The sequence below is a fragment of the Bufo bufo genome, chromosome 3 (genome assembly GCF_905171765.1).
Source record: "Bufo bufo chromosome 3, aBufBuf1.1, whole genome shotgun sequence".
NCBI lineage: Eukaryota > Metazoa > Chordata > Amphibia > Anura > Bufonidae > Bufo > Bufo bufo.
This window is the reverse complement of record NC_053391.1, coordinates 461,909,771-462,179,548: the sequence shown is the minus strand read 5'-3', so window position 1 is coordinate 462,179,548 and position 269,778 is coordinate 461,909,771. Positions and strand designations below refer to the sequence as shown.

Genomic DNA, 269,778 nt, shown 5'->3' with positions numbered 1-269,778 from the left:
AAGCTGGGGAAAAAAAATCAAAATGGGATAGATAGAATTGAAACAAAAATATGTAATTCCGACACAGTTTTATGGGTTTTGCTTTTACGGCGTTCACTGTACAGTAAACCTGACCTGCGCCTTTCTTTCTTCGGGTCTTTACAATTACAATGATACCACATTTATATAGCTTTCCTTGTGTTTTAATTCTTAAAAAAAAATAATAATAATGTTTTCTTTGCATCGCCATGTTCTGCCAAAACTTTTTGATAGTTACGTCTACATAGCTATCTGTAGTTTTAGTGATACCAGTTTGGAGTGTGTGGTTTTTTTTTATCACTTTTTATAAAATTTTCACTTTTGATCAATTTTTTTTTTTGGAGGTGGAGAGATGAAAAAACAAAGTTACAACATTTTCCGTACCGGATAAATATGTTGAATCAAATCTAAAGCCCTTATAGGGACCCTCGGGATATAATAATCAATGTGCTATGCGGTCAATAGACAAAAAAAATCCCTTTAGGGGTCTCTAACTGATACTAAAATATACCTTTATTTAAATAATATTAAAATCTTAATTCAATAAGGGAACACCTAATGTTAAAATTTTCAGAGTACAGTGAGGTATCATATATATTAAACTCTCATATATATTAAACTTTCAACTGCTCATCGTTGCTGCCGGCAACTCAGGGATTTTATCCCAATCCGCATTTATTTTTATATGCACCTATCGTGGTGCATTAACTATGAAAGTGCTGGGAGCAAGGGAACCATTGTGTGTATTGGTGTATCACTTGTTTATGACAGAGAATGGTGTAGCTGTCACCATCTTCACACTGCGGTGGAGTGTTGGCAGGGTGTGAGTTTAAACCCTCACCACAACATGCTGCTGGGTCGCAGCAACCACACGTCTCAGCTGTCCAAGGCGCTCACTGCGTCTAGCGTGCCACAATTTAGAGGTTGTTCCAATATTTTGCAACAAATAGCGATCCTTTTATAATGCCCCTCGTGTTGCTAGTACTATATATGCTGACACTTAATTTGCAGCAGTGTGGCTGGGTTAAATGATCTCTGCTAAATTCTGTTAGCTCTTTCCTCTGCCAAACATTCCTATTCAGCTAAATCTTGACTTGATTTACTGCTAATACTCTGCCGTTAACCTGTTCTTAACTGATTTACAGCTGCTCCTTTGTACCTTTTCACTGTAATCTGTCTAAAACTTGGAGCTAAACTATAGCACCCTTCCCGACATGTTTCGCCACTAGCGTGGCTTCGTCAGGGGAAGTGGGGTACTTAGACCTGCAGCCACGCACTAGCAGCATGTTGTGGTGAGGGTTTCATTTTACTATAAATAAAAATTACAAACTCACACCCTGCCAACACTCCACCGCAGTGTGAAGATGGTGACAGCTACACCATTCTCTGTCATAAACAAGTGATACACCAATATACACAATGTGTCACGGCTGAGGATGGGGAAAACCCTCAGCCGTGCGATGTCAGGAGATGGTAGGTCGCTGCTTGGCCAGGAGCACAGAATTAGGGAGCAGGTCACCTCCTATCGCATCCCTAATCTGACCCTGACTCCTAGCCAGGGCTGGGACAAGGCCATTTGGTGCCCAGGGCGAAGATGGCAAACTGCGCCCCCCCCCCCCCCCCCCCCCCCCGTTTTTAAGAAAGAATCAATGTTGTTTCAAAACAAGAATATACTTAAACCAATAGAACAAAGGACTGTGGGACTTTGAAAGTCACAGACACTATAAAGTTCCCCCCCATCATCATGTGCCAGTATAAAGTCCCCCCCATCATCATGTGCCAGTTTTGTAATAAGCCCCCCCAATGTGCCAGTAACACTATTGTAAAAAAAAACAAAAAAAAAACACTTATACTTACCTAAGTGTCAGCGATGCGATGCAGCCTCTTCCTGTGTCCCACGCTGTAATGTAAGGCTCAGGCGGCACGATGACGTCATTGCGCCGGCCTCTGATAGGCTGCCGGCCTAGTGCCTGCAGCCAGGGGCGTACATAAAAATCACTGGGCCCCATAGCAGGAATCTAAATTGGGCCCCCATTCCCCTTTTATAGCCCCTCCCTTTGTTCCATGAACTAGTCTTGCTGCTGCGTTTTATAATTTATGCCATCAGGGCCGGAATGGGATTACAAAACAGCCCTGGCACACAAAAGAGGTATAATAGATGCAGATGTATATTATATACAGCAGTGTACAGTTATGTGAGGTACACGGTATAATAGATGCAGTGTGTACAGGTATATAGTATATTCGCTAGTGTTCTGATATGTGAGGTACAGGGTATAATAGATGCAGTGTGTACAGGTATATAGTATATACAGCAGTGTACTGATATGTGAGGTACGGGGTATAATATATGCAGTGTATACAGTATATACAGTAGTGTAATATGTGAGGTACGAGGTATAATAGATGCAGTGTGTACAGGTATATAGTAAATACAGCAGTGTATTGACACCTCGTACCTCACATATCAGTACACTGCTGTATATACTATATATCTGTACACACTGCATCTATTATACCTCGTACCTCACATATATAGTATATACAGAAGTGGACTGATATCTGTACACACAGCATCTATTATACCTCATACCTCACATATCAGTGCACTGCGGTATATACTATATATCTGTACATATTGCATGTATAATACTGTGTAATATATGCAGTGTGTGTGCATGTATGTGTGTGTATATATATATATATATATACAGAGCAGTGTATTGATGTGACACATAGAAGGTATAATACTGTAGATGCAGTGTTTATAGAAATATGTGGTCAGTTATGCATTATAGTCACTGTGAGGTACATGAGGTAGTGGTAACTGTCTGAAGTAGTATACATGAGTGAGCAATGAGTAAAAACAGGGCATGGAGGGGGGGGGGGTAAATGATGAAAAGTGGAGGACCTCCTCTTACCTCTCCATTCCAGTCTGTATGGATCAATACAGAGCTGCTTGTGAACTTTTAATACTTGCTGTTAGGGGTTGAAGGACCTGTGATGATGTCATCACAGGTCCTGGCAGATGTACCTTTGAAACCTAGGAACTACACCATTTTTGGTGCAGTTCCTTTGCTAGATTCTGCAGGACCTGTGATGTTGAAGATGATGTCATCACAGGTCCTGGCAGATGCACTGTTCTAACCTGGGAACTACACTTTACACTGTGCAGTTCCCTTACAGGACCTGTGATGACATCATCAAAGGTCCTTTAGCTTTAGAAAGGTAAACAGGAGTAATTAGGGGGCGGGGCCTCTCCTCCACTTCGGTGCCTGCCTGCAGCCTATCAGAGGAAAGGGAAGGGACACGCCTCTCCCTCCCCTGCACCTCCGCTGGCACAGACAGTTTACAATGGAGATGAGCGCAATGGAAGCGCTCATCTCCCTGTGCCCGGCGGCGGCTGCTCACTTGGGGGGGGGGGTCATTTTAGTTGGGGGGGCACAGCATGATGTAGGGGGGGCCGTGGCTGGCACTTCACCTGCGCCCCCCTCCTGTCCGCAAATGGTAGCGCCCAGGGCACCCGCTCCTTCGGCCCCTGCCTTGTACCGGCCCTGCTCCTAGCTGCATGAGCCGACCTTGAAGGTAGGAGGGCTCATGCTCCGGAACCTCGGATCCCTAGTAACCCTCCGCAGGTCCCTAAATCTAGGAGCAGGGTAAGACTAGGGATGCGATAGGAGGTGACCTGCTCCCTAATTCTGTGCTCCTGGCCAAGCAGCGACCTTCCATCTCCTGACATCGCACGGCTGAGGGTTTTCCCCATCCTCAGCTGTAACAGTATGACCACAAGGGTGGCCCTCACTGGCAGGTGGTATAAAAGTAGGAGGCTGACTCCAGCAGACCATGGCTGAAATACCCCTCTGACTACTGCTCTCAGCAGAGGCTATATAGGCCCAAGTAGCCACACCCACACAGACACACCCAGTGCTCACATACTAGGAAGGGATTTAACCCTTCTCACACCAGGGAAGGGAAGACAGCCACTTAAAGGGGACGTGCACATATAAATAACCTCGTGCACAACAAACAGACAAAGTGCATACACAAAACTACACGTTGCCAAAGACAACCGCATGCATGGACAGCGAGCCGCCCAGCAACCAGCTCAGGATGCTCCACTGCCCAACAACCACAAGTTGCCAGCGGCAACCACACATGAGGCAAGATACTAGCCCTCACCTATGGTTGACAACAATACACAGACCGCGGGCAAATGCATGCGGCTCCCAAGGAGTCACGACCATGACCATGGTCGTGACACAATGGTTCCCTTGCTCCCAGCACTTTCATAGTTAATGCACCACAATAGGTGCATATAAAAATAAATGCGGATTGGGATAAAATCCCTGAGTTGCCGGCAGCAACAATGAGCAGTTGAAAGTTTAATATATATGAGAGTTTAATATATATGATACCTCACTGTACTCTGAAAATTTTAGCATTAGGTGTTCCCTTATTGAATTAAGATTTTAATATTGTTTAAATAAAGGTATATTTTAGTATCAGTTAGAGACCCCTAAAGGGATTTTTTGGTCTATTGACCGCATAGCACATTGGATAAATATGTTTGTATTTTAATAGTACAAGTGTTTTGGGATGTGGTAAGTGCCTATGATTAGAGATGAGCAAATTTCATATTTTGAAATTCGTTCACACTTTGGTGGTAAAAGGGCGCATTAATTCCAGGGTGAGGTTCCTGTAGGTGACTGGTGGCGGGTCTCCGTCATCCGGTCACATAGGCGAGTGTAGGGCTCCAGGGCTATTCTAGGGCCAGCCAGTTCTACAAACCTCCCTGTGCTACGTGATTACCGTCTACAACGGTGTGAATATCTATCAACACCGGCCGATCAATTGCTGTTTCTGGAGTACCCCATCTGTGCGGTAGGACCAACCGTTTTTTTCCTGGTGCCGCCGAGCACTTTACATTATTGCTTTTTTGGTTTTGGCACCATCTACATCTGTCTGGTAAACCGCCGTGGTGCTCCGCGTGTGTATATTTATATAAATTGTTCATCTCTTATCTTGGGACCCATTTATTCTAAATATCTTTATTAAACGTTAAGTTTTATTTTTGACCACTTTCCATATAATTCTTCTAAAAGGTGAATTGCATTATGGATTCCGTTACCACGAACCATAACGCAATTTTATGATGGAATGCATAACAGAATGCCTTTAGAGGCATTCCGTTATTCATTCCGTCATAATAGAAGTCTATGGGCTGCAAAACAGATCCGTCCCGTTTCCGGTATGCAGGGGAGTCCTCTCCTGCATAACAAAAACAGGACAGAGCTGTTATACAGCCCATAGACTTCTATTATGACGGAATGCCTCTAAAGGGATTCCGACATTCGTGATTGCCACCCCTTGGTGACCAGACTGTTTTGGGTTTTTATTCCCGTCCTTGGATTTGGTTTAGGTGGACAAGAAAAGTTTGTGCACCCCTGCTTTAAAGTGTACCACAAATCCATGGGTTATCAATTTTATCATTTACCCTGTTATTATACCACCTTATTATACCCTTACAGTCGTGGCCAAAAGTTTTGAGAATGACACAAATATTAGTTTTCACAAAGTTTGCTGCTAAACTGCTTTTAGATCTTTGTTTCAGTTGTTTCTGTGATGTAGTGAAATATAATTACACGCACTTCATACGTTTCAAAGGCTTTTATCAACAATTACATGACATTTATGCAAAAAGTCAGTATTTGCAGTGTTGGCCCTTCTTTTTCAGGACCTCTGCAATTCGACTGGGCATGCTCTCAATCAACTTCTGGGCCAATTCCTGACTGATAGCAACCCATTCTTTCATAATCACTTCTTCGAGTTTGTCAGAATTAGTGGGTTTTTGTTTGTCCACCCGCCTCTTGAGGATTGACCACAAGTTCTCAATGGTATTAAGATCTGGGGAGTTTCCAGCCCATGGACCCAAAATGTCAACGTTTTGGTCACCGAGCCACTTAGTTATCACTTTTGCCTTATGGCACGGTGCTCCATCGTGCTGGAAAATGCATTGTTCTTCACCAAACTGTTGTTGGATTGTCGGAAGAAGTTGCTGTTGGAGGGTGTTTTGGTACCATTCTTTATTCATGGCTGTGTTTTTGGGCAAAATTGTGAGTGAGCCCACTCCCTTGGATGAGAAGCAACCCCACACATGAATGGTCTCAGGATGCTTTACTGTTGGCATGACACAGGACTGATGGTAGCACTCACCTTTTCTTCTCCGGACAAGCCTTTTTCCAGATGCCCCAAACAATCGGAAAGAGGCTTCATCAGAGAATATGACTTTGCCCCAGTCCTCAGCAGTCCATTCAGCATACTTTCTGCAGAAGATCATTCTGTCCCTGATGTTTTTTTTGGAGAGAAGTGGCTTCTTTGCTGGCCTTCTTGACACCAGGCCATCTTCCAAAAGTCGTCGCCTCACTGTGCGTGCAGATGCGCTCACACCTTCATGCTGCCATTCCTGAGCAAGCTCTGCACAGGTGACACTCCAATCCCGCAGCTGAATCCTCTTTAGGAGACGATCCTGGCGCTTGCTGGACTTTCTTGGACTCCCTGAAGCTTTCTTAACAAGAATTGAACCTCTTTCCTTGAAGTTCTTGATGATCCTATAAATTGTTGATTGAGGTGCAATCTTAGTAGCCACAATATCCTTGCCTGTGAAGCCATTTTTATGCAACGCAATAATGGCTGCACGCGTTTCTTTGCAGGTCACCATGGTTAACAATGGAAGAACAATGATTTCAAGCATCACCCTCCTTTTAACATGTCAAGTCTGCCATTTTAACCCAATCAGCCTGACATAATGATCTCCAGCCTTGTGCTCTTCAACATTCTCACCTGAGTTAACAAGACGATTACTGAAATGATCTCAGCAGGTCCTTTAATGACAGCAATGAAATGCAGTGGAAAGTTTTTTTTGGGATTAAGTTAATTTTCCTGGCAAAGAAGGACTATGCAATTCATCTGATCACTCTTCATAACATTCTGGAGTATATGCAAATTGCTATTATAAAAACTTAAGCAGCAACTTTTCCAATTTCCAATATTTATCTAATTCTCAAAACTTTTGGCCACGACTGTATGTAATCCGCACAGTTTAAAATGAAATTCCAGGAAACTCCCCAAACAAAACTATTACTTCATGTTTTATCCCTAGCCGGTGATGCCATAAGGGTGCCGTTTCCAAAATGGGGTAACTTTTGGGGATGAGGGGGTTCACTTTACTGCCATCTTAGGGGTTCTGCGAAGATAAAATAGCATCTAAAGACCAATCTGGCAAAATCTAGTTCCAAATAGCGCTCCTTCCCTTTCTGAACCCTGCTGTGTGCCAACAGAGCAGTTTATGTCGACGAGTGTGACCTTTCTGTATACCGGAGAACCTGCTTGACAATTTTTAAGTTGTTTGTCATATTGGACAGTGAAATTATCTGTGAAAAAACACCACTTTTCATCTTGTACCATCTGCTGTGAATTTCTGGAAAATAAATTTATGAAACCCCTGTGAGCTGAAAATTCTGATTATTTCTCTTGATTAATTTTGTGAGGGGTGGGGTTTCTTTTTTATTTCAGCTCAGAACCTCTGGACTTGTCGGCCCGTGCTCAGATGTGCATGGTGGTCTTTCACTCCTGAGCCCTGTTATATTTCCAGGCAATAGTAACAGGAGAGATGTAGGCGGGAAGCAGCCCACATGACACTGACACTTTTTATTTCTGAGAGGTGACAACGCGCTTTGGAGCGACAGAACTCCTTTTTCAAGCCTAAAAAAGCACATATACAATGAAGTAACATATGTAGCACACAATGAAGTAAAAGGAGAAATAAAATTATATAGTGATAGGCGGGAATGTATTTTACATAAACAATTGAAGTAAAAAACATAAAAGATAAACTAGATATAAAACCTCTAGATGATAATTATTATATTGGTTTTAGTGGAAAATAAATAGGGAGTGGAAAAAAAAAAATTATATTAGAATATAAGAGATGTTTGGGTGGTATGGTTAGTATTAGTTAATGATTGTATATCATTTCATTGCAAAAAGGTAATATAATATATGCTCAATTGATTCCAATATCTGATTATTATATATATTAGAAGGAACCATCAATGGGGTAGTGAAGTATTCAATGTATCAGTCATTTTTAGATATATTGTGTGTGTGTGTATATATATATATATAATGAGAGGTGTTGTATTATGGTTTGTTGCAACAATGTTTCAAGGAGGATATTGAAGTGACAATGATAGCTGTGCTTTTGTCTATATGGCTTGGTGTAATGTCTGCAGTGATTATATAAATAGATCAGGGATGGCCAACCTGAGGCTCTTCAGCTGTTGCAAAAACTACAACTCCCAGCATGCCCAGACTGTCTACAGCTTTCAGCCTACAGCAGGGCATGGTGGGAGTTGTAGTTTTACATCAGCTGGAGAGCCGCCGGTTGGCCATCCCTGAAATAGATTAATAAATTAATAAACGATGTATACATGTCTGTGACGGTGAAGAGAAGTATCGATGTTACCTGTAGTGCCGGGCCGGAGGACGAGTGAGCAGAGATGCTACACGCACTACACGACTTGGACAGCGTGCAGGGAAAGCGCGCCAAGATGTGGAAACGGTGACCAATTGTCAATGTGAGGGATAGCGGTTTTGTGCTATGGGTTGGTTTGGGCTGCTATGGTATGAGGGCAAACGATTAGGACCAGATGTAGGGTGTGTCTAAAATCAGGAAATACTACAGAAGATTTATAGGGCTTTATTTGCCACTGAGATGTAGTGTCTGTGGAATAATTGCAATTTTAAATTTGCACCATCTGTTCTGGAAAACGTGTGGAGCCAAAATGCTCATTTCACTCTTAGGTGAATTACTTGAGGAGTATGGTTTTCAAAATTAGATCACTTTTGGGGGGGGGGGGGGGTTCCACTGTAGAGGTACCTCAGGGCTCTGCAAATAGGATGAGGCTCCCAAAAATCATCCAGCAAATCTGCTCTCCGAAAGCTAAATTGTGCTTCTTCCTTCTGCCGTGTGCACATTCAGAGGTTTACAACCAGATGAGGTCCTTCTTTACTTTAGAGAGATGTGGGTGGTTTTTGTCTGCTCACCCCTTATGAAAATGAAACATTTGGGGCTAAAACAATATGTTATCGTAAAAAAATGTAATTTTTCATTGCCCAGTGTTAAATTCTATGGAACGCCAGTAGGGTCCAAATGGTCATAACACCCATAGATGAATTCCTTCAGGGGTGGAGTCAGCATTAAACACTGGCAAGTTTAGTCAACTTTGCTGTAATGTGTATGGTCACCATTTTTTGAATAGAAAAGGGTGTTACTTCTTTCACCTGGCTCGACATACCTACACCTCTGGTCCCATCATCGTTCACATCCTTCATGATTCAACTCTAGCTCTTCTCCTCACTGATGAGAGAAATCGAGCACTGCGTCTGGAGAAAAGGATTCTTCACTGGTCACTCCTTAAAAAGATCCATAAAGTGCAAATTCACATGCTACACCTTTCAGACAATTAGACGTTCATCTGAAACTTGTAGCATTTGTGAATTTGCACTTTATGGAAGTGACCAATAAAGAACCGTTTATTGAGACGCAGTGCTGGATTTCTCTTATCAGTATTGGACCGTTTCTGGAGCAGCTTCTTCGTGCACCGTCACATTTTCCCAGGATTTGGACCTTGCACAATGGTTTAGTGGTGAGCTGTATGGCCTTCCTTCATCTTTGTTCATTTGCATGTTCTTCTCCTCACTACAGTCAAAAGCCCATTGGTTAATGGGGTAATTGATGCCCAATGATGACGGCAGGAGAATCAGCCTGCTATTCCTTCCCTGCAAATTGAGGCTCGCCCTAGTCGTGCTCTCATTCTTGTGTTACTGATCCTAATCTTGACTCCTGGTTGACCCTGACTTTGACCATGCCTCACCCTTATGATTGTTCACTTAGTATATGTTCCAACCCTGGCACTAACCTTTGGCTCTACTCCTGACTATGCTCCCATCTCATCTTCTAGCCTAACGAGTCCTGATCACTCTCCTGATAACAATCCTTGACTACATTACTGCTTCATCTGTTCTCCTGCCACCAATTACTAACTATTCTGGGACTGCAACCTGGAAGTCTGACCAGAAAAAATGCATACATTTTTGCAAGGGTTAAAAGGGTTATCCCATGATTAAAGTAAAAAATGAAAATCAGACATCATATAGGGCAGGACAATCTCTTTCTAACAAAGCTAGAACCAGCCCTGTACCTCACATGGATCCAGAGATCTCCCCATTCATTGCTCTGCTAGATTTATATCAAGCTGATAGCTCAAGGGGAGTGTCTTTTCTACTGCAGCTAAGGGGGCGTGCCTCAGCTCTCCCTATCACAGCTAAGGGGCGTGTCTCAGCTCTACCTATCACAGCTCAGGAGTTAAAGGATGAAACAGAGCATGTGCGGCCATCTCAGTGAGCAGGTCAAAGAAATAAGAACAAAGAGCTCTCTCCCGACGCCCTAAACAGCGAAGAGCTGGACTTTCCTTATTGCTTCACCAGGTCCCCTCAATTCCCTTTCGGGTTTGCCTTCACCTTGTCCTATTTACCTCGCAACCATCAACAAGGTTTTATTTACTTAAGGATGGAATCATCTTTGTCTTTGACAGAGGCACAGCACATATATATAGTGTGGGCATGGATGTATTAAACATTTAAAAAAATATATCAATTTTCCTAAAATAGAGAACTATATAACAGCCTGTTAAAACCAAATGCTAAAAACACTGTAGTCGCTGAACCAGTTCCCAAAATATTATTCTAGCCATGATATTATTAATTTCAGAATTTTTCCCATCAGTTCATTTGATAAAAACCATCAATTTCCTCAGATCCTTGGTGATCCTTCCATCAGGGGCAGTGTTGTCCAGAATGTAGATGCAGCAGTTACTGTAGACCCCTCTTTTTTCTGCTGTCAAGGACCAGCCGGTTCTGTAGTGTCATCACTGAAAAAGAGCTCAGTTTTTCCACCATTCCCTTAACAGCATCACATATATAATTCACAAATCTCTGTTGATGACAATAGAGATGTTAATCCAATCAACAAGAAAAAAAAAATTTTAATTTTTTTTTATTGCTACTACCAATCATGGGAATTAATTACTCAAATCCTCCTATGGCATCCATGTATAAACGTGAGTCAAAGGATGTAGGGAGTGACTTCCTTAGTCGTGACCGGACATTGTTTTTGCCTACTGATTTGATCCCACTCAGGAGGTGAGAATAGAACAAATTACATCAGTACTTGATCAGGGTACACTGGCCACTTCATTCTACCTGCATCCTGGGTCGGAGTTTCAAATCTCCACACAATCACCAGATATCTGCGTTTAGATCATTTTGGTTGATAAACCAACTGTCAGGAACTATCAGAGCCACTACTCATCTCATTCAGCTGAATTATGTAAGAACAATATCCTGGAGGGAAAACACCAAAGGGCTTTCCTGTATAAAATCCTGTCTCTAAGGCCAGTTTGTCTTTATATTTTTAAATTGGCCAAATATTTAATGCCAACTATAGGTAAGGATGTAGGAGCCACAGATGCAACTGAACTTTGATGTTTTTTCCATCAACATTCTAAATTTGCCTAGGGGATCTTTTGTCACTTACACACGCTCCTAAAAAATATATCCCCGAATCCTGTTGCATAGGATTTCTAATGCACAGGAACAGAGGATTACACTCATTATGTTTACAACTGTTTGGTGGTGTTCCCTTCAGGACAGTCATCCTTTGCAACAAACCTTCAGCTTTATTAACTCTAGAGTTAGTTTCAACTGCTTTATATTCCCAACACTTCAGACTAGTGCTCTATTCTGTAACTCTCCAATATCCACAGTTGGTATGGTCATATCTAAACACAATTACCATAGACTGGCTCAGTTTCAGTCACACAGATGTACTTATCAGACCAAAACCAAGTGTCCTATCTGTCATCTGTCTTACAGTCCACTATACTGCAAAAGTCAACTTAGTTGTTCCTGACTCATCTTGATAATATAACACCGGTGGAATTTGATTTGACTGTGATTTCTCCTTTGTACAATATGAAACAAACAATACGACATGAAACAAAACATTATGGCTCTTATAGTCCTGGCACTTGATTGAAATACGATCAGTTTCTCCTTGCAATTCGACAGCAGTGGCGGCGGTTATCAGGACTTGATGTAGATCTTCAAACCGAAGCTCTAGGACTTTCCGCACGTCTCTCGTTTCACCAGTACCCAATATCCTGATTGTAAAGAATGAATTGCTTCTATACAGTCTGGATTCTAGGAAACAACTAAAACTTGGAAATACACATTAGACAATTAATTTGTGCAACATACAACAAAATTTTGGAAAACTACTATGCTGCATCTGGAGCTATTGGGGAAATAGAGACCTAATCCAGGGGCATCCCCAAAGAGTACTTCATAAGGACTTAGACATATCTTCCGGTTAGATGTGTACCGGATGGAGAAAAGCCCCAGGGGTAGGTACCCTTACCTGAGTCAGTATCTTTTAGCTGTAGCCTTTGCTACAGGCCAAATGTCCGAATATCCTGGAAAGAGATCAATACAGACAAGGATATATTCACACTGTTTCACCTTTGTTCTGAATGTAGTCAATCCGCAGTCTCTGAAATGGGTGAGATGACCTTGGCATATGCCTTCCTGGAACTCCCATAGTTCTCCCATCATTATTACAGCATAGAAACATAGAATGTGTCGGCAGATAAGAACCATTTGGCCCATCTAGTCTGCCCAATATACTAAATACTATGGATAGCCCCTGGCCCTATCTTATATGAAGGATGGCCTTATGCCTATCCCATGCATGCTTAAACTCCTCCACTGTATTTGCAGCTACCACTTCTGCAGGAAGGCTATTCCATGCATCCACTACTCTCTCAGTAAAGTAATACTTCCTGATATTACTTTTAAACCTTTGCCCCTCTAATTTAAAACTATGTCCTCTTGTAGCAGTTTTTCTTCTTTTAAATATTCTCTCCTCTTTTACCTTGTTGATTCCCTTTATGTATTTAAAAGTTTCTATCATATCCCCTCTGTCTCGTCTTTCTTCCAAGCTATACATGTTAAGGCCCTTTAATCTTTCCTGGTAAGTTTTATCCTGCAATCCATGTACCAGTTTAGTAGCTCTTCTCTGAACTCTCTCCAAAGTATCAATATCCTTCTGGAGATATGGTCTCCAGTACTGAGCACAATACTCCAAATGAGGTCTCACTAGTGCTCTGTAGAGCGGCATGAGCACCTCCCTCTTTCTACTGGTAATTCCTCTCCCTATACACCCAAGCATTCTGCTAGCATTTCCTTCTGCTCTATGACATTGTCTGCCTACCTTTAAGTCTTCTGAAATAATGATCCCTAAATCCCTTTCCTCAGATACTGAAGTTAGGACTGTATCACTGATTTTATATTCTGCTCTTGGGTTTTTACGTCCCAGGTGCATTATCTTGCACTTATCAACATTAAATTTTAGTCGTCAGATTTTTGACCATTCCTCTAGTTTTCCTAAATCCTTTTCCATTTGGTGTATCCCTCCAGGAACATCAACCCTGTTACAAATCTTTGTGTCATCAGCAAAAAGACACACCTTACCATTAAGGCATTCTGCAATTTCGCTTATAAAGATATTAAACAATATGGGTCCCAGAACAGATCCCTGAGGTACCCCACTGGTAACAAGACCTTGGTCTGAATATACTCCATTGACTACAACCCTCTGTTGCCTGTCCCTCAGCCACTGCCTAATCCATTCAACAATATGGGAGTCCAAGCCTAAAGACTGCACTTTATTGATAAGCCTTCTATGTGGGACAGTATCAAAAGCCTTACTAAAGTCTAGATAAGCGATGTCTACTGCACCTCCTCCATCTATTATTTTAGTCACCCAATCAAAAAAATCAATAAGATTAGTTTGACATGATCTCCCTGAAGTAAACCCATGCTGTTTTTCATCTTTCAATCCATGGGATTTTAGATGTTCCACAATCCTCTCCTTAAGTATGGTTTCCATTAATTTCCCCACTATTGATGTCAGGCTTACTGGCCTATAGTTGCCCGATTCCTCCCTACTACCTTTCTTGTGAATGGGCACAACATTTGCTAATTTCCAATCTTCTGGGACGACTCCTGTTGCCAGTGATTGGTTAAATAAATCTGTTAATGGTTTTGCTAGTTCACCGCTGAGTTCTTTTAATAGCTTTGGGTGTATCCCATCAGGCCCCTGTGACTTATTTGTATTAATTTTAGACAGTTGACTTAGAACCTCTTCCTCTGTAAAGACACATGCATCAAAAGATTTATTAGTCTTCTTTTCTAACTGAGGTCCTTCTCCTTCATTTTCCTTTCTAAAAACTGAACAGAAGTATTCATTGAGGCAGTCAGCTAGTTCTTTATCTTCTTCCATATGCCTTCCTTCTTTTGTTTTTAATTTGGTAATTCCTTGTTTTAGTTTCCTTTTTTCATTTATGTATCTGAAGAATGCCTTATCGCCTTTTTTTTTCCTGACTGAGCTAATTTCTCTTCTGCCTGTGCTTTAGAAGCTCTTATAACTTGTTTGGACTCTCTCTGCCTAATCTTATAAATTTGTCTGTCATCCTCGTTTTTTTTTTTTTTTATAATTCCTAAATGCTATCTTTTTGTTTTTAATGATTTTGGCCACTTCTGCTGAGTACCACAGTGGTCTCTTCCTTTTTTTGCTTTTACTGACAAGCCTAATGCAATTTTCTGTTGCCTTCAATAGTGCCTCTTTTAAGTAGTCCCATTTCTCCTGGACTTCAATGAAACTGTTCCAGTCTGATAGGGACTCGTATACCACTAATCTAATTTTAGAAAAGTCAGTTTTTCTAAAATCTAAAACTTTTGTTTTTGTGTGGTGTGACTCAGTCACTGTACTTATAGTAAACCACACTGACTGGTGATCACTAAATCCCAAGCTTTCCCCTACAGTAATATCAGATACCAAATTCCCATTTGTGAATACTAAATCTAAAATGGCCTCCTTCCGGGTTGGCTCCTCCACTACTTGCTGTAGAGATAATCCCAGTAGGGAATTTAGAATATCTGTACTCCTGGCAGAACTAGCTATTTTGGTTTTCCAGTTTACATCTGGAAGATTGAAGTCTCCCATAATGATAACTTACCCCTTCAATGTCATTTTAGCTATTTCCTCAACTAGTAGATCATCTAATTCTTTGACTTGGCTAGGTGGTCTATATATTCACCTTCAACTAACGTAGTTGAAGAATTGTTGAACCCAGGATCCATTCACCACAGAACCCAATCACACCTTCTCTCTCTTGATTTGCCCATGTCCTAAATCCATCCTCTTTAAGTAGAGTGCCCTCTGAAGGAAGAGTTTCTTACCAACTCTCCATCACTCATCACTTCTACCTTTTATCCTCTGATGCTTCCTTTCAGTCTCTGTAACCTGTATCTGAAAAAGGTAAACTTTTTGGAAGTCCACTGGCCCTAAGCCATTCTGTATCACACATACTTCCACTTAGTGTAGACTTCAGGTAATAATGTAGCCTTTACCTCCTCAGGAAGCATCAGGGCATCAAACATCTTTCATACACTCAGCATTCATTATTGATGGGCTTACCCATGGATCAAACAAAATCTCTGCTTCACCAGATTAGACCATAATAATGAGTGATACCGAAGGCATACCTGGATGTTAGTAGTCTTACCCTCAGCCATCTTACAAACCTCAGCGAGTGTCTTCAGCTCTGTCTCCTGCACTAACATTGCTGCAGGGAGTGGTTCTTTCTTCATAACATCAGATTAAGTAGGAACAGCATATCCTGTCCGAGATTATCCATCTTTCAAGAACCTGAAATTATCTACCAGAAACTCCAAAATTTGGTTATTAATTGGAGACAGTCATGTAAATTTGAATTTTTATTTTTATTTACTACTCCCAGAAAGCACTTTTTATTTTTATTTACAGAGGTGGGAAAGTATTTTTATTCACTACTCCCAGAAGGCCCTGCTACTACTACTACTCGCCCCCCCCCCCCCCCCCACCAGATGCAGCAGAGTAGTTGGATCTAATTTTGTACACCCTTAAAGGGGTTGTCCGGGTTCAGAGCTGAACCCGGACATACCCTTTTTTTCACCCTGACAGCCCCCCTGAGGCTAGCATCGGAGCATCTCATGCTCCGATGCGCTCCTGTGCCCTGCGCTAAATCGCGCAGGGCACGGGCTTTTTTGTTTACAATAACACACTGCCGGGCAGTAACTTCCGCCCGGCAGTGTGTTCGGTGACGTCACCGGCTCTGAGGGGTGGGCTTTAGCTCTGACCTTGCCGTTTTACTGGCTAGGGCAGAGCTAAATCCTGCCCATCAGTGCCGGTGAGGTCACCGGGGTTCCTGTCAGCCCCATGGAGAGCCCTGGTACGTCACCAGAACTCCTAAAAATGCCTTTGCCCTGCGCAATTTAGCGCAGGGCAAAGGAGAGCATCGGAGCATGAACTGCTCCGATGCTCATGTCAGGGGGGCTGCCAGGGTGAAAATGGAGGGATTTCCGGGTTCAGCTCTGAACCCGGACAACCCCTTTAAGACTGTGATTATTTGGTGAGAGGAGTAGGAATTGCATTACTATCTACTCCTACACATGTGATATTACCCTTAGTCATGAGAGATCATGGAACATGTTTGCTATGAGGCAATGGAATTAGATCCTAAGGATTGTATAGATAATAGTGATCCAGCATTTTATTGTGGGTTGTTAATTCCCTATGGGCGTTGCATTTGAAGGCTGAACATTTGTAGCTCCTCCCACGGGCGAGGAAGTGGGCAAGTACATACAAAGTCTTCCTTCCCCCCTCTAGTGGGGAGGACTGATAGGCAGCCACGCCCGCCTTAGATCTTTGTTCAATTCAACTTCAAAAAATGGAGGGACATAGTTAACTTCACTCAAGCCTAGCCAACACTAGACCTTTCCAGATGATTCTTAAGACCATCCACAAAGGAAACACTTAGGATTTTCTCATGCATAGCTAAGGTAGTCCAAATCGACCCAACTTTCCTGGAGTCTAGTGAAAACTTTCTCCACACTCTATGTCCTGTCCTGTTGCATATTCAGACAATGTGACTGACTGATTACCTAAATGCTTCCTCCCAGACTCAATGATCTTCACTATGCATTAAATCCCCAGCTCTACATTGGACTACATTTTTCAAATCTCACCAATAATATGAGAAAACTCTCCATATTTTAACTAATTTTCTATAAAGCAGCATAAGTAAGTTCTCTGAATTGGGAATTCTATTCATCATGGCAAATTTGATGTTACTACTGGGTGTGGTAGATGTCATACATCATACAATGATGCAGATATCCCTACACTTTCACTCATATCTGAATAAGGACTTAAAATGAGTGCAACCTTAGATTGATAGGATTGGACACTTCCAATTGGCATCATGGCACAATCACTGCGGGCACTTTCTTAACTAGTGAAACATACAATTTGGAAAGGTTATTTGCAAATATCATTGGATCAAATCCAATGCTGGAGCCCTGTCTGGAAGATCTATAGATAACGCACGTTAGTATCTTCACAGTCTGCAGATGTATTACCAATTACCAGCCCCCCTCCCGCCCCCAACCCCTCTATGGAGGGAGGGTTGAATTCCTGAGCACAGGAGGGGGATGTGAAGGAAATAGCAAAATACAAATGGGAGGGGTTCTTTTTGAGAGCACATTCCAGAGAGAAAACAGGAAAAGTTCTTGTGGAACTACAAGAACAATAATTACTTTTGAATGTTACAGCAGATGTGGTGGGGAAAGGGATGCCACATGTTTTTTTTTTTTCTTTTGTTCCTCAATTCAAAATCCTCCATCTTGTAATAAGAAATGCTCATCATATCTCCAACTTACTTAAATTTCTCTCAGTAACTTCCATAGACAATTTCCACCATAACTCAGCTTGCACCAGCCTATTATCCTTCAACCAACTTCTCTTTTCCTTCAATACACTTATCCACAATCCTTTCATTTAATCTACCGGTTTATTGCATATCAATTGCACACATGAATAATTTTAACTTCATAACTGAAACTTTCGTTTCGATATGTAGTCTCTGGGGGGAACTTTTACACAATACTACGTATTTCCGGTTAATACTGGAAATCACTGCTACTTAGTATGACAAAATGCTTTTAATTTATTTTATTTTTTTCTTAAGTGCATTAGCTGAGCCGCTATGACATCTCCTCACTATATCCTGTAACATTAGAATTACCCATCATTGTAGGGCATCAACTCACTAACTTAATAATAGCTAAACAATATTGATCCCACAATTTCTCTTGTGCAGGGCACCAACTTAATAACCTCCAATTGCTTATTACTACTATGCAATTGGTGTTAATCCTACACACTCACGAGGACCCCTGGTCACTACTCATGAGTCTTCAAACACTCTAGTCAGAGCATTGGTCCAAGACTCTCTCTTATCAGAGCTTGGCTGGGATCTAATGCTATGTCACATATATCCGACTCAGCTATCTACCAGTTTCCGCTTAGTTCCAGCATGTCCTACCACATGAAAAGCCACACAAAGAAGGAATACTCAAACGGCTATACCGTATTTTTCGCCATATAAGACGCACCGGCCCATAAGACGCACCTAGGTTTTTGGGGAGGAAAATAAGAAAAAATATATTTTTAACCAAAAGGTGTGCTTTTGGTGGGTTTGGAACTAATGGTGGTCTGTGGATGGCACTATTACTGGGGATCTGTGGATGGCACTGTTATGGGGGGATCTGGGGATGGAACTGTTATGGGGGATCTGTGGATGACGCACTGTTATTGGGGGATCTGTGGATGACGCACTGTTATGGGGGGATCTATGGATGATGCACTGTTATGGGGGGATCTGTGATGGACACTGTCATGGGGGGATCTGTGGCTCAGACTGTTATAGGTGGGATCTGTGGCTGGCACTGTTACAGGGGGGATCTGTGGCTGGCACTGTTACAGGGGGGATCTGTGGATGGCACTGTTACAGGGAGGATCTGTGGATGGCACTGTTACAGGGGGGATCTGTGGGTGGCACTGTTACAGGGGGAATCTGTGGGTGGCACTGTTACAGAGGGATCTATGGGTGGCACTGTTATGGGGGATCTGTGGGTGGCACTGTTATATATGTGCCATCCACAGACCCCCCCACCCCATAACAGTGCCATCCACAGGCCCCCCACCCCTTAACAGTGCCATCCACAGATGTTCCCCATAAAACTGTCATCCACAGATCCCCCGCCGCTCCAGTGCTGCAGTATACAAATATAAAATGTCTCATTCAATTAAAAGTGATTACACATGCCCCCTCATTCCTAATATTACCGTACATCCTAACAGCTTCTGTACAACCCAGGCAGGCAGGCTGGGCGGCCGGCGCGTCACTCACTGACGTCATGTGCTGCTTCATTCATAAAGTAGGCGGTGCAGGCACGTGACATCAGGGAGTTACGCTGCCGCCCGCCCGGCCTGCCTGCCAGCATTCTACAGAAGCTGTTAGGATCTACGCAAATATTAGGAGTGGGGGGGGCATGTGTAATCACTTTTAATTGAATGAGACATTTTATATTTGTATAGTGCAGCACTGGAGCAATTGCCGGCCCCCAGCTCCTCCTCCCAGTCCCTCCCTGCTCTCGCATACATTGCAGCCAGCGATGTAAAAATGTCAGCATTCGCCCCATAAGACGCAGGGGCATTTCCCCCCCCATTTTTTTTGGGGGGGGGAGTGCGTCTTATGGGGCGAAAAATACGGTAATTTGAACCCTTCTATCGCGATAACATCAAATTCAACTCTTGAGAACCCACAAAGGTGGAAGTTTTAGAGGAGATTCGTAAGAAATAAAGCTTTCTTACCTTGCCGGCATGTGATCTCGTCTGATGGTTCCGTTTAAGTCGCTCTCATGGCGTTTGAATCTAAAGTTACGCAAGCTGTCTGCCCACCCAGGGACGCCATTTTGTGAGCGCAATTCATGCGCTTTCCTTCTTCTTTGTGTGGTGCCAAATCAATTAGAAGTATAAGTATGTGCATGCCATACAGCTTTCCTAATGAGACCAGACACACTAGGTGGTTTCATGGGAAAGCACTTCCTCATCCCCCTGAGCAAGACCCTCGTTTATTTAAAAATACATTCATATATATAGCAGACATGACATCACAAAAGGGGTGTTCCTTAAGAAGAGACTATTGGCTCCTTAACCTGATAGGAGTGGTTTCAGCAACTTCAACTGAGTTCATAGGTAGATTTGAAAACTGTAATGTAATCCCCATTTTCCCCCTCCCCTATTGTACTACAGAATGTAGAGAAATAAGATCCATCTCTCACAATAATAACACGGAAAAACAGTTACATAGACATTTTGGATTGGAGGAACAGTGTAGATCTAATAGAAAATGGTATACAAGCATCAATACCGCTCCTGACTCGGATAGTTTTATAATCACTGCATGAATTACGTACAATGTACTATGTGCAAACATAATAAAGGCAAATGTAATTAACATTCATAAGAACAAGGACTCAAGAAACAATTAGAGATGTAGACGCGTAGTGATGTCGTTTGTCTGCGAATTGAACATTAACCATTGACCCCATTGGGACGTGAATTTGTCTATGTTGTGCTCCTTATAAGCCCAAACTTTTTCAAAGGAGCTAGTGGTGTGGATTCTCGCTAGTATCTCCTCAACCATTGGAATTGTGTCAGATTTCCAATATCTAGTGATTGAGAGTTTAGTTATCAGGGGGAGAAAAGCTACTGGAATTCTCGTTCCTGCCGCAATGCAATTAATATCAGCAAAAAAAAAACAAGGCCCTGCTTGGGGATCCTGTAAAAGGTGCGCCACTGAAATTGGAAATTATTTTAAAGATCTCCTCCCACAAGAGGGCAAGACCATAGGATGTGTAATAAAGTGCCCCTTCCCCCGCCAGCAAAGGTGAGTAGCTCCAGGGTATATCCTGCTTAGTCTATCTGGGGTGAAGTACCATCTTAGGCAGGTTTTGATGGCTGCTTCAAATAAGGAGGTATTGCGAAAGGTTGATGCAATAAATTTGAAAGTCGACTGCCAGTACCTATCCGGTTTCACACACTGAAGTTCTTTGTCCCATGCATTGAGGGGAGGGAATTTAGAAAAAGTAGATTGTGCACCTAGGGCTAGGTATAGGGGTTTAACACCCTTATGTGTGAGTGGTTGAAATGGGGCGGACCACTCTTCTAGAAGATTTGTATTGAAATGGGGACTTAGAGTTTAGAAGGTGGCGTACTTGTAAGTACTTAACCCCTTTAGGACACAGCCTTATTTCACCTTAAGGACCAGGCCATTTTTTGCAAATCTGACCAGTGTCACTTTAAGTGGTGATAACTTTAAAATGCTTTGACTTATCCAGGCCATTCTGAGATTGTTTTTTCGTCACATATTGTACTTCACGACATGTAAAATGAAGTAAAAAAAAATTATTATTATTTATAAAAAAATACCAAATTTACCAAAATTTGTTTAAAAATAGCAAATTTCCAAGATTCAATTTCTCTACTTCTATAATACATAGTAATACCTACAAAAATAGTTATTACTTTACATTCCCCATATGTCTACTTCATGTTTGTATCATTTTGGAAATTATATTTTATTTTTTGGGGATGTTACAAGGCTTAGAAGTTTAGAAGCAAATCTTGAACTTTTTCAGAAATTTTCAAAAACCCAATTTTTAGTGACCAGTTCAGGTCTGAAGTCACTTTGCGAGGCTTACATAATAGAAACCACCCAAAAATGACACCATTCTAGAAACTACACCCCTCAAGGTATTCAAAACTGATTTTACAATCTTTGTCAACCCTTTAGGTGTTCCACAAGAATTAATGGAAAATAGAGATACAATTTCAAAATGTCACTTTTTGGCAGATTTTCCATTTTAATAATTTTTTTCCAGTTACAAAGCAAGGGTTAACAGCCAAACAAAACTCAATATTTATGGCTCTGATTCTGTAGTTTACAGAAACACCCCATATGTGGTCGTAAACCGCTGTACGGGCACACGGTAGGGGCAGAAGGAAAGGAATGCCATACGTTTTTGGAAGGCAGATTTTGCTGGACTGTTTTTTTTTTACACCATGTCCCATTTGAAGCCCCCCTGATGCACCCCTAGAGTAGAATAGATAGGGTGGAAGTTTTGTTGGTACTAATTTAGGGTACATATGATTTTTGGTTGCTCTATATACACTTTTTGTGAGGCAAGGTAACAAGAAATGTTTATATTTTTTGTTATTTACAACATTCATCTGACAGGTTAGATCATGTGGTATTTTTATAGACCAGGTTGTCATGGACGCGGCGATACCTAATATGTATACTTTTTTTTATTTATGTAAGTTTTACACAATGATTTCTTTTTTGAAACAAAAAAATCATGTTTTAGTGTTTCCATAGTCTGAGAGCCATAATTTTTTAAGTTTTTGGGCAATTATCTTAGGTAGGGTTTTATTTTTTGTGGGATGATATGACGGTTTGATTGGCACTATTCTGGGGTGCATATGACTTTTTGATCGCTTGCTATTACACTTTTTGTGATGTAAGGTGACAAAAAATTGTTTATTTAGCACAGTTGAATTTTTTTTTTTTTTACGGTGTTCATCTGAGGGGTTAGGTCATGTGATATTTTTATAGAGCCAGTCGATACGAACTCGGCGATACCTAATAAGTTAACTTTTTATTTATTTATGCAAGTTTTACACAATAACAGCTTTTTTAAAATAAAAAAACATCATGTTTTAGTGTCTCCATATTCTGAGCCATAGTTTTTTTTTTTTTTTGGGCGATTGTCTCAGGTAGGGGAACATTTTTTGCGGGATGAGGTGACGGTTAGATTGGCACTATTTTGGTGGGAAAACGCCTTTTTGATCGCTTGCTGTTGTACTTTTTGTGATGTAAGGTGACAAAAAAATTGTTTATTTAGCACAGTTTTTATTTTTTACAGTGTTCATCTGAGGGGTTAGGTCATGTGATATGTTTATAGAGCCAGTCGATACGGACGCAGCGATACCTAATATGTATACTTTTTTCCCCCCCTATTTTTTACCAATTTTTTTTTCACTTTATTTGGGGAAAATGACGTTTTTGTTTATTTTTACTTGAAACTTTAAATTTTTGGGGGGGAAAACTTTATTTTTTCAACTTTTTTTTTCACTTTATTTTTTGTCCCACTTTGGGATTTGAACTTTTGGGGGTCTAATCCCTTTACAATGCATTCCAATACTTCTGTATTGGAATGCATTGGCTGTATGAGTAATACAGTGAGTATTACTCATACAGCTTCCGGCCTGTGATATCCAGGGGGCTGGATCTCACAGGCTCGTCACCGGAAGGCAGCGCGATGCCTTCCATGCTGATGGGTCCCCCCTACAGCCGCATGGGGACCCGATGGCACCGCCGCCAGCCGCCACAAACCGCAGGTAAAAGCTGCAAACCGCAGGTGTGAATTGACCTGCGGTTTGCGGCGATCGCCGACACGGGGGGTCACGGGACCCCCCCCCTCACGCGCATTTAGCCAAGGTGCCTGCTCAATGATTTGAGCAGGCACCGGGTTCTGATCACCGCCCGCCGGGCAGTACGTCATGTGTCCTGAAGAGGTTAAAGAAGTCACTTTTGAGGATATCAAATTCTGTTTGAAGCTGTAGAAAGGATTTCAGGCTATTATGTACAAACCGGATTCCAAAAAAGTTGGGACACTAAACAAATTGTGAATAAAAACTAAATGCAATGATGTGGAGATGGCAAATGTCAATATTTTATTTGTAATAGAACGTAGATGACAGATCAAACGTTTAATCCGAGTAAATGCATCATTTTAAAGGAAAAATACGTTGATTCCAATTTTCACAGTGTCAACAAATCCCCAAAAAGTTGGGACAAGTAGCAATAAGAGGCTGGAAAAAGTAAATTTGAGCATAACGAAGAGCTGGAAGACCAATTAACACTAATTAGGTCAATTGGCAACATGATTGGGTATAAAAAGAGCTTCTCAGAGTGGCAGTGTCTCTCAGAAGCCAAGATGGGTAGAGGATCACCAATTCCCACAATGTTGCGCAGAAAGATAGTGGAGCAATATCAGAAAGGTGTTACCCAGCGAAAAATTGCAAAGACTTTGCATCTATCATCAACTGTGCATAACATCATCCGAAGATTCAGAGAATCTGGAACAATCTCTGTGCGTAAGGGTCAAGGCCGTAAAACCATACTGTATGCCCGTGATCTCCGGGCCCTTAAACGACACTGCACCACAAACAGGAATGCTACTGTAAAGGAAATCACAGAATGGGCTCAGGAATACTTCCAGAAACCATTGTCAGTGAACACAATCCACCGTGCCATCCGCCGTTGCCAGCTGAAACTCTACAGTGCAAATAAGAAGCCATTTCTAAGCAAGATCCACAAGCTCAGGCGTTTTCACTGGGCCAGGGATCATTTAAAATGGAGTGTGGCAAAATGGAAGACTGTTCTGTGGTCAGATGAGTCACGATTCGAAGTTCTTTTTGGAAATCTGGGACGCCATGTCATCCGGACCAAAGAGGACAAGGACAACCCAAGTTGTTATCAACGCTCAGTTCAGAAGCCTGCATCTCTGATGGTATGGGGTTGCATGAGTGGGTGTGGCATGGGCAGCTTGCATGTCTGGAAAGGCACCATCAATGCAGAAAAATATATTCAGGTTCTAGAACAACATATGCTCCCATCCAGACGTCATCTCTTTCAGGGAAGACCCTGCATTTTTCAACAAGATAATGCCAGACCACATTCTGCATCAATCACAACATCATGGCTGCGTAGGAGAAGGATCCGGGTACTGAAATGGCCAGTCTGCAGTCCAGATATTTCACCTATAGAGAACATTTGGCGCATCATAAAGAGGAAGGTGCAACAAAGAAGGCCCAAGACGATTGAACAGTTAGAGGCCTGTATTAGACAAGAATGGGAGAGCATTCCTATTTCTAAACTTGAGAAACTGGTCTCCTCGGTCCCCAGACGTCTGTTGAGTGTTGTAAGAAGAAGGGGAGATGCTACACAGTGGTGAAAATGGCCTTGTCCCAACTTTTTGGGGATTTGTTGACACCATGAAATTCTGATTCAACATATTTTTCCCTTAAAATGGTACATTTTCTCAGTTTAAAATTTTTGTTCCGTGATTTATGTTCTATTCTGAATAAAATATTAGAAGTTGGCACCTCCACATCATTGCATTCAGTTTTTATTCATGATTTGTATAGAGTCCCAACTTTTTTGGAATCCGGTTTGTATATAAAGTTGACTTATAAATATATATACCCTTGTCTCTCCATGTGTTCAACTCCGTTTCTTGGAGGTGAAGGTCTAGAAGTTGAGTGGGGGAGGTGCTAAGCAGCGATGTTGCGGTAGGGGAACATTTCCTATAGAATGTATGCCAATAAGCTACCGCTGCCTCTAATAAAGTAGGAAGCTTAGGGGTTGTAATCGGGGAGCTGCTAATAGCATTGATCAATAGAGCTCTGAGGTGTTTAGTCAGGGATTGTACAGATTCTATGTAGACCCATGGAGAGGTATTTGCTGGCATCCACCAGTTTTTCAGTGCTTGAACTTGGGTAGCCAGGAAATAGTCCTGTATATTAGGTAGGCCTAATCCTCCTTGGATTTTCATTGGGATAGTGTATTGGCTGCAATTCTAGGTTTTTTCCCTGTCCAGATAAAATCATGAAGTAGTCCCTGTGCTTTCTTAATCCCTTAGTGACCACCCATACGTGTTTTTACAGCGGTCACTAAGGGGCTGTTTTTACGGCGGCCCAGTCTAAGCGCTGCACGGCTCCCCCATGCAGCGGGGAGCGCGGACCCGGCTCTCACATGAGAGCCGGGGCCCTGCTCTAACAGCCCGGACCGGCAGGAGTGCCGATCTGTGCTGTTTAACCCTTTACATGCCGGGCGCAATGGCGCCCGCTGCATGTAAAGTGGTGACAGAGGAAGCGGACTCCCTCTGTCTCCCATCAGCACCCTGAAAATGCGATTGCGGGGTGCATATGTGTTAGGAAACTTACCTTGCTTCCGATCAGGGCCCCGAGCCTGTCTTCCGTTACCTCCAGCAGGCTGTGCATCTCTGGCGCAGCCTGCTGGTCAATGTTTGAATAGCATTGCTATTGAAATGCAATGCATTATAGAGATAATGCATTACATTTTAAAAGCTATCAAAATACTGTATATTATAGTCCCCTTGTGGGACTATTAAGTAGTAAAAAAAATAGAAAAAAAAGACACATTTATAAAATTTAAAAAATTCCATAAAATAAAAAAATACGCTTTTCAATGAAAAAAATAGCAAAAAGGAAATATCCCCCATATTTTTGGTATTGCCGCGTCCATAACGACCCGGACTACATAAATATTACATAAATTATCCCCTAACGCCGTAAAAAATTTTATTAAAAAAAAGACAGAATTTCTAATTTATTCTTAGTTTCCACCAAAAATAACGTAATAACAATTGATCAAAAAGCGGCATTTACTCCAAAATGATACCAATGAAAAATACAAGTCGACCCTCAAAAATCAAGCCCTCACACAACTCCTTAGAAAAAAAAAGTTATGGGTCTTGTGAAGTGGCAATGCAAAATAATTTTTGGGGTTAATAAAAGGGGTTTTATTGCAAAAAAAAGTAGTAAAACGTAAAAAAAATTATAAGTATTTAGTATCACTGTAATCGTACTGACCCAGAGAATAAAGATATTATGTTATTTGTACCGAAAAATGGACGCCGTAAAATTTATAATGTAAAAACGCAGTGGCAGTATTGCTATTTTTCCCCATTTCCCCCACAGAAAGAGTTAATAAAAGTTAATCAGAAAGTTATGTGTACCCCAAAATGGCGCCATTAAAAACTACAACTTGTCCCGTACAAAACAAGCCCTCATAAAGCTATATAGACGAAAAAATTTAAAAGTTATAGCTCTTGGAACGAGACCATGAAAAAAGGAAGAAAAACGCTTGGTCATAAAGGCCCAAACAGTCTTGGTCACTAAGCGGTTAAAGAACTTTTGAGGAACTATAATCGGAACAGATCTGAAAATGAACAAGAGTTTCGGCAGTATTAACATCTGAAAGAATGCGATGCGACCTACCCAAGAGATCTCATATTTGCTATATTCCTTGGTATCCCGTTTGATAATATCCTACAAGGGAGCATAGTTAAGTTGGTAAAGGCTATGAATATCTGGAGGGATTGCCATTCCCAGGTATTGGATACTCTCCTGTCTCCAGTCCAGGGGGAAGTCTCTTTTTATTGATAAGAGTAGTTGATCAGGGATATTTAGTGGAATGATTTGGGACTTAGATTCATTGACTTTGTAGTATGACATGAGGCTGTATTCATCAATTACTGAGAATACCACCGGGAGTGTTGTCAGGGGAGAGGTCAAGGATAAGAGTATATCGTCTGCGTATAATGATATACGAGGGTTTAGATCACCAATTTGTACTCCTTTTATACACTGATGTGACCTAATAGCTTGGGCTAGTGGTTCCATGGCTAATATAAAGATTAGGGGGGAAAGGGGGCACCCTTGTCTTGTGCCGTTAGTTAGTTAGTTTAAATAGCGAAGAAAATGCACCGTTTATAAATACTTTTGCCGATGGTTTAAAATCACCAGAAGGTGAGCTGTTTTTTCTCCCTGGCTGTGACGCTCTCCGCTGTCATTGGATTGCGGCACAGCCAGGGAGAAGGAGACGCCCATTGAGAAACCCTGGCATCTCCTCCTCCCTGTACCGATGCTCAGCATTAACATACTGGGTGGGAAAACAGCGGGGGGGGGGGGGGGGCGTACAAGCATTATTTAAAAAAACAGGCAGGGTGGCAGCATCAGCAGGGCTTACCCCTCAAGGAAAGGTATTTAATTGAACAAAATATAAATAAAAAAAATCTATGAAAGGTCCTCTTTAACCATGCTCCTCCCTAAGCCTGGTACAGATCATGTTCCAAAACCCATACTATTAAAATATAAACGTATTTATCCCATACGGTAAACAATTTAATGGAAAAATCTAAATGGCTGATTCAACATTTTTTCTTGCTTGACCTCCCCAAAAAATGACATAAAACTTGAGTTAAAAAAATCATATACACTCCAAAATGGCATCAATAAAAACTACAGCTCGCTCCTCAAAAAATGAACCCTCACTTCAATCTGTAGACTTAACCATAAAAAATGTTTTTCAAAGTTTTTATTTTTTTAAATATTAAAACAAAAGAAGAACAACATGTGTCCTGCAAAAATAAGCTCTTATACGGCTATGTGAATGGAAAAATAAAAAAAGTTATGGCTCCTGGAAGGCAGGAAGTAGAAAGACAAAAACAGAAAATCAAAGGGTCTTGAAGGAGTTTAACAATATATTTAATTACTCTACTTCAATGCCAAAACTTGTGTGACTGTCAATGGGTATAATACACCTCCCCCTGAAGAAGCCTTGCGTGAAACGTACGTCGGGGTTGCCAGGAGCACTACACAGGTATTCTTGTCTATGGCTGTATCATGATTTATCCAGCTTTTGCTATCCATGTACTTTGATATTTGCACTATGCACTTTATATGCACATTCTTGTCATTTCATGTGATACCTTTATTCAGTTTCCATAGCCTTACCTGATTATATGTATTCCTGATACTCTATTTTTGGCCCATATGCACATTTGTGCTACATTCTATATACCCACTGTGGATGTTTCCATTTGCCATTTTAGATATTAGCTGTGCTCCGTGTCATTCTGTGTGCTCATTTTTCACCATCTACTGTTTTGTATGTGTTGTTTTTATTGCGATTTGTCTCATATGGAGACACTAATAAAAATTTATATATTCATTATATTATTGAGTGCGAGCCCTATCTCTTTTTTGGCGTTCTACCACACGTGCTGGCTCTGCACGGGTACTCACTCTTGTGAGTCATTTATTTTTGGTGTCTGGTACAGATCATGTTCCAAAACCCATACTATTAAAATATAAACGTATTTATCCCATACGGTAAACAATTTAATGGAAAAATCTAAATGGCTGATTCAACATTTTTTCTTGCTTGACCTCCCCAAAAAATGACATAAAACTTGAGTTAAAAAAATCATATACACTCCAAAATGGCATCAATAAAAACTACAGCTCGCTCCTCAAAAAATGAACCCTCACTTCAATCTGTAGACTTAACCATAAAAAATGTTTTTCAAAGTTTTTATTTTTTTAAATATTAAAACAAAAGAAGAACAACATGTGTCCTGCAAAAATAAGCTCTTATACGGCTATGTGAATGGAAAAATAAAAAATGTTATGGCTCCTGGAAGGCAGGAAGTAGAAAGACAAAAACAGAAAATCAAAGGGTCTTGAAGGAGTTTAACAATATATTTAATTACTCTACTTCAATGCCAAAACTTGTGTGACTGTCAATGGGTATAATACGCCAGTAATTGTCCTTTTCCAAGGGTTTGAAGAGGGATGCCCCCTCTCACTCCTCCTATTTAATCTCTCCATTGACCCTCTCCTGCAAAATATTATGTGTTCTTCCACCTTTGAAGGAATCAGAATTGGCCCTAGGGAGTTGAAGGTGGCAGAAGACATTTTGCTTGTAATCACGAACCCAAAACAAGTATTAGCCCATGTAATACGGGATCTGGAGACAGTGGGAGCTTATCGGGGTACCATATAAACCGGGTTTACACTGCAACTGGTCGTAAATTCTAGATTTATTCACAAATCCCTGGGCTGTACACATTCTCACTTTCTAACAAAAAGGAAAATAGAGGATTCTACATTATCTTACAGGACGATTCTAAAAGTCTTAAGGCTCTATTTTACCAATAGATAATCGCTAAGATGAACGCTAAAGAGCATTCATAGTAACGTTCGTTAGTGATCATCTGGCAGTGTAATACTGCCGCCGATTACCTGATGAGCGATCAAACGGGATAGGAATCTTTTAACATATTAAAAAATCCTTGTTTCCCAGCGACAGATCGCACAGTGTTCTGCTGACAGCAAACAATGATAAGAATAGGGACGAGCGATGGCATTGACGATTTCTTGTCTCTATATTAAAGAGGAGATTGCTGCATTTAATAGCAGTGGTCTCCTCCCCTAGTGAGTAGGCGATTGACGGGAGGGAATCGCCTGACTAATCTGTCAATGTAATAGCACCGTTAGACCAGGCTCACAAACTCCTTCCCTCAGCCAATTTGTGAAGATGAGATTAAAGATCTGCCAGAAGTCCTATCTCACCCCACAGAAGGGACACAAGATGGGTCTTTACGCTACGTCTGATTACCAGATCGAGATCTTCAATAAAAATCTTCTTCAGTTTATTGTTTAAAAATCAACAAATGAATGACATATATTTGGTCTCATGCAACAAGTGCCAGTTACAATATTTGGACAGACTTTCGGTTCATTAAAAGTTAGTATCTTACAGCAATATGTCACTCCTGAAAAAACAATAGGGGATCATTTACTGGCTTTTTACACTTGTGTTTGTGTCCCTTTTGCGCTGAAGGAGGATGCGCCTGTCGTGAATCAGCTACTTTTACACCTAAATTTGGCGTAAATGTAAGTAAATATCCTGGGACCGATGGCGTGGCTCGCCACTCCCCAAGTGTGAGCATGGCATAAAAACACCCATGCACGGACATTTAAAAAGTCAGAAAAATCGGTTTTGCAACTTTTATTTACGCCAAAAACTGGTGTAGTGACCATAGTAAATGACTAGACATTATCATGATGTTCATGGTGATGATAGTTCAGATATTTTTTTCAGGGTATAGAAAGTGTTTTTAAACCTAAGCGGGGTGGAGATCTTTCCCGTAAGTTACTAAATTGTGAGTCCTTTTGGATCTTTACAAACTAGAGATCCAAAGGTTTACATTTAGACTTGTTTGATAATCTCGTGTTGCAGGAACAGACGTATATTTATACTTTATATTATGTAGGTGTAACTCCTCTTGATGTACTGTACATCGACACAGAATTAGTGCCGCTTTCAAATAAATAAGAATAATTTGTATGCAGAAGATGTCTATGTTTTAATGAATGTCATATGACTGCGTTCATATATGTTGAATGGGGGATTGAGTTGAAGCAACTTTAGGTCATGAATAAGGGCTACAGCTAGCCTGAAAAATGTAGACTTGTCTCTGTGGACCATCATGTTTTATGGTTTGCTGCTGGATTTTAAATTTACCGGTTCACATTGGATTGCTTCTACAAGTGTTCATGCACAGACAGAGGCTTGAACTTAGGTTATTTTCCTGCCGAACCCCGGCATATTTGCCGGGTGGTGGTCGGTTCTCCGCTGGATCCCATTATAGTCAATGGGGGCCAGTGGGCATGCTGTAAAAGCCAGAAAGCTTCGGCAGACAGGGAACAGGAGAGCTCTAAGGCTGAGGTGAATGACGCCTTAACTGACCAGTGAGCTGATCATTGTTTGCCACCACTGAGTGTCTTAAATGCCACGCTCCTTATGCCAGCCTGTTCAACTGTCTTTGGTCCTGCCTAGTTATTAAGCCATTCTAGGCTCAAGTAAAAATGCTTTATTAACACAAACATAACCAAGTTTACCCTAAAGGATTCCCTGTGGACCATTTTTGACTACGTAGACCCAGATAAATCCAAAATAAAGAAAATCACTGTCGGCACAGTCCAGCATGGAGATATTATATCCAAACTGTCAGGGTCATATAAACTATGGTGCTGGTCAATGTATAAAGACAAGTCCATAAATAAATCCACAAGTAGAAAAAAACAACATGGCGCTCACTGAAAAAATATCTTTTATTTACTGCACAATGTGGAAAAACAGGACGGGAGGAAAGAAACAGGAAAGAAAGTGGACCGGTGAGTGCCATGTTGCTTTTTTCTACTTGTGGATTTAGACCCGGATAAATACACATGTTCACCAGGAGCTCGGTGTAAAATCCATGTTGCAAATATGGCTGCCTGACCGCATTCTTCCATTTAAGCTATTTATGGACAAATTCTCTTATTTTTGCTTCAAATGGATTGGGTGGAGGCATCACTATTTGAGAGAGCTTCATCGCCCTGCTCCCACTACATGTTCAGAATAATATTAAGCCTATCACGGCTTTCATTTGATGGTGTGGTATAAGGAGCAATTACTGTTGGGCAGGGGTCAAGTCCTGGGAAAAATGGTGTGGGAACTCACCCAAGATCCACTGCCACTCCGACCCCCCCCCTCAATTTTTTTTATTTTTATTACGGTATATGTTATTTTAACCCTTTAAGGACACATGACGGAAATATTCTGTCATTATTCCCTTTTATTCCAGAAGTTCTGTCCTTAATTACAGATGGTTTGTGATTCTGTTTGCCACCCTTTAGTGACTGTTTTTAACCCCTTAAGGACTGAGCCAAATGTACACGTTGAGATCAAAACGAAAGCAAAAACTGGAATTTGCGCTATATGTCTGTTCAGGTGTAATTTGTCTCTTTAATATTATAAGCTCCCCTTATATATAATTTACTTACAGTTCTGAAGACTCAGGGTTGCTGGCTGGCTTAGCCTCAGGGGTGCTGGCTGGCTTGGCCTAAGGGGTGCTGGCTGGCTTAGCCTCAGGGGTGCTGGCTGGCTTAGCCTGGCAGAAGGAGTGTGGGAGACTGAGGCCTTTTTTTCTCCAAGCTGCTCCAAAAAAAATATATTATACACCTCAGGTCAGAAAACCAATCAGACCCCCAATGTTAATCAGACCTCAGCTAACAGCCCCAATAAGATCCCCAATGTTAATAAGACCCCAATAACACCTCAGATCACACCTCAGACCCCAATATGAATGACCCCCAATCAGACCTCAGATAAGAGCCCCATGCCTCATAGCGGCCCCCAGTCAGTGCCTCTCCATCAGCCTCAAAATATATATTAAAAAAACACTTACCCTCTACTGCTCCTGGACGCGGCCGCTCCTCTCCTCCTACGCGATCTGCATCATACTGTGCTGTGAAGGCTGCGCACAGCGTGATGTCACAGAGCGCCTTAGCCCTCATGCCTGTGCCCAGCCCTGCACAGCCGACAGCCGAGGACCAGGAAGCGGTGAGTACAAAGCCTTCACCACTTCCTGATCCTTTTGAAAGGGAACGGTGTTCCTGCTATGAAAAAAGTGCAGGGACGCCATTCCCACACGTTCCTGCAGGACTCGAGCCCTGCTGTTGGGGGAGACACTTATTGAGATATGTCTTTCATAGGGTCTGTCCTGGTGTTGGTTGGTCCCGCATGGTGCTGGAAGGGATGGACATTCTGTGGTCCCCAAACTGAGTGATCATGTGAGCTGGATGCTCTAAGTTAACAGTTTTTTTGTTGTTGTATTATTTATTTTCTTCTTCCCTTTCCCAATCCCCTACTTCCTCCTCTCCCTTTTTCCCCCACACAAGAAATGCCTTAAAATGCCCACCCATCCAATCACTGGTTGCAGTATGGACCACCCCAGCCAGTGATTGGTGGAGAGGTTATTTCTAGTCATTTCCTGCATATGAAGTAGAGAGCCGCGTCCAGGGATCCTGGAAAACCTATTTAATCCCCTACCTCTTTCTACACCTTTAAATCGTTTTTTTCTTTATACATTTACAAAATCGGCTGATAGTGGTCAATATATTGGAACTAATTGCAATTAAAAAATGATTAAAAATCTTCACAAATCCTCCACTATAGAAAAACTGAAATATTACCGAAATGTTTAAGTCATAAAAAATATTGTTCATCTTTTCCAACACAAGAGAGCAGTGTGAAGCAATACATACATGTACCCACCAGGCTACAACCACAGAGGACCTTGTGAAGTAATACACAAACTAAAGCTAATAAAAAGCATCTCTATTGTTAGTAGTATCTGTAGATGTTCGGACATTCCCATGGCCCTACAATCAAGCACTCAATGATTATAGTATACGTACAATGACTCTCCATTGGACACTTGTAGCGGGTTTTTCCAATTAGTGAATGTTCGTCCCTGGTTATAGGGCATAATAACAAATGTAAAATGAGATACATGCCGTTATAAGAGACTATACTGGAACATTTACTTTACAACACATTATTACACTAACTTCAAGGCTGTTATTTTTTATTTATTTATGATATTTTCATCACTCACTGGAAGTAATAGGTGGACTTGCTCATAAAAATATCAGTTTTTCTGGAAATCTTCCCAGAATGCATAATATATGCCTGAGTATTAAAACAGTATAAAAGGCAGCATAGAATGGGGACAGGTCCACTCAAGTCTAAACATCACAAAAATGTAGGGTGTCGTTTTAGTAACGGCAGCAGTCAAAGAATACAGTGGTCTCATAGGGTGGCTATACACATTAGATTAAAGGGGTTCTGCAGTTTGTTAATGTAACAAAGCGTTTCAGCAGACAAGGGGTTAAAATCCGTTCAGGCGATAAGCCCCTTTCTGAGAGATAGGCACAGCTACTGCAGGACACCAACCTCCCGAACTGGATACAAAATAGCACTCCAAACTGGAACCTCACGAATAGCTGCTAGCAGACGAACAGGAAACGCATACAATCCTGGCAATCAGTCTGTAACAGCATACAGCGGATCCCCCCAATGACGAGACAAGGCTCCGTGTTGAGGGTCAAACAGTGGTCTTTAAGGGACCCAATCTTCCAGGGCCATAGTCCAAAGGCAAGAGGCTGATAAACAGGCCTCTCCAAAACCCAGTGGCGAGGTTGGTTTCGCCACACATCTCCCCCCCCCCAGGGAAGACTAACCAGATACCTGACCTCACGCCGGTCGGTACCTGAGTTAGTCTGGCAGCCCACCCACAACCCAATACTGGACCTGTTGCATTTGGTAGCCTGTCTCTGTCCAGTGAGTCCACCAAGGTTATGTTGGAAGCTGGTACTCCTGGTCTCTGTGTTGCTCCCTGGCTTAGAGTGGAGGTTGCTTTGTGGGCAGGTATCAGCGGTACTCTGCCCTGGTGCCAGCGCTACCACGGAAGAAGCCTGGTTGGAGTCTGGTTGTTGGAGGGGGAGACCGACTGTCTCTACCCCCTGTGCTGTAAGTGCAGAGACCACGGTCCCATCTGCACTGTTGTGGGGCTTACTGTCTCCCCCTGGTGCGTTAAGCTGCCGCTGGGGAGAGGGGGTAACAAGCTCCTCTCCCATACATACTTCCAGCCGCTGGGGAGGGCGACCGACCGTCTCCGCTCCCAATACAGTGTCCTGCTGCTGGGGAAAGGAGACTGGGCTCTCTATTCCCTGCTGGACACTCTGCCGCTGGGGGACAGGACCGACTGTCTCTGCTCCTAATACAGTGTCCTGCTGCTGGGGAATGGAGACTGGGTCTGTCACCTTACTGTCCTGCTGAGCCTTCTCACTGGCGTGGAACAGCTGCTGGTAGCCCTGTTCCAGCTCCATCTCCCGGGTCACCAGGTGGACCAGGTCCTGCTCAATCTCATGAGTGTCGTCCCAGTCATACCTGCTCTCCCTCCATTCCAAGAGATCATGGAACCGGGCTTGTGTAGGGCTCCCAAACTCCAGCTCTGAAAAAGTCTCCCATAACAAGCCAGGACCATCAAACTCCTCTCCCTCCGGCTTGTCATGCTCAGCTGTCCTGGGTAGGTACTGTGCCCCATACCACCAGAGCGCCTGGTAGGCATCTTCCAGCCACAGCTCCCGCCATGCTAGGAGTTCCAATTCCTTCACCCATTCCTCCCGGGGCTGCTCTCCCAGGAAGGGCATCCGCAGGGCTACTCGCTTCTGCAACCGCTGGTCTTCCGTGGGGAGTCTCTTGTCCTGCATATACTCCACAATACCCAGTACCTGGTACCAGATGCCTTTGCGGACTGCATCTCGGTCATCCATGACACCCTCATCGTACTCCACTGCTGTTTCCATTCTGGTGCTGTCAGGGTCGCTGTACTGGGACATGCGTTGCCCTCAAATTGTAATTCCAGGGAATGATGTTTCTTTGTAGCTGTCCTTTTGGCTGTAGGAACGATCCCGCTGCTTGCCACCAATGTAACAAAGCGTTTCAGCAGACAAGGGGTTAAAATCCGTTCAGGCGATAAGCCCCTTTCTGAGAGATAGGCACAGCTACTGCAGGACACCAACCTCCCGAACTGGATACAAAATAGCACTCCAAACTGGAACCTCACGAATAGCTGCTAGCAGACGAACAGGAAACGCATACAATCCTGGCAATCAGTCTGTAACAGCATACAGCGGATCCCCCCAATGACGAGACAAGGCTCCGTGTTGAGGGTCAAACAGTGGTCTTTAAGGGACCCAATCTTCCAGGGCCATAGTCCAAAGGCAAGAGGCTGATAAACAGGCCTCTCCAAAACCCAGTGGCGAGGTTGGTTTCGCCACAGTTTAAACTGATGATCTATCCTCTGGATAGATCATCAGCATCTGACCGGCGGGGGGTCCGACACCCGGGACCTCCGCCGATCAGCTGTTTGAGAAGGCAGAGGTGCTCCAGGAGCGCCGCGGCCTTCTCGCTGTTTACCGCCGGCCCAGTGATGTCACGACTAGTATCAATGGCCTGGACGGGGCCAAGCTCTGTTCACTTGAATGGAGCTTAGCTGCGCCCAGGCCATTGATACTAGTCGTGACGTCACTGGGCCTGCGGTAAACAGCGAGAAGGCCGCGGCGCTCCTCAGCAGGACCAAGCATCCACATGTATGAAGGGCTGTGAGAAATGGCTTTCGACCAAAAATTTACTTAAGGTGGTGTGGGAATTCGCTCTGGTAGGCAGGCTAAGCGGACGCTTTATAGAGGCAAAAAAACAGTTTGTAAAACAAAACTTGTGTTTTATTCACACTCAAGGCAAAAACAAAAGCGACATTTTTCAGTCTTAGTGTTCGTTCACACAAAGGAAAGTCCAAAGAACAAAACAATCACCTTGTTAGCAGGTTTTTCTAGCCGTCCACAACAGGCTTTAGGGGGCATGTTTCCCCGCATGCGCCCTCTAGCACGGCACCATGCCTCAAATCCCAAAACAGACAACTTGCTGCTGAGCCCTACTGTCTTTTAAGGACAGCTAGTGTTGTCAAAACCCGGACCGACACTTAAAATCCAGGTGTTTGACCCCACCTGGCTGCAAATCACCTGTCCTCCCAGACCATACCCTTCACTGTGTCACAGTGACTAAACACATTACACATCAATAGGTTGGACAATCATTTCTCATCCACTTTTTATTCCATATTGTCCATTACAGTCCTCTGTTACAGGCCATACGTGTTCAATGACACTGGGTGAAGAGCGAGTGAGCTTTCTGAGAACATTTTTTAATAAAAAATAAATACTTTGCTCACAAACAATCGTTCTTCCCGTACAACTATCAAACAAAAATTAAAAAAATGGGTGACTTCTTTTCAGATGATGATCTGTCATCGGTCAGCTAAAACTATTGTTTGTTGGTAAATTTCATCCCTGGAAGTGATTGTTTTGGTTAAAATCATCTGTTTTGTAAACTGTAAATGTTTTCATGCTCTTTCTGTGAGAAGATCACGCTCACCACCTCGTCCCACTGCTGGGTATCTGCATCTGTTCACAGGAGCCATGTATTGATGCTGACGGAGCAGGACACAGAGCCCGTGCAACCCATAAGGGCAAGGAGACTCACTCTGACCCCAGGAGGCTATAAAACTGGTATCCTTCCCTTGCTCACACCCTCCAGAGTTAGGGCCCTCTTACACAGGCTGATGCACAGGGTTAGGCTACTTTCACACTTGCGTTGATTGATTCCGGCAGGCAGTTACGTTGCCTGAACTGCCTGCCTGATCAGGCAAACTGTATGCAAACGCATGAAATTTTTTCTGACTGATCAGGCATTTTTCAGACTGATCAGGATCCTGATCAGTCTGAAAAATGCCTGATCAGGCAGAAAATGCATTGCAATACCGGATCTGTTTTTCCGGTGTCATCAGGCAAAACGGATCAGTTATTTATTTTTTTCTCATTTCTAGAGGTCTGCGCATTCGCAGACCGGAAGGACGGATCCGGCATTCCGGTATTTTGAATGCCGGATCCGGCACTATTACATTCCTATGGTAAAAAATGCTGGATCCGGCATTCAGGCAAGTCTTCAGTTTTTTTCGCCGGAGATAAAACCGTAGCATGCTACGGTTTTCTCTTTTGCCTGATCAGTCAAAATAACTGAACTGAAGACATCCTGATGCATCCTGAACAGATTACTCTCCATTCAGAATGCATGGGGATATGCCTGATCAGTTCTTTTCCGGTATAGAGCCCCTGTGACGGATCTCTATGCACTCTAAGAAAAACGCTAGTGTGAAAGTACCCTAATATTCGGGAACCATTCATTCCTGGTCTCGTAAAGCCACAGTAGAGTTGCATTTACATGCAGCAATCTCCGCCTCTGTATGGGGATGAATACTGTCTTTATTCATGCAGATTCATTGTTTGTGGGCAGCACATCCATGTTTGCACAGGGTGATGCGCTGCAAACAATCATTTTAGGTGCTGTGTGAAAGAGGAACTTTATACAGGAAAATTATAGATAACTGCCCTGACCCTCAAGGCACATTTACACACGCAGATGAGCAGCAGTGAAGTATGAGGATGAGGGGTCGCTATTGGGATTGCTTGTCTTCATACATCTGCATTGTTTCTGGGCAGCAGATCACTGTTTAGATATCATGATCTGCTGCCCAGAAACCATAATTTAGGTCCCTGCAGGAATGACAGGATAAGGCCTCATGCCGTTGTTTTGGTCCGCATCCGAGACGCAGTTTTGGCAGCTCGGATGCGGACCCATTCACTTCCGCTTTGCGGACAAGAATAGGCAGTTATATTAAAGGCTGTCCATGCCCTTCTGCAAATTGCGGAACGCACACAGACGCCATCCATGTTTTGCCGATCCGCGGTTTGCGGACCGCAAAACACACAACGGTCGTGTGCAAGAGGCCTTACTCGTTCATCGGGTGATCTGCTGCCCCTTCAGACGGGCAGATTTTCGTGAATCAGCGTTCGCAGGAACATTCGTTCCCGATAATCTGCCCAATTATTGCAACACCTAAATCCACCTTTAGGCTACACGGATAGATCACATTGAAACGGCTTCATCCTAATCAACCAATCACAGAGTCGGCATGATTGGACGAGCTGCTCTGTGGTGGGCGCTTATGCAGACCTGTCTCCATACTATGCCACACTTAAACAGGGCTACATAATATTATGGCAAATTCCCTTTAGATTCCCTACAAACACATTTACCCTGGCGTGTAATTTGGGCATTTTTTTTCGAACTGCGGCCCATATTTTCCAAACCTAAAGATGGTGTAAGCCCAGAATTGCGGCAAAATTTTGGTTTAAAATTGTGCATCTTGGCCCCCCGTACTCGGTAGAGCATGGCATGTAGGAGTTATGTGTGCCACCATACAACCTTTAGCTTTCTCATGTGCATAAGGCTAGGTCTACACCCTGGCGACAATTTTTATAATGGCAGTCTATGGTGTCGCACTGCAACATGCAACATGCTGCGACTGCAACGCAACAGTCGCAGAAAATCCATTCGAGATGGATTTTTCTGCGACTGTTGCGTCGCAGTTGCAGCATGTCGCATGTTGAAGTGCGACACCATAGACTGCCATTATAAAAATTGTTGCGCGACAAATGTTGCAGTGTAGTTGTGCCATGTCGTCGTGTAGACCTAGTCTAAGGCCACAGCCTTGTTCTGGAATCCTTTATCTTTTCTTCGCTTTCATTATGTAGTAAAGTTCCTAACCTGGAACAAGCGTGCAGGTGTGACATCTTCACGCTTATACAGAACTAAAGGCATTCCGTCATAGAATTGCGTTTTGGTCCGTGGTAACGGAATCCATAACGCAATTCTGCTTTTACCACCAAACGAAGCGTGAACGAATTTCATAACCTAAAATTTGCTCATCTCTAATTATAATGCTGAAGGCCCTGGGTCTAAGGGGGAATGACTTTTATTTTAACTACTTCCCGATCTCCACTATACATGTACTGTCTATGGGAGCAGCGATTAAACAATCACATGTTAAAGTTCCCTAGGGTGACTTAAAATAAGTGAAAAAAACTGAAAAAAGTTTGTAAACTAAAAAAATTTATAAAAATTCTAATCGGCCCCTTTTCCCATATTAATAACAAAAATAAAAAATAAAGATCATTGTTATTGTTGCCCACAAAATGCCCGTACTATTAAAATATAAATGTATATATTCCCTATGGTAACTCGATATTGGGGGGAAGAAAAAAAATATCTAAACTGCGGATTCACAGTTTTTTTGTTGTTGCTACATCTCCCAAAACAAACAAAATAAAAAAAGTTATCAAAAAGACATTTTCCCCAAAATGGTATCAAAATAAACGACAGAGTGCCCCGCAGAAAAACCCCTTGGCCATACCATCTGCCAGTTTTTTCCCAGGGCCACTTTGAGTTCCCAGTCCGCCACTGGATCTGATATTGATGACCTGTCCTAAGGATAGGTTATCAATATTAAACCTTTGGAAACCCCCTTTAAGATGGCTCTCCCTGTTCATATTTTGTCATCCGTTGGTGATTAAGGCCTCTTTCACACTTGCGTTGTCCGGATCCGGCGTGCACTCCACTTGCCGGAATTACACTCCGGATCCGGAAAAACGCAAGTGTACTGAAAGCATTTGAAGACGGAACCGTCTTCAAATTGCGTTTAGTGTTACTATGGCAGCCAGGACGCTATTAAAGTCCTGGTTGCCATAGTAGGAGCGGGGAGCAGTATACTTACAGTCCGTGCGGCTCCCGGGGCGCTCCAGAATGACGTCAGAGCGCCCCATGCGCATGGATGACGTGTCCAATGCGATCACATGATCCATGCGCTTGGGGCGCCCTGACGTCACTCTGGAGCGCCCCGGGAGCCGCACGGACGGTAAGTATACTGCTCCCCCGCTCCCCGCTACACTTTACCATGGCTGCCAGGACTTTAGCGTCCCGGCAGCCATGGTAACCATTCAGAAAAAGCTAAATGTCGGCTCTGGCAATGCGCCGAAACGACGTTTAGCTTAAGGTCGGATCCGGATCAATGCCTTTCAATGGGCATTAATTCCGGATCCGGCCTTGCGGCAAGTGTTCCGGATTTTTGGCCGGAGCAAAAAGCGCAGCATGCTGCGGTATTTTCTCCGGCCAAAAAAACGTTCCGTTCCGGAACTGAAGATATCCTGATGCATCCTGAACGGATTTCACTCCATTCAGAATGCATTGGGATAATCCTGATCAGGATTCTTCCGGCATAGAGCCCCGACGACGGAACTCTATGCCGGAAGAAAAGAACGCAGGTGTGAAAGAGCCCTAAAGGGGTTGTCTCACTTCAGCCAGTGGCATTTATCATGTAGAGAAAGTTAATACAAGGCACTTACTAATGTATTGTGATTCTCCATATTGCTTCCTTTGCTGGCTGGATTCATTTTTCCATAACATTATACATAGAAACATAGAATGTGTCGGCAGATAAGAACCATTTGGCCCATCTAGTCTGCCCAATATACTGAATACTATGGATAGCCCCTGGCCCCATCTTATATGAAGGATGGCCTTATGCCTATCCCATGCATGCTTAAACTCCTTCACTGTATTTGCAGCTACCACTTCTGCAGGAAGGCTATTCCATGCATCCACTACTCTCTCAGTAAAGTAATACTTCCTGATATTACTTTTAAACCTTCGCCCCTCTAATTTAAAACAATGTCCTTTTGTAGCAATTTTTCTTCTTTTAAATATTCTCTCCTCTTTTACCTTGTTAATTCCCTTTATGTATTTAAAAGTTTCTATCATATCCCCTCTGTCTCGTCTTTCTTCCAAGCTATACATGTTAAGGTCCTTTAATCTTTCCTGGTAAGTTTTATCCTGCAATCCATGTACCAGTTTAGTAGCTCTTCTCTGAACTCTCTCCAAAGTATCAATATCCTTCTGGAGATATGGTCTCCAGTACTGAGCACAATACTCCAAATGAGGTCTCACTAGTGCTCTGTAGAGCGGCATGAGCACCTCCCTCTTTCTACTGGTAATGCCTCTCCCTATACACCCAAGCATTCTGCTAGCATTTCCTTCTGCTCTATGACATTGTCTGCCTACCTTTAAGTCTCCTGAAATAATGACCCCTAAATCCCTTTCCTCAGATACTGAGGTTAGGACTGTATCACTGATTTTATATTCTGCTCTTGGGTTTTTACGCCCCAGGTGCATTATTTTGCACTTATCCACATTAAATTTTAGTTGCCAGATTTTTGACCATTCCTCTAGTTTTCCTAAATCCTTTTCCATTTGGTGTATCCCTCCAGGAACATCAACCCTGTTACAAATCTTTGTGTCATCAGCAAAAAGACACACCTTACCATCGAGGCCTTCTGCAATTTCGCTGATAAAGATATTAAACAATATGGGTACCAGAACAGATCCCTGAGGTACCCCACTGGTAACAAGACCTTGGTCTGAATATACTCCATTGACTACAACCCTCTGTTGCCTGTCCCTCAGCCACTGCCTTATCCATTCAACAATATAGGAGTCCAAGCCCAAAGACTGCAATTTATTGATAAGCCTTCTGTGTGGGACAGTATCGAAAGCCTTACTGAAGTCTAGATAAGCGATGTCTACTGCACCTCCGCCATCTATTATTTTAGTCACCCAATCAAAAAAATCAATAAATTAGTTTGACATGATCTCCCTGAAGTAAACCCATGCTGTTTTTCATCTTTCAATCCATGGGATTTTAGATGTTCCACAATCCTCTCCTTAAGTATGGTTTCCATTAATTTCCCCACTATTGATGTCAGGCTTACTGGCCTATAGTTGCCCGATTCCTCCCTACTACCTTTCTTGTGAATCGGCACAACATTTGCTAATTTCCAATCTTCTGGGACGACTCCTGTTGCCAGTGATTGGTTAAATAAATCTGTTAATGGTTTTGCTAGTTCACCACTGAGCACTTTTAATAGCTTTGGGTGTATCCCATCAGGCCCCTGTGACTTATTTGTATTGATTTTAGACAGCTGACTTAGAACCTTTTCCTCTGTAAAGACACATGCATCAAAAGATTCATTAGTCTTCTTTCCTAACTGAGGTCCTTCTCCTTCATTTTCCTTTCTAAAAACTGAACAGAAGTATTCATTGAGGCATTCAGCTAGTTCTTTATCTTCTTCCATATACCTTCCTTCTTTTGTTTTTAATTTTGCAATTCCTTGTTTTAATTTCCTTTTTTCATTTATGTATCTGAAGAATGCCTTATCGCCTTTTTTCCCTGACTGAGCTAATTTCTCTTCTGCCTGTGCTTTAGAAGCTCTTATAACTTGTTTGGCCTCTCTCTGCCTAATCTTGTAAATTAGCCTGTCATCCTCGTTTTTTGTTTTTTTTATAATTCCTAAATGCTATCTTTTTGTTTTTAATGATTTTGGCCACTTCTGCTGAGTACCACAATAGTGCCTCTTTTAAGTAGTCCCATTTCTCCTGGACTCCAATGAAACTGTTCCAATCTGATAGGGACTCGTATACCACTAATCTAATTTTAGAAAAGCCAGTTTTTCTAAAATCTAAAACTTTAGTTTTTGTGTGGTGTGACTCAGTCACTGTACTATAGTAAACCACACTGACTGGTGATGACTAGATCCCAAGCTTTCCCCTACAGTAATATCAGATACCAAATTCCCATTTGTGAATACTAAATCTAAAATGGCCTCCTTCCGGGTTGGCTCCTCAACTACTTGCTGTAGAGATAATCCCAGTAGGGAATTTAGAATATCTGTACTCCTGGCAGAACTAGCTATTTTGGTTTTCCAGTTTACATCAGGAAGATTGAAGTCTCCCATAATGATAACTTCCCCCTTCAATGTCATTTTAGCTATTTCCTCAACTAGTAGATCATCTAATTCTTTGACTTGGCTAGGTGGTCTATATATCACACCTACACAAGTTACCTTATGATTATCAAGCTGCAAGGTAACCCAAACTGACTCTAAATTGTTCTCGCTAACTTGTATCAAATTAGATTTTATGCTGTCTTTCACATACAGGGCCACCCCTCCCCCTTCTTGCCTTCTCTGTCTTTCCTGTATAGAGAGAACCCTGGTATTGATATATCCCAGTCATTAATCCCCTTGAACTACGTCTCAGTAACAGCCACTACATCTATATTCTCAGATGCCATTATAGCCTCAAGTTCATTGATCTTATTCCCTAAACTGCGAGCATTTGTAGACAAGACTTTGAGCTTGTCATTTCTTAACCTTTGTGCTACTGGCATTGTTCCGGGGGGCAGTTGGACTGCTGGATTATCACTCTTTTGCCCCCCTTTCCTAGTTTAAATGCTCCTTAGCAAATACTTGGAACTGTTCACCGAGGACATTCGTTCCCTTGAGAGAAAGATGCAAACCATCTTTCTTGTACAATCCTTTTCCATTCCAACGAGAGCTAACATGAGACACAAAGCCAAACCCTTGGTTCCGACACCATTCACCAAGCCATACATTGAATTCTTTAATGCACATCTTCCTGTCATGCTGAAGGTTATGCACAGGCAAAACTGCAGAGAATGAAACAGTTGATGCAACCTCCCGTATATCCTTTCCAAGTGTGTGAAAAGCTTCTTTCACCTTTGAAACCTCATTGCAAGCCAGATCGTTTGTCCCCAGATGGACAATAACATCCACTTCCCTTTCCTGTTTTGCTTGCCTAACAATATTAAGGGTCCGTCGTCTATTCCTGCTAGCGGTAGCACCAGGGAGACATCTTACAACACCATTCTCCTCAAACTTCACACCTCTTATGATGGAATCGCCCACCAACAGCTGCTTACTATTAATCCTCCCCTTCTCCTTTTTGTCTTTGGCTGCAGTCTTGCATACTTTAGGCATGGGAGATGATTGTTTCTCACCCACTGTGCTTGAGCCATCCTCCATGTTGCTCTTGCACTCTGAAAGTGCTGCAAATGAATTGCAGCACTGCTCGTTTCCATGGTTATGACCATGAAAGCACGCCACCAATGCTGGATTGCAGGATGGACATAACCATGGAAACGAGCAGTGTATAATGTCATGGAAAAATGAATCCAGCCAGCAAAGGAAGCAATATGGAGAATCACAATACATTAGTAAGTGCCTTGTATTAACTTCCTCTACATGATAGATATCCTTCACGGAACTGAGACAACCTAAATATTCATTAGGTTTTTCCAAAGGTAAATAGATATTAGTTCCGGCATTATCTTCCCTGGAATCCCTGACGCCATACTGTGTACACAGGGGGGGACTCGTTTACAATAGCAGCCTATACATCTGGCTGATCACACAGGGCAGGAGAAGACCTGAGGTGGCCAGGCCACCCTGTCTACACAAGCTGATTACATGAGGTCCACAGAGGTGAGCCTGTCAGTCATGACATGAACCATCCAGGAGGGGGCAGCCAGTCACGTGGGGATGGATCCAAAAATAGCCGGTGCCCCCCGTACCCTGAAGAACACTCCACCGCACGGCTCGCGCCCAATATAAATAGCTGAGGAGCAGAAGAGAGGGTGGAGTGAGATGACAGGAAGGTGGGTGGAGTAGTCTGCACAGAGTGACTGGGGGGAGGGGCCTAGACCAGGAGCCTGTGGAGGGAGGGCGATTACTACATGAGATGGGAGGGAGAAGCACCCGAGGAACTGATCATCAAAGGGCACGAAGAATCCTCTAGTAGAAGAGAGGGGGCACTGCCAGCCACTTGCGGTGCCCACACAGGAGGCATGTCCACGCCGCCGGCCGCACTGGAGAAGTAGTGACTGCCGGAGTGGATGGATGTGGAGAGCAGGCACCAGCCATGGATTGCAGCCTGCTGAGGAGCATCATCACCAGATACGTAAGTCCACCATGGGTCCTCCTCACTTGTTGTCATCTCCATAAGGGGGGTGTGCCTGGAGATTCAACTCCACAGTAAGGCATGTAGCAGAGCTGAGTGTGTGGCACACAGTCCTATGTCCATCCAAGTAGCTACAGGACAGCCTTGGCTCTGTCAGGGTGACCACTTCCATTCCCTCCAAAGCAAATGAATGGAACTGAGCTTCAGTGTGAAGGCGCCCTTACACCTGTAGATGCTATACTTGTCCCTCTGGGTGGTTGTGTCCCTGTTGACTCCATGCTTCCTAATGGCCATGGTTTGTCGGGAGCAGATATGCAGAACAATGAGATGGCACAATGCGCCGGCTTGTCTGGAGTCTACTTATAGGCTCTTTTACCTAGTCTGGAGGTGCATCTATGGAAAATGTTTATTAAAGTGCTGTAAAGTAGACCTGGCTTATTGCCCATAGCAACCAATCAGATTGTACCTTTCATTTTTGGACAGCTCCTTTGGAAAATGAAAGGAGGAATCTGATTGGTTTCTGCACAGATTTTGTACAGAAAACCCACAGCGTAATACAGTACCAGCAAAGTGAATGGCATCTGAGAACTTTTTTGCTTTCGTCTGGAAATTGACCTGTCGTGCGATTGTCAATTCTTCATGCATTTCCGTACCTTCTGTAGAGTAGTTTTCCCCATAGACTTCAATGGGGAAAATCCACACCAAAGAAACGTGCAGCCACCCTGCACATGGCCGTGTGCGCCCCGTGGCCGTGCTGCGGGCCGCAATGCACGAACACTGTCCGTGGGGCAGCCGCAGCGGATCGTGGACCTATTCACTTTAATGGGTCCGCAATCCGGAGGTTCCGCAAAAAGATAGGACATGTTCTATCTTTTTGCGGAACGGAAGTACGGGACGAAACCCCGCGGAAGCACTTCGTAGTGCTTCCGTAGGGTTCTGTTCCGTGCTTCCGTTCCACACCATTCCGCATCTCCGGATTTGCGGACCCATTGAAGCGAATGGGTCCGCATTCGTGATGCGGAATGGCCACGGAACGGTGCCCGTGTATTGCGGATCCGCAAATGCGGTCCTCAATACGGCAATGGAACACCTACAGTCGTGTGCAGGGGGCCTAAGAGGAAGATGGATGGTCACAAGCCATCATACAAAGCCAAGCTATTTGAATTTTTGCGCCAGGAGTGGCATAAAGTTACCCAACAGCAATGTGAGAGACTGGTGGAAAGCATGCCAAGACCTACAAAGCTGTGATACAAATCAGGCTTAGTCCATGAAAGGTTGATTTCTGGACTCCACAGAAGCTGAAATATTAGTCCTGTGTTTAAAAATGAATATGAACTTGTTTTCTATTCCATTTTTTGGGTCGGATATTACTGGAACTGTTTTGTTATTTTGACCAGTTGTCATATTCTAAAAAAAAAAAATGCTCTAAAATACAAAAAATTTCTGGAATGTGAGAGAAATGTCAGTAGTTTATAAAGCAAAACTGCTCCTCCAAACACATGCCCATAAACCGTAGGACTACAGAAGCTGATCCTTTGGCAGTGGTCTCCTGGTCTATGTGCTTGAGGGACACCTGGAGATGAGAAGATCTGTCTCAGGCTTATGACACAAAATGTCTCAGGGGGTAAAAGGAGTTTATGTGACACATGACATCACGCACTTGGTGATGGCTGTGAGAAGATGCCACAAGGTACACGCTTGAGTATTTTTAAAAACCTACTTTACTCTGTGGCAGTTTATACACTTTGTATCAGTTTTATGTGTCTCTGTACAAATAGAACAACTCCTTCACTTCTCCAGATATTTTCTGTCCTTCAGACAAGTTTTCAAAAGTTTGGCGCATTCCCGCACAAGATTTTTGTTATTTTTTTTTTTTCTGGCCGTCAGACAAGATTCGAAAGGTTTGGTGAATTCCAGATAAAGTGGTGCTTTACCTCAATCACTTTTAGTCTATAGTTTGATCTAGGCCTCATGCACGCGACCGTATTTTGTTTCTGTGTCCGTTCCGTTTTTTTTGCGGATAGGATGCCGACCCATTCATTTCAATGGGTCCGCAAAAAACGCGGGCAGCACACCGTGTGCTGTCCGCATCAGTATGTCCGTTCCGTTGCTCTTTTCTTGCTTTTTTCTAGTTTGCGGACAAGGATAGGCATTATTACAATGGATCAGCAAAAAAAAAAATGGATCCGCAAAAAAATGGATGCCATACAGAACGTCATCCGTTTTTTTTGCGGATCCGCAATCTGCGGACCGCAAAACACATACGGTCGTGTGCATGTAGCCTTAAGGCTCCATTCACACGTCCGCAATTTCGTTCTGCATTTTGCGGAACGGAATTGCGGACCCATTCATTCCTATGAGGCAGCATGATGTGCTGCCCGGACACGGAATTGCGGATCCGCACTTCCGTTCTGCAAAAAAATAGAACATGTCCTATTCTTGTCCGCAATTGTGGACAAGAACAGGCATATTCTATTAGTGCCGGCAATGTGCAGTCCGCAAAATGCGGAACGCACATTGGCGCTTTCCGTGTTTTGCGGATCCGCGGCTCCGTGTATCCGCAAAACACGTTGCGGACGTGTGAATGGAGCCTTAATCAGAAACTTAGAAAACCTTTCTGTTCCTTCCTAACAACGCAGCCTTGTGTCCGGAAGTATTGTAGCCCCTGGGGGCAGCCAAATAAGATCTGATTGCTCACAAGGTCTTCAGAGTCTCATGACTTGCATTATCGTCAGGGCTTTGCCATTCCTTAGAATTCACGCGGTACATATTTCAGTAGTCATACTGTTCTGATGTTCCACCAGAGGAACAGAAACACAGGGAAAAGGTCTCTGTTATTTAAATGGACACTTTTGGGCATCAGTTAGCCTGAGTTTGTCTCCAATCTGTTCGGTTTCTGCAGGAAGAAAAAAAAATCTTGTATGCACTTTCTGTCGGCCTTAAATTGTGACCACATGACACTGGAGCTTTACAATTTATAAAAACATTCTGGTCAATAGATGATTGATAGAAACGGAAGGTATTCCATGTGTATCCATCCTCCAGCCTGTTTAATGGATCCGTTTTTCTGTTCCTCCGACAGAACATAGCAGATGTGAACTGACCTGATGGAGTTTTAAAGTGGTTGTCTCATCTGAGACATTGGTGGCATATGGCTAGGATATGTCAGATAGGTGTGGGTCCCAGAGGTGGGCCCCTATCTTCATAACGGGCTCCTGAAAGTGAAAGAGAGCGCACAGCGTGCTCTCCGTTTATTTCTATGGGAGTTCCAAAAACAGCTGAGCGAGCACCACTGCTCCACTCAGTTCTATGGAACTGCCGGAGATAGCCGAGCCAGTGATTTTTGGCAGTCCAATAGAAATGAATGGAGGGCGGCAGCACATGAGCGGCTGCCCTCCGCTCTCTTAGCGGGTCCTGTTCTGGAGATAGGTGCAGGTCCCAGAGGTGAGTATCTGATGTTGGTGGCATATCCCAGCAATATGCCACCAATGAGACAACCCTTTAAATGGGTTCTCCGGGCTTTTAATATTGATGACCTATCCTCAGGATAGGTCATCAATATCAGATCAGCGGGGGTCCGACACCTGGCACCCCCGCCGATCAGCTGTTTGAAGAGGAGGCGCGCACCGTGCCAGCGCTGCCTCGTCTTCACTGTTTACCTTCTCGCCATCGCCTCTGCAGCGTAATGACACCCAAGCCGTCCCATTCATTTCAATGGGACGGATCGCTCCTATACAAGTGTCCATCGATATGCATCTCAACCTTGCATTGTGACATCTGCAGACACAGCGCATGACTGCTGAGCCTAGAAAATTGCCCTCTTGTCTCCATTATTGCCTCTGGGTACCACCATTTTCTGTCAACGTTAATAATATTAAATTGTACTTGTACTTTTTTTTTGATATGTCATGTGGACACATCTAAGGTTTTGATCGTGGGGGAGGGGCCCGAGTGCTGAGACCCCCCTCTGATCACTAAAATCAGGGGAAAGAAGCAAAGAGAGCACTCCTCATTGTTCCTCATTTTACCGTTCAGAAGGGGTCTCAGTACTCAGACCCCCACCTATCAGAAGCTTTGATATGTCACTATAACATATCAGAAGTTTTGCTGAAGTTGTAAGACTGTTTAAAAGGTTTGTCTCGGTACAGCCCTATCCCTTGTGGCCCACCCTCGGTACAGCCCTATCCCTTGTGGCCCACCCTCGGTACAGCCCTATCCCTTGTGGCCCACCCTCGGTACAGCCCTATCCCTTGTGGCCCACCCTCGGTACAGCCCTATCCCTTGTGGCCCACCCTCGGTACAGCCCTATCCCTTGTGGCCCACCCTCTGTGACCCCAGCTGATTGCTAACACGAAGTGACAGTGGCACTGGTGATCAGCGCCCCACCGATTCGAGCAATTTGCCATCAATGCCTGGACTGTGTTGGATAGCTATAGTAGTGTAGAGCTTGAGTGGGCAACTAAAGTAATAAACAGAATGATTAGGAAAAAAGACCTAATAGCTATGTACAAAGGTCAATACAGAGATCCTTCCCATGATATATCTATACCCCGGACTGTGACCAGGGGACGTCTTCTACGTCTAGAGAAAAGAAGGTCTCTACCCAAAAATAGAAGGGGCCATAGACCTCACAACTAGTTCTTTAAACTTTTGTGGAAATCTGGTCCATCATATCAAATAAAGCAGCTCCTGTCTTGGCTGTTAGGGCTCGTTCACACGACCGTGCCATTTTTTGCGGTCCGCAAATTGCGAATCCTCAAAACACGGATGACGCCCGTGTGCCTTCTGCAATTTGCGAAACGGAACAGGAGGCCTATTATAGAAATGCCTATTCTTGTCCGCAAAACGGACAAGAATAGGACAGGACTCGGGACAAAGCAACAGATGCGGACAGCACACGGAGTGCTGTCCGCATCTTTTTCGGACCCATTGAAAACGGCCCGTATACGGAACGCAAAATACGTTTGTGTGAAGGAGCCCTTAGGGAGAGCATTGTGACATATGAATCACTTTGGATGGTTGTTATATGGTATATAGCATAAAGCTGGCTACTATCACTTTATATTTTATAATAATGGTTCATGATCTTCTCTGAAACAGTGCTAGAACTTCTGGACTCTCTCATACCAGAAAAAAGAACTTAGGCCCCTTTCACACGGGCGAGATTTCCGCACGGGTGCAATGCGTGAGGTGAACGCATTGCACCCGCACTGAATCCGGACCCATTAATTTCTATGGGGCTGTGCACATGAGCTGTGATTTTCACGCATCACTTGTGCGTTGCGTGAAAATCCCAGCATGCTCTATATTCTGCGTCTTTCAAGCAACGCAGGCCCCATAGAAGTGAATGGGGCCGCGTGAAAATCGCAAGCATCCGTAAGCAAGTGCGATCGGGCTGGGGACCCGATCTGTATTATTTTCCCTTATAACATGGTTATAATGGAAAATAATAGCATTCTAAATACAGAATGCATAGTACAATAGGGCTGGAGGGGTTAAAAGTAAAAAAAAATAACTCACCGAGTCCACTTGATCTCTGTCTTCTTCTGTAATGTTGAGCTGCCGGCTAAGGACCTGTGGTGACGTCACATCACATGGTCCAATCACACAGTCCCTCACCATGGTGATGAACAATGTGATTGGACCATGTGACGAGCACAGTGACGTCACCACAGGACTTTTGCCAGGTCCTGAAGATAGAACAGAGACCAGCAGCTATGGAGCAGGTAAGTTAACTTTATTTTTTATTTTTTAACCCCTCCATCCCTAATTTACTTTGCATTCTGTATTAAGAATGCTACTATTTTCCCTTATAACCATGTTATAATTAAAAATAATAAAATCTACACAACACCTAACCCAAACCTGAACTTCAGTGATGAAGTCCGGGTTTGGGTCTGGGTACCAAACATGGCGATTTTTCTCACGCGCGTAAAAAACGCATTAAAACGCTTTGCACTCACGCAGAAAAATTGCTCATTTTACCGCAACGCACCCGCATCTTATCGGGCCCTCACACGCCACGCTCATGTTAAAGAGGCCTTAGGCCTCTTTCACACGGGCATCATGTTTTTTGCCCGAATAAGATGCTGGTGCGTTGCGGGAAAATGCGCGATTTTTCCGCGCGAGTGCAAAACATTATAATGCGTTTTGCACGCGCGTGAGAAAAATCGGCATGTTTGGTACCCAGACCCGAACTTCTTCACAGAAGTTCGGGTTTGGGTTAGGTGTTCTGTAGATTGAATTATTTTCCCTTATAACATGGTTATAAGGGAAAATAATAGCATTCTGAATACAGAATGCATAGTACAATAGGGCTGGAGGGGTTAAAAATAAATAAATAAATATTTAACTCACCTTAATCCACTTGATCGCGCAGCCGGCATCTTTTCTGTCTTCTTCTTTGCTGTGCACAGGAATAGGACCTTTGATGACATCACTGTGCTCATCACATGGTCCAATCACATGGTTCATCACCATGGTGAGGGACCATGTGATTGGATCATGTGATGTGACGTCATCACAGGTCCTTAGCCGGCAGCTCAACATTACAGAAGAAGACAGAGATCCGCAACTACACGATCAAGTGGACTCGGTGAGTTAATTATTTTTTTTTTTTAACCCCTCCATAACTATTTTACTTTGCATTCTGTATTCAGAATGCTATTATTTTCCCTTCGCCCGATCGTCACCTAGCAACCATGCGTGAAAATCGCACCGCATCCGCACTTGCTTACGGATGCTTGCGATTTTCACGGTGCCCCATTCACTTCTATGGGGACTCCGTTGCGTGAAAAACGCTGAATATATACAGCATGCTGCGATTTTCACACAACGCACAAGTGATGCGTGAAAATCACAGCTCGTGTGCACAGCCCCATAGAAATGAATATTCGCCCGTGTAAAAGGGGCCTTAGGCCTCTTTCACACGGGTGTTGCGGGAAAAGGTGCGGGTGCGTTGCGGGAACATGCACGATTTTTCCGTGCGAGTGCAAAACATTGTCATGCATTTTGCATGCGCGTGAGAAAAATCAGCATGTTTGGTACCCAAACCCGAACTTCTTCACAGAAGTTCGGGCTTGGGATCGGTGTTCTGTAGATTTGTATTATTTTCCCTTATAACATGGTTATAAGGGAAAATAATAGCATTCTGAATATAGAATGCATAGTACAATAGCGCTGGAGGGGTTAAAAAAATAAAATAAAAAATTAACTCACCTTAATCCACTTGATCGCGCAGCCCGGCTTCTCTTCTGTCTTCTTCTTTGCTGTGTGCAGGAAAAGGACCTGTGGTGACGTCACTCCGGTCATCACATGGTCCATCACATGATCTTTTACCATGGTGATGGATCATGTGATGACCGGAGTGACGTCACCACAGGTCCTTTTCCTGCACACAGCAAAGAAGAAGACAGAAGAGAAGCCGGGCTACGCGATCAAGTGGATTAAGGTGAGTTAAATTTTTATTTTATTTTTTTAACCCCTCCAGTGCTATTGTACTATGCATTCTGTATTCAGAATGCTATTATTTTCCCTTATAACCATGTTATAAGGGAAAATAATAATGATCGGGTCTCCATCCCGATCGTATCCTAGCAACCGTGTGTGAAAATCGCACCGCATCCGCACTTGCTTGCGGATGCTTGCGATTTTCACGCAGCCCCATTCACTTCTATGGGGCCTGCGATGCGTGGAAAACGCACAATATAGAGCATGCTGCGATTTTCACGCAACGCACAAGTGATGCGTGAAAATCACCGCTCGTGTGCACAGCCCCATAGAAATGAATGGGTCGGGATTCAGTGCGGGTGCAATGCGTTCACCTCACGCATTGCACCCGCGCGGAATACTCGCCCGTGTGAAAGGGGCCTAAGTGGTAAGAGTCCAGTCAATTCATTGTCAATTAGTAGCCTCTGCAAGTTCTTTCATCTATCAGTTTATGGATGCATAACACATGCAGATGAAAGGTTATTAAGAGTAGGCCTGCCAACAGCGAAGGGTGCTGTAGTATTGTCATTTTACTGTGTTATCTTGGAGTGGATTTAGGCCTCTTTCACACGAGCGTGACGGATTAGGTCCGGATGCGTTCAGTGAAACTCGCACTATTTTGCAAGCAAGTTCAGTCAGTTTTGTCTGCGATTCCGTTCTGTTGTTCAGTTTTTTCCACGCGGGTGCAATGCCCTTTGATGCGTTTTTCACGCGCGTGATAAAAAACTGAAGGTTTACAAACAACATCTCTTAGCAACCATCAGTGAAAAACGCATCGCACCCGCACTTCCTTCCGGATGCAATGCGTTTTTCATGCAGCCCCATTCACTTCTATGGTGCCAGGGCTGCGTGAAAAACGCTGAATATAGAACATGCTGCGATTTTCACGCAACTCAGATCTGATGCGTTAAAAACAACGCTCATGTACACAGCCCCATTGAAATGAATGGGTCAGGATTCAGTGCGAGTGCTATGGGTTCACGTCCCGCATTGCACCCGTGCGGAAAACTCGCTCGTGTGAAAGGGACCTTAGTGTGAGCTGAATTACAGAGCGATGGTTCTACAATACAAAGTGGTTATTTTAGGAAACCCTGCAAAGTAATTTTCAATCAATACTCTAGTATTAAAAATAGCCTGATGCAGAGGTATGATTATAGGCACAGTACAAAAGCAGCATGCCCTGCCCGTTACCCTGTTTACCAGGGTTTGCTGCTGTTTTTCCCTGTTGTCATCAGAAAACTTTGCCAGAAAAAGGCAGATAAAAGGTTTATTACCTAGAGAAGTGTGCTGCAGTTTACATCAGAAGACCATTTTCTAGAACTGCTTGTGTAAGTGAAAGTGGTGGTTTCCTGCCACACTACTAACGGAGCATCGGGGAAAAACTCACAGGCTCTACTGTACAGGAAATGATATTATAAACTATTTTCATAATGAGGTTAAAGGGGCTGTCCCACGAAAAACATTCTACAGTTTTCAAACCAGCACCCGGATCTGAATACTTTTGTAACTGCATGTAATATAAAAATCTAGTATAGACAGTTATTCAATAAAACATTTCTGTATAGCGCCACCTGTTGTTTGCTCTTTTTCTAATTTCTCTGTCCTGCTCACTGAGATGGAAGCGCATGCTCAGTTCCATCCTTCATCTGCCACCAGCTGCAGTAGAAAGGATAGGCCTCCCCGAGTGCAATGAAATCTAGCAGAGCAATTGGAGCAATGATGGGGATACAGTCAGGTCCATAAATATTGGGACATCGACACAATTCTAACATTCTTGGCTCTATACACCACCACAATGGATTTGAAATGAAACAAACAAGATGTGCTTTAACCACTTAAGGACCACAGGTTTATACCCCCCTAAAGACCAGGCCCTTTTTTACAAATCGGCACTACACTACTTTCACCGTTTATTGCTCGGTCATGCAACTTACCACCCAAATGAATTTTACCTCCTTTTCTTCTCACTAATAGAGCTTTCATTTGGTGGTATTTCATTGCTGCTGACATTTTTACTTTTTTTGTTATTAATCGAAATTTAACGATTTTTTTGCAAAAAAATGACATTTTTCACTTTCAGTTGTAAAATTTTGCAAAAAAAACGAGATCCATATAGAAATTTTGCTCTAAATTTATAGTTCTACATGTCTTTGATAAAAAAAAAATGTTTGGGTAAAAAAAAAATGGTTTGGGTAAAAGTTATAGCGTTTACAAACTATGGTACAAAAATGTGAATTTCCGCTTTTTGAAGCAGCTCTGACTTTCTGAGCACCTGTCATGTTTCCTGAGGTTCTACAATGCCCAGACACTACAAACACCCCACAAATGACCCCATTTCGGAAAGTACACACCCTAAGGTATTCGCTGATGGGCATAGTGAGTTCATAGAACTTTTTATTTTTTGTCACAAGTTAGCGGAAAATGATGATTTTTTTTTATTTTATTTTTTTTCCTACAAAGTCTCATATTCCACTAACTTGTGACAAAAAATAAAAACTTCTATGAACTCACTATGCCCATCACGAAATACCTTGGGGTCTCTTCTTTCCAAAATGGGGTCACTTGTGGGGTAGTTATACTGCCCTGGCATTCTAGGGGCCCAAATGTGTGGTAAGGAGTTTGAAATCAAATTCTGTAAAAAATGACCAGTGAAATCCGAAAGGTGCTTTTGGAATATGGGCCCCTTTGCCCACCTAGGCTGCAAAAAAGTGTCACACATCTGGTATCTACGTACTCAGGAGAAGTTGAGGAATGTGTTTTGGGGTGTCATTTTACATATACCCATGCTGGGTGAGATAAATATCTTGGTCAAATGCCAACTTTGTATAAAAAAATGGGAAAAGTTGTCTTTTACCAAGATATTTCTCTCACCCAGCATGGGTATATGTAAAATGACACCCCAAAACACATTCCCCACCTTCTCCTGAGTACGGCAATACCAGATGTGTGACACTTTTTTGCAGCCTAGGTGGGCAAAGGGGCCCATATTCCAAAGAGCACCTTTCGGATTTCACAGGTCATTTTTTACAGAATTTGATTTCAAACTCCTTACCACACATTCGGGCCCCTAGAATGCCAGGGCAGTATAACTACCCCACAAGTGACCCCATTTTGGAAAGAAGACACCCCAAGGTATTCCGTGAGGGGCATGGCAAGTTCCTAGAATTTTTTATTTTTTGTCACAAGTTAGTGGAAAATGATGATTTTATTTATTTTTTTTTTTTTCATACAAAGTCTCATATTCCACTAACTTGTGACAAAAAATAAAAACTTCCATGAACTCACTATGCCCATCAGCGAATACCTTGGGGTCTCTTCTTTCCAAAATGGGGTCACTTGTGGGGTAGTTATACTGCCCTGGCATTCTAGGGGCCCGAATGTGTGGTAAGGAGTTTGAAATCAAATTCTGTAAAAAATGACCTGTGAAATCCGAAAGGTGCTCTTTGGAATATGGGCCCCTTTGCCCACCTAGGCTGCAAAAAAGTGTCACACATCTGGTATCTCTGTATTCAGGAGAAGTTGAGGAATGTGTTTTGGGGTGTCTTTTTACATATACCCATGCTGGGTGAGATAAATATCTTGGTCAAATGCCAACTTTGTATAAAAAAATGGGAAAAGTTGTCTTTTGCCAAGATATTTCTCTCACCCAGCAGGGGTATATGTAAAATGACACCCCAAAACACATTCCCCACCTTCTCCTGAGTACGGGGATACCAGATGTGTGACACTTTTTTGCAGCCTAGGTGGGCAAAGGGGCCCATATTCCAAAGAGCACCTTTCGGATTTCACAGGTCATTTTTTACAGAATTTGATTTCAAACTCCTTACCACACATTTGGGCCCCTAGAATGCCAGGGCAGTATAACTACCCCACAAGTGACCCCATTTTGGAAAGAAGAGACCCCAAGGTATTCGCTGATGGGCATAGTGAGTTCATGGAAGTTTTTATTTTTTGTCACAAGTTAGTGGAATATGAGACTTTGTATGAAAAAAAAAAAAAATCAGCATTTTCCACTAACTTGTGACAAAAAATAAAAAATTCTAGGAACTTGCCATGCCCCTCACGGAATACCTTGGGGTGTCTTCTTTCCAAAATGGGGTCACTTGTGGGGTAGTTATACTGCCCTGGCATTTTCCAGGGGCCCTAATGTGTGGTAAGTAGGTAAATGACCTGTGAAATCCTAAAGGTGCTCTTTGGAATATGGGCCCCTTTGCCCACCTAGGCTGCAAAAAAGTGTCACACATGTGGTATCGCCGTATTCAGGAGAAGTTGGGGAATGTGTTTTGGGGTGTCATTTTACATATACCCTTGCTGGGTGAGAGAAATATCTTGGCAAAAGACAACTTTTACCATTTTTTTATACAAAGTTGGCATTTGACCAAGATATTTCTCTCACCCAGCATGGGTATATGTAAAATGACACCCCAAAACACATTGCCCAACTTCTCCTGAGTACGGCGATACCAGATGTGTGACACTTTATTGCAGCCTAGATGCGCAAAGGTGCCCAAATTCCTTTTAGGAGGGCATTTTTAGACATTTGGATACCAGACTTCTTCTCACGCTTTGGGGCCCCTAGAATGCCAGGGCAGTATAAATACCCCACATGTGACCCCATTTTGGAAAGAAGACACCCCAAGGTATTCAATGAGGGGCATGGCGAGTTCATAGAAATTTTTTTTTTTTGGCACAAGTTAGCGGAAATTGATATTTTTAATTTTTTTCTCACAAAGTCTCCCGTTCCGCTAACTTGGGACAAAAATTTCAATCTTTCATGGACTCAATATGCCCCTCACGGAATACCTGGGGGTGTCTTCTTTCCGAAATGGGGTCACATGTGGGGTATTTATACTGCCCTGGCATTCTAGGGGCCCTAAAGCGTGAGAAGAAGTCTGGAATATAAATGTCAAAAAAAATTTACGCATTTGGTTTCCGTGAGGGGTATGGTGAGTTCATGTGAGATTTTATTTTTTGACACAAGTTAGTGGAATATGAGACTTTGTAAGAAAAAAAAAATAATAATTCCGCTAACTTGGGCCAAAAAAATGTCTGAATGGAGCCTTACAGAGGGGTGATCAATGACAGGGGGGTGATCAATGACAGGGGGGTGATCAATGACAGGGGGGTGATCAGGGAGTCTATATGGGGTGATAACCACAGTCATTGATCACGCCCGTGTAAGGCTTCATTCAGACGTCCGGATGCGTTTTGCGGATCCGATCCATCTATCAGTGCATCCGTAAAAATCATGCGGACATCTGAATGGAGCTTTACAGGGGGTAATCAATGACAGGGGGGTGATCAGGGAGTCTATATGGGGTGATCACCACAGTCATTGATCATGCCCCTGTAAGGCTTCATTCAGACGTCCGGATGCGTTTTGCGGATCCGATCCATCTATCAGTGGATCCGTAAAAATCATGCGGACGTCTGAATGGAGCTTTACAGGGGGGTAATCAATGACAGGGGGGTAATCAATGACAGGGGGGTGATCAGGGAGTCTATATGGGGTGATCACCACAGTCATTGATCACGCCCCTGTAAGGCTTCATTCAGACGTCCGGATGCGTTTTGCGGATCCGATCCATCTATCAGTGGATCCGTAAAAATCATGCGGACATCTGAATGGAGCTTTACAGGGGGGTGATCAATGACAGGGGTGTAATCAATGACAGGGGGGTGATCAGGGAGTCTATATGGGGTGATAACCACAGTCATTGATCACGCCCCTGTAAGGCTTCATTCAGACGTCCGGATGCGTTTTGCGGATCCGATCCATCTATCAGTGCATCCGTAAAAATCATGCGGACATCTGAATGGAGCTTTACAGGGGGGTAATCAATGACAGGGGGGTGATCACCACAGTCATTGATCATGCCCCTGTAAGGCTTCATTCAGACGTCCGGATGCGTTTTGCGGATCCGATCCATCTATCAGTGCATCCGTAAAAATCATGCGGACATCTGAATGGAGCTTTACAGGGGGGTAATCAATGACAGGGGGGTGATCACCACAGTCATTGATCATGCCCCTGTAAGGCTTCATTCAGACGTCCGGATGCGTTTTGCGGATCCGATCCATCTATCAGTGCATCCGTAAAAATCATGCGGACATCTGAATGGAGCTTTACAGGGGGGTAATCAATGACAGGGGGGTGATCACCACAGTCATTGATCATGCCCCTGTAAGGCTTTATTCAGACGTCCGTATGCGTTTTGCGGATCCGATCCATCTATCAGTGCATCCGTAAAAATCATGCGGACATCTGAATGGAGCTTTACAGGGGGGTGATCAATGACAGGGGGGTGATCAGGGAGTCTATATGGGGTGATCACCACAATCATTGATCATGCCCCTGTAAGGCTTCATTCAGACGTCCGGATGCGTTTTGCGGATCCGATCCATCTATCAGTGCATCCGTAAAAATCATGCGGACATCTGAATGGAGCTTTACAGGGGGGTGATCAGGGAGTCTATATGGGGTGATCACCACAGTCATTGATCATGCCCCTGTAAGGCTTCATTCAGACGTCCGGATGCGTTTTGCGGATCCGATCCATCTATCAGTGGATCCGTAAAAATCATGCGGACGTCTGAATGGAGCTTTACAGGGGGGTGATCAATGACAGGGGGGTAATCAATGACAGGGGGGTGATCAGGGAGTCTATATGGGGTGATCACCACAGTCATTGATCACGCCCCTGTAAGGCTTCATTCAGACGTCCGGATGCGTTTTGCGGATCCGATCCATCTATCAGTGGATCCGTAAAAATCATGCGGACGTCTGAATGGAGCTTTACAGTGGGGTGATCAATGACAGGGGGGTGATCAATGACAGGGGGGTGATCAGGGAGTCTATATGGGGTGATCAGGGGCTAATAAGGGGTTAATAAGTGACGGGGGGGGGGGGTGTAGTGTAGTGTAGTGGTGCTTGGTGCTACTTTACTGAGCTACCTGTGTCCTCTGGTGGTCGATCCAAACAAAGGGGACCACCAGAGGACCAGGTAGCAGGTATATTAGACGCTGTTATCAAAACAGCGTCTAATATACCTGTTAGGGGTTAAAAAAAACACATCTCCAGCCTGCCAGCGAACGATCGCCGCTGGCAGGCTGGAGATCAACTCTCTTACCTTCCGTTCCTGTGAGCGCGCGCGCCTGTGTGCGCGCGTTCACAGGAAATCTCGGCTCACGCGAGATGACGCCTATTGGCGTTAGCGTAGCCTGGGGGAGCCGCCGCAATGACACCTTTCGGCGTTACAGTTGCGGGAAGTGGTTAACTGCAGACTGTCAGCTTTAATTTGATGGTATTTACATCCAAATCAGGTGAACGGTGTAGGAATTACAACAGTTTGCATATGTGCCTCCCACTTGTTAAGGAACCAAAAGTAATGGGACAGAATAATCATAAATCAAACTTTCACTTTTTAATATTTGGTTGCAAATCCTTTGCAGTCAATTACAGCCTGAAGTCTGGAACGCATAGACATCACCAGTCGCTGGGTTTCATCCCTGGTGATGCTCTGCCAGGCCTCTACTGCAACTGTCTTCAGTTCCTGCTTGTTCTTGGGGCATTTTCCCTTCAGTTTTGTCTTCAGCAAGTGAAATGCATGCTTAATAGGATTCAGGTCAGGTGATTGACTTGGCCATCGCATAACATTCCACTTCTTTCCCTTAAAAAACTCTTTGGTTGCTTTTGCAGTATGCTTTGGGTCATTGTCTATCTGCACTGTGAAGCGCCGGCCAATGAGTTCTGAAGCATTTGGCTGAATATGAGCAGATAATATTGCCTGAAACCCTTCAGAATTCATCCTGCTGCTTTTGTCAGCAGTCACATCATCAATAGATACAAGAGAACCAGTTCCATTGGCAGCCATACATGCCCACGCCATGACACTACCACCACCATGCTTCACTGATGAGGTGGTATGCTTAGGATCATGAGCAGTTCCTTTCCTCCATCACTCTGGTACAAGTTGATCTTGGTCTCATCTGTCTATAGGATGTTGTTCCAGAACTGGTTCCTTTTTTAGATGTCGTTTGGCAAACTCTAATCTGGCCTTCCTGTTTTTGAGGCTCACCAATGGTTTACATCTTGTGGTGAACCCTCTGTATTCACTCTGTTGAAGTCTTCTCTTGATTGTTGACTTTGACACACATACACCTACCTCCTGGAGAGTTGCGGACAAGAATAGGCATTTCTGTGGGGGTGCCGGCCAGGTGTATTGCGGATCTGAATAGACCCTAATACAATAGATTCCATGACTGTCAGGGTCACACAGCATTATAAATAAGTATAATGCTGTGCAATCCTGTCAGAGCCAGAACGTTTATCGCATTCAATTCGCTTGTGTGTGCTGGGCCTTAGAACCTGTTACACCTCCTTAGGAAAATCTCTGTATTAGAAAGGTCCACCTTTTGAGTGATTTTCGACTGCATGGTCAGTTTGGTCTCACTGATCCAGTATCCAAAGGAAACAGCAGTGGCACATGACAAACACCATTCACACGGGGTAGAAATCTCCGATCTTGCCTGCCTCGTGTGCATAACAGGACCGCACAGAAATAAGATGTATGCCACCTCTGCATGCTGACTGCTGAAGGTGAAGAAACTAGGCCATGTGTAGAAGTCTTCCCGATGAAACTATTACAGAACCATTGAAGATTTTCAGGAAAATGTAATTAGAGTGAAAGTAATATAAAACCCAGCCACAGACATGCAAGGAGGTAGTCACCGTGGTCGCCATGGTAACGGTGGCAGGTAATGTAGTGTATGAGGAAAGGAAGGGGCTGTTAAAAGCTGTGATAGGATTAATCATTAATATCTTACATGTGTGCTAGCAGTCTCTTTAAATATATAATATTCTATCTAGCGGACTATGAGGGACTGAATTTATCAGGGTGCTTTACATTCCTTTACTGATAAGCAGAGGATATACTCTACCCAAGTGCGCTCCTCAAATCCTGCCCCCAGTCCACTGAGACGCAGTAAAAGATACGTGGAAGATAATGTCCCGGGATCTACTTTGTATCTAGATGTTTTCTCATTTATTAGCAGGTATCGGTCATTCGTTTCCAGGTTTTGGGGGTTACTATATCTCCTTATGGAGAGCGCCTAATCGGTGTAAGGAGTCTTATAGGCCAGACAACGCTCCTCTGGAATTCTGGGAAGAGTTCATAGCAAGCTCGGCTGTAAATGCCAGTTTCCAGATATCATTTAGGGTCCACTCACACGTCCGCAGTGTTTTGCGGATCTGCAAAACACCGGGCCGGCACCCCAATAGAATTGCCTATTCTTGTCCGCAGCTGCGGACAAGAATAGGACGTGTTCTATTCTTTTGCGGAGCCACGGACCGGAAATTCGGACAGCACACTGTGTGCTGTCCGCATCTTTTTCGTCCCCATTGAAAATGAATGGGTCCGGATCCGTTCCGCAACATTGCGGAACGGATCAGGACACATTCTACGGCCGTCTGAGTGGACCCTAATAGACAAACAGATTGACCTTTTTAATTGTATTACTTAGGCCCCCCGCAAAATGCGGCCCGCAATGCACGAACACAGTCCGTGGAGCAGCGAATCACGGACCCATTCACTTGAATGATGGGTCCGCGATCCGGCCGTTCCGCAAAAAGATAGGACATGTTCTATCCTTTTGCGGAACGGAAGTACGGGACGAAACCCCACGGAAGCACTCCGTAGTGCTTCCGTAGGGTTCCGTTCCGTACCATTCCCCATCTCCAGATTTGCGGACCTATTGAAGTGAATGGGTCCGCATCCGTGATGCGGAATGCCCACAGAACGGCACCCGTGTATTGCGGATCCGCAAATGCGGTCGGCAATACGGCAACGGAGTGCACACGTTGGTGTTCAGGGGGCATTATCTTGCATTCGTCCTGATTGTAGATTTTATTTTTATTCTATTTCCTGAACCTGATCATGTGGGCGGCCATCTTGCCTGAGCTCTTGCTAACAGCATTTAGAGATATGCTTTACAGCAGGCATCATGTGCCATAAACACAGTAAGGGTCCATTCACACGTCCGTAGTGCATTGCGGATCCGCAATACACCCAGCCGACACCCCCATAGAACTGCCTTTTCTTGTTCACAATTACGAACAAGAATAGGACATGTTCTATTTTTTTCGGAGCCGCGGACCGGAAGATCGGCGGCGCGCTCTGGAAATGCAGATGCGGAGAGCACATAGTGTGCTCTCCGCACGCATCCATTCCGTTCCCCTAGAGAATGAATGGGTCCGCACCCGTTCCGCAGTTTTCGGAAAGGATGCGGACCCATTATTATGGACGTGTGAATGGAGCCTAAACTTGAGGGGACTCAGACATTCATGGGAGAGTTTTCTAGGCATGCTCTGTGACCTGTACAGAGGTCAGGAGGGAGTAGATAATCTGTGACATCACCTATCGTGAATGGTGGATCCTATGTTATCTTTATATAGGTGATATCTGTAATTGTAATCTTGTCTGTGATGATAATGAGACGACTGCTGAAAAGTGATTTGTACAGGACAAGAAGTGGTACCTATTATTAGGCTTAGTGGCCAGTGCAAAAACTGCAGAATTCTACGATTTTCAAATATAGATAGTAACATGAAAATTAAAAATTTGCCACCAAAATAAGGACTCCTGCCTACGAATGTTTTTTTTTCCGTTTAAGTTCCGTTTTTTGAGTTCCTTATACGGAACCATTCATTTCAATGGATCCGCAAAAAAAAGGAAGGTACTCCGTATGCCTTCCGTTTCCGTATTTCCGTTCCGTTCAAACATAGAACATGTCCTATTATTGCCCGCAAATAACGATCTGTGGCTCCATTCAAGTCAATGAGTCCGCAAAAAAAAACGGAATGCATACAGAATGCATCTGTATGTCTTCTGTATCCATTCCGTTTTTGCAGAGCCATCTATTAAAAATGTTATGCCCAGCCTAATTTTTTTTATGTACTTACTGTTTAAACATTATTGTATGCTTCCGTTTCCGTTTGTGATCCGCAAAAAACGGAAACCAAACGGAACGGTAGGGGAAACACTACTGAAACAAAAAACAGAAAAACTGATCTGTGAAAAACGGACCGCAAAATACTGAAAAAGCCATAGGGCCGTGTGCAGGAGGTCTAATAATGACCTTTCCCCAGGTTAGGTCATCAATATCTGAGTGGTGGTATCCAACTACCAGCACCCATCTATTGGAATGGGCCAGTGACATGACTTCCATTGGTCTAGGAGTAGACAAAGCAGTGGGCCCCAGAGCAAGAACAGTATGTGGGGCCTCTTGATCTCCAATATCTCTGAACTATGCCGTCCCCACAATCTAGCAGTAATTGTGATAAGTAAAATTCATTAGCTCTGTTCCTTGAATACCTTCTAACATATAGAAGGAATCTGCCTTTATGGTGACCATAGGCGTCGCTACAGGGGGGGCAATTGCCCCCCCCCCCAGTTTATTCCTTGCTCCCCCGCGTGCCCCTTCCCCCCCCCGCTGATTCTCCTTGAAAACGCTGGCCGCCGCTAGTACAGCGGCGATCTGTCAGTTTTGCCAAACTGAAAGCACTGCCCATGCTGCCCCCCGCTTCACTACGGGCTCCTCGGCAGTCGGCAGCCAAGTGAATCTTCCCCTGCCCACCTCAGCTGCTATTGGCTGGGAGGGAGAGGGCAGTACTGCCATTGGCTGCCTGTATATTTCAGCCTAGCAGGGCCTGTAGAGGCAGAAAAGAATGCGGCTTGGGGATTTAACATCAGGAAACATCGTTGCGCGCCCCTCTCCCTGCCACCACACCTAGAGGAAGAAGGCACGAGGACAGAGCACATCAGAACTCTAAGTACCTTTTCTATCTGCGATGCACCCCTGACCAGCGCCCCCTGCGTTACATGCACCCCTGACCAGCGCCCCCTGCGTTACATGCACCACTGACCAGCCCCCTGCGTTACAAGCACCCCTGATCAGCGCCCCCTGCGTTACATGCACCACTGACCAGCGCCCCCTGTGTTACATGCACCCCTGATCAGCGCCCCCTGCGTTACATGCACCACTGACCAGCGCCCCCTGTGTTACATGCACCCCTGATCAGCGCCCCCTGCGTTACATGCACCACTGACCAGCGCCCCCTGTGTTACATGCACCCCTGATCAGCGCCCCCTGCGTTACATGCACCACTGACCAGCGCCCCCTGCGTTACATGCACCCCTGACCAGCGCCCCCTGCGTTACATGCACCACTGACCAGCGCCCCCTGTGTTACATGCACCCCTGATCAGCGCCCCCTGCGTTACATTCACCCCTGATCAGCGCCCCCTGCGTTACATGCACCCCTGACCAGCGCCCCCTGCGTTACATGCACCCCTGACCAGCGCCACCTGCGTTACATGCACCCCTGATCAGCGCCCCCTGCGTTACATGCACCACTGACCAGCGCCCCCTGCGTTACATGCACCCCTGACCGGCGGTCTTCTTTATGTGGTCTTCTTTAGGCTCCATTCAGACGTCCGTAGTGCATTGCAGATCCGCAAATTGCAGATCTGCAATACACCCGGCCGGCACCCCCATAGAACTGCCAATTGCGGACAAGAATAGGACATGCTCTATTTTCTTGCGGAGCTGCGGACCGGAAGATCGGGGGCGCGCTCCGGAAATGCGGATGCGGAGAACACATAGTGTGCCCTCCGCATCTCTTCCGACCCCATAGAGAATGAATAGGTCCGCACCCGTTCCGGATAATTGCTGAACGGATGCGGACCTATTCTATGGACGTCTGAATGGAGCCTAAGGCCTCATGCACACGACTATTGTTGTGTTCCGTGTCCGTTGTTCCGTTTTCCGTGATTTTCTGCGGACCCATTGACTTTCAATGGGTCCGTTGAAAACTCGGATAATGCACCGTTTGTCATCCGCGTCAGTGATCCGTGTTTCCAGTCCATCCAAAAAATATGACCTATTTTTTTCACGGACAACGGTTCGCGGACCCATTCAAGTCAATGGGTCCGTGAAAAAACACGGAGGCACACAAGATTGTCGTCCGTGTCCGTTTTTTTCCTATCATTTGAAAGCCAAACTTGACTTAGATTTTTTTTCACTTTCCTTCATGTCTGGTGATCTTCCAAAAATCAAGGAAGACACACGGAAACAAAAACGAAAACGGATCACGGAACAACGGAACCCCGTTTTGCGGACCGTGAAAAAATACTGTCGTGTGCATGAGGCCTAAGTGACATGTTTAACATATGGGATTGTTTGCACAGCCCTGGTGTTTGCTGAAACTGCTTTAAACTCTAAAGAAAAGTTTTGGAGAGTGTTTCTCTCTTCCTCAGGTCTGAAGCAACACCGAGGAAGAAAGAAAAACTCTTGAAAACTTGTCTTTTAAGTATTAGGATAGTACAATAAAAAGGTATCCCTGCATACCGCAATACTCTCGTATTTTGTAATCTTATTTATATATACTTATTTCGTTTTTTTCAGTAGTATGATTAAGTGGTGAAAATTATTAGTGCCCCCCCATTTTTGACTGTGGTATCTTATGTGCCCCCCTTCCCTCTATATATTGTTCCTAGAGTCACCACTGATTGTGACAGAGGGGCCGACTGCAGATATTCGCCCCTATATCGGTCCCATAGCCTTTCTGCCACTCAGTCCCATTCGAGTGTGTGCTTAGTATACTATGAGAAGGCCACAGTGCTCGTCTGACTGCTGAGATCAGCTGGTTATGAGCGGGGGCATTCATGTTGCCGCTGCCAGTCAGCCCGCACGGTATTATGCTGCTCACACCAAGTTCTCAGTTAAGTGCGCTCTACATTCCTGAATAGACAAACAAATAGACAAATTGCTCTGTGGGCTAAGATATTTATGATGTTATTTATGCCGACATATTTTTATGTTTTAATTTCCCAGAGAACCGCTTCAGGGCTTGTTCACACGACCGTATGGCTTTTTCAGTGTTTTGCGGTCCGTTTTTCACGGATCAGTTGTTTCGTTTTTATGTTTCCGTTGTGTTTCCGTTTCTGTTCCATTTTTCCGTCCCCTTTTTCCGTATGGCATATACAGTATACAGTAATTACATAGAAAAAATTGGGCGCATTTACGTATGTGTTCCGTTTTTTTTTGCGGACCCATTGACTTGAATGGAGCCACAGAACTTGATTTGCGGACAATAATAGGACAAGACTCAAAATGTAGCGGAACGGAAATGCGGACATACGGAAACAGAATACATTCCGTTTTTTTTGCGGACCCATAAAAATTTATGGTTCCGTATACGGACCGTATACGGAACTTAATCACCTCAGCCCCCAGTGCTTAAACACCCTGAAAGACCAGGCCACTTTTTCCACTTCTGACCTACACTACTTTCACCGTTTATTGCTCGGTCATGCAACTTACCACCCAAATAAATTTTGCCTCCTTTTCTTCTCACTAATAGAGCTTTCATTTGGTGGTATTTCATTGCTGCTGACATTTTTACTTTTTTTGTTATTAATCGAAATTTAACGATTTTTTAGCAAAAAAATCACATTTTTCACTTTCAGTTGTAAAATTTTGCAAAAAAAACGAGATCCATATATAAATTTTGCTCTAAATTTATTGTTCTACATGTCTTTGATAAAAAAAAAATGTTTGGGTAAAAAAAAAAAATGGTTTGGGTAAAAGTTATTGCGTTTACAAACTATGGTACAAAAATGTGAATTTCCGCTTTTTGAAGCAGCTCTGACTTTCTGAGCACCTGTCATGTTTCCTGAGGTTCTACAATGCCCAGACAGTACAAACACCCCACAAATCACCCCATTTCGGAAAGTAGACACCCTAAGGTATTCGCTGATGGGCATAGTGAGTTCATAGAACTTTTTATTTTTTGTCACAAGTTAGCGGAAAATGATGATTTTTTTTTTTTTTTCTTACAAAGTCTCATATTCCACTAACTTGTGACAAAAAATAAAAACTTCAATGAACTCACTATGCCCATCAGCGAATACCTTGGGGTGTCTTCTTTCCAAAATGGGGTCACTTGTGGGGTAGTTATACTGCCCTGGCATTCTAGGGGCCCAAATGTGTGGTAAGGAGTTTGAAATCAAATTCTGTAAAAAATGACCAGTGAAATCCGAAAGGTGCTCTTTGGAATATGGGCCCCTTTGCCCACCTAGGCTGCAAAAAAGTGTCACACATCTGGTATCTCCGTATTCAGGAGAAGTTGGGGAATGTGTTTTGGGGTGTCATTTTACATATACCCATGCTGGGTGAGATAAATATCTTGGTCAAATGCCAACTTTGTATAAAAAAATGGGAAAAGTTGTCTTTTGCCAAGATATTTCTCTCACCCAGCATGGGTATATGTAAAATGACACCCCAAAACACATTCCCCAACTTCTCCTGAATACGGAGATACCAGATGTGTGACACTTTTTTGCAGCCTAGGTGGGCAAAGGGGCCCATATTCCAAAGAGCACCTTTCGGATTTCACTGGTCATTTTTTACAGAATTTGATTTCAAACTCCTTACCACACATTTGGGCCCCTAGAATGCCAGGGCAGTATAACTACCCCACAAGTGACCCCATTTTGGAAAGAAGACACCCCAAGGTATTCGCTGATGGGCATAGTGAGTTCATGGAAGTTTTTATTTTTTGTCACAAGTTAGTGGAATATGAGACTTTGTAAGAAAAAAAAATCAAAAAAAAAATCATCATTTTCCACTAACTTGTGACAAAAAATAAAAAATTCTAGGAACTCGCCATGCCCCTCATGGAATACCTTGGGGTGTCTTCTTTCCAAAATGGGGTCACTTGTGGGGTAGTTATACTGCCCTGGCATTCTAGGGGCCCAAATGTGTGGTAAGGAGTTTGAAATCAAATTCTGTAAAAAATGACCAGTGAAATCCGAAAGGTGCTCTTTGGAATATGGGCCCCTTTGCCCACCTAGGCTGCAAAAAAGTGTCACACATCTGGTATCTCCGTATTCAGGAGAAGTTGGGGAATGTGTTTTGGGGTGTCATTTTACATATACCCATGCTGGGTGAGATAAATATCTTGGTCAAATGCCAACTTTGTATAAAAAAATGGGAAAAGTTGTCTTTTGCCAAGATATTTCTCTCACCCAGCATGGGTATATGTAAAATGACACCCCAAAACACATTCCCCAACTTCCTCTAAATACGGAGATACCAGATGTGTGACACTTTTTTGCAGCCTAGGTGGGCAAAGGGGCCCATATTCCAAAGAGCACCTTTCGGATTTCACTGGTCATTTTTTACAGAATTTGATTTCAAACTCCTTACCACACATTTGGGCCCCTAGAATGCCAGGGCAGTATAACTACCCCACAAGTGACCCCATTTTGGAAACAAGACACCCCAAGGTATTTCGTGATGGGCATAGTGAGTTCATGGAAGTTTTTATTTTTTGTCACAAGTTAGTGGAATATGAGACTTTGTAAGGGAAAAAAATAAAAATAAAAAAATCATCATTTTCCGCTAACTTGTGACAAAAAATATAAAATTCTAGGAACTCGCCATGCCCCTCACGGAATACCTTGGCGTGTCTTCTTTCCAAAATGGGGTCACTTGTGGGGTAGTTATACTGCCCTGGCATTTTCCAGGGGCCCTAATGTGTGGTAAGTAGGTAAATGACCTGTGAAATCCTAAAGGTGCTCTTTGGAATGTGGGCCCCTTTGCCCACCTAGGCTGCAAAAAAGTGTCACACATGTGGTATCTCCGTATTCAGGAGAAGTTGGGCAATGTGTTTTGGGGTGTCTTTTTACATATACCCATGCTGGGTGAAAGAAATATCTCGGCAAAAGACAACTTTTCCCATTTTTTTATACAAAGTTGGCATTTGACCAAGATATTTATCTCACCCAGCATGGGTATTTGTAAAATGACACCCCAAAACACATTGCCCAACTTCTCCTGAATACGGCGATACCACATGTGTGACACTTTTTTGCAGCCTAGATGCGCAAAGGGGCCCACATTCATTTTATGAGGGCATTTTTAGATATTTGGATCCCAGACTTCTTCTCACGCTTTAGGACCCCTAGAATGCCAGGGCAGTATAAATACCCCACATGTGACCCCATTTTGGAAAGAAGACACCCCAAGGTATTCAATGAGGGGCATGGCGAGTTCATAGAAAAAAAATTTTGGGCACAAGTTAGCAGAAATTGATTTATTTATTTATTTTCTCACAAAGTCTCCCTTTCCGCTAACTTGGGACAAAAATTTCAATCTTTCATGGACTCAATATGCCCCTCACGGAATACCTTGGGGTGTCTTCTTTCTGAAATGGGGTCACATGTGGGGTATTTATACTGCCCTGGCATTCTAGGGGCCCTAAAGCGTGAGAAGAAGTCTTGAATATAAATGTCTAAAAAATTTTACGCATTTGGATTCCGTGAGGGGTATGGTGAGTTCATGTGAGATTTTATTTTTTGACACAAGTTAGTGGAATATGAGACTTTGTAAGAAAAAAATATATAATTTCCGCTAACTTGGGCCAAAAAAATGTCTGAATGGAGCCTTACAGGGGGGTGATCAATGACAGGGGGGTGATCAGAGAGTCTATATGGGGTGATCACCCCCCTGTCATTGATCACCCGCCTGTAAGGCTCCATTCAGATGTCCGTATGTGTTTTGCGGATCCGATCCATGTATCCGTGGATCCGTAAAAATCATACGGACATCTGAATGCAGCCTGACAGGGGGAGTGATCAATGACAGGGGGGGGTGATCAATGACAAGGGGGTGATCAGGGAGTCTATATGGGGTGATCACCCCCCCTGGAAGGCTCCAGGGAGACGCCTGTATGTGTTTTGCGGATCCGATCCATCTATCAGTGGATCCGTAAAAATCATGCGGACGTCTGAATGGAGCTTTACAGGGGTGTGATCAATGACAGGGGGGTAATCAATGACAGGGGGGTGATGAGGGAGTCTATATGGGGTGATCACCACAGTCATTGATCACACCCCTGTAAGGCTCCATTCAAACGTCCGTATGCGTTTTGCGGATCCGATCCATCTATCAGTGGATCCGTAAAAATCATGCAGACATCTGAATGGAGCTTTACAGGGGTGTGATCAATGACAGGGGGGTAATCAATGACAGGGGGGTGATGAGGGAGTCTATATGGGGTGATCACCACAGTCATTGATCACGCCCCTGTAAGGCTCCATTCAGACGTCCGTATGCGTTTTGCGGATCCGATCCATCTATCAGTGGATCCGTAAAAATCATGCGGACGTCTGAATGGAGCTTTACAGGGGTGTGATCAATGACAGGGGGGTAATCAATGACAGGGGGGTGATGAGGGAGTCTATATGGGGTGATCACCACAGTCATTGATCACACCCCTGTAAGGCTCCATTCAGACGTCCGTATGCGTTTTGCGGATCCGATCCATCCATCAGTGGATCCGTAAAAATCATGCGGACATCTGAATGGAGCTTTACAGGGGTGTGATCAATGACATGGGGGGTAATCAATGACAGGGGGGTGATGAGGGAGTCTATATGGGGTGATCACCACAGTCATTGATCACGCCCCTGTAAGGCTCCATTCAGACGTCCGTATGCGTTTTGCGGATCCGATCCATCTATCAGTGGATCCGTAAAAATCATGCGGACGTCTGAATGGAGCTTTACAGGGGTGTGATCAATGACAGGGGGGTGATCAGGGAGTCTATATGGGGTGATCACCACAGTCATTGATCACGCCCCTGTAAGGCTCCATTCAGACGTCCGTATGCGTTTTGCGGATCCGATCCATCTATCAGTGGATCCGTAAAAATCATGCGGACATCTGAATGGAGCTTTACAGGGGGGTGATCAATGACAGGGGGGTAATCAATGACAGGGGGGTGATCAGGGAGTCTATATGGGGTGATCAGGGGTGATCAAGGGGTTAATAAGTGACAGGGGGGGGGTGTAGTGTAGTGGTGCTTGGTGCAACATATTACTGAGCTACCTGTGTCCTCTGGTGGTCGATCCAAACAAAGGGGACCACCAGAGGACCAGGTAGCAGGTATATTAGACGCTGTTATCAAAACAGCGTCTAATATACCTGTTAGGGGTTAAAAAAATCACATCTCCAGCCTGCCAGCGAACGATCGCCGCTGGCAGGCTGGAGATCCACTCTCTTACCTTCCGTTCCTGTGAACGCGCGCGCCTGTGTGCGCGCGTTCACAGGAAATCTCGCGTCTCGCGAGAGGACGCGCCGGCGCGTCCACCCAGAAGAGCAGGGCCGCCGCAAAGACGCAATCCTGCGTACGGCGGTCCTGAGGAGGTTCAAAAACAGCCCGTATACGGAACGCAAAAAACGTTTGTGTGAACAAGCCCTTAAAGGGTTTTTCCAAATGGAAATGTTGATGGCCTAATATTAGACTGGTGTGGGGTCTGAGACTTGGCACCCCGCCAATTAAAGGATTTATCCCATGATTATTGTAAAAAATTAAAATTAGATATCATATAGTCTATGGCAGTCTCTTTCTAACAAAGCTAGAACCAGCCCTGTACCTCTCCTCATAGATTTCTCCAATTGCTCTGCTAGATTTCTATCAATCTGGCAGCTCCTTTCTGCTGCAGCTCAGGGGGCGTGTCCTTTCAGATGCAGAAGTCTCCCTATCACAGCTCAGGAGGCATTTGAAGGATGGAACTGAGCATGTGCAGCCATCTCAGTAAGCCGGGCAAACAGGGTGGCACCATACAGCTAGATTTCAGTGAATAACTCACTGGCTATGCAAAATTTTAAATTACATGCAATTACAAAAGTATTCAGATCCAGGTGCTGGTTTGAAAACTACAATATTTTTCATGGGACAGCCCCTTTAAGTGACTTGGACAATGGCAAACAGGCCTCTAAAATAACTACTGTGTGGACCGCTGCAAAACCCAGTGTACACAATTAAGAGGCTTCAGCAGTCGCCCATGTGCATTAGTCAGAGTTGGCAAAAGTACTACCTCCAGCAATGTAGCCTAAGGATAGGATCATCAGATTAAAAAACTTGGCTTTCCAGTCTCCTCCCTTCCTTGCTGAGACTCATTTGCACATACAGTACAGACCAAAAGTTTGGACACACCTTCTTATTCAAAGAGTTTTCTTTATTTTCATGACTATGAAAATTGTAGATTCACACTGAAGGCATCAAAATTATGAATTAACACATGTGGAATTATATACATAACAAACAAGTGTGAAACAACTGAAAATATGTCATATTCTAGGTTCTTCAAAGTAGCCACCTTTTGCTTTGATTACTGCTTTGCACACTCTTGGCATTCTCTTGATGAGCTTCAAGAGGTAGTCCCCTGAAATGGTTTTCACTTCACAGGTGTGCCCTGTCAGGTTTAATAAGTGGGATTCCTTGCCTTATAAATGGGGTTGGGACCATTAGTTGCATTGAGGAGAAGTTAGGTGGATACACAGCTGATAGTCCTACTGAATAGACTGTTAGAATTTGTATTATGGCAAGAAAAAGTAAAGAAAAACGAGTGGCCATCATTACTTTAAGAAATGAAGGTCAGTCAGTCAGCCGAAAAATTGGGAAAACTTGGAAGACCATTTCAGGGGACTACCTCTTGAAGCTCATCAAGAGAATGCCAAGAGTGTGCAAAGCAGTAATCAAAGCAAAAGGTGGCTACTTTAAAGAACCTAGAATATGACATATTTTCAGTTGTTTCACACTTGTTTGTTATGTATATAATTCCACATGTGTTAATTCATAGTTTTGATGCCTTCAAAGTCATGAAAATAAAGAAAACTCTTTGGATGAGAAGGTGTGTCCAAACTTTTGGTCTGTACTGTACATGGCTACATAATATTATTACCGTATATCACTCAAACTCCGGACCAGAGAGAAGTAAATGATATAATCAGACCCCAGACCAGACGTCTGGTGTTGCAGTTGTTATATTTACTTACCCACTTATGTCTTAGGGTGGGTTCACATTACGTTTTTCCTGTCCGCTTAACGTATACAAAAACGTATATGTTAAATGGATGCCTCAGACTGATGCCATACAGTGTCATCTGTTCACCATTGTAAAAAAAAAAGAAAACGTATCCTTTTTTTTTTACCAGACTGTGCAGGCTACAAGAACGTGGTGTGCTGCGTTTTTGTATCCTTTTTTTCTCTAACGTGTACATCAAACGAAGGCATACGTGATGTGAACCCACCTTACTTTCAGCTCTGGCGCCCGCTGCCGATGTACGATGTCCAGCATCAGGGTGTTTTCTGCACTGCTGTACACTACATCGTGATGCTGGACGGTGTCAGGACAGAGTACAGCGGCACTTGGGCAGCGAACTGGGACAGAAATAGAAGCTGGGTTCCCATGTGCGTGACCTTATTGGCCCGTCCTGCCTCCTGAAGTCCTTGGAGTAGTGTCTGTTGTCCCTTCTTACCAGCTGCCTGTCGGTGGAAGAGAGTGGACAGGCAACTGATGGGGTGCCACAGTGGCAGTTCTGGCGTATCACCTTCCTAATATGAAATAATTCTGCCATATTTAGGATCAGGAGAGGGGTATAAACATTTGCAACCTCACTTTTAGAGTGGAATGCACAGATTTGTGGCCTGGTGTTCTAGTTTAGATGAACCCTAGTGGACTGCCGGACCATGAACTGGTTACTGGAATAAGGATTGCACAGTTGGCAAGCATCGTCATATACATAAATCCAACTACAACATGTCTTTACTTAGGAACGGCTTCTGTATCAGATTTTAATGTTCGTTACGTGCCAAGCAATAGAAAAGATTTGTCAAAAAGACCAGTTACACTGAGACTTGACCATCCATGACCGAGCACTGCAGGCTGTAGAGTAAGCGTAGACCTCCAGATAATTACTGTAATTTCTACCATTTCAGTTGTGTTTTTCTAGGTACCTGTCTAACTACACGCTGATAAAGCGGCGGTTTTCTTCATGGCGCTGCTCAATAATCCCCTTGCAGACATAGAAAGAGGATTTGCTGTAACCTATTTTTACTTAGAGGATTAGGGACAATTAGGTTCCTCTCTAGATCCCTGTGAAGATGTGATGTACAATCCCCCGAGCTGCACATCTGTTCATGCACAGTATTATTCCGAGTGCTGTACAATCCCGCGTCAGTTCATGTGTTCTCCTGTCAGTCAGTGAAACGTGTCTACATATTAAGCGTTTCCTTCCTGCCGCTATTATATTATATAGCTGTGCTTAGACATTCTTAAAGGGGCTGTGTTACTTCAGAAAATGGCATTTACCATGTAGAGGAAATGAACACAAGGCACTTACTAATGTAATGTTATTATCCATATTGCCTCCTTTGCTGGTTGGATTCATTTTTCCATCACATTATACACTGATCGTTTCCATGGTTACGGTCGTGATAATTGGGCAAAAATGCAATGACAGCGATAGGGACCATTTTCCCCCCAACTAGATGACTAGGAGGGCATTTAGCAGGTGTACTGTAGATGGTGATCTCTCTGATGACAGATACCCTTAAAGGGGTTTTCCGAAAATGAAAATGAGCATTGTGCCATCAGTCCCATAGACCAGGGAACAGCAACCTCTGGCACTCCAGCTATTCTGAAACTACAACTCCCAGAATCCCCTTTTCACTTCTATGGGAGTTACAAGAACAGCCGAGTACGTTGGCATGCTGGGGGTTGTAGTTTCACAGAAGCGGGAGTGCCAAAGGTTGCTGATCCCAACCGTAGACTTTGAAAGGAGTGGCAGAGCACATGCCTGATGACTGCTCCATTCAAACAGAGGACACGGGACCCCTGTTTTCTTCATCAGCGGTAGCCCTAATGATCAGACACTTAGGGGGTGTTTTAGACGCCGCTCTTAATAAAGCCCTAAGCCGGCGGAGGATCAGCTGAAGTTATGAAGAGGCTCCGGCCTCTCCATAACTTCGTCTCATCCAGCGCCAGTCTAAATGTAAGGCATCTTCCTAGCTGTCTTACGTTTACACCATTTTGTACGCCTAAAACAGGCGTAGAAAAAAATGAATTAGACGGGCTTGCCAGCCCTTCCTTGCCCACGCCACACCCGCAATTTTAGAATGGTGTGAGCGGGGCGAAGTCGCAGTGGTTAGTTGTGCCGCCATCTGCGCCTGAAATATGCCTAATATAGGCGCATTTCAGTATAATAAATGACCCCCTTGTTTCCTATCCTGTAGATAGGGTATGCCTACATGATAAAGCAATTGGCTATGCAGAGCAGAATATATAATGATATATTATCAGCCCTGTGCTAAATTTACCTACGAATTCAGTTTATGGGAAATATTTCTTCCTTTTTTCTGAATACATATTTTTCATTTTGCGATGTTTTTCCTGGTGTGTTAGTATACGGTACTTTCCTTTCTCCAGCTCACCATACAGTGTAACCTTATTTTAGACATGTACAGATAGTTCTTTCACTACAGTTTCCATTTCAACTGTATCTTATCAGAGTTTTTTTTTTTTTTTTTTTTTTTAGCTAATTGTGTTCATTTATAATTGCTTTAATTACAAGATGTCCGAGAGCTGTTCTTGGAGAGCTGTAGTAAACCAACCAACACCGGGGCTGTCTGGCAGTAACTTTCTCCCCCCTATTGTTTAGGACACATGCATTCTATGCTCAATGTATGTGTAAGGCCTCTTGCACACGAACGTTGTGCATCCGTTCCGTGCATTGGGGACTGCAGCACAGGCAACGTCCGTGCGGCAATCGGGACGGATCGAGACCCATTCAACTTGAATAAGTCCGTGATCCGTCCGCACCACAAACAAGTTCTATTTTTTTGCGGTGCAGAGGCACGGACAAAAACACCACGGAAGCACTCAGTATTGCTTCCGTGGTGTTCCGATCCGTGCTTCCTTTCCGCATCTCCTTGATTGCGGACCCATTCAAGTGAATGGGTCTGCATCCGTGATGCAGAGTGTACACAGGACGCTGCCCGTGTATTGCGGACCCGCCGTATGCGGGCCACAATACGACCATGGGCACACAACATTCGTGTGCAAGAGGCCTAAGAGGGGTCTGGAGAGATAGCTGTTGGTTGATAGCTTTCTAATGTGTATGGCCAGCTTTAGAATAATGGTGAAAATAATTAAAGGGGTTATCCATGATTTTTAAAACATGGCTAAGAGCAGGACATGTGATTAAAAACTAAAATACTTGCCGATCCAGCACCCCGGTGATGATGTCTTTTATATGCAAATGATTGCTGCAGCCAATCACTGGCCTCAGCAGTCTTGTACCAGTGACGGGTGAACCTAGTCTGGAGGTTCCAAATAAACCAAATGGATCCAACCGGACGTGATTCAAAAAACAGAAAACACTACAAAAGGCACCACTCCCAAGGATATGAAGGGGATAGGTGTGGTGAATAGTGCCCCCTTATACCGGAGGATGATAATATAATAATAATATAAAAATATATAAAGAATATATAAAAAAATAGAATACTCTCCTAAAGGGAGATTCCTGTTTATGAGAGTTAGGCTGGGTTCACACCGGAGCGTTGTGAAAGGAGCGCTCTGTATGCGCGATTGTACGGGCGTTTACAATCGCGCATACAGAGACAAGCAAACACACATTGTCGCGCGTTCCCGAAAGTCTATGTACGGGAACGCGCGACAAACGCCCGAAAAAACGCTCATGTACTTGTTTGAGCGTCGGGCGTTTTACAGCGCGATCGTACGCGCTGTAAAGCGCCCAGGTGAGAACCATTCCCATAGGGAAGCATTGGTTTCTCCTTGTTGAGCGTTTTACAGCGCGTAGGAACGCGCTGTAAAACGCTCAGGTCTGAACTGGCTCTTAGAGTACTCACTTCACAGGGGGGGTAGTCACAGGATAAAGCTCAAGACACCCGTGACTAACTGCCCCCCTAGCCGGGATCTCATGTCAGATGATATCAATTGATGGCAGCCAACGTGCCATCAGCAGTCCTGTGTCATATATGCAAGCGTCACTGCTGAGGCCAGTGATTGCTTCAGTGGTCACAGCATGTACAGCAGATCATCATCACAGCAGGGAACTAAACACAGACTGGTGGGGACTGTTGGAGAAGCGCGGAGAGGGGAAGCTTTCTTGTGTAAACTGGGACACAGTCTTTAGAGTTTGAAGGATTTAAAGGGGTTGTCCAGGAATGTAATATTGATGGCTTATCCTTAGGCTAGGTCATCGATATCTGATCAATAGGGTTAAGACTGCCAGCACCCCGCCAATCAGCTTTAAGAATTTCAAGCACCGCAGCTTCTTCCTAGGCCAGTGACATCATGTTTATTGGTCCCATGACATAGACGCATCTTAGTCCCTTTCAAGTGAATGGGCCTGAGCTGCAGTAACAAGCACAGCATCTATACAATCAACAGTGCTGTGGTTACTGGAGAGCTGTGGTGCTCACCAGAGAGCTGCGGCCTCTTCAAACAGCTGATCGGTGGGGGTTCTGGGAGTCAAACCCACACTGATCAGATATTGATGACTTAGGCCTCTTGCACACGGCCGTTGTGATTCCGTTTCGTGCATTGGGGACCGCAATTTGCGGTCCCCAATACACGGGCAATGTCCATGCGGCGGCCGGTACGGATCCAGACCTATTCAGCTTGAATGGGCCTGTGATCCATCCGTTCCGCAAAAATATAGAACAAGTTCTATTTTTTGGCGGAACAGAAGCACGGATCGGAACCCCACGGAAGCACTCCGTAGTGTTTCCGTGGGGTTCTGTTCCGTGCTTCTGTTCCGCACCGCATCTCCGGATTTGCGGACCCATTCAAGTGCAATACAGCCACCGGAGCACAACGGCTGTGTGCAAGAGGCCTTAACCTGCGGATAGGCAATCAATATCAAAATGCTGGACACACCCTTTGACTACTTCATGACATCCGCTGTAGCTGCCAAATTTCTGCTGTTTCACACAGCAGACACCCAGGGCTAATATCTGTGATTGGCGATAACGCAGGTGGCAGTGCTCTATAAGAATATACTGAATTTCCCATACACTACTGTATTAAATCACAGTAGTGTATGGGAGAAAAGATCTAGAGGTTGCATGTTCCGCTCCCCTAGGGGGGCGTAAAAAAAATGGAAATTTTGTTTTCCTCACATAGCTCCATAGACGGAAATATAAAAAAGTTATGGGGGTTAGAATATGGCAGTAAAAAGAAAAGAGTAATTTTTTCCAAAGTTTTTATCTTATATGTATTAAAACACAAGACAAACTGTACAAAGCGGTATTGTTGTAATGTAATGTGATCGAGAAAATGAAGGGCACAGTTTTACTGCATAGGGAACGCTGTAAAAATGAAACCCATAAAACTATGGGAAATGCATTTTTTTCCCCAACTCCTCACCATTTGTATTTTGTTTTCCAGCTGCCCACTACATTGTATGCGATATTAAAGGGTTTCTATCACTTCGTATGACATAATTAGCTGTCAGACACTAGCGATCTGCTAGTGTCTGCTCTGGCCAACCATCCTACTATAATCACTTGTGGGGCAGCGGTTTTGCTAAAAAACTAACTTTTATAAATATGCTAATGAGCCTCTAGGTGCTATGTGGGCGTCATTAGCACCTAGAGGCTCCGTCTACCTTCATACACAGCCGCCGCCCAGCGCGTCCCTCCAGACCGCCCATGTCCTCCTCCGTGTGACGCAGCGGACGAGTTCTCGCGCATGCGCCGTGCGCGGCTGTATTCGGCGCATTTGAGATCTCAGCTCGGAGCGGTCAGACATTCAATGCGCATGCGCCGAATACAGCCGCGCATGCGCATTGAATGTCTGACCGCTCCGAGCTGAGATCTCAAATGCGCCGAATACAGCCGCGCACGGCGCATGCGCGAGAACTCGTCCGCTGCGTCACACGGAGGAGGACATGGGCGGGCTGGAGGGACGCGCTGGGCGGCGGCTGTGTATGAAGGTAGACGGAGCCTCTAGGTGCTAATGACGCCCACATAGCACCTAGAGGCTCATTAGCATATTTATAAAAGTTAGTTTTTTAGCAAAACCGCTGCCCCACAAGTGATTATAGTAGGATGGTTGGCCAGAGCAGACACTAGCAGATCGCTAGTGTCTGACAACTAATTATGTCATACCAAGTGATAGAAACCCTTTAAATGGTGCCACTAGAAAGTACAACTTGTCCTGCATAAAACAAGCCCATGTACTGCATTGTGAACGGAAAAATTAAAAGGTTATGGAGATAACGAAAACGAAGGGGATAATAATGGCCCTTTTGTATAAGTGGAGAACTATACAAGGGGCCTTTTACTGTATCTGCACACGGGTGCGGGTTTCAAAACAGAAAATCAGTGCATTTTTTTTTTAATGCAGATTTGATGCGATTTTGCTGCAGATCTCACCCTTGCATTGAGAGGGTTAAAATTCCCACACAAAAAAAAAAAATCACAAGAACAGTTGACATGCTGCGGATTTCCAAATCCACATGGCAGGTCAATTTCTGCATGAAAATAAAGCAAAGTGCGCACCCTGCTACACTGGGTCTCAAATATGGCTGCCTAGAGAAGATTTAAAAATTACTAAAATGTAAAAAAAACACAAGCATAATATTTCTCTTTTACAGATTTACGTGTAATTAATGTGGAGCTAAAATCAAATACATTCCCATTTAGGAGAACTCACATCAGGGTTGGCGCATTTGAGTATTTTTCCTATTCCAAACAATCCTAGCGTCATAACGGAAGTAATCTGGGTCACAAGCTATTCTCACTATGTAAATGGAGCTACTGAAAAGATTAAACCGTGTTTTTTTTTATTTTTATAGAAATTCTTTTGACTGCATCCTAATTACCAAAGCATTAAGCTTTTCACTGCTTTATAACAAACCGGAGCTCAGTAGCTGAACGCCACTATGGAGTACACATGCAGGTCCCACGGTGCTCCCTCGCAGGTGCGGTAGAAACCCTAGTCTCTGAAGAAAAGACTGAGATCATGGCACACAGGACCTGCAACAACAAAGGCTGAAAACAACAAATTAAAGCCTCTTGCACACGATCGTATTTTCCTTTCCATTTTTTTTTTTTTGCGGACCGTATACGGACCCATTCATTTCAATGGGTCCGCAAAAAAAAACGGAAGGTACTCTGTGTGCATTCCGTTTCCGTATTTCCGTTCCGCAAATAAAATAGAACATGTCCTATTCTTGTCCGCATTACAGACAAGGATAGGACTGTTCTATTAGGGGCCAGCTGTTCCGTTCCGCAAAATACGGAATGCACACGGATGTCATCCGTATTTTTTTTCGCAACGCAAAATACATACGGTCGTGTGCAAGAGGCCTAAGTCTAGCACAGATTAAATGCAAAGGCTCGTTTTATGCCTTTATACACCTTTCCCAGTCTGAATGTCCAGATTTCGATTTCTTTCTGGCTGGCACAGCAATAGTTGGGTGGTAAATGCCATCTGAGGTTAAATATTACAGACGAGGCATGTGAAGGGAACGTCGAGTGGAGTGTGAAGAGGAACTTCACGAATGTTGTGATGAAAAAAGAAAAAAAATTCTACATCCATTAGGGCCGAGCCAATTTAGGCTATTTCTTGTTTGCTCGCCACCTTACAAGAGCTGTAACCTTTGTCCATCGTAGCTGTATGAAGGCTTCTTTTTTGCAGCACAAGTTATATTTTTTAATGGCATCATTTAAAGGGGTTATCCAAGGTTCTGCAATCGATGACCTACAGTGCATTCAGAAAGTCTTCAAACCCTTTCACTTTTTTTGACATTTTGTTGTTGCGGTCTTGTGCTAAAGGAATTAAAAAAAATACATTTCCCCCATTATTCTGCCCTCAATAACCCATAATGACAACGTGATGACATGTTCAAAATATAATGTATTGTGAAACTGTAATAAAATAATTTGTGGGGTGGAATAGAAATAAAATAATGCCCTTCCACCATTTTTTGGGGAGCTTTTGTTTTTATAGCATTCGCTATGTGGTAAGGTTATTCTGTGGGTCAGTGCCATTACAGCAATACCACATTTTTTTTATAGTTTTTGTTATGTTTTACTACTATTAAAAAAAATCAAGTCCCTTTTTAAAGCAAATTTGTTTTTGTTTTTGTCACCATATTCTGACACCCATAACTTTTTATGTTTCCATTGAGGAAGTTGTGTAAGGGCTTTTTTATTTTGCTGCAGTTGGCATACATGTGCCTTTGTGATAAATTTTTATTCAGTTGTTTTTTTTGTTTTTTTTTGGGGGGGAGGGTTGAGGCCATGTGACCAAAAATTCTGGCATTTTTTAATGGCATTCACTGGCAAAACATAGGTGGTCATTTATCAAGCTGAAATATGCCTAAATTAGGCGTATTTCAGGTGCAGATTGCGGAGCAACACTTAGTTTCAGACATAGTGATACCAACCATGTTTATTTTTTTATAAGATAAATGGGAAAAGGGGGTTACACAAAATGGCAAAAAAAAAAGGCAATTTTTTTAAAGTGTAGCACCGAAAACTTTGGCCCCTAATAGCTGGCCCCTAATAGAACAGTGGGACACAGAACCTGCAACAACAAAGGTTTGTCTGTAATGCGGACAATAAAAGGACATGTTCTATATTTTTGCGGAACGGAAATACGTACATACATAAACGGAATGCACACGTAGTAACTTCAGTTTTCTTTTTAAATAAATGGTTCCGCATACGGTCCGCAAAAAAAACTCTGAACGGACACGGAAAGAAAATACTTTGTGTGCACAGAGATATCTCAACAGGTTTCCCTGCATCGAGGATTCGTTTAAATCACATGACCACGGAGCGTGAGTGAAGCTTCTCACTCACCGCTCCGTGGCCTCCCGACTCTGCACCGCGCTGCACTGGCCAGGGCCTTGCGTGCACACATCGTCAGCGCGCTGGCTGGCGCTGTGTGTGGCGTCTGGTCCCAGTGCATGCTGGGATGAAGACTCGTCTCCTGCGGACTCCATGTGTCAGTGCACGCTGCACTGCCAGAAAAGGTAAATATAAAGTTAGCAGCACCAGCGGCGGGGCGGGGGAATGGGGGCACCTGAGATTTGGCAGTGGCATGTATAAAGTTATTGGCAGCGGGGGGGGGGGGGGGGGGGGTAGAGGGGTTAATGGGAGCACCTGTGATTTGGCAATGGCATGTATAAAGTTATTGGCGGGGGGGAGGGGTTAATGGGGCACCTGTGATTTGGCAATGGCATGTATAAAGTTATTGGCGCGGGGGGAGGGGTTAATGGGGGCACCTGTGATTTGGCAATGGCATGTATAAAGTTATTGGCGCGGGGGGAGGGGTTAATGGGGGCACCTGTGATTTGGCATGGAGGGGCTGATCTGGAGGAATGGGGGACATGGTGGGTGGCATGGAGGCACTGGGGAAGGGGGACATCATGGCAGCCAGTGAACTCCGGCAGTCTTTTCCTCCACCGGAACCGACTGCCGGAGTTCACAACATAACCTTAGATACACATTCTGGCAGGAGAACAGCCTGCTGGAGTATACCGTATTGGGTATAGCCGGATACAACCAGATATATGCTCTCATTGACTATAATGTGGTCCAAGGCCATCTGGCCATGTTCCGGCATACATGCTGGGTATCGTCCAAAGCATTTTTTTTGTCCTTACAAAACCCAGCTTGAATGCTGTAACAAGGCCGGACCCCATTACAGCCAATCGCTGCAGCAGCCGGCAGTATCCAGATATACCCGATACGGTACATTCTGGCCGACTGTTCTTCTGACAGAATGTACGGTGTATTGCAGCTGTGAAAGAAGCTATACCACTGTAAGAAAAAAATAATAGTTTTTATAAAAAATACGTTATTTTAAGAAGGTTTCTCTTATTAGATTACTCGATTAATCGTAAAAAATATCTTGATTACTAAAATATTTGTTCACTGCAGCCCTAATTCAGGCAGTTTTACAGAACCTGATGTGAGCCACAGTCTGACATCTCTACTAGATAGATGAGCTCGATAGCCAAAGGTAAATCTATTGTGGCGATCTAATCTCGTACTCTTATCTAATCATTATCCATAAAAGTGTATACTGAGGGATGTCAGCATTATATAAAGTGAAGATGTGCCGCCAATCTATACCTACACCTGTAATGAACATGAAGGATGTAAAGTGAACTCACCTGTGAAATGCAGCGTTATATTAACCAGAGTTTCAGAAAGTTCAGTGTTGAGGTTATTTTTTAACTTGGCCATTTTCTACACACAAAACTAGCACAAGTGGGTGTGTATACATGGGTGGGCTTCTAGGCAGGGCTAGTATTCAGCCACACCAGCGCTAAGCATTATCATTAGAACTAGGCAGAATTCATCTTATCTGGCATTCAAAAGTCTTTTCATTTGAGAATCCAGCATTGATTTTTTGGGTCCAAACTTTGCTAAATCTGGAAAGCGACGGAATAAAAGCCAAGAAATATATACCTCTCAGTGGGGGAGATTTATTAAACTAATGTAAAGTAGAACTGGCTTAGTTGCCCATAGCAACCAATCAGATCCCACCTTTCATTTTTCAGAGCTCCTTTGGAAAATGAAAGGTGGAATCGGATTGGTTGCTATGGGCAACTAAGCCAGTTCTACTTTACACCAGTTTGATAAATCTCCCCCAGTTTCTTTTGAGAATCCAGAATATTTAACCCCTGGAGGGCAAAGCCAGTTATGACCTTAAAAACCAATGGATATTTTTTTTATTTTGCCCCCTCACATTTTGTTGACCCCAGTAGACTACATAGACTGTGTAGACTATTTGAAGTTACCTTTTTTGATGGGACATTGTGGGGTACATTTTCTATGTAACTCCCATCCATGCAGTGGAGAAAAGCCATGCCTGCACAGTGCACACTCCCTGACCCCATTCTTAGGATAAGTGGGGATAGTATATTTATCATAGTTTTTATAAATTCAGTTCTTTAGTCACCATGATTGTGACTATTATTTGTTAGGCCTCATGCACACAACCGTTGTTTTGGTCCGCATCCGAGCCGCAGTTTTTGCGGCTTGGATACGGACCCATTCACTTCAATATGGCCGCAAAAGATGTGGACAGAACTCTGTGTGCTGTCCGCATCCGTTGCTCCGTTCCGTCGTCCGCAAAAAAAATATAACCTGTCCTATTCTTGTCTGTTTTGCGGACAAGAATAGGCAGTTATATCAATGGCTGCCCGTGTCGTTCCGCAAATTGAGGAATGCACACGGACACCATCCGTGTTTTGCAGACCGCATGAGGCCTAACTATGAGAGAGGCCTTTTTCACACGTCTGCATCCGTTATGATATCTGTGACAAGATGGTCACTGGTTCATCTGTGAAGATGTCCATGAAGGTCCCGTGTCCGTTTTTTGCCCCATTATTGGCAGCCGTTTTGTGTCTGTGGTTTTTCCAGACCCATAGACTATAATGTGAATGAGGGATCCGTAATCAGGGCATGCCTCCGTGGTGTCACCAAGGACCCACGTTCCATGGAAAACCACAGCTGTACAAATATACACATTAAAGTGATTCACTGACGCATGAAATAAGCCTAATTCTTTAACCCCTTAAACTCGGCCTATATTCAGTTTTGATTTTTCTTCCCCACATTACAATAGCCATAACTTTTTTATTTTTCCGTTCACATAGCTATATGAGGGCTTACTTTTGCGGAACAAGATGCATTTTTAATGCCACTATTTAATTTATCAGGTATTAAAAAATGGGGAAAAAATTCTTTGGATTAAAATTTTAAAAACAAACAAAATTCCACCAAGCTTTTTGGGGTTTTGACATCACGACGTTCACTGTGCACTAAAAATGATATGACATCTTTATTCTACAGCTCAATACGATTACGGCGATACCACACTTCTATAGTTTTTATTTTGTTTGCAGGTAATTACTTTTAAAAGTAATAAAAACCTTAGGAAAAAAATCATCATTTTCTGACAGCCATCATTTTTCTATATTTCGGTCTACAAAGCTATATGAGGGCTAATCGTGGCAAATCATGTGTTTTTCATTTTTTTTCCATTACGGCGTTCACCGCACAGGAAATTTTTACTAATATTTTAATAGTTCAGACATTTGCAAACACAGTGGTGTATATATTTGTATATGTCAAATTTGGAAAGTGGGTTGATTTTAAACTTTTAATATTTTGGTGTTTTTTGATCCCTTGTCCTATTCACCCTAAGGCCTCTTTCACACGACTGTATGGCTTTTTCAGTATTTTGCGGTCCGTTTTTCATGGATCCGTTGTTCTGTTTTTTGTTTCTGTTCCGTTTTTCCGTATGGCATATACAGTATACAGTAATTACATAGAAAAAATTGGGCTGGGCATAACATTTTCAATAGATGGTTCCGTAAAAACGGAATGGATACGGAAAGCATACGGATGCATTACCGTATCTGTTCCTTTTTTTTTGCAGAGCCATTGACTTGAATGGAGCCACGGAACGTGATTTGCGGGCAATAATAAGACATGTTCTATCTTTCAACGGAAATAGGGAAACGGAATGCATAAGGATTACATTCCGTTTTTTGGGGGGGAACCATTGAAATTAATGGTTCTGTATACGGAACGCAAAAAAACGGCCCGTAAACGGAAAAAAAAAATGGTCATGTGAAAGAGGCCTAATAGAGATCTATTAGTGTGAAAAGGATTCTGACACTGTCCCTGCTCAGCTGTGTCTCATGCACAGCGCAGCAGGGAGCTTACCATGGCAGGCCTGGGAAGCTTCAGAAGCGTCCAGGCTTCCATGGTTACCGATTGGAGCCCTACAATTTCACTGCAGGGGCTCAGATCGGAAGACAAAGGGAGCCGCATGCCTCTGCCTTAACTCACAGATGCCACGATTGGTGTTAATTGTGGCATCTGAGGGGTTAAATGACAGGGTTTGGCGCAATCACCATTCCCCATCATTGTGGCCGGGTGTCTACTGTATTATACAGCTGGCATCTGCCGCATATGGAGCGGGCTCACTGCAGCAGCCCTCTCCATACAGTTACGGGCGCATAATGTACGGCATTCATTTTTAAGGGAGTTAAGGATTTTGTGAGATATTTAAAAAAGAAGCTATATGTAGGAAACTTGTAAAATGGGAAAATAAGCTATACTTACTATTAAATGTCATAACAGTCCGAGCCCCTGCCATCCGTTGATTGGTGGAGTTATTATAGGTCAGAGGGAAGAAAATTGATTTACAGATAAGGCTACTTTCACATCTGCGGTTTTGCTGTACGGTTTTGAGATCTGGCAAAGGATCTCAAAACCACAGCAAAACGCTTCCGTTATAATACAACCCCTGCATCCGTTCTGAATGGATGCGATTGTATTATATCGAAAATGAAGAAGCCGGATCTGGCACTGAAACCATTGTAAGTCAATGGGCAGCGGATCAGTTTTTTAGTGTCTAAGAAAAAAGGGATCTGGCACCATTGACTTACATGGTTTTTGGTGCCAGATCCTGATTCTTCAGTTTCCCGAGCCGCACACAAAAACGCTGCTTACATTGATTTTTCATCCAGCACAGGAACGGAACAAACCGGAACGGAATGCATTCTGGTGCACTCTGTTCCGGTTTTCCCAGTTTTGTCCCCATTGATATCGAATGGGGACTAAACTGAAGCGTTGTGCTGCGGTTTTGAGACCCTGTTCCGGATCTCAAAACCAGACAGCACAACACAGACGTGAAAGTAGCCTAATCATACCCAAACTTTCATATCCATCTGGAAATAAGACTGAAGTCATTTTGAAGAAATCCTTACCACTATGTACCTCTGAGGTCTCTTTGTCACAAAACCTAGTAAATACCCTTTCAAAGTGAGGTGCAGATATGTGACGCCGAGGCTTGTGACTAAAATCTGAATCCAAAACCGGTACACATTGTTAAAACACATTACCAGAGATGAGAGCCTGCATTCCCATTATGTCTGACATGAGGACCAGCCACCAGATAACTTCATCTGTCTGTATTTCACTATGGCTATAGATGAGTGCTTCACAGAATTGCATTACATGGGGAAACTCACAGAAGCCAGCCTCCAATGGAGCTCTGCTAATCGGCAAATATTAACTATCTCTCTCTACGAAACTTTGTTGAAATATCATTTGGCTGCTGCCAGCAATGGAGATGAGCTTCCTGTTCATTAGAATCCTGGCTGTTGACATCCAGCATGTAAATCTGAATGCAAACCTTTTATTTGCTATGCTTCTCCTATTTTGTAGGATGCAGTGATACATTTTTGCTTATATAAACCTTGAAAGGTGTAAATTTAAGTTAATTATGAAATAAAAGGGTTTTCCGAGATTTAAATACTGATGTCCTATCCTCAGGATAAGTCACCAGTATCTGATCGGTGGGGGTCCGACACCCGGGACCCCCGCTGATCAGCTATTTGAGAAGGCAAAGGTGCTCTGATTAGTGCCGCAGCCTTCTCCGTGCTCACCAAGCACAACGGCGTACACTGTATAGCGGCTGTGCTTGGTATCACTCTCAGTCCCATTCGCTTCTATGGGGCTGGGCTGTGCCTCGGCCATGTGACCAGAGGATAGGTCATCAGTATTCAAGTCTCGGAAAACCCATTTAAACACGGTCATTGCGTTTGATGGTTTTACATGCATGGAGTTCATTGTAGTCACCATCACACAGACGTGTTCATGATACATATTGATGATGCTCCACCTGCATTATTACCCATAAAGTTAAAAGGGAGATGCTACAGGACAGGCCATAAATGCCTGATGGCTCCTCATCACACCACTCCCGGTTTGCTGAATCACATTCCAAGAGTTCTTAGGGAAGTTTTCGGTCATTCTTGTCCAAGGTGCACGTGGGTGTCAGTTCTATCAAGTAAAGTCAACATTCTAGAGTATAGTGAAGGCAGAGGAACACTGCAAAACTAGCTGACCTGTACCAATCCTGTGCACATATATTCCACACCATTACAGCGCTGGGGTCCTAGGTTTGAATCCAACCAAGGACAACATCTGCATGAAGTTTGTATATTCTCCCCATGTTTGCGTGGGTTTCCTCCCACACTCCAAAGACATACTGATAGGGACCTTAGATTGTGAGCCCCATTGGGGACAGTTAGATGCTAATGTCTGTAAAGCGCTGCAGAATATAGTAGCGCTATATAAGTGCATATAATAAATAAATAAAGAAATACCTTACCATGGTTGAATAACCTACTAGATTATACAGACACCTCTCACTAGGAGACAGACAGTTGTGTTATAAAATTGTATACGTCTAGCTCATGTTATGCGTAGAGCTCATCTGCCATAGCTATTACAAATTTTTAATTTAGCGAACCAGTCATTGCTCTTAAAGGTATACGGAGCGGCAGGTTGAGCATGCGCACTCCTTTAGAGACGAATAGAGTGGCCGTGTGCATGCTTGACCTGCCATTGTTCATTTCAGTGAGCTCTGTAGGGTACAGGTTTACGTTCTCATGATCAGTTGGGGTCCCAGCAGGATCTAATAGTTATCCCCTATCATGTGGATAGTTGGTAACTTGCTACAACCAAAATACCCTTTTAATTTTGCATCGGTAATTGTAAACCAGGAGTGGGACAGAAACACAGAAAACTGTCACGGGGTAGAGTCGCGGGTATAAAGATAGAGCAGAGGTGCACCCGCTGAGCTGCCACCCTGTCCCTGCCTACTTGCACCACCCGCCCTAGGTGACGGGGCGCAACTGGGCGACAGTCCCTGACCTAAGTGCAAGCAGAGAGATAGAGACAACAGGGAAGCGGACAGCCAATGAGAGGTAGAACTAGAGCGGACAGAGGTGGAACAAGCAAGGTACCACCAAAAACGGAAGGGCGAGGCGGGTCAACTAGCCGGGGTCAGTCCAGGAGGTCACGTCAGTACAAAGGAAAAGAGGCAAAGACAAAATCCAAAAGCAAGCCGAGGTCAAAATCCGAGAGGTAGCGTCAAGGTTCAGGGAGCAGGCAGAAGAGGTGTCAGGAAGCAGATCAAGGGTCAAATCCAAAGGTTAGCTAAATAACAATAATAATACACAGCCTAAGGGACCAAAATCACAGGCAACCTGTAGCCAGCAGGTTGCCTGTATTTATAGTGGGGAGTGAGGGTCATGTGACGTGGCCAGCGTCACATGACCGACAGACAAACAAGTCGAGCACCGAGTGATCAGCTCGGCGCTCAAGGCAGACCTAGGAGCAGGGAGCCTCCCAGCTAGCAAGGCCGCCCTGGGAATGAGGCCAAACATAGATCCTCACTCCCGAAGCTAAGCAGCAGGTCTGCGGCTGATGGGAGACCAAGTGTGCCTTCGGCGCCCTGTTACAGAAAACGTGTTGATACAAAATGTGCACCTCTTTCATGTATGGACCCACACTTTGCTTTGGCTTACACATACTGTTACAAAGCATTGACCATAATACACAAGTGCAAATATGAGCTTATATAAAATGCATATTCTGGACCCATATACATCATACATCAATAAAGTCACAACCCCAACTTTCCTGCTGTGTTTTGATGCAATGCTACACAGTGCACACAAAACACTGGCCTGGTGCTGAAATATCCCTCTTGGGCCTCATAAATAGTTGGCCCACTTGCCTCCAGAAAATCTTGTTTTCTGTTAAACTAATGTCCATATGAAATACTAATTATCATCGCTAGTGGGCAAGGCCACCCATTATAAAGTAATGCCGGTGTTATACATTTAGGGTAGAGTTTTCCTTGTAAGTGGATTTATTCTCAGTTCACTTATGGCCCCTTTACACAGGACGAAGATCTAGCAATTTGTCGGGAAGGAAGCGGGAACCTTCCAGACAATCTGCTGATCGTTAGCAGAGGAGATCGGTGCATATACATCAGTATGGGGAGGAGCGATCGCTAATGCCATTGCTCTTTCCCATACAGTATCGTTATTTCCCAGCAGCAGGATCTGCCACTGGGAAAGGATGCACAAAAGATACAATTACTCGATGAACAAGCATTTTGCTAGTTCATCGGGTTATCGGCAGTGCATTTACACCGCCAGATCATCGCTAACCAGCGTTACTAGGAATGCTGCTTAGCGATGATCCCTTCAATTGTTGGCCTGGTGTAAAGGGCCCTTAAGTTATAATTACTTATGTTTTATTCTCCAACTTGCCCTATAATATTAAGTTATTCATATAGGCTCCTTATTATTCATAACCAACTCCCGTTAGAAATGTGGTAAGAGAGGTTAAGAGAATTTTGCACTGCATTCAGCCAACCTGCCATTGAATCCGCTGAGATACTCACTCTATAAATAGGTATATTGATCCGGAAGAAAGCAGACAAAAACTCAAGTAAACATTTGGCAATTATGTTTCATAAGGGAAATAACATTCTTTCCTGACTTCAGTAATGCAGCCTACATTTGTACATAGTTCAGCATCTGCCGCCATTTCCATTCCAACTTGGGTCACCCAATTTTTTGCTTTTTACCAGTGGATGTCTTAGTTACCAAGAATTGAATAATTTACCAAACAATAAATGACGTGATGTCCTGTGCATATACGGGTGAAACTCGAAAAATTCGAACATTGTTCATTTATTTCAGTAATGCAACTTAAAATGTGAAACTAATATATGAGATAGACTCATTACATGCAAAGCGAGATATTTCAAGCCTTTATTTGTTAGAATTAGGATGATTATGGCTTACAGCTTATGAAAACCCCAAAGTCATAATCTCAGGTCCCCTTTGCTCAGGGGGTATGGATTAATTAGCTGTCTAGAGTGTGACACTTTGAGCCTAGAATACTGAACCTTTTCACAAAATTCTAATTTTAAGCTGCATTAATGCAATTCCTTTTCATTTGCATTACTGAAATAAATTGATTTTTGCACGATATTCTAATTTTTCGAGTTTCACCTGTAGGTACACTGACATGTTGTTTGAGGACAGTATACTATATAAGAATGTGATGGGCATATAGCTAACCTGGACTTCCTCATTGAAGGTAGAGGAACTCTGGACAGATATTTAATTTGGTTTTATGGGTAGAGCCATTACAATAAAACTGACGGGTGAATAACATTGATTGGGTCACATCTCCTAAATGGCAGGTCTTGTGGGGTGTTCAGATAACAATATATGGTTCCTTTAAGAGTCAACAGCTTACTCCCCTCCTTGGCTGTGTGGCACCCAACTACTATAGGCGTTGACACTTTGGCCAGTGTCTCCTCTGATTGGCAGCAGTGAAGATAGAGATGGAGCAGTTCTGCACAGTATGCACAACACAATTCAGTGGTATTTCTGTCGTATGGCACACAGTTTTTCACACAGTATTGTTCTCAAGCAGCAGGCTGGATGATTGGACATGGTTCCAGGCCTAATTAGTACACGGGTTATGACTTCTATCAGGATGTGACAGTCAGACAGCCAACTTATTTGATCTAGCTCTGACTTCAACTTCACTGCTGTATCCAGCTGCCACTTGCCCTGTCTAGGGCCTGAGGTGGTGCACCTACAGTATTTGACTAGTTCCACTCACCTCCACTGCTAGCTAGCTACATGCAGGAATCTGCAACGCTTTCTGGCTCACTACCTTAGTGCATTGTCTCATTTACAGTCTCTCATGACTCTCTCCACAAGGTATGCCTGCACATCTGTTTATCCTCTCTATGTAGCTAGCACACCCCTAATGAAACTTATAGCATTAACCTATTTGTGACTTTAGCCTAGTTTTCTGGTGTGTATCAGGTCTCCTTCACACTGTCACCAAGATGCCTTCATGTACAATATACAATACAAATCCAATAAAATTGTTTTGTCCAGCACCAACTTCATTTAAATTGCATAATTTTAAAATCCATGCAGCATAGTGTCTAGCTTATGCATTTTGTGTGTATGACTCCTACTCATAGCTTGATGGTGTAACTTAAAGGGAACCTGTCACCGGGATTTTGGGTATAGAGCTGAGGACATGGGTTGCTAGATGGCCGCTAGCACATCCGCAATACCCAGTCCCTATAGCTCTGTGTGCTTTTATTGTGTAAAAAAAACGATTTGATACATATGCAAATTAACATAAATGAGTCATATCTTACTTGTGTGACCAGAGAAGAGTCATATTTTCAAGCTCTGACTCATCTCAGGTTAATTTGCATATGTATCAAATCGGTTTTTATACACAATAAAAGCACACAGAGCTATGGGGACTGGATATTGCGGATGTGCTAGCGGCCATCTAGCAACCAATGTCCTCAGCTCTATATCCAAAATCCCGGTGACAGGTTTCCTTTAAATATTTAAAACCTAGCTAATATAGGAAAAAGGAAATGGTCACATGGCATATGACAACACACATAATGGCAAATTCAAACAAATACACTTACTTGCCCTTATGTGTGATGTCATATTTGAGCATTTATTTAATCCTGTATTAGCATCTGGCTTTCAACATTTTACTTACTTAGCATCAAGCTATGGGTAGGAGCCATGTGCTCGAAAACCGTAAACTGGAAGCTACGGTATACCACATGGATTTGAAAAAGTATAAAATAAAAGTTGTACTTTTTTCCTGGTGCTGGACAAAATAATTTTATTAGATTTTTGCCTGTGCTCTCCATCCAGAGAGTGGTCTGTTTGTTGCCCACAAAGACACATTTTCATCGTGATCTGCAGAATGAACTGTAGCCTTCTCCTTCCATATTCGTCTAGTAGACAACACAGAACAGTTTACCACCCACAATGTGTTTTACTTGCAATGACTATTAACATCTTGTGCAAGTTTTTTGACCTCCAAGGTTTGGATCACAGACTACATGTGGCAGCACCTATACACCTCCTGCCATGCCTTGCTACACACAGGGCATTTTACCCAAATTAGTGAATATTACCTTGCTTGTGTCTTTCACATCGGTTGAAAGGAAATTAAATGTCATAATCCATAGTACATGAGGTATCATAAATGGGTGCAATTACAAGACAAACTTAAAGGGGTTATCCAAGGGGTAAATGTACCGCATATGCCCGGGCCCCTCACACTAAATTTACTTACCTGGCTCCCCGCTCCCTGCGGCACTCCTGGTCCCCGCACCGCTGCAGCTGCTTCTCCCCATGCGCAGATGAAAACATCCAGTGTTGGGGGGAGCAGCCAATGGCGTCACCCACGATGCTAGAGAGGCTCGCCCCCATCTGCCATTGGCTGCTCCTCCCTCCGACACCGGATGTTTTCAAGCAGAAGCGGCGGTGCGGGGACCAGGAGCAGCGCAGGGAGGGGGAGCCAGGTAAGTATATTTAGTGTGAGGGGCCTGGGCATATGCAGTACATTTTTTAGTCTCGGATAACTCCTTTAAATGAGAGAGATACAGTATAACAGCATACATAGACCGAAAATTTGCAGTGCTGGGATTTTCTAAGTAACAGTCACTAAATGTTTCAACAGCTCAACTTAAGTACGAGGGGCAATAACTATTGCAAGCATGTAATCTGGAGCTTTGATAAAAGATTTAAAGAGTTTCTCCTGGCTACAGATATTGATGACCTACACTCAGGATAGATCACCACTATTGGATTGATGGGGTTCCAACACCTGGCTCCCCCAGTGATCAACAGTTTTGGGCTATCATGGCATCGGTATGGAGAGGGAAGCGCCATACACTGTATTGTGGCCATAGCGGGGTATTGCAGCTCAGCTCCCATTCAGGTGAGAGCTGATCTTCCGTACGCTAGTGCTGGAAACTACACAGTATACAGAGCCTTTTGCTTCCCTCCAAACACTGTTAGTATCTGATGCCACGGCAGCCTGAAACAGCTGATTAGTGGGGGTTTGGAGTGTCAGATCCCCACTGATCTGATATTGATGATGACCTATCCTGGGTATATGTCATCAATATCTGTAGCCAGGAGAAACCCTTTCATAGCCTTGTTGATCTATCTGGAGGTTGGGGGAAAATGTCTAGAATTTATTAATAGTTTTCTGATGCCAGTCTTTATAAACGTGCCTTGACAAGATTAAGTCTGGAACAAGTCAACCCTAAGGGCAGCGTTGTAGTAGACATTGGTTTTATAAGATGCACATATCAGTGCTGGCTTCCTGTGTGATGAGAGCACTTCTGACACAGGTCCTCAGTATCTGTTCTAAGGCATTACTTATCCCCTTCACTTCCACCTCATCCACACACTCGAATCTATATCTCTTATCTGTATTGATGCACATATTTTTTTTAAGATGATGGGAAAGACTTCCTTTACATAATGCAATCCGGTTACCCTATAACTGTGACAGCGTGGAACCATAAGGCCTCTTGCACACGACCATATGCCCTCTGAGATATACGGTCCGTGAGCGGGCCATATGTCCCGGAGCGGCATTGATCGTGCGCACGGGAGTACACAGCATCATAGATTACAATGATGCTGTGGACGTCGGGCCGCCCACGGGACTATTGTCCCACACTTATATGATCTTATGAGTGCGGGACAATAGTCCCGCGGGTGCCCCGACGTCCACCGCATCATTGTAATCTATGATGCTGTGCGGTCCCGTGCACATGATCAATGCCGCTCCGGGACATATGGCCTGCTCACTGACCGTATATCTCGGAGGGCACACGGTCGTGTACAAGAGGCCTAAGTCTGAGGCTGCATGATGGCTAGATATCGCCTGTGATTTTTATGTTTCCCTATGGAAAAAAAGTCCCATCCAAAGTACATGCAAGTCACAGACTTTTTTCCGCTATAAGAATAGTGGGTAATAGAGGTTTCTATAAGATGCCTGCAACATTTTATAGTCACATGTAGCCTCAATGACAACCACAGTTATTTATTGAAATTGGCAATACATTGTTTTTGCTGCCTAAACAATCAGTGGCACTTTCATTATTAAGAGAAACAATGATTTCCTTCAATTGATATTCCAGGATTTTAATATTGATGGCCTTCACCAGGCTGGGTGATCAATATCTGATCAGAGTCCGACACCTCACAGCCCCATGATCAGCTATTATCGAGTAGTTCCAGTAGTCAGTGCCAGTACGACACAGCTCAATCAATTGTGTAGTGAACCGAGAGGGTTACTGCAGCGCTTCTTTCATTCATTTAAATGGGAGCAGCAGAGCTGCAGAAACCAGCTTGTTCCACTACACAGTTGATTGAGCTGTTTAGTACTGGCACTGACTACCCAAACTACTTGATAACAGCTGATCATGGGGGCGTGAGGTGTTGGACTCTTGCCATTCAGATGTTGGTCTCCTAGCCTGAGATAGGCCATCAATATTAAAATCCTGGAATACCACTTCAAGACTGGTTCCTAAATCTGCTTCACTGTGTCCCATAAAAGAGCCACTCAAAGGTGACAAGAACATTGACTGTGAACAGGACCCACATAACAATGAAAGCTACTATGCTCTCCGTGACTTTTAGACAGACCTCCAGCTATTTAAGGGAGTAACATAGTCTTTACCCTCCATCAGTCCTTCCTGTTCCCATAAAAATCATCATTGAGTTGTCCTTATTCTAGTGAATGGGGACAAAATGGAAGCGTTTTCCTCTAGTATTGAGATCCTCTGCCGGATCTCAATACCGGAAAGGAAAAACGCATATTTGAAAGTAGCCTAACTCCCATCCCATGCGTAAGACGGTTATAGCATTGATCAGTAGTGTACTGTCATTGACTGACTGCTTCACCCCAAGTGTGAGGAGGAGCACTATCGGAAGTCATTCCTCCATTTTGGCTGTACAACCAACATCGACCGATAGACTGCACTTATCGCCTTTGGGTTCCTGTGGATATATTCCATCCAGAGACTGAATTCTATAAACTGTGATATCGATATCTCCGATTTTTTATCTGTACCATGTACTGTATTCTCTGTGCTGCTGTAACTCTGTGAATTTGCCCATGGTGAATTTGCCCATGGTGGGGCTGTTAAAGGATTATCTTATCTTATGCACTCATATGATGTACAGTACAGACCAAAAGTTTGGACACACCTTCTCATTCAAAGAGTTTTCTTTATTTTCATGACTGTGAAATTGTAGATTCACACTGAAGGCATCAAAACTATGAGATAACACATGTGGAATTATATACATAACAAACAAGTGTGAAACAACTGAAAATATGTCATATTCTAGGTTCTTCAAAGTAGCCACCTTTTGCTTTGATTACTGTTTTGCACACTCTTGGCATTCTCTTGATGAGCTTCAAGAGGTAGTCCCCTGAAATGGTTTTCACTTCACAGGTGTGCCCTGTCAGGTTTAATAAGTGGGATTTCTTGCCTTATAAATGGGGTTGGGACCATCAGTTGCGTTGAGGAGAAGTCAGGTGGATACACAGCTGATAGTCCTACTGAATAGATTGTTAGAATTTGCATTATGGCAAGAAAAAAGCAGCTAAGAAAAGAAAAACTAGTGACCATCATTACTTTAAGAAATGAAGGTCAGTCAGTCAGCCGAAAAATTGGGAAAACTTTGAAAGTAAGGGCTATTTGACCATGAAGGAGAGTGATGGGGTGCTGCGCCAGATGACCTGGCCTCTACAGTCACCGGACCTGAACCCAATCGAGATGGTTTGGGGTGAGCTGGACCGCAGAGTGAAGGCAAAAGGGCCAACAAGTGCTAAGCATCTCTGGGAACTCCTTCAAGACTGTTGGAAGACCATTTCAGGGGACTACCTCTTGAAGCTCATCAAGAGAATGCCAAGAGTGTGCAAAGCAGTAATCAAAGCAAAAGGTGGCTACTTTGAAGAACCTAGAATATGACATATTTTCAGTTGTTTCACACTTGTTTGTTATGTATATAATTCCACATGTGTTAATTCATAGTTTTGATGCCTTCATAGTCATGAAAATAAAGAAAACTCTTTGAATGAGAAGGTGTGTCCAAACTTTTGGTCTGTACTGTATGTGAAGGTCCACCAAGAATTGCTGATGTTTTTCTGACTTTTTACTAACATTTCCCAGAAGCTCCATGGATGAGGCTCTTTCTGTCTATAATAATTGAGAACTCTGCATGTAACCTGAAGACTATGTCCACTGGAAGTGTGAGGTCCCTGTGCTACACTTGGCTTTTGAAAGGCAGCTTGTAAACCTCAGAGTGATAGCTGCTTATGAATCGGGGCCTTGTGTAGCTCTGCATTTATTTAATCAGATGAAATAAAGCTTTAATCCACTAGCTACATTTACCAATCGCAGGCCTTTAATGGCAGGCTTCCAATCTATCCGCTGTTTCAGGTAATCGATGAGCTGTCTGTTTGCCTTTTAATAGCTTTGATTTTATAACTGGATCAATAGGCAAAGAGATGAGACTTATCGTCTTTTTCTTGGAAATGTATTTTGTGGGATGTCTTTGATGCTGTAAGCACTATATTGATACCAGATGTCCATAGAAATGTGTTCCATTGTAAAAAAAGAAAAAACAAATTGTACTGTTTTGTTTTTAATCTGTTTATATTATTAGTTTGTAAATATTCTTAAATTATTTCTTTGCTTATCTAAGCACTGTTCATTTTAAAGAGGGTGTTTGAAATTGCAGGTACTTCCAAATGAACAGGGCAAAGCAGCAATATCAAGCACTCTCCTTCTGAAAAGGATAGAATGTGCAGTACAAACCAGAGTAGAACAATCAAGAGGTCACTCGAGTACTCAGACAGGTGATCGGCCATGGCGCCAAGAATCAGACCACCAATGACCTAAAGATAGACCATCAATTTAAAAAACCTGGATAACCCCTTTCAATCATATGCAATTAGATGCCAAAAGACAAGTGAATTTCTTGAATTTTGATTGCATGCCCAGATTATAGGATTTTTGGTATGTTACCAGCAGATTCTAGCGGTGAGGTCCGGGAAATGCAACATAGTTTCCAAAGTCCTTTCGTTGCAAATGCTTACAAACCTATCTTTTAGCATTGAAGAACTGCTTAGGCCAGTTTCACACTGGAGCCTGGCAGAACAGCCTGTCAGATGGTTTTATGCCAGTGTGAAATTAGCCCAGCACTATGTTTTATCTCTCTGTATCTCTAGCTTTTCTTTTTGTATTAGACTAGTTTCACACCAGCAGTAAATTCTTCTGGCAGAGGAACAGCCTTCCAGAAGACATCATATCTGGCATAGCCAGATTCTACCTGTCCCCGCCGGAGCCTGTTGACTATAATGGGACTCGGTGGCGATCCAGCTTGTTTCTGGCATTAGTGCTGGGATTTGGCCAGACAAAAAACACTGCTTGCAGCAATATTTGTCCGCCTAAATCCCTTCACTAATGCCAGAGACGGGCAGGACCCCCGCCGAGTCCCATTATTGTCAATGGGACCTGGAGGTGATCCAGCCTTTTCTGGCTATGCCGGATACAATATCATTCAACAGGCTGTTCCTCTGGCGGAAGAATTTACCACTAGTGTGCAACTATCCTATACAAAAAATGAGAAATGCAAGTTTTCTGCAACCCAGACCATTCCCACAGGATTTTGGCTGTCAATGGCATAACCCCCCTGTGGGTAATCAGTCAGTTAACCATGTTATAAATGTATAGTGTTATCTACTAATACATGGCCGGTAGGGGATGAAAAAAGAGCACTAAGGCTATCCTCACATCTGCGTTTTTGCTGGATTCGTCATGGATCAGGAAAAACGCTTCCGTCATGATAATACAACATCTGCATCTGTTATGAACGTATCCGGTTGTATTATCTCTAAAATAGCCAAAGACGGATCCGTCTCTAAAACCATTGTAAGTCAATGGGGTACGGATCCGTTTTCTTTTATTTCAGAGAAAACTGACCCATCTCCATTGACTTATATTGTGTGTCATGACGGATCCGTCTTGCTCCGCATCCCAGGATGCACTGAAAAACGCTGCTTGCAGCGCTTTTGTGTGCGTCATGGGAACGCAATAAAACAGAACGGAATGCATTCTGGTGCACTCTGTTCGGTTCACTTCAGTTTTGTCCTCATTGACAATGAATGGGGACAAAACTGAAGCTTTTTCCCCCGACTATTGAGATCCTGTGACGGATATCAATAGCGGAAAGGGAAAGCGCAGGTGTGAAAGTAGCCTAAAATGGGGAAATTATTTTGGACCCCTACAGGTAAGGGTACTTTTTCACTAGCGTTTCTGTTTTCCGGTATTGAGATCCGTCATAGGGTCTCAATACCAGAAAAAAAAGCTTCCGTTTTGTCCCCATTCATTGTCAATGGGAACAAAACATAACTGAACAGAACAGAATGCTCCAAAATGTATTTCGTTCCATTTATTTGCGTTCTTATACCGGAGATTGCTTTCCGTCTCTGACACAATAGAAAACGGATCTTTCGCCCATTCACTTTCAGTGGAGTTTATGACGGATCCGTCTTGGCAATGTTAAAGATAATACAGCCGGATCCGTTCATGACAGATGCAGACGCTTGTATTATCAGTAACGGAAGCGTTTTTTGCTGAACACTGCCAGATCCATCAAAAAACGCTGGTGTGAAAGTAGCCTTAAGTCTGAACTTTGCCAGTTATCTTTGTGGCAGTATGTGTGATGTAGATAATGAGCCCCACTAGGCATAGGGACTGAGCTGGATGATGGCAGCATCATGGAATATGAGAAACTGGAAGTAAAGTGAAGATAAGTATTTGCTCCTCTGAACAATGTGTGGAATTCTTAGGAGCAGAAACCCGAGTTATTTTGAAAGAGATTAGGCAAACAATAGAGAATGTAGCAAGATGAGGACATGAAGAGCATGTTGAGACATTGTGAAATGCCTTCACCGCAGCTATTTAACCTCTCAGACTCGTCTGAAGCAATACATCTCATAGCAATTTCTACAGCTATTACTTTCTTCCAGAACATAATGTGCATTAGAAACTTGTCAAATAATATTCTATAATTGCTGAAAGAGCTTGGCTTCCAGAAGCTGTTACAATGTAGCTGTCTATGGTGGATATGAAGTTTTTACATTTATTGTATCCACTTGTTTTGCTCTAACAGATAATTATTTCATTAGCCTGCCCAGGTTATAGCCTAGTATAAAGGTATACATCATTTATTACATTATATAAAAGCTAGAGAAAGTATATCAATGAAGGCTTTTTTCTCATCTGCATTGGAGGCTTCTTTCAGAATCTATCATATTTGCCTGAAAATGTAATGTATTAGGGTCCATTCAGACGTCCGTAGCGCATTGCGGATCTGCAATACACCCGGCCCGCACCCCCCATAGAACTGCCTATTCTTGTCCGCAATTGGGGACAAGAATAGGACATGCTCTATTTTCTTGCGGAGCTGAAGATCGGGGCCGCGCTCCGGAAATCCGGATGCGGAGAGCACATAGTGTGTTCTCCGCGTCCATTCCATCCCCATAGCGAATAAATGGGTCCGCACCCGTTCCAGACAATTGCGGAACGGATACGGACCACACTTGCGGACGTGTGAATGGAGCCTTATGTAGCGTTGTTTAACTAGTAAAATGATGGACACCATGGCTGAATCCAAGGGACCCTATTATAAATCAGGGGTGTCCTTTGGGAGTGGATGGTGACTGATCAGTCACAGCTTGAATCCCATTTGATGCTCTTATGACAGAAGCAGCCGGATGTATGTCATACCTGCTGATTATGACACTCAGTATATGTTCCTTTATATAACAGTCACACTCTATCAGAATCGGATTTATTTTAGTAATTTTACAGTTGGCACCATCATGAATGTTAGATTAGAGAACGGTGTTCCGTTTCTTACTACACAGCAGAATCACGTAGAGCTCATTGAAAGTGACCCTCAAGAGGGGCAATAATAGATCTAGGAAACCAATTATAGAATAATACAGATTAAAAAATGCAAACTAGAAGGAAAAGACAAAAAGTGTCATTATCACAATATTTGTTTTATCTTATGATCTTTTATCTCTTGCTTACTACAAGGCTATAGTTTTACCGGGTTCTTAAACTCATCATAGAACCACTTTAAAGGGGTTGTCCCATTACTACATATCCCCTGTATACAGAATAGGAGATAAGTGTCTGATGGGTGGGGGTCCAACTGCCTGGGTCTCCCACCCATCACTAGGATGTTCCCCCATTTAAATGAAGCGTCATACATGCAGGTTCTCTGCCGCACCATTCAACTCTGTAGGACTGTTGGAGGTAGCTGAAGGGCTGTTTTTAAGACAAGATGTGGCCCTGGGGAAAATTATAAGTGAAATATTGCACCAACAACACACTCACATTTAGTCAACTAAGGCTACTTACACACTAGCTATTTTTGCGGATCCGTCATAACGGATAACGCTTCCATTACAATAATACAACCGCATGCATCGTCGTCATGAACGGATCTGGTTGTATTATGTCTTCTATAGCCATGATGGATCCATCATGAACACCATTGAAAGTCAATGGGGGACGGATCCGTTTTCTATTGTGTCAGAGAAAACTGATCCGTCCCCACTGACTTACATTGTGTGTCAGGACGGATCTGTCTTGCTCTGCTTGCAGCGTTATTCTGTCTGCGATGGGAGCGCAACCAAACGGAACGGAATGCATTTTTGGTGCATTCCGTTTCTTTTAGTTTTGTCCCCATTGACAATGAATGGGGACAAAACCGAAGCGTTTTCCTCTGCTATTGAGATCCTATGACGGATCTCAATAGCAGAATTGAAAACACTGGTGTAAAAGTAGCCTAAGAAGGTGGTATTTCAGTGTATTGCTAAGGTCTTAAAAGGTCAGGGACAAAGCTCTCAAGGCGTATGCCCTCACCTTCCCCTAAAAAAATAAAAAATTCATATACGTATATAGTTGTCAAATATTACCACTATAGGGACCAAATATTACTACCTTGCAGTGATACAATTTTAGATAATTATATGATTTCTTAGTTGATTTGGTTGATACAAATAGACAAGGGTCCATCTGGTCCAACCTCCATACTGAAATTGAACACATTGTACAAAGGACAGTATTACCAATGCTAAATGCTCTTGGTCTCTGCAGTAAACGCTCCACAACCTCTTCCATCTGCTCCTGAGTCAGGGCTGTAAAAGGCTCCCGGATGGCTGCTAGAGTAGAGGGAAGAAGTTGTGAAGTGCTTATTGCAGACAGCCAAGGGCACGTCAGTGTTAGGGTACACCATATTTTTGGCTGGGTTCACATCACATTTTTGCCCTACATTTAACGTATACGTTGGGGGGGGAAAGGATACAAAAGTAGTACACTACGCTTTTCCATTCTGCATCGTATGGCAAAAAAGTATATATATCTTTTTGTTACAATGGAACTCTCTGGTGACGGATGACACTGTACGGCATCTGTCTGAGGCATTTGTTTAACATATACCCTTTTTCTCCGGTGTTCACCTACTCACCACCGCAGTGCTAGGCTCCGTGCTTGGGCGAGCACTGCTCTCCCTGGCCGCCTCCATCATTGCCTGCGTCCAGCTGCACTATAGGGCAGTTAGCAGCGGTAATCTGCTGCTTGTGTTTCTCCATGCACTGCTCCAGTCCTGGACTCCGTGTCTGTTTTTTTCTGGAATCCGCTTCACACTTTCCTTTCTGCCCTGGACACAGCATGCCTTCTAGTCTGCTTCCTGTAGCTCTTCGGTAAGGGCCAGCGCCCATCACGTCATGTGATGGAAGGGTTTTGCACATGTGACCCGTGCGACCACTCCCAGCCATCCTGCACCTATTTTAGTAGTCCAGCTCCCTTCCCAGTGGCCTGAGCATCAGAGGTCCTTGTGTCCTGCAAAGGTTGCTGATTTCTCTGCTTGTGTTCCTGTATACTTGACCTGTGCTTGTGTTTCTGGACTCCGCTACCTGTTTGATCCTTGCCTGCTTTGCCTCGACTCTCCTGTTGCTGACCCGGATTGCCTGACCTGTACCTGTGCTGCCTGCCCTGACCCATTGCTTGTTTGACCTCTCCTTCTGACTACGACTGTACTTCTGGTACCCCTGGTCCGCCTGGACCAGCTGCCTCGTGTGCTAATCCTCCTCAAGAAGTAGCAACCTGGTGTTCTCCCCTGGGAAAGTCTATCCCTACCATCAGGGGTACTGTGAAGAATGAGGGGTTCCCTTAGACAACGCCCTTAGAGGAGGTTGATCACGTGGCACAGTGGGTTCACACCCACTGGTTCGAGTCATGCGGTTACTAAAACCATACGCAAAGTTACTGTATGTTTAACTAGCTTTCCAGGTCGTTGGATTTCTGGATCCGCCCTGTCCAAATATTTCTGGACCTATCTGTATATTAGTAGCAATCCAGTTAATGGGGACAGCAACAGTGAGGCAATACAATTCTTCTAACAGAATATTCTCCTATATGTAATGATAACACACACATCTTTTCATCCTGCATTTAATTCTGTGGAGAGAGGAAAGCATGTGTGTCTCCTACTAATCTCGTTTATAAAGGGAGTTAAAGGGGTTTTCCAAAACCTTTAGGGCTCGTTCACACAACCGTGCCGTTATTTGCGGAACGGAACAGGAGGCCTATTATAGAAATGCCTATTCTTGTCCACAAAACGGTCAAGAATAGGACATGACTCATAATTTTAAATGTAAACATGATGTGCTTCCGGCAAACAACAAGTCAGTATGGGGAAGAGATCGCTGCATGTAAATGCAGAGGTTTCCTCACCAGTGAGCAGCAGATTGTCAGGAAGGAACGTTTCTGCTGCTTTGTTGTCCCATGTAAAGGGACCTTACATGTTAATCAATGTTAAAACAAGTCACTTGCTGCTCGTTTAAAAGGCCTTTTACAAAGGCTGATGGAAAGTGCGTGGGAGACGAATGATCGCTACTGTGGTTGTTCATCTTTCATACTTTTACATTATGTTAGCGGCACATCCCTTTATTTACTCAGGATATTGTGCTGCCAACGAGCGAGCATGTTCATGATCACATAAACAGATGTTTAAAAGGAATCTGTCATCCGGAAATTCACTGTTAGACCAGACACAATGCCCAGCAGGGCTAGCTCAGCTGAATGTAATGATATCTTTCAAATACTGATCCATTGCTTCATTCTGGAGGAAAAGTACTGTAAATCCATATGAAAATGAGGCGGTTAAGTGTGCCAGGGGGGGCCCAATTAATTCTGTGCACCCTTGCTCCTTGGTCTTTCTTTGCCAGCTCCGCCCTTACCTTTTTTATTGACAGGTCTAGGAGAGATGACTATGCAGGAGCCTGGCCTTGTCATTCAAGAAAGAGAGGAACCTCGCACCTATCAGCTTTTTGAGAAACTAAGTGAAAGGTATTGTTACATTCAGCAGAGCTAACCCTACAAGGCATTTTGCTGGTTTGAAGGTGAACTTCCTGATTCCATTTTAAACTAGTAGATATGGCACAACATGGGATTTGTTGAAGACATTCCTAGCTCATTTGTGGTGATCTGTCAACATCAGGAAATAACCTGAATGTTGCTAAACTCAGCAAGGTGCTACCAATACTGGTGAAATTATTTTAAAGGAGTTTTCGTAGATTTTGATATTGATGACCTATCCTCAGGATAGGTCATCAGTATCTGATCGATGGTGATCCGACACCTGAGACCCCCACCAATCAGCTGTTTGGGAAGGCACCAATGCTCCTGTGAGCATTGCAGCTTTGTCTCAGCTTACCAAGAACAGCGCCACATGTTGTTTAGCAGCTCTGCCTGGTATCGCGCTCAGCCCCATTGAAGGGAATAGAGCTAAGTGCAATACCAAGCACAGCCGCTATTCAATGTACGGAGCTGTGCTTGGTGAGCTGCGAGAAGACTGCCGGTGCCTTCTCAAAAAGCTGATTGGTGCGAGTCCCAGGTGTCGGACCCCCACCGATCAGATGCTGATGACCTATCCTGAGGATAGTTCATTAGTATCAAAATCTCGGAAAACCCCTTTAACAATTTCTGTCACCTGACTAGTCTCCAGCCCCAGAGTTAGGTAATAGGGAGGGGGCCATGCTCGACTGAAAGTTCTTATTCCATCACATTTTAATTATACAGTATGTGAAAATTCTATCTAAGTTTTTTTTCCCACATGGTCCAATTTTCTCTTTATTTCATAACAATCTAAATGTATAAATTATTGCAAGGTAAGCTATACAAAAAATTACAAACGCTACTTATTTCAAAGCCATATGCCTTATATACAGGGTGGATGCAGAGATGAATCTTATACAGCAGAAATAGTTGAAAAGCGGTCCCCTGCCTGATCAGCATGACAGCAATTTGATTTCATCTTTAAAATACATAATATTGATTTTCTCCAGTAATGTGATTATGACAATCCTAATTCTGGCTGCACAGACGTTTTATTTTTACTGCTAATGAAAGTGCATAGATCAGCAGGCAGACATGACTGGTATTATAGTTAGTACATTATTTTTCCATAAATAAGTAAAATTAATGGTTTTCAGATCATTTTAAATGTATGGGTAAACTAGACACAGGGCAATTCCTTCTGGTTATCTGTCAATTAACCCATCCATTCCCTGTGGTTGATTCAAGATCCAATTGGGAAGCTGTAGTAGGCTGTTTATGTTGTCTGTATTCTGAAAATTTTTAGGGACCTCAGGGCTACAATAAATCAATCCAGTGGCAAGAGAGTGCCTGCTGTATCAAAAGTATTGTTGCTACTAAAGCTTTCCAAAACCCTAAAAATTGAAACTGAGGGCTGGGGTTGTTAGACAATACTAGAAAAGAAACACCACTCTCCTATTCCCCTCCTTCCAGAACCTCCACTCTGGTGCTACTGGTGTTCCTGTTGCAGCAGATGTGCCTGGCAGCTCCACATGACTACTGCAGCCAATCATGGGATGTCAGCCATCATATGGGATGGTTGATGACTTATTGATGCAGCACTGGAAACATAGGCTGAGGAGAGTACCAGAGCGGCAGCATTCTGTTATGCCTTCTGCAGTGGCGCTACAGGAAAAATGAAACACTTCTCCCTCAAAGATTAAAGCTGGTATCCAAAGAACAACCCCTTAATTCTCAGTTACTTCCCTATGCTCGCAGTTTAGGGAATTAGATCAATGAACTTGAGGCTATAATGGCATCTGAGAATATAGATTTAGTGGCTGTTACTGAGACGTGGTTCAATGGGAGTAATGACTGGGATATAACAATACCAGGGTTCTCTCTATATAGGAAAGACAGAGAAGGCAAGAAGGGGGGAGGGGTGGCCCTGTATGTGAAAGATAGCATAAAATCTAATTTAATACAGTTTGGGTTACCTTGCAGCTTGATAATCATAAGGTAACTTGTGTAGGTGTGATATATAGACCACCTAGCCAAGTCAAAGAATTAGATGATCTACTAGTTGAGGAAATAGATAAAATGACATTGAAGGGGGAAGTTATCATTATGGGAGACTTTAATCTTCCTGATGTAAACTGGAAAACCAAAATAGCTAGTTCTGCCAGGAGTACAGATATTCTAAATTCCCTACTGGGATTATCTCTACAGCAAGTAGTTGAGGAGCCAACCCGGAAGGAGGCCATTTTAGATTTAGTATTCACAAATGGGAATTTTGTATTTGATATTACTGTAGGGGAAAGCTTGGGATCTAGTGATCACCAGTCAGTGTGGTTTACTATAAGTACAGTGACTGATTCACACCACACAAAAACAAAAGTTTTAGATTTTAGAAAAACAGACTTTTCTAAAATTAGATTACTGGTATACGAGTCCCTATCAGATTGGAACAGTTTCAATGGAGTCCAGGAGAAATGGGACTACTTAAAAGTGGCACTATTGAAGGCAACAGAAAATTGCATTAGGCTTGTCAGTAAAAGCAAAAAAAGGAAGACACCACTGTGGTACTCAGCAGAAGTGGCCAAAATCATTAAAAACAAAAAGATAGCATTTAGTAAGTATAAAAAAAAGAAACAAGGATGACAGGCAAATTTATAAGATTAGGCAGAGAGAGGCCAAACAAGTTATAAGAGCTTCTAAAGCACAGGCAGAAGAGAAATTAGCTCAGTCAGTGAAAAAAGGCGATAAGACATTCTTCAGATACATAAATGAAAAAAGGAAACTAAAACTAAAGAAGAAAGGTATATGGAAGAAGATAATGATCTAGCTGACTGCCTCAATGAATACTTCTGTTCAGTTTTTACAAAGGAAAATTAAGGAAAAGGACCTCAGTTAGGAAGGAAGACTAATGAATCTTTTGAGGCATGTGTCTTTACAGAGGTAGCGGTTCTAAGTCAGCTGTCTAAAATTAATACAAATAAGTCACAGGGGCCTGATGGGATACACCCAAAGCTATTAAAAGAGGTCAGCGATGAACTAGCAAAACCATTAACAGATTTATTTAAGAAATCACTGGTAACAGGAGTCGTCCCAGAAGATTGGAAATTAGCAAATGTTGTGCCCATTCACAAGAAAGGTAGTAGGGAGGAATTGGGCAACTATAGGCCAGTAAGCCTGACATGAATAGTGGGGAAATTAATGGAAACCATACTTAAGGAGAGGATTGTGGAACATCTAAAATCCCATAGATTGAAAGATGAAAAACAGCATGGGAGATCATATCAAACTAATCTTATTGATTTTTTTGGATTGGGTACCTAAAATAATAGATGGCGGAGGTGCAGTAGACATCGCTTATCTAGACTTTAGTAAGGCTTTTGATACTGTTCCACATAGAAGGCTTATCAATAAATGGCCTCCCATATTGTTGAATGGATTAGGCAGTGGCTGAGGGACAGGCAACAGAGGGTTGTAGTCAATGGAGTATATTCAGACCATGGTCTTGTTACCAGTGGGGTACCTCAGGGATCTGTTCTGGGACCCATATTGTTAAATATCTTTATCAGCGAAATTGCAGAAGGCCTCCATGGTAAGGTGTGTCTTTTTGCTGATGACACAAAGATTTGTAACAGGGTTGATGTCCTGTAGGGATACACCAAATGGAAAAGGATTTAGGAAAACTAGAGGAATGGTCAAAAATCTGGCAACTAAAATTTAATGTTGATAAGTGCAAGATAATGCACCTGGGGCGTAAAAACCCAAGAGCAGAATATACAATCAGTGATACAGTCCTAACCTCAGTATCTGAGGAAAGGGATTTAGGGGTCATTATTTCAGAAGACTTAAAGGTAGGAAGACAATGTCATAGAGCAGCAGGAAATGCTAGCAGAATGCTTGGGTGTATAGGGAGAGGCATTACCAGTAGAAAGAGGGAGGTGCTCATGCCGCTCTACAGAGCACTAGTGAGACCTCATTTGGAGTATTGTGCTCAGTACTGGAGACCATATCTCCAGAAGGATATTGATACTTTGGAGAGAGTTCAGATAAAAGCTACTAAACTAGTACATGGATTGTAGGATAAAAATTACCAGGAAAGATTAAAGGACCTTAAGGCCTCCTGCACACGAACGTATTTTTTTGCGGTCCGCAAAAACGGGTCCCGTTTTCCCGTGATCCGTGACCGTTTTTTCGTCCGTGGGTCTTCCTTGATTTTTGGAGGATCCACGGACATGAAAAAAAAGTCTTTTTGGTGTCCGCCTGGCCGTGCGGAGCCAATGGATCCGTCCTGAATTACAATGCAAGTCAATGGGGACGGATCCGTTTGACGTTGACACAATATGGTGCCATTTCAAACGGATCCGTCCCCATTGACTTTCAATGTAAAGTCTGGAGTCCCTTTTATACCATCGGATCGGAGTTTTCTCCAATCCGATGGTATATTTTAACTTGAAGCGTCCCCATCACCATGGGAACGCCTCTATGTTAGAATATACTGTCGGATATGAGTTAGATCGTGAAACCTCATTTCCGACAGTATATTCTAACACAGAGGCGTTCCCATGGTGATGGGGACGCTTCTAGTTAGAATATACTACAAACTGTGTACATGACTGCCCCCTGCTGCCTAGCAGCATCCGATCTCTTACAGGGGGCCGTGATCAGCACAATTAACCCCTCAGGTGCCGCACCTGAAGGGGTTAATTGTACTATCATATCCCCCTGTAAGAGATCAGGGCTGCCAGGCAGCAGGGGGCAGACCCCCCCCCCCCTCCCCAGTTTGAATATCATTGGTGGCCAGTGCGGCCCCCCCCCCCCTTCCTCCCTCTATTGTAATAATTCGTTGGTGGCACAGTGTGCCCCCCCGCCCCCCCCCCCTTCCTCCCTCTATTGTAATAATTCGTTGGTGGCACAGTGTGCGGCACCCCCCCTTCCTCCCTCTATTGTAATAAATCGTTGGTGGCACAGTGTGCGCCCCCCATTGGCCCCCCCCTCCCTCTATAGCATTAACAACATTGGTGGCCAGTGTGCGGCCTCCCATCTACCCCCCCCCCCCCAATCATTGGTGGCAGCGGGTTACTAGCAATAGTACAATAGTAAAAGATTCATACTTACCTGGGAGCTGCGATGTTCGTGTCCGGCCGGGAGCTCCTCCTACTGGTAAGTGACGGTTCATTTAGCAATGCGCCGCACAGACCTGTCACTTAACAGTAGGTGGAGGCAGCTCCCGGCCGGACACGAACATCGCAGCAGCAGGTAAGTATGAATCTTCTACTATTGTACTATTGCTAAGTAACCATGGCAACCAGGACTGTAGTAGCGTCCTGGTTGCCATGGTTACCGATCGGAGCCCCAGCGATTAAACTGGGACTCCGATCGGAACTCCGCTGCCACCAATGATGGGGGGGGGGGAGATGGGAGGCCGCACACTGGCCACCAATGTTGTTAATGCTATAGAGGGAGGGGGGCCAATGGGGGGCACACTGTGCCACCAACGAATTATTACAATAGAGGGAGGGAGGGGCGCACACTGTGCCACCAACGAATTATTACAATAGAGGGAGGGAGGGGGAGGGCGCACACTGTGCCACCAACAAATTATTACAATAGAGGGAGGGAGGAGGGGGGGGCGCACACTGTGCCACCAACGAATTATTACAATAGAGGGAGGGGGGGGGGTGCACACTGTGCCACCAACGAATTATTACAAAAGAGGGAGGGGGGGGCCGCACTGGCCACCAACCTATTATTACAATAGAGAGGGGGGGGGCCGCACTGGCCACCAATGATATTCAAACTGGGGAGGGGGGGAGGGTCTGCCCCCTGCTGCCTGGCAGCCCTGATCTCTTACAGGCCGTGATCAGCACAATTAACCCCTTCAGGTGCCGCACCTGAAGGGGTTAATTGTGCTGATCACGGCCCCCTGTAAGAGATCGGGTGCTGCCAGGCAGCAGGGGGCAGTCTTGTACACAGTTTGTAGTGTATTCTAACTAGAAGCGTCCCCATCACCATGGGAACGCTTCTGTGTTAGAATATACTGTCGGTTCTGAGTTTTCACGAAGTGAAAACTCAGCTTTGAAAAAGCTTTTATGCAGACGGATCTTCGGATCCGTCTGTATAAAAACTAACCTACGGCCACGGATCACGGACACGGATGCCAATCTTGTGTGCATCCGTGTTCTTTCACGGACCCATTGACTTGAATGGGTCCGTGAACCGTTGGCCGTGAAAAAAATAGGACAGGTCCTATTTTTTTCACGGCCAGAAAAAAAACGGATCTCGGATGCGGCTGCAAAACGGTGCATTTTCCGTTTTTTACACGGACCCATTGAAAGTCAATGGGTCCGTGAAAAAAAACGGAAAACGGCACAACGGCCACGGGTGCACACAACGGTCGTGTGCAGGAGGCCTTACATGTATAGCTTGGAAGAAAGACGAGACAGAGGGGATATGATAGAAACTTTTAAATACATAAAGGGAATCAACAAGGTAAAAGAGGAGAGAATATTTAAAAGAAGAAAAACTGCTACAAGAGGACATCGTTTTAAATTAGAGGGGCAAAGGTTTAAAAGTAATATCAGGAAGTATTACTTTACTGAGAGAGTAGTGGATGCATGGAATAGCCTTCCTGCAGAAGTGGTAGCTGCAAATACAGTGGAGGAGTTTAAGCATGCATGGGATAGGCATAAGGCCATCCTTCATATAAGATAGGGCCAGGGGCTATTCATAGTATTCAGTATATTGGGCAGACTAGATGGGCCAAATGGTTCTTATCTGCCGACACATTCTATGTTTCTATGTCCCCTAACTGGAAGAAAAAATTAAAATGACCATCTATAGGCACTTACATATTACAGAAGTTGAAGAAACAGGGCCATCCAGTTCCTTGAACAATTATATAATCCTCATTGTCATTTGCTATTAGATAAGCATTTGGCTCTTTTTTAAATGCCATCATAGTATCTGCCATTACTACCTCTTGAGAAGGGGCAGCCCATAGTTTCACTGCTCTAATGACTAATTTAAAAAGCCAATTTTCAGGTCAATTATTGTGAATGAACGTTCATACGAACACACATTCCTGATAATAGGCCTGTGTAAAGGTACCACAGATCACCCAGTGAATAAGCAAAATGCTTCTTCATCAGGTAAAATGACACCCTAAATCATCATTTCTGGGTAACAGATCGTGCTGTCTGAACAGTGATTTGCTGCCCAGACACAATGAATTTGTACGAGGATGAGCGGTTGCAGTAGTCATCACTCATCCTCATACAGTAGAGGTGATCACTACATGTAAATGCAGCTCTTTACCTCCACAGACGTGCGGGGCAGGGATGTAATACTACCACTTTACAAAGCATTGGTGCGTCCTCATCTGGAATATGCGGTTCAGTTCTGGTCACCAGTCTTTAAAAAGGATGCACTGCAGCTTGAAAAAGTACAGAGGAGAGCGACTAAACTGATAAGGGGGCATGGAGGGTCTTAGTTATGAAGAAAGATTACAATAATTAAATGTATTTAGTCTTGAGAAGAGATGTCTGAGAAGACATGATTAACCTATACAAATATATAAATGGGCCATACAAAATCTCCTTAACAGACAAGTGGGCACTGCCTCCGACTGGAGAAGATAAAGTTCAGTCTCCAGAAGCGTCAAAACTTCTTTACTGTAAGAACTGTGAATCTGTGGAATAGACTTCCTCAGGACGAGGTCGCAGCAGGAACAGTGGACAATTTTAAAAAGGGTTTAGAGGAATTCTTGAAAGTAAATGACATTAAAGGTTTTCTGTCCAATGAAAAATGGGTATTAAGCTGCGCCGAATACTGAACGCCGCAATATTTACACTACAGACAGGGCCGGAGGTAGGAGACCAACGATACCTGCCCCTGTCAATCTAGTGTAGGAGGCTGTGGCCAGAGGTGGGAGAACGGAGCCCCTAGGAGCAGGTGCAAAGTCCCCCCTGCTTTTGGAGGCTAATTAGCATATGATAAAAGTTCATTTTTCTCAATAACGTCGGCAGGCAGTGAGAAGGCACTAATATAGTTATGTTCAGCTGACATTAGCACATCGCTTAATACCCATTTTTCAGGTGACAGAAACCCTTTAACGCTTATGAAAACATGTAGAAATCTTAGGTCTCACTTTCTTCTGGGATTCGCGTCCCCACCCATCCCTTGGTTGAACATGATGGACTTTTTATTTATTTATTAACTATGTATGTAACAAGCAGACAGTTATTGGAATGGTCCATTCCTGATAATTGTCTGCTCCTTGACGCAGTGCAAATGCCCCTTAAATATAAAGAACACTTTCCTGTATTTTGTGACATGGACTACATTTACTAGCAAAACCTTTGCTGCATCCTCGGACTAGTCAGCATGCAATATTTTTTATAATTAAAATTGTTGACTCTAACTTTGCCAATATGAAACTTTATCTTGGATGATATTAACCTAATAGTACAATGCTGCAATCAAAGAAAATTTCAGTAGAGAGAATTTTTTTTAATACATACAGTACAGACCAAAAGTTTGGACACACCTTCTCATTCAAAGAGTTTTCTTTATTTTCATGACTATGAAGGCATCAAAACTATGAATTAACACATGTGGAATTATATACATAACAAACAAGTGTGAAACAACTGAAAATATGTCATATTCTAGGTTCTTCAAAGTAGCCACCTTTTGCTTTGATTATTGCTTTGCACACTCTTGGCATTCTCTTGATGAGCTTCAAGAGGTAGTCCCCTAAAATTGTCTTCCAACAGTCTTGAAGGAGTTCCCAGAGATGCTTAGCACTTGTTGGCCCTTTTGCCTTCACTCTGCGGTCCAGCTCACCCCAAACCATCTCGATTGGGTTCAGGTCCGGTGACTGTGGAGGCCAGGTCATCTGGCGCAGCACCCCATCACTCTCCTTCATGGTCAAATAGCCCTTACTTTCAAAGTTTTCCCAATTTTTCGGCTGACTGACTGACCTTCATTTCTTAAAGTAATGATGGCCACTCGTTTTTCTTTACTTAGCTGCTTTTTTCTTGCCATGATACAAATTCTAACAGTCTATTCAGTAGGACTATCAGCTGTGTATCCACCTGACTTCTCCTCAACGCAACTGATGGTCCCAACCCCATTTATAAGGCAAGAAATCCCACTTATTAAACCTGACAGGGCACACCTGTGAAGTGAAAACCATTTCAGGGGACTACCTCTTGAAGCTCATCAAGAGAATGCCAAGAGTGTGCAAAGCAGTAATCAAAGCAAAAGGTGGCTACTTTGAAGAACCTAGAATATGACATATTTTCAGTTGTTTCACACTTGTTTGTTATGTATATAATTCCACATGTGTTAATTCATAGTTTTGATGCCTTCATAGTCATGAAAATAAAGAAAACTCTTTGAATGAGAAGGTGTGTCCAAACTTTTGGTCTGTACTGTATCTGAACCACAGTGCAATTGAGTACATTGGATTCAATTGCTCTATACTTTTCCTAGTGGGCAAATAAGCTTCCTCTGGCAGCAGCTTTCTTTCCTCTCCCCATTCACTACAAATGCATGCTTGGCTAACGAAGCATGTACATTTATAGGAGGATCGGTAGCTACAGTTGTCAGCCGAACATGCTTCTACTGACAGTTATCCCGGTTGTATGATTGGCTTAAAGGTAAAAGAGCAGAGGTAAATCTTCCTGGGACAGGCTGGCCTGCCAAAACAACTCTCAGAAGATCGCAGAACAACTCCGGTCACAATATCCAGAACTATCTGGCCTCACCTAAAACCACTGATCATGTTTCCACAATTAGAAAGAGACCAAGCAAACAAGGGATGTATTAGCACGAAGAAAAAGACCGTTAAGCTGGCTACACACACATTAGAGATTTGAGAGCTAATTATGAACAGTCTAATGTATAAAGGGACAACTCAACTGTCCTTAGACATCTCTGATCCGAGGAAACAAGGTTTTGTCTATGTTGTCTGCCTAAGCAGTCTTAAGGCGAATGTCATCTGTCCATAAGCTAAAGTGTGGTGGACCTGAAATAAACAGTTCATCTATGAAAACCTGCCGTGTCCTAATTAAAAGCGCTAATGCAAAGAAGAATGAGATAAAATTCCTCAACGATGCTATAAAAATTGATATCAAAATATAGAAATTGCTTGCAGTTATTTCTGCTAAGAGTGGTACAACATTCATACCTTCAGTTATAGAAAATGCCTGATATGTCATAGAAATGCTTTCACCAATGTAAGGGTCTCAGTGCCCAGAGCCCACCAGTCAAAACTTACAACCTATCAGAAGTTTTTCATAACTTTAAAAAGGACCTTTACAAGAATTTTTTTTTTTCTTTTCTAAAACTAATAACTTCATCTGTCCACCTTATAAAGCAGATGCCATCAGGCTTGGTTTTCTTTTCACACTGGTCCCTATTTTCCACCGAAAGGGTCCCTACTCTAGCAAAGATACAGGGAGGAGGAGACCTCAGCTCTCCTCAGTGGACGTATTCTTCTCCCTGTCTGTGACACTGTCCAATCTCTGCCAGGGAGAAGATGAGCTGTTCTCATGAGATTTGGTGAATCTCACGAGAAGCGGCTATGCAAGTAAATATAGTACTCGCGAGTACACATGACCATGTCCATGCAGCTCTTTCTTATTACATGTGATTAAAGTCCTGGTTGCCGTAGTAGTAGTGGGTAGCGGGGGAGCAGTATACTTACAGTCCGTGCGGCTCCCGGGGCGCTCCAGAATGACGTCAGAGCGCCCAATGCGCATGGATGACGTGATCCATGCGATCACGTCATCCATGCGCGTGGGGCGCCCTGACGTCACTCTGAAGCACCCCGGGAGCCGCACGGACGGTAAGTATACTGCTCCCCCGCTCCCCACTACACTTTACCATGGCAAACAGGACTTTAGCGTCCTTGCAGCCATGGTAACCATTCAGAAAAAGCTAAACGTCGGATCCGGTAATGCGCCGAAACGACGTTTAGCTTAAGGCCGGATCCGGATTAATGCCTTTAAATGGGCATTAATTCCGGATCCGGCCTTGCGGCAAGTGTTCAGGATTTTTGGCCGGAGCAAAAAGCGCAGCATACTGCGGTATTTTCTCCGGCCAAAAAACGTTCCGTTCCGGAACTGAAGACATCCTGATGCATCCTGAACGGATTTCTCTCCATTCAGAATGCATGGGGATAATCCTGATCAGGATTCTTCCGGCATAGAGCCCCGACGACGGAACTCTATGCCGGAACAAAACAACGCAAGTGTGAAAGAGCCCTAAACTAGCTGGGCGTTGTTAGGGATAATTTTGGAGCTGTGGCTGGGAAAGAAGAAGTGCATCATGGGTTTGGTTGGAAACAGGAAGTGCTACATACAGGATGTTACCAAACCAGAGTGATTTGTTTATGTGGTGAAACAGGTCAGGAATGTTCATATTGAAAAACAATGTACGTGACAAGATGAGTATATCTGTTAAAAATCATAGTGATCCCGGAGAAACCCTTTAAAGGTATTCTGTCACCTTGTTTAGCCTATAAAGCTGCGGACATGCACGGTTAGATCGCCGCTAGCATGTCCGCAATATACCTGTCCCATAGGGCTGTGTGCTTTTATTGTGTTTAAAAAATGATTTTCTAGATATGTAAATGAGCCTGGTAAGGAGCCCAAGGGGCTGTACTAACCTTCTTGGAGCCCAGCCATGCCTCCTGTGAAGGAGCCCAGCCCCGCCTGCGTCCTCCGAATTTCCTCCTTGCTCACAGTTAGATCACCATAATCTTGCGATGTGCGAGCTCGTGCATGCGCTGTGCCGGCATAGTGTTCCTTCTCTGTGCTGGCATCAGCCTAAGGGAAGGAACTGTGCATGCGCGAGCTCGCGCATTGCGAGATTACGGGGATCTAACTGTGAGCAAGGAGGAGATTCGTGGATACAGGCGGTGCTGGGCTCCTTCACAGGGGGCTTGGCTGGGATCCAAGAAGGTTAGTACAGCCCCTTGGGCTCCTTACCAGGCTCATTTACATATCTAGAAAATCATTTTTTAAACACAATAAAAGCACACAGCCCTATGGGACAGGTATATATATATTGGGACATGCTAGCGGCGAACTAGCCGTGCATGTCCGCAGCTCTATAGGCTAAAACGAGGTGACAGAATCCCTTTAAGGTGGAGTGATGCTTTAACACGAGTGACTATTTCCATATAGATACATTCAGTAATAATTAAAAAATGAGTTTAATAATATTCCTTTTGTCTAACATGACCTTTTATTTCTATCTCAGAAACCAGTCAGTGTCCCATGTATAGAATAATAGGTGGCATACAAAAAGGTGGCATACAAAAAGGAGCATGCATAGTGTTTAAAGAGAACAGGACAAGTTGCTTAGCAGATTGACGTATAGTTTTATGGGAAAAGATTCAGTATAAGGTCTATTGATTGTTCTAAATCTATGCTCATTTCAAGCTTAGGGGTCCAGTGGATAACCTAAATGAGAACATTCCCTGTATGAGTGTGCACAGAGATAACTGTCCATCACTGAGTAAGACCAACCACTGGACTCCTAACACCACAATTACAACAGATTTAGATCAATAAATTACAAGTAACACTGAGGGCCAGATTTATCATTAGCTCAGGTCAGAATAATGGAGTGAAAAAGTCCCAAAAAAAGTCCCAAATGCTGAAACTGCGCACAAATTTGCGACTTTTTTCTGCTCTGCACTATGCTCGCCAGTTTTCTGATAGTGGGCGTGTTTTCTTATGTAAATGAATCTCTAGACAGATTTACTATTGGGACTATTTAAAAAGTCGCAAAAAAGTCGCAATTTCACTCCAGTGAGGACCATGCTTATCTTATGAGACTTTTTAATAGAACATGCGACTTTTTCATAAAAACGTGCGACTTTTTCGTAAAGATGTGGGACTTTTGTAAAGCTGCTTACTGACGGATAAACTGCTACCGTCAAACCACATTTATTACAGTCTTAAAGGGCCGATCATAAATCTGACTTGGCTAAAACTGACTTTAGCCATATGTGAAAGTGGAGTGAGCCGTCAGAGTAATGATAAATCTGGCCCTGAATCTTTTCCCACAAAATATATATCGGTCTCAGCTCAGCTTTAGAACATGCTCCTCAAGATCTATTATCATTCAACATGATGGGTTCTTTTTCAAGAATACAGTCTGCAATAAATGGCTAAAAACCTAGTGGTTGACATTTATCAAGGCTAGGAACTTGTGAGGGACATTGATCAAGGCCAGGAACTTGTGAGCGACATTGATCAAGGCCAGGAACCTGTGAGGGACATTTAGCAAGGGTAGGAACCTAGTGGTTGACATTAATCAAGGCTGGGATCCTGTGAGGGACATTTATCAAGGATAGGAACTTGTGAGGGACATTGATCAAGGCCAGGAACCTGTGAGGGAAATTTAGCAAGGATAGGAACCTAGTGGTTGACATTAATCAAGGCTGGGATCCTGTGAGGGACATTTATCAAGGCTAGGAACTTGTGAGCGACATTGATCAAGGCCAGGAACCTGTGAGGGACATTTATCAAGGGTAGGAACCTAGTGGTTGACATTAATCAAGGCTGGGATCCTGTGAGGGACATTTATCAAGGCTAGGAAACTGTGAGGGACATTTATCAAGATTGGTGTTCTGAAGTCTTGATCCCTGTGTGAGATGAGAGACAGATGCAAACTGAAGTCTATGCAACTTTTTTACACTACAGTAATGCAGTATACACAGTAGTAAATGCCCCTCCGTTTGCCTAAAAGAGCCAACTTGTAGTTTTATGTACCAGACAGCCTGTGCTATAACCAACCTTTCAATTTTTTCATTAAAACACTATTTTCTTAATAAGATTGTTTATGGCATTCTATTATTCCAGTAACTGTAGACTCATCAGTGTCAGACAGCAAACCCATCAGATACCATGTCTATAATAAATGTGATTTCATGCTTTTGGGAAACATGGTAATGGCTTTTACATTGTTTTCTTGTTTTAAAATAGAATGTTTTCCTGTACAGCTGTAACGCTTGTCTTTATCCAGTACTCAGGCTAGGAGAGCTCTATGATGATAACTGATATGCACTTTTATCTGACTCGCTCCCTCCCAGAAAGCATTATTGCAAACATTAATTTCTTGTATACAAGTGCAAGAGAGTCAGGTCAAACAGCATGTCTGTTTCAATAGTTGGAGCGGGGTAATTTGAGCATTGTGTCTGCTTTCCTTCCAAATGTTATGGTACACTGACAAGATGTTGTACGGTAATGGGACCCGGCGCGCACTGCTTACATCTCTTGTTAACAGGGCAGGTAACTTTGCCCTCTTTGTCAGTCATACCATTGTAGACTTTACAGTAACAATGCTTTTTTCAAAGGTGCATTTAAATTATTCATATATTTTGTTACATATACTGAATGGTTATGTTATCTCTTCTTATGTTATCTCTTGTTATTTTTTTAAATCAATTTTATTAAGATTTTTGAACACTGTCTTCCTTCCTTCCACATACTATTACAAGAAGATAAGCATAAAGGTGCCCCTACACGTTGCGGAATTTTCCGCCAGAAAATCTGCAGGACAGATTTTTACAAAGATATATTTTTTTTTGTGTGAATTATGTTGTGGATTTCCTGAATGAGCACCTCTCCATTCAATTTAATGGGAAAGTGATTCTGTAGTGGAGAACGCTGCAGAAAAATCTACAACAAAATCGGATTTTTCCAAAGCGTTTTTCACTGCAGAACCAATTTCCCATGGTGAGCTTCTCATACAGGAAATCTGCAACATATCGTCATTTACGGTGCAAAATGTAAATTCTGCAGCAGAACACAACGTAGGGATAGACAGTTTTCAGCCCCATAGGATAATGGGGATGTCTTGATGTAGCAGATTTTCTTGGTGTGAGGGCACCCTTACTGCACAAGTTTAACTTGATTTTGAAATGATTAAATGCCATAGTTCCTCAATACCTTGAGTTTAATGGAACTACATTGGAAGTAAAAGGTAGAATGGTTAGAACCATGGATTTATTGTGAATGGACCTGTCACCATAGATATTTATATACAGAGCACAAGATCAAACATTTGGTCTTTCTTCCTTTTTTTTATCTTTTATTTCTTTCTTAGTCTTTCTTCCTCTTTTTATCTTTCATTATTTTATCTCTTTAGTTTACTTACATGGAATTTTGTAATTTTGTCTGATTAATGAATACCTCTTAGGCCTCATGCACACGACCGTTGTGTGCATCCGTGTCGGTTATTCCGTTTTCCGTGATTTTCTGCGGACCCATTGACTTTCAATGGGTCCGTTGAAAACTCGGAAAATGCACCATTGTTCATCCGCGTCCGTGATCCGTGTTTCCTGTCCGTCCTAAAAATAGGACCTGTCCTATTTTTTTGACGGACAATGGTTCACGGACCCATTTAAGTCAATGGGTCCGTGAAAAAACATGGATGCACACAAGATTGTCATCCGCGTCCGTGATCTGTGTCCGTAGGCTACTTTCACACAGACGGATCCGCAGATCCGTCTGCATAAAAGCTTTTTCAGATCCGACAGTATATTCTAACACAGAGGCGTTCCCATAGTGATGGGGACACTTCAATTTAGATTATACTAAGAACTGTGTACATGACTGCCCCCTGCTGCCTGGCAGCACCCGATCTCTTACAGGGGGTTGTGATCCGCACAATTAACCCCTCAGGTGCCGCACCTGAGGGGTTAATTGTGCGTATCATAGCCCCCTGTAAGAGATCAGGTGCTGCCAGGCAGGAGGAGGCAGACCCCCCTCCCTCCCCTGTATTACATTCATTGGTGGCCAGTGCGGCCCCCCCTCCCCTGTATTACATTCATTGGTGGCCAGTGCGGCCCCCCTCCCCCCTCCCTTGTATTACATTCATTGGTGGCCAGTGCGGCCTCCCCTCTCCCCCCCTTCTAATTAAAATCTCCCCCCCCCCATCATTGGTGGCAGCAGGGAGTTCCAATCGGAGTCCCAGTTTAATCGCTGGGACTCCGATCGGTAACCATGGCAACCAGGACACTACTGCAGTCCTGGCTGCCATGGTTACTTAACAATTTTAGAAGCATTATACTTACCTGCGCTGTCTGTGACCGGCTGGGCGCTCCTCCTACTGGTAAGTGACAGGTCTGTGCTATAAGCAATGCGCCGCACAGACCTTTCACTTACCAGTAGGAGGAGCGCCCGGCTGGCCACAGACAGCGAAGGTAAATATAATGCTTCTAAAATTGCTAAGTAACCATGGCAGCCAGGACTGCAGTAGCGTCCTGGTTACCATGGTTACCGATCGGAGCCCCAGCGATTAAACTGGGACTCCGATCGGAACTCTCCGCTGCCACCAATGATGGGGGAAGGGGGATTTTAATTAGGAGGGGGGAAGAGGGGAGGCTGCACTGGCCACCAATGAATGTAATACAGGGGAGGGAGGGAGGGGGGCCCACTGGCCACCAATGAATGTACAGTAATACAGGGGAGGGAGGGGGGGCCCACTGGCCACCAATGAATGTACAGTAATACAGGGGAGGGAGGGGGGGCCGCACTGGCCACCAATGAATGTACAGTAATACAGGGGAGGGAGGGGGGGCCGCACTGGCCACCAATGAATGTACAGTAATACAGGGGAGGGAGGGGGGCCGCACTGGCCACCAATGAATGTACAGTAATACAGGGGAGGGAGGGGGGCCGCACTGGCCACCAATGAATTTAAAACTGGGGAGGGAGGAGGGTGTGCCCCCTCCTGCCTGGCAGCACCTGATCTCTTACAGGGGGCTATGATACGCACAATTAACCCCTCAGGTGCCGTTAATTGTGCGGATCACAGCCCCCTGTAAGAGATCGGGTGCTGCCAGGCAGCAGGGGGCAGTCATGTACACAGTTCTTAGTATATTCTAACTTGAAGCGTCCCCATCACTATGGGAACGCCTCTGTGTTAGAATATACTGTCGGATCTGAGTTTTCACGATATAACTCAAATCCGATGGTATATTTTAACATAGAGGCGTCCCATGGTGATGGGGACGCTTCAAGTTAAAATATACCATCGGATTGGACAAAACTCTGATCCGATGGTATAATAGGGACTCCTGACTTTACAAAGTCCATATTGTGTCAACGTCAAACGGATCCGTCCCCATTGACTTGCATTGTAAGTCAGGACGGATCCGTTTGGCTCCGCACGGCCAGGCGGACACCAAAACGACTTTTTCCTTCATGTCCGTGGATCCTCCAAAAATCAAGGAAGACCCACGGAATAAAAAACGGACACGGATCACGGAACTACGGAACCCGTTTTTGCGGACCGCAAAAAAAAAACGTTGTGTGCATGAGGCCTTATATATAGTGCTCCCTCAAGATACAGTGGCCTCAGGATACAATATTTTCAACATGCAATGTCATACAAGGTCATTTCTCTAAAATATCTGTATTAGTTGCTACTTAGCAGCTATTCCTGTCTTAGTTATTTGCTTATTTTTCTTAAATCTTTATGTTCTCTTATCTTGGATGACATTTTGGGGCTTTGGAACCAATTACTCAACTTACAATGGTTTCAACTAGGGTTGTCCCGATACCACTTTTTTAGGACCGAGTACAAGTACCGATACTTTTTTTCAAGTAGTCACCGATACCGAATACCGATACTTTTTTTAAATGTCATGTGACCGTTTTGGGGGATCTGTGGATCTGTGGATGACGCACTGTCATGTGGGGGATCTGTGGATGGCACTGTTATGGGGGACCTGTGGATGGCACTGTTATGGGGGATCTGTGGATGGCACTGTTATGGGGATCTGTGGATGGCACTGTTATGGGGATCTGTGGATGGCACTGTTATGGGGGATCTGTGGATGGCACTGTTATGGGGGATCTGTGGATGGCACTGTTATGGGGGATCTGTGGATGGCACTGTTATGGGGGATCTGTGGATGGCACTGTTATGGGGGATCTGTGGATGGCACTGTTATGGGGGATCTGTGGATGGCACTGTTATGGGGGATCTGTGGATGGCACTGTTATGGGGGATCTGTGGATGGCGCTGTTATGGGGATCTGTGGATGGTGCTGTTATGGGGGATCTGTGGATGGCACTGTTATGGGGATCTGTGGATGGCACTGTTATGGGGATCTGTGGATGGCACTGTTATGGGGGATCTGTGGATGGCACTGTTATGGGGGATCTGTGGATGGCACTGTTATGGGGATCTGTGGATGGTGCTGTTATGGGGGATCTGTGGATGGCACTGTTATGGGGATCTGTGGATGGCACTGTTATGGGGGATCTGTGGATGGCACTGTTATGGGGGATCTGTGGATGGCACTGTTATGGGGGATCTGTGGATGGCACTGTTATGGGGATCTGTGGATGGTACTGCTATGGGGTGGGATATCTGTGGATGGCATTGTTATGGGGTGGGGGGATCTGAGGATGGCATTGTTATTTGGTGGGGGATCTGTGGATGGTGCTGTTATAGGGGATCTGTGGATGGAACTGTTATGGGGAGGATCTGTGGATGACACTGCTATATGTCATCCACAGATCCCCCTCATAACAGTGTCCCCCAATACACCGGGCCCCGCCGCTCACCGAAGTATTTATAAACGTGAATCCTTATCCTGTTGTTAAGTTGAACTAACGCTGCCCTCTCCCATGTTCCCCTGTATCCCCCTGTATCTCCACAGCACTTACTTAAGCTTCCATAGCAGGCAGAGCGGACGGCAGCAGTAACGTCACTCACTGACGTCGCGCGCCTGCTCCGCCTGCTTCATTCATAAAGTGGGCGGAGCAGGCGCTCTACGTCAGTGAGTGACGTTACTGCTGCCGTCTGCTCTGCCTGCTATGGAAGCTTAAGTAAGTGCTGTGGGGATACAGGGGAACATGGGAGAGGGCAGCGTTAGTTCAACTTAACAACAGGATAAGGATTCACGTTTATAAATACTTCGGTGAGCGGCGGGGCCCGGTGTAAGAGTACAGTGACTGCACCGGGCCCCGCCCATAGTTACGCCCATAGTATTCTATTTATGTATCGGGGCGGGGTATCGGCGGCTGAGTACCGCCGAGAAAACTCGGAATCGGTCCCGATACCGATACTAGTATCGGTATCGGGACAACCCTAGTTTCAACATACAATTGTCGTTCTGGAACCAATTAATATTGTATCTTGAGGGACCACTGTATATATGTGTGTGTATATATATATATATATATATATATATATATATATTGGTTAGAAAAAGTCTACACACCCCTGATAAAATTTCAGGTTTCTGTGATGTAAAAAAATGAGACAAAGATAAATCATTTCAGAACTTCTTCCACCTTTGATGTGACCTATAAACTATACAACTCAATGGAAAAATAAACTGAAATCTTTTAGGTAGAGGGAAGAAAAAATATAAAAATAAAATAGTATGGTTGTATAAGTGTGCACACCCTTAAACTAATACTTTGTTGAAGCACCTTTTGATTTTATTACAGCACTCAGTCTATCAGCATGGCACATTTTGACTTGGCAAGATTTGCCCACTCTTCTTTGCAAAAACGCTCCAAATCTGTCAGATTGCGAGGGCATCTCCTGTGCACAGCCCTCTTCAGATCACCCCACAGATTTTCAATCGGATTCAGGTCTGGGCTCTGGCTGGGCTATTCCAAAACTTTAATCTTCTTCTGATGAAGCAATTCCTTTGTTGATTTGGATGTATGCTTTGGGTCGTTGTCATGCTGAAAGATGAAGTTCCTCTTCATGTTCAGCTTTCTAGCAGAAGCCTGAAGGTTTTGTGCCAATATTGACTGGTATTTGGAACTGTTCATAATTCCCTCTAGCTTAACTAAGGCCCCAGTTCGGGCTGAAGAAAAACAGCCCTAAAGCATGATGCTGCCACCACCACCATGCTTCACTGTGGGTATGGTGTTTTTTTGATGATGTGCAGTGTTGTTTTTGCGCCAAACATATCTTTTGGAATTATGGCCAAAAAGTTCAACCTTGGTTTCATTAGACCATAACACCTTTTCCCACATGCTTTTGGGAGACTTCATATGTGTTTTTGCAAAATGCAGCCTGGCTTTGATGTTTTTCTTCGTAAGAAAAGGCTTTCCACTCTATCCCATAGCCCAGATGAAGAATACGGGAGATTGTTGTCATATCTACCACACAGCCAGTACTTGCCAGATATTCCTGCAGCTCCTTTAATGTTGCTGTAGGCCTCTTGGTACCCTCCCAGACCAGTTTTCTTCTCATCTTTTCATCAATTTTGTAGGGACGTCCAGTTCTTGGTAATGTCTCTGTTGTGCCATATTTTCTCCACTTGATGATGACTGTCTTCACTGTGTTCCATGGTATATCTAATGCCTTGGAAATTCTTTTGTACCCTTCTCCTGACTGATACCTTTTAACAATGAGATCCCTCTGATGCTTTGGAAACTCTCTGTGGACCATGGCTTTTGCTGTGGGATGCGACTAAGAAAGTTTCAGGAAAGACCAACTAGAGCAGCTGAACTTTATTTGGGGTTAATCAGAGGCGCTTTAAATGATGGCAGGTGTATGCTGACTCCTATTTAACATGATTTTGAATGTGATTGCTTAATTCTGAACACAGCCACATCCCCAGCTATAAGAGGGTGTGCACACTTATGCAACCACATTATTATTATTTTTTGGGGTTTTCTTTCCTCCACCTAAAAGATTTCAGTTTGTTTTCAATTGAGTTGTACAGTTTATAGGTCACATTAAAGGTGGAAAAAGTTATGAAATGATTTATCTTTGTCTCATTTTTTTACATCACAGAAACCTGACATTTTAACAGGGGTGTGTAGACTTTTTATATCCACTGTACACTCACCTAAAGAATTATTAGGAACACCATACTAATACGGTGTTGGACCCCCTTTTGCCTTCAGAACTGCCTTAATTCTACGTGGCATTGATTCAACAAGGTGCTGATAGCATTCTTGAGAAATGTTGGCCCATATTGATAGGATAGCATCTTGCAGTTGATGGAGATTTGAGGGATGCACATCCAGGGCACGAAGCTCCCGTTCCACCACATCCCAAAGATGCTCTATTGGGTTGAGATCTGGTGACTGTGGCGGCCATTTTAGTACAGTGAACTAATTGTCATGTTCAAGAAACCAATTTGAAATGATTCGAGCTTTGTGACATGGTGCATTATCCGGCTGGAAGTAGCCATCAGAGGATGGATACATGTTCTCATTCTGTTTACGCCAAATTCAGACTCTACCATTTGAATGTCTCAACAGAAATCGAGACTCATCAGACCAGGCATCATTTTTCCAGTCTTGAACAGTCCAATTTTGGTGAGCTCGGGCAAATTGTAGCCTCTTTTTCCTATTTGTAGTGGAGATGAGTGGTACCCGGTGGGGTCTTCTGCTGTTGTAGCCCATCCGCCTCAAGGTTGTGCGTGTTGTGGCTTCACAAATGATTTGCTGCATACCTCGGTTGAAACGAGTGGTTATTTCAGTCAACGTTGCTCTTCTATCAGCTTGAATCAGTCGGCCCATTCTCCTCTGACCTCTAGCATCCACAAGGCATTTTTGCCCACAGGACTGCCGCATACTGGATGTTTTTCCCTTTTCACACCATTCTTTGTAAACCCTAGAAATGGTTGTGCGTGAAAATCCCAGTAACTGAGCAGATTATGAAATACTCAGACCCGCCCGTTTGGCACCAACAACCATGCCACGCTCAAAATTGCTTAAATCACCTTTCTTTCCCATTTTGACATTCAGTTTGGAGTTCAGGAGATTGTCTTGACCAGTACCACACCCCTAAATGCATTGAAGCAACTGCCATGTGATTGGTTGACTAGATAATTGGATTAATGAGAAATAGAACAAGTGTTCCTAATAATTCTTTAGGTGAGTGTATATACAGTACAGACCAAAAGTTTGGACACACCTTCTCATTCAAAGAGTTTTCTTTATTTTCATGACTATGAAAATTGTAGATTCACACTGCAGGCATCAAAACTATGAATTAACACATGTGGAATTATATACATAACAAACAAGTGTGAAACAACTGAAAATATGTCATATTCTAGGTTCTTCAAAGTAGCCACCTTTTGCTTTGATTACTGCTTTGCACACTCTTGGCATTCTCTTGATGAGCTTCAAGAGGTAGTCCCCTGAAATGGTTTTTACTTCACAGGTGTGCCCTGTCAGGTTTAATAAGTGGGATTTCTTGCCTTATAAATGGGGATGGGACCATCAGTTGCGTTGAGGAGAAGTCAGGTGGATACACAGCTGATAGTCCTACTGAATAGACTGTTAGAATTTGTATTATGGCAAGAAAAAAGCAGCTAAGTAAAGAAAAACGAGTGGCCATCTTTACTTTAAGAAATGAAGGTCAGTCAGTCAGCCGAAAAATTGGGAAAACTTTGAAAGTAAGGGCTATTTGACCATGAAGGAGAGTGATGGGGTGCTGCGCCAGATGACCTGGCCTCCACAGTCACCGGACCTGAACCCAATTGAGATGGTTTGGGGTGAGCTGGACCGCAGAGTGAAGGCAAAAGGGCCAACAAGTGCTAAGCATCTCTGGGAACTCCTTCAAGACTGTTGGAAGACCATTTCAGGGGACTACCTCTTGAAGCTCATCAAGAGAATGCCAAGAGTGTGCAAAGCAGTAATAAAAGCAAAAGGTGGCTACTTTGAAGAACCTAGAATATGACATATTTTCAGTTGTTTCACACTTGTTTGTTATGTATATAATTCCACATGTGTTAATTCATAGTTTTTATGCCTTCATAGTCATGAAAATAAAGAAAACTCTTTGAATGAGAAGGTGTGTCCAAACTTTTGGTCTGTACTGTATACACACACTGTATATATACACATCTTATGTGAATACATTGAGAAATGTGTTCAAAATGTTCCAATGTTTCTGATGCAGAAGTTTTTTTTCTTTTTAAATAAAAAATGTCTCCACTTAATAAAAAAAAATGTAAATTCAGCAGGAGGGAAGTGGGTCCACTTGGTTTGCTATGGGGTCATATTCAGCAGCACCACATGCTAGGGGAAAGACTTATACTCTCCATATAGTAGAACATTTTTATAGAGACTTTTTAAGAAGTGCGAAAGTGGGTAGAGCCTTTAAAGCGGTTATCCAACCCCTCAACGCCGGGGCCCCTGGTATACATTATACTTACCCGCTCCCTGGCTCCGGATCCCTGCACATCCGCCACTGCATCTCCACGTCATGTGGATCAAAATATCCAAGGGGTGGGGGGCGCCGATAGAAGGCCGCAAGGGGTATGAGCCACCTGCGGCAGCCATGCAGGGATCCAAAGCGACACGGGTGTCGGGGAGCAGGTAATTATAATGTATACCAGGGGCCCAGGCATTAGGGAGGTCATTATATGGGTTGGATAACCCTTTTAAAGATGGATTGTCACTAGGATGTTTCATTTATTTATGAGATGTGCTCCACCTTGATCTTTTCTCCACTAGTAAAATCCTAGGACTGGAAATTTGGATTAACAAAGATTTTCTTCCCCAAATTTCCCATCTCTTGTGCCATCATATTCTTTGCCTTCTTTGCAGTAGTCAGGTGTAAAAATATTAGAAACTGAATCATCTAACTGCTTTCAGAATCTGAATGGGAGATTTCAGCGTACTGCATTAATCTCCTCTGTACAAATCCCTGAAGCCGGCACAGGTAAGGCTACTTTCACACCTGCGTTTAGGTGCGGATCCGTCTGGTATCTGCACAGACGGATCCGCACCTATATGCAAACGCTTAGATCCTATATGCAAACGCTTAAATGTTTTTTTTTTTTTGTTTTTTTTTCATGATAATGCAAACGGATCCGTTTTGACTTTACATTGAAAGTCAATAGGGGACGGATCCGTTTGAAAATTGAGCCATACTGTGTCAACTTCAAACGGATCCGTCCCCATTGACTTACATTGTAAGTCTGGACGGATCCGTTTGCCTCCGCACGGCCAGGCGGACACCCGAACGCTGCAAGCTGCGTTCAGGTGTCCGCCTGCTGAGCGGAGCGGAGGACAAACGGAGCCAGACTGATGCATTCTGAGCGGATCCCTATCCACTCAGAATGCATTAGGGCTGGACGGATCCGTTCGGGGACGCTTGTGAGAGCCTTCAAACGGAACTCACAAGCGGAGCCCCGAACGCTAGTGTGAAAGTAGCCTTAGCTGCTTCAGGGCTTCTCACTCTATGTCTTCTATAACAAAGAAAACACTTGCGCAGTGTATGTTGGATATGGAATTAACATAGCATACTGTGTCAACATAGGTGTATACCACTGCCTTTCTTCCTACCACTATTTATGCTTCGGGTAATCCATGCACAAGCTACAGTGGAAGTTGCTATAGAAGCCTGATACAGAAACTCTTGGGATCAGGCAAATGATCCCTGGGCCAGCTGAGCAGTCAAAACCAATCAATAGCCTAAATGCTTAAGGGACATGTTGTGTATAGATAAACAGGATCAATAGGCGCTGACAATATTGTAGCCATTTTATTTTTTCTAATTAGGGTTACGGTTGGAATCTGACCTGACATAGCCTGCAATACAGTGCAATTACAATTTAGTGCTAAGAAGTGGGGACACTGATTGGTGACTGCTTTGTATGGTCTTAAAGAGGACGCATCGCCTCTCCTGACATGTCTACTTGCATTCCTCATATGGTAACAATTCTAGGGCATCAATTCTTATGACTCTATGTTGTGCTATTCCTTTAATATTCCTGCTAAAAGTGGTAAACAGTTTGCAATGAAGGCCCAGATGGGTGTTACTAGTTGGGGGGTGGTGTCCCTGCACACTTCTGACACTGGCAGCAATGACTGGCCAACTGGTAACACCCATCTGGACCGTCATTGCAAACTTCTAATAATTATTTTATAGCTTCTAGTAGAAGTAATTAAGGAATGTCACATCACAGAGTCATATGGATAGTTGTTATAGAATTGGTATTACATGGGGGACACAAGTAGTTGCTAAAACAGACAGAAGAGGTTACAGGCCCTCCTTAAAATTTTAGTTCAGCACTGTTGCCTCCACTCTCTCGACACTATGAACCATAAAAAGTGTACAAATGGCAAAATTAGGAAGAAAGCCATTTTCTATGGTATGATGAACTCTGTTTTTCTTATGGCGTGGTTATCTGAATTTAATATAAGAAATTATGCAGCATTTCTACCATAAGAAGCTCATGCACTAAACCCTTATTGTTTTCTAGTGTACTGGAGAAGAAAATTGGGTAGACAATCGCACTATTTATGTCGGACACAAAGAACCTCCTCCAGGCACTGAAGCTTACATTCCTCAGAGGTATCCAGATAACAGGATCGTCTCCTCAAAGGTAAACTTGTTTACTCTTCTAAACCAAGTCACCTGCGTCGTTACCTGGCTGGAGCCTTCCATAGCTGCTTATTATTTGTGCTCTAAGCCCTGGGGGGCTCAGCATCTGACTTACTTTTGCTGCAGATATACCTTGTGTCATTTTCTTCTGTATTTGGTGCTTTGAGGAAAATCCTAATGTGACGTATGTTGATGGCAGGCTCTCCTAAGGCCTCGTCCACACGACCATTTCTGTACTGTGGTCCGGAAAACACAAGGATCGACAAAATACAGACACCTTCAGTGTGCAATCCATATCTTTCTCACCCCTATTACTAGAAATAACTATTCTTGTCCGCAATATGGACAAGAATAGGACATGTTCTATAATTTGCATAACGAACACACTTATAGGGAGTCTGTCACCAGAATTTGCCTTTATACACTGCTTACATAGCGCTGTAGCATAACTATAGATGAGTCGAATGGTACCTTTGTCATAGTAACATAGTATATAAGGCCGACAAAAGACATTTGTCCATCCAGTTCGGCCTGTTATCCTGCAAGTTGATCCAGAGGAAGGCAAAAAAAACCCCTGTGAGGTAGAAGCCAATTTTCCCCACTTAAGGGGGAAAAAAATTCCTTCCCGACTCAAACCAGACAATCAGAATAACTCCCTGGATCAACGACCCCTCTAGTAGCTATAGCCTGTAATATTATTACACTCCAGAAATACATCCAGGCCCCTCTTGAATTCCTTTATTGTACTCACCATCACCCCCTCCTCAGGCAGAGAGTTCCATAGTCTCACTGCTCTTACCGTAAAGAATCCTCTTCTTTGTGTACAAACCTTCTTTCCTCCAGATGCAGAGGATATCCCCTCGTCACAGTCCTGGGGATAAATAGATGATGAGAGAGATCTCTGTAATGACCCCTGATATATTTATACATAGTAATTAGATCTCCCCTCAGTCGTCTTTTTTCTAAAGTGAATAACCCTAATTTTGATAATCTTTCAGGGTATCGTAGTTCCCTCATTCCAGTTATTACTTTAGTTGCCCTCCTCTGAACTCTCTCCAGCTCTGCTATGTCTGCCTTGTTTACAGGAGCCCAGAACTGTACACAGTACTCTATGTGTGGTCTGACCAGTGATTTGTAAAGTGGTAGGACTATGTTCTCATCACTGGCATCTATGTCCCTTTTGATGCAACCCATTATCTTATTGGCCTTGGCAGTAGCTGCCTGACACTGGTTTTTACAGCTTAGTTTGCTGTTTATTAAAATTCCTAGGTCCTTTTCCATGTCAGTGTTACCCAGTGTTTTACCATTTAGTATGTACGGGTGACTTGCATTATTCCTTCCCATGTGCATAACCTTATATTTGTCAGTGTTAAACCTCATCTGCCACTTATCTTCCCAAGCCTCCAATCTATCCAGACCCATCTGTAGCAGTATACTGTCCTCTTCCGTGTCAATTACTTTACACAGTTTAGTGTCATCTGCAAAAAGTTATATTTTATTGTGCAAGCCTTCTACAAGATCATTAATAAATATATTGAAGAGGATAGGGCCCAGTACTGACCCCTGACGTACTCCACTAGTGACAGTGACCCAATCTGAGTGTGTACCATTAATAACTACCCTCTGTTTTCTATCCCTGAGCCAGTTACTTACCCACATACAGACATTTTCTCCCAGTCCGAGCATTCTCATTTTATATACTAACTTTTATGCGGTACAGTGTCCAGATATACGACATCCATTGATTCGCCGCTGTCAAGTCTAGAACTTACCTCCTCATAGAAACTGATTTAATTAGTTTGACATGACCGATCCCTCATGAAGCCATGCTGATATGGCGTTATTTGCTTATTTTCATTGAGGTGCTCCAAGATAGCATCTCTTAGAAAACCTTCAAACAGTTTACCCACGACGGATGTTTAACTTACCGGCCTATAGTTTCCGGGCTCTGTTTTTGGACCCTTTTTGAATATTGCCACCAGATTTGCTATGCGCCAATCCTGTGGGACACTCCCTGTCAGTATAGAGTCTGTAAATATCAGAAATAAGGGTCTGGCTATGACATTACTTAATTCTCTTAAGATACGGGAGTGTATGCCATCTGGTAATTTATTATTATTTTTGCCTCCATGTATTTCTACCCACAGTGACTCCACATGTTCATGTCCCTCACTTACAGTCAGGTCCATAAATATTGGGACATCGACACAATTCTAACATTTTTGGCTCTATACACCACCACAATGGATTTGAAATGAAACGAGCAAGATGTGCTTTAACTGCAGACCGTCAGCTTTAATTTGAGGGTATTTACATCCAAATCAGGTGAACGGTGTAGGAATTACAACAGTTTGCATATGTGCCTCCCACTTGTTAAGGGACCAAAAGTAATGGGACACTTGGCTTCTCAGCTGTTCCATGGCCAGGTGTGTGTTATTCCCTCATTATCCCAATTACAATGAGCAGATAAAAGGTCCAGAGTTCATTTTAAGTGTGCTATTTGCATTTGGAATCTGTTGCTGTCAACTCTCAAGATGAGATCCAAAGAGCTGTCACTATCAGTGAAGCAAGCCATCATTAGGCTGAAAAAACAAAACAAACCCATCAGAGAGATAGCAAAAACATTAGGGGTGGCCAAAACAACTGTTTGGAGCATTCTTAAAAAGAAGGAACGAACCGGTGAGCTCAGCAACACCAAAATACCCGGATGACAACGGAAAACAACTATGGTGGATGACCGAAGAATTATTTCCCTGGTGAAGAAAACACCCTTCACAACAGTTGGCCAGATCAAGAACACTCTCTAGGAGGTAGGTGTATGTGTGTCAAAGTCAACAATCAAGAGAAGACTTCACCAGAATGAATACACAGGGTTCACCACAAGATGTAAACCATTGGTGATCCTCAAAAACAGAAAGGCCAGATTAGAGTTTGCCAAACGACATCTAAAAAAGCCTTCACAGTTCTGGAACAACATCCTATGGACAGATGAGACCAAGATCAACTTGTACCAGAGTGATGGGAAGAGAAGAGTATGGAGAAGGAAAGGAACTGTTCATGATCCTAAGCATACTACCTCATCAGTGAAGCATGGTGGTGGTAGTGTCATGGCGTGGGCATGTATGGCTGTCAATGGAACTGGTTCTCTTGTATTTGTTGATGATGTGACTGCTGACAAAAGCAGCAGGATGAATTCTGAAGTATTTCGGGCAATATTATCTGCTCATATTCAGCCAAATGCTTCAGAACTCATTGGACGGCACTTCACAGTGCAGATGGACAATGACCCAAAGCATACTGCAAAAGCAACCAAAGAGTTTTTTAAGGGAAAGAAGTGGAATGTTATGCAATGGCCAAGTCAATCACCTGACCTGAATCCGATTGAGCATGCATTTCACTTGCTGAAGACAAAACTGAAGGGAAAATGCCCCAAGAACAAGCAGGAACTAAAGACAGTTGCAGTACAGGCCTGGCAGAGCATCACCAGAGATGAAACCCAGCCTCTGGTGATGTCTATGCGTTCCAGACTTCAGGCTGTAATTGACTGCAAAAGATTTGCAACTAAGTATTATAAAGTGAAAGTTTGATTTATGATTATTATTATGTCCCATTACTTTTGGTTCCTTAACAAGTGGGAGGCACATATGCAAACTGTTTTAATTCCTACATCGCTCACCTGATTTTGATGTAAATACCCTCAAATTATTAAAGCTGACCGTCTGCAGTTAAAGCACATCTTGTTCTTTTCATATCAAATCCATTGTGGTGGTGTATAGAGCCAAAAATGTTAGAATTGTGTCGATGTCCCAATATTTATGGACCTGACTGTTTAAACCTCTGATGGAAGGAATGTCACATAAAAACAAACACCTATGCCAGTTTATATTTTTACCATAAAGCAAAAAAGATATGCCGATGCAAACCAGCCCAGTGTAGTTTTAACATTGGGTACATTAGAAAGGTGCACTACATATGCCAGGATATTTTATGGCACACACACAGAATGTACTTAAAAATCAAGGTGCATATGGAGATCTGAGGGCACAGAGCCCCTGAGCTGTAAACGTGAGAATTGAGGGGCTGGTTACTGAGGCTTTGCATACCTTAAATAAAAGGGAGGATTTGGGCTAGGTTCACATCTGCAGTGGCAGGAATCTCTGTCGCAGATTTTGGCAACAAAAGGACATGTTATTGCTGCTGGAAACCAAGTGGACCCTATTATAGTCAGTGGGTTCTGTCAGGTGCCGGCAACATTCAGCGTATGTTGGATCTGGCGATTCTGAGTGTTCATTGGAATGCTTGTTCCTGTAAACAGGGCAGCAGTCAGCCAACAAACAAGCAATCAATTGTTGTTGACTGTTTGGATCTTTCATGCAGGCATAAAAATGATGGCAGCTTGGCAGAACATCTCAGCGTGTATATGGGGGATGTGCTGTCAGTGTAGTGGTCATAGTAATGATTAGTTATCCCCATACAGTATCCATTGGCTGGAGTGAAGGCTTTGGACTTATATTGTCAATTGGTTTTTTTATGGCCCCACACCGGGCCATCTTAAAGGACTCTTAGGCTATCTTCACACGAACAGGAAAAATGGGCATGTGGCGTACGTTTAAGTAACGGCAAACATGCGGCCATTTTAAGAACCAGTTGAACGATGAATAGTGGCCGTAAAAATATTGGAGTGTACCCATCTAATGGCTGTTAAAAACAGGTACGCTTTGTTTAAAAAAAAGCCATTCAGAGGCTAAAAAAATTATAAAAACTACTCACCTTATCCACTTGCATGTTCGGGGACACTGGCTACTCACTGCAGGCTTTAGGACCCGACGCTCCCAGCGTGGTGCTATCATATGTGACGTCATCACTAGAGATGAGCGAATGTCTAAAAAATTCGATTTGGCCGGTTCGCCAAATTTTTTGAAAAAATTTAGTTAGATCCGAATTTATTCATGGTAAATTGCGTTAAAAACGGCTATTTCCTGGCCACAGAGAGCCTTTATAGTGGTGTAAAACACTGTGCCTTGCAGTAACACGCATAGGAGTCTGCTGTGGTAGTGAAACAATACTGTCAGTATAACATGTAGATGACAGGCGTCGCTCTTAGAATCACTGCACACTTCACTTATTTGGGCAGTTACGACCAAATAACTCAAGTATGAACTCAGCCTTACAGGTCAATGTTAGCCTCAAGAAGAAGCGCACTCCTTTTACACCGTCGTCAGCTGATTCCACATAGATGTCTACAGAACCTGTTCTATTAAACACTTATACAAGTAGAGCCCCCCTGACAGAGTGGAGACAGAGTCAGCAGTAAGTTTGTGTTGACGTCACTGATTATTTTGCCCTTCCTCTGATCCGTCAGAACAATAACTCCCAAAAAATGGATCCTGTTTGTGGAGAATCTACCTTCACTCGATCAGCATTTGGTCAGTAATCCATCAGTATTGCTAAAGCCCAAAAAAAAAAGGAGTGTATCCAAAACAGAGATGACACGTGAATGGAATATTTTCATGTCTTCTGTGTTTTGTACCCACTCCTGCTTTTGGCTACCAAATCATAAGCCAATTCTGATGCTAAATAGGGACCATGTCATGCAGACTTACAGCTGTAACGTAGACAGGATCTGTTGTGTGTCTCATTTTTCCTTCCATCTGACAGATCAGAAAAATGGTCAAATAAATTATGTCAGCCAGGGCGAAAGGCAAAATAGTGGCCCAGTCATGAAGTGGGGAGGGTGGGAACAGCATGAGAAGTCCACAGAGTGGCCCTATGACATAGTGCTGAGGTCGAAGCAGCATGAGGAGACCACAGAGTGGCCCAATAACAGAGTCTGGAGATGGCAACAGCATCAGGAGGAGGCCACAGAGTGGCACAATGACAGTGTGGAGGTGGCAGCAGCATCAGGAGGAGGCCATAGAGTGGCACAATGACACTGTGGAGGTGGAAGCAACAGCATCAGGAGGCCACAGAGTGGCACAATGACAGAATGTGGAGGTGGCGGCAGCAGCACCATCAGGAGGAGGCCACAGGGTGGCACAATGACAGTGTGGAGGTGGCAGCATCAGCTGGCCACAGAGTGGCGCAATGACAGAGTGTGGAGGTGGCGGCTCGATCAGGAAACCACAAAGTGGCAAGGTGACATAGTGTGGAGGTGGCAGCAGCATCAGGAAACCACAGAGTGGCAAGGTGACATAGTGTGGAGGTGGCAGCAGCATCAGGAGATCATAACGTGACCCGGTGACTGAGTGGGCAGGTGGGTGGCAGTACCAGCTGAAGATAGTACGTGAAAGAAGGAGCACTTGGCATCAGATGTGTGGCATCAGGCGGGTGGCAGCATCAGAATATTAGCTGAGGCAGGTAGCCAGAAGAAACCTTTTGTCAAATCGTTGGTGTGACACCATGGATGATCTAGTCTGATGCATCAGGCATTGGTTGGTGGAAATCCTGCCTGATCCACGCCTGATTCATCTTGACAAAATTCAGTCTCTCCACATTTTGGGTGGACAGGAGAGTTCTTCTTGGGGTAACTATGGCCCCTGCCGCACTAAACACCCGCTCTGATGCCACACTACCGGCCTAGCAGGACAGCTTTTCCAGTGCAAACTCTGCCAGTTGCGGCCACAAATCCAGTTTGGCTGCCCAGTAGTCCAGCGGATCTTCAATGTGGGGTGGCAGGGTGCTGTCCAAGTATACCACCACCTGCTAGTTCAGGTCCTGCTCCAGGTCTTGCTGCTGGTGAGTAGTTTCTTCACTAGACAGGTGAAGAAAGCTGCTCATCAGCGACTCTAGACTCAAGTTGCTGCTGATGGAGCTGGAACTGCTCCTACCCCCCCACGCTGTTACAGCAGCAATGGCAGAGGAACGTGAGTGCAGAGGACCCCCAGGTCAGACCTGCGAGAGGATGGACAATGGCGCAGATAGGCAGCGGCCAACTGACTACATAGGATATCTCTATAGTAGTTCAGTTTGTCCTCCCTCTCAGCGGGTGTAAAAAAGGCCCCCATTTTGGACCGTGCACACTGCCACGGTGTGTCTAGGTCCTCTGCCTCGTCTTCCTCATCGCCCTATAGCTCCTCTGGCTGCTCCTGCTCCTCCTCTCCTGTCACTTGTGTATAGAAACCACCCATTTCGCTACACATTGCTTGTGCTCCAATGTCCTCCTCCTCCAGTTCAGCCCCCACAGGGCTCATGTGGCCGTGAGATCTAGGCACCACGTATCCAGTCCCCTGACCAGCCAGATTTTCCAGCATCTGTTCCAGGACATGAAGCAGTGGATTGACGTTGTTCATCCCGTAGTCCTGGCGACTGACAAATCCTTTGTCTCCTCAAAGGGCCTGAGCAAACGGCAGGTGTCACGCATGAGCTGCCACTGGCTGACATCGCAGTTACACAGGGGAGTACTCTGGTCCGCTTGGATCATCAATTAATCGTTTATGGCCTTTCTCTGATCGTATAGTCAGTCCAACATATGAAGGGTGGAAATCCAACGGGTGGAAACATCGCATATCAGCCTATGTTGGGGGATGCCGTTATCCCGCTGCAGCTCAAGGAGGGTGACACCATGTTCTTCCCGTTGTTGGTCACCATGGTTCTGTTTTTGAGTTGTCGCGTAGAAAGCCAGGTTACGATTTCTTGATGGACACGGAGCAGTTCCTCCCCTGTGTGACTCCATTCGCCCAGGCAAACGAGGTGCAGAACAGTGTGACACCGCCATGCCCTACACATGTGGTATGCTGGAGGGGCACTGGTAATTGTCCCTGCAGTGGAGGCTGAGGACACGGTGGAGAATGAGGAGGCAGACATTGTCGCAGGACCAACGGCCTGAGAACGTGGAGGCAGAAGTGGTGTCACTTGACCAAGTTGCTGGTGTGGCTGTGTCGAAACCACATTTACCCAGTGGGCTGTAAAGGACATGTATTGTCCCTGAACGTAGTTACAGCTTTACACGTCGGCGCTGCCGTGCACTTTAGGAGACACCGACAGGCTCAAGGACTGACCCACCTTCTGTTCTACATACATGTGCAGGGCTGGTACTGCCTTTTTGGCAAAGAAATGTCGGCTTGGGACTCTCCACCTCGGCTCGGCACAAGCCATCAGTTCTCTGAAAGGTGCAGAGTCCACCACTTGGAAAGGGAGGGACTGCAGCACCAGCAACTTGGCCAGGAGCACATTCAGCTTCTGAGCCGTTGGATGAGTGCACGCATACTGTTGTCTCTTGGCAATCGCTTCGGTGATCGATTGCTGACGTAATGAATGGTGAGGAGTAGAGCAGGAGCATCAGGACCAGCAGATAATGGGAAGGACAGACCGCTCCCTTTGGCTGAGGTGGTGGAGCCTTGAGTTCCTGAAATCGGGTGTGTGCCGCTGCGTGATGCAGCGGTTGCTGCGGCAGGCTGGACCACCACATCTGAGCCACGGTTCTCCCAGGCCACTTTATGGTGACGCTGCATATGTTGACGCAGGGCCATGGTGCCAACATTGGCACCTTGGCCATGCTTCACCTTCTGCCCACAGATTCTACAAATGGCCATGTTCACCTCCTCCGGCACCTTAACAAAAAACTGCCACACCGCCGAGTAGGTGACTTTACCCCCAACACTCTGCACTGACTGACTGCTACCGCCTCTGCTTCCGTGAACCCCTGCACCACCACTTTCCGGGCTGGTAGACTCCTGCAAAGCGGGTGGTCTACCCCAGGCACGTGTGGCTCCCAACCTCACCCTGATGAATCCCGGCCCCGCTAGTGACTTGCTAGCTCCGCTGCTGCGTCACGGGCAAGCTGACACCCTCTTCTCCTGATGATGAAGCCCCTAATTCACCCAGCTCCCAAGTGTGATCAGCTACATATTCATCATTGAGTACTGTGTGCACATCACTGATGTCCTCCTCAACAGTCTCTGGGTCAGGAGCCTGACCGCTCGCAACACAAGCTCCTACGCCACTCTCCTCATCACTACTTTCCCGCCTACCGGAGGAAGCGGCGGATGTCTCCTCCACATTTTGGCTGGCCAGTAGCTGCTGACTGTCCTCTAGCAGATCCTCCTCACTGTATAGTGGAGCTGAGCCCACAGCATATAATACTTGTCTGACTGAGGGAACAGAAAAGGACAGAGGCAGGTTGAGGACAGTTGAGGGCACAAGGCCTGCTCCTGGGCCATACCAACTAAGGGTCGTGTCTGACAAACCCACCGACTCTTGGCTGGGGGTGTCTGATGTCACTTGGTATGAAGTAGATGACCGAGTCAACCATTCAAGAACCGCTGGGTTGCTGGTCAAGACACGACCGCTAGATGACATCGGGAGCTGAGGCCTTTCACTGCGACTCCTGCTGCCACGCCTCCTTATTCTGCTGCGACCTGTGCCTGCACCAGAAACATTTAGGCCTCTGCCACTCCCCTGTGCAGGGCCTGGCACTTTTCTGTCTGACATACTCTTAGATCAAATAAATAAATAAAAAGGAAATTAAAACACCCCCAAAAAATCTGTAATTTTCTCACTTCACCACACAACGGCTAATAAGACCTTTTATCCCATTAATATAACTGCACCGCTGAATGGCAAATATGCCCTTACTTTTTTCCACTTATACACGCCACAAAAGGCTTTAGAGAAAATAACTGCACCGCTGAATGGCAAATAGGCCCTTACTTTTTTTCACTTATACATGCCACAAATGGCTTTAGAACATATAACTGCACCGCCGAATGGCAAATAATATATATTTTTTTGCCACTAATACACGCCAAAAAGGGCTGTAATTTTCTCACTTCACCACACAACGGCAAATACTTTTTTTGTGCCAATAATACACGCAAAAAAGTGCTTTAGAACATATAACTGCACCACAGAATGGCAAATAATATATATATTTTATGCCACTAATACACTCCAAAAAGGGCTTTAGAACATATAACTGCACCGCTGAACGGCAAATAATATATATATTTTTTGCCACTAATACATACCAAAAAGGGCTTTAGAACATATAACTGCACTGCTGAATGGCAAATAGGCTCTCACTTTTTTCCACTTATACACTCCACAAAAGGCTTTAGAACATATAACTGCACCGCTGAACAGCAAATACTTTTTTTTGTGCCACTAATACACGCCAAAAATAACTTTAGAACATATAACTACACGACTGAACGGCAAATAATATATATTTGTTTGCCAATAATACACGCCAAAAAGGGCTTTAGAACATATAACTGCACCGCTGAACGGCAAATAGGCCCTTACTTTCTTCCACTTATACACTCCACAAAAGGCTTTAGAACATATAACTGCACCACTGAACGACAAAAAATATTTATTTTTTTGCCACTAATACATGCCAAAAACGGCTTTAGAATACATAACTGCACTGCTGAACAGCAAATAATATATATTTTTTTTACACTAATACATGCCAAAAAGTGTTTTAGAACATATAACTGCACCGCTGAACGGCAAACAACTGCACCGCACAAGGGAAAATAAGACGAACCGTATAAATATTTCCCTGTAATAAACCCTGTTAATGGCTGTATCAAACAGCACTTGCATACCAATAACAAGAACGGTTTGCTGGAATTACAGAGCTGTATAATGGCAATTTGGATCCGCAGTCAGTGCAGCAAGGTGTAATAGGATTGTTCCTATTACCCAGGCTACTGAATCCTGTTCTGCTTTAATACTGTGGAATGATTCCTCTCTATCTTTTCCTTAAACTTCTATACAGCAAAATAAAAGTTTTAAAGTCTTTCCTAGCACTGTCCCTAGCGCCTGCTGACGTCTCTCCCTGCACTAAGTACACTGGAAAATGGCTGAATCCAAGATGGCTGAGGCTATTTATAGGGCTGTGACATCACAGGGCTGGCTGGCTGCTGATTGGCTGCATGCATGGCATTATGGGCGATCCCTCGTTCCCAGAGATCCTTGCTCCATGTCCTAACACGTGCAGCAGCCATTTTAAATAAAAAAATATGATTAGTTACCACGAAGCGTGAGGAAAATCGGATTCGATGCAAATCAAATTTTTCCTGAAATTCGGGTCAAATTTCACTTAGTCAACTTCGATTCGCTCATCTCTAGTCAAAAGCACCTATTCTTTAACTGGGGGGGTACAAAGAGGGCCATTCTTTTTACTGGGTGGCACAAAGGGGGTTGTTCTTTATCCTAGGGAACAAAGGGTGTCATTCTTTATACTGGGTGGCACTATGGGGGACATTATACATACTGAGGGTACTGCAGGCATTGGGATAAATAAAAAAAAGCCAAATAAATTCATCCATTTTTAATGGCCATTAAAAGCTGATGCAAAGCGACCATTAAAGATGGGCAGATGGCCAGAACATGAATGCACAAATGGTTGAAAAATGGCCATGAAAAACTGTTATGTTTGACGTTGTTAGTTTTTGTTCCCTTTCAGCTCTCCTTATTGTTCCTGGTTATCAGGAGTTTCAGAAATGACAACAAATAGCAATAGACAAAGATAACAGAGTCAGCAGAACTAGAGATGAGCGAATTTCATATTTTGAAATCCGTTCACACTTTGTTGGTTAAAGGTCATTTGCGTTATGGATTCCGTTACCGCGGACCATAACGCAATTCTATGACGGTATGTATAATGGAATGCCTTTAGAAGCATTCCGTCATAATAGAAGTCTATGGGCTGCAAAATGGATAACGGGAAGGATCTGTTTTGCAGCCCATAGACTACTATTATGACGGAATGAATAACGGAATGCTTCTAAAGGCATTCCGTTATGCATTGCGTTATGGTCCGTGGTAACGGAATCCATAACGCAATTCACCTTTAACCAAGAAACAAATTGTGAACGAATTTCTCTAATCAGAACCATCGTCTGCAGCTCCTGAAGGTCTCTGCATGTGCTTGTGTGAATGTTGCTTCTGTTGATTCAGTTTACAAGAAGGAGAACTTTTGGGCTTAGGAATAGAAATCAAAGCACCTATGATAAACAGCTGCAGAAAAGCTTTATTCTCTGCTCCTGGGTGCTGATTTATGTTATTCCTAAGCCTTATAATTAGAGCAATTATTGATTTAGTAGAATAAGTTGTCCAGTGTTTTGTTAATGAGATACTTTCCTATTAAAGCTAATGAAACCAGCACAGCTGTGTGCTCAGCTGATTGCTGCGCTTCTATTAAGTCCGCTAGCCGTGCATAGGTAATCACAAAATCACCGTCTTTAGGCGATTTTATTTCATCTCTGTTGCAGGGAAATGTTTATTGGATTAGATAATTACATTTGGTTTGAACAAAAAAATATATAATTAGTGCAGTAATTAATTTATTACTGAGAACTTTCATCTGCTAACATTATGATCTGGCACACGCTCCTTGTTTTTTTAGCATTATGGCCGTATGTTTCCTATTGTATTGTGTGTATTAGCATTATCTAGCATTAGAGGTCATGATTAGTTAATGAAATAATTGCAGATCTGGTTTAAATAATTGAAAAAGAGCATAGTCATCAGATGTCATAAAGTCATGTTTGGAAACGGCTTGAAGTTTTACATCTTTCTACAGGGGGGTTTCATCTGTATTTTTATTCTTTTGATTTTACACTAGCGCTCGTTTAATTAAAAAAAAAAACTGTCCCTTTGATGAACAAAAAGTTTTATTTTTCTTTCTAGATCTGAACATATGCTGGAAGACAGTTATTGTACACTATAAGAACATATAAATATAAGTCCTTGAGGTGCCCACTTCAAGATAAAGATTTGATATATTTCCCTTCTTAAGTGACGACTGTCTGGGTGACTACCAGTATAGCCACTAGAGATGAGCGAATCGATTCTACGTGAATCAAATTTGTTATAAATTCCCCAACAGATGTTAAATTCAGCAAATCCAAAACTTTTGTGACTGATCCCGCATGAATCAATCAAAATGGCAGCCACCATTTTACAAATCAGATGACACAGAAGAAGGCATCTGCCACAAAAGAGGGATCATTTTTGGACTGCTTTTTAATTTTAAGCAATTGGGTCACTTTCGATTAGGACCACATTTATTCAGATCAAATCCAATCTGACCGATGATTCGACCGAATCGGAAGCAAAACGAAATTTAGGAAATTTGCTTATCTCTACTGGCCACCATTACAGCGCCAGCTTTTCTAGATTCCTTAAAGGGATTGTCTCACTTTAGCAAATAGCATTTATCATGTAGACAACATTAATACAAGGCACTTACTAATGTATTGTGATTGTCCATATTGCTGGCTTGATTAATTTTTCCATCACATTATACACTGCTCAGGGGTTATGACCACCCTGCAATCCAGCACCGGTGGTCGTGCTTGCACATGATAGATTGAAGCGTGGTCATAACCTGGATATGAGCAGTGTATAATCTAATGGAAATATGAATCAATCCAGCAAAGGAGGCAATATGGACAATCACAATACATTAGTAGGTGTCTTGAATTAACTTTGCCTAGGTAAAAAATTGCATTTTCTGAAATGAGACAACCCCTTTAATTTGTACCACTGACACTCTGCCTAAGGCCTCATGCACACAAACATTTTTCTTTTCCGTTTAAGTTCAGTTTTTTGCGTACCGTATACGGAACCATTCATTTTAATGGGTCCGCCCAAAAAAACGGAACGTACTCCATATGCATTCTGTTTTCGTATATCCGTTTTTCCGTTCTGTTCAAAGATAGAACATGTCCTATTATTGCCTGCAAATCACGTTCCATGGCTCCATTCAAGTCAATGGGGCTGTAAAAAAAACAGAACAGATACGGAAAGCATCTGGATGTCTTCCGTATCCGTTCCGTTTTTAGCGGAACCATCTATTGAAAATTTTATGTCCAGCCCAATTTTTCTATGTAATTACTGTATATACCATACTTCCGTTTTCCGTTTGCAATCTGCAAAAAAACAGAAACAAAATGAAAAAACGGAACGGCAAAACGGAAGCGGAATGGAAACACTACTGAAACGGAAAAACGGACCGCAAAACACTCAAAAATTCATACGGTCGTGTGCAAGAGGCCTAACGGAGGATTCACTGAGGATCAGCTGAACACCCTCCACAGTGATCAGATACTATCACTAGGACAGGCTACAGACAACCACACATTTTCTGCAGGGGCTACTATGGAAGAAATGTGGTATCACAATGCACCTATTGAATGAGTCCTCCAGAGCAGGAGCTCTCTTTGTAGAGGATGGTTCCAATGTCCATTTTGTTGAACAGGGCATATGGAAAGGTATTGTCCTAATGGGACAACCCTTTTAAGAGCACGTCTGTCTAGCATGCAGCAGACCACAAATCAATGCAAAAGTAAGCAGATCGTCAAGGTCACTGTACACAATAACCAAGACTTAAGCAAAGATCACAAAGAGAATTCACTTTTTTTAGTATATTAGATAGATGCACATGGAGAGCTGCAAGAATGCTATTCTTCCGCTTTCTCAACAGATCCATGAATATTGACTTAGACATTATGACCCTGGAAAGGGATCTTTATACAGTGAGGCTGTTGCTATTAAGATGAGACTATTGATCATTTCATAAATGCTACATCATTTTCAGATCAGTTGCGGTACATCGGAGAATTATTTGACCTCAAGAGGTTTTACCTAGCGTACATAAACACTTGTGTTTTGATGTTTCCTCTGCTTTTGAATTGTTTATGCAAAAATAAGCATCCAAAGTTGATTCGCTCATCCCTAGCACTGACATAAAGAAATAAAGAACTACCCAATTATTGGAAAATTAGCTATAACTGGTAAAACGTTGGTCTTCGGAAGTATATTATAATCATCAAAGAATTCTTTGCATTCCCATTATATGGTCCTGACTCCATGTTGCTACATTTTCAGCCACTGTACGGGTCCATTCACACATCCGTGTGTGTTTTGCGGACCGCACATCGCCGGCACTTAGTAGAAAATGCCTAATCTTGTCCGCAATTGAGGACAAGGAAAATAATAATAATAATCTTCATTTATATAGCGCCAACATATTCCGCAGCGCCTTTTCACAATTCAGAGGTTCATGTACAAACAGTCATAAATAACATAACAACAGACAAGTTGATTATTACAACAAGAGGAATGAGGGCCTTGCTCGCAAGAGCTTACAATCTGTGAGGGGATAGGGGTGACACAAAAGGTAGAAGTGATTGTTATGTACGATAAGTCCAGCTATCTTGGGAGAATAGGGGAGCAAATATAAAGCCACATGAGCCGGTCAGCAGCCAATATACGAAGTGCTTCTGGGTGCAGTGGAGGCTCAGCTTCAGGGAATGATAAATGGGCTATCGGGAGGTTAGATCAAGGGAGGTGATAGGCCACCCTGAAAAGATGTGTTTTTAGCAAACGCTTAAAACTGTGCATGTTGTGATTAAGCCTGATTTCTTGGGGTAGGGCATTCCAGAGAACCGGTGCAGCTCGGGAGAAATCTTGGAGCCGGGAGAGAGAGGTTCGGATTTTTGTGGAAGTCAGTTGTAAGTCATGGGCTGAACGGAGAGCACAGGTAGGGTGGTAGACAGAGATGAGGGAAGAGATGTAGGGTGGTGCAGCACTGTGGAGGGCTTTGTGGGTGAGGACGAGCAGTTTGAATTGGTTTCTATAGTGTATGGGTAGCCAGTGCAATGACTGACACAGGGCGGAGGCATCAGAGGTTGGACAGATAGGTGACCCTGGCTGCTGCATTAAGAATAGATTGGAGATGGGAAAGTCTGGTGAGGGGGAGGCCAATTAATAGTGAGTTGCAGTAATCAAGGCGGGAGTGGATCAGGGCAACAGAGTTTTTGTTGTTTTGATAGTGAGAAAGGGGCGGATACTAGAGATGTTTCTGAGGTGCAAGCGGCATGAGTGGGAGAGAGATTGAATATAGGGGGTGAAAGAAAGATCAGTGTCAAAAGTCACCCCGAGACAGCGGGTGTGCTGCCTAGGAGTGATGACTGTGTTGCACACCGAGAGGCAGATATCAGGTTTAGGTAGGCTATTAGATGGAGAGAACACAACAAGTTCAGTTTTTGAAAGATTAAGTTTCAGATAGAGAGAGGACATAATGTTAGAGATGGCAGAGAGACAGTCGCTGGTGTTCTGTAAGAGATAGGAAGAACACCAGGAGAGGGCGGTGTCCTTTAGGCTGATGGATTGGAGCATGGCGAGCAGGAGATGGTGGTCTAAAGTGTCAAAAGCTGCAGAGAGGTCAAGGAGAAAGAGAGTAGTTACCGTTGCATTTTGCTGTCAGGAGGTCATTTGTCACTTTGGTGAGGGCAGTTTCTGTAGAATGCAGGGGGCGGAAAACAGATTGTACTCGATCGAGGAGAGAGTGATCAGAGAGATAGCGGGTAAGGCTACTTTCACACCTGTGTTAGGTGCGGATCCGTCTTGTATCTGCACAGACGGATCCGCACCTATAATGCAAACGCTTAGATCCGTTCAGAACGGATCCGTTTGCATTACCATGAACAAAAAAAAAAAAAATTTTTTTTTTTTTTTTTTTTGTTTACGATAATCCAAACGGATCCGTTTTGACTTTACATTGAAAGTCAATGGGGGACGGATCCGTTTGAAAATTGAGCCATACTGTGTCAACTTCAAACGGATCCGTCCCCATTGACTTACATTGTAAGTCTGGACGGATCCGTTTGCCTCCGCACGGCCAGGCGGACACCCGAACGCTGCAAGCTGCGTTCAGGGGTCAGCCTGCTGAGCGGAGGACAAACGGTGCCAAACTGATGCATTCTGAGCGCATCCGCCTCCACTCAGAATGCATTAGGGCTGGACGGATCCGTTCGGGGCCGCTTGTGAGAGCCTTCAAACGGAACTCACAAGCGGAGCCCCGAACGCTAGTGTGAAAGTAGCCTAAGGCGAGAGTAGACCAGACGCTCCAGGAGTTTAGAGATGAAGAATTGGAGACTGGTCTGTAGTTAGTTGTGCAGGATGGGTCGAGAGATTTTTTTTTTATTAATAGAGTAATGATAGAGTGTTTGAAAGAGGAAGGGAAGATACCAGAAGAGAGGGAGAGGTTGAAGATTTTTGTTAGGTGAGCGGTGACAGCCGGAGAGAGAGACTGGAGTAGGTGTGAGGGAATGGGATCAAAGGCGGAAGTGGTAGGACGAGAAGAAGAGAGGAGCCTGGAGACTTCTTCTACCGTGACTGGGTCAAATGTGGACAGTGAGCCAGAGGAAATGCGGGGGGGAGGGGGGGGGGTGAATAGCACTTAGTGGCTGGGAGCTGATTTCATGACGGATATGTTCTATTCTCTCTGTGAAGTAGGCGGCTAAAAGTCTTCAGCAGAGACATCTGTGGTGGGTGCCTGAACTTTAGGACTGAGGAGGGATTGGAAAGTGTCAGAGTTTTTTTTGGGTTGTTGGACAGTGAGGAGATTAGATTATAGGTCCGTAGCATGAATTTGTAATGGAGGAAATTCTCGGGTGTGCGCGTTTCCCTACATAGGCGTTCAGCACTCCTGGAGCAGCGCTGGAGGAAGCGAGTTTGTGGTGTAAGCCAGGGTTGCTTTGGTCTGTGTTTGAAGGTTCTGAGGGTAGGGGGCGCTACTTTGTCCAGGGTGCTTCTTAGGGTGTCATTGTAGTGATTTACAGCCTTATCGGGGCAGGAAAGGGAAGAGATTGGGGACAATGATGCATGTAGAGTGTCTGTAAGTGTATGAGGGTCGAAGGCCTGTTGGTTTCTGTGCATGTAATAGGTAGAGGAGTGCTGGGATGGGTGCAGATTTGAGAGAGTGAAGGAAAGGGTATTGTGGTCAGAAAGCGGGAGAGGAGAGTTATTAAAGTTGGAGATTGAGCAGAGCCGGTAGAAAACCAAGTCAAGTGTGTTACCATCTTTGTGTGTCTGAGAGTTAGAGAGTTGAGAAAGGCCAAGAGAGGAGGTTAGGGAGAGAAGGCGGGAAGCAGATGGGGAGATGGAGCCGTTTATGGGGATGTTGAAGTCTCCCAAGATAAGGGTTGATATTTCTGAGGACAGGAAGTGTGGCAGCCAGGCAAGAATAGGACATGTTCTATTTTTTTTCGGGAACGGAAATGCGGACCCGGAAGTGCGGGTCCGCATTTCCGGATCCGGGCAGCACATCGTGCGGCCCCATAGAAATGAAGGGGTCCGCAATTCCATTCCGCAAAATGTGGAGCAAAATTGTGGACGTGGGAATGGATCCGCAAAACACGGACACCTGCAATGTGCGATTCGCAATTTGTGGACCGCACATCACAGACACTATAATAGAAAATGCCTTTTCTGGTCCGCAATTGCGGACAAGAATAGGACATGTTCTATTTTTTTCAGGAACGGAATTGCAGATCCCGAAAAAACTGATGCGGATCCCAAAAGTGCGGATGTGGATCCTGGAAATGCGGATTCGTATCTGTTCCAGCCCCATTGAAGGTGAATGGGTCTGCAAATTGCGGAACGAATGCGGACCCAAATTATGGATGTGTGAATTAGACATGAAATTATTAGCTCATAATTGTTCTCCCGTAAGATGTTCTGTTGGCATTTTTCCACAGGCTAAATTCTTAGCAGGTCTTATTCCATTTAGACAAGCATCACAATGAATTCTAGATCATGAATTCTTCTATTTAACAGAGCTTGGAATAAAGGGGTTCTCATATTTCAATGCCGTTTCCAAATGGCATTTATCATATAGAGAACGTTAATACAAGGCACTTACTAATGTATTGTGATTCTCCATATTGCCACCTTTGTTGGCTAGATAAATTTTTCCATCACATTATACACTGCCCGTTTCCATGGTTATGACCATATTGCAATCCAGCAACAGTGGCCATGCTTGCATACTGTAGGAAAAAACGTCAATCTATTCAGACTCCCGCGGTCCCGGCCACCAGAGAGGCCGGCGCTTTTTCCTATATTGTGCAAGCACGACTACTGCTGCTTGTGTATAATGTGATGGAAATATTAATTTAGCCAGCAAAGGAAGCAATATGGATAATAACAATACATTAGTAAGTGCCTTGTATTAACTTTCTCTACATGATAAATGCTGCTTTCTGAAGTGAGACAACCCCTTTTTAATAGCGAGTTTCAAAAGAATCCAAAAATACAATTCGACTTTTGGATTCTGAGGTAATTTTTGACTCTCCTGACCTTGCATTGGCCTCAAGGGTGCCAGTTCTTTGAAATCAATTAATGGGCTTAGCCACATGGTTAGGAACACTTCCAGAGTTATTGTTGTTTGTCTTTAAGGTTGACCTTCATTAAAAATAGTTATAGAGTGCTTTTCAGCTTTGCTTAACTAAGCCTATTTTGCTATACTCTGCTCTGTTACCTCCTGGAATGGCAACTTTATTCCTGTCCTACCTATTGTATAATTATTGCAAGCTGGGACCCTAAAGTGATAAATAATTGACCTTTGTTAATACAGTACCTATGGCCAATCCTTATGTTGCAGGTATTCTAGATGGAGTAACCTGGCATGGAACAGGACCAATGGCAATGTGTTCCAAACAAAAATATGGAGCATGATAGCCAGAAATAGATCAGAAAAAAAAGAAAAATGTTTGCCATCCACCTGTTTAAAAAAAAGATCCTTTGAAGACGTATGACATTTACTTACATGGCGTAGTGATACCTTGTGTTCAGAATGTATGGCAATGTATGCGTCCATCTAATGAGCAGAGTGTTGATGGACAGACATTTCTCCACAGCCAGATATCAGGATGTATACATACAGTCGATTCCACCCACTAGATAGATAGTACCCATGGAGATCAGTTAATTGCTAACCCAGCTTCGACTTAAAATGGGGTTGTCTTTATGGAAATACATATTACGCTGTTTCTGGGCGCACATAGTATCCATCATCCAACTATTAACAGACCCTGAGTAGGAAGTAAATTTACATTGTTTTGTCCTTGAAGGTGTTTTTTGGGAGTACAGTACTGATGATCTATCCCCATCCTGTTGGGGTCTGACAGCTGGCCTCTCAGAGAATACATAGCACAGTGCTGTACATTGTATAAAGGCTGTGCTTGGTATTGTAGCCCAAGCTCATGAATGGGTTTGAGCAGCACATAGGCCATGTGCCTGATAAATGTAATGTCAATGGCCACACCAGCCAATCACAGCACAGCTTTAATTTTTCAAGAGCAAAATAAAAATTTACAATTTTTCTTTTAGACAGTTTCATAAATTTCCTCAGTTATATTCTAATGGAAATTTGCCATTTCAGGTTAGCCATATTTTGTATTGCACAATATGGATCACTAGAAATTGCAAATTCTAGAGTGCTGTGAAAGACCTGTGGTTCTTCACCGTGTTCATGAAGACTGGATTAAACATTTAACTAGGTGCCTCTGGCAGAAAGGTAGATACATAGAACAAGTAAAGCACTTTAGGAAACTTTGGCCTATCTTAACTCATAAAAAAGATGAAGATAAGTCAAAACTGACAATTTCTGTGTGTTTCTGAGTAAATTCTAGCTAAGACGGATATATCACATGACCTCCATCCCACTGGAAAAATCTTGAGCTTACTTCAATCTGGCAGATTTCAAAATGGCCGCCAAAAATTTTCCCTCCACCAGATAATGCAGCCTCCCTCCCAATAATAATTTCGCACATTGGAAATCAGTTTTCTATAAATTACACCAGTTAAATAGGTGTCCAGACTTTTGCCTTACCCTGTATATATTTATACTGTATATCTTCTGGGAATTAGTTCTGTAGTGGTAGGCAAGATTGGGATCAAAAGCATCTGAGATAGTGACACTTAAGTCTATTTCAACCAGGGCTTTGCCTGTTCTTTATTTTTGTTGCACACAATAAATGTAAAATCTTTACATTCAGGCCCAAAACACAAATCAGCTTCTACTCTGCTGGGCAGTAACCAAACATACTAGTCATCCTGACTATACAAGTGGCCTAGTACCCACCACTTGAGCAAAATTACATTAATGTGTTTTACTTGATCCCAGGAGTAAATGTCCACTTTGAGGCTAGCAACCTCTGTAACAGTCTCCTCAGACAGGTTCTCTCTCCTCAGATGGCTTTCACTGTCTAGAGCACACCTTGCACCTAATTAGCCCAGTAGTGACCTGGGCCACCACTACCAACGTGTCCATTATTCCATAAAAATCCAGGTCAAAAGCAGGACTTACCAAAACCCTGGGTGAACTACTCTTTATTAGGGATACTCAGCTTTCCTGGATTCCTTATATCTCATCCAGCTTTTTCTTTTTGGAGCCTGGTACAAATATGAGAGGAATTTTGTGGAAATGTAACGATCCCTGATCACATTTCCTTTCTCTGTCACACTGGATAGATTAGATAGATAGATACAATATATCTATAGCAGCAGGGTACCAGCAGCAGGGTACCAGCGACGAGGTCCTAGATTGAGAGGTCTACTTAAATTAAAAAAATTAAAAAGTTGCAGCACTCCAAAATAAGATAAAGTGTTTGTATGCAGTTTTTCAGCTCTGTCCTCAGAGATTTTCTCAATAGCTTGAGGGTCTGAGGACAGAGCTGAAACATTGCATGGACATTCACCATTTTTCATTTCATTTTTTTTCTTTTTTAGATAGACATAGATGTATATAGATAACCCAGGATCCACCCTTCACAATAGGCGATTGTCAATAACAGCTCAGCAAGATTATGTTCAGAAAATAGGATAACAAAAACTGCAATCAGAATATAAAAACGGAAAAATAAATATGTGTTTAAAAATTATACAGGGTGGCCCACGAAAAAGTACCTGCCTCCAATATCTTCAAATGAAACTGCCTAATAGTAAATCTGTTTTAGGTAACCATAGCAACCAATCAGAGCTCAGCTTTCATTTTTTCAGAGCCCTGTAGGAACTGAAAGCTGAGCTCTGATTGGTTGCTATGGACAACTAAGACTGATTTATTATTCAGTTTGATAAAAGTGGCCTATTGTGTCAGAAAGATGGCATTCTCCCTGGAACAGCGAATAGTGATTGTGGAAGGCTGTGTGCAAAGCAGGTCGATTAAAGGGGTTCACCCAGGCAGCCCCTCTGAGATGAGCATCGGATTCATGTTCCGATGCTTCAGTGCAGGGCAAGGGCTTTTTCAGCAGATCTAGTGACTTACAGGGTCTCGGCTAGGTCAGCGCTAAAGCCCATAAAAATTAGAAAACAAGTACAATATGTCGTTATATATGTCAGCGCTGCAGTCTAAACTGTGACGTGGGTAAGTCTCACACTTTAAAAGCAATAAAGTCAAACAGACCGCGCTGCTGTACACCAATATGAATCTCCTCGTCATTCACAACGGGCTATTTTTCATCGGACATTGAAAACACCATCCAGCTCCCCATGAAAGCGTCTCTCCTCTTCCAGACTCTCCTATAGGGATCAAGGATCCGCTACAATGGTGAAGTATTTCCAGACTCCGTAAATATAAAAAGGGTTTATTCTACTTACAAACACATCCTTGTTAAAAGCACATCAAAGTCTTAAAACCGCATGCACATCCACGCCCAAGACTTTGATGTGCTTTTAACAAGGATGTGTTTGTAAGTAGAATAAACCCTTTTTATATTTACGGAGTCTGGCAATACTTCACCATTGTGACGAATCCTTGATCCCTATAGGAGAGTCTGGCCCGCCCAGTTCTTCCAGTGACGTCACCGGGAACACTGCTAGGCCGCAGCCTCTGCCTAGCAGTGTAAGGTTGTAAACCAAAAGTTGGTTGAGTGGGAGAATAAAGGGATATGTCCGGTTAAACCCCTTTAAGGAAACACAAGAGACTTTTGCCAACAAGTACCCAGGAACAAAACCACCAGCTAAACGTAGTCAGTGTCTGGTCCGGAAATGGCATCAAACTGGCTCTGTTGCAAACATGAAGAAACCGAGGCCTCCATCAATCAGGGTGGCATGAAATTCAGCAGCGGTTTGCAAGTAGCCCCGAAAAATCAACCCGAAGTCTGTATCAGCAAGTTGGTGTATCACAAACGACGTGCCACACCACACGGAACTCACCGGCACAGGTTCATGAACTGTTTACAGAGTAGCGAACTGTGAGCAAGGGGTTATGGCCACCACATTCCCCACACTTGTCCACATGCGATTTTTATCTGAGAAAATTTAAAACAGAAAGTGTATGCTAACAATCCACATACCTTGGATGATCTCAAGGAAAACATCACAAACACTATCCGCAGCATCACTGTTAGATGTCAACAGGGACCACATTCAACAGGGACCACATTCAGCATCTTTTGTGACTTGTGGGTAATTGAAATAAAATAATCCACTTGCTCGTTCATCTTGTCATGCTATCGCTGAAGGCGGGCTACTTTTTCATAGACCACCCTGTACATTTCCCTCAAAGTGAAAAAAAAACATTAAAAGTCCAAGGGTCTTATCTTCTCAAGTGAATTTTTGAATTGTTAAAAATAATCCCTTTAATTTTAAATTGTTCTAATCTTGAAGATTTTTAAAGCTGTAATAATTGAAATGCCAGAGATTTGTAATATGATAGGTGCAGTAAGTCTGTCATATTAGGTTGGTGACCTCAAGTGTATTGACACCACTCAAGATATGACAGTAGAGAAACCATAAAGTGCCTCTCCTATATCCTCTGCAGGACACTATACAACTAAATAGTGTGTGGTAAGAGTTCAATGACTTCTCAGAAGCCAAGGATGTAACTGTTTATTCTTACGGTACTTTGTAATTATACTTAAAGGGTTTCTATCACTTCGTTTCACCTATTTAGCTTTCAGACACTAGCGATCCGCTAGTGTCTGCTTTATCTAACCATCCTAATATAAGAGCTTATTGTCCTGCCGTTTAGCTAAAAAAATAACTTATATAGATATGCAAATGAGCCTCTAGGTGCTATGGGGGCGTGATTAGCACCTAGAGGCTCCGTCTACCTTAACAAACTGCCGCCGCCCAGCGCGTCCCTCCAGCCCGCCCATCTCCAGCTGAAGCGATCCTCTCCGTGCGCGTCTCTGTTCTGCGCATGCGCAGTGAATGTCTGATCGCTTCCCTGCTCAGACATCTCCACTGCGCCTGCGCCGATGACGTCATAGTGCTCCGAGGAACAGGCGCAGTGGAGATGTCTGAGCAGGGAAGCGATCAGACATTCACTGCGCATGCGCAGAACAGAGACGCGCACGGAGAGGATCGCTTCAGCTGGAGATGGGCGGGCTGGAGGGACGCGCTGGGCGGCGGCAGTTTGTTAAGGTAGACGGAGCCTCTAGGTGCTAATCACGCCCCCATAGCACCTAGAGGCTCATTTGCATATCTATATAAGTTATTTTTTTAGCTAAACGGCAGGACAATAAGCTCTTATATTAGGATGGTTAGATAAAGCAGACACTAGCGGATCGCTAGTGTCTGAAAGCTCAATAGGTGAAACGAAGTGATAGAAACCCTTTAATGTTGCTATGTTCTCCCATTCCTGTTGTTTGAGATTGCAGTTGTGTCTCCAGCTGAATGTTCAGTGTCGTCTCTTAAACAGAGAAATTGTCAAAGGAGAAAAGAAAATCGCCTTTGGTGGGGGCGCACTGCGCCACCAATGATTAATACTGGGGGGCTTGGGGGGGCGCACTGCGCCACCAATGAAGAGAAATCTCTCATTAATTCATATACAGGAGGCGGGAGCTGGCTGCAGAATCACATAGCCGGCTCCCGACCTCTATGAGCGGTAGCTGCGATCCGCGGCACCTAAGGGGTTAACTACTGCAGATCGCAGCTACCGCTCATAGAGGTCGGGAGCCGGCTATGTGATTCTGCAGCCAGCTCCCGCCTCCTGTATATAAATTAATGAAAGACTTATCTTCATTGGTGGAGCGGGGGCCACAGCCCCTCCCCTTCTTTTGTCCTCTCTCCTCTAATTGGCGGCAGCGGCAGCAGCAGCACAGGGGGAGGGAGACGCTGCTTCCTTCTCCCCTGTGCTGCTGAGGGAACACTGAGAGCGCTGACAGCAGCGCGTTCTGTGTTCCCCATACGTTATCGGTATATCGGCAAAATAGATGCCGATACCGATAACTGTCAAAATCCTGAATATCGGCCGATAATATCGGTAAAACCGATAATCGGTCGATCCCTACTACCGTCGATGTTTTGGTCTACTTCAATATCTGCTTATACAGACAAATGTTTCATAGTATATAGTATACCAGTAAGAACTATGACATGTTCCTTCTCATGTCATGTGGACAATAAGAGTTTGGCCACTCTCTGGTTACTGTTGACCGAAGTATGTGTAAGATGACTATATGACACTTACTAATATGGGCTTTGTTAATGATCTGTGCCATTTGCTATATTTCAAAAGAAATGTCCCCTGCTGGACAAATCTGGTCGGCGCTGTCCACATTCAGCCTCCTCCTATCAAATACAATGTTCCTGCACAAAGCATCCAGCTGAGCAAGTGCAGATGGCAGGTGCAGGGCGTTTGAATGGAGGTAGCTGAGTGACGTATCTGGTCACAAGACCGTCCATCAGTGGCCATTTTATGAACAGGACCTCCATACGGACATCACAGAAGACTTGCCCAACAAGAGGACATGAAATATGATAGACACTTTTGTCTCTCTATACCAACTATACTGGTTACTTTGAGACAGATTTTTACGCCAGAATTGTGGCTGTTTTGATGCTTAAAGGTACATCATGCAAAGCCCTAGATACACCAATTTGCGCCACTTTTTAGACACAATACTAAATCTGGGCCAGTAAGTTTGTAAAAATATGGTTACAATATAAGAGCAGATGTGGTGGTCTGACTTTGTAACCGCATAAAAAATGTAGTTCCTGATGCTGATTATGTGGCTACAGAGGTTGATGCTTTCTATACTGTCCATTATATGAATGCAATATAGGGAAGGCATCTTAAAGGAGTTGTCATAAATAAATATTAATTTACTCTGTTAGCTCACCCACAGCATAAAAAGTTGATAATTGGAATAATTTGAAGAAAAATTCTCGTGTGTCTATATATTGCAGTTACGTATTTGTTATGGTGGCCTCTTGTGTCCACCTAACGTGTTCATTGCAGGTGTTCACACATGCTCAGTAGCTCAGTCAGACCACCTGTATCCTCTATCCTCTACATGGAGTGATTTCTGTTATTATGCAGGCCAGCCTAAAAAATCCACATATTAGAAGTATCTTCTTCCCATGAACACTGGAAAGATTAGGTGGACATTATGAGGGATAGTCAACAGAACCCCAGGGGTCACCATAACTAGTATGTCAAAGCAATATCCACACACAGGAGTTTTTTTTTTTTAAATGGCACCAGTTAGAAGCTTGTTTTATTTGATCTCACAATGAAATATAATATTTCATTGAGCGTTAACCAATTTAACCCAGATTGTAGTACATGGTAAGATGGATATTTGTGTTCTTGTATCTTAGCCATTTTTTCTGTTGATCTGTACAGCCTATTTTAGGGCTGTTCACACACTCAGCACCAGGCCAACATATGCAGAAGTCAGACCTCACTGGATTTCGGAAGGGTGCATGGTTATCTTGGTAAACATTTTTCGTTTCTCAATTGTGGGACCCAAGGCCCCACTTATATCTGGAGGCACCCCTTCATTCACATCGCCATAAAAGCAAAGCAGGTTGAACAATAGCACTGATCGTGAATTCTTTAAAAAATTACAAATTGATGTTTTTTTTATGATTAATATTTAGTATATTTACATACATTAATATGTGTGTCTTTTTTGTTTATTTCTTCAGTACACATTTTGGAACTTTATACCCAAAAACCTGTTTGAACAGTTCAGAAGAATAGCAAATTTTTACTTTCTAATTATTTTCCTTGTACAGGTAAGTTTTTGCTAAATTTTAATGTTTAATATAATGTACAAACTTTTATATTTTTGTGTTTTGTCATTTAAAATTTACAATGTCAATGTCTTACTTAAAAAAAAAAAAAAAAAGCATGGCTTTATATTCTTTTCAGAAACTAAAGGCATTATCCAGGATTTTTCAGGCGATGGCCTTAATCCTCAGGATAGGTCATTGCTATCTGATTAGCGGAGGCAGTGAAGCGAAGAGGAGCAACCAGCTCTATCCATCACACAGTGGACAGAGCAGGGTAGTTCCAGTGCTGTTGCTACTGTAAAACAGGTGATCGTGGAGGTGCGGGGTGTCAGACCCCTGCAGATCAGATAGTAATGGTGAAATTGTAAAATCCTGGACCACCTCTTTAAAGGGTTTGTCTCATGAAGCCTTGTGTTGTGTCGGTGTCCGGGTCTCAGGTGAAAGGAATCATATCCCACTTCAGCTTGGATCTGGAGTTTGTTCACTCTCCCCAACGTGTAGAACAAAGATGAAAAAGTGACCCTGCGAGTAAATTCCAAAATTGCTTTATTTCTTCATTTTAAAAATCTAACAAAATAATAGCAAAGATAGGCGCACTCTGCAATCTTACTAAACCCTCAAACTGATTTTAAAATTGAGAGATTAGTCAACATGTTCTACGGTGTAGGACATGTCTAAGCCCGGGCACCGCGCCAAGGTTTCTCAAGTAGCCCGGGACCTAACACTCTCCTAACTGAGCCGTATGGGCAATACCAGGAGCCAGTGGGCAAATTACAGGAGCATGAGGCCGACTCACAAACAACTCACCAGTTACCTCCAGCATAAAACCATGCTTGCAGTGGGAGGAGGGAGGAGTCTGCGAGTCCCACTCAAGACTGGCTGATATAGCCCAGGCTTCACAGGTGCACCTAAATGTGACCTGTAGATGGAAAACAGGCACATTTAAATTTCTTCATTTTAAAAATCCCATGATTTTCTGACGCATTTTGACCAATTCAGGTCTTATCTATGACTTAGCTATGTTTATAGGCTCTTTTAAAGTACAGTCCAAATAATATACATTGTCTGTGCTTAGTTATTGTGTATGAAAAGTGACTGATACTCCATTGTACTTAATGATAAGGCTGTGCGTGGATTTATCTGGCTGGATTATGCGTTTTTCAGAATGTCCGTTTTATAGACTCTATCATGACATTATAGATATGTGTATATCTAAATAATACTGTATTATTCTGTACACTTAGGAGAAACTTGCATGATGTCATTTTTGGCTTTTTTATAACCTTCAAATTGATTTCTAGCTTTTTTCTTATCAGAGTATATATATATATATATAATATATATTTAATTCATAAATATCTGTAGAAGGTACAGTATGTAGTGGAAAAATCATTACTATAGATTGCACACCAAGTATTGAAAGTTTATCTCCCATATGATTCTGGTAACTTAGTCATAATATTACGATAATTTTCATCAATATCTACACTTATGTTTAATAGGGAAACTTAATTACATTAAATTGAACATTACTTTGTACTATTTTCTGAAGAACTATAGTGCTGGACCACTAGCAAATATCTTTGATGTTCCATTTTGTTGATAGGCATGTTTTCTAGGAAAGTGCAACAATATTCTTTCTGAGATGAAAGATGTGGAATCTTAAAGTAATTGGGGAAAGGATAGCATGTCATGGAAATGTATGAACTCTTATTTATTGTTTAGCTGCTTAAGATAACCAGTGTCTTAGCTTGTTCCTCTGGCCTTGGCGCTTGAGGGGGACATTGACCCTAAAAAGTAGTTCCAACAGCCTAAGATTTGGAGAGTTATTTTGTGGGTGCTCACATTGGAGAGCTCTAGCTTTCCTTGTGCCTTTGTTGTGTAACAGATCTCCTGGCACCCCGACCGGGTACCTCAGTTGATAGATGCTCCTAGTGCTTTCCGAGGACTCCAAGCACTCCACTTGACACCGTACGCACTGCAGACCCCACGAACCGCCGAAGCTTGGTTGAGGTCTCACCGTCTCCTACCCACCCTGGACCTACGACAAGGCTCCAGGCTCCAGTGGGTGAACCTCTCCTAAAACCAGAGAGCAGGAACAGCTCTTAAAAGAGCTAGTAGTTATAGCCAGGGGAGTATAGCAAATCTCCCAGCGTATAGCAATCCCCCAGTGTTGATCAGTTACCCAAACACCAGCCTCAACATGATGAAGGATAAAACAGGCACACTTTATTGAGGGCTACCCGCCCGTATTTATGCAGGTCTCCATTTGGTGGACACGCCCCTAGGGGACCAGAAGGAAGACTGTGACACAGGACAGATACGTAGCAACTCAGGATACACAGACACAACATATCCCCACAATGCATTATGGTTTCCTCCTCTCTGCCCTGGAGACACCCGAGGAGCAATTCAATTATCTCTCAGGACAAAGGGAAATCGCCAATACACATGTGGAGACAACAGGACAGAAATTACCACCCAAACACACAATGTCACAACCCCACAGCAAACACAGACATTTAACATATCCCCAGATAGCTCAAGTCTGAGTGCATATCATTAGGTGAATGGCACTCAGAATACACGAATACAATAAAATTAGCTATCTGGGTACCCTCACATAACAAAATACAATTCCAAAGACAGATTTAAGCTGTGCGGCCGGTCTGTCTTCTCCTTTAAAGTTAGTATGGGCCATAATCCTGAGGCAAGAGGCTGGTAAACAGGCCTCTCCAAAACCCAGTGGCGAGGTTGGTTTCGCCACAGTTGTGATTTTTTTTTACCTTGATCTACTATAATCATGGAATCATGGCTCTTCTGAGTTAAAAGATCCATCCATCCTCAGACAGTTTATTGTTTTGTCAGAAAGTTACCATTGGATAGTTACAGACATGTACAGGGATAGCTAAATATGTCCAGTGTAACTACCACACATGACATGGAGGAGTGAGATTTTGAAGATAACTTTGATTGTAGGTAGTTTTTTCAGCTTTTGAGATGTTTACAATAGCAAATGATTATAATGTTAAACTAACAAAAAAAGATGAGTTACAGTATATCTTTGATGCCTAGTTTTTATTAATGTTCTTAAAGTGGTGAGAGCTTTTTGTAAACCATATGGAAACGGTGGCTGATTCACTCCCAAGACCTACCTTATGAATCTGTCTGGTACCCAGTTAAATTATACTAGCTGTGCTAAGAACTGAACCCATTACTCTGACAGCCAGTGACCAAAAAGCTATTGGCCATCAGTTGATGACTTTTAAACGGCAGTCTCAGCCCCTTAAAGGGGTTCTCTGGGAATTGAGAAAATGAAAATAGGTAAATATTACTTTATAATAAATACATTTCCATATATTTTTCATCATTTATTATGGCACGTTTTGTCGGGGGAGCAATCATCAGGGGAAACAAAATGGCCGCTGTCCAACCAGTACACACAGCTGTCCTAATCACACAGGAGGACAAGTTACTTCACAACACTGAGGTAAAGAGCTGCCTCCTCCTTCTCTCTACTTGTCAGTTATTATGATCCTGAATACAGAGATAAAAACTTTAGATGAATCTCTGGGGAATTTAGTTCAGAGGAGACATGAAGTACAAAGAGGACGGACAGGACAAACTGTGGTGATGTGGAGCTCTAGTAATGGAGACTGCATACAAGTGCTGCTGCTCATTACCCCCACCCTCCTCTATGTACTTCATGTGTCCTCATCATTTCCATTTCCACAGAGCAGAGAGGATGATCAAGCAGCTCTTTAGCTCAGTGTTGTGAAGTAACTTGTACTCCTGTGTGATTAGGACAGGTTATGTGTGTACTGGTAGGACGGTGGCCATTTTATTTCTCCTAGTGATTGCTCCGTAGACAAAATGAGCCATTATAACTAATGAAAGGTATTTGGAAACATATTTATTATCAAGTAATATTTAAGTATTTTCATTTTCTTAATTCCCTGAGAACCCCTTTAAGGCCACAATTAGTACTTTTTTTTTTTACAAGATTAGAGGATTGAAGGAATACCCCAAATAGTCAACATTGTATTGGTGGTGGCCCTCAGATGTCTTTTTCCCTATATTTGCAACAAGAAACCCCAGACATAGCCTTCATTTACCAATTCAAATTGTTATTTTGTGTGCCTGGTTGAGGTATTGGAAGACACAAAGACCAGTGTACAGCCACGTTTAAAACAAATAGAAAAACTTTATTGAACTTCATTACTGTAAGCAGGAAATAGAGGAGTTGGTCCACCCTCTCAGATATACAAATTGGTATACCCATATTTAAGAGATGCCTTAGGAGTCTTGAAACGCCCTCTCTAAAATGGGTTTTGGATACTTATTCCAGGCAAATCAAAATGTAACAATGGAAAGAATAAACCATGACTTATTCTGGGGTATTGTAGTATATTTTTGGTATTCTACTCAATTCTGTTCTTTGCAATTCTTTTCTTGACGCTATATATTTTATCTTCTACATTTTGTATTTTCTTCTTAAATGAGTTTTACCAATATTTAAAAAGGACCTTTCACCACTCCTGACACGTCTGTTTTAATAGCTTCATGCATTCCCCACGTACTAACAATTCTGGAACATCTATTCTTGTGTCTGTTTGTTGTCCCATTCCTCTATTATTTCTACTAGAAGTTCTGAATAATTGCTAGTAGTCTGCAGTAAGAGTACAGAGGGGAGGTAACAAGTTGGGGGTGTGTACCTGCACAGTCTGAAAATGGCAGCACTGATTGGATATAGTGAGTCTGTGCAGGTACCCCCCCCCCCCCCTCTGTACCCTTACTGAAAGCTAATAGCAATTCATTCATAAATTCTAGTAGAAATAATAGAGGAATGGCACGACATACAGACATAAGAATAGATGCTTCAGAATTGGTATTACATGGGAAATGCATGTAGCTATTAAAACAAACATGTCAGGAGCGGTGAAAGGTCCTCTTTAAACGTATTACCTATCCGCTGGGATACCCACTGTTCACATGAATAGGGTCCTGTATCCCGCTGTATGACTGGAGTACTGACTGATCATGTGTGCTCCTGCTCCATTCATCTGTGTGGGACTTCCAAAGAAACATTTCTTTGCCATCTTTGGCATGCACGCTTGACCACCACTCCATTCATACATGGGGCCCCCGGGACCTACATTCTCTTGATCATTGGGGGACCCAACTTTCGGAATCCCACTAAACAGACACGAATTCCCTATCCTGTGGACAGGGGATATATTTAAATCTTGGTATAACTCCATTAAGTTTGAAATACAAATGTTACAAATACCATCAGTTAAATGAATTAAGGGTGGTGGGTTGGAAATTCTTTATTTTTATTGATATTCACAGGCACATAAAACTTTAGAACTTAAAATGGACATAGGTACTGTAGACAACTTTACAGGGTGCATATAGTATATATACATTTACAGCATAGTTACAATAACTGAATTATATACTATCCATATGGAAGCACAGTTCTTCAGTAAAAGTCAGAGGGTGAGAAGGTAGACTCTAGATATCACTTGGAAGACCTTTAGTTTTATACATGATCTTCAAAAGTGATGACAGACTTCTATAATAATATGAAAGAAAAACATTTCTCCAGTGAATATATTAAGGAGTACACAGGAAACGTCTAGAATAGATTTTTCCCTCAGCGTCAAATGCTATGTTTCTATGAATGTTGTCTGGAATTCCTGTGAGACACCCGCTGCTTAGTTCCGTAGTACAACAGAACAGATAGTTGGTTATTTAACGTATACAAGATGGAGGCTGCATCTTGCTTCTTTGTAATACAGTGTTACATAATTATAAGGACTATGTCCAGTAGAGATTTGCTGTAATACAGTTATAGCATTATAGTACTGTAGAAACTCTGCCTGTTAATCATCAAAGGCAGTCACTATAAGGGCTGATGTCACATGATTGTGAGATGCTCTCCTGTCCGCCGACCCCCTCAGCATTGGAAGTGTTGAAGAACAGTGATATCAAACTGAATGCTAACTTTTTGAAATTAAAGGGGTTGTATCATTTCAGATATTGGGAGCATATCTCTAGGATATGCCCAGAATGTCTGATAGGTGAGGTGGGTCCTGCACCTATCTTTAGAACGGAGCCCTCAAATTGAAGTAGCACTGGCTCGGCTACTTCCGTCAGCCCCAGAGGTGGGACCCGCACCAATCAGACATTTGGACATATCTTATCGATATGCCCCCAGTGTCTGAGATGATACAAACTTTTTAAAGCATCCAATGAAGCTACACTATAAGGTCAAAGAACAGTATATGGACCGCCTTCCTAAGTTCAAGTGTTGAAGGGGTTGTCTCACTTCAAAAAATGGCACATATATATATATATATATATTATATATATATATATATATATATATATATATAGAGTAGATGAAAAACGGACAGCACTCCAGGTAAAAGTAGATGGTGTTTATTCACCCATGTGGATGGCAACGTTTCAGCTCATACAAGAGCCTTTGACAAAGGCTCTTGTATGAGCTGAAACGTTGCCATCCACATGGGTGAATAAACACCATCTACTTTTACCTGGAATGCTGTCCGTTTTTCATCTACTATTGACGGGGTAAGCTGCTACATCCCTGGACATAGCACCCTTTCTGTGTTGTTCTTCCGGTGCCGCCATTGTTTTTCTTTTTTTATATATATATATATATATATATAGTACAGACCAAAAGTTTGGACACACCTCATTCAAAGAGTTTTCTTTATTTTTATGACTATGAAGGCATCAAAACTATGAATTAACACATGTGGAATTATATACATAACAAACAAGTGTGAAACAACTGAAAATATGTCATATTCTAGGTTCTTCAAAGTAGCCACCTTTTGCTTTGATTACTGCTTTGCACACTCTTGGCATTCTCTTGATGAGCTTCAAGAGGTAGTCCCCTGAAATAGTCTTCCAATAGTCTTGAAGGAGTTTCCAGAGATGCTTAGCACTTGTTGGCCCTTTTTGCCTTCACTCTGTGGTCCAGCTCACCCCAAACCATCTCGATTGGGTTCAGGTCCGGTGACTGTGGAGGCCAGGTCATCTGGCGCAGCACCCCATCACTCTCCTTCATGGTCAAATAGCCCTTACTTTCAGAGTTTTCCCAATTTTTCGGCTCACTGACTGACCTTCATTTCTTAAAGTAATGATGGCCACTCGTTTTTCTTTACTTAGCTGCTTTTTTCTTGCCATAATACAAATTCTAACAGTCTATTCAGTAGGACTATCAGCTGTGTATCCACCTGACTTCTCCTCAATGCAACTGATGGTCCCAACCCCATTTATAAGGCAAGAAATCCCACTTATTAAACCTGACAGGGCACACCTGTGAAGTGAAAACCATTTCAGGGGACTACCCCTTGAAGCTCATCAAGAGAATGCCAAGAGTGTGCAAAGCAGTAATCAAAGCAAAAGGTGGCTACTTTGAAGAACCTAGAATATGACATATTTTCAGTTGTTTCACACTTGTTTGTTATGTATATAATTCCACATGTGTTAATTCATAGTTTTGATGCCTTCAGTGGGAATCTACAATTTTGATAGTCATGAAAATAAAGAAAACTCTTTGAATGAGAAGGTGTGTCCAAACTTTTGGTCTGTACTGTATGTATATATATATATATATATATATATATATCCACAGACATAGGCCATAGAAAATAATTAGCTGAATATTCTGCCTCACATTGTGTTTGACTGTATTTTGTGGTGTCTTGCAGCTTATCATTGATACCCCAACCAGTCCAGTAACCAGTGGCCTGCCACTATTCTTTGTTATCACTGTGACTGCAATTAAGCAGGTAACTATCTCCTGACATCCACCGCCTTTCAATGAAAAGTTTATATCCTGTAACTTTCTTACTTCTACTACCTTTACAGGGCTACGAAGACTGGCTAAGGCACAAAGCAGATAATGCTATGAACCAGTACTCTGTCCATGTTATCCAGCATGGCAAATTGGTCCGAAAACAAAGTCAGAAACTTAGGGTAAGAGTCAGTTACTTTTCTTTCTGTTTAATGGTGGTTATATGGGTTATGCCTATACTGCTATGCATACTATGTAACTCAGGACCATAGCTGGTCCCTTCTGAGGACTAGCTATAGAGGTAATGATTTTCTTACAAAAGATACATTATTTTTTATAAGGGTTTCAGCTAATCAAAGGATTTTTAAAAAATATTATTATAGAAAGATGCCACTGCCCCTCATTAATGGTCATATCCAGGGGCACTTCTGTAGGGGATACAGAGGTAGTAGATGCATCATTAGGGCCAGACTGGGACTAAAAGTCAACCTTGGCACATCAACCCCACCAGTCCATCTACAATATCACCCCCACTCATATCACTGAAAAATAACAGTGTGTAAAACTGAGGCCAGACCCTAGATCAGACCACATAAACATAAAAACAGATTCTAATCCTTCTATACACACAGTACATACCCTACGCACAAACACCACACCAGGTTACACATACATAAACACAAGATACACACTGCTTACAACACACCACTAACAAACATCCCACCCCTACATCACTAAATATAGACTGTTCCCTATGTCCCCTTCTTTCTCATACAAAATATTCAGATTCTGCTGCAAGTTATGTGAAAAATTGTGGTAAATTTGCAGCATTTTTGTCAGAAATTACAGCAAAGCCATTTTATAACAGAGGCAAGGTGGGTAGCTGTGTGACCGGTCCATGGGAATCAGTGGTAGGGCAGATTGGCAGTCCTAGCCTGCACACCAAGTGAGAGTGGCACCCTGTTAATGATTTGGTGTTACGGTCCAGGAGCTTTATCGAGGTAGTCAAGGTTTGTACACGTGCTAGCCTATCCTCAAGATAAGCTATCACTATGTGATTGGTGGAGCCCGACACCCTGCACCCCTGTTGACCAGCTGTTCCAGTGTTGCTCTGGTGCCAGAAGTCGGCATCGAAACTATACAGCTTCCTCCATTGTGTACTTAAAGTGAATAGGACCAGTGCTGCTGTGACCAGCTGCAGCCACCACACAGTGGATGGAGATATGTACAGGATCCTGAGAATAGGACATCACTTGTAAAAAGCTTGACAACCCCTTTAGGCTACAGCTCTGATCATTCTGCGCAAACAGCACTGGCCCTGTGAAAATTGCTTCTTCCAATTTAGTTTTTTTTCCTAATGAATATATGCCCTCTGGCACTGATTGGATGATCTGTGCCTGATGGAATGATGGGTTGAGATCTACTGTATCATTGCACAATCCCCACAGCAGTACTAGTTCTCAGTGGCAGACTAGGAACTTAAAGTGGTCCTGGAAAAAACTAAAAGTGGCCCCATGTTGTAGGCGGTTCCAGATTGACAGAAGGTGGAGCAACACAAGCAGTCAGGGCCAACACAAGCAGTCAAGGCCAACACAAGCAGTCAAGGCCAACACAAGCAGTCAGGGCCAACACAAGCAGTCAGGGCCAACACAAGCAGTCAGGGCCAACACAAGCAGTCAGGGCCAACACAAGCAGTCAGGGAAGAAGTAGGTGGGGCCAGCAATACCATAGTGCTACCCAAAATACTTCCCCAGCAGAGCCAAATACCACAGTGCAGCACCCTTGGCATTGGTACACTGAGTAATTTCCTTGTAGAATCTATGGCCAGTCCACCCCTTGCTAGTGCTCATATAGGGGAGCAGGCACAAGAAGGCCTCATTTAGATTTTTTTCCATTTTTACATGTACCCAGTGACATTCTGTTTTAAAATGGTTACATCACTTTTTGACGATATGTCTGTTGTATCTTTTGGACCGAAGCATGACGGAGCGAAGAGTTTGGATGTACTGTATCACTGCACAATCCCTACAGCAGTGCTAGTAGACATATATAAGGGAGTATGAAGGCCCCATTTAAATGTGCCTGGATGTGTTTCTAGAGCGTAATAATATTACAGGCTATAGCTACTAGAGAGGGGTCGTTGATCCAGGGAGTTATTCTGATTGCATGATTGGAGTCGGGAAGGAATTTTTATTCCCCTAAAGTGGAGAAAATTGGCTTCTACCTCACAGGGTTTTTTGCCTTCCTCTGGATCAACTTGCAGGATAACAGGCCGAACTGGATGGACAAATGTCTTTTTTCGGCCTTATGTACTATGTTACTACTATGTTACTATGTAAATGTTTTTTTCTATGTATTTTTTTTTTTTTTCATTTTTGCACCCAGTGACATTCTGTTTTGAAATGAATGTGACTATGATCACATCGCTTTTGGACCATATGTCTGGTGTATGTTTTTGTACGAAGAAAAAGGAAACAGAAGGGATAGTACTATAAATTTGTATTGGACAAAGTGTATACTGTACTTTTGGTTTTGATGGGTTCATGAACGGATTGTACAGCCAGCTACTGCATTCCAATTGGAACGTCAAGAAAAATATATCACAATGGTTTTTAATGGGCACACACTTGTACTTTATGGTAAATGTTTTCTCTCCTGCCCTCAAGGTTGGAGACATAGTTATGGTGAAAGAAGATGAAGTTTTCCCATGTGACATGGTACTACTATCCTCGAGTAGGGAGGACGGCACATGTTTTGTTACAACCGCTAGTTTGGATGGAGAATCCAGTCACAAAGTAAGCACAAACGTCTCCTCCTGTATGATGTGTATGATGTTGGCTCTACTACATTAACTGGCTAAAATATACTATATTGTGTTTTTAACATAATCTTACATCTCTGTGAATGTCATACCTAATTTTATGCGTACAGGGCCTTTTATGCATATATTATATTATGTACTAGTTACATATAGTTACCATGTTTTTATTACTGTGTATGAAACCTTTACCAAATAGATCAAAGTGATATATATATATATATATATATATATATATATATATATATATATATATATTGAAGAAAAATCCAGCGGGAGCACCACCAGGAATCGAGTGCAAAATCCACAGAGGCAGCGGCAATGCCCCAACAATACGGTTCGAAGAAAGCAGTCCTGCTTTCTTCGAACTATATATATATATATATATATATATATACACCGTATATATTGTGACACAGCGAGGGGTTTTGTCTGGGAAGGCAGGTATTTTCCTCCCAACATGAGGTGAGGTCAAATACCGGACCGGAGTTTAAGTGCCGGTCCAGATTTGGCAGCACATGGCTGTCCTTTAATAGGCAGCTGGGTTCAGCAGCGGAGTCTCTGTTTTTGGGATCTGAGGCTTGGTGCCGTGCTGGAGAGCTAAGAGCCGCACACTGGAAAAACAGGCCCTCTAAAGCCTGCTGTGGACAGCTGGAGATAAAACTTCCATTGTGTGAACTAACACCAAGACTGCAAAGTGTCATTTTGTTTTTGCCTTATGTGTGAATAAACACTGAAGTTTTGTTTTACAAACTGTTTTTTTGCCTCTGTACTGCGTCTGCTTATCCTGCCTACCAGAGCGAATTTCCACTATATGTATATATATATATATATATATATATATATATATCTAGCAGCACAGTGAAAAGTATGTGTAATCTGCCTAATTAAGCAATGAAAATCATATAAAAACCAAAAACTGTAAAATTAAGGGCCGTTTGTATACAGACCTCAAATAGATGTTAATGTTACAATTAATTGGTTTGGTATTATAGCTACATCACTTTTTGTCATGGGTGTTCTTAATTGGTGATATGTTGCCATAAAGTGAGCCTGTCAGGTGAATTCTGCTGTCCTTTCTCAGAGCTGCGTATGATAGAGTTTGAGCCAAAAAGCAGGATACATCCTGACAGGACTCTTAGGAGAGACTTTGAGAGTCCTGATTGACAGATTCTCCTGTATCAGTGTGTGCACACAGAAGGTTGTCAATCACTGTGTGTGAACAGAGTAATCAAGACTCTCACTTATCTTAGCTTCTTCCCGTCCATCATGTCCTGGGGAATTGCTCAAAGGCTGTACAAAGAGTATAAAGGCTGTAAAAAGAGTCATGCAATTTTGTACAAGTGGCATTTGTAGCAAATTTGGAAACTGGGACTTTTTTCAATGTTACGCCACTCACAGGATTGTTTAAAAAGTGGATAGGACTTATCTGGAGGAGCATGGCCTCTGCTATACACTGATTTACTATCATTAACATCCGAAACTGGCCAACTTAATAAAACTCCCACACTGGCTTTACCATACCAATACAGTATATTCTTCTAGTACTGTGTCCATGTGTCTAGGAAGGTTCATAGTTCAGGATTGATGAGTGTCCTTATTGGCACCCAGATTAAACTAGAAAACTACTGAACAGATTTTAACATTATCCATATCTGGGGACTATTCATTTATTAAGTAATCAAATAATTGGAATATCTATATACAGCAGAAGAATGCATGTATTAGACACCCGATTATTATAGAGTTTTCCCCTATGGACACATTTATATGATAAATGTATGGCAGGAACAAAGGGGTGCGGGTGCTTCTTTGACAACCCCTTTAAATAATGCTTTGGTCTTGCTATTTTAACATTTTGATATACGGTGCTGTTCCCATACTAATCCTGAGAACAGGTGCAAGCTCCGAGAACTGTCTTGTGGTATAAACTATGTTGACACGCAGCTCCCACTACGCCAGATATACTCCCAGAGGGTAACAAGAGACCTGAACTGTATTCTGATTTCTTCTGCACTATTGTATGTGATATAACAGTAGCACTTCTTTAAATACAACCATACTGTGTATATTTCTGTTCCCCAAACTAGACATATTTTTCTGTTCAAGACACAAAAGCATTTCACAATGAACAGGAAATGGACACGTTGCACGCTACCATAGAGTGCGAACAACCTCAGCCTGATCTTTACAAGTAAGAATGCATGTCAGTTGTTAAAGGGGGCGTCCCATCATTATATAGATCATAAGTATACTGACAATTCTGTAAAAAAAAAAATATAATATGTCATTTACTTTTATAGAATGTGGCACCACCTAGTATAGAAAATGCATAGCAATGTGCATGTCCATCTACTGAGCTATGTGCTGCTGGTCACACATGCTCAGTCACTCTCCCCACAGCCAGGTTTCTGCATAGTGATCCTTTCTTCATTGCAGAGCAGCAGCCATTAGAAGTAGCTTTCTGCCCTGCTTGCATTTTCAGTAGCATAGTAGTATAGCTGAGAAGACCCCTTCTGCAGGGAAAATAAGAAGGGATTGCAGTATATTGTAACCTACCAGAGGGGGAAGGAGACTTATTCTGTCCAGAGCACGCACCCAAGAGCAGAGTGTAGCACACAGAACACAGAAGCAGGTATTTTTATTGTAGAAATCCTGTAAATTACTTTAAAATAGCTATTGAAGGGAATCTATCACCACAATCTTGGACTGTTACCTGCAGTACTTGATGTGTAGCACTGCAGATAAGAAGTCCAGATCACTATTTTTTATTTTCTTACTGCCCCCCCCGTTCCCCGACTCAGTGTTTAAAGCTGCATCAAAATACATTGTCGGGACTGCTGTGCATGCGCATTGTCCATTAAGTCAGCACAGCACTGCAGTCTGGACTGTGTACTTCAGAACAGCTTTGAGCGCTGACGGCGGTAGAAAGGGGGGCAGTAGGAAAAGAAAAAATAGCAATCTGTTCATGTAGTACTGCAGGTGATAGTCCAGAATTGTGGTGACAGAATCCCTTTAACAGCCTTTCAGGATTTTTGATATGATCGTGCTTCACAATCTAACTCCTTTATATATCAATACGGAATTATTGTATATTATATATATATTATACGGGAAAAAAACTATAACTGAAAAGCAATAATTAGAGGGGGACTGGGATGGAGATAAAAAAAAGGACAGATGTGGTAGAAAAGAGAAAAAGAAAAATCTATTGTAAAGCATCAATAGGGTTATAATGCAGTTAATCTTATCATGTATTTGCCCATACCTTCCAGCTCCCAGAAATAGTAGAATGGAGAGGGTATATTTTTCACATACCAGAGTGCCCCCATGAAAGTGACCAATAAGGGTTTCTACCAAGACAGCAGGATAATGCTCATGGATGTTCTCTCGAAGCTAGGATATTTGAGAGCCCTGCTGCATCCGCTGCTGATGCACTAGCCCGCTGTTGGTATCGGCTGCAGTGTAACGCTATTACGGTCATATTGCTATTCTTACTTGTTTTACTTGGTGCTTTCATTGTTTAGATTCGTTGGTCGGATCAACATTTATAATAAAACAGAGGACCCCACTGCCAGGTTAGTTGGTTTTCAGTTCTTTCCTTCTTGCCATTTATTTTTAGTGTTCTATAGGTAGTTGTTGGTTCAATAATCTTTAAAATCTTACTTCCACATTATTTCCCTGAAGTCCATTGAGTACATTTGTGTGTATGCTTTTTATTTTCTTCTGTTAGGCCTCTAGGATCAGAACATCTGCTACTTCGTGGTGCTACGTTAAAGAACACTGAAAGAATTTTTGGTAAGCAATTGCGAAAGCATAGCAAATATTCCTTCTAATGGTCCATTTACACGTCCGTATATGTTTTTTGGATACGCAAAACACAAACACCGGCAATCGCTGGCACTCTCATAGAAAATACCTTTTCTTGTCCGCAATTGCAGACAAGAATAGGACATGTTCTATTTTTTTGCGGATCCGCAAATGCGGACAGCACATTCCGGCCCAATTGAAAATTAATAGGTCCGCAACTGTTCTGCAAAATTGCGTAACGGTTGCTGACCCATTTTGCGGACGTGTGAATGGACCCTTAGACGATGCAGACTGAACAAGAACAGTCCTTGCTCCTGAGTTAAGAGTGAGGTACCCTGTGGTGTAACTAGAAATGACTGGGCCCCACAGCAAATTTTTGAACGGGGCCCCCTCCTAAGCAACTTCTACTCAACCCCAATTCCTGTGGCTACTCAAGATTGCTCTCTCAGACAAGGCCCGGTAGCCGCTCCGTTTCCTACAGTGTCTCTGTATATAATGTCATTTTATAATACTGTTCAGGGGCCCTAACAATAAAATCTTTTAGTCTTCCTCCTGGGTGGGCCCCTTCTGAGTTCAGGCTCCAAAGCAGCCGCTTCCCCTGCTTCCCCTATAGCTGCGCCCGATCGGGGTACCTGTCATAGAGAACCTTTCTGTTCAAAAAATTGCCATTGGTATTATCAGCACCACCCCTTGCATGCTATCTAAGAGTAGAAAGGCAGTAGGGTCCTGTGCAGCTGCACATAGGGTAAGTTCACCTCTCTTCTTAGAGGAATGAAACATTTGTGTGTCTGGTGAAATAAACCATTTTGACAATAATGATAGGGAACATGGGTAATAAATTCTCAATGTCAGATTAAGTCACCATGTCATCACCTACGTCCACCATGTCATTTTTAGGCCAATATACTGTGCTGAGATTATAACTATTGGAGCTTTATTTTTACATGTATCTCCATATCCTCTGAAAAGCCATGTAGCTAAACAATAACATTCTGCCTACCATCAGCCACCACTAGAGGGAGTTTCATGTATAATGTATGTAGATTTTACCTTTTATCTCTGTGTCTATACAGGGGATTAGAGGCTTTGTATCAGCAAAATAATGCTCCATCAGATGGAAAGTTATATTTTAAAAAATTGGAAAACAAATTTAAACTATTGTAAAATAATACTTGAAGAGTACCTATAAAGTCTCCCGACGTGTCTGCTTTAATAACTATTTGCATTCTCCTTGTAATAACAATTCTGGAGCATCTATTCTTGTGTTGTGCCATTCCCTTATTATTCCTGCTAGAAGTTAGGAATGAATTACTAGCAGTTTGCAATGAAGGTCCAGATGGCTGCTACCAGTTGGAGGTGTGTCCCTGCACAGTCTGCCACTATCCAATCAGCGCTGCTAGTGAGAAACCATGCAGCCCCCCCTACACACACTGGTAACATCCATCTGGATCTTCGCTGCAAACTGCTAGCAGTTCTTTCATAACTTCTAGCAGGAATAAGTAAGGAATGGTACAACAAAGAGCCATCAGAAAATATACTCCAGAACTGGTATTACGTCAGAAATGCAAGTAGTTACTACTATAGACAAATCAGGAAAGATTACAGGTTCTCTTTAAGGCTAGACGTTACTTTGATACAGCACATTGATTGTAAAGCTGCAAAGCAAATGTGGTGAAAGTAACATTTTAAATATTGTATCTGGCGAGAGGATCAGATAACTGATGAGGGTTTAGGTCTAGTTTATGTGTTAATTGAGTAGACCTTAGTCTTCCTTGCTCTCAAGTAACAATCTCTCTTTTTTCTGATTCTAGGTGTTGCTATATACACTGGAATGGAAACCAAGATGGCATTAAATTACCAGTCCAAATCACAGAAAAGATCCGCTGTTGAAAAGTAAAGTGTATTATTCATAAGAGCAGCCACATGTGACAATATAATGTGGGAGGACACCCACCAAACCTCATAGACATAATATAAAATTCTGTAGTTTTCTGGTAATAGACAGTTAATTAGCAACATATTCATATTATTGCCAATATTCATAACTATGGCATTCTGAAACCACAGACTTGAAGCTTAAAGGGATTCTGTCATGACATTTGAGGCCTATAACCTAAACATATGGCCAGGTCCGTACTAATAACCTGAATCCGAAACTGTCCTTATTAAATCTGCCTGTGGCTCTATTAGCACATAAAACAGGTTTTTATAACCTGTTATTCACCTACCTAAGGTGCCCAAGGGGACGTCGCTTAATACAGGGTGCCCAGCTGCACCCATCTCCGTCTGGTGCCCAGCGCCGCCTTCCCAGTTGAAATCGCCGCCTTCCTCACCTCAGCCCCGCCTCCGCAATCGTCCGGACCCTCAGGTTATGCCTAGTGCGCACGCGCGGGATCTGGCAGAGGGACCGGACGATTGCGGAGGCGGGGCTGAGGTGAGGAAGGCGGCGATTTCAACTGGGAAGGCGGCGCTGGGCACCAGACGGAGATGGGTGCAGCTGGGCACCCTGTATTAAGCGACGTCCCCTTGGGCACCTTAGGTAGGTGAATAACAGGTTATAAAAACCTGTTTTATGTGCTAATAGAGCCACAGGCAGATTTAATAAGGACAGTTTTGGATTCAGGTTATTAGTACGGACCTGGCCATATGTTTAGGTTATAGACCTCAAATGTCATGACAGAATTCCTTTAAAGGGTTTTTCCGGGAGCTCTATACTGATGACCTATCCTCTGGATAAGTTATCAATATCTGACCGGTGGTGGTCTAAAACCCGAGACCCGCGCCTATCAGCTGTTTGAGAAGGCAGGCAGTGATGCTGACAGTAGCGCCGCGGCCTTCAGCTTTCCCTAGGCCAGTGCAATACCAAGCACATCTGCTATACAATGTACGGAGCTGTGCTTGGTGAGCTGGAAGAAGGCTGCGGTGCTCACAGGAGTGCCATTCTCAAAAAACACTTTTAATGTCATTTTACAGGGCATCTGTCAGCAGATTTGTATCTATGACACTGGTTGACCTGTTACATGTGTGCTTGGAAGCTGAAGGCATCTGTGTTGGTCCCATGTTCAATGAAGTTTTAATATATGCAAATGATCCTCTAGGAGCAACGGGTGAGTTTCCTTTACAGCTAGAGGCTCTGCTCTCTCTGCAACTGCAGTGCCCTCTCCACTTTTATTGACAGGGGCAGGCATGATGATTAGGGATGAGCGAACCCGCACTTTACAGCTTTGGTGTTCGGGCTGTGTAGGAATTCTGTTATTATGTAGACAAAATGCAAAACAGAATGCAAAGTCCTGCATAATGGAAATCAGACTGATCCGTTATGCTTGGCCATAGACTTCTATTATGACGGATCAAAACGGAATGCCTCTTAAAGACCTCCGTTTTGCATTCTGTCTACGAATTCCATTATAACAGAATCCGTAATGGAATTCCTACACAGCCCGAACACCAAACCTGTAAAGTTTGGGTTCGCTCATCCCTAGCGATGACGTTTTCACTGCCTGGCCCTGTCAATTAAATTGCAAAGGGTGCAGCAGTTGCAGAGAGAGCAGAACCTCTAGGTGTAATGGCAACGCCCCCGTTGCTCCTAGAGGCTCATTTGCATTTATTAAAACATCATTTTTCTCAGCAATGTGGACACATATGAACAAAATACCAACACTGATGCCTTCAGATGCCAAGCGCACTTGCAACATGGCAGCCATTTTCATTGGTACACATCTTCTGACAGACACCCTTTTATATTCCATTGCTATTTTTTTTTACTAATGGTTTTCTTTTTAGTTAAAGGGGTTGTCCCAGATGACAGTGTCCACAGGATAGTTTATGTGTCTCCTTGGAGAAGGTCTAACTGCTGAGATGCCCACTGATCACAGGAATGAGTATCCCATATCATCTGTATGAATGGAGCAGTGGTCAAGGGCTGCACTCCCTAATTCCAGCAGTTCCATAGACTCTGAAAGGAGCGGCAGGGCTTGACCACCACTCCATTAAAACAGGGGACTTTGAACCCCCATTCTTGTGAACAGCTGGAATCCCAGATTCAATACTTATCTTCACCCATGCTATGTATATTGTGAATGGTGAACCCTACTCAGTGACATCCATGTGCCCCCATGTGGGGTTAATTGTCATCTGACTATGTCATCGGAAAATGACCTGTTTAAATCAAGTTTTATGTTAAACATATTTTAAAATAATGTTTGATGTTATTTTTAATTTTCCATGTCACTATCTATATATTTTTTTAAAATCTTAAAATCGTAGTTTTCACACTGGCCACAAGGCCTAATAATAGGTGGAACTCGTTGGTCTGTAAAGATCACTTTTCAGCATCCATCTCATTTTCATCACAAGTAGGACTAGAATAACAGATATCACCTATATATAGATAGTACAGGGTCCACCATTCCCAAAATTGATAATTGTAATTGAATGCTGACCTATCCCTGGTAAAAGGAAGGGCTCATGCACACAACTGTCCTATCTGCACATTTTGCAGTTAGCACACGGACCCATTCATTTCTATGGATCCACAAAAAAAAACAAAAAACAGATAGCACATGGATGTCATCCATGTACTGTCCAAACATGTATGTTTGTTCTGCAAATTACAGAACATGTCATGGTCTGGTTTGCATTGCGCACATGGATGGTGTCCACATTTTGCGGATCTGAGGTTTGCGGACTGAAGTATGGACATGGCCTTGCACATGAGGCCTTGATGTTGATGTCATGAACCAAATAACAACAAATTCCCTATTGCCTCTAGGTCAATGAATGCTTTTCTCATTGTGTACCTGTGTATTCTGATCAGCAAAGCCTTAATTAACACTGTGCTAAAGTACGTGTGGCAGAGCGAGGCTTTCCGAGATGAGCCCTGGTACAACCAGAAGACGGACTCTGAAAGACAAAGAAATGTGGTAATGATCAGGATTTTTTATTCCATGTTTTATTATTAACCTGAGTGGAAATGGGATAATGACTGCTACCTGTACATATGTGTAAGCAGAATTATGTTCTGTGCAGCACTTCAGAGCGGTGACACAGGTGTCCGCCCAGATGACTTCCATTCTGCAAGCCCATTATAAGCCTCCCCTATGCAGCAGAGTGCACTCAATGATCTGTGACGTTCTCCATGCACTATATAGTAAAATAGAGATTGAATCGGCGTAATGAATATTTTATGCTTATTAGCTTATGAGAACGGTCCTAGCATGTAGAGCTTGTATTACATTGTAGGGGGATCGATCCTTCCATTGACTTGTGTGCGATGTTCTGGGATGTCATGGAGAACAGTATTTACTGGAACTATAAATGCCACATTTAAGTGTTATTGATCTACATTATTGCAGAACACGTTTTGGGGCTGTTGAAGTATTGTGCTGGTAGTTATGATTTGCAGGTAACAGCTGATAAGCTTCATGTTTTGCAGATAAGTGCTCATTCATCTGTTTGCTTGGAGCATTAGGGTCCATTCACATGACCGTATTTCTTGGTCTGCATTTGTTCAGAACAGGTGCGGACCCATTCATTTCAATGGGGCCGCAAAAGATGAGGACAGCACATAGTTCTGTTCTGCAGCCCTGCAAAAAAAGATATAGCATGTCCTATTCTTGTCCTCAATCAAGGACAAGAATACGCATTTCTATCATAGGGTTGGCGGAAAATGTGCAATGCACAAGGCGCAGTACCTGTGTTTTGCTGATCCGCACTCTTCATTGTTTACCTGCTTGCAGTCGCAAGCCTCAGCAGTGAGCAGGTATAATTACTTCTTAGACCATAGATCAGACAGTGCAGTGAATACCGCCAGCACAGCGATTCACTCACTTACCTCCTACATACCAATGGAAGCAGTCATTAGCATTTGCACTATAAGACGCACTGACATTCCCCCCCGTCTTATAGTCTGGAAAATACAGGTAGGTATCACAGAAGTGTGTACAGAGTCTAAGGGACAATTTGGAGATGTTCTGATTTTGGAAGAAAATTTTAATAGTATTGTAGGTTTAGAATAATAAGTCAATTTTTTTTTTATATTCATGGTTAACAGATGGCACCTTCATCTCTCCCTCCCTCCTTTCTTTAACCGTCTAGTTTCCTTTTAGCTGCCACCCTGCACAATTATGCTTAGCTGCTCCACTTTCCCTCTGCCACGCTTTGTATGCTTGCTTTCCTCCGCTCTGCTCTCTTTCCATCCTGAGCTTCTCGCTTCCTCCTGTGCAGCTCTCAATTCATTACTGTTTATTCTACAGGCTTTCCTGACGTATTTCTTCTCTCCTTCGTTGAGCTCCTTGGCTCCATTGTTCTATATTTAACTCCCATTCTTAATGTTGATTGATGAACTTCTTTGCTTTTGTTTTTAAAACGAAATGGAGGAGGTTCAGAAAAAGTAGAACAAGCAGGAACGATAATGTTGCCCTAATTCAGAAGACGCATAGCTAATCTAAGTTCTTTAAGGAACACGCCAAATTCCAAAAACCTGAAGAGAGAATCCCTGTGTCCTGCACCACCCTTTCAGACAGCACTTGGCATAACACAGTGCCCCAGATTTACTAATGTGTCTGTGGCAAAAATCTGTCCAAAAAATTACGCACATTGGCCCATCTAGAATTTCTACACTTTTTTTCCCCAGCATGCTCACCAAGATAGCAGGGTTTAGCTGGAAGGGCCTAAATTCTGTCTTAAAGTAAGTCAATCAGTAAAAGGTGTCTATCCCTGCACTAGATTTATCTTCTAAATACAGTGCAGGTCTACATAGCCTGTCTAAGCCTATACCATCTTTAGGATTAGTAAATCTGTGTTGTGGTTATTAAAGGTTTAGTCCATGGTTGACAACCAACCACAATTTTTTCTGTACAACTTTTGCCTAAATCACAGACAGCCAACATTTTTTGCGGACAAAGTGGAAAACCATAATGAATTATAAAGATTAAAAGTAATACATGTCTATAACTCAATATACTGATAAGAACTCATTTACCAGCATTTACTGTGAGCTGGAAAATGATGATAATTACCACCAAAATAATCTAGTCAAGTACCACCAGCCTTAAAGGGAACCTGTCACCGGGATTTTGCGTCTAGAGCTGAGGACATGGGTTGCTAGATGGCCGCTAGCACATCTGCAATACCCAGTCCCCATAGCTCTGTGTGCTTTTATTGTGTAAATAAACCAATTTGATACATATGCAAATTAACATAAAGAGTCATATCTTAGGGTATTTTCACACTTGCGGCAGGACCGATCCGACATGGTGAACAGCTTGTCGGATCCGTCCTGCGGCTATTTCGTCGTGCCGCCGGACCGCCGCTCCGTCCCCATTGACTATAATTGGGACGGCGGTAAAGCCGCCGGACTAAAAAGCCTGACATGCAGTAATTTTAGTCCGGCGGCCTTTCGCCGTGCACCGCCAGGCTGCGCCGGAGCTCTGCCCCCGTCCCCATTATAGTCAATGGGGACGGAGCGGCGGCACGGCGAAATAGCTGCAGGACGGATCCGACATGGTGAACAGCATGTCGGATCCGTCCTGCCGCAAGTGTGAAAGTAGCCTTACTTGTGTGACCAGAGAAAAGTCATATTTTCAAGCTCTGACACATCTCAGGTTAATTTGCATATGAATCAAATCGTTTTCTTTACACAATAAAAGCACACAGAGCTATGGGGACTGGATATTGCGGATGTGCTAGCGACCATCTAGCAACCCATGTCCTCAGCTCTATACCCAATATCCCGGTGACAGGTTCCCTTTAAAAAAAAAACACAGACACATATTTTTCTTTCACGGACACAAGAAAAAAGTCACCTATTTTTAAGGACTGTCCAGGAATTTCTGGACAGTTCGCAACACTGGTTTAGTCTTATCTAAGCCTTTTATGGCCAAGATGGAAACAAGATGAGTAAGTGCAGGCCAGAGATAGACAGACTTATGGGAACATGTTTTTGTTTTTCTCATCTCATAGGAGTGATTGGGAGCTACAGAAACCGCGTAGCACAGCCATCTTCACTGTTTCTGATAAACTGGGAGTTACGGAAACAGCGCAGCTTGCTGGGATATGCTGTTTGTGTACTGCTATGGGAGTTACGAACACAGCGGAGAGCAGGCCACGCAGCAATTTCTGTAACTTTCAAGAAAGTGGAAAACCGCGCTGCTTGATACACCTCCTCCCTTCTTGTTACGGGTTACAAAAGGCACGGGGAAGGATCTGCAAGGGGTATACCCGAGGATCCCTCCTCTGTCCAACACTCCTGTGGGTAATTAAAGGTCGCAACAATAGTGAAGCCCAGACTGCCACCATCACGTGCAAAGATTTATTGTACTTACAACAGTATCTCTGATAAAACACATAAAACAATGGTATGCACACTTCGGTATCGCCTGACCCGGGTTTCGCTGTCACGCTTCGTGATCTTCCCACATCGCATTGAAAACCTGCAGCGCAAGATTACAGATACGTATACTAGTGACTTTTTCACTGTGAATTTCTGTAACTTTGACTACCCATGGCTGAAGCTTACTCAAGTTTTTCCCATCCCAGCCATTAAAGGCTGAGATGAGACTAACCCTTTAAAGGGGTTGTCCGCTTTTTAAATATTGATGATCTATCCTAAGGATAGGTCATCAGTATCAGATCAGTGGGGGCCCGATTTCCGGCACTCCCACCGATCAGCTGATTGAATAGAAGACTGCACTCGTACGAGCGCTGCCTTCTCTTCAGTGTTTAACTGCTTGCCTTCGCAACTGCAGCGGTGAGTAGGTGTAATTACACCTAAGCCGTCCCATTCACTTCAATAGGATGGCTCATTCATATTCAAGTGCATAGGAAGGAGCCATCCCATTTGAAGTGAATGGTGCGGCTTAGGTGTAATTACACTGCTCACTGCTGCAATGTAGATGGAAAGCAGGTAAACAGTGAAGAGAAGGCAGCTCTCATACGAGAGCAGCTGATCTGCGGGGACGCCAAGAGTCGGACCCTTGCCAATCTGATATTGATGACCTATCCTGAGGATAAGGCATCAATATTAAAATAGTGGACATCCCCTTTAACATTCTTCATAAACATCTTTTTGTTTCCCTCAAAGAAACCTAGCACCAAAGGTGTCTACCCCTGCACCTTGAAATATCATGCAAATGTGAAGAATCACTTCAGGTAACGGCCATTTTAAGCTGAATGTGCCTTCACTCTTCAGATCGCAGATGTTACACAGTTTAAGGCCTGGCAAGTACCAACTAAGCAGATTGGCTGGGAATCCCTGGTTCTGGTTAACTTAATGCCAAAAGATAGCTTTCCAGCCTTCTGCCTGCAGCGCTCTTTTGTCGACATCAATATGCCCATTTTCAATAGTGCATTTGGTTATAACTAATGACTAAAGTTAAAGGTATAAGTAAAATGAAGACGAGTACTTTTTTTTTCTGATGCTCGTTTGTTGAGTTGTAAGAAATGTCTGTTTTGTGCCGTTTCAGTTTATCAGAGCTTTCACAGACTTTCTGGCTTTCATGGTCCTTTTCAACTACATTATCCCTGTCTCTATGTACGTCACTGTGGAAATGCAGAAATTTCTGGGTTCTTATTTCCTCACCTGGGATGAGGAGATGTTTGATGAGACAACAGGAGAAGGTCCACTTGTGAACACGTCAGATCTGAATGAAGAGCTCGGACAGGTGAAGCATCTGGATAAATTCTTCTTTGACATACAGTAGAATAGCTGATAATTCCTTAGGTTGTTACCCCATTTCCTTCACATTAGAATCTATGGCAAGTTTTTAAAAAGTGTATTTGTAGGGTCTCAAGAATGTGTTTTTTGCATAGAGCCCTAATTGCCCATATGACTCAAGGTATTATCCCCAAACACTTAGGCACAATATTCGTTAATTTGAGTCTGACCGAGAAATATGGAGTGCAAGACCGCTCCATACTAAAGGAGACATACAAGTTTTGTGCACTGTGGTAGATACTCTCTGCCAATGTGCATGATCCCTTGTGTAATATTGATCTCCAGTATCACCAAGTTGTGGATCATATTGCATCAGAATGTTATGATCCATAATACCAGTAGACTGTCTTCTAGGGAGGAAATTGAAATATTAAAGACAATGTGCAATGGGCAAAGATCTCCATAATAGCCCCAGCCTAATACTGTAACTGTGACACATTATAACAGTGTTCTCAATACCAATGAGCTATCTTAGAAGGGTCATTTTTGGTGTCTGATGTTGTAATAAGGGTACTTTCACACTAGCGTTAAAGTTTTCCGGTATTGAGTTCTAGGGGCTCAATTCTGGAAAAAAACGCTTCAGTTTTGTCCTAAGGCATTCTGAATGGAAAGCAATGCGTTTATTATGCATCAGGATGTCTTCAGTTCAGTCACTTTTACAGTATTTGGCCGGAGAAATTACTGCAGCATCTTGCGGTATTTTCTCCGGCTAAAATTTCTGAACACTTGCCGGTATGCCGGCATTATTTTCCATTGAAATGTATTAATGCCGGATCCGATACCAAGTGTTCTGGAAAAACTGATCCGGTTTTCCGATTTGCGCATGCGCAGACCCTTAAAAATGTGAAAAAAATAAATACTGGATCCGTTTTTCCAGATGACACCGAAGAGACGGATCCGGTGTTTCAATGCATTTGTCAAACGGATCCGGAAACAAATGGTATGCGTTTGCACACGGATTTCCGGATCCGGCAGGCAGTTCCGGCAACGGAGCTGCCTGCCGGATTCTTCTAACGCTAGTGTGAAAGTACCCCAAGTCATATTTTGTTGTAGCTTCCCTCCATTCCTGTGATCCATATGCTTGTTTCTATCTGTATCAAAACTGATGCTGAAAAAACTGAGCAGTTGTCAGTGTCAACTATTTAAGTAGCTGCTTTCATTTTGTAATAGCTGAAAAATATTTAGCACCAGTTTTGATACATCCCCATATTTTAAACGTGCTTGTCCTGCTTGAGAATGTTTTCTTCTTGCTTGTATCTTCTTAAAGCTGGTATTTAGTTTAGTTTTTTTTTTCTATATTAAGTACTTTTGTAGTTATTGTGTTTATCTCATAGCACCACAGCCATGGGTTTAAAGGGAATCTATCAGCAGTTTTGACCATGTTAAACTGCTGACAGCATTAGTTATGGTCTGTGGACAACAGTGTAAACATACCTTTTGTGGAGATTTTATCATCATGAGTAGTGTGAACATGAAGTTCCATTCTGCCAAACTGTGCTCCTTTAGTGTCCAGGAGGTGGGGCTTCATTGTGAAGTGCTCTCTGCATTGAGCTGCTTCACAGCCCTTTCCCTCTGCTCTGAGTGACAGCTCTAGTGGTCTTTTTGGTTGTATGCTACAGCTGTCACTCAGAGAAGAGGGGCTCTGAATAATAGCAGAGAGCACTCCACAGTGATGCCCACCTGTTGCTAAAATATAAGCACACCACTTAAAGGCTTTGTACACCTTTGGGGGCATTTTTTTTCTATTAGTTAATTGTACTCAACATGAGCTAAAAATCTTTTTTTCAGTTGGTCTTTATAAATATTGAGTCCCTTTCTCTGTACAGAGCTGAGATGCTCTACTAGCAGGATCTAAATTTTCTCTCTGCTCCATCAGGCAGGGAGCTGATGGGCTCCTTATCTCTGCTCTCAGACCTCATAAACACTCATCAATGCTCATTCCTTATCTCACTGGTTAGAATGTGGCTAAAGGGCCCTTTACACGGGCCGACAATTGAACAGATTATCGGGAATGTCGGGAAGGAATGCTTAGTCCCATGCCCCGTGTAAAGAGACTTTTAAATAAGTATTTATGACCTCTTAGTATTTTACAGATAAAGGTTATTAGATGACCGGCGCAAAGTGAAAGTAGGATGCACACAGCTAGAAAAATAGTTAAACCTTTGTGACGCAATGGCTCAATTTTTAATAAAGACCAACTGAAAAAATGATTTTTAGCCCCAAATGAGTAAAATGTAGTTTTGAACGAGCATGCTCGGCCGAATACCAGTTCGGCTCGAGCATCGCTATGCTCGGCACATGGCAGTACTTGGCTAAGTACCGCATGTGCTCGAGCGCAATGCTCGAGTCTCCTTCCCGCACGTTTCGCGGCTGCTAAGCATCCAATAAACGTGCAGGTAAGTACTGCCCTCACTGTAATGCCAGTAGCCATGTTGGCTACTGGCATTATAGTGACTGGCTGGCCGGAACGCGTCATCGGGTGCTATATAGCATCCGATGACACGTGTTCGACTAATTTTAAGTCAGGGAGAGCTGAGCATAGGAAGGGACAGAGAGTGTAGGGAGTGTAATTGAAATAAATTTTTCTACAAAAACGTTTCATAGACCTAAAAGTCCTTGTAAGGACTATTGTGTGTGACACCAGCAAAATATGTTTGTAGCGCAACCTGCGCTAAATTGCTCAGTATTAGGGAGAGCTGTGCATAGGAAGGGACAGACAGTGTAGGGAGTGTAATAGGAAGATTTTTATACAAACTTTTCAGAGACCCAAAAGTCTAAGGACTATTGTGTGTGACAGCAGCAATATATATTTTTAGCGCATTATGCGCAAAATACCTGTGTAAATTGTGCGCATCCCTAAAATATGTGCACATTTTCCGTAGACTGTGTCCGCTGCAGATAGTTAAATTATCCGCGCCTCTCTTGTTTAAAGTGTGCGCATCCCTAAAATATTAGTGACATCCAGTACACTTTTTCCGTGTCCCAGCGCACCGTACAAATGTCCTTCCTTCAGGCATTTGAACGCAAGGGCAAATACCCAGCCACCCACCCACAGGCCATAGTACTAAATGCGCAACTTTCCAAATTACTGGCCCTGGAAATGTTGCCATTTAGGCTTGTGGACACTGAGGCTTTCCGCAGCCCGATGGCGGCGGCTGTCCCGCGGTACTCAGTCCCCAGCTGCCAATATTTTTCACGGTGTGCAGTCCCAGCCTTACACAAGCATGTGTCCCGTAACATCACACGTGCCCTGACCAACGCAGTTACTAGGAAGGTCCACTTAACCACGGACACATGGACAAGTGCATTCGGCCAGGGACGCTACATTTCCCTGAGGGCACACTGGATGAACGTTATGGAGGCCGGGAGCGAGTCGTACCCTGGGATGGCACAGGTGCTACCGACGCCAAGGATTGAGGGCCCTACGTCGATCAGAGTTTTCGCCAGCACCTACATTAGTGGCTCCAACCCCCACTTCTCCTCCTCCGCCTCCACTTCCACCTCCGAATTATCCGCGTGCAGCACCAGTTGGTAGCTGGAAGCAGTGTAGCACTGCAGTGGGGAAGCAGCAACAGGCCGTCCTGAAGCTGATATGCTTAGGGGACAAACAGCAGACCACCGCAGAACTGTGGCAGGGGATAAGAGACCAGACTGAGCTGTGGCTCTCGCCACTCAACCTAGAACCAGGCATTGTTGTGTCTGATAATGGCCGTAACTTGGTGGTGGCTTTGGAGCTCGGCAAGCTCAGAAACATCCCATGCCTAGCCCACGTGTTCAACCTTGTGGTTCAAGGGTTTCTCAAAACCTACCCCAATTTGCCTGAGCTACTGGTGAAGGTGCTACTGGTGAAGGTGCGCCGCGTGTGTGCACATTTCCCAAGTCACCGACAGCTTCAGCCGGTCTGTCAACGTTGCAGCAGCTCTTGAAATTGCCAGCTAACCGGCTGTTGTGCGACATGAGCACGCACTGGAACTCCACATTCCACATGTTGGCCAGGCTTTGTGAGCAGCAAAGGGCAGTAGTGGAATACCAGCTGCAACATGGTCGTCACCTTTCCAGTCAGCTTCTGCTATTCACAAACGAGGAGTGGGCATGGATGTCTGACCTCTGTGAGGTTTTAAGAAACTTTGAGGAATCAACACAGATGGTGAGCGGCGAAAACGCTATTATCAGCGTGACCATCCCACTTCTGTGTCTACTCAAACGCTCGCTGCTCACAATTGAGGACGACGCTTTGCATGTGGAAGAGGTGGAAATGGGGAAAGACATTACACAGGGTGACAGACAGACACCCTTCAGTTTGTCTTCTCAGCGCGAATTGGATGATGAAGAGGAGGAGGAGCAGGATACGGTTGCCTCCGCTACAGAGGGTAGAACCCATGGAAGTTTAATTCCATCTGTTCAGCGTGGGTGGGCAGAAGAGGATGAGGAGATTGAGAGTGATCCTCCTGATGACGACAGCGAAGTCTTGCATGTTGGTACTCTGGCACACATGGCTGACCTCATGTTAGGCTGCCTTTCCTGCGACCCGCGCATTATACGCATTTTAGACAACACGGATTACTGGTTGTTCTCCCTTCTCAAACCCCCGCTACAAAGAGAACTTATTCTCTCTCATTCCTCTGATGGAGCGGACGAGCAAAACGGTGCAATACCAGAAGATCTTTGTTGAAAAATTGCTCCAAAAATTTCCATCTGACAACGCTGGCGGCAGAGTCCGTAGTTCCTTGGCCAACCGAGGAGGGGAGACAAGGGGAACACACAGCAGTTCCAACAGAGGCAGAGCAACACTCTCCAAAGCCTAGGACAATTTCATGACACCCCGCCAGCACCCTCACTCTGATGCGCGGCCTAGTGTCACAAGGAGGGAATTATTTGTTTATAATGATGTTTATGATTGTCATATTATGTATATCGATGTGATTATGAATGTAGGATGATTCCTATAACTTGTCAATAATGATGTTTATGAATGTCATACGATGTATACCGATGTGATCAATATCGGTTTATGTATTAATATTATGATCTTTAAAATAAAAATAAATATAAATAAAAAATAAATATATATATATACTGGAAAGAATGTTCCTATAAATTTTTCCTCTAAAAAAAAATTCTTCGGTTTTGTGCGTATTATTGTCAGTCTGTAAAAGTGGCGTACTATTCGGACAACATACTTTCCAGCAGCAACCTGCGAGTACAAGATGCATCCAAACATCCTCCCCATGCTGTTCCAGAACCATTTCGGTGGTGTTTCCATCAATTTCTGACATTTTCCTATGAACCAGGCACCCTCCCCTCTTCAGAGCAGGGGGTACCTGGTTTAATACTCGGGTTCTCCCATTGACTTCCATTATACTCGGGTCGAGCACCCGAACATCCCGATGTGTTTGGCCCGAGCACTACGGGGCTCGATCAAAACTAGTAAAATGAAATCATAAAAGAAAATTGTCCCCAAAGGTGTACATAGCCTTTAAATTCATTTGCCATATTTGCTATACAGCCCTAATAAAATCAGTACGACAGGACAATCCTGCACTATAATGCTCTTCTGTAGTCGAGTTGCAGTTGCTGACCATTTCTCTAATAGCGATTTGACGTCTGCGTTTCAGTTTGTATCCATAGCCACATGGTGAAAGGCAGCTGGTACTTACGTCTTATTCTGTGAGCTGTGTGTAAATACACAGGGGTGTTGATATCGAGGAAGAGGCGCGTGTGGGGCTATAATTAGCACCTTCTGTTTGGAATCTTTCTAATAAACTCACTGTTGCTAATCGCTTTTGCTGATCTTAATGGTAGGTCTTTATGTATCCAGATAATAGCGTTGCAGACCGTAATTAGGCTGGTGCCTGAGCCTCTTTTAATTTATTTGTATGACACTTTGCATCAAAGATGCTTTTTAAGGTTAGTTTCACACTAGCGGCAAGGAACGCCGGCAGGTTGTTCCGGCGAGTGAACAGCCTGTCGGATCCGTGCTGCCGCTAGTGCACGCGTGCCCCCGGATTACCGCTCCAGCTCCAGCCCCATCGGATCAGTCTTGTTTTCTTCCGGCCGCCTCTCGGCATGTTTACCGTGCATCCAGCAGCACGGTAAACATGCCGAGAGGCGCCCGGAAGAAAACAAGACTGATTCACCAGCCGGAACAGCCTGCCGGAGTTCCTTGCCGCTAGTGCGAAAGTACCAAGAAAGCAGAGAGCGGCATACAGTCATAACTTTTATCATGTTAGCTGGACTTGATGCTCTATTGATTTCCAGTTGATCACTTTTAAGCATTGCATTTCTAATCTTTAGTGTTCTCCGTGTATTAAACTATAGGTTGAATATATATTTACGGACAAGACTGGAACGCTAACAGAGAACAACATGGAGTTTATTGAATGCTGCATTGAAGGTCACGTGTACATACCACATGTCATCTGCAATGGGCAGATCCTTCCCGACTGCATGGGCATCGACATGATTGATTCATCACCAGGATCTGGAGGAAAAGTATTACTGTGTTTTCTTACTCATTATATATCTATACCTGTCTGTCCGTAAAGTGTAATACGCTGGGGGCTCCCAAATGTAGCATCCTATTTCTGGTGCTTATTTTTCTAAAAGGGTGCAATAAGTTCTTCAGATAATAGAAGGCAATGGAAACATTGTCAATCAAGCTTGTTCTTCTGGTGGTGCAGATCTTATTTTTGGTTTCCATGCACCGTTGCTGCTAACCGTTCCATTTTAGGGTGCCTCTGTGAAGAAAACAGGAATTGTGGATCATATAACCTTATGTTTAAGGCCTTAAGCTGGCCATACACATTCAGTAGCTGTCAGCCCAACAGCTCTCTCTCTCTTCTACCCCATACAGATATATCTTCAGCTCGCCCAAGCATGTACGTACAGTATGTGTTGTCAATGGGGAGACAACAACTGCCACAATATTCTGGTGGTGACTTATCTTCTTGGTTGAAGGGTGAATAGATTCAATTCAGCTGATCCTTTTCTCCCCCGTTTTCTTCAGGGAGAACTGGGAACTTACCGTACACATTCTGACAATACACTAATGAGTATGGCAGCCTTAAAGTGGTTGTCTTACTTCAGCAAATGGCATTTATCATGTAGGCAATACAAGGCACTTACTAATGTATTGTGATTGTCCATATTGCCTCCCTTGCTGGCTTGATTCATTTTTCAATCGCATTATACTCTGTCACTGCTGCGAATGCAGATACAAGGCAGCTGGGACAGGAGCTGCTGCTCTTGCATGTGTATGCACAATACAATTTTTCCTATAATGTGGAAGCATGGCCACCCCTGGATATGAGCAGGGTATAATGTGATGGAAAAATTAATCAAGCCAGCACAGTACATTAGTATTGTATTAACTTTGTCTACATGAAAAATGCCATTTGCTAAAGTTAGACTACCCCTTTAAAGGGGTTCTCCAAGAATTAAAAAAATGAATATACTTAAATATTATTGAAAAAGGTTGTAAAATCCAGCTTCCCTTATAAACGATGATCTATATTTACTTGCGGTAAAATCCAGACATCAAACACTTGTACAGTCTACGCGTTTCGGACCTCTGTATACCGGTCCTTCATCATGACATATAAAAGTGAAAAGAAACCCCTTCCTTTTAAGCATGTGTTGGACCACAGCTAATTAAGTGTTCCCATCACATGCTCACTATGGGAGGGGAGACCACAAACACCTGAAAAAAGCCATCCCGAGGGATCTAGCTTGTTAAAAACATTGTATTAAGTGTTCTTGCATGGCAAGACTACTTACTGTTATCTCACATATATATTCTTATTATTATAGCCAAATTTACCACCCTAACACCTCCCACAGTTTTTACACTACATAGACAGTAATATACCGAAACGTGCGGATTGTTCAAGATTGGCGTGCTATTACTTTGTGGAACGTTTCGCCGAATGGTTCACGAAATATCTGCGTTTTTGTGGCGAAATTGGTCCCATAGGAATGAATGGCGGAATGTTCAAAACTAGAGTGGGAGCTGAAAAATCAGGACATGATTTCTAAACTGCCTCCACTCCCTCATTTTCAAGCCCACCTACACAAATCTTATATCAAAACGTTCAGCTATCCCTGCTGCCACAATAATGTCCACGGCTAAGCCATAGTCCTGATAGTATTCACAATATGACCATTTGTTTGCAACTCATGCCGCCCATTGACATTCATTGAAACTCCACTTTAGCCACCTCAAATTTGAAGGGCAATTTCTAAACTGCGACTGTGCTTTCATTTTTAATATTTCAGAGACATACTGTGCATCAAAATGTAGGTCTGGGTCTTGTGATTCTCACAATATAAAGCTCTTCACTGTAGGATTTATAAAATACAACCGTTTGAAGATGGCAACTGCCAGTGAAGTGAGCAAGTTGGAGCAGTTTGTTTTTAACCGCTCTTCTCTGCCCTTGCTGTGATGTGAGTTGCCATAGGAACCCAGTTGTGTGAGCAGCCAGCAGAGTGACAAAAGCTAGAGTGTGAGCTGAAAAATCAGGACATGATTTCTAAACTGCCACAACTCCCCCATTTTCAAGCCCACCTACACAAATCGGCTGCTAATGTTTTTATAAATGTATGTTTTAATGTAACTGTGAAGCACTTTGGGCAACAACATTGCAATTAAATGTGCTATATAAATAAATAAAAGTTGAAATGCATTTCTCACTCTATCAAGCTTGCCATGTGCACTTTTTAAATTTGATCAATCAATTGGTTAGTGTAATGTTTACTCTCTTTACTCACTCCAAACACTCCACACAGTTACTCTGCCCACTCCATAAAGTTACTCTGCCCAGTCCATCCTTTCCACAGTTACTCCAGCCACTCCAACCATACAACAGTTACTCAAGCCACTCCACCCAGTTACTCTGCCCACTCCAGTTGTAGACTACTGGTAGAGGCAAGAACAGTTCACACAATTTCCCCAGAAATTGTAGCTTTTCTAGTTTATATTGTAAAACTAAGTCATGTTTTTTATTCAGACCGTTGGGGGCACAACTCCCTAACTTAAACATACAAAAAGCCTCCCTGCTTAAGAGCTTTTGTTTATGGTCACCCCCTCTAATCGGTGCAAATACCCTCTCTATTCCATGTACCGCAAACGCCGCTGTATCCCCTTTGTGAACAGTAGCAAAATGCAGGCTTGCAGCTGAAACATTGTGTGTCCTAAATTGGGGAATATCAGATAGATGTTTCTGTACTCTAACTTTAATCTGTTTGGTCGTACAACCCACGTATTGTAGATGACAGTCTTTACACGTAATCACATATATTGTAAACTCCATATTGCAATTTCGATATTGTTGAATCACATGGCTTCCTCCATTCACTGTGGAGGTAACTGTCTGACAAACTGCAATGTGATTGCAACAAATGCATCTATTACTTCCACATTTCTTAACTACATTTGTAAGAAAGCCAGGTATGTTTTGGTGTTGGATGGTCAAAAAATAAGCTGGGGCTAATCTTCTGTCCTATAGTAGGGGTTTTGAGTGCAACACATCTTACTCCTGCTGATACTATATATCTCTCCAATCTTTGTCATAATTGAGTACTGGTAAATGACGTTGAATAATCCTGCAGAGCTCCTGAAATTCTTCACTATAGCCTGTAACAAAAATAGTAGGTTTTTCTTTTAACTTATTTATGTTATTCGTTTTTCTGTGATTTTTTCTCTTTTTCTTTTTACTGGAAGTATTATAAGGGAACACCAAATTTTTTATATCAAGAGATAAAGCCCACTGTCTGGCATTCTCTATGGACTCTACTGTATACTGTCTTGCCTGCAGTCTAGTTGCTGTTTTTTCTGCTTCTCTGCTTTATAATAATGGATATATATTTTTTTATAACATGCGGTGGATGACAAGAAGTAGCCAAGAGGGTGGTATTACCCGCAGCCTTTTTCCTAAAAGTGGATGTCAATACCTTGGTGGTAATATTGTCAGCTGTAGATTTAGATCCAGGAAAACAATAGATCTGGGGTCACATTATAGACTAAATTTTAAAGACGCAATACCCTGATTTAGAAACTCTTCAAAAAGTGGTATGCTCGCTACTTTTCTTTGCCACACTTTTAACATATCATCGATGTAACGACCATACAATTTAATACATTGAGAAAATGAGTTCATCTCTGAAAATAAAAAATGTTTTCTCGTGCTTTTTTCCATTGGGGGACACAGACCATGGGTATAGCTTGAGGTATTAGTAGGAGGGACACTATGCAAATGAAAGAGCTCCTCCTCCTCGGGCTATACCCCCCGACTCCACCAGGAGGAACTCAGTCTTTGCTTAGTGTCCGGTGAAGGAGGTTGACACGATCACTATCTCTACTCCTTTTTGTTATTTTCTTTCTAGATGGGGACTCAGGTCGGCATGGCGCCTTCCTGGTCCCCCGTGGAGTGCCCGCCGCCGTCCTTGGACGCTGCCTGGCTGCCTCCATTGCCCCCAAAGAAGACAAGTGGATCCGGGCTCGACCTGCAGCTCCGGTTTCCCACCAGCCACTGGGTCACCTGCTGCCACCCTCCACCAGAGCACTGCACTCCTGGGCAAGGAGTCAGAAGCCTGAAGAGGTGCATCCCTGCTGGTCCTGGAGTCGAGGGAGAAGATCTGCAGGAGCAGATAAGTATACCTGCATCCCTGCCTTACCCCTCCCCCCTCCACCATTCTCATTCCCCTGAAGCTGCCTGGGTGAAGCAGAGATAGGAATCCTTCTGGGGGCACGTTGGGCTCTTTATTAGGGGCACATATTGCCTGCCTTTAAGGCAGGCTCAAAGGCATCTGGCAGGCTATGCTCGGCACTTGCCGGCATCGCTCTTTTTTTCTCCTGAGCAGGGACGCACCACAGAGTTCGGCGGTGGTACTCACCGCGGGTGCGCTGGCTCTTCCCTTCTTAACCCAGGGACATTAGCCCCCGATACATGTAAAGGGACCCGGGTAACGATGGGGCCATTATTTCATACGGCGCGCGCGCGTTCTTTTCGCGCCATTATGACGCGACCGGGGGGGCGGAGCCTCTGTTCTGCTCTGGCACTTCCTCTTGCTGTGTTCGGCCGTGCAGTCCGAACTCTCGCGCGACTTCCCTGCTCCTCTCAAATCAGGAGAATGGCGTAAAAAGCCGCCGGTGGTCCTCTTCTGCTGCCCATTAATACAGCTTTCTGCTGTATGAGTAAATGCCATGCCTTTGATGTGACAGATACAAATGGGCGTTATCAGACCTGGCTGCTAAGCTAAAGCAGGTGTGGGGATAAGTCTTCCCCTTAGTTTGCCATAACTTTTTTCTCAGGCCCCACTGGGGTCCTGTCAGATGTGCCATTCAACCTTTTTTTCGTCGCCTGTCTCTTGTGCTCTGCCCCTGGACAGGATATCCTCCATCTCTTGCTCAGCCCAGTCCTCCCCCTGCATGACGCTATCCTGCCTCTCTGCGGAGACGACGGTACTACAGCTCATAGCTGTGTGAGTTAAGGTCTTGACCTCTGATGTTTAAAAAAAAAAATATTAAATTAAATTAAAAAATTTCCCATCTGGGTTTACAAAGACCTCCGTCCCTGGGAACCTGCTGTCCCCACTTGGGCATCTGCCATGTCCAGCGCGGCCGCTGAACTGGTCTTAGTCGCCAAGGCAGCCATGTCCTTTAATCCTGTGGCGCTAACCTCTCCATCTCTCTGTGGTCCCCACAGTGGGTGCCTGACTACGTAGCGGCAGCGTGAGCGGCAGCATCCCACCTCGGATGTCTCCGTCTCCCCCCTCGCCTGTGGCGCTTTCGGACTGCTCTTCCCCCTCCCTAGGGAGAGCAATCCGAACGGGAATTATCCGGCTCGGACGAGCCAGGTCCTTTTTTGGACTATAGGGCATTTTCAAATCCTGTGACGCCAACCACCTCTCTGTGGTTTTCCACAGAAGACGCCCGACTACTAACAGGGAGCGTGAGCGGCAGCATCCCTCCTCGGATGGCTCCGTCTCTCCCCCCTCGCCTAGAGGCGCGTTCGGACGACTCTCCCCTCCTCCCTTAGGGAGCGCAAGTCTGAAGGGGAATTTCCGGCTCTGACCAGGTCATGGAGCGTGACCCCTCGCCTAAGCTCTCCACCATGGTGGCTGACTTAGTGGCGACTGTCTGAGACGCCTTTATTCTCCAAGGGGATTCTCCTCCTTCCACTGGTCAGGAGTTCCCCCCTTTTTTCTGTCCAGGGAGTTGGAGACTACCGTGTTCCCGGTCCATGAGGGATTTTTCCGCGGTCATATCCAGGGCCTGGGGTCGTCTTAATACTTTATCCTTTCCCTGCTGATGGCGAGGAGAGGTGTCTCCTCCCCCTAGGGTGGATCCTTGGTGGCCGGATTAGCCAATTATATGGCTCTCCCTGTCTTAGACAGTTCCTCTTTGTAGGATTCTGTAGACAGACGCATAGACTCTCTTTCCAGGTCCTTTTCTTCATTGGCAGGCGCGTCCCTGCGACCTACCTTTCACTCAGCAGAGGTAGCCAGTGCTCTCTCGGTGTGGTTACAGCGCCACCACCAGGAACTGGCGGAGCAAGTTGCGTCTACTGACACACTGGAGTTGGTTCTCCAGATGTCTCAGGCTTCTAAGATTCTTTGCGAAGCTTCTAGGGACATTGTTCCCCTCTTTGCCCGCAGGTTGGCCATCTCTGTCACTCAGTGCCTCCACCAAGCATTCCCTCGCTAATCTCCCCTTTGGGGTTTCCAAACCTTATGGGGATCAGCTAGACAAGTTCATCTCTGCATGCCTTTTGCCGTTTCTCATCTGGTAGGCCGTCGCCTGCTTCCCCCACCGGGGGTCTCAGGTCGTCTGCAAAAAGGCCTTCCTTTAAACCAGCCTTCCCGGCACTAGAGGGCCCAGTCAGCTCGCCCTGCTGCGCCCAAGACTATCTGCATGTCACGATTGCGGATTCCCACCAACGATTCCTGCGCTTCGCCATTAGGGGTCAACACTGTCAGTTTGTCACCCTTCCTTCGGTTGGCGACCACCCCTCGGGTCCTTACCAAGGTCCTGGACCGCTCATGGTGCTTCTTCGTACCAGGGGCATTCCTTTGCTGCCCTATCGGGACGATATCCGGATAGAGGCCCCCTCTCTACCGCAGGCCGAGGATAGCATCCGGATCACTGTTCAGACTGGAGCAGTTCGGCTGGCTGATAACTTTCCCAAACTCCTGTCTCTTCCCGTCCCAGAAGCTCTCCTTCTGGGGGATGTTATTGGATACCTCGGCCGCCAGAGGATTCTGCCTGCCTTCAAGTCCTCCCAGATCCAGGGCGCAGTGCCACATCTGCTGCGCTACCCGTGCCTATCCATATGGGAGTACATGCAGGTCCTGAGTCTTATGGTAGCCTCTTTCGAGGCCGTTCCATATGCCCAGTTTCACACTCGCCTGGTGCAACAGAAGATCCTTTACCTCTGGGACAAGACCTCTCGGGGTCTGGACGATAGCGTCTGCTTGTCTCAGCGGGTTCGGGCAGCTCTTCCTTGGTGGCTGTCCCCGATGAACCTGAGGTCGGGGAGATCTTTTTTCCCATTTTCCTGGACGATCATCACCGCCGATGCCAGCCTCCTGGGTTGGGGCGGCATTCTCCAGTCTCGCACGGTTCAAGGGATTGGGTCGGCGGCAGAGTCTCGCCTTCCAATCAACATTCTGGAATGGGGGGCGATTTTCCGCTCTCTCTTTCTCCCATTGGACCCCTCTCCTTGCGGGCCTCCCAGTGAGGATTCAATTGGACAATGCCACGGCCGTGGCCTACATCAACCATCAGGGCGGGAACCGCAGCCGGATGGTGATGCAGGAGGTGACGAGAATTCTGACGTTGGCGGGGACGCACGTTCCGGTGTTGTCAGCAGTTTACATTCCAGGAGTGGACAACTGGACAGCGTTTTTTTTCTAAGCCGCAACTAGGGGAATCCAGGCGAGTGGTCTCTGCATCCAGAAGTGTTCGAAGAAATCTGCCACAGATGGGGCCGTCCGGATGTGGACCTACTGGCGTCCAGGTTCAACAAGAAGCTCCCAGTGTTCCTGGCTCGCGCCCGAGATCTGAGGGCGTACGGATGGACGTGCAGGTGTCTCCGTGGCAGGACTTCAGCCTCCTCTGTTTTCCTCTCCTACCAAAGGTTCTACGCAAGATCGAGACGGAAGGGATCCCGACCGTTCTCATCGCCCCAGAGTGGCCTCGCCGCGCGTGGTTTTCGGACATGGCTCGGATGCTGGCGGACGCCCCATGGCCTCTTCCCGACAGACAGGACCTACTGTCTCAGGGCCCGCTTTTCCACCAGAATTCCCGGTCTCTTCGTTTAACGGAGTTGAAACCGCCATCCCGAAGAAGAGGGGGTTCTCGAATTCAGTGATTAGGACCATGATCAGAGCGAGGAAGTCTTCTTCCTCTCGGATTTACTATCGTACCTGGAAGGCTTTCCTGTCCTTTTGTGAGAGTTCGGGGTTCCCTCCCCTTCGCTTTTCCATCATGATGGTACTGTCTTTTCTTCAGTCTGGGCTTGAGCAGGGACTGTCGCCTAGTTCCCTGTAAGGTCAGGTTTCGGCGCTGGCCGTCTTTTTTTCAGTGGTCCCTTGCTCTTATGGGTCCGGTGAAGACCTTTCTTAAGGGGGTGGCACATTCTGTTCCCCCGCATGTTCCCCCTTTGTCTCCTTGGGATCTCAATTTGGTCCTGCGCGCTCTGCAGTCGGCCCCCTTTGAGGGAGGTCTCTCTGACTGTTTTCACCTGGAAAGTGGTCTTCCTTGGGGCCATAAGTTCTAATGCAGCTACATAGCGTAGTGATTAAAGTTCTGGGCGATTATGCAGAAGCTGTGAGTTCAAATCCCATCTCAAGTTTTTAAATCAGACTGGTGTCGGAGCTGGCCGCTCTTTCCTATCAGGAGCCTTTTCTGGTTTTCCAACAGGATAAGGTTGTGCTCCGTCCGGTCCTCTCCTTTTTGCCCCAGGTGGTCTCTCCCTTCCACCTTAATGAGGATCTGGTCCTGCCTTCCTTTTGCCCTTCTCCGGCTAACCCCAAGGAACGCACTCTGCAATTCCCTGGATGTCGTACGGGCCCTGAAGGTGTATCTCGCGGCTATTGCTTCCGTCCGCCGTTCACGGCGCCCTGGATCTGCTCGGCTATTTCCACGGCTTATCGCGCTTGTGGTAGAGTTCCCCCTGCTAGGATTACCGCTCACTCCGCTAGGGCAGTGGGGGCTTCCTGGGTAAGACACAATCATGCCTCTGCGTCTCAGCTGTGTAAGGCGGCCACCTGGTCGTCCTTACATACCTTTACAAATTTTTATCAGTTGCATTCACTGGCTTCGGCTGATGCGGTCTTTGGCCGCAGGGTTTTGCAGGCTGTGGTTCCTGTTTGACCGTTGGACGTTCCTCCTGGCGGTGCTGAGATTTTTTCCCACCCCATGGACTGCTTTAGGACGTCCCATGGTCTGTGTCCTCCAATGGAAAAAAGCACGAGAAAAGGAGATTGTTGTGAAACTCACCTGTAAAATCTTTTTCTCGTCTTTTCCATTGGGGGACACAGCTCCCACCCATTCTGTCTATTGCAGGAGGGGGCTTCAATTCAGTTTTCTGCTTATGGTTGGACCTTATGGCTTGGTCCGATGGTTTCCTTAAGTTTTTCTTGCTCCTTCTCCTACTGCTTGTGCAACGCCTGAGTTCCTCCTGGTGGAGTCGGGGGGTATAGCCCGAGGAGGAGGAGCTCTTTCATTTGCATAGTGTCCCTCCTACTAATACCTCAAGCTATACCCATGGTCTGTGTCCCCCAATGGAAAAGACGAGAAAAAGATTTTACAGGTGAGTTTCACAAAAATCTCCTTTCTCTCACCATGCCATAAAAATATTGGCTATTGATGGTGAGAATTTGGCCCCCATAGAGACTCCAGAGACCTGGAGTTAAAAGTCTCCATTAAACATAAAAAAAATATGTTTAAGCAAAAAATTAATCGCCATACATAAAAAGTCAAGTCCTGGAGTTCCATTGTATAGTTGCTATAGGTAGCCAAATACCACCGTACATCCTCAATCCAAGATGGTGGGGAATGTTTGTATATAATGATATAACATCAGCAGTTATCCACACATATTCATCCTTCCACATGAAATCCTCAAAGGATTGTAATACCGCACATGTCTTTCAGAAAACCTGGCATGAGAGAAACCAAAGGCTGCAGGAGGGAATCCACCCACTCAGATAGCCTTTCTGAGTATGAGCCGATGCCAGAGATTATCGGTCTCATAGGGGGTCCAAACCCTCCTTTGTGGACTTTTGGTAACGCATAAAAAATGGAAATAACCGGGTGTTCAACATAAATATACTCTATTTCTTTCTGGCTGAAAATACTTAAAAATAAACCCCTTTCTAAGATCCCTTTGAGTTCTTGCTGATAATGAGGGAGTGGATTGCTTTTTAATGGCAAATATGTTGTAGTATCGCTCAGCATAGTAACCATGAAATCCCTGAGCGCATCATATTCCTCCTTGGTCATGTTATTTTTTGTGTTTAATGTTGTCATTTAAAATACATAGATCTTTCTCTACTTAGTCCTGGAAACTATCAAGAGGCGGGGATCTTGAATGGATAGGATAAAAATCTTTATTCGTAGTTATAAAAAACTTCGAAGTATTCTGTTGTAAATTATCATCCGGCTCTTGATATGTCTCCTGGAGAGAGGCTATATGTGCTAACTTCTCAAACTCCAAAGTGGCCCCTGCTATTCCCAGATGGATAATCTCCTCTTCCTGAATGACATTAGGAGACATAGCATCTGCATTAACAAATGACATTTCGTGATCATTTTGTTGCGTATCTGAGGGAATGTCCTCCCCAATCCCAAAGTGTTTTTTTAAAGTCTTAGTCCGTGCCAAACGATTCACATCTATGATTGTCGATATAAATCGAAATGGCACGTTGGTGAGAAGGACAAACCTCTTTTCAAGAGAGTCTCTTCCACAGTAAATAGAACAATGCAGGAAAGTTTTATAACCTGGAGATCATCTACTCCTGCTTGTCACAGGATGGATACCTGTGGCCTCTTGCGGTGTTTCCTCCCCACTCGCCGTTTTTTGCTGCTTGTCTCCTCCTCTGTGTTCCTTGATCAGAAGGTGCATTAGAGCAGTCCCTGTTAGAAGACAGGTTGGATTTCGGTGTATCCGGGGCTGAGTCTGAAGACTCCACCTCTGTGGAGCTAAATGTGACACCAGAGGCCCGATTCTTCCTTGTTTTGTTTGAATTGAATTAAACTTTCTTCCAGCTTATTTAAGTTTTCTTTCAACTTTTCAAGTTCTATAAAAAGTGTTTTTTGTATATGGCAAAGCAGATTATACTGTGTGACTTTAATTTCATCACATAAGTCCTTCAATGTTGATTCCTCATACTTAATGATCAATTGCAGCGAACAATTGGACAAAATCTTTTGCCACTAGAGTTAAAAATAGGTCTGAATAAACCATGGTGGGTTTCTTTTTTAATCTCAATCCATGCTTTTGTCCACATATTTCTTTAGGGATGTGAGATCCCACCACGTGCGCATCTCTTTAGTTAACAGTTTCTCCAATGATGTCATCTGGATTTTTAGATCCATTCCAAAGTGTCTTATGTGATGGGGTCCGGAACATTAAATATGACATCAATTTTTTTGATACGGTCCTCATATTCTTCTACGGACCTTAATGCTGTATGTGCCATAGTTCCTGGACGTGTTCACAATACCCTTTTTGCTGTGAGTATTACACAGGGAGTGCACGCTGTCCAGCTGAAGTATTATTCACAATGCAACAAAACTGCAGCGCTCACCTGTGTACTTTGTTGGGAGGCACTTAAATATTATATTATAATAAAAATATTCACAAATACCTTTCCTTACTTAGAATAGCTTGTTTTGTCTAGGGAGCAATCATTAGGAGAAATAAAATGTCCGCCGTCATATCAGTACACACAAAACCTGTCCTAATCACACAGGAGGACCAGTTCCTTTACCACAATGAGCCATAGTGCTGCCTCATCCTCCTCTCTGCTCTGCTTGTCAGGAATCATGATCCTGAATACAGGTGAATCTCTGTGGGAATAAAGATGATGAGGAAACATAAGAGGAGGGTGAGGTGTGGCTAATGAGCAGCAGCACTTGTATACAGTCTCCATTACCACAGTCTATCCTGTCCATCCTCTCTGTACTTCATGTCTCCTCATGAACTAAATTCCCCAGAGATTCAGCTGAAGATCTTATAATCTGTATTCAGGATCATAAAGTAAAGTAAGTGTAATCGTAAAATAACTTGTCTTCATGTGGGATCAGGACAGGTTTTATGTTAACTAATGGGACAGCGGCCATTTCGTTTCCCCTAATGATTGCTCCCCAGACAAAACGAGCCATTATAAATAATGAAAGGTACTTGAGAATATATTTATAATAAAGTAATATTTAAGTATTTTCATTTTCTTAATTCAGGGAGAGCCCCTTTAAGACTGTGTCTACACTTTGGTTCGCTCACGATAATTGCTTGTGCATTGGCCCATGTAAAACAGTCTTTAAAGACCTGAACTGCTTCCAAATCAGACAAGTAATAATTATTCTAACCTGATTGTTGATGGGTTCCATAAGTCAAACAAACTGAACAATCAATAAATAGGACAAAAAAATAAATAGGACTAAAATTTGTCGTACCAACAACCAATTTTAAATATAGATGTGGCTTTATTTTAGGCATAATAATTACCAAATATGAGTACAACACAACAAATAGTGCTTAGACTTGCTGGTGCCATGGAGAAAGTGAGCCTACATGGGCCAGTTTATAAAATAGTGATCACGTTGTTTTTTTTTATTGCAGGAGAGAGAAGACCTCTTCTTTCGTGCGCTCTGCCTATGCCACACTGTCCAAGTAAAAGATGAAGACCATGTTGATGGGGAACGGAAATCTAGTCAGTCTGGCAAATCCAGTGTGTATATTTCTTCCTCTCCTGATGAAGTAGCTCTTGTTGAAGGTATACAACGGTAAGGATTTCTTTCCAGAAAAAAGTGTTCTCTTACATGTTACTAAAAGTATATTTTACCAGTCCATGCACTTGTGTAGTTTAGTAAATGGTTGTCCCTTAGGCAATTGAGACCCACAACCCCTTCATTGTATTTGTCAAATACTGGACAGTCTAGAATAATGCATCCATTTGGAATTATCTGTTAAAAGGGTTTTCTGTGATTTTAATAACTAGTGTTGAGCGAATCAAAGTTAATAAAGTGGAATTCGATCTGAATTTCAGGAAAAATTTGATTAGCTGCAAAGCCAAAGTTCTTTTTTTTTTTAACAAATCTTTATTTATTATTTTCATCAAATGAAAGACATTAAAAAAGTGCATTTCAGATAAACATAACTGAGAACGTAAACACAATGGTACATCCTTGATCTGATACAGAATTTGCAAAATCCACAGTGGCATCAAAAGAATTGGCTCTTGTCAACACATAATAGTATCAATGGCATATAAATTTAACTCACACTGGCAGAGTTAGGTACTAGTTGAGATAATGGAGTATTTGAATAATTAGCACGCCACTTCAGCCATGGATCCCATACACGTATAAGCCTATCATGTGACAAAGATTCCCAACTGGACATCTCTTCCAACAAGCGGATCTCTTGGACTTTATTAATCCAATCCGTTACCCCTGGTGATTTGTTATTAAGCCAAAACATTGGAATCAGTAGTTTTGCTGCAGCTACTAGGGAGGACAATAGGGAATGTTTGGTGAGTATACATTTTTTACTGGACAAGTTTAGTAACACCACTGATGGGGTCAATGTTGGCAAAGAGGGCATCATTTCCATGACACACTTAGAAATCATATCCCAGTATGGGGTTATCGAGGGACAAGACCACCAAATATGGACCAGAGTGCCAGTATCTCCCCCACATCTCCAGCACCGATCTGAACGTGAGGGGTCCATGGCATGGAGTTTTGCAGGTGTGTTGTACCACCTGGTCACCAATTTATAAGCGTTCTCCTGAACCCTAATGCATCTAGAGTGACCATGAGAGTGACATAAGATCTTATTCACTGTGTTAACATCGAAGGTGACACTCAAATCTTTTTCCCAGTGAGATATAAACCAGGGTCTATTAGAGTCTGCATCATCTATTAATTTGTTATATATCATGGAGACACATCCTTTTTTGTCCGTTTGGTGTAGTAACATTGATTCGTACCAATTGGGATCAAGCTTGTCAGGAGTACAAGTTAAATATTGGGTACATATTCTTAAAAACTGTGAGTATTGTATAGTTGACCATGGAATGTGAGGGAAATCAGACTTCATGCTTTGAATAGAAGGGACTGTCCTGTTTTTTAAAATATCTCCTATTGCCACTGAACCTAACGCCCTCCATAGACCCAAATCATCTTGGAAGCCCTGAACTACTAGATATGGGACATAGCCAGTGGGGGTGAACGGAGAAAGGCAGGGGGAAGAGCGCAGAAGTGGTGATACTTTGGACCATGTGTTCATGACTCCTCTCATAAGATCTAAACCTTTTTTACGCCTGATGTTGTTTACTGCTAATTTAGGGTCCCATAAGGCTGCCACTCCCCTATGGCCTAATAAACTCCTGGCTAACCTACAGCCCAATTTAGTGTTTTTAGGATTGCTTATTTCAGAGTGTAATCTAAGTTGAACAGCTTTGTAATATGTAGCCACATCCGGAAGTCCGAAACCTCCTTTAGACATAGATTTAGTGAGAATTTTATACGCCAACCTGGGTCTGCATCCTCCCCACACAAAAGAAGAAAATAAGCTACGCACCTTTGCCAAAAATGCTTGGGGAAGGGGTATAGGCAGGGTCTGCAAAGTATACAATAACCTAGGCAGAATGTATGTTTTTAATAAGTTTTTTCTACCCAGCCATGACAGGAAAGGTATCTTAATATCAGCCAATTGCAGTTTAATGCTGGCAAGAAGTGGGGAGTAATTTTGGTGAAACAATTGGCTAGGATCTTTTGTTACATTAATGCCCAAATATTTAATATGTGACTGGCTCCATTTAAACGGGAATTCCTTCTCGAACTTTTCTACGGATGATTGGGAGATGTTTATACCCAATGCCATGCATTTGGAAAAATTAATTTTAAAATTGGACAAAGAGCCATAGGTATCTAATTGCCTTAGAAGAGCCGGAAATGCTTCTTCAGGTTTAGTTAGGAAAATGAGCATATCATCTGCAAACGCAGCAACAGTGTGCTCGTCACTACTTATTCTAAGGCCTTTAATTGTGGGGTCCTGTCTCAAAGACTGTATGAATGTCTCCAAGCACATTATAAAAAGTGTGGGTGAAAGCGGGCATCCCTGACGCGTCCCGTTTGTTATCCTAAAGGGAGGTGACAGAATACCATTCACCTGTACTTTTGCGGAGGGGTTAGAGTACAGAGACAGCACCGCCCCCACAAATTGCGGGGATAGACCAAATTTTAGCAATGAGGCTTTCGTGAAGTCCCAATCTACTCTATCGAACGCCTTTTCGGCATCGGTACTGAGAAATATGAGTTTTTCCCCCTGTTTCAAAGCGAGTTGTTGGGCCTGTAGGACTCTAAAGGTGCTGTCTCTGCACTCCCTGCCCCCCACAAATCCCGATTGCTCGTGAGAGATAATCCCAGGTAGTAGAGGGGATAGCCTAGTAGCCAGAATTTTTGCCCATAATTTCACGTCTGCATTCAACAGAGATATTGGTCTAAAACTTGATGGGACTTCTATGTCTTTACCCGGTTTCGGTAGTACAACAATGTGTGCCTCTAAAGCCTGATTGGTAAGGGGAAACCCATTTAATAAAGCGTTAAAGAAATTCACCAGGCGTGGGCCCAAGACTGAAAAAAACTTTTTATAGTAAGCCACGGTGAACCCATCAGGGCCCGGACTCTTGCCCGTTGGAGTCTTATTTAGTACTTTTTTCACCTCAGCCAGTGTAACAGGTGCTATCAGTGATGCCTTATCGGAGTCATTAATGACCGGTAAGTTCAAAGACTTTAAGAAGTTATCTATTTCCTCTCTACGTGCTATCCCTGTTCCCTCCTGTTCCTCCCGTCTAAGATTATATAGATCATGATAATAATCCCTAAAGATTTTTGAAATTTTTTGAGTGTCCGTTACAGTAAGCCCTTCCTGTGACTTCATGCGTTTAATAAAAGCTTGATCTTCCCGTTTCTTAATAAGCGCGGACATTATCTTACCTCCCCTGTTTCCGTGAACGTAATGTTTATGCTTTACTTTTAGGTAGGCTTTGGACGCTTTGATATTTAACAATTCCTGTAGTTCTCGTTTCTTGACTATTAATTCCTCAAAATCTTTAAGAGCATATGAACGCTTATGAGACGCTTCCAGCCTAGCTATATTGGACAATAGTTCTGACAATTTCTTCACCCTCATTTTCTTAATATGTGCTCCCAACGCGATGAAATCCCCCCTAATTACCACCTTATGCGCCTCCCACAATATTGTGTGGGACATATCGGGCGTTTCATTAGTAGTGAAATACGTTTGTAATTTTTGCGCTATAGACTCGACCTGGGTTTGCGATTCCATAAGGGTATGGTTGAGCCTCCAAGTCCATTCTCTACTACGCAACTCCGGGAAGCAAATGACAGTGGAGACCGGCGCATGGTCAGAGACCGTGATATTGTGGAGTGTGGAGGATTTTACTGCTGGTAAATACTTGTCCTGCACAAAGAGGTAATCCAGCCTCTGATATGATTTATGGGGATTGGAATAAAACGTGTAATCACGTCTGTCACCATGCGCCGATCTCCAGACATCGCTGAGGTGCAATGATCTGAGGCGTGTCTGGGCTGACTTGAGAGCGCGGAATGAGACGGCTGATCTTTGAGTTGAGGAGTCAAGTAGGGGGTTCAGGGTGAGGTTTAAATCCCCTCCTACCAATAGCATGCCTGCAGTGAATGCCTCAATCTTGCCCAGTACATCTTTTAGCCAACTAACTGGTTTCACGTTGGGCGCGTATAAATTAGAGATTGAAACCGTGAGGTGACCCAGTTCCCCTTTCAATAATAGATATCTCCCTTCTGGGTCTTTCACTTCAGAATGTAGTGTAAAGGGGGTGCCACGTTTAAAACCGATACTAACTCCTCTAGCCGCAGAACTACCGGAAGTGGCATGATACCAAACATTAAAAGGGGAGTTACTTAGGTTGGGAACATGTGAGTGGGAGAAATGGGTCTCCTAAAGGAGTACTATGTCAGACCCGATTTTTTTGAGAATTTGAAATACCCTACTACGTTTCTTCGGATCATTACAGCCATGTACATTAAGTGTGGTTAAACATAAAGTTAACGGAGCCATCTAAAATAAATGATATTCTGTAAGTTAAATCTGCCTATCTGTCCAGATATCCAAGTTGTACATAACATATCACTTAACAGTGCAAAACATAGAACATAACTTGAGGAAGATTCCAGGTATATATGGAGTTTTGAACTGGGGGGAGAAAAAAGGGTTTCACATGTTAAAACCATGTATATCCCAACCAGCCCAGAACCCCAAATCCCAGCCTCAATGATATTGAGCAAGATGTATGATAAGTAGATAGCTATCCTGACACATATTCTTGTTGGGCAAAGGGAGATGTGAATAAGAGTGAGAAGAAAAAGAACAGAGGTAGAGAGGAAGAGAAATAAAAGAGGATGTAGAGTCACAAGCGTGGTTTGTCGCTTGACTTAATAGAAATATGCAGTTTTCACAAAGAATTAAAAGAAAAGGGGCATTAGGACAGCCAGATAATACCAATTTTGAAGAGAAAAGAAAATGGCATGAGACTGTCCATATATAACCTTGTAGTTACTACTGATATAAAGAAGAAACAAGCATTCAGGTGTTAGCAGCAAACCCTCCATCTGTATCTCCTTGTGGCCTTATTCTCTTATTCTTCTCGGATCTCTGTGTCCTCGGCCTCATCCATCCTGACACAGAAGGGAGTGGTGGTAAGTCCTCTATGTGCGGAATGGGCATCCAGGAAGACATTTTGAGTGGTGGTTGCTGCAGCGCCTCCCAAACCGGCTGTAGGTCTTCAGGTGTACGTACAGTGATTCGGCGGTTCCCTGCAGTGATTAAAATCCCAAAAGGAAAAAGCCATCTATATGGGAATTTGGCTGATCGTAGAAGATCTGTAAGCGGCTTCATTAATCTCCTTTTTTGTAAGGTAGATGCTGCTAGATCTTGATAGATCTGAACACTGACTCCTTGAAATTTTATCTCTCCCTTCTTTCTTGCTGCTTGCAAGATTAACTCAGTGTCTCTGTAGCTCAGAATGCCGCAAATTATATCCCTTGGGTTATCTCTAGATGTTGGTTTCGGCTTAAGGGCTCTGTGTACCCTCTCCACAGTAACATGCACTGCTTGCTCTGGGCCCAGCAGCATGTGGAAGAGGGAGTCCATAACTTGGAGCAGGTCCTCTTTCTCTTCAGCCTCTGGTAGTCCCCTAAGTCTTATATTACTCCTCCTGCTCCTATTCTCCTGGTCTTCCATCTGGAGCAGGAGTGTGTTCATTGCCCTAGCATGTGAAAGCAGGGAATCTTTTACTGCTGAGTTAAATGTGAGCATGGCATCCTGGGAATGCTCCAGCGTCTCCACCCGGTCGCCTATATGGCGGAGGTCTGATTTTATGGACGCCAGGTCCGCAGCAAGTGGAGCAAGCGCCCTTTGCAAAGCACCCTCTAGATATTCTCTAGTGAGGTCAGACCTTTCTTCGCTGTTTGGTGAGGTGTTATCACCCAAGTATTCAGCTCCCCGCAATACCTTAGACGCCTGAGTAGGAGCGGGATCTCCTGAGGCCGCGCCATGGTGTTTCGGCGCCATCTTGGGGGACCGCGCCGGCGGCTGTGAGGTCGGTTTACTTAGATATTTCTCCATGTCGGAGGTCGGGTTTGGGTCTCCTCTGTGCCCTGTTGCGCTCTGCATTAAATCCTTTGACTGGATCTTCATTCCGGTGTCAGGAAAGTGCTATTATAGAGGCTAGGTGGATTCTGGTGGCGAGAGCTCTGCTAACAAGCAGCCGCCATCTAGCTCGGTCAGGCCACGCCCCCCAAAGCCAAAGTTCTTGCCGCTTTGTGGTAAGGAATCAATTTTCTTGAAATGGCAGTAAAAAAAAAATACATACTCATCTCATTCATTTGAGTCCATGTTGATTGAAGAAAACGCGCCAATTCTCATGTGCGTTGACGTATGATGTCATCACGCTGGGCGGGCGCGGTGACGTCAACAGTGTTTGACGCATTTTCTTCAATCAAGATGTCCGCGACGGCCTCTCCGCGATCAAATGAATGAGGTGAGTGTATATATTTTTTTATTTTAACCCCTGATAGGCTGAATGTTACTCTCAAATGTCGTGATCAGCATTGAACCCGGCATCTAAAGGGGTTAAATGACAAGTGGCACAGTGATCGTCGCTTCCCGTCATTTTGCCCACTCCATACAATTGAATGCAATTCGTTACTAAGTCATTCAAATCGAATAGAATTTCTTGAAGAAACATGGCGAAGCAGCCAAATCGAATTCTTGAAAACTTTGCTTATTGATGACCTATCCTCAGGATATATCAACAAAATCAGATCAGTAGGGTTCTGACTCCCGGAACCCCTACCGATCAGCTGTTTGAGAGAAGGCTGCTCTTATACGAACACTGCCCTCTCTTCACTCTTTACCTGCTCGACATCGCAGCAGTGAGCAAGCGTAATTACAAGCCGCCCCATTAACTTCCGTGGGACAGCTCGGTAATATACACTTGTATAGGAACAAGCCGTCCCATAGAAGTGAATGGGACGGCTTGTAATTACACCTGCTCAGCGCTGCAATGTTGAGAGTGGCAGTCTCTTCTCTCTTCATTGAGCAGGACCTGCGATATGTGTGGGAGCGATCAGTGACGTCATCGCGCACATCTTAGGTCCTTTGGCAGGTCACGTTCAGTGAAGAGAGAAGAGACTGCAGCGCGAGCAAGTGGATAAGGTAAGTATTTTATTTTTCTAAAATCAACAAAAAAAAAACTGCGGTGGGCCATTATGGGGGCATTATTTAAACCATGGGGGAAATTATTTAAGATGGGGGCCTACATTGGGGGCATTATTAAAGCTGGGGACAGTAAAAAAAAGAAAATCCTACACTATGGGCGACATTATTTTAGCTGGGGGCAACAAAAAAAAAAACTGCGGTGGGCCATTATGGGGGCATTATTTAAACCATGGGGGAAATTATTTAAGATGGGGGCCTACATTGGGGGCATTATTAAAGCTGGGGACAGTAAAAAAAAGAAAATCCTACACTATGGGCGACATTATTTTAGCTGGGGGCAACAAAAAAAAAAATTCCTACACTATGGAGAACATTATTTTAGCTGGGAACTGACCATCATGTGGGTGTTCTCAGAACGGTGGGTTTACAAATAACTGCCAATCAAATTCATCCATTTTTCATGTCAGTTTTTAACTGACATAAAAACTAATGCAAAACGGACATTAAAAACAGACACACGGCCAGAAAATTGATGCACACACTGATGCAAAATGGCCATGAAAAACTGACAGTGTGTCCGTTTTTAACAGATGTTTTTTTTTTCACTGTCGTGTGCATGTAGCCTAAGGCAGCGCTCACACGGAGTGTGGCCTTCTCTTCAAACAGCTGATTGACAGGGGTGGCGGGTGTTGGACCCCCAACTATCTGATATAGATGACCTATACTGAGGATAGATAAGTCATCAATTAAAGTCCTGGAAAACCCCTTTAAGGTAAAGAAGCAAACAAAAAATGGTCAATGTGGAGAAAATTCAACCGATTCTGCTTGTCTTCTATTTACTTCATTGTCCTTTGCACTACTTGCTAGGCTGTTTTTAGTGCATCTTTATAAAGGCAGAACTGTGATCTGTAACTACAATTAGGGAATCTGTCAGCTCCGAAACACCCCCCAAACCAGAGTAAGCAGTGTATAGTGTAAGTGACACTATAGTCCGATTATATAATTTTTGTCTTCATACTCACTTGCAAGTTCATGTAACTTTTTATCTACACATAATTAATTGAGGATGATTTACGTAAATCATTGAAATAATTGATCCAACAAATCATGAACAATGATTGGTATTGCAATTAAGATGAACTGATAATGAATTAGAATTTTTATTTTTATTTATTTACTTCTTTTACATATTCTTTTATAAATCATGTTTCAATTATCATCCTCAATTCATTATGTGTAGATAAAAAGTTACATGAACTTGCATGTTTTAGTTATAATTATGAAGTAGGAAGAAGACCATATATTTATATATACTTACCTTTTTCAAGCCCTTAATTTCAATGATATAGGTTGTCAACTGTCAGTTGGGATCATTTTGACTCTTGCCAATATTTCCATTTTTATTGCTTCTTTAATTAATTTGATTTATTTTATTTTATGTATTGTGGGGATACCAAATAAAAACGTTGATTCCCAGTACAGTTCCGGAAGAAAGAGTGCATGTTAATACAATATTTATAATTTTTCTCTGGAGTGGCTGTAGGGTAACAGAGCACCTAAAATCCAGAAATCACGGTGGGTGAGCCACTAAACATAAAAACATACCTTAGCTCACACTCCCCCATACATATGGTGTAACTACATATAATCCTATGATCATATCTCACAACTGTGGAAGGGCATTTCCTTAGGTCATAACATAAGGGCGCAGGCTTTGCACATTTTGCTCTTTTCATGCATAACTGTACCTGTGGGATTTCAATCATGAAGTTTTGAAGTTAGTCGATGTGGAAATATGTGACCCTGTCTTTCTCCTTTCAGACTTGGCTATACATTTTTGAGACTGAAGGACAATTACATGGAGATCTGTAATAGAGAAAATGACATTGAAAGGTATGGTACTTGAGTCAGCAGATACACTGGTCACCATGATGTGAAATTGCAAGTGAATTATTACCTTCAGTCACCTAAGAAATAAAAAATCTAATGAAAATAAATATACAATGGCTGGAGCTGGACATCTAATTTTACAGTTCCGTAGCTCTTTAGCAGTGACTTGAATGGACTTTATAGCTTATGTTGAACAGTATCCATGAATAATACAGCGAGTGTCAGACTCATTCAGAAATAGAAACCATGAATCTAGGTTAAGCTTCTGAGGCATTTACTAGGGAGACATTAATATGAAAGCTCATTGACCTGTGCTAGCCAGACTTCTGTTGCAGAGGGGAATACATATATACTTTATAATAGAAGGCACTTAAAAGTTTTATCAGGGTATTAAATTGAAGAGTGATCTGAAATGGAGACTTCTAGTCTATATTCAACATGGACATAAATAGTGTTTGTGCCAGAAAAGCTTCTAGAGTCAAGTGTATCCATAGTCCCCATGCATCTGACAGAGGGTCATTTGGCCTCCACTGCCAAGTATACACTTTGTCATCCCTTTTTTCTGTATGGAATAGTGTAAGGGGGCCAATGGGATATGCAGGGTTGGACTGGGCCCCAAAGGTCCAAGAGAAAAAGAAATTTGACCTGGCTTTGGAGATAATCTCTTGCCACTAGGGTATATTTGAGTGGCTTCAGCAAGTATTAGACTTAATTGATAATATGAGGGTTAGGCCCCGAGAATAATTTCCTCTGGTACGCCCAAGGAACCACACTGGGGATATGGCACTCATCGAGTGGCTTCCTGGTTGAGTGCACCCTTATTCATATTGATCATGTAGAAATTGTAGATCATTACAGTTTCATGTCCGTGGTATAGATGAGGCTGCTTATCTCTCTCCACCATATGGCTCATCCAGTATGGTCAGTGAGACATTGCCCTGCTCCTAGAAGTTCCAGTGTATAGTATTTGGGTCCCTGGTAATTTTTTGTAGTGCAGGGGCACATTATAAAAGAAAGTTCCAGCGTATACATATTTCTCAGGGCAGTACTGTACTATGCATTGCTTGGAGATGTGTACAGTTTTACATGAAAAATTTTTTCTATAGTGATCTCATTATTAATGTTTTGCCACTTTCTTTTGGATTCACAGGTTTGAATTACTCCAAGTTTTGACATTTGATTCTGTAAGAAGGTGTATGAGTGTCATAGTGAAATCAGCTTCAGGTATAGATATAATGGTCATTGTCACTTCATATGGTAGAACGATATTGTTCTTGTTATAATGCAGAGGCTTACACTGAAGACTGCCGTCCCCTAAGGCTGAATGGTGTGTTCAATGACATCATTGTAGACTTTAAATTAGAATGTATTAGTCATTTCTTCCTACAGCAATGTAAAGACTATTGAAATATAAGTCTCCCTGTCTGTGTAAAATGGTAATTGTGGTTAAGCCTAAATCTAATTCTTTAAAGGGCCACACATCTGTAATGTGAGTGTGAAATGTCTATTTGTCTTGAGTGCAATGCAGATTAAGTGATTAAGTTTGAATTTAATGAAGACATTCAAAGCTCTTTATAGTTAGTTTTTTTTATTATTACAATGAACAAATGGTAGCAGAAAGGGGCTCATGTGCTATATGTGCACTCAGAGGCATAGCTAGAGTTTCAGCATGGGGGGGGCAAAAGCACATTTGCAATTTAGTCACTCCCCCATGTATATGTACACTCAACAATCCCGTGAGCATAGATCATTGCTGTGCGCCATTTTCTTTTTGTACCCGCATGGTGCAGAAGGTAAATACAACTGGTAGCAGCAGGCTGTCTGCGACAATATGGCATCGAGCCCCCCCCCGGGGCAATATGGCAGCAGGACCACTATGTTATTTAACAATGTGTTAACATCCACCTTATGGTTTCCTTCAGCAGATTATATATGTAATTACGCCTAACTGGCATATGCCCCATATGCCTCCTTAATACATAATAATGCCCCCTGAATAAGTAATAATGTCCCTCTTCCCCCTGAATAAATGGCTTCTGTGCCCCATGGATAATTGATAATGCCCTGTGATCCCTGAATAAATAATAATGCCCATGTGCCACCTGAATAAATAATAATGACCCTTGTGCCCCCTGAATAAATTGATGAATATTATTGCCCCTGTGCTCCCTGAGTAAATAATAATGCCCTGTGATCCCTGAATGAATAATAATACCCCTGTGGTCCCTGAGTAAACAATAATGGCCCTTGTGCCCCCTGAATAAATAATAATGGTCCTGTGCCCCCTGAGTAAATAATAATGACCTTTGTGCCCCCTGAACGAATAATAATGACCTTTGTGCCCCCTGACTGAATAATAATGACCTTTGTTCCCCCAGAATGAATAATAATGCCCTGGGGACCTTTAATACAGACCCACCAGCATGGCCGGACCCACAGTGGTAATCATACTTACCTGATCCCTGCCACTGGGTTCCAGCACCATTGCTGTGCCGCCAGCTCTGCAGTGGTCACATGACTCACGGCAAACTGGATGTTGATGCAGGGAGACCTGGAACTGCAGAGCTGGCGGGGCAGCAGTGGAGCCAGAAGCCAGCAGCGGGGATCAGGTGAGTATGATTACCACCGCTGGTTTGGCTATGCTTGCTGGGGGGCTTCTGTGGAAAAAGTCCCCAGGGGGTGAACAACCGCTTGACAGCATACAAATGTGTCTACCCTTAGGCCCCTGGCAGACGAGCGTGTCCGGATAAGGTCCGGATGCGTTGCTGCAAACCCGCGCGAGTAGGTACGCGATTGCATTCCGTTGTTCAGTTTTTATCGCGCGGATGCAATGTGTTTTGCACGCACGCGCGTGATAAAAAACTGAATGTGGTACCCAGACCCGAACTTCTTCACAGAAGTTCAGGTTTGGATTCAAGGTTGTGTAGATTGTATTATTTTCCCTTATAACATGGTTATAAGGGAAAATAATAGCATTCTGAATACAGAACACATAGTACAATAGGACTGGAGGGGTTAAAAAAAATAAAATAAAAATTTAACTCACCTTAATCCACTTGTTCGCGCAGCTGGCATCTCTTCTGTCTTATTCTTTGAGGAATAGAACCTTTGATGACGTCACTGCGCTCATCACATAGTCCGTCACATGATCCATCACGATGGTAAAATATCATGTGATGGACCATGTGATGAACGCAGTGGCGTCGTCAAAGATCCTATTCCTCAAAGAAGAAGACAGAAGAGATGCCGTCTGCGCATTCAAGTGGATTAAGGTGAGTTAAATTATTTTTTATTTTTTTAAGCCCTATGCATTCTGTATTAAGAATGCTATTATTTTCCCTTATAAACATGTTATAACGGAAAATAATAAAATCGACACAACACCTAACCCGAACTTCTGTGAAGAAGTCCGGGTTCGGGTCTGGGTACCAGACATGCCGATTTTTCTCACACGCGTGCAAAACGCATTACAATGTTTTGCACCCGCGCGGAAAAAACGCAAACATGGAACGCAATCTCAGTGAAAACTGACTTGTTTTAGTGCCAAAATCGCACCATTTTCCCTGAACGCATCCGGCCCCAATCCGCAACGCCCGTGTGAAAGAAGCCTTACATTTGCTTTAATTTGGTTAAGGACTTTAATTTCTCATTAAACAAATTCAATACAATACAATATAGCAGCAGACATTTTGTGTCACAACCCCCAGGTGGCTGACATAGACACATATAGCAGGGACATCTTGTGACAGAGTATCATGTGTTTTTTTTTCAAAGCTGGTCACCTCACATCACTTATCTAGAGATATGTTGAGCCAAGAGCAAAGGAGAGGATCTGTATGTGCACCCATATACACATAATTTTGAAAAAATGTGTTTTAATATTTTAAATAGATTTGAGTATTGTACATTTGAATGAAATTGAATGAGCAAATCTGTGATGCATTTTAGGGCTCATGCACACAGCCGTGTGCTGCATATTGCGGTCCGCAATGCATGGGCATCAGCTGTGGGTCCTCCGCATGCGGATCGCAGACCCATTCACTTGAATGGGGTCCGCTATCCGCATTCGATGGTCCGCACCACAAAAAAGTAGTGCATGCACTACTTTTTTGCAGTGCAGAGGGATGAACAGAAAACCCACGGAAGCACTACGGAGTGCACTGCACTGCATCTTCCAGATTGTGGACCCTTTCAAGTGAATGGGGCGCACCCGTGATCCGGGGTGCACACAGGGGGCACACGGCCGGTGCCTGTGTATTGCGGACCCGCTTTATGCGGGCCACAATACAGCCACGGCTGGGCAACGGCCATGTGCATGAGCTCTTATTCAGTAATGTACACAACGCACCCATTTCCGTGTACAAACAGTATGAGGGGTAGAGCTGTCAATCACTGTGTGTGGCCGGTGTAATCAGGACTCTCCCTGTCTTTCCTGGAGTCCTGTCAGGATTGATTCTGCTTTTTACCCAGAAGTCCTGCTCCAAATAATATAAACCTGTATATCTCAGAGCTCAGTTTCTATCCCTCGATCATAGTCTGTTCTCAGATAGAGGAGTGTAAATGAGTTGGCAGGTTCCCTTTCTATGTGTTATACATAATACTTTATATTTCTTGCTATTTCTTGTGGTTTTTCACTATTACTTTATTGCTTATGCTTAGTTTTTTTCTGGATCTGATAAGGATCTGATATTTGCTTTGCCGTCATTCCTTTGCATAAAGCACGGGTGTGTCAATGCACTCATATAGTGAAAAGCTTCGAGTTCTGACCTTGAGGCAAAGAAGGGTTGGTGACATGTGAAAGCAGAATGTATTTCTTGCGTACATTTTGTCAGCGTTACTCATTCACTGTGCCCGAGTAGGGGCAGATTACTCATTTTCCTTTTCCATTTACAGGTGACATATTCTTATTTTGTAAAGGGGCAGATTCTTCTATATTTCCCAGAGTCAGGGAAGGCAAGGTCGATCAAATTCGAGCCAGAGTTGAACGCAATGCTGTGGTAATGCCTGTGTAATTCTTGTCTTCTATTATTGCATGTCATTAATGTTTATAAATCCACTGAATAGCATAGGGTCACATTAGATATTGTTCTATGTAATTCATTTATCAGTGATAGGAAGGATGATGAAATGGTGCTACGTACAGAATATTAGACCAGTAAATGGTTATCTGCTTTGAGCAATCTCTTTTTACTAGAAGGCTCCCTGTGATAATAAACTGGGCGTCCCGCTGCTGTGATCCCCAGCAATCCACGGCACTCTGTGGGTAAGCATGGCAGCAAATGGTCAGTTCCCCTGCAGGACAACCACAGGGGGGGGGGGGGGGGGGGAGTTATATAGATCCATTGAAGTGAAATAGGCTATGTAATGCACGGCCATGCTGGGCCTTCAAGAGAAACCCAGTTTATTGCCATTTACTGCTCTGGCTGATTGATAACCATGACAGACATGAAGACTCTCCACATTCTCCATGTATAGAATCTGGAGAACTCATAGCTCCCCGACCACATAAAATGGTTAATTTGGCCTTTTGCCAAATGCAGTCATTGCAACCAATCAGTACCAAATTCAGGATCACAAAATAACATGGAAGAGTTATGTTTGTTTGGAAAGGGGCTTTTACAGGACCGTTATTGAACACCCCTCCCCACCAATATTTATTTTCTGTATAGTTGATGTTGCCGTACACTAATTTTGTAGTTTACTTCTTAAATATCTACTCCAAATGTACAGTACATTATCCGAGCTGACCACTTTCTGGTCCCAGGTTGACACACAGGAAATGGCTTGCCGTGGCCTGCCTACTCAGGCAATCACTGGTTGGGGTGAGACAGTCTAAGGGTCCATTCACACATCCGTGTGTGTTTTGCGGATCCATGGATCCGCAAAACACGGACAGTGGCAATGTGCGTTCCGCATTTTGCGGACCGCACATTGCCGGCACTAAGAGAATATGCCTATTCTTGTCCGCTATTGCGGACAAGAATAGGACATGTTCTATTTTTTTCAGGATCGGAATTACGGACCCGGAAGCGAGGGTCCGCAAAATGCGGAATGGAATTGCGGATGTGTGAATGGAGCCTAAGGCTGAGTTCACATCAGCGTTCAGCCTGTCCGTTCTCCTGCTCCGTTGTAGAAGCAGGAGAACGGAAAGGACAGATTCGGCACATAACTGACCCAAATGGAACCTACGGACCCATAGACTATAATGGGGTCCGTTAGGTTTCCGCTCAGAGGAAGACAAAAGTCCTGCTTGCACAACTTTTGTCTCCACTTCAAAAATCTTCCTCTGAGCAGAAACCTTACAGACCCCATTATAGTCTACGGCGTCCATAGTTATGTGCCGAATCCGTCCTTTCTGTTCTTCTGCTCCTATAATGAAGCAGGAGAACGGAAAGGCTGAATGCTGATGTGAACTCAGCCTTAGGCTACTTTCACACTTGCGTTGTTAATTCAGGTATTGAAGTCCAGCACAGCATCTCAATACCGGAATTAACCAGATCCCTTTTGATTATGCACGTCAGGATGCATCCGTTCTGTTAGGATGCAATTTTGTGAAATCAAAATAAAAACGGATCCGTCACAAAATACATTGAAAGTCAATGGGTGATGGATCCAGTATTTAGGCTCCTAAAAAAACGGATCCGTCACCATTGACTTACATTGTTTTCAGTAACAGATACGTTTTTTTCATTTTTATGACTGGACACAAAACCGCAGATTGCAGTGGTTTTGCATCCGGTCACAAAACTGAATGCTGCCGGAACGGAAGGCATCCTGATGCATCCTGAACGGGCCGCTTTACATTCAGAATGCATTAGGACTAAATGGAAATGGTTTTTTTCCAGTATTGAGATCCCCTGCCGGATCTCAATACCGGAAAACTACAACGCAGGTGTTTTGTGTATTAAACCGGGAACAAAAATTGGACCATAGCGAGGACTTGGAGCAGCACTGGAATGATAGATCGGTGAGGAGTAGTTATTTTTATTTAAAAAAAATTTAACTCGTTTTATTGAACAAGTAAAGTATAAGTAACAGACATTGAAGTTGTCAGATAAGTAGCAAGCGCAAAATGTTACCATTATACATTAATACCCAGTACATAGCGTTAAAGTGAGGAAATAAATATGCTATTCAGTCCGATTTCTGTCATGAATTATTGAACCAGAGTACAGTGATATTCAGTAGTGTATATATACCACAGGTTTACAGAACAAAGGCAAAGGATCAGGATTCTGACCCGGAATACATTAAGGGTTATTATCCATATTTCTCTATGGACTAGATGGCAACTGTGCCCGTGTGAAAGGCATTGAGTGTTGTGTAAGGGGAGAAGAGCACCAAGCTCCCCATACTTTTTCATACTTAGGTTCACATTTCCTGTGTTTATAAACCATATTCTCGAACTATTGCTTTTCTTGCCATAAATAATGTCTCCCGAAGGAAGATTTTGGTGTCGTTATTTTTATTTTTAACCCATTCCATCTCCAAAAACAATATTCTCCCAGAAACCCCTTTAAAGTCTTTAAAGCATGCACATGAATTTGTGTTGCTAAAGTTTGCTGCACTCTACATATCATTTATTCTATGTACTTATTTTATTATTTCACTATAATTGTACATTACATTTTTATTCCTTGTTTTAAAATTGAATTTTTTGTGTGTTTGAAACCGAAAACAGAAATACTATAGACTAGGAAAGAGATACAGATAAAACCAGGGCATGAGAACTTGATCTGAGCACAACATGACGTGAAGAGATTGTAAAGCAGTTCTAGTTGGGATGTGCCCGGCGGTTTCATATCTACTACATGTAACACGACCCTATTATATTATGTTCAGAGTCACATCGGAGGCTATTAGCAATGCCCATATCGCTCTTGCTGCTTGTAAAGGCATTAGATATCATTATATTGGTAAAATATTGTGTGATGTAAAATATTTAATCTAACAATATTATGATATTTAGTATAACAAAATGTTACATAAACTTGGCAGCTTTAGAGTCCATGCTTCATTTTCCAATGTGGATTGCAACATAAAAGCTGATTTCTTGCTGTGGGCAACATGGCCTCTTTTTTCCGCAGACAGTTTTAATACTTGAGGCCATGGCGTTTCAGTAATGAAGCACCGAGAAGGAAGATTGTTCACAGAGGATTCCAGGTTATGTTTGTTTTAACCATTGTCTAGCGCTGGGGTCGGACTGTAGGAAGTCATGTGTACCATGTCATGCCATTGTTACTGTTATATGCTTACCAAAGCATCCCTGAGTATGGTTTTCTGAGCGATGGACCAATGTTTTTCTTGTCCTTTTCATCTCTACAGGAAGGCCTGAGGACTTTGTGCGTTGCATATAAAAGGTTTTCACAAGAAGAGTATGAAGCTGCTGAAAAATTGCTCAACAGTGCGCATCTAGCCCTGCAAAACAGAGAGAAGAAGCTAGCAGAGGCCTACGAACAAATAGAGCAGAACCTCATCTTACTGGGTGCCACCGCAGTAGAAGACAGGTTCACTGACACATTATTAGTATTCTGTACAAATACCATATTGTAGTGTGGGATTTTTTTGGGTTAAAGAAGCTGTCCAGCTTTAAAACAATTTTCACAAGACCTCCCCTCCCTGTTGGACCCTGGAGAGAAGAATACTTACCTGCTCCCCACCACTACTTCAGTTTGCTGTGCTCCAGTTCCCTAATTTTCAACTTCCGGAGTGGACAGTGGTCACATGTCGCTTGGCGGACATGTTACCCCTGCGGCCAATCATTAGCCGCATCTGCACATATGACCCCTGTCCACTCCAGAAGTTGATAGTCAGGGAACCAAGGGAGCTCACACCCAGTGGTGGGGAGCAGGTAAGTATGCTTCTCTGCACAAGTTTGGTGGGGAGGGAGGGCTGGCAATTTTTTTTTAAAGCTGGACAACCCCTTTAAGGTGGCCATACACTGTAGAGAGCTGTCAGCTGTTCATTCGTCCAGCTGCTATACCTCACAACTACCTATAGACATGCTCTGCTTGACTCGTGTGCATGTGTTTTCAGTAGTGAGAGGTATATAAGCCACTGCCAGATTCCTTTGGGCATCAGCTTATTCCCATGGGCAGTGTAGGACTGAGGTACCTAGGGCCCACAAGTAAAATTAACTCTGGGGGCCCGCTGTAAACCTACATGCAAATTTTACTTGCCACACAGTAGCAGCAACAGCAAGACATTACAAGATGATTGATTATGGGGCCCCTGCAGAACTTTGAGAAGGCAGATCCCTGGGAATAGAGGATTCAGGCTTGACTCTGTACCTAGAAGTCATCTCAGCCACTCAATGCATCTATAATAATAAACTGGGTAGTTTGTTAAATAATCCACCCAGTTTTTTATATGAATATAGGCTGGTTGAGGTGCTGTATGCTGCCTTTCTATATGTAGTGCAGTCCGTCTGCTGTGCCATGTGCCACTTCTATAGGGGGTGCTTACTAGGGGCCCACCTTACTCTGGGACCCACCGGTGGATTCACCTGTTCCCCTGTGGGCCAGTCCATGGGAACAAAGTGCCCGATCCTTCTTTCCTCTGAAGCATTAAAGGAGAGTTAAGCGGCCTCCGTACACATAAAATGGTCGTCTGGTCTGGTTTTGTATTGTACGAAAATCCACATAAATAAATTATCCTCTTCTCCTGAACATAACTACAGGGTGGGCCATTTATATGGATACACCTTAATAAAATGGGAATGGTTGGTGATATTAACTTCCTGTTTGTGGCACATTAGTATATATGAGGGGGGAAAGTTTTCAAGATGGGTGGTGACCATGGCGGCCATTTTGAAGTCGGCCATTTTGAATCCAACTTTTGTTTTTTCAATAGGAAGAGGGTCATGTGACACATCAAACTTATTGGGAATTTCACAAGAAAAACAATGTGTTCAATGTGCTGCCCATTGTGTTGTTTCATCCAGCTGCAAGTTTCCCCCCTCACATATACTAATGTGCCACAAACAGAAAGTTAATATCACCAACCATTCCCATTTTATTAAGGTGTATCCATATAAATGGCCCACCCTGTATAATGATAGTAGTTTCTGCTGGCACAAAGGGCCTTATTTCTTAGTTGTTTATTAGTTGTTATGGGGAACTAAGACAGTTTACCTTTTAGACAGTTTTAATATATGAGGCCAGGGGCGTAGCTAAAGGCTCATGGGCCCTGGTGCAAGAGTTCAGCTTGGGCCCCCCTCCCCTCAAACCTTCGTGCTGCAGGAGGCAAAAATTGAAACTGCACCCCGTCGTCCATACCAAATTCTTAACCTAACCCCTTCTGTCCAGCCAGAGGTGTAACTTGCATACACCTTCTATAATAACAGTGTCTTCTTATGTGGCACAAGGGTCTTTGGGCCCCTCAGGCTCCTGGGCCCAGAAGCGACTGCTACCTCTGCACCCCCTATAGCTACGCCCCTGTATGAGGCCCAAAGTGTTCCACTCAGGACCAGCTTTAGTTTTGTATCCAGATGTATTGAATAGCATAGTCAACCTACTCTTATTATGACATTTGGCAGCCATTAGCAGCGATTAGGATATTGCTGTATTGTGGCCAAATTGGCTTCCTCAGACACCAGGGCCTGGGTGCCACCTCCGCACCTCTATAGGAACATGTAGAATTCAATGTCTAGAAATGAATAAATAATTACAGCCGTGTGCGTCGTCTAGCATTGTGGGCTAGAAACGGGTTGTAAAGATTGTTCTCTTCACAGACTCCAGGAAAAAGCAGCTGATACCATTGAAGCGTTACAGAAAGCTGGCATTAAAGTATGGGTACTGACAGGGGACAAAATGGAGACGGCTGCTGCCACCTGTTATGCCTGCAAACTGTTCAGAAGAAATACTCAGCTGCTGGAGCTGACAACTAAGAAAATAGAGGAGCAGAGTTTACATGATGTGCTCTTCGAGTTAAGTAAGACTGTCCTGAGGCACAGCGAAAGCCTAACCAGAGACAATTTCTCAGGGTATGTAAAGCAAGAAGACAATACATGTCTAAATGTTTTATTTATTGAGCACTTAGGGGGAGACTTATTTTTTATAGAACTGGCTTAGTTGCCCATAGCAACCAGTCAGATTCCACCTTTCATTTTTCACAGCTTCTTTGGAAAATGAAACGTGGAATCTGATTGGTTGCTTTGGACAACTAAACCAGATTAATCTCCCCCTTAGAATCTATGTTGTAACTGTTATAAGGCACATATCAATGCTTTCAGTCATATTAGTGTCCTACACATTGGACGGGGCTGGAGCTACTTTGAATCAGCTGATTGATGGGGGTGTGGGGTGTCGGAGCCCCACAGATCAGGTGTTGATGGCTTATCCTGTGAATAGCCCATCAATATTAAGGAGAGAACAAACCCTGTTTAAGACAATACACTGGAATACATATATCCTTTCATATGTACCGCTGGATAACAACTGTGGAGGTCATTTATCAAACTGGTGTAAAGTAGAACTGGCTTAGTTGCCCATAGCAACCAATCAGATTCCACCTTTCATTTTGGACAGCTCCTTTGGAAAATGAAAGGAGGAATCTGATGGGTTGTTATGAGCAATTAAGCCAGTTCTACTTTACACCAGTTTACATTTTTCCTTTACCTGTTAAGGGTCCATTCACACATCCGCAAAATAATTCCGCATCCGTTCCGCAATTTTGCGGAACAGGTACGGACATATTCATTTTCAATGAGGCCGCTAAAGATGCGGACAGCACATAGTGTGCTGTCTGCATCCGCACTTCCGTTCCGCAGCCACGCAAAAAAATAGAACATGTCCTATTCTTGTCCATAGCCACAGACAAGAAAAGGCATTTCTATTATAGTGCCGGCCATGTGCAGTCCGCAAAATGTGGAACGCACATGGCCGGTGTCCGTATTTTGTGGATCCGCAATTTGCAGACCGCAAAACAGTTGCGGACGTGTGGGTGGACTCTAATAAAGCTTTTTTTGAATGGAATTGGAGCTGCAATATCAGATCCTAGACATGGACACAAATGGTGCTGTTATAAGCAGATCCCCCTTTTCTAATCTCAGGCAGCTACTTCAAAGGAGTTGTCCTAAAATCTTGGACAAGCTGAAAAAATGGCTTAAGATAAAACATGTTATACTGACCCGTTTCTCCAGTGACGGTGCTGGTCCGGTCCTCCTGCTGCTGTTTCTTTAGAAACAGCAGTGGTGATGTGCCTGGATACTGAGGACAGTGATTGGCTGCAGCGTGACATGCCATATCTTGGCACATCACTGACACAGTGTTAGCTACGGATGGAAAGATTTACCTCTGAATTTCCTTCAAGGTATTTACCTGTAGTGTTGAATGTAATGCAGGTGGGGAGGGGCCCGTCACTGATCTCCTTCTTCCGTTCCAAGGTGAAAATACTGCATCATACAGCCACCACTAGGGGGAGCTCAGTGATAAAACATTATTACAGCTTCCATTGCACTGTATAATCTCCTATGCACTGAACTCCCCCTGGTGGTAGCTGCAGGCAGAGAGCTTTGTAATTTATGAAGAGAAGATGGAGAATTTATCAATGTATTTATGCCAGTTGTCCGCTGTAAATACATTGAGAAATTTGCTGTTCAGTATGGTGGCCACATTTTTGACACCTGTTCCACTTTTTCTGACACAAGTCCGAGGGCTACTTTTGTATTAGAATTTTTTATATATATATATTTTCTTTTGTTTAATAAAAAAAAAAAAAATATCAACAATATGGGGCATTGTGCTTTACATTCCTTATTGCCTGGGGGTGTTTGGTGCAATATGTGCTGGGAAATTGGTGGCACAGGGGGCACCATACTAAGTTTTACTATAAGGCCCTATGAGATCTGTGTAAGCCCCTGGTGATATGAATTGTAATTGGGCACTCATTTCTCATGAGAATGTGTTAATAAATCAATCTCCTTATAATACTACTATGTGCTGTTGCAGTTTTTATATCTCTTAATGGTTGACTCAGTTCACACTTCCATTTTGGCCAAGTTTTCATCACTCTTTGATGGCCAGAATAGCACTGTGGGCTGCTTCAAACATAAAGAAATAAAAACCAGATGGAAACTGGGCAATAATATCCAAGTCCATGAGATCTGCAAGGACCCATTATGGTTCTGTTTATTCCAGTTTGAATGCCACTTTCAATAGCTTCAGCTTAAAGGGAATCTGTCAGCAGTTTTGGATATGTAAAATGATTGAGAGCAATAGGTAGGAGCCTGGAAGATCAAGTCAGACATACCTCTTGTGGAGCTTTTATTATCAGGAATAATGAGAATATGAACTTTTATTCTGCCAGGTACTGCTCCAGCTCCAACAGTTGGAGCTTCACTTTGAAGTGCTCTCTGCACTGAGCTCTTCTTTGCAGCCCCTCCCCTCTGCTCTGAGTGACAGCAGTAGTGGTCTTCTGGTGGGATACTACAGCTGTCCCTCAGAGCATTAGGCATGGGCTATAAAGCAGCTACCGTAAGTGCAGAGAGCAGAGATAACTTCACATTGAAGCTCCACCTTCTGGGTTCTTGCTGGAGCCAGAATCTCGCAGAATAAAAGTTCATATTCACACAACTCCTGATAATTAAAACTCTGCAAAGGTATGTTTTTTCCCATTTTCCCCAACCCAGAACTAGTGGTGTCAGCGGTTTTACAAACTGCTGACTGAGTCCCTTTAAATTCATAATTGTGTCACTTTTTATAGCAAGTTATTCTACCACCAGTTGCTACCTTAGAAACTGCAAATGTCTTTTGTGGACAGCTACATTCTCATCTGCTTGTTCTGCAGTGTTTTTGTAGAATAACCTAAGAAAAACCTCATCCTTATTACTGGCTGCTTAGTTCGTATTCTCAGGCAGATGACTGTAATAGATGACTGCTGCATCCAATTTATACTGTTTGTTTTTCTCCTAAACGGTGTAGGTTTTCAACAGATTTCCAAGATTACGGATTAATTATTGATGGAGCCGCACTTTCATTAATAATGAAGCCCAGAGAAGATGGGAGCTCTACAAATTACAGAGAGGTCTTCCTGGAGGTCTGCAGGAACTGTAGCGCAGTATTGTGCTGCCGAATGGCCCCTCTGCAGAAAGCACAGGTATTTATTGATCTCAAGCTCATGTGCCATTATAGTTATGCAAATTACCATGCAAAGCCTTGCCCCAGAGCACGTATAATCCATGAGCACAGACCATTTTACCATATTCAGGTTCAGCATCCCAACTCATTCAAGTACCATTTACATTTTGTAAATTTAAGGAACCTTTTGTACAATTGTCCCATAAAAGCTGCCGTCTTATCTCAGCACAGATAATATTAAAATGATAATATAAAATTTGAATGAGCTGCTGATTTCCTTGCCCATATATCAGTGTATATAACTATAGTGTTAGATTATTTATACTAATTATTCCTCAGCTATGTACATGACCTGGTAATGCAGCACTGATATGAGATATGCATGCAAAATGATAGTCCGAGGACTAAAAGGATCATCGTGTACACTGGAAGGTTTGATATTACCTGTCATCACTGTGCTCTGCTCTATTTTATCATATATTTCCACATTGTCTATGGTAACAGAAGCTGACTAAGGGTCCATTCACACGTCCGTTGTTTCTTTCCGGATCTGTTCCGTTTTTTGCGGAACAGATCCGGACGAGTTGCGTACCCATTAATTTTCAATGGGTCCTGAAAAAAATCGGACAGCACAATGTGTGCTGTCCGTTTCCGTTGTTCCGTTCCGCATGTCCGAAAAAATATAAAACTTGTCCTATTATTATCCGCAAAATCGGATCCTGGTACAATACAAAGTCAATGGATCCGCAAAAAACGGACAGAAATTCGGGATATAGAAAAATACTGATGTGTGAATGGACCCTAAAGGAGTTCCCCAGTAATAATGATGTCTTACCAACTGCCAGCAGCCTGCCCCAGTAAGATAAGGATTCACACTTACTTGCTCCCCTCCGCTCGGGATCCTCTGAGCTGCCTTTGGTGTCTCCATATTCCGGTCCCTGCAGTTTTTACATCTGGTGCAGTATAGGCATGGTCACATGCAGCACGTCCCCGCTGAAGCCAGTCATTGGCTTCAGAGTAGCATGTCACCATGCCCATGCAGAACCGGGGACAGGAACATGCGCACAGCGGAGGACCGGAGCAGCGGGGAGTAAGTGTCAGTCCTTAGCTTAGTGGGTCAGGCTGCTGCCACTTAGTACAATGCTATTATTACTGGGGAACAGTGATCTGCCATCTTAACTGACAAGTCCGGCGAGGCACAGGTAAGTCCTTACCTGTGCGCGAGCCGGTCTGAAATGAAATGCGGTCTCCGGGTGCAGGCCGTTCCGAGAACGGCCCCCGGAGGCAGTTCTCGGAACTGCCTGCTCCCGGAGACCGCATTTTATTTCAGACTGGCTTGCGCACAGGCACAGGTAAGGACTTACCTGTGCCTCGCCGGACTTCTTAGTTAAGATAGCAGATCGCATGTGTTCGCGGGCGAACACTGCGAACTGGCCATCTCTACTGGGGAACCCCTTTAAGCTGTTGGGAATTATGATAAGAATAGTTGATCAGGTAGAAATCAGCATCAAATGTTCCACAGTCCACCCCTGGTAACTTAACCAGAATTGTGTCCTGAAGGGCATCAGCACTTCCAACTTGTGTGCTGCCCTGGTGCAAACCTCACAGGTAAATGCCATGTGCAAGCCAGGAAATTGGAATAGATGTCATGAGGTTTATATGAGCACTATAGACCATTTTGGTCAATACTACCTACAGTTGCAAGAAAAAGTATGTGAACCCTTTGGAATGATATGAATTTCTGCCCAAATTGGTCATAAAATGTGATCTGATCTTCATCTAAGTCACAACAATAGAGAATAACAGTCTGCTTAAACTAATAACACACAAAGAATTAAATGTTACTATGTTTTTATTGAACACACCATGTAAACATTCACAGTGCAGGTGGAAAAAGTATGTGAACCCTTGGATTTAATAACTGGTTGAACCTCCTTTGGCAGCAATAACTTCAACCAAACGTTTCCTGTAGTTGCAGATCAGACGTGCACAACGGTCAGGGGTAATTCTTGACCATTCCTCTTTACAGAACTGTTTCAGTTCAGCAATATTCTTGGGATGTCTGGTGTGAATCGCTTTCTTGAGGTCATGCCACAGCATCTCAATCGGGTCGAGGTCAGGACTCTGACTGGGCCACTCCAGAAGGTGTATTTTCTTCTGTTTAAGCCATTCTGTTGTTGATTTACTTCTATGCTTTGGGTCGTTGTCCTGTTGCAACACCCATCTTCTGTTGAGCTTCAGCTGGTGGACAGATGGCCCTAAGTTCTCCTGCAAAATGTCTTGATAAACTTGGGAATTCATTTTTCCTTCGATGATAGCTATCCGGCCAGGCCCTGACGCAGCAAAGCAGCCCTAAACCATGATGCCCCCACCACCATACTTCATAGTTGAGATGAGGTTTTGATGTTGGTGTGCTGTGCCTCTTTTTCTCCACACATAGTGTTGTGTGTTTCTTCCAAACAACTCAACTTTGGTTTCATCTGTCCACAGAATATTTTGCCAGTACTGCTGTGGAACATCCAGGTGCTCTTGTGAAAACTGTAAACGTGCAGCAATGTTTTTTTTTTGGACAGCAGTGGCTTCCTCTGTGGTACCCTCCCATGAAATCCATTCTTGTTTAGTGTTTTACGTATCGTAGATTCGCTAACAGGGATGTTAGCATATGCCAGAGACTTTTGTAAGTCTTTAGCTGACACTCTTGGATTCTTCTTCACCTCATTGAGCAGTCTGCGCTGTGCTCTTGCAGTCATCTTTACAGGACGGCCAGTCCTAGGGAGAGTAGCAGCAGTACTGAACTTTCTCCATTTATAGACAATTTGTCTTCCTGTGGACTGATGAACAGCAAGGCTATTGGAGATACTTTTATAACCCTTTCCAGCTTTATGCAAGTCAACAATTCTTAATCATAGGTCTTCTGGGAGCTCGTTTGTACAAAGCATCATTCACATCAGGCAATGCTTCTTGTGAAAAGCAAACCCAGAACTGGTGTGTGTTTTTTATAGGGCAGGGCAGCTGTAACCAACACCTCCAATCTCATCTCATTGATTGGACTCCAGTTGGCTGACACCTCACTTCAATTAGCTCTTGGAGATGTCATTAGTCTAGGGGTTCACATACTTTTTCCACCTGCGCTGTGAATGTTTACATGGTGTGTTCAATAAAAACATGGTAAAATTAATTCTTTGTGTGTTATTAGTTTAAGCAGACTGTGATTGTCTATTGTTGTGTCTTAGATGAAGATCAGATCACATTTTATGACCAATTTGTGCAAAAATCCATATCATTCGAAAGGGTTCACATACTTTTTCTTGCAACTGTATGTATTTCCAAAATACACAAAGAGTAATTAGAATGGAAAAAGTGTATCAGTGTGAAGGAGCTTGGTTAACATTGGTCAGATAAATTTGGTAGCCTTTTCTTTGTAAAGTCATGACCCTAGTTAACTGCACATATATAAATCTGTTCTATATGAGGGTGTTTTGTACATTGCAGATTGTAAAATTAATAAAGGCATCAAAAGAACGTCCGATTACGCTTGCAATAGGAGATGGTGCAAATGATGTCAGCATGATCCTTGAAGCACATGTTGGAATTGGTATGGATATGCAAATCTTATTTTCAGTCATCCTTTGGGTCAATGTAATCTGTTTCATCCCATTCATTATGGGTAGCTGTGTCATGTGACAGTCTGAATACCTGTCCAGACCTTGCTCTAATTCAGGGGTGGGGAACCTTTTTGCTGCCAAGGGCCATTTGGATATTTGTAACATCGTTTGGGGGCCATACAAAATTCTCAACTTAAAAATTTGCTGTATTTGGTAAAACATATAAGTGACCTAGGGGTTGCTGCACAAAATGGCGCCTGCACTATATTTATCACAAATAGTACAGGTGCCATTTTGACAATATATAGCAGTCTAATTTTTAAGTTGAGAATGTTATATATTTAGTTCTTTATTTGGCATTAATGGCAGCCAAGCTAAACCCAGAGGGGTCCACAGAGGGGTTCACCCAGCTTTCACTCTTCCTGCCACTGTCCCTGCCTATTTCTTCGCAACTGTTCCTGTCTTTGTCCTTTTCCCAGCCTCAGATCTGCCCCCCCACCTCCATCCGCCTCAAATCAGCCTCCTATCAGACTCCCCCAGCATACATCAGCCTCAGATCAGACCCTCCCCTTCTGTAGATCAGATCCCGAGCCTTAGATCACACCCCCATAAGACCTCCTAACCTCAGATCAAACCCTCATCAGACCTTCCCTAGCCTCAGATCAGCCCCCCAATAGGGCCCCCAGCCTCAGATCAGACCCCCCAGCCTCAGATCAGACCCGCAAAAGGCCCCCCAGACTCAGATTAGACCCTCAATAGGCCCACTAGCCTCAGATCAGACCCCCAATAGGCCCCCCAGCCTCAGATCAGACCCCTATCAGACTCCCAGCCTCAGATCAGCCTCAGATCAGCCCCATCAGACCCACAGCCTCCGATCAGACCCCCCACTAGGCCCCCCAGCCTCAGATCAGACCCCTATAAGACTCCCCAGCCTCAAATCAGCCCCCCATCAGACCCCCCTCCCCACCCACAGATCAGCCCCAATCAGACCTCAGATCAGACATTTAAAATAAATAAAAAAATAAACTTACCTCTCCAGCTCCAGACGGCGCTCCCACTTGGCATATTCACTTACCCTCCCTGGTCTTCTCCCCACCGCGCTGTACTGTGACCTGACTCAGTCACCTTCCCACCAAGTTCAATGTTCAATGTCCTGTTTGTGTCCCTTTCATGTATATAATCCAGTGATATAGCATTTGAGCCCATACAATGATTATCCGCAGAGTTAAACTCCTCTAACTCACACTTACTTACTGTACTATATATGTGTTCTGTGTACAGAATCTCCAGTGTATTTCTGTATAATGCAGCTTCACACTGCTCTCTCCTCTTGCTTATAGGAGCTGACAGGGTAAGTCTACTTTCAGACTCGCGTTTTGGCTTTCCGTTTGTGAGATCCGTTCAGGGCTTTCACAAGCGGTCCAAAACAGATCAGTTTGCATTCTAATGCATTTTGAATGGAAAAGGATCCGCTCAGAATGCATCAGTTCAGTTTCCATTCTGCTTTGGAGACGGACACCAAAACGCTGCTTTCTGATTGTCCGTCTGATGAAACAGCCAAACGGATCTGTCCTGGCACACAATGTAAGTCAATGGGGACGGATCCGTTTTCACTGACACAATCTGGCACAATAGAAAACTGATCCGTCCTTTATTGACTTTCAATGGTGTTCAAGACGGATCCGTCTTGGCTATGTTAAAGATAATACAAACTGATCCGTTCTAAAGAGATGCAGGCGGCTGTATTATCTGAACGGATCCGTCCATGACGGATCCGCACAAAACGTGAGTGTGAAAGTAACCTAAAACACATTACAAGTACGAGGCAGTGGAGAAAGGCTGAAGTTAAAGCACATAGGAATACACTGCAGATACTGTACACAGCACTGTTGGATTAGATTGTACACAGATGCTTTGTAGTATGAATTAGGGGGAAGAAGTTCTGTGTCACTGATACCTTGCTTGCTACCCTTAGGTAGGACTCAGAGCAGAATAGTGTGACAGCTTAAAGGATAGCATTGATGCGGTTCTGGTTTCAAATCAAACCAAGGGCAAGGTGGAAAGAAATATTGCAGCAAAATCTAACCCCCTCTCCTATCTGCACTAGAGGCCAAGCAAACACCTGCATCATAGTTTAGTTCTGTCAGAAAAGTCGGTGTTATTCATTAGGGTACAGTACAATGTACATCTTATCAATCTTGTGAAGGTTAAACAGAGTTTAAACCCAACTTTTTAGTTAAATAGTTTCTTCAACCATTCCCTAGCTAATACTAGGCCAGTGGACACATTTTGCGGACGTGTGAATGGAGCCTAAAAGTATCAAACCTGCAATACTCTTATTTTGTTTCTCTTAGGCCTCCTGCACACGACTGTATGGCTTTTTCAATGTTTTGCGGTCCGTTTTTCACGGATCCGTTGTTCCGTTTTTTGTTTCCGTTTTTCAATTTCTGTTCCGTTTTTCCGTATGGCATATACAGTATACAGTAATTACATAGATAAAATTGGGCTGGGCATAACATTTTCAATAGATGGTTCCGCAAAAAAACAGAACGGAAACGGAAGATATACCGATGCATTTCCGTATGTGTTCAGTTTTTTTTGCGGACCCATTGACTTGAATGGAGCCACGGAACGTGATTTGCGGGCAATAATAGGACATGTTCTATTTTTAAACGGAACGGAAAAACGGAAATACGGAAACTGAATGCATTTGCGGAACCATTGAAATGAATGGTTCCGTATACGGAACGCAAAAAACGGCCAGTAAATGGTAAAAAAAAATGTTTGTGTGCAGGAGGCCTTAATGAGAGCACTAAACTAGTTATGCTATGCATAAATGGTTAAATTGATGTGACCATTACCTTTCCCAGACAAATATTAAAGGGGTTGTGTCACTTCAGCAAATAACATGTAGACAAAGTTAATATAAGACACGTATTAATGTGTTGTGATTGTCCCTATTGCTTCCTTTGCTGGCTTAATTCATTTTCTCAGTCACATTATACACTGATGGTATGCAGAGGTTACGACCACCCTGCAACCCATCAGTGATGGTGCTTGCACACTGTAGGAAAAAGTGCCAACCTCTCTGGTGTCTGGGATCGCGGGAGTGCGCATAGGCACACATGCGCAGCAGCTCCCGTCCGAACCTCATACCTGCGCTGCAGCGGTGGCTGGAACCCCTGGAAATGAGCCGTATATAATATGATGGCAAAATAAATGAAGCCAGAAAATGAGGCAATATGGATAACAGTACATTAGTAAATGCCTTGTATTAAAGGGGTTCTCTGCATTTACTATATTGATGGCTATCCTCATGATAGATGATCAATATCAGATGCTGGAACTCCCGCCGATTAGCTGTATCTGGAGAACGCAGCGTTCATACATGTGCTGTGTTCTATCCACTGTTTACCTTCTCACCGTTCACATTGCGTCGTTGAGTGGTGTAATTACAGCTCCTCCATCCCATTGATTTTAATGGGACGGCCACGTCCTATTCAAGTGAATATAGGAAAAGCGGAAAGCCCCTTTAACTTTGTCTACATGATAAATGCCATTTGCTGAACTGAGACAACCCCTTTAATTGGACATCTAATACACATGGTTAGCAGTTCCCGTTGACATCATCTGGTGTCCTGACTATACGTATACCTTTTTGTGTTTCAGGTGTCATTGGGAAGGAAGGACGACAGGCAGCCAGGAACAGCGACTATGCAATCCCTAAATTCAAGCATTTAAAAAAGATGCTGCTTGTCCATGGGCATTTTTATTATGTTAGAATAGCAGAGCTTGTCCAATACTTTTTTTATAAGGTGAGAACAATACATCCCAGATGATAAAGTGTGCAGCACAGCTTGTAGCCCGCTCCTCATGCCATAACCCATTGTGCTTGTCTTTCAGAATGTCTGCTTTATTTTCCCTCAGTTTTTATACCAGTTCTTCTGTGGATTTTCACAACAGGTCAGTGATGATCTTATTTCCTGTCGATGTTTTACTGTAATGTAACTTTGTCTAACATCCTGCCCTTTTATTGTCTTACAGCCTTTATATGACACCGCATATTTGACTCTGTACAATATCAGCTTCACTTCACTGCCTATCCTATTGTATAGTCTAATTGAGCAACATGTCAGTATGGAAGTGCTGAAAAGAGACCCAACACTATACAGGTATATAGATGGAATGGGAAAGTGTAACGTCCAACGCAGATTTTTACCTAAAATTTAAAAAAAATTACAAAAAAGGAAAAAAACAGGATTTACTGCTTTTAATTAGTAAAAAAAATGAAAATAAATGGATACATTCCCTTTAAGCTTGACCCCCTCTACTATAACTAAAAATCTCAGCTGCCTCCAGGGGCTGTTTAGATTGCAGCCTCAGTTATGATTATGGTTGCATGCATCAACTGCTTTAGTGATACAAAGGGGGCCAGGAATCTTCCTGTATTTAGCCTTGGGGTTCTGGAAACTTTATATACATATTTGGCATTGCCATAGGTGTAACAACTAAACCAAAATATATATTTCAAAATAGTTCCTAAAACATTCCCTCAAGAAAACCTAACATAAAAGTTTGATATACCTACCCCTAAAAAAAAAAAAAGTTCTGGCTATTGGAATGCAGTAACAAAAATGAAATAAAAAGTTCCTAAAGGGGTTTATTAGGAATTTTTCTTTTTAATCCCCCTTCCAGCCAGCGAGATCTGTGAAGAGAAACATACCTGCTCCCCACCACTCGGTTTCACCTCTCTGGCTCCCGTTCTGTGCTCTGCACTTTTGGTCCCTGTATGTTAACGTCCACATAAATCAGGTCACGTGCACTGCTGCAGCCAATGTCCCCAGATGGCACATCTCTGCTGGGTCAAATGCCTTTTGAGGTCACTGCTGAGGCCAGTTTTTGGCTTTAGTGGCACACGTGACTCCATCTGTGCAAAAGTTGGCCGATGGGACTAGAAGATGGACTGGGAGCTGGAACTGAGCAGCAGGAAGCAGCAAAATATGTTTCTCTTTACAGGTCCCACTGCCTGGGGAGGAATAAAAAAAAATTACGGGCAACCCCTTCTAGGGGTTAAAAATGATGTAACATATCTAAGATGCTGTGTCAGGCTTCATATGTTATTATGTCACACTGGCTCCTGACTTCACATGGTATACTGTAAGTTGGCGCGGTGATTAAATAGCAGTGAGAAAGTAATTTCCTAATGAAGTCAATATAAATCAGAGAGAGAGTGTCAAGCAGGAAAAACGCTATGTCAGCATTTACCAAGCTATTCTCTTCTTCTTACAGAGACATTGCAAAGAATGCACTTCTGCGCTGGCGGCTTTTTATTTATTGGACCTTCCTGGGATTGTTTGATGCCGTAGTGTTTTTCTTTGGGGCTTATTTCATTTTTGACAGTGTCACTGTGACTAGCAATGGGCAGGTAAGGGCTGGTAAAATCAAGGTTAATCCCTATTGTAACAACCACAAAACTGCAAGGCACAAGGAAAGAAGTGGAATATTTCCATTCATTTTATATACCACCATGTGTTTGTATGCTACATTGTGTCTTTAGCATTCATTTTATTTTTAACCACAAAATATTTGTTTGCTTTTTTCTTTCATTAAGGAAGATTGTGTTTTAGTAATTAAAAACACTTTGAACTGCAGTAATTGCAAAAAATACATGTTAGGATGCTATGTTCTTGCTTGTGTTGCTTCACTGGTTGCTGTCTACTTATCATCATCGGTTATGATAATCATTTCAGATTTTATTTGTTTACATCTTTTGTTATTTTCAAATCATTTGAAGTTTACCTGGTTCATGTGTCAAAGCAAAAAAGGGAGAAAAAAATATATATTTTTTTTTCCTGGGGAAAATGAGGCCAATGATTTTACTACATGGTGACCCATGAAAATGTAACTCACCTCCGATATCTCCAAATCAAACTGCCTAATAGTAAATCGGCCCCATAGCAAGAAATCAGAGCTTTGCTTTCAATTTCTACAGGGCTCTGAAAAATGAAAGCTGGGCTCTGAAATATGGACAACTAAGACAGATTTACTATTTGGTAGCTTGATTTGGAGATATTGGAGACGGGCTACTTGTTTATGGGGCACCCTGTATTATCCTTTAGTAATTGTTCCCTCTACAGCAGAGGACCGCGGTCTTTCCTGTGTCATGAGTCAGCTTTAGGATTCTTTTAGATGGGACAATTTTTATTTTACGCACTTATATAGCGGTGTTATATTCCGCAGCGCTTTACAGACGTTAGCATCAAGCTGTCCCCAATGGGGCTCACAATCTAAGTTCCCTATCAGTATGTCTTTGGAGTGTGGGAGGAAACCGGAGTACAAACTCAATGCAGATGTTGTCCGTGGTCAGATTCAAACCTAGGACCACAGCGCTGCAAGGCACCCGTGCTAACCACTGAGCCATTGTGCTTATATTGAACAACGCTATTGTATATGTAATAATGCGCATTAAAAGGGGAAACATCGACCAAGATCTGATCTGTTCTCATGGCTCCTAAAATATTAACTACCAGTAAGATGGGTTTGACATTAGTGCCAGTTCTATAACGTCCCTGGTGCCACCAGTGCACAATAGTATCTGAAACTGGGGAAGAACAGCGTTCTACAAGTACCGTATATACTCGAGTATAAGACAAGTTTTTTGGCACATATTTTTGTGCTCAAAAAGCCCCCTCGTCTTATACTCGAGTCTAGGTCTGTATTATGGCAACTTACATTGCCATAACACAGACCAACAGTGACGTAGCTATAGGGGTCGCAGCGGTCGCAATTGCGACCTGGCCCCTAAGTCAGGGGGGCCCACCAGGAGATAATGAGTAAAGCCCTGGCAGTTTACAATACTTGTGCGCTGCAGGCGGCGCCGGCCCTAACCCCCAGGCGTTCCCATGGTGACGGGGACGCTTGCCTGGGGGTTAGAATATACCATCGGATCTGAGTTTTACGAGCTCAGTGAGATCGTAAAAACTCAAATCCGATGGTATAATCTAACCCCCAGGCGTTCCCATGGTGACAGGGACGCTTGCCTGGGGGTTAGAATATACAGGGCCACGCCGCTCACAGCAGTATATTTATAAACTAATCAGTAACTACTTTAACTTTAATCATTGCTCATTGCTGAGCTCTTTACTTGGATTATTTATCTGGATATCTTACTTTGTCTTAGCTCCGGTAACAGCAGGCAGTGCGGGGGGCGGCGCTCACTCACTGACGTCACGCGCCTTCACGGCCTAGTGGGAGGAGCAGGCGCGTGACGTCAGTGAGTGAGCGCCGCCCCCCGCACTGCCTGCTATTACCGGAGCTAAGACAAAGTAAGATACGGTATCCAAATAATCCGAGTAAAGAGCTCAGCAATGAGCAATGATTAAGTTTGAAGTAGTTACTGATTAGTTTATAAATATACTGCTGTGAGCGTCGGGGAGGGAGATCTGTGGATGGCACTGTAGGGGATCTGTGGATGGCAGTGCCATCCACAGATCCCCCTACAGTGCCATCCACAGATCCCCCCTCCCCTAAACAGTGCCATCCACAGATCTCCCCCCTAAACAGTGCCATCCACAGATCCCCCCTCCCCTAAACAGTGCCATCATGGCACTGTTTAGGGGAGGGGGGATCTGTGGATGGCACTGTTTAGGGGGGAGATCTGTGGATGGCACTGTTTAGGGGGGATCTGTGGATGGCACTGTTTAGGGGGGATCTGTGGATGGCACTGTTTAGGGGGGAGATCTGTGGATGGCACTGTTTAGGGGGAGATCTGTGGATGGCTCCCTGTATTTAATGCAGAGTGTGTGTGTATATAATGCACACACTCTGCATTAAATACAGGGAGTCAGACTCCCATCAATCTGAGTCACCCTCTTGCAGATGTGTGTATATAATGTAGAGTGTGTGCATTATATACACATACACTCTGCATTATAGCTGCATTTCCCACCCTAGTCTTATACTCGAGTCAATAATTTTCCCATTTTTTTGGGGTAAAATTAGGGGCCTCGGCTTATATTCGGGTCGGCTTATACTCGAGTATATACGTATGTAAAGACCGAAAGATAAAATCAAATTAATAACCCTCATGGGCCAAATAATATAAACTCATTATTTAAAAAAAATACAAACCAATTATTTGAAAAATCAGTTGATGCATCCTAACTCCCAAAATACAAAAGTAGAATAAAATCTCCATATATACAGTATAGAAGATGTTCTCAAAGACTGCACTAATAATAGAGAAAAATTAACAATGATTATCAAGATGTGAAAGAATAACGCTAGAGAATAATCCTTTTGCTAATATCCCATATCTAGGGATAATACCACTATACTATAGATAAGACAGAGCATAATGTCAAAATGCATAAATGCATACAAGGTAGATAGTATTAAAGTTAATACTGAATCAGCCAGTAGAAAATTGCATTATATACATGCCAGCATTTTAAAAAGTTATACTGGGTTAAACAATAGAATATTAAGAAACGCAGCATGACTCAATGGGTTGACAAAGTGGCGCATGTCCTAGTCACCGGCCGCTTTTATCAATGATCCTGCTTTGCATTGATATGTAGACCTCCTCCAGTTTCTACACATTCTGGTTTATTTTCTTGTTTCTGTTGTGCTGTGCATTTTTATGTTTCTGTTTCTTTTGCTTTTGCCACTGTTGCTTTCATCAGATCTTGACAACCAACACATACATGGTAAGAACCTGCCATTTTGATATGCCGTGCTTTCTACCACTTTTTACCTTGGGTGCTTCTAGCTGTAAAATGTCATGTTTTCCAGTATAAAGAGTGAGCTTTCCTATATGATGAGCATAAGACAAATATTGTTGCACATAGGATTTTGAAAACTCCTAGCATACATGTTAGCAGGAGTATAGTCCACTGTGTGTGTGTGTGTGTGTGTGTGTGTGTAGGTGAAAATTGTTTTTAATGGATATTCCAATGACTATAAGACAACATACTGTTAATATAAGTGTTATACAGTGGTCCCCCAAGTTACAATATTAATTGGTTCCAGAACGACACTTGTATGGTGAAACCATTGTAACTTAAGTAATCGGTTCCAAAGCCCCAAAATATCATCCAAGATAAGAAAAAATGAATATTTATGGAAAATAAGCAGATAACTAAGACAGATTAAACAAGTCCTTACATATAACAGTCAGGAGTAGCTGCTAACTACCATCTAATCCAGCTATTTTACCAGAGAAGTGGCCTTGATTGGTTGGATCTGAGTCTGAGGCATTGTATGTTGAGTCTAGTTTCAACTTACGATGGGTCAGAAAAGACCTTTTTTATATAGAAAATATTGTATTCTGAGGCCATTGTATCCTGAGGGATCACTGTATTAGAATAGTCTTATGACATTTCTATGCTAACTGGTAACTTGCAATAGCGATGTGTAAAGCGTGAGATACTACCGTACTTAAATTTGTAATAATCCTCTGTAAAAGTATATCTCCTAAATTATTGTGAAGCTCTCTTCCTGGAATGCTTATCTGGTCAATGCCCCTCATGTCTTTCGAGGCTAATGTTTTGTATGATCTCTCGTTACCCTGCTGGACCCTGTGGAATGGATACTGCATCACTCACTATGACATTCGGTGTTCTGGTCACCAACGTCCTCTGCAATTTGCGGCCTAAATAATGCCCCTCTCTAGTTTTCCAGCCTCTGCCCCCTTAAGGCACGTGCACTCATGTCCACCCTTTCCTTCTGGCCAAATCCTTCCCCAGCCAATGGCTGGGGGTCCCTGAATATTTAAAACCATCCAGAGGGTGCCTGAGTTTTAGGTTCCCTGCTGACCAGCCAAGGTGTTAGAAAGTTTAGATCTTTTGTGATTGAGCTGTGATTTCCCTGCGTTAATCCTGACTGTGTCCCTGTTTGTGCACCAGTCTTGTACCCATCCTGCCTGTGTGCTCCAGACCTCCTAGTTCAGTTTGGTACCTGTTTCAGTTCAGTACCCGCTTTGTATTTCTTGTCTGTGCTACTGTCAAATTCCCAGTCTGGCTGTCTTGCCATGCCTCCATGCCTCAAAACCTGTTCCGAGTCTGTGGGGGACATTTATCATCTCCTTTCACCAGAAAAGTAGCTTTAAAAAGTTGCAAACTGTGTGTTTGTGACTTTTTAAATACGACTTTTTGAAAAATGTGCCTCTTTTTATGCCACCATCAACGCTTTTCAAAAAAAGGGGCGTGGTAAGGGCAGGAAAGGAGCATGACCAGAACCAGAGACAAATTGATCTTCATTCACACCAGTTTTCTGACGCAAATGAATCCATAAATCTGCGGCAGCTCAGAGCTGCCGTAAATTTATGTTTGGGTGCAAGGACTGGCCGAGGATGCGCCTAATTTATGACAAGGCCTGTGCCATGCTTCTGTGTTATACCTGCATTATCTCCAGTGTGATCTCCCAGTGCTTGCACCGCAGTCTCTGATCGCCTTTGGTCAGCTGCCAACGACACTGAGACTAGCGGTCTGGTTGCTCCCCTGCAGCGAAGTCCACATCCCTGTACAGGAGTTGAAGGATGAATACCAGGGGAGCGCCAGAATAACCTTCACAGGGTTAGCCCACAGTCAAACCAGTTAGTTGGAACAGTGGGTCCACACCCACTGCCCATTACAATCTCACTTTTTGTTCTGTGTATACGGTTCAGTAAAACATTTATTGATGTAATATAATGTCTTAGGCCTCTTGCACACTAAAGTTTTTTTTTTTCATTCACGTTCCGTTTTTTGTGTACCGTATAGGGAACCATTAATTTCAATGGATCCGCAAAAATAACAGAAGGTACTCCGTATGCCTTCAGTTTCCTTATTTCCGTTTTTACGCTCCGTTCAAAGATAGAACCTGTCCTATTATTGTCCGCATAACGGACAAGGATAGTACTGTTCTATCAGGGGCCAGCTGTTCCGTTAAAAAACGGAATGCACACGGACGTCATTCGTATTTTTTGCGGATCCGTTTTTTGCAGACTGCAAAATACTGAAAAAGCCATACAGTCGTGTGCAAGAGACCTTTCACTGAGCATTATGCTTTGCTGTTTGCCTTAATTATGATGATATTATGTTGGGTGGTATTTCCTATTATGCACTTTGAGTTTTATAGGACTTGCTAAGTAGTATTTTGGCCTGATATGATAACATTGTTAGATGATGGCACCTACATTACACTAATTTGTTCTTGAATTTTACGTGCATTCATCTATAAATGTTGTTAAAGGGGTTGCAGAGACAACCCCAATTCATAATGTAGCTGCTATCACGATTACCTGGTTGAGGTTGGTCCCTCTCCTGGTAACCCCAGGAAGCCATCTAGGCAGGGAAAATGTAGTATTGCTTTCATATAAATGTATTGCAAGGGAGGCTCAAGTCCACAATGATGGCTTCCTTTAAGGAAATTTTCTTTAAGGTTTAATTTTGAAGCAGAAATGTACATTATTCTTAGACTTTTATTGACATACTTGAGCAACTCTTTGCTTGAAGTCGCATATCTACATGGCAATGTTCTAGGTTGATAACTGATGCTTCAGTTTGTGGTTAGCCTATATAAATAAGCAGTTCATTAACAAAGTATACACACATTTCCACACATGAGAATGCATGTGACCACAAATTACTATTTTACCTCATGAGGCATTTAATCTAGGAACAGACTGACTATTCATTGGAAGAACTGGGTAGTGAGTGATATGTCTGAGGTAAGGTGTAGCCAAAGTATGTGACACCTAAATAACTCATCCATATGATGATTGAGCACCTCGCTCTAAGGCCTCATGCACACGACCGTTCCGTTTTTTGCGGTCCGCAAAAAACGGAAGCCGCCCGTGTGCCTTCCGCAATTTGCGGAACGGAAGGGGCGGCCCATTGTAGAAATGCTTATTCTTGTCCGTAAAAACGGACAAGAATAGGACATGTTCTATTTTTTTTGCGGGGCCGCGGAACAGAGCAACGGAATGCGGACAGCACACGGAGTGCTGTCCGCATCTTTTGAGGCCCCATTGAAGTGAATGGGTCTGCATCCGAGCTGGCGGCTCGGATGCGGACCCAAACAACGGCCGTGTGCATAAGGCCTAAAACTGTGGCTATTAATATAGATTTAGTTAATCATTAGCTTCTTTATAAGCTTTCACTTTTCTAAAGAAAGTTTTTCATTCAGATGTTATTGTATTATGTAGCATTACGATGTCCATATACTGGAATTAAAGGACTCTTAGTTGGCCAGCAAGCATCCCCAAACCAAGACTTGTTTGTTAAACTGACAGTGGAGCATCATGGGGGTGATTTATCAAAATGAGTGCAAATTAAAACTGACTAAGGGTACTTTCACACTTGCGGCAGAGGATTCTGGCAGGCAGTTACGTCGCTGGAACTGCCTGCCGGATCCAGCAATCCGGACGCAAACTGATGGTATTTGTCAGACTGATCCGGATGCGGATCCGTCTGACAAATGCATTGCAATATCGGATCCGTCTCTCAGGTGTCATCCGGAAAAACTGATCTGGTATAAAAAAAAATTGGATTTTTAAAGGTCTGCGCACTTAATGCCGCCACTAATACACTTCAATGTAAATTAATGCCATTCGGAATGCATTGTGATAAAACTTCTAGGACTCTTCTAGAAGCTCCTAGGACGCAACTCAATACTGGAAAACAAAAATGCTAGTGTGAAAGTACCCTTAGTAGAGCCGAGTAACCAATCAGGTGGATCCTTTCATTTTCCAAAGGAGCACTGGAAAATGAAAGTTGGAATCTGATTGGTTATGGGCCAGTTTTCCTTTGCACCAGTTTTGATAAATCTACCCCCATGTGTTTATTCAGGCACTATGGAGAACATGTCCAATACTTTTTATCACTCTGGGGGTGCTTTCACAGTGATCTCAAGCTTGTGTTGGTACTCAGACATGGAAACCCAATCCATGAAGCACCCAATAAATATTTCTGGTGCCAATGCTGCTTCCAAAGGCAGCTTGCCACTGAACATTCTAGCTGAGGACAGACATTTTCTCAGTGTCATGTTTCGCATTCGGTGGTTCAGTTCCCACAAATTTTGAGATGTTGGGGCACCTAGATGTTTCTACTGTACCCGACAGTAACAGCCATTCTTATTTATATTCAATGATCCTTTAATGCAATGGACCTGTCATTTTACAATTTGTGATTTTCCAACATTAGTGTTACCAGACAAAGCTCATCTCAGGACTCTGAGTCATGAGATCTATAGTCATGGTGTAGTGATCACTTGTGTGATCTGCTATGAAGTGAGGTCTGCATGCAGTAGCTTCTATCCAATATGAAGCCTTATAGTAACTTGTTTCTTTTGTGTCATATTGACTAGATGCTGGGAAACTGGACCTTTGGAACACTGGTCTTTACTGTCCTGGTATTTACAGTGACACTCAAGGTAATGTATGACATTGGTTAATTTACTGAAGATCAATCAAATGGAATATAATACAACAGGGGAAGAGATAATTCAAAAACAATTCCTCTTTTTGACTTGTGTTTTAATGATTTAATGTCTTACTTTGTCAATTAAATTGCCACATGTTACAACATATGGCCAGAGTGGGTGGAGTATTGATGGGGAATAAACAATGTGATACTGCTGTATGAAGTTTTGCTAAATGTTAAGAGCTATAGCACTATGATCTGTTCTTTTAAAGGGACTGTCCTGTCTTGACATCACTGGCTTTAATTGCGGTTCCTTTTGAATAAAGCTGAGCATACCCTTTATAATATATATGTTATCAATATTCTAAGTGCATGAATTTGTTGCTATACAGTTTTCATGTGGGTATTCTTCTGTTATCGAAACACAAGTATATCAAAGGGGTGACCAAAACAGAGTATCCCTTTAAATGCGAACTAAACCCAGAATCCAAACACAAAAAATCAACCAACAAAACCTAACAATCTCCTTATGTGTCTTTGTTGTTTGCCTCGTTTCGTCAGATATCACAATTGCAGACTATGAAAAATACAATAGAAAAGCAGTGCATTGTTCTCCTAGGCTGCAGCCATGTCTTCTGTCCCCCTCCCTCTCACCGTCTGATGAAAAGTATAGCCAGAAAGTATAGAAGGGGGCTTGGTTTAGTCTGAATACATTTTGTCTACAAAGTGTGAATGACCATTTTATTGGAAGGAATCTCCTAGTTAGAAATGATACAAAATAGATTTGGTAACAGTGCCAGCCACAGTGCCAATACTACCTATTGTAATATATAGCCATAGTACATGAAGCATAATAGCTAAGGGCTCTTTCACACCTGCGTTCTTTTCTTCCGGCATAGAGTTCCGTCGTCGGGGCTCTATGCTGGAAGAATCCTGATCAGTTTTATCCTAATGCATTCTGAATGGAGAGAAATCCGTTCAGGATGCATCAGGATGTCTTCAGTTCCGTAACGGAACGTTTTTTGGCCGGAGAAAATACCGCAGCATGCTGCGCTTTTTGCTCCGGCCAAAAATCCTGAAGACTTGCCGCAAGGCCGGATCCGGAATTAATGCCCATTGAAAGGCATTGATCCGGATCCGGCCTTAAGCTAAACGTCGTTTCAGCGCATTGCCGGACCCGACATTTAGCTTTTTCAGAGTGGTTACCATGGCTGCCAGGACGCTAAAGTCCGGGCAGCCATGGTAAAGTGTAGCGGGGGAGCAGCATACTTACCGTCCGTGCGGCTCCCGGGGCGCTCCAGAGTGACGTCAGGGCGCCCCAAGCGCATGGATCACGTCATCCATGCGCATGGGGCGCTCTGACGTCATTCTGGAGCGCCCCGGGAGACGCACGGACTGTAAGTATACCGCTCCCCGCTCCTACTATGGCAACCAGGACTTTAATAGCGTCCTGGGTGCCATAGTAACACTGAAAGCATTTTGAAGACGGCTCCGTCTTCAAATGCTTTCAGTACACTTGCGTTTTTCCGGATCCGGCGGGCACCTCCGGCAACGGAAGTACACGCCGGATCCCAACAACGCAAGTGTGAAAGAGGCCTAACCCTAATTTCTCCCTTTACAGCTAGGCAGATTTGACTTCCAACAGCTTCGGAAAGCTGGATAGCATGTGGTGGTATGCAGGAGATCAAACTACATATATAGTATATACTCAAAGTTATCCTGATATTATATTTATAGATATAGTGTATACAGAATGTATGCACAAAGTTTGGTTTCCATTAAACTGCTGCAGAGGTTTTTACCCAGCTTTCCCAGACTGCTGAAATTCAAATTTACTTAGTTATGTAGTGACAAATGTTTTCATATACCTAGACCAACTTGCCGTTCAGGATTCTGGAAAAGCTGGGTGACAAGACTGTAGAGCTGCATTGGTGACAACAGATTATGTTGCCCTTGTACCATATGATAGATTCACACAGCATGTCAGGGCAGCATTGTGTGTATTTTATATAACCAATATTCCCCTATCACAGCCCCATGGAGATTGTTACCCAGCTTTCCCAGACTCCAGAATGCCTATTTATGAATTGGTAAATGCCAGGTATTGTAAAATACCTAGCTGCATTTGCTAGCCAGGAGCCTGGAAAAGATGAGTATTAATCCCCGTGACAAATCCAAAGCTTTTCAGGTCCCTGGGAAAGCTAAGTTACCACCATATGGAACTATAGTAGACTGCAGGATACCAAATGTATCAAGATAAATCCCACCCCCCATTCCTCAATAGAGCAAGAGCTCGGCAGGTCTGCTTTTTGGCGTACTGGGAAAGCTGGATTACCATCATGTGGAAATGTAATAGAGCAGGAATAGCCAACTTGAGGCTCTACGGCTGTTGCAAAACTACAACTCCACTGCCTACAGCTATCAGCCTGCAGCAGGGCATGGTGGGAGTTATAGTTTTACAGCAGCTGGAGAGCCACAGGTTGTAATAGAGAATGCAGAATACTAAATCTACCAAGACAAACCCCCCTCCTCACTTCTAAATTGTGCCATAGGTAGGCAGATTTGTCTTTCAGGATCCTGGGAAAACTGGGTTACTTGCACAATGTAAGAGTAACATTATATGGATAGTGTGTACAGATCCACAAGACTTGTAATCCAGCTTTGGCACACTGCTGGATATCAGATTTTCCTAGACAGACAGTGAGAAATCCTTCCTGCTTATACAGTATATAGACAAACCAGACATTCAGTTACCTGAGACAACTGGGTAGCCTGTCTGTAGTGTCAGTGCACTGGTCCCGCCTAGTATCCTTGCACACACAGGAAGAGGTTTTTTAAGAAGCTGCCAAGTTTTCAGTGCTTTCACAGTGATCTGACTATTAATATGTATTGAGTTATGCCCCATCCCCTTCCTGAACTTTCTGTGTGACTGTGAGGTCATATTAGTGCAAATAAACTGATAACAGACAGTCTCCAGCCGAAGATGGAGAATCAGGGAGTAATGAGGGATTTGTCTGTAGCAGTTTAAAGATGTCCAAGCAGAAAGAGGTCAAGACTAACTTTCCTTAGCAGGTTATGCTTTTTTTCTTATTTTTTAGGGTTTAGTGGTCCCTTAAAGGGAATCTGTCACCACATACCTTCCAACGAAACCTTCTCCCTGTATACAGTAGATGTGCATTTCTCCGCTGATTCCCTTACACTTTGTAACATCTTAATCTGTGGCCCCTCTCCAGAGAAATAACACTTCTTAGTTTATGCTAATGAGCATCACCATTGCACCTCGTTGCACTCAGAGGCTCCGCTCCTTTTCCCTGGCGGCCACGCCCCCCACTTTGACTGACAGGGTCAGGCAGCATAGATGAAATCATGCCTGGCCCTGAAATCTTACAACAGTGCTTCTGGTACATGCACAGTACAGGGCTGGAGATCACAGGGCAGATTGAATTATGCCCTGCGATCTCCAGCCCGGTACTGCGCGTGTGCCAAATGCACTGCCATGAGATCTAAGGGCTAGCTGAGATCACAGTACATCTGCAGTGCCTGGCCCTGTCAGTCAAAGTGGGTCAGGGGGGGGGGGGCACGACTGGCAGGAGCCTCTGGGTGCAACAAGGTTCAACAGCAATGCCCTTGTTGCACCAAGGGGCTCATTAGCATGAACTAAAAAGGGTTATTTATCAGAATAGGGCCCATGGATCAAGATGGCACAGAGTTTACTGAAATCAGCATAAGCGCACATCTATACAGGGAGAAGGTTTCATTGGAAAGTATGTGGTGACAGATTCCCTTTCAATGTTAATACAAAATGTTCTGTGAAGCAAGGCATTGATAATAGATGGGACAGGGCTTCGACGGTGTAAAGTTTTTCTTTGATAGACTCGAGTTCTGTGATGGTAATGGTTACAGGAAATTAATATAAATTAATGAAATTGATTTTATATAAAATTCAAGTTAAGGTCTGTTTCTTGCTACTTTCAGCTTGCACTGGATACACAGTACTGGACTTGGATAAACCACTTTGTCATTTGGGGATCACTTGTTTTCTACATTGTTTTTTCTTTGCTTTGGGGAGGAATTGTCTGGTAAGTTCATGTATACAGTACTAACATTTCCAGAATCATTCTTACAATTCAATGTTGGCATATTTATATCTAGAACCTTCTGAAAACTAGGATAGCAGAAATATGCAGAATTGTATATGAGAGGAAATGACTGCCTAGCAAAGGGATAAGCAGGGTTACTCTAGCTAGTTCTCCATGCAGAAGTTGCTTAAAGGGGTTCTCTAGAACTGAAATATTCATGACCTGTACTCAGGATAGGTCTCAATCATCTGATTGGTGGGGTTCCGAGTCCTGGCACCCCCACCGATCAGCCTCTGCCTTGGCCTGTGATGTCACATCAGTCACATGGACTTTGTGCAGATCAGTCCCATTCAAGTAAATGAGACTGATCTGCAATACAATGTATGGTGCTTGGACTAGTATACTGTGAAGAGGCTGAAGTGCAGGTCCAAGGTCAACAGCCCCTTCACACATCTGATTAGCGGTGGTGCCAGGAATCAGTCCCCCACCTATTAGATATTGATGACCAATCCTGTTCAAATAGGTTTGTGTACCCTAATTCTGTATACTATGCAATTATTATGTGTCTGACTGATTGTGTAGTTTATGTGCACATAAAAATGATTGTTTGTCGGAAGCAGGTAAGCAGGGGATGTGTGGCTGACAGTAATGGAAACGAACGTATGAACGTTCAGGTAGCCATTTGGGCAATTATCTTCCCTTGTAAAAGTTCCTTAAACTAATAACACACAAAGAATTAAATGTTACCATGTTTTTATTGAACACACCATGTAAACATTCACAGTGAAGGTGGAAAAAGTATGTGAACCCCTAGACTAATGACATCTCCAAGAGCTAATTGAAGTGAGGTGTCAGCCAACTGGGGTCCAATCAATCAGATGAGATAGGAGGTGTTGGTTACAGCTGCCCAGCCCTATAAAAAACACACACCAGTTCTGGGTTTGCTTTTCACAAGAAGCATTGCCTGATGTGAATGATGCCTCGCACAAAAGAGCTCTCAGAAGACCTACGATTAAGAATTGTTAACTTGCATAAAGCTGTAAAGGGTTATATATAGTTTTATAAAGGGTTATATATAGTTTTATAAAGGGTTATAAAGGGTTTTATAAAGGGTTTATAAAGGGTTATAAAAGTATCTCCAAAAGCCTTGCTGTTCATCAGTCCACAGTAAGACAAATTGTCTATAAATGGAGAAAGTTCAGCACTGCTGCTACTCTCCCTAGGAGTGGCCATCCTGTAAAGATGACTGCAAGAGCACAGCACAGACTGCTCAATAAGGTGAAGAAGAATCCTAGAGTGTCAGCTAAAGACTTACAAAAGTCTCTGGCATATGCTAACATCCCTGTTAGCGAATCTACGATACGTAAAACACTAAACAAGAATGGATTTTATGGGAGGATAGCACAGAGGAAGCCACTACTGTCCAAAAAATACATTGCTGCACATTTACAGTTTGCACAAGAGCACCTGGATGTTCCACAGCAGTACTGGCAAAATATTCTGTGGACAGGTGAAACCAAAGTTGAGTTGTTTGGAAGAAACACACAACACTATGTGTGGAGAAAAAGAGGCACAGCACACCAACATCAAAACCTCATCCCAACTGTGAAGTATGGTGGTGGGGGCATCATGGTTTGGGGCTGCTTTGCTGCGTCAGGGCCTGGACGGATAGCTATCATTGAAGAAAAAATGAATTCCCAAGTTTATCAAGACATTTTACAGGAGAACTTAAGGCCATCTGTCCACCAGCTGAAGCTCAACAGAAGATGGGTGTTGCAACAGGACAACGACCCAAAGCATAGAAGTAAATCAACAACAGAATGGCTTAAACAGAAGAAAATACGCCTTCTGGAGTGCCCCAGTCAGAGTCCTGACCTCAGCCTGATTGTGATGCTGTGGCATGACCTCAAGAAAGCGATTCACACCAGACATCCCAAGAATATTGCTGAACTGAAACAGTTCTGTAAAGAGGAATGGTCAAAAATTACTCCTGACTGTTGTGCACATCTGATCTGCAACTACAGGAAACGTTTAGTTGAAGTTATTGCTGCCAAAGGAGGTTCAACCAGTTATTAACCCCTTAAGGACTCAGCCCTATTTCACCTTAAGGACTTGGCCATTTTTTGCAAATCTGACCAGTGTCACTTTAAGTGCTGATAACTTTAAAACGCTTTGACTTACCCAGGCCATTCTGAGATTGTTTTTTCGTCACATATTGTACTTCATGACACTGCTAAAATTTGGTCAAAAAAGTAAATTTTTTTACATAAAAAAATACCATATTTACCAAAAATTTAGAAAAATTAGCAAATTTCAAAGTTTCAGTTTCTCTACTTCTGTAATACATAGTAATACCCCCAAAAATTGTGATGACTTTACATTCCCCATATATCTACTTCATGTTTGTAGCATTTTGGGAATGATATTTTATTTTTTGGGGATGTTACAAGGCTTAGAAGTTTAGAAGCAAATCTTGAAATTTTTCAGAAATTTACAAAAACCCAATTTTTAGGGACCACTACAGGTCTGAAGTCACTTTGCGAGGCTTACATAATAGAAACCGCCAAAAAATTACCCCATTCTATAAACTACACCCCTCAAGGTATTCAAAACTGATTTTACAAACTTCGTTAACCCTTTAGGTGTTGCACAAGAGTTATTGTCAAATGGGGATGAAATTTGAGAATTTCATTTTTTTGCCAAATTTTCCATTTTAACCCATTTTTTTCCACTAACAAAGCAAGGGTTAACAGCCAAACAAGACTGTATCTTTATTGCCCTGACTCTGCCGTTTACAGAAACGCCCCATATGTGGCCATAAATTACTGTACGGGCACACAGTAGGGCGTAGAGGGAAAGGTGCGCCGTATGGTTTTTGGAAACCATATTTTGCTGGACTGGTTTTTTGACACCATGTCCCATTTGAAGTCCCCCTGATGCACCCCTAGAGTAGAAACTCCATAAAAGTGACCCCATCTAAGAAACTACACCCCTCAAGGTATATAAAACTGATTTTACAAACTTTGTTAACCCTTTAGGTGTTGCACAAGATTTAATGGAAAATAGAGATACAATTTCAAAATTTCACTTTTTTGGCAGATTTTCCATTTTAATATTTTTTTTCCAGTTACAAAGCAAGGGTTAACAGCCAAACAAAACTCATTATTTATGGCCCTGATTCTGTAGTTTACAGAAACACCCCATATGTGGCCGTAAACTTCTGTACGGGCACACAGTAGGGCGTAGAGTGAAAGGTGCGCCGTATGGTTTTTGGAAGCCAGATTTTGCTGGACTGGTTTTTTGACACCATGTCCCATTTGAAGCCCCCCTGATGCACCCCTAGAGTAGGAACTCCATAAAAGTGACCCCATCTAAGAAACTACACCCCTCAAGGTATTCAAAACTGATTTTACAAACTTTGTTAACCCTTTAGGTGTTGCACAAGATTTAATGGAAAATAGAGATACAATTTCAAAATTTCACTTTTTTGGCAGATTTTCCATTTTAATATTTTTTTTCCAGTTGCAAAGCAAGGGTTAACAGCCAAACAAAACTCATTATTTATGGCCCTGATTCTGTAGTTTACAGAAACACCCCATATGTGGCCGTAAACTTCTGTACGGGCACACAGTAGGGCGTAGAGTGAAAGGTGCGCCGTATGGTTTTTGGAAGCCAGATTTTGCTGGACTGGTTTTTTGACACCATGTCCCATTTGAAGCCCCCCTGATGCACCCCTAGAGTAGGAACTCCATAAAAGTGACCCCATCTAAGAAACTACACCCCTCAAGGTATTCAAAACTGATTTTACAAACTTTGTTAACCCTTTAGGTGTTGCACAAGATTTAATGGAAAATAGAGATACAATTTCAAAATTTCACTTTTTTGGCAGATTTCCCATTTTAATATTTTTTTTCCAATTACAAAGCAAGGGTTAACAGCCAAACAAAACTCATTATTTATGGCCTTGATTCTGTAGTTTACAGAAACACCCCATATGTGGTCGTAAACCGCTGTACGGGCACGCGGCAGAATGCAGAAGGAAAGGAATGCCATACGGTTTTTGGAAGGCAGATTTTGCTGGACTGGTTTTTTTGACACCATGTCCCATTTAAAGCCCCCATGATGCACCCCCAGAGTAGATACTCCAAAAAAGTGACCCCATTTTAGAAACTACGGGATAGGGTGGCAGTTTTGTTGGTACTAGTTTAGGGTACATATGATTTTTGGTTGCTCTATATTACACTTTTTTGTGTGGCAAGGTAACAAGAAATAGATTTTTTGGCACTTTTTTTTTTGTTATTTACAACATTCATCTGACAGGTTAGATCATGTGGTAATTTTATAGAGCAGGTTGTCACGGACGCGGCGATACCTAATATGTATACAATTTTTTTTATTTATGTAAGTTTTACACAATGATTTCATTTTTAAAACAAAAAAAATGTTTTAGTGTCTCCATAGTCTAAGAGCCATAGTTTTTTCAGTTTTTGGGCGATTATCTTAAGTAGGGTCTCATTTTTTGCGGGATGATATGATGGTTTGATTGGCACTATTTGGGGGTGCATATGACTTTTTGATCGCTTGCTATTACACTTTTTGTGACGTAAGATGACAAAAAATTGCTTTTTTTACACCGTTTTTATTTTTATTTTTTTACGGTGGTCATCTGAGAGGTTAGGTCATGTGATATTTTTATAGAGCCGGTCGATACAGACGCGACGATACCTAATATGTATACTTTTTATTTATTTATTTATTTAAGTTTTACACAATGATTTCATTTTTTGAACAAGTGTTGAAACAAGTGTTTCCATAGTCTGAGAGCCATAGTTTTTTCAGTTTTTGGGCGATTATCTTGGGTAGGGTATGATTTTTGCGGGATGAGATGACGGTTTGATTGGTACTATTTTGGCGTACATGCAACTTTTTTGATCACTTTTATTACCTTTTTTGTGAAGTAAGGTGGGCAAAATTTCAATTTCCTAATAGTTTTTATTTTTTTATTTTTATGGCGTTCACCGTGCGGGGAAAGTAACATGACCGTTTAATAGATCAGGTCGTTACGGACGCGGCGATACCAAACATGTGTAGGGAATTTTATTTTTTTCATTTTTAATCAGTGATAAATGTGTTTTTTGATTTTTACTTTTTTTTAAACTTTTTTAAACTTTTTTTTTGACCCAGACCCACTTGGTTCTTGAAGATCCAGTGGGTCTGATGTCTGTATAATATCCCAGCAGGTATACCCTCAGTACAGTACAATATATATTGTACTGTACTGTATTTTACTTACACTTTGTCTGAACAGATCTCTGCCTTTAGCACAGATCTGTTCAGCACCATGGACAGCAGGATGCCTGAGACGGCGTCCTGTTGCCATGGGAACCTTCCCCGTCTGCTCAGTACTGGTCAGAACTTCGCAGACGGGGAAGGGTAAGGACAGGGCTGTCTGGGGGCTCTCTCCCTCTCCATCGGGGGGCTGCAAAGGCACAGCAGCCCCCCGATGGGAGAGGGAGGGAGCTCCCTCTTACTGTTAACTTTTTCCATACAGCGGTCCGTACGGACCGCTGTATGGAAAGGGTTAAACGGCTGACATCGCATCACCGATGTCAGCCGTTTATACCAGGGTGTCAGCAATGTGCTGACATCCTGGTATACTCACTCTACACCAACAAATTTTCAAGAGGAGGCGGGCGGGGGATCGCGATCCCGCCTGCCGCACCGCCCCCACCGCCCACAACTCCCCCCCCTGCACCACCCGCCGGCAAAAAATCATGCAGGGGTGAGGGGGGGGGGGTGTAAAATCTATGTTTGAGGGACACTAAAGTTTCTGATCCCCGCGGTCAGGGACCGCGGGGATCGGAAACTGCAGAAAAGCGCAGCAAACCGCAGGTCTGAACCTGGCCCCCCCCCCCCCCTGGCGTTGTGACAGGATGCCGGCTGAATGATTTCAGCCGGCATCCCGTCCCCATTAACCCCCGTGGCGCCGGAATCTGCATTTAAAGTTAGGACGTACCGGTACGCCCTGCGTCCTTAAGGGGTTAAATCCAAGGGTTCACATACTTTTTCCACCTGCACTGTGAATGTTTACATGGTGTGTTCAATAAAAACATGGTAACATATAATTCTTTGTGTGTTATTAGTTTAGGCAGACTGTGATTGTCTAGTGTTGTGACTTAGATGAAGATCAGATCACATTTTATGACCAATTTGTGCAGAAATCAATATCATTCCAAAAGGTTCACAAACTTTTTCTTGCAACTGTATATAGTTTGTCATTTACATTTCTGTAATGTATTCTTCTCATTTAGGCTGATGCACATTAACCATGGCATTATTTTGGCAGTAAATTGTTGTCTGGGTTTACATATTTTAATTATTAACACTCACTGTACTTTAGCTGGCGTGCTGTTGTTCTGCACTAGTATTGTGTTACAGGTGGTTTATGTCTTGTATTCTCAGTGTCTGAAAACTATTGTTAATGACTTTATGTAAAATATTCTTATTCATGGATATAGAAAAAAACCTTTTAATAAACTTTTCACAAAGGGCTCAAAATGTGCAAAACAGAGAAGGCATTTCTGGCTGCCCTACATTCTGGTATGCGATAAGTGCTAGGAGTTCCTGTTTTCAAGGGGAGTTTGGCCAGAATTAGTAATCATTATTTGATCTGTGGGGGTCTGACTTCCCGGCAACTCTACCAATCAGCTGTTTGAAGAGACCGTAGTGCTCTGCGGCCTCTTCCTGGGCCGTGTGAAATCATGTTCATTGCCAAGACTCAGTGAATGGGGATGAGCTGCAATAAAAAGCACAGCCGCTATCCAGTGGACAACACTGTGCTTGGTAAGCTGTGAAGAGGCCGCCATGCTCACCAGAGTGCCGCAGCCTCTTCAAACAGGGTGCCGAGCGTCGGACTCCAACCAATTACATGCTCATGACCTATTCCCTTTAAGCCAGCAATACTGAGCAGAACTGAATTAACTGGAAGCCATACCACACCTCTATTAGGGTACGGTTACACGGCGACATGCGTCACGCGACAAGAAAGTTGTGTAACATTTGATATAAGCTTTTTTGTGACTGTAGCTTTGCAGCATGTCGTATTGCGACACTGTTGAAATACATTATTTGAAATGTCGCCATGTAGCCATACCCCTTTGTGTTATGTGACTTGCTGTCATGCGAAACATGTTATCCTTGCTACGTTCATAACAAAATAGTTACTAAGGTCTTATGTTTTCATGGTCATCTGCACATTGATATTTGATTGTTTCCCCCTCACCTGCAAGACATTCTGAGGGAGAAAATGAATTAGACATACCCCTTCATAAAAACTTTGGTTTGTCATGATACCCTTAAAAAATTGTGTGTTTTCTTCCTATTCCAGGCCTTTTCTCAATTATCAGAGGATGTATTATGTGTTCATGCAGATGTTGTCCAGTGGTCCTGCATGGCTGGGCATTATCCTCCTTATTACAGTCAGTCTCCTCCCTGATGTTCTCAAGAAGGTTTTATGCCGACAGTTGTGGCCTACAGCAACAGAAAGGATCCAGGTAACGACCCTCCCCTAATTACTAATAGTTTAACCATTTCATTCACGCTGTATTTTGTGTAGCCATACATGGCAGGCTTATTAGTGGAGGTGAACAGTAACATGGCAGCAGTTCAGAACATTCGTTGTGCACGTCATAGACATTCTTCAGTCACATTTTTACTATGTGTTTTGTATTCAGTTAATTTTTGCTAACAGTGTCTTCTTCTCCACTTGCAGTATGTAAGCTAACAGTCACGCTTCCCTTATATACATTAGACGGTTAAGTATAGTACATTGGTACCCTGATTCTGTTGTTTGCTTCTAGCCTCCATGGTCGATGAGTTTATATATATTTCTATTGTGATTTGTAACCAAAGTGTGTACATTGAAAGAAAAGCTCAATATTTAGTACATGCACATAGAATATTATTTGACATGCTGAGGCTGATGACATGGTATGGGCACCTTTGCCTTATAAAGTGCCCACTGTAAAGAAGTAGTCGAGACATTAGGATTAATGAACAATCATAATAGAAAATGGCCCATGAAAAAATGGCGCACACCAAAAAGTCACATGATTAAATCCCAAAGTTTATTAATATCCAAAACATGATCACAAACAAATGCCCTGGGGCTTTGCTCCTTCCATTCTAACCGATTGGTGAGACCGGTATCCATTGGTATGACTAAGGGCTCATGCACACGGCCGTTGCCCCGCTGTGCCAGTATTGTGGCCTGCAAAAAGCGGGTCTGCAATATAGGGCACCGGTCGTTTGTGCACGTATCATTTGAATGGGTCCGCAATCCGGAAAGTGCGGTGTGGAACGGAGGCATGGAACCTCACGGAAGCACTACGGAGTACTTCCGTGGGGTTCCTCTCTGTGCCTTCACACCGCAGAAAAGTAGTGCAGGCACTACTTTTTTGCTGTACGGACCCATGGCTGCAGATCGTGGACCCCATTGAAGTGAATGGGTCATGCATACAGCGGCCCTATGGTCGGTGCCCGTGCATTGCGGACCGTTATTTGCGATCCCCAGCACGAGCCCAACTGAGCTCTAACTTGGATACTTGTATATTACTTTTTGTAGCACTAGTCTTTGCACGGTGTTGTGATTTTTTTCAGGCTTACAACACTTGGCTTTATCGTTCATATAGATCTGTTGCACTGATAGGCTTCACTTGCGCTTTATATGCACTGGTCACTTTAGTTTTTGTCTGATTTAGGTACTTGATAGTGGGGCTCACTATAGTATACTACCTTATTAGGGGTTGATTGTGTGGAAGGTGGGAGGTGCGGGCTTACCAATTATTAATAAACTTTGGGATTTAATCATGTGACTTTTTGGTGCGCGCCATTCTTTTATGTGCTCTTTTCTATTATAATTGGTTGTAGTGCTCTTGCACATGGGCAGCACCCTTTTCTTCAATTGATACTGTGGTGCCCGCTTCTCTTCACTCTTATATTAGGTTTAATGGGAACATTTCCATTCACATGTGTTATTGAGCTTTTATTTCAAATTAGACTAATATGCATTAGCATTGCTTTAGTGTTTAATGAAACATCCCTTGTGTTCTTTCTCCTTCTGCTTCTTTCCTATCCTGTCTCCTACCTGCTTTGCATAAATTACTGCTCCCTTGCTTACACATTGCACGTGGGCACCTGCTGCCACCTTCTGGGGAACAGACTAAACAACCGTGCCTTTCTGTTGAGCAGTCCACCATCTTTATGCTCTCTCAGACCACGACCAATATAGCTTACTAATGGACCTAAAGGTGATACTTCTTTCTGACTTTTACATCAATTTCCAGACCTTTTTCTTTGTTCCTGTTTCTAAAAGTTCCAGTCTTTGAAATAGAAATTAATTTACCAACAAATACTTGTATAGACTGGGAGCACCCTGTGATTTTTAGCTATTACCTACAGTGTACCTGTTATAGCATGCTACAGTATTAACCGCATACACAGGGAAAATTGTAATATTAGATTTCTTAAATCCTTTTACACTGGCCGAATGGCCAGGCGGTTTCTGGGAATGAACCAAACATGCTTATAAGAGAAGGTGAGGGCTGCATTTACGTGCCCATAGAGAATCATTGTTTGCTTGAGCATCAGGTGATCAGTGGCACCTTTACATGGGTCAGTAATCAAGAACAAACTTTCCCAGCCATCTTTGTTAATAAAACAGGGAGTTGTTGGGCCTGCAGCTATCCCATTTGTGTGGCCGGCGTTATAGATACTATTGTTTTGCACACATCAAATCCTGATCTACAATTTTATATTATGCTGCATTCATAATGGCAGTGTGGGATTGTTCAGCCAATAGTTATTTTATGCCTACCATAATCTTTTTATGTTTAGGTTACCGGTATGTTCACACTGGGCAGATTTTTCTTGTGGATTTCACACCATAAGCCCTCATGCACACGACCGTTGTGTGCATCCGTGGCCGTTGTTCCGTTTTCCGTGATTTTCTGCAGACCCATTGACTTTCAATGGGTCAGTTGAGAAATCGGAAAATGCACCGTTGTTCATCCGCGGCCGCAATCCGTGTTTCGTGTCCATCAAAAAAATATGACCTGTCCTATTTTTTTGACGGACAACGGTTCACGGACCCATTCAAGTCAATGGGTCCGTGAAAAAACACGGTTGCACACAAGATTGGCATCCGCGTTCGTGATCCGTGGCCGTTGGCAACTTTCACACAGACGGATCGCAGAAAACTCATATCCGACAGTATATTCTAACACAGAGGCGTTCCCATAGTGATGGGGACGCTTCTAGTTAGAATATACTGAGAACTGTGTACATGACTGCCCCCTGCTGCCTAGCAGCACCCAATCTTTTACAGGGGGCTGTGATCCGCACAATTAACCCCTCAGGTGCCGCACCTAAAGGGTTAATTGTGCGTATCATAGCCCCCTGTAAGAGATCAGGTGTTGCCAGGCAGGACGGGGCAGACCCCCTCCCTCCCCAATATTATATTCATTGGTGGACAGTGCGGCCTCCCCTCTCCCCCCCCCCACCTTGTTTAAATCATGTTCCGAATCCCCCATCATTGGTGGCCAGTGCGGCCTCACATCTTCCCCCCCCCCCTGTTAAAATCACATTCCGAATCCCCCATCATTGGTGGCCAGTGCGGCCTCACCTCTCCCCCCCCCAGTTAAAATCACGTTTCATTGGTGGCAGTGGAGAGTTCCGATCGGAGTCCCAGTTTAATCGCTGGGGCTCCGATCGGTAACCATGGCAACCAGGACGCTACTGCAGTCCTGGTTGCCATGGTTACTTAGCAATTTTTAGAAGCATTATACTTACCTGCGAGCTGCGATGTCTGTGACCGGCCGGGCGCTCCTCCTACTGGTAAGTGAAAGGTCTGTGCGGCGCATTGCCTATAGCACAGACCTGTCACTTACCAGTAGGAGGAGCGCCCGGCCGGTCACAGACATCGCAGGTAAGTATAATGCTTCTAAAAATTGCTAAGTAACCATGGCAACCAGGACTGCAGTAGCGTCCTGGATGCCATGGTTACCGAGCGGAACTCTCCACTGCCACCAATGATGGGGGAACGTGATTTTAACTAGGGGGGGGGAGGAGATGTGAGGACGCACTGGCCACCAATGATGGGGGATTCGGAACTTGATTTTAACTAGGGGGGGGAGATGTGAGGCCGCACTGGCCACCAATGATGGGGGATTCGGAATGTCATTTTAACTGGGGGGGGGGGGGGGGGCCGCACTGTCCACCAATGATAGGGGATTCGGAACGTGATTTTAACTAGGGGGGGGATGTGAGGCCGCACTGGCCACCAATGATGGGGGAACGTGATTTTAATTAGGGGGGGAGAGGGGAGGCCGCACTGGCCACCAATGATGGGGGAATGTGATTTTAATTAGGGGGGGGGAGAGGGGAGGCCGCACTGGCCACCAATGAATGTAATACAGGGGAGGGAGGGGGGTCTGCCCCCTCCTGCCTGGCAGCACCTGATCTCTTACAGGGGGCTATGATACGCACAATTAACCCCTCAGGTGCAGCACCTGAGGGGTTAATTGTGCGGATCACAGCCCCCTGTAAGAGATCAGGTGCTGCCAGGCAGCAGGGGGCAGTCATGTACACAGTTCGTAGGATATTCTAACTTGAAGTGTCCCCATCACTATGGGAACGCCTCTGTGTTAGAATATACTGTCGGATATGAGTTTCACGATCTAACTCAAATCTGATGGTATATTCTAACATAGAGGCGTTTCCATGGTGATGGGGACGCTTCAAGTTAAAATATACCATCGGATTGGAGGAAACGCTGATCCTATGGTATATTAACTCCTGACTTTACATTGAAAGTCAATGGGGGACGGATCCGGTTGCAATTGCACCATATTGTGTCAACGTCAAACGGATCCGTCCACATTGACTTGCATTGTAAGTCAGGACGGATCCGTTTGGCTCCGCACGGCCAGGCGGACACCAAAACGACTTTTTTTTCATGTCCGTGGATCCTCCAAAAATCAAAGAAGACCCACGGACGAAAAAACGGTCACGGATCACGGACCTATGGACCCCGTTTATGCGGACCTTAAAAAAAAAAACGGTCGTGTGCATGAGGCCTAAATCTGCAGAAGCTTTTTTTATTTTCTGACCTTTAGAAAGGTACGTACATTGTAGTGAAGGTAGTTTTCTTACCAGTGACTGTATTTGTAAGTTATAACCTCCCTTCTGATCCTGAGCTGTCATGTGACCCGCACTCTGACTTTCTAAATAACACAGCGTCTTATGTGACTGACGCGCATAGGAATATATAGAGAAACTAACTTTCTGTCCACACATAAGATACTGTGGGAGAGATAACAAACACCAGTCTTCATATGACATCTGTTGGCTCAGAATGCGCCAAGTTTATTAAGGGTTACAAGCCCCTTAATAAATTTGGCAAATTTCTAGGCAGTCTGTGCACCAGACTTTCAAATCTACACCAGCTATGAACTATCTATTACATCAATTGCTAGCATAAATGATAATAATAAATCCAGCGGGCTATGGGAGGCCACGCCCCTCCTGCAAAGCCCCACTCACTTTTAAATAGTGAGACAAATGAAAATTCGCTAATTATTGCACAATTATAGCGTATATAATTTGCAACTTTTTAATGCCATATTAGTGGCGTAATCGTTTTTAGGAAATGTCCCTCATTGTGTCAGTTGTACATGACAGCTGAGGACCAGAACAAAGTGGATAACTCACAAATACAGACACTGGTAAGAAGATTACCTTCAGGGCAGTTTACATCATGTGCCTTTTCTAAAGACAAGACAGAAAATAAACATATTTGCTGTAATACTTCATTAACATCAGTTTTACCTGCTGACACCCCCCCCCCCCCCCCCTTCCAGAGAAACAGAGTTCCACAGGTATCTGAAAGACAACTCCCTTTTTTACTAATGAAATAACTCCTTCAGCAGACTAAAAAGTGCATGATGGAGTCAGGTTGATAGTAATAGGACATCCATGAGCTACATATCTATTGTGTTTGGTTACCTGAGGTTGATAATACACACATTGAGCTCAAAGTAGTGGAAGTCATTTGGAGAATACGTACACTAACTGTTATTCCTAAGGGCTAACATATATTTGGTCTGCAGCCAATCCGCATTTTTGCGGGTTGGATGTGGACCCATTTAGTTCAGTGTGCTGTCCACATCCGTATGTCCATTCCATGTGCTGTCCACATTTGTATGTCCACATCCGTATGTCCATTGGTGTGCTGTCCACATTCGTATGTCCATTCCACGGCCCCCCAAAAAAATGTAACATGTTCTATGCCTGTCCATTTGATGGACAAGGATAGGACAGTTCTATAGAGTGCAGGACGGACGTGTTTGGTATCCATGTTTTGGCCTTGTGCATGAGTCCTTACTCATACAGTCAGTCATTTCCATCAGTGATTGTTAGCCAAAACCAGCTGTGGGTCTGAACACAGAACAGGTGCAGATCTTTCCATTATACTTTATCTCCGTGTAGCCTCCACTCCTGGTTTTGGCTCATAGTCACTGATGGAAATCACTGACCTGTGAATTAGGACTTAGAAAAGAGCTAAGTTTGTCATTATTTGTACTACATGTTGATTTTCCTCCAGTTGGGTGTGTCAGTTATTATTTAATGGCTACCTGCCAGTATGATACATCACATTGTGATCATTGCCAGTGGGAGTACTGTAGCAGGCTTGCCTGAAAACAACAGCAAAATCTTTGGAGGATTTATATGCCTTTGAGATCACTTTTTTTTGTGCCTGCTTCTATTATTTAAATCTTTGCTCCTATCTTGCAAAAAAATAAATAATTGTAAGTGAATCATGTTGTGACACCGCTCTAAACGCTTGCTTAAAAAAAATCAACTAACTTCATGTAGCTCACCGATATTAAGCTGGCACCAGAATTGGTAGCTTACATTCCAGTTTTTCATAGCACATGTCAGTGACACCAATTTACATTTTTATATACAATTACAGAAGGGACCACAGGAGCCACAAACAGCACTCAACACTATTAACACCACAGAGTTACACTTTACTACTTGATTCTCCTGAACATGGATATGTGCAGACTTTCCAAAAATTCAGGTGTGGATGTAATTCCTAAGTTTGATCAGCAGGGGGTAGTATTCATGAAAAACCTTGACTAGTGTATAATAAAGAGATATAATACTGAGTATAGAACAAATTAAAATAAATACATTTATCTATAGGAATTTTAGTTTTCACATTTAACATCAAACTGTACATTTACCATGCATTAAAATATGTTGTGAACAAGCAAATAAATAAAAAGGAAACTGCAACATATTTGGCATTTAAAAAAAGCAGTGGTCAGTTTAATGTACACTTATGAATCAGAGCTGAATATTTCAATACAGCAGAGTTGAGGTTTTCATTTCTTGCACTTTGCTTTCGGCACCCACATAATTTATCTCTGGTTTTCATAAGACAGCCTCCTCTGGCACCTAAATGTATCGTCTTTGCTTTGCCAGCAGGTAAACCTGTTGAATAATCTTAGATTACAACATGGTACAATTGAAAGGTTCATTGGGAAATTAAGGTCTGCTATATCTGTGTATACAGTATACAGTCTAAAAAATTATGATGATCGATAAAAAGAAACACACAAATGTATTAGAAAATGTAAAAAACTGGAAAGCACATGTACTATATGTCATCAGTAGGGATGGGCGAATCGACTTCGGATGAAACATCCGAAGTCAGTTTGCATAAAGCTTTGTTAGAATACTGTACGGAGCGAGCGCTCTGTACGATATTAGAATGTATTGGCTCCAATGACCCAAAGTTATTACTTCGCGAAGTCTCGCGAGACTTGAGGTAATAACTTCAAAAATGTATTTCTACTGTAAAAAACCTTTTACCGAACTCAGGTTCGGTTCCAATTCGGGCCCGAATCCCCTGAAGACACCAGGTTAGTTGGCGAAACATGTCAGGGGCAGTGTTTGAAGGCTTTTTAGATGCACTGGCTACCAGAGATATATTACTAAAGAGGTTGTAGGTATAGCGTAGGAATTACCGTAAGTAGGAATGAGCTTGTAGCAGTGAACTGACACAGCCCACTATATTCCTTCGGTGTATACACTACACTGTGAGGCTAACAGTGTTACAAATACATGAGGACAAGTAACACAGCTGATATTATTAAATACTTTTATTTAGTCTGTAGATGTTTAAGTACAAAAGCAACAATAAAAGTAACGATATAGTATGTAGTAAATAGCACATGTAATTATGAGGCTTTTTTGGTCTTTCTGACCATTTCTAAATAATGACAGCATGAATATTGCACAGGTGTGCCTTAGACTGCCCACAATAAAAGGACACTCTGAAATGTGCAGTTTGATCACACAGCACAATGCAACAGATGTTGCAACGTTTGTGGGAGCGTGCAATTAGCGTGCTGACTGCAGGAATGTCTACCAGAGCTGTTTCCCGTGCAATGAATGTTCATTTCTCTACCATAAGCTGTCTCCAAAGGCGTTTCAGAGAACTTGGCAGTACATCCAAGCGGCCTTACAACCTCAGACCACATGTAACCACACCAGCCCAGGACCTCCACCTCCATGATCATCTGAGACCAGCCACCCGGACGGCTGCAGCAACAATCGGTTTGCATAACCAAAACATTTCTGCACAAACTGTCCTAAACCGTCTCAGGGAAGCTCATCTGCATGTTCATCGTCCTCATCGGGGTCTGGACCTGACTGCAGTTCGTCGTCGTAACCGACTTGAGTGGGCAAATGCTTACATTTGATGGCGTCTGGCATGTTGGAGAGGCGTTCTGTTCACGGATGAGTCCCGGTTTTCACTGTTCAGGGCAGATGGCAGACAGCGTGTGTGGCGTAGTGTGGGTGAGCGGTTTGCTGACGTTAACGTTGTGGATCAAGTGGCCCATGGTGGCGGTTGGGTTATGGTATGAGCAGGCGTATGTTATGAACAACAAACACAGGTGAATTTTATTGATGCCATTTTGAATACACAGAGATACCGTGACGAGATCCTGAGGCCCATTGTTGTGCCATTCATCCACGACCATCACCTCATGTTGCAGCATGATAATGCACGGTCCCATATTGCAAGGATCTGTACACAATTCCTGGAAGCTGAAAACATCCCAGTTCTTGCATGGCCAGCATACTCACCTGACATGTCACCCATTGAGCATGTTTGGGATGCTCTGGATCGGCGTATACGACAGCATGTTCTAGTTCCTGCCAATATTTTGCAACTTCGCACAGCTATTGAAGAGGAGTGGACCAACATTCCACAGGCAACAATCAACAACCTGATCAACTCTATGCGACGGAGATGTGTTGCACTGCGTGAGGCAAATGGTGGCCTCACCAGATACTGACTGATACCTGTCACGGATGATATAGCAGATAGCTGGAAGTTATGGATAAACATCCGACTGGCTTGATCCCAAACTAAGGAGCATAAAGGTGACCCCTGTAAAACCCTAAGAGCTCACCCTGACTGCTAAGAACATACAGTTGCAAAAAAAAGTGTGTGAACCCTTTGGAATGATATGGATTTCTGCACAAATTGGTCATAAAATGTGATCTGATCTTCATCTAAGTCACAACAATAGACAATCACAGTCTGCTTAAACTAATAACACACAAAGAATTAAATGTTACCATGTTTTTATTGAACACACCATGTAAACATTCACAGTGCAGGTGGAAAAAGTATGTGAACCCTTGGATTTATTAACTGGTTGAACCTCCTTTGGCAGCAATAACTTCAACCAAACGTTTCCTGTAGTTGCAGATCAGACGTGCTCAACGGTCAGGAGTAATCCTTGACCATTCCTCTTTACAGAACTGTTTCAGTTCAGCAATATTCTTGGGATGTCTGGTGTGAATCGCTTTCTTGAGGTCATGCCACAGCATCTCAATCGGGTTGAGGTCAGGACTCTGACTGGGCCACTCCAGAAGGCGTATTTTCTTCTGTTTAAGCCATTCTGTTGTTGATTTACTTCTATGCTTTGGATCGTTGTCCTGTTGCAACACCCATCTTCTGTTGAGCTTCAGCTGGTGGACAGGTGGCCTTAAGTTCTCCTGCAAAACGTCTTGAGAATTCATTTTTCCTTCGATGATAGCAATCCGTCCAGGCCCTGACGCAGAAAAGCAGCCCCAAACCATGATGCCCCCACCACCATACTTCACAGTTTGGATGAGGTTTTGATGTTGTTGTGCTGTGCCTCTTTTTCTCCACACATAGTGTTGTGTGTTTCTTCCAAACAACTCAACTTTGGTTTCATCTATCCACAGAATATTTTGCCAGTACTGCTGTGGAACATCCAGGTGCTCTTGTGCAAACTGTAAACGTGCAGCAATTTTTTTTTGGGACAGCAGTGGCTTCCTCTGTGGTATCCTCCCATGAAATCCATTCTTGTTTAGTGTTTTACGTATCGTAGATTCGCTAACAGGGATGTTAGCATATGCCAGAGACTTTTGTAAGTCTTTAGCTGACACTCTATGATTCTTCTTCACCTCATTGAGCAGTCTGCGCTGTGCTCTTGCAGTCATCTTTACAGGACGGCCACTCCTAGGGAGAGTAGCAGCAGTGCTGAATTTTTTCCATCTATAGACAATTTGTCTTACCGTGGACTGATGAACAGCAAGGCTTTTGGAGATACTTTTATAACCCTTTCCAGCTTTATGCAAGTCAACAATTCTTAATCGTAGGTCTTCTGAGAGCTCTTTTGTGCGAGGCATCATTCACATCAGGCAATGCTTCTTGTGAAAAGCAAACCCAGAACTTGTGTGTGTTTTTTATAGGGCAGGGCAGCTGTAACCAACACCTCCAATCTCATCTCATTGATTGGACTCCAGTTGGCTGACACCTCACTCCAATTAGCTCTTGGAGATGTCATTAGTCTAGGGGTTCACATACTTTTTCCACCTGCACTGTGAATGTTTACATGGTGTGTTCAATAAAAACATGGTAACATTTAATTCTTTGTGTGTTATTAGTTTAAGCAGACTGTGATTGTCTATTGTTGTGACTTAGATGAAGATCAGATCACATTTTATGACCAATTTGTGCAGAAATCCATATCACTCCAAAGGGTTCACATACTTTTTCTTGCAACTGTACAAAATGTCTCAGAGGTAGACGATTGCATGCCCTCGTACCTAGACTGTGTGACACCTGAAAACCCTATAATAGTGAGGGGACACGACCTCCGGCTCCCTGCACTTAATATGGAGGGAGTCAGGGTCACCTAGAATCAAGCCAGCAAAGAAACACAATACAAGAAAGGACTTATTTGAACAAGCAGTAACAGAAGTCTCCAGCAGTGATCACTTCAATCCAGGAAGTAGTATAAACCGCAAAGTGAGGCAGTATGGGAGGGAATATAAAGGGAGGCAATTAGTGTGAATAGGTGACAGCTGGGAGAAGGAAAAGAGATGACAAAGTGAAACCAAAACAAAGAATATCATGCAAGAGGTACAGAAGAACGTCTGCCAGACCTTCTCAGAGAGCTGGCGGTGACAATACCAGATACACCCCCCATCCCCACAGTAAGGCAAAACTGTACACATTTCAGAGTGTCCTTTTATTGTGGGAAGTCTAAGGCACACCTGTGCAATATTTATGCTGTCTAATCAGCACCTTGATATGCCACACCTGTGAGGTGGGATGGATTATCTCGGCAAAGGATGTTCAACATCTAAGCTATGAAGAACAAAGGTGAGCCCTTTCCACCAGTGTAGCCATGGACCATCCATCACGTAACCACGTAACTCAAGTGTTCTCCCTAGTCCTGTAAAATCCTGCTAATCTGACATGGGTCTATTTTTTATACATGCCAGATTAGTGTGATTAAAAGACTGTGAAGTATAGTTCAGGAGACTAGCCATGCAAATGGTATGTTAGGTGGCATTTGGTTTAGTGCAATTACAATGCAATTAGAAAGTCTTCAGACCCTTTCACTTTTTCACATTTTGTTATGTTGCAACCTTGTGCTAAAATAAAATTAAAAATCAAATTTTCCCTCAATCAAGTTTTCCATCAATCTGCACTCAATGCCCCAAAGTGAAGTCACAATTTTAGATTTTTTGCAAATTCATTAAAAAGGAAAAGCAAAAATTTTGCATGGACATTCAGACCCTCTGCTATGACATTTAAAATTTTGCTCTGGGGGCCTCCCATTTCATTTGATTATCTTTCAGATGTTTCTCCACCTTGATTGGTTCCACCTGTGGTAAATTCAGTTAATTGGACATTATTACACACACCTGTCTATATAAGGTATCACAGCTAACAATGCATTTCAAAGCAAAAATCAAGCCATGAGGAGGAAAGAACTGCATGTAGAGCTCAAAGACAGGACTGTGTGGTGGCACAGATCTAGAGAAAGGTACAGAAGATTCTTCTGCACTGAAATTTCCCAAGCGCACAGTAGCCTCCATAATTCTTAAATGGAAGATGTTTGGAACAACCAGGACTCATCATAGAGCTGGCCACCCCACCAGGGAGGAAGGGCCTTGGTTAGAAAGGTGACCCTAGAGCCCAATGGTCACTCTGACTGAGCTTTAAAATTATATGTGATGGTAGGGGAAAATTCCAGAAGGTCAAGCATCACTAAAGCACTCCACCAGCTTGGGCTTTATGGCAGAGTGCCCAGAAAGAAGCCTCTGCCCGCCTGGAGTTTGAAAAAGGCACCTAAATGATACTCTGGAGAAACAAGATTTTCTGGTTTGATAAAACCAATATTTAACTTTTTGGCCTCAATTTTAAGCATTATGTCTGGAGGAAACCAGGCACTGCTCATCACCTTCCCAGTACCATCCCTACAGTGAAGAACGGTGATGGCAGCATCATTCTGTGGGGGGGGGGGGGGGGTGGTTCAGTGGCTGGGACAGGGAGACTGATCAGGGTTGAGGGAAAGCTGAATGGAGGAAATTACATAGATATTCTTAATGAAAACCTGATCCAGAGTGCTCTGGACCTCAGACTGGGCCGAAGGTTCACCTTCCAACACGACAATTACCCTAATCTTACAGCCAGATAAACACAGGAGTATTTTATGGACAACTCTGTGAATGTCCTTGAGTGGCCCAACCTGAGCCTTGACTTGAACCCAGTTGAACAACTCTGGATAAACCTGAAATGTCAGTCCCCATCCAGAAAATCCCCAAATCCAGGCCTGCAAACCTTGTGGCATCATACTCAAAAAGACTGGAGGTGTAATCACTGTCAAAGGTGCTTCAATTAAGTACTGAGTAAAGGGTCTGAATATAATACAATATTTGAGTTTTTCCTTTTCAATAAATTAGCAAAGATTTCAACCATTCAATTTTGACTTTCCTATTATGGGATGTTGAGTGCAGAATGATGGGGAAAACTAAATTTTTTTTAAAAAATTTACCACAAGGCCGCAACATAGAAAAAAATTAAAGACTCTGAAGACTTTCCAAAGGCATTGTACATACAGGCATTTGAACCATACAAATACACTTCGTACACTCATGCATGTTCAGATCTTAGTGTTTTTCCTCATCCTTACAGAAAATATTGAAACATAATTTGGACATTGAAAGGAGACTTCTTGAAGATTCCAGTTCTGTTGACAGATAAGTTCCTCAAATACTCTGAATAGGTAACCATAATACAGAGGTGTGACCATAGTGCTTTTTGTATTTTCTTTCTGTTGTGATAAAACTCTGGACTCCAAACATTTTGCTGTGAGTGACATCTGTGTTCAATCATTTTCCTCTATTTCACAAGCAAAATTGCTTCCCACTGTTAAGGGTTACAATAAAACTGTTACTTTGCCATCAGCATTTCCATGTTTGGAAATTACAAAAAAGCGGGGTAAAAACATCAACTGGCTCCTTTGGGCAACTCCATTGTTCCTATCATTGTTACTATTTCGGTGTTTAATGTTACTTTGTTATGAATGACCTGGGTATTTGAATGCTTTGTTAACCTTTTGAAAGGAGGTTTTCAGAGAAACAATAAAAAAAAATAATAACATGCCTGTCAATGTGAAAAATAAAAGGATTACTCACCTCCATCAATCCCCATTCCAAGGCTACTCCATTCCTCGCTGCCCTTTACTTCCTGTAGTAGCTCGATACACCAGAAATGGCAAGTAAGGCCCACTCAGCCAATCATTGACCTTAGAGGTGAACCACCTCAATCAGTGATTGGATGGGTAGGCCTTTCCTGGCATTTCTGGTGTGTTGATCATGAAGAGGAAGTAGAGAGCAACGTGGACCAGAGCAGCATCGGAACAGCAGTGGCAGGAAATTGATGGAGGTGAGTAATCCTCTGTTATTGTTGGGCCAATAATTTTTAAACAAAATTGTCTCCCTGGAAAATCCTTTTTAATAACTATGTTCCTTCCGACATGTACGTCCAGTGCACCCATTAGGTATTCATACACTAATCAAATTAATTGGAAAGTCATAGGTTAACAATCATTATATGTTCAAGTTTTAATGAGCTGCAGTATCCTCGGTGCTTAAAAAAGCAATGGGAATCAATTGTTTTCCTGTACTGCACAGTAAAAGCGGTTAAAAAAAGAAATGTGGTTGTGTTTGATAGGTGGGGGTCCCAGGCTAAAAAATCTGTTGCCTTTGTAAAATCCCGCCCTTGCTGTAATGTTTGTTTCGTCCTTTGTGTACTCTGCTGAGTGTTTACTGCATCTTACCATTGTTCTATATCTCAACAGAATGCTTCCAGCCTGTCTCAGGACCACGTTTCTGAGTTCACACCTCTAGCCTCCATGCCGAGCCCAAACTACCAAAGCAACGAGTTGAACAGTGATGCGGCCAGCAGGTCAAATTATTATTCTAAAAAAGTGATGCTCACTCACTGGCAAAGCAATGATTTTTTCAAACTCCCATCCCTCTTTGGCTATTCCAATACCCGCTATAGCTCCAGCACGGGCTCATACCTCAGCAGGTCAGGCTTAGAAACATCCGTGTGACACATCACCACTGCAAGCCTTTACAAACTCTTTATTTTTATTTTATAATTTGGGAGATGCAGCAAAATGATTGTCTAGTAAAATTGTAGCCTCTTGGACACCAACTTGCTGTCTGACCATAAGAGTGATTGCTCCTTTCTTGGCCTGTGGGCCTGGTGGTTATCTTTTTTAAAACACTGCAGCAAAGAACAATTTTCACAGTCTGGTACTGTGTGACTGATAGCACTGTACATTTCCCTGTTCCCTGTCCGGAGATATCTGTGGTTTATTAGTCATGTCCGCTTTTTTTGTTTTATACTACTGAATCGTTTGTGTGGATGATTTCTACTACATGTTGTAGTCAACAAGTTGATATTTGATGGAGCACAATATGTCATCTAACTGAAGATCCTCCTCTCTCTTTCTCTCCTCTGCTGGTACCAAAAGAACAAGCTGGTGTTTCTCTTGTGCTCATTTCTTTTCAAGAAACTCTGTCTAGGGCTCATTTCATTGTAAGTTGCCAAATATGTTCATGTAATACCTGTGTTCTCCCGGTAGCTTTCCCTAGGACCTCTTAGATGTGTCGTCTGTCCATCGACATCCACTGTTTCTTGCAAGCTGTGCATATTCAGATGTGCTGTTACATTGCTGAAAAAGACCTCTCATGAAGCTCTATAAAATACAATAAATGTTTAAAAAGGAAAAAAAGGACATTGTTCAAAATCCATTTTACACATGTAAAAATGTCTTCACTGAATTACTGTAATTGTTTGGATTATATTTATAAATGCAGCAGGGCTAAAGTTGTAAGCTGATTACAATACTGCTTCCAGAATTAGATGACAATCTTTGACAGTCTGATACATCTGTAGTTTATTGCGTTGGGCCTTCCCCCCCCCCCCCCCCTCTACATCATAATACTATGTGTAATAAAGCTGTCATATGTTGTGATAACCTCAGCTATGCTTCTATGTTACGAGCATCCAAGACCAAATTTGTAGAGAGGATCCAATATCTGCAAAATTAAGGAATAATAAAATAAAATGTTCTCTGTGACTGTACAGTTTCTTGAAGTGAGAATGTGATGTTCTGTACTTAAACCACGTGTAGCAATATGGTATGTGCCTATAAATGGGTAATGCATAGATGTGATTTATGTCGGCATCTGACCTGTTACCCCAAGAGCTGTTCTCGGGTCAAAGTACTACATATGTAATAAGCTGCATGCATGTTGTTTCCTCTCTTAAAGGGAATGTGTCATCAGAAAATAACCTATTGTTTAAATCATGTTTGGTTTAACCTTTGCACAGGTCATAGAGCACGCCTAGAAAACTCTCCCATAGGTCTCATCACCATTGTGTCTATGGCCCATGTGGCTGCTGTAAAGCAGTTCATTAAAAGCTCTATAAATGCTGTTATGAACATTCAAGGCAAATGGCTGCCCCCATAATCATGTTCAGGAGATAAGATAAAAAAAACTGCAATCAGAAAATAAAACCAGATTAGAAAAATGGATATGTGTTAATATCTGGTTTTAACTGGCAGAAAAAAATGGTGACACATTCCCTTTAAAGGGGGTTGTCCTATAATTTAGGAAGTTAACCTGAAAGCAGCATGTTATAAAAAACAACATTACTGAACTGTTAAAGGGAATCTGTCAACCCAATTTTGGACCATTATGTACAGTAATACGAGTAGTATTGCAGAACCCAGAGCTGTGTAGCACTCATACGGACGCCGCTTCCTCTTCAAACAGCTGATTGGAAGGGCTGCCGGGAGTTGGACCCCCACTGATCAGATATTGATGACCTATCCTGAGGATGTCATCAATATGTACTGGCTACACAACCCCTTTAATGCTTATGTAGATGTGTAGAAGTCTGGTTCTCACTCCCCACCCATCCCTTGGTTGAACTTGATAGACTTGTGTTTTTTCCAGTCATACTAAGTATGGAACTATTCTTGGGGTCCAACTCCAATATCATCAATAAAGTCTAATAGATTTTAAATAAAAAAAAATAGACCCTACTGGCAAGTAATGATCTGCAAAGGCAGCTCCAAATGGGTTTTTTCTCCTGGACCAAAATGGTGGCCAGTCCGACCCTCCTAGTGCTGTCTTTCTCTTAGGTAAAGGTAACTAAATGTGTGGCTAATCATCATATTGTAAAATAGAATGGCACTGTATAGAAGTAACCACTATAATAGTCAGATTTTGATATGTTTGCTGACATGGAAAAATAAATTGAGGTTTATTCTTTTTAAGTTCTGGAAATGTGAATTATTTTGTCTCTGCAGCTCTTAAAGGGAGCCTGTTACCACAATCTTGGACTACTATCTACTGCACCAAACCTCCCCTGTTCCCCCACTAGCAGTGCTCAGAGCTGCGCTGACATACATTGTTGGGACTGCTGTGTTCTCTCCATCACAGTAGTCTAGACTGTGTATTTCAGTGCTGACGGGGGGGTGGTACCGCAAATAATAGTCCAAGATCCTGGTGATAGATTCTCTTTTAAGGCTTTTTCCCATCTCAGTAAGAGATGGTGTATTGCTAGGATTTACGACCACTTTATGATTGGTGGAGCTTCGACCTCTGGGATTTTAAATGATCCTATGGGCTCATGCACATAAACACGTGCGCTCTGTGCTGCGGACTGCAAATAGCGGTCCGCAATTCACGGGTACCAGCTGTGTGGCCGCCGTTTGCAGACCCATTCGGTCTGCGATCCACAAGATGCAATCTGCACCACAAAAAAAATATACAACAGACTGAAATCACACGGAATCACCCTGTAGTGCTTCTGTGGGCTTCCGCTCCGCACAGATCCATATCTTGCAGATTGTGGACCGATTCAAGTGAATGGGTCTGCTTCCGCAAACAGTGGC

The 269,778-nt window shown here is 43.2% G+C and overlaps 1 protein-coding gene across 3 annotated transcripts; it reads left to right on the top strand.

Annotated features, from left to right (window-relative positions):
• Positions 1–45,751: 45,751 nt before the first annotated feature.
• ATP11A (ATPase phospholipid transporting 11A) lies at positions 45,752–268,900 on the top strand. 3 transcript variants are annotated; one of them, XM_040425205.1, is made up of 30 exons: positions 45,752–45,959; positions 130,757–130,879; positions 157,558–157,647; positions 165,393–165,473; positions 165,553–165,660; positions 168,145–168,273; positions 170,387–170,490; positions 171,824–171,874; positions 172,030–172,094; positions 173,918–173,999; positions 176,878–177,028; positions 181,571–181,768; positions 188,140–188,313; positions 200,667–200,830; positions 209,655–209,726; positions 210,874–210,947; positions 214,617–214,720; positions 218,049–218,230; positions 220,456–220,707; positions 223,646–223,820; positions 227,294–227,396; positions 231,076–231,221; positions 231,310–231,369; positions 231,451–231,578; positions 232,696–232,831; positions 240,754–240,819; positions 244,785–244,888; positions 252,276–252,441; positions 265,491–265,581; positions 266,659–266,794. In XM_040425205.1, exons 1-29 carry the CDS (start codon positions 45,921–45,923, stop codon positions 265,557–265,559), a joined length of 3,396 nt encoding a protein of 1,131 aa, XP_040281139.1. In that variant the 5' UTR covers positions 45,752–45,920; the 3' UTR covers positions 265,560–265,581; positions 266,659–266,794. The 3 variants fall into 3 exon arrangements, with proteins under 3 accessions (XP_040281139.1, XP_040281140.1, XP_040281138.1); XM_040425206.1 differs by having other exon boundaries at positions 265,491–265,598; positions 266,659–266,788; XM_040425204.1 differs by lacking the exon at positions 265,491–265,581 and having other exon boundaries at positions 266,659–268,900.
• Positions 268,901–269,778: the final 878 nt, after the last annotated feature.

Coding starts and splice junctions, on each gene's coding strand:
- ATP11A (XM_040425204.1), top strand. CDS start 45,921: ATGGATTGCAGCCTGCTGAGGAGCATCATCACCAGATAC. Junction 214,721..218,048: donor GAGTTGAACGCAATGCTGTG/GTAATGCCTGTG, acceptor TCATCTCTACAG/GAAGGCCTGAGGACTTTGTG. Junction 223,821..227,293: donor CCCCTCTGCAGAAAGCACAG/GTATTTATTGAT, acceptor TGTACATTGCAG/ATTGTAAAATTAATAAAGGC.